The sequence below is a fragment of the Ictalurus punctatus genome, chromosome 19 (assembly GCF_001660625.3).
Source record: "Ictalurus punctatus breed USDA103 chromosome 19, Coco_2.0, whole genome shotgun sequence".
Lineage (NCBI taxonomy): Eukaryota > Metazoa > Chordata > Actinopteri > Siluriformes > Ictaluridae > Ictalurus > Ictalurus punctatus.
In genome coordinates this window covers 13099234-13343937 of record NC_030434.2, presented here as the reverse complement: position 1 = coordinate 13343937, position 244704 = coordinate 13099234, and the positions used below count along the sequence as shown (strand labels likewise).

At 40.5% G+C, this 244704-nt stretch overlaps 2 protein-coding genes and 2 long non-coding RNA genes across 10 annotated transcripts; 3 read left to right on the top strand and 1 right to left on the bottom strand.

Moving 5' to 3' along the window:
• Window positions 1-18743: 18743 nt before the first annotated feature.
• Window positions 18744-201789, bottom strand: tbc1d22a (TBC1 domain family, member 22a). 5 transcript variants are annotated; one of them, XM_017494425.3, is made up of 14 exons: window positions 201576-201789; window positions 196884-196940; window positions 190255-190667; window positions 187986-188165; window positions 166362-166432; window positions 155026-155154; window positions 150002-150064; window positions 148011-148076; window positions 139865-139979; window positions 110865-110971; window positions 92317-92392; window positions 61546-61673; window positions 36797-36892; window positions 18744-21432 (listed from the first exon to the last, which is right to left on the bottom strand). In XM_017494425.3, exons 1-14 carry the CDS (start codon window positions 201635-201637, stop codon window positions 21304-21306), a joined length of 1692 nt encoding a protein of 563 aa, XP_017349914.1. In that variant the 5' UTR covers window positions 201638-201789; the 3' UTR covers window positions 18744-21303. The 5 variants fall into 5 exon arrangements, with proteins under 5 accessions (XP_017349914.1, XP_017349916.1, XP_017349915.1 ...); XM_017494427.3 differs by lacking the exon at window positions 148011-148076; XM_017494426.3 differs by lacking the exon at window positions 150002-150064.
• LOC124629229 (uncharacterized) lies at window positions 154069-166413 on the top strand. Its single transcript, XR_006984161.2, has 3 exons — window positions 154069-154173; window positions 165060-165221; window positions 165565-166413. It is a non-coding gene; the product is annotated as an uncharacterized LOC124629229 (long non-coding RNA).
• Window positions 200298-205440, top strand: LOC108279865 (uncharacterized). Of its 2 annotated transcripts, none has more exons than XR_008398345.1 (3): window positions 200298-201122; window positions 202429-202619; window positions 203084-205440. It is a non-coding gene; the product is annotated as an uncharacterized LOC108279865 (long non-coding RNA). The 2 variants fall into 2 exon arrangements; XR_001815626.3 differs by lacking the exon at window positions 202429-202619 and adding an exon at window positions 201766-201879 and having other exon boundaries at window positions 200300-201122.
• Window positions 205441-205811: 371 nt separating this feature from the next.
• cerk (ceramide kinase) lies at window positions 205812-236173 on the top strand. Of its 2 annotated transcripts, none has more exons than XM_017494526.2 (13): window positions 205812-206178; window positions 215900-216031; window positions 216237-216359; window positions 217133-217258; window positions 218027-218093; window positions 219976-220121; window positions 222989-223063; window positions 224905-225057; window positions 225182-225287; window positions 225479-225549; window positions 228661-228866; window positions 231675-231898; window positions 234118-236173. In XM_017494526.2, the coding sequence occupies exons 1-13, from the start codon at window positions 206013-206015 to the stop codon at window positions 234203-234205; spliced, it is 1683 nt and encodes a 560-aa protein (XP_017350015.1). In that variant the 5' UTR covers window positions 205812-206012; the 3' UTR covers window positions 234206-236173. The 2 variants fall into 2 exon arrangements, with proteins under 2 accessions (XP_017350015.1, XP_017350014.1); XM_017494525.2 differs by having other exon boundaries at window positions 205813-206178; window positions 215897-216031.
• The last annotated feature ends 8531 nt before the right edge of the window (window positions 236174-244704 follow it).

Below are 244704 nucleotides of genomic sequence, written 5' to 3'. Positions count from 1 at the left end.
GTGATTCAGAAGGCAGATGAAGATGGAAATTTATCCATCCATCCATTTTCCATACTGCTTATCCTAAACAGGGTTACGGGGTTGCCTGGGACGTATCCTAGGGAACTCAGGGCCCAAGGCAGGGGACACCCTGGATGGAGTGCCAACGCATTGCACAGTCTCATCCCATTTGCACTGAGAGCAGGGTTCACTATCATCACAGCTTGGGTTTTAAATCCCAAGAGGTTTTTTTGCCACCAGGAGTCCTTTTGCAAATAATTTAAAAATGTTTTTTGAAAATGTTCTTTTTTTGTACCAACAAGCAGCAACAAATGTGCATGAATATAGCGTTTTGGTTTTCTCTGGAGTATGCGTGGACGTCATTGCTTGGTTGGAAGTAAGTTTATCATTTATGCTGCCAATATGTAAAGTGGTTAACTGCGTAATTACCATGGCAACAAGGCTTCCTGAGCATCTACAGTACTTTTTACTCTGATTGCCGGAGAAAGGGGTTTTCAAGAAGTCTAGTAAGAACAAACCTTCCATGTCATAAATATCCATTTGACACATTAAAAGCTTTGCAAGGGAAAAAAGAGAAATGGAGAAAATGTGTATGGGTCAGAGCATTGCTCTCTGTGTGAATATGGTTTAAAGCCTCATTTTCCTCTCAGAGGCAACTGAATGTAGCAAGCAGCAGGGCAGTGCACCACACAGGCCATGCGTCACCTCAAGCTCTTTAACTTCCCTTGAGCTACAAAAAAGTACAAATTGATTTTCTGCAATAAAAGGGGCCAAATGAGCCGTGGACCAAAAAAAAAAAAGCCATAATAATAAACAGGCAATGATGTTTATGTCCACACAGTGTGTTCAGACACAGAGAAGTGCCCTTCTATGTTAGTGAGAACACAGTGGAATAAAATACGACAGAATAGTTGCTTTGCTTCATTTAGCTAAATGAAGAGCTCTTTACATACCCATTACTTGATGTTCAGTTAAGCTCTTTCCAGAGGGACAAACAGTTTTGATTTGGTGTTTGAGAAGTACCCACAATGCCAGGCTGTTTCTCGTGGATACAGCAGAATCAACTAATCAATAGGTTACAGCTGAAAAGTACAGAATTTTCCCTGAAGTCTGAGTTAAAATGTGCAGCCATAGGTGGAAAACCAGTGGGAAATAATTCAATGCATTATGCAGACAATTCTCAGACAAATAGATCATTAACAATGATCAGCATTTCAATTTGATTTAATTACATTTTGCAGTGGTGCTTGACAGTTTGTGAACCCTTTATAATTTTCTACATAAATATAAATATAAATATAAATATTTCTATAAATATGACCTAAAAACCCTAACCCTAACCCTAACCCTGATCTTTGTTGGCCGAGTACTCCCGGGGGGGTTGGAGGGGGGGTGGTTGGCGGGAATGGCCAGATGTATTTGAGTTGACAGGAAGTTTATGGTAAATAAAATAGCCAATTGTTACTTGTATCTATGTGATTTCATTCACTGTATTGCTACGACATGATTGGCTGATTGGATAATTGCATGAATGAGCAGGTATTCTAAACAAAGTGATCGGTGAGTATAGATAGATAGATAGATAGATAGACACTTGTACACTTGCTTCATTCGTTTAATCAAACAATTTGTTTTCTATTAATAAACATGTCCATCCATCCATTTTCTGTACAGCTTATCCTACACAGGGCCATGCAGTGGGTCAACCCACTGCAGGGCACAATTGCACACACATTCACACACTACAGACCATTTTGAAATGCCAGTCACCTACGACGCATGTCTTCAGACTGAGGAAGGAAACCGGAGGACCCAGAGGAAACCCCTGTAGCATAGGGAGAACATGCAAACTCCATGCATGCTAGGCGGAGGTGGAAATCAAACTCCCAACCCTGGAGGTGTGAGGCAAACATGCTAACCACTAAGCTACCATGCCCCCTAAACATGTCCATTGTGGGTCAAATTTTTTGCAGACATATGGAACAAAATCAAAGGGCTGTTAGAATTATGCAGATATGTTCATAACATTTAGTATGAAAATAAATGGCCTTTACAGATAATCGATTAAGCTACACCAGAGTAATACAAATTGGTTTTAGACTTTGGGGCTCATTTATTGTAGAGGAATTACTTTAGCATTACAATGAGTAAGGAACTGTCATAAATAATAGTAAGAGGGTCCTACATTAACTATTAGACCCACTAACGCTTGATCAGTGTAACTCTTGCTCATTTTTGTCATAAGCATTGGTGAGTCACACAGATGATGTTGATTCTTCACTTTTCTCAAACTGCCAGGACAAATAAACATACCATCCAGCCCGCTCTGTTAGAATTCTCTACTCGTCAATGTGTTTAGATATCTTGATAGGTTCTTAATACCCCTTTAAAAGCCAGCTCTATCTGAAGCCCTTAAAATTCAACAAAGGCCTTAGGGGTCACATTAAATAAATTAGATTTCTGAATTCAGGTCATTGATATTCAGAAACTCTGGTGTCACTGTGTTCTCATTTGTCAAAATGATTATTGCACTGAATTAAGACAGAAATTTAAAAATTTAACAGAACCAATTTAAATCAAATGAGAAAAATAAGCCGCAAAAACGAAGCTCTCTTTATTAATAACTTTCAGGAAAATTAAACATTCATTTTTAAGCCTCTGAGCTAAAAAAAAAAAAAAAAAAAATGTGTAAGTGTGTGCGTGTGCCTGTACAGTTGCAATCAAAATGATTCAACCCCCACTGCAATAAACCGTATTGTCAAAATCTACAGACTTTCATCTGTTTGCAATGAACAAATCAAACAAAAGCAATTGAAATAGTTCAACACAATGTATGCTTCAAGTGGTTTCCCCAAATTCAACTGAAAATGCATCTCAGAATGATTTCTCCAGTTTCTAAATAAATTTTTCAAAATAAATGTTGAAACTGACAATAAACCTGATTTGGGTAAACACTTTACCCAGGGTCATTGGACATTTTCAATTTGGACTTTCAATTAGGGGTGTACTCACTTTTGTTGCCAGCGGTTTAGACATTAATGGCTGTGTGTTGAGTTATTTTGGGGGGACAGCAAATTTACACTGTTACACAAGCTGTACACTCACTACTTTACACTGTAGCAAAGTGTCATTTCTTCAGTGTTGTCCCATGAAAAGATAATAATCAAATATTTACAAAAATGTGAGGGGTGCACTCACTTTTGTGAGATACTGTATATATATATATATATATATATATATATATATATATATATATATATATAAAGTGAGACAGGAAGGACATCTGATCGTCCTTTCAGTGGAAAATTACAATCATGTGTCGTCGTCCCCAGACATGATCAGGAACTTGCAGATGTCTTGGTGGAAGAGTGGAGGAACATCTCACAGCAAGAACTGACAAATCTGGTGCAGTCCATGAGGATGAGATGTACTGTAGTACTTAAAGCAGCTGGAGGACACCACATACTGACTGTTACTTTTAATATTGAACACCCCCCCCCCCCCCCCCCCCCCCCCATTGTTCAGGCACTCATTATTCCATTTCTGTGACAGACATGTGCATATCACTATGCATCCTTAAGACAGAACTATAACTTGTGATTACATTAATTACTGCCAGACTTTACTGAGAGATCGTCTTCCACACAGACATTGACCCTTAAACAGTATTTCAGCTGCTTGCATGTTCTGGTTATTTGTTATGCCACTTATTATAACTTTCACCACTTAAAGTGCTCTCGTTATCCATCACCATTAACTCATCCATTCAGGTTTATTCCCCTCCCATGCTTTTTTCTTACACTGTATTGTGGACACTACATCAGGCATGGTTTAGAAGTGATGGGTCTTCTACCAGCATGCATACTTCAAGTTATTAGACAACTCTACATCCTTTCTCGCCTCACACAAAAGGTCTTTAACCTTTCAACTGTTTACATGAACTATATAATCATTTAATAATATATAATTACTTTTATTGTGTGACTATATGATTAGGGATCCAAGAACCGATTTCTGGAACGCTGTCATAATCCTTCTTCTTCTTCTTGTAGAGGGGAAAAAAAACTTTTTTTCTTCATCAACCTTGGCAGAGATGATGAAATAGATATTTGATATTCAGAAATGTTGCCCATAACATGGTTTCAAATTGGTCACAAAAATGCCAAACAGGAAGTTAGGCCATATCTCCATAGTGGTTCTGTTGATTGACACCAAATTTGAAACACATACATGGTAGAACACTTGGTAGAAGTCTGCCAAATATGTAGCTCAATACGGTTAGGGTTAATACCAAAGCATGTCAAATAACTCTTTCTCTGGAACCGATTGTCCAACTGTTTTATAAAAAAAAATAATAAAAACACCAATCTGCTAGTCTGTAATTAAATTGCCATGGTTGCCATCAGCCAGTGAAGCTTTCAGCAGGCAGTTGACAGGGTTAGAATTGAGTCATCATCATGAAACTTGAACTGTATGGTCCCTTTAGTGTTCTGTGTAACTTGTCAAGAACTGGCCACTGGCTACTGGCCACTTTCTTTTCTTTCTTTATAACATGTATTAGTCAGTTAATTATGGGATAATCATTAGTAGCCACTGACAGTTTGGCCTTTGGTCAGTGCAATCGGCATAAAGACCTTTCAAATACTTTTATGTGTGCAAGAAGAATCATTTTTGCAGCAGTACAACCGGCCAATAATACAGTTAGTATTTGTTCTCTGTTGTGCACTTAAGGCATGTGTCATTACAGCCAAGCATAAACCCTCTGCTATGTGAAACATTTAATCCTTGAACAGCCATATGGCACAAGCACTGACTTTTTAGAAGGTGTGTAATTGGAGAATCAAAATTTAGCATTAGTTGATGAATCAAACCCAATTTTTTTAACCTATTAATCTCCCAGGATCTATGATTATACCCTTATATAGGGGCTACAATCAATAGATATTAGTGAAGGCCTTCTTAAGAGTATAAACAAAGGGGAAAATATATTTGTAAATCAGATACAAATGCATGTGTAAGATGTTAAAACTGAACACAATATAAAGCCTTGTAACCACTGCAGCTACTGTTAACGGCTTATTACTCTATAAATAAGTCTGCGGCAATGGTTATGGGGAAGTGGGAGACTCAGATAATACCCACATGAAAATGGAATATATTGCAATATACTGTCTACATGCTCCAAAATAAAGAGAATGTGTTGTGATATATATTTTATATATTATATTTCTGTATCAGTACAGACACTGCATTAAAATTTCATGTACATACAGAGTCATGTGCACAGTCAACAGCACATTATTAAAAACAAGCCTAAAACAGTGTGAAACAACTGCAGCTGGAGCATGGACAGCTGTGGAGGGAGAGGGAGATAGGGAGGCTGTGCTGCTCCTGAAGGGCAGGTAATCAAGTCCAGAGTGGGTGGTAAATTAATAACACCTGCTGGATACTTGGACTTACAATTAAGGATAAAAAAACACAGACATGGATGTTGAATTCATCTGCTCATTTGCTCCGCTAGTGGAAATAGATAGCAAAAAAGCTACATTTACTTTATAGGACTTTGGCTAGCTAGCTCACATTGATTTGCGAATTCCCATTAAAGGTGCTTTTTTTTTTTCAAAATTGGTTGTCCTTCTTCCTTTTCAACTTCATCTGACGAACTTTCATAGTTTACGTCTCGGCATATTCCTGAAATGTGTCTTTTGCCATGTCCGCTGATGATGCAGCGAATGCTAATGTAGTACCTGATTAGAACTAGGAGGCAGAATTTTTTGTGGTGAACACAGACAAGCAGACAAACAGACAGTGAAACGTCCCAGGGTGGTTATAGTAAATATAAGTACTCTTAGAATGCTGCTCGGCCAATCAAATCAGTGGTCTGGGACTAACTGTTGTATAACCATTCATTTATCCATTCATCTCTTTATCCTGGTCAGGGACACAATGGCTACCTGGAAAACTGGGAGTGAGGCTGAAATACACCCACATAATCATTCACACCTTCAAACAATTTAGCAAAGACAATCCACATACTAGCATGTTTTAAGATGTTGGAGGAAACTGGAGAACCTTGAAGAAACCCATGCAGACACTGGAAGAACATGGAAAACTCTACACAGACAGTAACCTAAGCTCAGGATAGAACTGGAGACCCAGAAGCCTAATACCTGGTTGAATCCCATTCTCTAAAACAACATTTTACTTTACATTAATAATGCCAGAAGAATTTGAGATATTAATACCAGCACCTCTTGAACATTATTCAGACATTCTGGATCACAAATTTAAAAAAAACCTCACCCTTAAGTTGAGCTGTCAGTGTCCGACATGCTCCAGCAGCAGAGCTGTGACCTATTCCTCACCCTCACACCACTGTAGGCCTGTGAGGCACATGGTACTCACTGTTAACGTAGCAAAACTGTGACAGCGTGCTGATCCTGAAGGTTGCTCCCACAGGAAATCTTCCGAGTGCACAGACGAAGAGACGCCGTCTCGAAGCCGCTAAACGAATGTAAAAATCTATACTTACTGAACCACATTCTTGTCAATAGCATTTGACATATATTGCAGGCTATGACAACAGGAAAGCACCATGCTCATCCAAGAGTTTGTATTATTAGAGGCAGGAGGCTTTCTCTGCTAGTGATGACAGTAGAACTGTAACAGTAACAGGTGAGACTATGCTAAAAACAAACAGATTATAGAGAATCTGTCTGCTGACCCTCACTGCCTCCATCCAGGATCAATAAGATTATAGCAAATATGTAACAACACACATTAGCACATTTGTCTGGCCCAATCTTAACAGATTATTCATTTAATTCCTTCTAGCTTTGCCGTCACATACAGAATTTCTGGTTGGAGGTCATGTGCGTGTTTTCTCAGACCAAAGACCTCTCTATTATAGCATTACTTGTTGATATTTCCACTCTATCAACAACCAAATATCCAAAGCCATTATATTACTAACCATCTTCAAAAAATAACATATTCTTCAAACAAAAAAGGCAAACACGAATCTCCATTAAGCATTATCTTAACACATTTAACAGATATGTAAAGGTTTTAAACTTATTGCATAAATTGCATGCGTTTTCAAAATTTGCTTGTGGAAACACATACAGTTATTACACAAATGCATTAACAGATAAAGGGTCGTGGTAGATCCTGAGCTTATCATGGGAACACTGGTCACGAGGTGGGAATACATGGCAGTCTATTACAAGGAAAAATGGACACACTCATTCACACCTAGGCAATTTATCTTAGCCAATCCATCCTCTGTCATGTTTTTGGGAGGTGGGAGGAAACCCATGTAGACATGGGGAGAAAATGAGAACACCATGCAGACAGTAACCCAATACTCTGGTCCTCATATAACATGAATTTTTGTTACATTTAAAGTAACAATGTTTAAGAAACTAGTGCAATATGAATATCCATTCATCCATTTTCCATACCGCTTATCCTACACAGTGGGAGCCTGGAGCCTATCCCAGGGAGCTTGGGGCACAAGGCAGGCACGGAGCAGGGCACAATCACACACATTCACAAATATTCACACACCCAGTCAGCCTACAACGCATGTCTTTGGACTGGGGAGGAAACCAGAGGTGGGATTCAAACCCCTAACCCAACGTCCCAACCACAAAGCCACCATGCCCCCCTGCAAAAACCCTGCTCTGATGCAGATGTAGCATGCGTTCTCAGAATCATGCTTGAAGTAAATGCCTATGGTCAGTCATGTGACCAATTACACCACCCACATAAAAGGTCAGATGAAATCAAGACGACTCACAATTTGATTTATAACCGTGAACAAAACAGGCCCAACAGTTGGGTTTTATTTCATTTAGGTCATCGGATTAACTGGGTTAACCTCCTAACATGCATGTCCATGTACATACAATTGAATGACAATTTAAAGTTAAAAAAAAAAAAAATGTTTTAGTAAGATTGTTGGCCACCACAAACCACCAGAATAGCTTCACTGTGCCGTGTCATATATTCTACAAGTCTCTGAAACTGTAATATAGGGATGAACACTATTCTTACAAAATATATTCCCTCAATTAGTGATTTGATGGAAAAACGCTGTCTAACATCAACTCAAAATATTCCACAAGTGTTCAGTTAGGATGAGATCTAGTAACTGTGAAAGCCATAGCATGTGATTCACATCACTTTCATAGTCATTAAACCAATCCTGTGAACCATTCCAGTTAATCCTGAAGAGAACACTCATATCAGGATAAAGAACGATAAGAAGAACTTTATACTGATTTGCAATATTCCGTCTAATTGTACAACAGAACAGAACCACAGAACAGGGTTTTACACTAATATGTCACCAGTGTGTAATTCTGTCTTGGTAGTGGGTTTCCCTCCTCCTTTAATGATGATTAAATAACAAATATAAGTAATATAACATGATCACATACGCTAGGTGAAGTGTAGAACTAGGTGAAGACAAACTACATTTGTTTTTCGATAGTTTGTTGTTAAAGTGCTGATGCCTAAGAGTGATTCTCTTAACAAGTCTGTTTTACTTCTACTTACCACTGAGTTTGTTGGTTATCATTCCATCAGACATTCCCTTGTATCAATGAAATACATCCCGACTTCTGTATTAGACAGATTTCATATAGCTACAGGATTTCTTATTTTCCCTCTTTGTGCCAGTACGACACAATATCTTCCTGTATTTCATATCTGCATGTCCGTTGCGGATGATTTATTGCACATTAACTATACACGGTGTAATTAGGTACATGTATCAAGAACCTAATAAACTGGTGTATAAACTCAGAAACAAAACAAACCGCACACACCTAAACACATTACGAGGTACTACAGTACATAGGTGTACGCCTATAATGAGCTGGCAACTCAAAGAAAAGTAATGAAATCCCTACCAGACATGTGCTCAGTGCATTCCAATAATACACAACACTTTACAGGACATTGTGAATGCAAATCAAGCATTGTCCCTTAAGTGCCATGTCCTCATCCATACAAGCAGCCACTTATTCTGATCACTGCTTCTGATTAGTTGTGTTGGTGTGGTTATTAAAAAGTGGCCTCTATTCTCTAAAACAAACAAATTTAATTATCACTGGCCCTTAAGTCATGGGCTATGGCATTAGCCTTAGTTTCTTTTTGATTATTCACTAATATTACATCATTTATTCTAATCAAGGATTTTAAATTACCGCCTTCAATTTCCATTTATAATTTGCTATAATGTAATTTTAGAAACCCTCAGAGTCTCTGGTCGTGCATCTCAATGACTTTCCCCAACTTGCGGGCTGTGTCTCTCTAATCTTCGGCCCAGAGGAGAATTATGATGAGAGTAGGAGATGTATTTTTGGTCGCTGTCACTGCGCACTTAACAAGCATGAAGCTGTGATCCCACAACACCTGTCACAATCTGTCATTGCAGTTAACAGTTTGTCCCCATGTACGGAGTGTGCACGCATTCCTATTAGCAACCTTTTGTTAGGTTACCACGGGCTTTGTTTATTTCGAACACTCCATTACTTATTCATCAGCTTGCTAATTGTTTGGCGCTGCTGAAAACAGCTCACAGGAAGGGTTTTGTTGAGCATAAGTGATGCGTCCACTCATTCCTCATTCAAAGGCATGATTAAAGAGGAAAACCTTGCTGTTTTGGGTGGATACTCTTTAATCCTTGGCTTTCCTGTGAAACATATATACTCATAGCATATAGTCATGGAAGAGTGTAGTTTTTATTTTGTGCTGACATGGGTCACTGAATTTTTGATCAGACTTTATAGAAGGTAGCACAGTGTCGAGTATGATATATTCTATATTTTCCGAATCACTGGAGCTGTGCACTGTATCATCTCTGATGTGTATATCTGCTTCTTCCTGAAGATTGGTAAAAAAAACCATCCGAACTGAACACAGATACAACCATTAATGCAGAGTTCATCTACAAATATCATATCAGACATAGGTTTCTGAATTATAATTTCAGACAGATGTATGCAAACCGCACTTGGGGGACTTAGACGATCCAAAGGGACATACAGGAAGTCCAGAATGTCATTTTCTTACAGCATAGCCATAGTTTACATGGCATTCCAGATACACCAATGCACCAGTGACTGTTCCCCTTAATCTCACGCAAACACACACTGCCTCTCTCCCAAACAGAATGAATATTAATCATTTGTGCTAATGAGGCGGGCTGCATAATAAGAGCTGAGGGGGCTGTGCTTCACTTTGAGCCTTAATACAAGCTACAGTCAGCTTGGTTTGATAAGCAGCAGCGTGTGAGCTGGAGTCATAATGGTGATGCCACAGCGGATAGACCGGTGCACAGGGGGCAGATACAGAGTTCAGAGGGGGCAGGCAGCCAGCCGCACGGCCCAAGCGCTGATGCTAGAGTTTGGCTTCACACTCCATGTTGGCTTTGCTGTTGGATTCTGCGTCCAATAGACCTGCCAATTCGAGCACAGCACTCGGAAGATCTGCTGATATGTGAGGCTGATGGCTCCCGAATGGCATAACTGGCTAAGTGGGTTGTGTCCTAGAATGACTTAGTTCAGCTCTCCTAACAATTTCTAGTAGTGCTGATGAGTTGTAGACCTCTGCCAGCTCACACAGACGAGCAGACTCGAGCAAGCATTGATGTTCCCTCCAAGTGTGCTCAGCTCTTTGAAGTTCTGTGAGTAGCAGTTCAAACAGATGTAGTGACAAACTTCACGTGTTCTGGACGACGTAAGAGACTGGGCATCAGCCTTCCAGGTGAAGAGAAAAAATATGCCCTTTCTGTAAATGGTAAGATGTTCTGTTCCATAAGTATTGGTGTATGGGAAGATGAAAGAATAGGAACCGCGGAATAGCGTGACGTGTTTAGTCATTTATCCTGAATGTAGATAATCACCTGTATGATTTATGCCTGAAGATCTCTTGGAAGATCAGAAACTGTGAAGTGGACATTCTGGACCATTCTAAGAAGCATAAAAAGCTCGTAGACTATGATAAAACATGACGCATGGAGAAAAAACAACAATAACAACAACAATCCTAATGCAGTTATGCAAAATGAAAAAAAATATGTATATAACATAACAACATCTGAAACACAGGCCTGCTGAAGTGTATTTCAGAACCTGTTGCTATTTATTGCACAGCCTTCAAAAACAGGCCATTAGAGCAAATCTTAACGAGCATTGGCATTACAAGTAAGGAATAAAAAAAAGTGTGTGGTGATATTTATATGGAAACTGTTGGGTTTTTTTTTACATAGTTGGACAATATACTTTTATTTATTTATATATATATATATATATATATATATATATATATATATATATATATATATATATATATATATATATATATATATATATATATATATAAATTTATGTATATAAGTATATTGTCCATCTATGTGCATACACACACATACACACACTCACTGACTGAGCAGTGTTGTAGCATAACAATAAACTCCAAATAAATTCTTCAAATAAACTACTCTTGGTTATGCATTTATGTTAATTATTGTTTATTATATTTTTTGGAACACTAAGTCGTTTTTTAATCCTCATATATTAGTTTATGCCATGTTTACATGACTTGAAAAGAAAGAAATTTGTATTGTCAGTGTTAAAGTCAGTGCAGATTTGGAAATAATTAACCTTTCCACCTAGTGAATTTGAGCTTTCTTCTTCTTCTGTTTTCTATTACATGGTCACTGAAGGCAGGATACAATCTCCAGTGCCCTCCATGTCAGCACCTGTTCTCATAGCAACATGAAGTGTCTTTGCCTTTTCCCCCTCCCCGTCTTGTCGGTGTCACGCAGCCTCTGATGACTGTGGTGTTGGAGGCCATGAAGGCAGACAGAGAGCTCAAACCCATTCCCTCATGTGCCACTGAAGGTTGTTCCCTCAAGAATGACAAATGTTAACATTGCAGCTCCAAATCAATTTCACCATACTCCTTTTCCCCCTATCACTTCTGTCCCCACCTTTTTCTGTCCTTGGGCTCAACGTCCTCCATCAACACTGGGCCATATGTCAGCGGTTCAGCAGACTGCATCTGAGGTGGCGTCTCGTTTCCTCAGCACTCTGTGATTGAGACACCATGGGCTGTGGGAAGCACGCAAAATTGCCTTTTTGTATCTGTAAAGCACTGTAGCTGGAATAAACACATCAGGCCCTGCTGCTAAAGTCACAGATGATACGTTAGTTATGTTGCAGCAGACACAGAGATGTGCATGGCTGTTCACATGCTTCTTTAATAAGACAAGCTGCAATAGAGAAGCCCATGGTCTGAATGAAGCCATATAAGCATGGCCAAAGCTTTAACATTGTGGTCTAGTTTGGGTCCTTATGTTTTATGATCAAACATTTTACTTAAAAATAAAAGTAGACTGATTACTGTTTAGCTCAATACATATTCAATATGTAATATATCACATGGTTCCTTTTCTAGTATTTCCTATATTATAACAGTATTTAAACTTCATGTGGAGAATTATTCATTAATCCACTTATTCTGCTCACAGTGTGAGTGAGGTGAACATTCAGTTATTCATATCAAAAGATATTATTTCATAAGTACTATAATTTATTCATTAACTAAACTGAATTTACTTATTTATTTTAAATGTATGTTGTTGTACCAGTTAGATATCAGTGCTGGAATTTGAATGAATTAAGTATATACAAGTAAATGTAAAAAAAATTTGAATATCGTGGAGAAGTTCATTTTTTTCCGTAATTTAATTAAAAATGTGGAACTTTTATATATTCTAGATTCATTACACATAAAGCGAAATATTTCAAGCCTTTTTTTGTTGTTGTTGTTGTTTTAATCTTGATGATTACGGCGTTCAGCTCATGGAAATCAAACATCCAGCATCTCAAAAATATTAGAATAAAGAATTTATAATACAGAAATATTGATTTTCTGAAAAGAATGTTAATTTATGCACTCAATACTCACTTGGGGCTTTTGCATGAATTACTGCATGAATGCGGCATGGCACGGAGGTCAGGTTTTCATTTTATCCGTTGATATTTGATAGAGTCCATGATGCTGTGTATCAGAACAAAATGTCCAGGTCCTCTTGCAGAAAAACAGACCTGAAACATTAAAGAATCACCACCATATTTAACCGTGGGCATGAGGTACTTTTCCATATGGCTACCTCTCTGTGTGCTCCAAAACCACCTCTGTGTTTATTACCAAAAACTCTATTTTGGTTTCATCTGAACATAGAACCCGATCCCATTTGAAGTTCCTGTTGTGTCTGAAAAAGTGAAGACGCTTGAGTTTGGCTGAGAGTAGCTTCTGCAGTTCTCCAGCTGTGCTCCTTGGAGATTTTTTGGCCACTCGAACCGTCCTCTTCACAGTGCGAAGACAATATCGACACACATCCAATTCCAGCTTGATTCATAACATTTCCAGTTGACTGGAACTTCTTAATTATCGCCCTGAAGGTGGAAATGGGCATTTTCAATACTTGTGCTAGTTTCTTATAGCCACATCCCATTTTGTGAAGCTCAACAACCTTTTTCCGCACATCACAGCTACATTCATTGTTCTAACCCATTGTCATGAATGACTAAAGGAATTTGGCCTATGAGTTACCTCATATTTATACCCCTGTGAAACAGGAAATCATCCTTGAACAATTTCCTGTTCCTAGTCACCCAGGTGTACTAAATAAAATAAAATATCAATGGGAATATACTTCAAATAGATTTTTCCTCATATGAATTCATAGGGGTGCCAATAATTGTTGCACACCTATATTTAACAAAGATCATTTTTTTGATAAACCAGTGTTGTGTTTGCAATTGTATGATTTCCATGAGAGCAGAGTATTTTTGTGAATTATATATATAAATATATGCATACATACACACTTTATTAGGAACACCTACACATTCATGCAATTATTTAATCAGCCAATCATGTGTCAGCAGTGTAATGCATAAAGTCATGCAGATAGGCCAGCAGCTTCAGTAATGAGGGGAAATGTGATCTCGGTGATTTTGACCGTGCCATCATTGCTGTTGCCAGACTGGCTGGTGTGAGTATTTCTATAACTGATGATCTCCGGGGATTTTCCCACACAACAATCTCTAGAGTTTACTCAGAGCTTTGCAATAAAGAATAAACATCCAGTGAGCGACAGTTCTGCAGACAGAAACGCCTTGTTGATGAGAGTGGTCAGAGGAGAATGTCCAGACTGGTTCTAGCTGACAGAAAGGCTACAGTAACTCAAAAAACCATTCTGAACTCTGTATATTCTGTATTACTGATATTTCAAAGGTATTAACCAACTAAAAATGGTTCTTTCCAGATTTGAATATAAACTTGGCTTGGTGTATATGTAAATTATATTAAGCACAAACTGCTACTTAAATTTGTTCATGTTGAATTGATATCATGTGCCCCATCTGTCAACGCAAACCAGATTCGAATCAGTTGCACTACTAGACCTGCTGCTAGCTCTCCAGTGCTATTGGACTCGTCTAAATCCCTGGAAGTGAAAGTTTAGGTGTAGAACCCTGTTTGGTCTCCATTTCTGCAGCTGGATGATGACAGATTAGGAGCAGCATCATGTGTAACGAGTATTTACTTCCTGTTCATTCCGCTCATTGTTAATTAGCACCTACTCTGTCTCAGATGGTAATCGAATCTGTCATTGACAGCCTGTCTGTCTGCTTCCATCACTGTCTGGCTTAAACACATGACAGATGATGGATTCTCTTAACACGACCAATTCGTCAGGTTGCCCGATTTTTATTTCTAGATTTAGCAAAGCAGGACGGCTGGAAGATGATGTCATCGGGGTTTGAATATCTAAGCCACCAGCAGCACCTGGAAAAACAGGTGGTTATTGACTTCAAAGTAAAAGTTCATTTGAGTATTTTCCGTGTTTATACTATGCACAAAATGCTCATCTTCTTCACATCTGATTCGACTCAGTTTCCACGTACAGTATTAACTTCCTGACTGAAGTAATTCTCTGTTGCTTTTACCACTTTCGTGTACTTGAGAGATGTGTATTGTGTAATGTGTATAATGTGTATTGGAGTTAACAGCCCTATACACTCAGTGTTGTAGAGAGGAACTCACTCTATATAAGAAACACGTCATAAAACACAGAATTGTATACACGATGAATAAAAATAAATAAATCCCACAAGGCTGAGGGATAAAACACAAGCACTGTCATCTAGACTTATTACTAATACATTAAAAACAATCAGCCATTACATCACTGTGTACAAGGCATGGATATATTTAATGCATGCCTGTATTTAATGTTTCATAGGAGTAAAAGACATCCAAAGTCATTAAATGCTCGCCATCTGAAAACCTTACTTGTGTATTTTTACTGTAGCATACCGTCCAGAACTGATGGCTTTTTGCACATTTGCTGGATTCATGCTGACAATCCATTGCAGTTGATGGGAAATTACATCATAAAAATAACATCATTACAGTGTTCTGTTTACAAAAAGACAGAATTTGCAGCCCGTTGTTTGTTGGGTTTGTTTTTAAAGTAAGTATTTTAATACCAGTAATATCCTCCCGCCTGTATCAGAGTAAAAATGTCCTGCACCTGTGACTTTTTTATCGACTCCCATAGAATTAATTTCCGATGCACACCTGCCGTTTGATGCGTCCTGTATCGGGATTGTATTTTGATAAGATTTGAACCACACAGATTTACATTTGCAGTCTAATTGTGACTTTAGTATTAGAAGTTTCTACCGTCCATTCAGGGGGCACGGTGGCTTAGTGGTTAGCACTACTCAGCGTGGCTCAAGGTCCCGTTCCAGAAGCTTCACGCTAACTCCCAACCTCAATCCGGACCGCAGAATCGGTCACTATCTTCAAAAAACAGCTAAAGACCCACCTCTTCCGTGAACACATAACCAACCCAATAAATAAATAAATAAATAAATAAATAAATAAACACCTACTCTGGCTCTTACACCGCAACTCTGCACGCTTTGCTTTTCGAGAACTCAATTAAAAGATCTTGTACGGTAGCACTACTCGTATTGTTCTCCGCTTGATATATCACTTTGCTTGTATTTCCTCATTTGTAAGTCACTTTGGATAAAAGCGTCCGCTAAATGAATCAACGTAATGTAAATGTAGCATGTTTGCCTCGCACCTCCTGGGTTGGGGCTTCGAATCCCACCTCTGTCCTGTGTGCACGGAGATTTCCTTTCCCATCCATGCCTCGAGGGTTTCCTCTGGGTATTCCAGTTTTCTCCCCCAACCCAAAAAACATGCATTGCTGACTGGCATTTCCAAATTGTCTGTGTGTGTGAGTGTGTGTGTATGATTGTGGGTTGGCCGCCGTGTTCAGCAGGTCCCCCACCTCGTGCTCCGAGTTCCCCGGGATTGACTCCAGGCGACCTTGGGTAGAATAAGCGGTACAGAAAATGGATGGGTGGATCTCCCATTCAGTCTTAACCCAGATAGTGTATAAGACTAAAGATTACAGTATTGCACGTACAGTCATGCCAATCATGACACTTAACCACCAACTTCTGTTGTTTCTAGTGGTATGCAAAACAGTTGTCTTTTAGTTCATTTATAAACTCAGTGGAAGGAATAACTTGGGATGTTATACGACTTGGCAAAACAGATATTTAACCTTGTTTAAGATCTGACTAAAATACATCTCGCACCTGAAATGGTTTAGGCGAGTGGATTGTAATGTTTGAAATGCATCTTGAAATATATTCAAAGCTGTATTTTATGTCCCGGTCCAAATATAATCCTGATACTCATGAAATATAAAATGAAAGTACAAAACAGAGTAGATGATTGAAAGCCTTGACAGGCTCATTATATAAAATCTAACTAGTCTTCAGTGGTTTTTGTGCTTATGTCAGTTATACACACGTCATCTCTACAACACTGACAAGAAATAAAATAAACCAGGACAGCATTTTCTTTGGAAATACCCACACACAATGCTCCTTTTTTGAAACACGATGAGCTGCACTTTATTATCTTCTGCATATTAACGCACCTAATTCTTAGATTGTGCTGCCATGAATATCAGTCAGCCTAATGATGAGGACCACCACCAGTGTGCACATTAAAACGCTAATCATTGAACCAGCAGCCTACTGCAACAGGGAGCAGACAAGCATCTACCTTTATCTACCCAGACACTCCTGTACAAACACTGATGCTGATGTAACAGTGGTCGGGTGTAATGTATAAAACACACACTGGGCAGGGTTTAGATGGAAGGAGATCCAGTCATATTGACGTGTCATACCTTTATAGCTAAAATATGAGGCCAGTGAAGCCTTCTCAGTTTCCCCCTCATGGTGAATTCCCATTTTAAGGTCCATACCTAAACCTTAATATCTCAAGTGAAGTTAATTACACGTCTACGTAGATATCAGAGAGAGCGATCACACACGACACTGTTGCCAAACTTATTGTCTGCTTATCGTCAGACCAACTGAGAAGTGGATGTGGTGCTGGTGAATATAGCCCCCAATGTATGGAGCCTTTTGAGACACGCTGTAGACTTTCTTCCTATGCTAGAGATTGGGAGTTTGAATGCTGACAATGCCATAGACATCAGTAAACCAAGTCCGATGGACCTGCTGTCTGATAGGAAGGACAGTTTTCCTTTTTCGCATCAACCTGAGTGATGACAGCCAATCACAGGCATCGTGAATACATGGCACTATGGTAGGCAATGTCTGTTAATGCGTGTTCAGCTGCCCTGTGATGTTACACAAGCAGAATTTTGAAAAGATGCAGTATTTTTTAAACATGTTAAGCACGTTAGCCTTCATTCTACCAAATGCACTAGTCTTCATGTGTTAGGTGTGACTGACATCCAATTGAATGCAATTCGGCAATGAATAAATTGCAGGAAATCTGGGTACAAAAGAATAAACCATATAAAGCTGTTTCTATAAATAAATCAGCTATACACTGAGTTCCACACTTAGAGTAAGCCACAGAGAGTCTCAGGATGGAATATCAGGATTATCAGGGTGGGCCACTGAGAATCATAGGGCTGGCCTTCAAGAGTCTTAGGCTAGGCCATTGGGAGTTTCAGGGTTGGTCAACATAATTCTCAGGGTAGCCCACTGGGAGCCTTAGGGTTGGCGATTTGGAATCTCAGGATGGGCTATCAGCATTCTGAGGGTGGGCCATCAGCAGTCTCAGGATGGGCCATTCGGAGTTTCAGAACAGACTATTGGGAAATTCGAATGGGCTATCAGGATTCTTAGAGTCGGCCATCAGGAGTCTTGGTTCAGGAGTGTTGCTCAAGAAGCCTCAGTATTCTAGTTAACAATCCATACTGTATAATTTGTGCACATTTTAGTTAGCAAGACAATATGACTGTACACAGTCAAAAGGAACTGGACCATGGAAATCAATTAACATTATTGGGGCTTCCATACCAAACCTGCTCTTGTATGCACACGTGTGTAACTGATACACCATTGTGAAAGGAACAGGTGCATATCAATAATAACGACTGAATACGGAAACACCAACGCTAGTTTGCAGTTACATGCTATCAACTACTTATGAAGGCTTCTTTATTCCTACATGGACTGAATGAAATCGTTTTTTACTGCAGTTATTAGGCAGTAGGCAAGGTCAGAAATGATTGGTGTGTAATTAGAATGAGAAACTCTTTCTACTGCGATGAATTACTGGGATTAATACACTGTGGCACAGGAATGTTTGATCATATATAGCATTTATTTACACATTTCTCTCTATTTACAGACCTTGGAAAAGTCATTGTTCTGTACACAAATTTGAATTCAAGAACATTTCAGAAAATTGTCTGACACCCTTTTAAAATCTGTAGTTTCTAAAGGCTAAAGTCATGAAACTGTCTTTGTCTGATATCCGGGGCTTTTCACTGCTCACTGAGAGAAGAAAAAACACTGCAGGAAAAAGGAAGCAAATCTGAAGGGAAAAAAAGGTGGTAATAAGTGAGAGAAAGCTAGTATGTATCGTATGTTAGTCTAATGAGTGAGGTAACCAGACAGAGATGGTCACATAACAAGGTTGGCTTGTTCTCCATGCACAGAGCCCAGTGTAGCAGTAACACTCAGTCGGTATGTGCTGATAATCACTTATAAAGTATTGTGCAACACTTCAAAATACCTACTACTCCTGCATGCCCTTTGAGATGAGGCTCCCTCGGCAGGAAGCAATTCCACAGAGCGCTCGTACTCCTCAAATTAATTCTATCCAAGTCAATGGGTTTTTCAGTTTGGGCACCATTAACGCTTGGGAAACACGTCTGACCTTTCATGTGCAGTTAAAACGTTGCTCAGCAGGAAGCACTGTATGTATTCGTCATTTATTTTAAGACGCAACACTGTGATATGGTAAAATGCGATATCAGCACAAGCCTACTTAATGTTCACCGTTAAAGGGAAAATAAATAGCTGAGATGGTATACACTATTTCTGATGTTAGGCACCACTTAACAGGCTCATGTAAACAGTATAAAAAAATAACATATAAAGAAAAAAAAAAGAAGAAGCTGATTTAAACAATACATTATACAAAACTGAAGAAAATCGAGTGCATTTTCTTTCTCTTCACATGTATCATTATATTTAAGAACTGGCAGGGAAAATGAAAAGCCTGACAACATGATTGAACACAGCACAAACGTCTGAATACTGCCACTACTTACTTTGTGGAGAGCTTTTACGCCCTGAACGCGCTCACTAATGACAGCATCATGCAACAAGCATGGATCCGAACTCCAAACAGAGGTTGGAAATGACAGGCCATTAAGCATGTGAAAGACTAATTGATTAGAGCAGCTAGAATTCTATAAAGCTACTTGTGATGGCAAACGCCTGTTTCTAGCAGAATCAAAGTAGCCAAATTAAGGCAAATTGTATTTATTCTACTAAAAAAAAAAGGAATAAAGACGAGCGTTCAGGGAATGAACATCATGGCTATTGTTCTGACATGGAGGCAGATGAATGGCCTAGGTACTGCATTCCATCTGACTGCTGACCCACACAGACCGGCTCCTGAGGTAGACCTAGGTTTGAATAAAGTGTCCTTTCATTCTACTTCCAGGGTGCTTTCTTTTCTTTTTTTTTTTTTTTAAGCCAGTTCTCCGGTTGCATGGATAAGCGTCTCTATCCTGTCTTCCAGTCTGAGTGATGCGTCATTATTGCCTTTAATGCAGCACACTTCTGACCTGCAGCTGTACTGGAGATTCCTAATGGAGACTGCTCAGTGCAAAAGTGTACTTCCAGCTATTACTCTTGATGTAGCTGAGAAATTTTGTGCCAGACACTCTTCCTCTCAGTCACCCACACACCCTCTCACACGCTCAGCGTCAGTACTTCTATTCTAACCAGTCCAGAACACAGGGTTTTGTAATAAACTGGCAACATTTTATCAGCCTACACAAAACCTTTCCTGTGAAACCTTTTAGGTGTTGGAGGGCTAGAAATTTAAAAAGGACAGAAAAAAAATCGATCTGTTACTCATTTCAGAGAGAAGCGTCTTTTTCAAAGTCTTCTTTTTTTTTTTTTGTTGGCTTGATTAAATAGACAGGGGATAGTTGATGTCCAGAGTGTGTGGGTTAGTAAGAACAGAGCTGGAGGTGAAGGAACAAAAGGCTACAGTATTACACTGAGTCCCGTAAACACAGTCCACTTCCAACTGATGAACAGCCTGTTGGGAGTCTGAAGGTGGGCCATGGAGAGTCTCAAGGAGGGCCATTAGGTGTCTCAGGGTGGACAATCGGTAGCCTCAGGACGGGCCAACAGAAGTCTCAGGATGGGCCAACAGAAGTCTCAGGATGGGCCAACAGGAGTCTCAGGGTGGGCCACCGGGAGTCTCAGGGTGGGCCACCGGGAGTCTCAGGGTGGGCCATCAGAAATCTCAGGGCAGGCCATAGGTAGCCTCAGGGGGGCCATCAGGAGTCTTGGGGGGGGCCATCGGTAGCCTCAGGATGGGCCATTGGGAATCTTTGTATGGGCTATCAGGAATAATAGGGTGGTCCATTGTAGAGATTTTTTTTTTTTTTTATAATGGGCCATCAGGAGTCTCAAGGTGGACCATGAGAAGCCTCAGTGTGATCCATCGAGAGTCTCAGGGTGGGCCATCGGGAATCTTAATATGGGCTATCAGGAATAATAGGGTAAGCCATTGTAGAGTTTTTATAATGGGCCGTGAGGAGTCTCAGAGTGGAGCATGAGAAGGCTCAGGGTGGGCATCAAGAGTCTCGGTTCAGTAGTCACGTTGCTGGAAGCCTCATCTCTTGTAGTGATTTGGTGCGTCTGCGAAGGCAAACTTTAGCCTGTAGGCCTCAGCCAGGAGCACACTCACTTCCTCATTGCCCCAGTGCATGGTGGGTAAATTCTGCAGCAGGATCATCAGGCCCTGAAACACACCAAGAGGAGCCAGAGTTACACACATCTTTTCACTCAGGAAAAAGGGTTCGCCACGAGATGGTTACACACCTCTCCAACACAGACACACACTTTGCCAACATCACAGACATCAGAATGGGATTGCCAAGACTTGGTGACACACCACACCAACATAAACACATACCTAGCCAAAACCACACTGAGGAGGACAGGAAAGCCAGGAGCTGGTTACACACACACCAAAGCAGACATGTACGCCAACATTGCAGTGAGAAGGACCAGGTTGCCAAATATGCCTTACAAACACAGACGTAAACACAAACATATCGCACCAATACAAAAACCTCGCCAAAATCACACCAAGGAAGTCCAGTTGTCAGGAAGTGACACACACACACACACACACACACACAGCGCAGGTAGATATGGTTGACAGGAACTGGCTACACACATGAATGCATACCCATTTCACCATCAAGCAGACAGCAGGAACTGATTTCGAACATACACCACACCTCTACAACTTCACACTATGGAAGATGGTGCTTCCAGGAGCTAGTTATACACACACTTCCCTCACCAACATAGGCTTGCCAACATCACAACAAGGATCTGGTTAACCAAATGTGCACAAGCGCATGTGCACACACTACACCAAGTAAGACTGTGTTGCCAGGAGCAGAGGACACACGCATTGCCAACATTTCACTGAACAGGAAGCGTTGCCAGGGGCAACCTCATGCCTGCTGGGAGGGGGAAAGATGCCGTGCCTCACAGCTGTTTATTTTTATTCTGCAGGAGTCACACTGAGCATTATCATAGTGCATAGTGCACGCGGTAAATTATTTTAACTTGCAATCAGCACGTCTTTGCCTTCTCAATCTTGGCGTGTAAGGTGTAGGCTGTTTCAGAGTGTGTGTGTGTGTGTGTGTGCCTCTTTGGTAGCATGGTCAGGACCTGGAGCGCAACAGCCCATTTCTCTTAGCTACAGAAAGCTGAGCGTAATTCAGTGACAGTGCGCCAGGCCGGCTCCAGGCCCTGAAAGCCCACAGTCAATGAGTGCATTAGAGGAGCTTAGAGAGGAGGCACAGCCTCAATCTCCCAGCCTAATTCACCTAGCTGGCCTGCCATGATGGAAGGGAATGACTCTGCTTAACTGCTTACCGAGCGAGAGAGAGATGGGGGGGGGGGGGGGGGGGGGTGAAGAACAGAGAACTAGGTATAGTTTTATTCTTAGACATAGATTTGTAGAGCAGTACACGAAAAATAAAAATAAATAAAATAATCTGGATTAACATCATTTTTAAACAATATTTCGATGACATTATAGGTGTGAAACATGGTCTCTTTTTTTTTTTGCAGGCTCTCTCATGCTGTGAATATCTACACTCACCATCCACTTTATTAGGAACACCTGTACACCTACACATTCGTGCAGTTATCTAATCAGCCAATCGTGTGGCAGCAGCACAAAGCAAAAAATCATACAGATACAGGCCAAGAGCTTTGGGTAATATATTTTTTTTTCTGCACCATTCTGTATAAACTCTAGAGAGTGCTGTGTGTGAAAATCCCCGGAGATCAGCAGTTTCTGAAATACTCAAACCAGCCCATCTGGTACCAAACCATGCCACGGTTAAAGTCACAGAGATCACAAGTTTTCTTCATTCTGATGTTTGCTGTGAACATTAATTGAAGCTCTTGATCTGTATCTGCAAGATTTTATGCATTGTGCTGCTGCCATATGACTGAATGATTGGGAAAATGCATCAGTGAGCAGATGTACGGGTGTTCCTGTTAAAATGGACTATGAGTGTCTATCGCAAATCTGAAAAGTCTTCCTACTCACTATATATGCTCATTTGATAGGGTACAACCGTGTTCCATACAAAACAGAGTGACTCCCAGAATCTCTGTTGGATATCAGTAACTACTTACATGCAATTTCACTTGCCTAAAAAAAAATAAAAAAAAAACTATCACTGACTCAGGCGAGCTGTCCTGTCTCTCGGTTTTTTTATTGCAGGCAGGCGAGAACACAGCCATGTTCACAATTCACACCACACAGCTCTCATTTGTATTCAGGCAGGCAACTGAGCTCCATCATTTTGATCAGCATTCACACTCAAAAACATCAGGCTGCCTGGAGAAAACAATGAGACTCAAATCATAAAAAAAAAAGAAAGACAAAGTGAGAACATTATGAATGTTTGTTTAACAGCAGTGTTCATTAGAGTATCTCAGCAGCTTTCATTTCATTCAGAAACCTCTACTCAAATGCATGCGCCAACAGATATGTTAAAAAAAGAGAAAAAAATAAATAAACACAGGTTCACAATACTTCCTGTAACTCTCAACAATTCACCTGTGGTTTTAATTATCTGCTATATATACACACACACACACACACACATATATATATATATATATACACACACACACACAAACATACACACATTATTATACTATTACACTTTCATAACACTATTATAAATCTATATGAAAAAATTCCTTCTTATAATATAAATATTATAAATGTAATATAAAAAAAACTTCTTTACTTATTAATGCCGACTGACATATGTTTACAAACAACATGAGGTCCCTTCTGATAAATTTCATTTATGTAATTAACAGAAACGCTATAAAGATTGAATGTTTCAAGAAAGAGACGATATCTTTACACTGCAAATACTGATATCCTACCAAGTAAAAAAACTTGACCATGGGCAAATTTATCAAAGTTTTCTTATTATATAACTATAACACAAATATATGATTCTTCAGCCTGTTTTTAGCTACTTTTCCTCATTTCAAGCGCTACATGTTCTTATTATACTGGACAAGACTATTTAGAGCTTGAAATTAATACAAAGGGGGTCTAGAAACAATTTTAATAATTCAACATTTGGTTTATTTGAAATTTTATAATAGGAAATCCTAGATAAACTGGACTATATTAAAGAATTTTTCACTTGCCCAAGTCATTTTTTTGCAATGTAAAAAAAAAAAAAAGTTGAATTTAATGAGAGGGAACAGGCACAAACATAAAAAACTTCACGAATGTTCACAAATGTCTAATTGCAAAACTATTTAAATTCTCTACTCAAAAAACCCCCCCAAAAAAACAGAACTGCCAATTAGGAAACTAGAATACTGGGGGGAAAAAAATCCCTCAAACCTAATGGCTATGAGCAGAAATGTGCGCTAAATTAAAGGAAATATTCAGCACACACCACCAGGATTACTAAACCCAAGAACAGAAAAAAATGATTTCCCATGTGAAAGAAATACACAAAACTACTAATTACTGCTAAATTTATTATCACAAGCTGTCTAGTAAAGTACTGAACTCAGAAACAGGGAACAGATCCACTAAACAGGTGAAAGACATAAGCCATCCTTTCAGCTCTGAAATCTAGTCGCAGCCTGGAAACAAACGCTCTTCTGGTTGTAAGCAGAGAAGAGGAGCCTGCTGGAAATGTTAGGATTATTTAAAGTCTAATACATTCACAGCATTAGGTCTGCTGAGCTACTTATATCCTGTTCATTATGCACATGATTAGCAGCCTTATTTGGATTAAATTCAGTCAGTTTATCTGTGGGTCACCTGTGAGCATTAAAAACAGCTTATATTTCAGTTAACACTGAACTCTCACTGCCTTCCACTTTCTCTACATCATTTTCTATTAAACAAAAAGGTGAGCTCACAGTCCAAACGCATTTTTACACTAATTAGACAATTAAAGATTGCTTTTATCCATGTGTCGTCATGTACCACGGTTCACCAAGCTACAACGGCTACCGACCTTTGTTAATAAACTTCATTTACATAGCACCTTTCATACTTTTAATTAATAATGCAGCTTTTTTCCCCCTTCACAGCTTTACAGTGAAACACAGTAGACAACAATTAGTGAGAAAGTACAATAAGAAAATGATAATAATCAAAGAACATCAGTTACAAAAAGAAAATAATATAAAATATAATATACAATAGTAGAAAAGTAGTGTTTGTATGAAAATGCTTCACATTTTGAAGTATTAAAAAGAAAAGAAAGAAAATGTATATAAAAAAAAGTAAAATAGGCAAATAATAATAATAATAATGAAATATATAGCAGTGACACAAAGCAGAAAATAATATATATATATGAACATAAATCATAAAAAATGGTGATAAAAAAATAAAAATAAAATAATTCAAATATAAATATAAAAGTAATGTGATAGTAAAAGTAAGGCAAATAATCAAAGCTTGTTAAATGCTTAACTACATAAAAAAAAAAATAAATAATAATAATAAAAAACACAGTCAGGTCATTGTGTATTTGGACAGGGACAATTTTCATAATTTTGCCTCTGTACACCACCACAGGGGATCTGAAATGAAGCCATCTAAATGTGATTGAAGTTTAGACTTTCAGCTTTAATTCAAGGGTTTTAACAAAAAATACTGCATTAACCGTTTAGAAATTACAGCCTCCATTTACACAGGCTCAACACTAACTGACTGAGTAACTAACAATTCTAAATCTAAGGATCGTTTTTAATATTTGGATGCAAATCCTTTGCAGTCGACGACTGCCTTGAAATCTGGAACCCGTAGACGTCACCTAATGCTGAGTTTCCTCCCTTGAGATGTTTTGCCAAGCCTCCGCTGCAGTCGCCTTTAGTTGCTGGCTGTTTGTGGGTCTTCACATCGTGACCGCTTCATTACAAATCCATTGTGGTGGTGTACAGAGGCTGTATATGTTTTTAGCTGTTTGTTGTTTTTTAAAAACAGTGATTGTTGCAGATTTCTTTAGCATTATTGCTGCTTTTATTATATTACCTCCATGACCTTTGTATGTGTTGATGTATTAAATAGTTATAATTTGTTCATTTAAAAACACTAATGCAGGTTGGTATTAACTTGTTTCCCTAATGATGACACACTACGGATATTAAATGACAAACATCAACTATCCATATCCAGCTCTATCAACACTTTTAATTTCTCATTTTTCTTAGACATCCATAACATATCATTAGGCTTGTACGCTCATCAGCTACACACATAATGAGACCATCTACCTAATCAAAACGGTCATCATATCACAGTTTACATCTAATAAGAAGATTAAGATATTAATTACACGTGATGAACCAAGCCAAATGATTATATAAAAATGATTATGTAATCCAAAGATCTGCATAACTTCTGAGCATGACTAATAGATCAGGGACAGTTCATTTGACATGCACCTTAGGGACATGTCTGTAAAATTTAGACGAGTATTACGCCTAATGTACTAGAGTAACACAGTTAGCAAAGTTCATCATTAATATCCGGTGTCGCGTTAGCGACGCGCCTTGTCCCCCAGTTCAGCACTGAAACCTTCTCGACATGGTATATTTAGAAGAAGAGACAGCAGATGAGGGCATTCCCATGATATCTCTCACGCTGTTCCTGCATATGTCATGCACCAGTATGAATATGATAAGTTGGGACAGTACTTAATCAAGTCACGCTGTTAAATTGCACACTAATTACAATTACCACAAAGCATGCAAAGAAACAAAACCAGGGTGATGATCGGGACATGTGAACTGGGAATGATTTCCCGTGGTTTAAATTATTGCGCGGTTGTGCGATAAAACCGCGTAAAGATAACCACCACCACCACATGCTGACCGCAATGTGTTTTCTTTTATTGTTCTCTTCTGTTTATGACTTATCTTCGTACTTGATTTAATTCTGCTTTCCAGCTGATTGAAGAAGGCGACATAATTGGTCCAGAGCACAGTGGATTTTGAGCAGAACCGATAACGATGGGAGAGCCGCTCAATTATGGGCTTGTTCCATGCCGCTTTTGAACAACGTGACACTCTCGGACTGATAAACTGCCAGCCCAGATGACATCTCGCTAATGACTGTTCCTGGGAAGTTTTCACAAGCAGACTGCAGCTTGACCAAAGGGAGTGATTCACACAGCTTCTGAGCAGTGGAGCCACAATAATGGACGACTTCCGGCCTCTTCTCACTGGGCTCTTCTGAATTTGTAGGAATCGATGAGCGAACTCAGGACCAGCAGTGCGCTCACTCCATCAAATGCCGACGGCACAGCCCTACGGCTCCTCATGTTTTAAACATCCATGTGACTAACCAGCTGAGAAGGGTGATTGATCGCAGGCCACTTTATAAACAGCTTTGTTTAGAAGGGCTTTGATGAGCTGACGACTGCAAGGCTGCAGTCTAAGCTCGGGGGCACGTGGACATCACATAGGTTTGTAATTACTTCTGCATTTTGGTAAAAAGTCTTCCTTCCTTTCTTTTGCAACAAAGGCAACAATCCATCAACAAACTGTATTAAAGACCATTTAAAAGGGGAGGGATTGTGCTCACTCAGGAACAAGCAAAGCTAAAAGATAATCAATCATTAGGCGCACCTTAAACGAGGCTCCCCCTCACAAGCCCGGTTTGGACAAAATTGGTCCTTTCCTGATGAATGGGATGGGCTTCCTATTAATCTAGAGCGTTACAACTCATCCAATCTCTCAACTCCCCTAATAGAGTCAACACTATAACTCATTCCAGGGACGAAGAGAAATATGATCAGCATCGTGCTGTAAAGACTTTTTCAATGAGTATGGAACTAATTCTCTAATCCTTTTAGTAAATGCTCCCAGGTGTATTAAAATGAAACTTCAACCAGGGCTAAAATGTTCCACACTTGCTAGGATCTTTCTGAAGCGTAAACAACCCATAGCCGTGTACATCTTGTTCGGGGATGTTAAAAGGTCATCCAAGCAAGGAAACTGACAATTAGACTACCTACAGTGTTTTCCAGATATTTGATTAAAGCTGTGTTACTATGGAAACAGCCATAACGGTCATTACTTTTTCCTCTTTTGAAAGACCATTAAGACTTTGTTAGGGTTATTTAGATACTTCAGAAAGTACCATCGCATAATGAAGAAGAATACAGACTAATACAAATGGGAAAATAAACACCAAGAACTTAAAAAAGATGTTAAATATCTAATACACAACAAGGCAGGAATTTAATGTAAAAAATAAAATAAAATAAATAAATAAATAATAAAATACAAAAAAAAAGATTATTAAGGATATAATAATGGACAATAATGCATTTAATAATAATAATAATAATAATACGCTGTAGTTATATTAATAGTAATAACAATAACAATCTACATTACCATCAGAGTATGTTTTAATGAAAATGTCATTTGTCTGTCATCAAAAAGAAACATTGTCGTGCCTACTAGAAAGTTAACCCTATATTTGTATTATTTGATTATAAACATTTGTATCATACAAGAAAATAACACACTCAATTTAAAATGTGCTCTGAAAATGCTCATCTTTTACAAATATGTATATGTCAGTAAGATGGTACGAGCAGTTCGCAGCTTTAGGTAGAATCTGGCGCAATATCAGCGGAGTGATATTGCAGAGTGATTTTTTTCTAGTTAACTTTTTCAAATAAAGCTACTCCGTAAGCCATTGAGAGAACAACACGAATGCTGAGAGCCCTAAGCAGTAAGTCAATCAGGCAGTATGCTTGCACAATAAATTAAGAGCATGTGTGCTCCCAGTTATTCAGAATGACAGTGAATCCATTTAGTTTTGGCTCTTTGAACCACCTGAGGTGGAACAAGACAAAGCATTAAGAGCTAACAGTTGCTGGTTTTTAATTTAGCGGCATAATGAATGTAACAAATGTGAAGTGCTGTTTTTTTTTCACCCTTCTTCTGTTCCTTCCTTTTACTTGTGGTTTTATTTATTCATTCGCTCTTATGTAAGACATGAAAGCAGGAAATGAAATGCAACTTCTTTTTTTTCTTTTTTTTTCCTGCTGCTGCTGTGAGTAAGAGAGGTGCTATTCAGTAAAGGCAACTAGGCTGAAAAGAGATGGAGGCACCACGTCAAAATTTAGTAAACGGACCAAAGAAGTGAACACGTTAATGCAAGTAAATAAAGCCCATGCACGCGAATAGGGAGAAAGTCCAAGTGGTCTGTGACGCACGCTTGAATTTACCTTGAAGCGTCCTGAGAACCCTGAGAGAACTTAGACCTCAGATACATCCTCTGATTATTATCAGTACGGACTAGTAATGAAGCAGGGTGCAAGTATATTGCAGCAAGGCTTTAGTAGAATATATAGCTATCACAGTCTTGGTATCCATGTGGGTGATTTAATTAATATCTGCATTCATTTAACGCTAATTTCTTTGCCTCGAGGAGAATATGATAGAATTTATATAGCCTTAAACCAGAGTTTCAAAGGGTACTTGTGCAAGCAGAGCCCATCCATAGTTCATAAGACACACACATTAACGCTTGCCACAGGGCTCGACATGTTCCCTCGCTGCTCCAAACTCCATTTAAATCAACCAATTAAAACTGTGAAGTGGGATTGATTTCTCACCGTCTCTCTCTCACCTATCCATGCAAACATAACCACGTTATCCTCACCTCTCACTCGAGACATGGATCTGTCACTACGATGAAGCTCCAAAGTACAATGTTGATCCACATTCCTTAATGGGTGTGAGTGCACAATGCGGCTGATGAGGGTCATGACCTCCGAGTGCCACGGTAATTGATTGGGATGCAAGAGGGAGCTGTGGCCTCCCTGGCAAGTAGGTAAGTTAAGGGCAGGTGGCATATGGCATGTCTGGAGTGTGGAGAGACTCGGGCACTGAGAGGTGATGGCTAAAGTAAGTCTCACAATACTGCTAAGCCATATGCTCAGGACAGTCAATGTTATAAATCTCACAAAACTCCCAGCAGACAAGCTGTATCAGCTGAAATGTGCTGATCTGAAATTTGTTTAAAAAAAAAAAAAACAAACAGACAAAAAAGAAGAAAATTATTCAGTAAACTAAAACCAAAAAAGCAGAGGAAAAGGTTCTCGGTCCGTTTCATTAGCTCCTCCAAAGGCTACCTCGTTATGTGATAAACAAACCCCTAATGAGAGCTCATTTACTGCATATTGCCCTTGCTAAATGCCAGCAGGCTTTGGCATTTGGCTGTGCACATAGTGTGCAGTGGCACTCCGTGGTGGCGGGCACCAGGCGCCTCACAGATCAAATCTCACATCACAGCATCTCCATGCTTGCAGATTTACCTGCGCCAACAAACAATAATCAGGATGACTTTATTGGGCTATTCTCACTAAAGCAAGACATTAGCTCACTGAAACACATCGGCATTCCTGTGTGCTCTTGCCTTTTTTTTCTTGCTTTGCTCTCTTCCTCCTAAGACAAACAGAGAAATCAGAGCAGGAAGTATTGATCAGCAGAGGTGCTCTTTTAATTAGGCAGGAATGAGTGTGTGCGGCGGGCAGACGCTGACCCGCAGGGCAGGAGGGACAGTTTCAAATTCCCATAAAACTACAGTGCAGTGACCCAGAGTAACAGAAGTGGAGGGACAATGGTGCGGAAAAGGTCACCACACAGAGAATGACTGCTTCAGGCAGACTGAGCTACAACACAATGTCTCTGAATAGAAATACAGCAGGTGTGTGTCTGCTGCATGCGGAGAACACTGTGCTCTTTTCTTGTCTCTCTCCTGCCTCGCTGATGCTCTTTGTCTCGTACTACATATTCATTAATTAGGTCCGTTTTATCCTGACATGAATTAACTGCATAGGTCTGACTGTAGTAGTGCAGTGTTGTAGACAATGCAGTACCCAAGAAGAACATTTATTACAAAATGCCTTTGCTTGCACAAGAAACAAGACTATTCGAGCTTGGCATATGCAGACTGATTGGGGCCTATGGGGAATGCTGCATGTCAGAAACTGCAGGAAACTTGGAGGAGAAGTTGAGAGATTTCTGCAGTTTCGGATATAACAATTTACACGAGTATACACAATCTTACACGGCTACAATATCCAGTGATGCTTACACTGATTATATTGTTATGCTCGTATATATATATATATATATATATATATATATATATATATATATATATATATATATATATATATATATATATATATATATATATATACACACATACACACACCAGACCTACTAACATTTACCAGTTTTGTGCAGGAGCTCTGGAATTTATTATCAGAGTACTCTAATATTAGTTAGGCCTTAAAAGTATGGGAAAAAGGCTTTGGTTTTCTCCCCAGTAAAATGAGAGAGGAGCAACGTATTAATCTGAAATGATTTGCACAGGTGTTTTGAACTCGCCAGTATTAACCAACACTGCATGGAAGCTCCGCCCCTTTCCCCCCATCTTACAAGCTCTCAACTGAAGATCCCTCACTTTCTGTCACGGTAAATGGAGATCGTTTTGAGTTCTTTAACGTGAAATACAGTCTTATCAGTGTGTGTTTGACTTAGCTAACATTAGACAAGTATACAGTTAACATCAATATATTGTGGATGAGACTTTATGTCTGGCTAAACAGCGTGGACAGCTGACAGTTCCACATTATTCCCCAGTGTTGCCAGATTTGCAGTTTTCCTGTGGAAATGACTTTGCCATGCTGCAACCATGCGAGTATATTGCTGGTTATAGGTGAACAGGTAAACTGGATTGTTTCCCCCCCAGTGCATATAGTACGTGCATATTCCTTTTATTATAAATGCGGGCTTGTGGTTATGATTACAGTGTAGTGCACTGCCAGGTGCATCAGTGGAATTAACAGAAGTCAACAAATATAGTCAAATATACTGTGTGTGTTCAATGTAGCTAAAATTAGACAAGAATATAGTTAACATCAGTGTACTTTTTAGTGATGCACTAAAAATGGTCGAAAACCTTAAACAGGCGTATCAAATCTAGCACCACAATATGCAAAAATGTTAATGGTGATGATAATTAGAAAGTTATAAATGTGACTTGTATATCACTTTATACAAGACTTTAGACAACTAATTTGTAAAAGAATTAGCTGGAAAATGCACTGTTATTGTTAACTGACATTACTGCGTTAACATCTAAAAATCCAACACCCAGCAGAGTTTTGTGACTGCTGCTGCTGCTTCTGGTTTCGTGCCGAATTTCGACTTCCCAGGCAGAATCCGACTCCCCTTGGTGTGCACCTGCATTACAGAGTCGGCATCCCGATGCTGCATATTTACTTGAGATTTCTCTTTGTTAGGTGTGTTACTAGGACGTACGTTAAAGTCTTCGTGCTCGCCCTTGAACATGGTCTTTAACCTTTAACGGATCAGCTGGAGGCTTGGATCGTATTCTGTTTCACTTCGAATGGAAGTGTAATTATTATTACTACTATTCTTATTATTTGTCTATTCATAAAAGCATCATTCTTGGATATGACCAATCCTTATAACTAGCTGTGATTAAGTGATCGGTGGGCAGGAAACCATTCGTTGCAGTACTCCGCAAGACGATATTTCATTGCGACCTTTGTGATTCTTGCTCTCACAGCAAACACCTGGTTGTTAATGATCACACAGACGAGAACGAACAGGGTCACCCGTTAACTTACAGATAGGAAGAAGAGCTCTCATACAATCCGCTGGTAGCAGGAATACTGTCTCCACCGGCGAGCAGGCTGGTAATCAGATTTCTGGTATGCTGATCTAAAGGAGATGAATAACACTAGATCCAGTCTTCACTATCAGATGCGAGCCATATTCATTTCTCAACGCTGGTCTTTCAGTTATCGCGAAAGTAATTAACTTCATAGACATTCTCATGTACACTTTTGCATTAAGCTTCCTAGTCATTTCGCAAAGATTTATAGCTGTCCCTGAAAGAGTTTTCAAAGGGTACACTTTGAAAAACATCCCACTAACAATCCATTATGGCGGTCTGAGTCCACAAGGCCAGGGAGCGTGTGAGAATCTTGATTAGGGATGAAGCAGAATACCATACGGTTTATCATGTTTCAACCTACACACTATTACACCACCTTGTATATCACTGCCCACAGGGGCAAATGGCTTCCTAAATGGCCAACTTAGAAGAGTTATTAGAATACCACAGGAAATGAATATTAGTGAAAGATTATTAAGCAAGTGTAGTAGAGTGTGAGGCCATGAACTAAAAACGGCTACTACATTACCTATGGAAAACAAGTACACACTTTTTCTTGGTTGTTATTTAAAGAGCACATTGTTAAATCTTATTTAAATAAATAAATAAATAAATAAATAAATAAATAAATAAATAAATAAATAAATAAACGAATGAATAAATGTGCCAGCACTTTGTAACAGACAGAGGCTCCTTTAAGTTTTCATGCACAGGGCTTTACTTTGTTGTGTGTGTGTGCTTTCTCTAGAACATGACAAGCTGTAATTTTTCTTTTGTCGTTAATTTTAAGTCAGAGAAAACAGAAAGCCTGGAGGGGATGACTGTTTAGATTTGTTATAACGTAAGTGATAATGGGACCTTTCTTTGAGGACGCGCCAATTCATTAACTGCATCCATAAACAGATAAAAGTACTGTACAATGTGTCATTCTTTAATAAATAATAAAACTGTTAGCGTTGGCAAATTGCTGTTGTCAGGCTGCACCACACCAACGCACTGTTAATTTTCATCCGTCTTTTTTTTTTTCTTTTTTAAAATGTCCTGTTGTATTGTATTCCTTACATACATCCTGTCTGCACTCCACTTACTTTAATTGCTGCGCTGCTTGCGATTTATTTCAGGAAAAAGCTAGCATTCAACTCGTAACACACATCATTCACTACTATCTCTTAATAACTAATATATATATAAATAACTGACGTGTTCAGTAAGCGCCTTTATGAATGATCAGTTATTGTCCCTATAGCTCTTCAGATTTAAAAATATAAATTGTAAAAAAATAAAATGATACTGAGTATCGTTTCTCGGGCCAGAACTTACAGCAACATTTTCCTTTTTGTGTGCATTTTCCTTGTCAAGGAGGTAGTCCTGTCAATCAAATGCTGTGGATGAGACTTTAGAGAGACACTGTGTGCTTCAGACAAAGTGATGTCTGGCTAAACAGCGTGCACATCTGACAGTTCCACATTATTCCCCAGTGTTGCTAGATCTGCAGCGTTCCTGTGGAAATCACTTTGCCATGCTGCAACCATGCGAGTATATTGCTGCTTACAGGTAAACACCTAAGTTGGATTGTTGTCGTTGTTTTTTTTTCCAGCGCAAACAGTAAGTGCATATTCTTTTACGCATGCAGGGTGTGGTTAGGATTACAATGTAGTGCACTGCCAGGCGAAATGGTGCATCAGTGGAAATAACAGACATCTATAACTACAAGAGGAAATGTTTAAATTAAGACAGTCGATTCGTTTTACAGAACGAAGGGTTAGCTTACTGTCAGAGAAAAGGCAAAAGGAAACAGCATTGTGTATGTGCAAAATCCAGTGAAAAGATTGTTAACACTTTTTTTAACACGACACAATAGATATTAGCCTGACATGGGAGGTTGCATCAAATTGAATTCATTTTCGGATCTGATCCGCTAATGTGTTTTGTGTTATGCTTACGACGCTGACATGACATGCATCGTGTATGCAGGAACACAACTCGTACAAAACTGACAACCATAACATTGCTCATTGGTTTTATAAAATTAAGCAAAAGTCGCTTAGAGAAAGTCAGCTTGGCTGCTGTGAAGATGGCACTTTTGGATCAGTATCAAGTATCGGATGACACCCACAGCTCTGATATCAGTATAATAACAAGACTGGGCAACAGAAAAGACCTTGTCCTAATCGCTTGGAGTCGAAATCATGAATGGCACTTCCACAGCGATCCCTGGCCGGAGCTAAAGGAGCACAATTAGCCATGCTCTCTGGGTGGGTCGGATGGCATACTCTCGCTCTCCCTTTGTCAATCAAAGCAACACGTGGGAGTCTGCGAGCTCATCTATTGAGTAGGTTACATTGCCATGTGACGCAGCATGAGCAGCAATTCGAAAGGCGCAGTTGGAACGCTTCACATGTCTTGAAGGAAGCACGTGCTAGTCTACACCCTCCCTAGTTCATAGCTGTTGTATGATAGAAGACAGCTGGCTGGTGAGTGGGAATTGGCAAGTGACCAAATCCTTGTCACTGACCTTCCCTTACCTTACCTGTGCATCCTTACTTCAGGACCAGTTGGTAAGATCTGAACGTACACCTTTTGTTCATGCAAACACAAGGCAAAATACAGTTCTCATTAGTTTCACCGTTGTTACTGAAGAATATACGTTAAGATGAATAAGTAAATAATATGCCAGGACTTTCCGGTACACTCTGCAGCCTACACTAAGTGAATGAGAGGGTGGCTGAACAGAGACTAATGTGAAAGAGAGACTTTGTGTTGGTGTAGAAGACCCGAGGAGGGCAGAGACAGATGTGTGTGCCCCTTGCTTGTGGGTGGCTCTGTGAATGCCAAGTGGAGCCTGGCAGGCTGCTGCAGTGGTGCTGCAGAGGATCATACTGAATCAGTGGGCACCGTAAACACAATCAATCAACTGCCTGCCCTGCAACACACCACATACACCATGCACCCCTGACACACTGCATATTCAACACACCCACACACAACCATCTCATCAAATACATGCATACTCAGGCACGCACAATCTGAGGCTACAAAGACACCAGGAGAGAAAACAACAACAAAAAAAAAGAGAAACGCGGAGAGGAAGAAAGAGAGCATGAAGAACAAGAGACTAGTGAGGCAAAACGCTGCAAAAGGGAAGAAAGTAATGTATAAGTGTTTGACATGCAATGCTGGCAGGAGAGAAATGTGCTAATTGGTGTGTACTGAGTTGAAAAAAGAGCACTAATAAGATGTGGTACGGTTAGAGATCAACTTCAAGCAGCCTCCCCAACCTGTCCCCAGAGCTCTGCAAAAGCTCCATTATTCCTCCACCAGATCCCAGCACTGAACTGCTGGTTCAGGTGGAGTGGGAACTGGGGGATGCAATGCAGACCATCCGAGCGTCCCTGAAGACTGGCCTGGAAAACACTGACCTAGAGATAAAGTCATAGGCGGTAAGTGGGTTCTATGTGATGCTGCCTCAGGGCATAAGTAACCAAGAGGGACTTCAGAAACTCACAAATCTTCTTCACCTAAACTCTTAACTTAACATTTATGTTGGGGATGGAGAGAGAGAGAGAGAGAGAGAGAGAGAGAGAGAGAGAGTGAGGGGACAACCACCCAATGTCACCTTAAAGCAGCTGCCACAGTCATCACGTTAATGCACCTGCAATGACCCAGTGACCCCCAGAGTTAATGAGGATAGAGGGGCTTGAACGAGGACACTTACTGCAGCTCTGGGAGTTGAGAGAGGCATGGCAAAGACAACACACACACGGACACATACACACACGCACACAAACACACGCACACACACACACACAGGGCGATAGGAATTTTCCAAACTCACCTGGAAGTCCTTTTCCTCCAAAATCTCCTTCCTCCAGTGCACCAAGAAAGCAGCACACACGTACAGGTGGAAGTGGGAGAAGCCCTCGGGCTCAGCCTGACAGCAACATACAAAACAGAGCAGGACAATCATCAGAACATGAGCTCGGAACAAGAGTGGATTAATGAGCGATCCTCGAGCCCTCTGAGAAATAACTGGGCCAAGGTTAGATAAACTGCGAAGGCTTCCGGACGTCCCCCATTCACTCTAATAAAGCGAAACTATCTATTATATTCTTCTACAAGGTTCATTATCAATCACTGCTTTCAGACAATACTGAAATACACTGTACATACTAAAGAAAGTCATCGATATGTGGATTACCACGAGATTCATCAGGCTTTGAGATTATTCCCTAAAAAGTGTCTCTAGAACTGAATTGTGGGTAAATGCAGGTGCTCCAGGGATAGAGGAATGCTATGATTTGCTAAGGAAAGTTCTCTCTTATAGAGTATACAACAGGGCACCCGGGCATGCGGGGATGAAAGAGGAGTTTCAGAGAAGTGGTAACATCTAGGCTGTATGAACAAAGACTCAATAAAACCCATCTACTATTTTGTAGTTTGTGTCTGCATCGCTTTTCTGAAAAAAGATATAAAGGGGAGAAAAGAAATGGCTAAAGTACACACAGTGGTGATTGAAAGTTTGTGAACCCTTTAGAATTGTCTATATTTCTGCATAAATATGACCTAAAACATCCTAAAAGTAGACAAAACGAGACAAAAATATTATACATGATCATTTATTTATTGAGGACAATTACCCAATATTACATATCTGTGAGTGGCAAACGTTCGTGAACCTTTGCTTTAAGTATCTAGTGTGACGTCCTTGTGCAGCAATAACTGCAACTAAACGGGAAACTCTTTATGCAGAAATATCGAAAATTCTAAAGGGTTCACAAACTTTCAAGCACCACTGTAAATAAACTAAAACTGAATAAATCCATTATTTAAGGCTCTCAGAAAATGAAGCAGCTGATCCTAGTCAGGCGGAATGGTGATAACCCCACAGACAAAGATAACCTCCCTCATCTGCATATGTACATATTATCCCAGCATAAAGCTAGAGCCCAAACAGGACACATGACACACAAAGCAGGACAGGTGATAACCGGCGCTCGGAGAATACGAGCGCTCTGTAAGCAGTGCACGGCACAAAGTTGTTTTAGTTTGCAAATGCAAGCAAACATGAGTCAGCATGCGCAAACAGACAGACGAGAGGAGAGCAGTCATTGTTGTTCAAAGAGCATGGGTTCTACAAAGGGCGTGAGCAGCGTGGCTCCTACAGCCGGCTGTGAGAGAGCTTCACACAGCAGAGACCACAATCATCTTTTATGCCAGCCACAGACAGGACTTAATGAAAATCAATGGCTGGCCTGCTTTCTGCCAATAAACAAGCAAGATGGGTCTCCTCTTCAAGGGTAAATGAGAGCAATGGAAATATTCCTGACTACGGCCTTCAAAACCGCAGTAGCCTTTGGGGCCACGTCTCCTGTCTGGCGCAATTAGCCTGAAGTCATCTTCTGTCACTTCCTTGTCAAAGTGACCACACGAGCATGAAATCCGCTTAATTAGACACTCGACAGACAAGCTGAGGCTGCAAGAGTGCCTGCATAAGTCTAATCATGTGGAGAAAACGCAGCACGTTGCTGCACTGTGTTTACGTGGATCAACGTATCAAACAAGAGCCTATGGTCAAAGTCTTTCGCAAATTCCACACAGCAGATAGGAGCTAAAATTCCATTTCCCTAAACGACTACGCCTACGACCAGCAGCTACGAGCAGACTCTAAACATGCTGGGACTGGGCAGGATTCCCATTCGATGAAAGGCACGCGAGTGTTAAAAATCCATAAAGATAAAACAAGCGCTCTCCATGTTCACGTTCATGTTCAATACATTCCCATTACGACAGAAGTCCATTTCAAACACTTGTACCGTACTAGAAACATTACAATAACTGTAACTCGCTGATTTTACAATAAACGGAGAAGGAAAAAAGCAGGAATAAGTACATAAAAGAAAACCAACATGACAAAATGTCAAAAAAAAAATATGAAGGAGAAGAGGAAAACAACAACAGAAAAACACCCATCACAGTGGCTATGTTGAAAAGACACCTGTATTCTGGGGTAGTGGTAGTTTTTAGACTATGATGTGCAAGACCACTGAGAAAATCTGAACACGGTGCATATGCGCACTGTGTACGTACACTAGCATGTTTAGTAGCGGTAACGAAATGTATCCCCTAATGAACAACAGCGGACTGGCTTTTGGGTATGAATGACTAATCAGGGTCGTCACAAACGAGAGGCAGAAAAAGCACTCCATAACATTTTATTACAAACACACAGACATAACTGTGGAAATAAAAATTACCTGAGATGTGTTGTCTAGGCATTCAGGAAAATAAAATCATAAATATAGCAGCTATAAAATAAGACAATATTGCACCACTGTGAGCATGAATGAAGACCAGAATGAGAGAATGAGGGCTTCACTGGCTATCCTAATTGGTCAATTTAATTATTTTTTCTGTTTATCCCCTGGGGAGCAGTGCTGATTATGGAGGCTTAATTAATGGGGACAGTGGAGGATAGCCGCTGATACACTCAAGTAACCAGAAGAAAGGAAAAGCGTGCGCTACACACTCATACAGACACACACACAGACACACACACACACAGTCAGCCACATGCAACTGAGCCACACGCAGAGGTATTGACTTTTATTGTCATATCACACGCAGCACGAATACCTAATATAGAAAACAGCAAGAGAAAAATCCCTGTGTGATGACAAACTCGCACTGTTCACCTTGACGTATCTTTCCATTTATCACAGGCTCCTCGGTCCCTATTCTGCATATGAACAATCCTAGTTCCCAAAAATATAACTCTCAGACACAGGTCTACTTTCAGTGTGTATTTTTAGAAGACTTCATTAGAAGAACATCAGGAAACTAAGCACCATTACCAGCTACCCAGGTTTAACTTACACATGTGAGCCTATGCTCTGGTGCATCGAGTATCGATATCTGTTTTGGACAACTGTAAAAGGAAAGTGAATAAAACATTTAGAACTGTTCCCTATGTGATGCCATGCTCAGCTGAAAGAACTCTCACCAAGCAAGGCTGCCTCATGTCTCGAACACAATACAGAGACTGCATAACTAGGTTCAGCACCTGTATGACGGGGTAACTCTCCATACCACATGGTGGCAGTAATAATTATTAGTAATCACCAAAAAGATAACTGGTAGAGATTCAATACTGTAGGGGAAAAAAAGTATACAGCTGGGTCGCAGATGGTGAACTGTGTACTATATATACACTACACACTGCGTACTTGAATACCTATAGTGGCATCTTTTTTGACATAATTCAATAACATGAGGTTTGGGATGTAACCAAGTAAGTAACAAACTAGCTTGGCTGCCATGTTATTCCTCTCTGAATCGATAAAACGGTCTCATCTGAATCTGAGGATGCTTCACATACGCAGTGTTTAGAATGGTTGAATTGAACAAATTTCCCTTTTCCACTTTTAGGCAGCTGAGGACATAGCAATCATTAAAATAACTGGTCTGAAATTGTCTGAGCGAGGTGGCCTCGGTCTAGCTCCAAGCAAACATGGTTTGATTGCGATTCAAGCCTGAATCTACCCAACTGCAGGAAGTGAACCAAACATGTTGTTTGGGGCTGGATGTGATGCAGAAAAATGCTTTAAAACTAGTTATTCATATAATTATCCAATCATTTCTTTAGCGGCAGCTCCATGTTTTCCATGGCCGGGGGATTTTGTTTACCTACGTGTCCAAGATTTTTCTATTTTCTTTGGCTTTTTGGTTTATTTAATTACCTGGAGTGAACCAAACCAAACAAATAAACCAAAAGTAGTCTGTTCAGATTTTACAAAAGTCTCCATAGAAATTAAAGGTCTACTTGAGTGTCATAGCAAAACCTTACATTAAAAAAATGGAAAAGCTTAATTAATAAATAAATAAATAAATAAATAAATAAATAAATAAATAAATACGACGACTCTATGTATATGTCCACTTGACAAAAGCAATTTATTTGCTCACGTTCCCTTTCACTTTTCACAAGTCCTAATAGCCAATCAGGGGTTTCTTTTTCCCACTTCAATTACCCATCCTCAATTGGTGTTGAAGGGGTCTGACAACGGGCCGACTAGCACAAGTGGTTCAGGACACACCACAAATATTACAGGCAACATCGTCTTCCAAGCATCAGAACCTAAAGTGAAAAGAAGAGCCTACGTAAGCACCTATGTGGCACCGGACCCACTCTTGGTCATTTGGAGAGCCAAACTCTTCTCCTGTACTATACACCTTCTTCTAGTAATCGACATATCCATACCAGAAAAGAAACCGTACTAAAGAAAGCCGCGCCGGAAGCATGAGTCTCACCTACACATAGAGTTTTAAAAGCCTGAGGAGGCTGAAAGGACTTGAAAAGGAAAAAAAATAAATAAAACACCTCTCTACCTACCTGCCTACCTAGCTATCCATCAGTCCATGCTGTGAAAGACAGGCAACAAGACATGAAAGAAAGTGAGTCAGAGTGAGGAAAAGGGACAGAGACAGAGAGATAGTGAGTGAGGGCAGTTCTCTCTGAGTTATGTGCTGGGTGATGATTGCCTATTGGTGTAACCTCGCGGCCTTAATCAGAGCGGCTGAGAGGACGGCTGTCTGAGGGTATCAAACTGTGACACACACACACACACACACACACGGCTACAGTGCTTTATTACTTTATTAACTCCCTCTACCTAGGAGATATGAGACTCATGCTGTCACAGAAAAGTGTCTTTGCTCTTGGCTAGCACTTCCTGACTGCAGTGTGTGTGCACCAATCTTTATACTGGACATTTGTGTGCATGCTTGTAGCACTGATTAATAAGGATAATGCCAAGAGAGAGAAGTGATGCAGAGGGCCTCATTACTCCAACCAGTCCATCTCCGTCTGATCCCTTCACAGTACACTTACCTGAAGCAATCACATTTTGCACTACATTGTAGCATCGAGCTCTGAAGCTTTGGCATCGACTCGGTCCATATACGCTTCAAGGAACTTTGAGCCTTTTGACCATTTCTGATTTGCTTTTTGGCAAGAGGCACAGTAATCGAGACGGACAGATCTGTGGTTTGATGCAAACGACAGGAGCTGAGTCACGCGCTTACGTGCTTTTGACGCTGCCTGTTTGAAGTGTGCTGAAGTTCTTCGCTTTGTCTCCATGATCAAACTAAAACCTTTGAAGCTGAGATGGCTACACACTTCACTTCTACACAAGGGAAGGCTTTTCAGTCCTTTATAGGAGATATGGTACAGAGAGAGAGCAGCTAACACTGAACCTCTGCAGAAAAGCTTTTTCCCAGTGCTTGGCGCTGTAACAGATTGAAATAAAACATTTACAGGACAAATCCTACCAACAATCAAGGCAGGTATGACAAGCTTAAAACATTTCTAAAGCCATAACTACTACATTCATTCCTTCATCTTCAAAATTCCTGTGTCCTCCCACCTCAAAGCACATAAGGTAATGCAAGGTATGTTTGGTGAAGTGTGAAACCTGTGAAAAATCCAATCGCAGGTCCACTTGAAAACAGTGGCCTGGGGTTCGCTAAAACCAAATCATATTGTGGTCCGTATCAGGTGGGGAGGCTACCCGCACGCAGCACTGCATGCCGAGTTACAATTGTCATGCGACTCCCTGTTTCAAGTTTTGTGATGCCGGGGAAAAGGTTGTTATGGTCAGTGGTGGAGATGGAATACCTTACTGATATATGAAACCAAACTTTCATCAGACTGGAGCACTGTAATTAGCTCACATTTTTGGTGCAAATGCTTGCACTGAGAACATCAACGGCTAAAAAAAAAACCCCTTATACGCAAACAGCTCCTCGTTTGAAGGTTTTCCTGCATGACGACATGCTGTGCATCAAAACGGTGTTGGTACCAAAAGACGAAGCTCGTGCCTACCACTTTGCAAACCCGCATGCACAAAAGTCAAGTCTGGAATTGCGGATTATGATGCCCTTCCCCCAAACAAGCACAGAATAGGTCCTGGGTGTGGACTCAATTATGAGGTCCAAGAACGAAAAACATCAGACTAGACACTCAGGACAGTATATTGACTCCACAAGGCACAGTCAAGGGAACAAAGGCAATCTTGGTGATTTTATTTCAGTAATCCTGCAGCCTCCTACAGCATGAAGGAAACATGATAGGGAACACGGGGCTACTGTGATGAGTGCCTGAGGTTTTTACAGAGAAACAAGAGATGAACTATTGATGTTCCAAGTCCTGTGTCTCTGACCTGGGTCCTGGCCACTGGGTATTGACCTTTCTGTGTCAGAAAACAGAGGCCAGTCATTTGAAAGAGTTCAGCAGAACAGGATAAAGGGTTAAGGGTTACTGGTCCAAATTCCCAGTGGGGCATCTGTGCCTGACAATGAGATTTTCACTGTCGGGGGGGGGGGGGGGGGGGGGCGAAGACAACTCGCTTTACTCAGCAGCATACAAAGAATGCGTGTGTCTACCCCCATATATGCAAGGATGCATAAAGTACTGGAATTTGTCAAGGATCCATTCCATATCTGACTTCATTTGCATTCAAAGTGAAAGCCTACATGAACGTAATGCTGATGGAAAGGGCTGCCAGAGTAGGCTGAACCTGAAGTTGATCTCCTCAGCGAAGCATAGTGCAGACGAGCCTGTCATGCCCGTGTTCATCTTTAGGCTCATTACAGATCTACCGTACCTCCTTGAGCTAACTAAGCAGCTTAGAGCAGAACAGCAGGGAGTACATGGCCATATTGACGACAGCACGAGTGACTGTTCCTGCTGAAGCTGGTAATCTATGGCGTGGCTGTGCGCTTCTCCGACTGCTTCCATCTCTTTTCATTCCAATATACACCAGGCCTGGGGTTTAGCACTTTCACTACTCAATCGCCAGCCTGAAGAGCCAGGGACAGTGCACGTCCTAGCGCCGACGCTAAGCCGTTTTCACTTAACAGAGAATTCTAAATGCACAGCAAGTGATTTGGACAGCCTTCAGGCAGAAGAAGCTCAGGGAATATGCACACCAGAGTTTTGTGAGGAAAAAAAAGAGAATAAAACAGAACTCTCCCTCGAGGTTGGGAATATCAGACTATAAGGTAATTCTCACTTATTCTCTTCTCTCTGCAAGCTGTATAGCTTCAGCCAGTGCTCCTGTATACACATTGCTCAGACACGCATTGGAGTATGAAAGGCTATAGGGGGTTAAGGTGTCAGGAGAGGACCAGTATTTGAGTAAAGTGGTATTTTTTGAGAGCTGAAACTGCTTTGGGATTTTTAATGTGCATATGATATACACTACACACACACACACACACACACACACACACACACACACATACATGATAATGTGAAACCAAAACAACGTGAACACAGAAAGCTGCACACACACATACACATACATATATATACATATATATATATATATATATAAACATTGTGGTTAGCAAAGATGCTTTCTTTTAGTCAGAAGTAGAAATAAAATGTACAGTTGGAGCTACCTGCTATGCTGTGATTGGGTTAATACATTGGCTTTTCCTGATATGATTTAAAAAAAACAAAAAAAACAAACAACAACAACTAATTTTGCTCACAGCATGTATCACAATTCAAATTGTCATGTTTATTTACAATACCCACTATTTATTTTTTACAACTCCTAATTATCAATCCATTTTATTTGATCTGATTCTTTTTCTGCATATTCAACTAGAAACTGGATTTACAGTGCTTATATTAAAGTGAAAAGTTTTTGTAATTTGTTCTGTCAAAGGACCAACGAATTCCACAAACATCAGGTATATGGTAAATGGTCTGCACTTATATAGCGCTTTTTTTTTAACCTTAGCTTTACACTGGTTCTCATTCACCCATTCACACACACACACTCAAACACCAATGGTAGCAGAGCTGCCATGCAAGGCACTAACTTGCCATCGGGAGTGACTTGGGGTTCAGTGTCTTGCCCAAGGACACTTCGGCATGTGGAGTCATGTGGGTCGGGAATCGAACCGCCGACCCTACGATTAGTGGACGACCCGCTCTACCACCTGAACCACAGCCGCCCAAAGGTAATAAATAAGGTCTAGATACAAATAACAGTGAATGAAGGTTTTCTTCTGTCTAGTAAGTATGTTTCAAGTGTCTCATATAACAATATGAATAATCTTAAATCTACAAACATAAGTGACTATGAATTTCTCAGTGTTTCTTTAAAATACTCAGCAAGCTGTTATGAAGCAGTGAAGCTCTCTTTTAAACACACGAACATGTTTCTGTTTCAACTAACACTGCCTGTATATTATCCATGCCACAAACCTATTCATGTGTGCACAAAAATTCTGTGTGATAAAGCAGAATTTCACAAACTCTGCATTCCTGAAGACATGCACTTCAAAGTGATGTGAACACGCATGCTGTCGATATTGGAATCGAGACGAAGTGTTAAAGCTGCCAGCGAAGAGGCGGGTTAATGTAGTAAACATGTACAGCTGTACAAGCTTTTTACTGCAATAAAATATTTAGACCAAAGTGCAGCTTGGTACGCTGAATACTTGAATGTGATTGGACATAATGTATGCATTATTTCTGTATCACTACACGACTTGGAGAGTTCTTCTGGCTGTAACGTTAAAGATGGATTTATATTAATATGTTTGTTCTAATAACAGCTCGTACGCGTTTTTTTGTTAGGAGACACTTATTTAACGTTTATGGATGTGTCTCGAGTGTCAGCAGGCGTCTTTGTAACAGCCAAAGTACTGGAAACTCTTCAGGACAGAGGAGAGTAAGAGAGAGAGAGATGGGTGATGGAATGTTTATTGCTGCTATAACGTACATAATAATTGGAACAAACTTGCTTTGTAGATGTTCCACAAGGTTACCTATAAACTTGTGCGCCATGTCATTCATTAATAAATGAAACGTTTCAGTCGTTTGCGAACGGTATAAGCGGAACACCACACTCCAGACCATACGGTGATTAGAAAATTATCAAAATAATCACTTCAGGGTGGATCAGAAAGTAGAAGATTCATGTGTGATTATGTGGGAACACATTTACAGCAACCTGGCCTCAAGCTGGGGGAACGATGGCTTAGTGGTTAGCTCTTGGTTTCTCACCTCAGGGGTTAAGGGGTTCGAATCCTGCCTCTGAACTCTGTGCACAGAGTTTGCATCTTCCCCTTGTGCTTTGGGGGCTTCCTCATGCATAAAACATGCATATCTAATAATCTCTCCCTCTCCCTCACTCCTTCTGTCGAGTCACACGTGATTTTATGGAGATGCCAGTGATCCTGACCCTTTCTGCTCTCCGGACCTGCCTGATCCATCCTGATGCCCTACCTCTGGATGGAGCTCTCATCAACTGGAGGCTACAGCATGGAGATTGCTGAGGATCGTACAGCTTGGACTGCAATTACCACATGCAGTTTTGCACTCGGGTGTCTTTTGGTGAACAGTGGACTAGTTCAACAAACAGACTTCATGTAAAAACCATAATGAACTTTCCTTTACTCTCACACTATCTGTTGTTCCCTTCTGAGTCCGGTTCCTCTCAAGGTTTCTTCCTCATATCATCTTAGGGAGTTTTTCCTCGCCACCGGCTCGCTCAATAGGGATAAATCCACACGCTTAAAATCTGTATCCTGTGTTTAAATGTTTCTGTAAAGCTGCTTTGAGACAATGTCCATTGTTAAAAGCGCTATACAAATAAAATTGAAGTGAATTTCCAAATTGTCCATAGTGTGCGAGTGTGTGTGATTGTGCTCTGCAATGGTTTGGCCCCCTGTCCAAGGTGTGCCTCGAGTTCCCTGGGACAGGCTCCCCGCGACCCTGTGTAGGATAAGCTGTATAGAAAATGGATGGATGGCCTCAAGCTACCCTCAGCTTGCTATCATGATAAACATATTAGACAAACAGCTCAATCACAAACCCATAAACTAAGCTGTAATTTCCCACATACTGCAAACATGGACAACATTAGCTAAGTACCTAAGCACCGTATAAACTGTGAGTTCACACAGGCCAGTGATGTGTAGAGCTTCTGCATCATGATTTCCCATGCTCATTACAGAGTTGGGACAGAGGATGTGGATACTGTTACTGTGGGGTCCCTGAACACTGGTTTGGGAAACACTGTAGTACATCAACTGCCCAGAAAAAAACTCAAAGTGAAGAAAGAAAGTGTGTTCCAGTGGCTTATGGAACACGAACACACACACACACACACACACACACACACACACACACACACACACACACACACACACAGGTCTTTATTCCACAGACTCTTGCAAGTGATGCACTAACCTTGTTCACTGCACAGCAAGACACCGCTGCTCAATAATTGAAGGCCACACTATTGATGTGTGTGAAGGACAGTAAGATACTCGGACAAAAAAGAAATAAATAAATAAGTAAAAAAAAATAAATAAAAAAAAAAAATACACGCAATAAGCACACACAGAGTTACAAGACGTGCCATGATACCCTACCAATCTCCATACATTAACTCAACAAACACACTGAGGACATGAACTGACGCATGCTGGGACACACAGACAGACACAGCCCAGACACAAACACACAGACAGACAGAGACACAGACACAGTCCAGACACAAACACACAGAGACACATACACAGCCCAGACACAAACACACAGACAGACAGAGACACAGACACAGTCCAGACACAAACCCATAGACAGCGACACAGACACAGTCCAGACACAAACACACAGAGACACAGACACAGCCCAGACACAAACACACAGACAGAGACACAGACACAGTCCAGACACAAACCCATAGACAGCGACACAGACACAGTCCAGACACAAACACACAGAGACACAGACACAGCCCAGACACAAACACACAGACAGAGACACAGCCCAGACACAAACACATAGACACAGACAAACACACAGACAAACACACAAACAGGTACAAAGACACACAGACAGACAGAGACACAGACACAGCCCAGACACAAACCCATAGACAGCGACACAGACACAGTCCAGACACAAACCCATAGACAGCGACACAGACACAGTCCAGACACAAACCCATAGACAGCGACACAGACACAGCCCAGACACAAACACACAGAGACACATACACAGCCCAGACACAAACACACAGACAGACAGAGACACAGACACAGTCCAGACACAAACCCATAGACAGCGACACAGACACAGTCCAGACACAAACACACAGAGACACAGACACAGCCCAGACACAAACACACAGACAGAGACACAGCCCAGACACAAACACATAGACACAGACACAGACAAACACACAGACAAACACACAAACAGGTACAAAGACACACAGACAGACAGAGACACAGACACAGCCCAGACACAAACCCATAGACAGCGACACAGACACAGTCCAGACACAAACCCATAGACAGCGACACAGACACAGCCCAGACACAAACACACAGAGACAGAGACACAGCCCAGACACAAACACATAGACACAGACAAACACACAAACAGGTACAAAGACACACAGACACACACAGGGCAGAGACAGATATAGACACATTGTAGACACAGAGATAGACACACAAACACAAAGACACACTCTGACACACTCAAACAGAGAGAGAGAGAGTGAGAGAGAGTGAGAGACAGAAAGAGAAAGAGACAGAGAGAGAAAGAGCGAGAGAGAGAGAAAGTAAGAGACAGAAAGAGAGAGAGACAGAAAGAGAGAGAAAATAAGAGAGTGAGAAAGAGAGAGAGTGTAAGAGAGAGAGAGAAAGAGAGTGTAAGAGAGAGAGTATGTCCTCCTCCGCTGAGATAAAGATCAATACATAAGAAAGACTTTTGTGAACATAATCTCTCACAAAATAGTATATTTGTGTGAACTAACAGAAGATGAGAAACTCAGGAGAAGGACACTGCAGCCTTCGCTCTAACGCACGTGTCTGAATGTGACAGCCTGAGGAACACAGAGAGACACCGAGTGTCCTGCACACACCCCAAATAACCACTATATGTTCACATACTCACCTGTCCGTTTGGTTTTTTGTCCTGCTGTTAAGTGGTTTGCTTATGTTTTTTTGTTTGTTTGTTTGTTTGTTTATTATGTTTGTAAGGTTTAAATGCAGATATGAACATATTTTTATTTGTGTAACTTGTAATTTAATGTACCTGCAATATTTGCTGTGGCAACAATGTAATTTCTAACATTCTGTTCAACAAACTGAACCGAGTGAGAGAGAGAGAGAGAGAGAGAGAGAGAGAGAGAGAGAGAGAGAGAGAGAGAGAATGAACCCGAGAGAGAGAAGAAAGAGAGAGGGAGAAAGAAAGAGTGATAGAGAGAGAAAGAAAGAGAGAGAGACAGAGAGAGAGACACAGAAAGAGAGAGACAGAAAGAGAGACAGACACACACACAGAGAGAGAGAGAGAGACAGAAAGAGAGACAGACACAGAGAGAGAGAGAGAGAGACAGAAAGAGAGACAGACACAGAGAGAGACAGAGAGAGAGAGAGAGAGAGAGAGACAGACAGACACACACAGAGAGAGACAGAGAGACAGAAAGAGAGACATACACAGAGAGAGAGAGAGACAGAAAGAGAGACATACACACAGAGAGAGAGAGAGACAGAAAGAGAGACAGACACAGAGAGAGAGAGAGACAGAAAGAGAGACAGACACAGAGAGAGAGAGAGAGAGAGAGAGAGACAGACACACAGAGAGAGAGAGAGAGAGAGACAGAAAGAGAGACAGACACACAGAGAGAGAGAGAGAGAGAGAGACAGAAAGAGAGACAGACACACAGAGAGAGAGAGAGAGAGAGACAGAAAGAGAGACAGACACAGAGAGAGAGAGAGAGAGACAGAAAGAGAGACAGACACAGAGAGAGAGAGACAGAAAGAGAGACAGAGAGACAGAAAGAGAGAGAGACACACAGAAAGAGCGAGAGAGACACAGAAAGAGGGAGAGAGAGAAAGAGCGAGAGAGACACAGAGAGAGAGAGAGAGACAGAAAGAGAGACAGACACACAGAGAGAGAGAGAGACAGAAAGAGAGACAGACACAGAGAGAGAGAGACAGAAAGAGAGACAGACACAGAGAGAGAGAGACAGAGACAGAAAGAGAGACAGAGAGACAGAAAGAGAGAGAGACACACAGAAAGAGGGAGAGATAAAGACAGAGAGAGCGAGGGAGACCTAGTATTATGTGTTCAGTAAGAGGGATGGTACAGAGGATAAATCCTCACTCTGATTAGATGGTTGGCAAGACTGAGCCAAAAGCTCCCGATGAGTGAGAATTAATGTGGCACATCATTGTAATAGCGCACAGACACACACACACACACACACACACACACACACACACACACACACACACACACACACACACACACAAAGAATCGTGTCATTTGCAAAACACAATCTGTGGAAACAAGCAGGTACACACCCGAAGGCACATGGGCGTGTTTCGAGAGGGACGGAGGGAATTAATAAAGGATATGCACGTGGCAGGACAGACCTGCCTTTTATTAACCTCACACTCAGGTACACAGGATCATCACATTACCCTGTTACCTGACTGAACATAAACTCATACAGAGGAATACTACTGTGAATGGCACTGAGCATTATCAGGAGCGATGGTAGGGGTTAAGTCTAACCCTCCACACACACACACACACACACACACACACACACACACACAGAGAGAGAGAGAGAGAGAAGCACAAATAACAGTGCAAGCAGCAGATGGCTGTGCTGCTCAGACCCCTCATGACACTGGCACAGAGGGACTATTACTGTTCTCAGGTTAAGGTACACTAAGATATACTGCAGCTCTAATGAGGCATTAGTGAGGACATGTTAGCTGCAACACACTGCCATTGCTCCTCTGCCTTACAACCATGGAGCATAATGTACACAACCAAAGCTTATGACACTCATAGAGATATCTCTGTGTGCTCTTCCAATAGGACCTGGTCTAGGGCTATATATATAACTTGCTTAAAACTAGAGATGGCACATATCCACGTTTACTTGTTCCGAAACCAATACTGAAACCTTGAGTGTCAGCCGATAACGATACTCATTTTTACTCCATTTTTGCCTTTAAAAACTAAGCTTTAAATAAATAAATAAATACATAGCTAATGAATAAAACCTAAGGCTGCGTCTCAATCAGCTTCCTAGATTGTGAATCAGTATATCGTGTACACGAGTTCCTGCACTGGTTCGACCCTGGCTCACTACACATTGGGACACTCATGACCCAATTTCTGATGACGTGACTATGTACTCGCGTTATAAAACATCACCACTGGCATTCTTCAACAACAGACAGGACGGAAAGGTTTCAGACATTATATGTCATATAAATCTAGCTCAAATCATATACATGTTTCTGTTATGGTACTTGAAGCAGGATCGCAGGCAAGCTAGTGGATTGTTTTAAATATCATTGAACACTTAAAAGTCGTTAGGATTCAAACAAACCGTACATAGAATGTCAAAGGTAAGCGCTCATTTGACAGCTACAACGACGAGAACAAGCTACTAACGTTTGTAGACGAAGTTGGCTGAGAGTTCGTCCCCCATTTAGTTTTAGAGCTGAGAGGCTTCCGAAAATAGGACGTCATTTCCAGTAAGGCATCATAGTGAGCATCGATGCTCCCTGGTTTTTGCGGTGCATTGTGGGATTTTATTTTTACCTATCAGGGCACTGATCTGATCAGTGCCCTGACTACAGAACTAGGGCGCTGATTGAGAAGCACAATTAGTTTTGTTTTACTTCATCCCTTATACGGCAAATATAATAAAACATATTCAATTATAAAGTAAAAAGACAAATCATGTAAGCATTTCCAGCCGCACTATATCTATTTTCTCTATATGACGGTCTACAATAACGATTTATACTGTCACTTCCCGGTGTCCCCAATTCTCTTTGGAGTCTCGTTCTTCCTCATGTCGTCGCGGGGAGTTTTTCCCTGCCACTGCTACTTCTGGCTTGCTCTTTAAGGATCCAAGTGCTCAGCTGGAGTTCTGTAAAACTGCTTTGTAAGAGTGTCTATTATCTATAAGTTTGAATTAAGCTTAACTGATGGAGAATCGGTCATTGTTGACGGTTAATGATGTCCTTCTCACATCTCAATGCTGCTACAAAGCTGAATCCCAGAGCTGCATAATGGAGTACGAGAGTTAATAAGTGGCAATGCAAATGAGACTGGCGATTTCTTTAACAAGCAAATAATCTGATAGGTATGTTTCTGCTATTCTCCAGTCTAACCACTTCATTTCTAATCACTGAGGCTCATTGTGCAAAACACAAGAGACAGCCAGGAGCTGGCTAGTTTATTCATCCTCGCTGTGCTATAGTCTGTCAAATTCTGAAATAATCTGTCTTGACAAACCACAGAATGCCTCACTTACACTCACAATGTCAAAACAATGCCTGGGAGGAAGGTATGAATCTGTGGCCAGTACTGGGCGGGAGACCAGGAGCATCATTTTAATATCTGCAGGCTAAATAGCCTAGGAAAGTGTTTTAATTGGTTTCATTAAGTTGGTAATTAACAACTTTGATGAAGAAGGCTCGGGAGAAGTGTAACATAATGAGCATAATTGGGCAGTACTTCCATTTTGGACGTTGTTACATGCGTAATGTGGAGTAATTAGGTGGCCTTGACCAATCAGCAGTCAGGCACAATCACCATGATGTTCAGGAGCCCAAAGGGACTGCAACAACCTCCAAGGCAGATGGAGGGTTTAGGTGGAAAACACATATCACAATGGTTAATGGCATTCAAGCAATCAGAACCAAAATAGAACTGCTATTTCAACAACAATGAAGCTGTGATGGGAGAACGCCATAGACAGGAATCGTACAGGTGTCCACTGTAGTCCAAAATAATTCTCTGAGTAGGTGGCAGAAAGGTTCACAGTCAAAAAGGTGGCTGGAGTTTATTTTAGATCAGGCACATCCCAATGACTCCGACGCAAAGCGAGAACATGCTAGAAAGATTATATCGCACATGTGGATTAGGAAAGTCTGGGAATCCCCCAAGAGGACTTCATTTAACTGCATTCAATGATCATTAGTAGGTCACATGACTACAAAATATAAGTAGGCTATAAACTGTGTTACTCAATAACCTGTAGAACTCAGTAACTTACCCAAGTGTCACTTCTCTAACAAGGCCTTTTAAACACTGTCTATGTTTGACTGTTCTGGCATTTTAAATTCAGCCAATACGTGGTCTCGTTTTAGCTTCAGGAAGAGACGATAGGAAAACGTAAGCGCTTCCTGGATCTGGTCTGTATACTGAAGAAAAAGCGCACACGATCTTCTCCCACAAGATACAACAGAATTTTTACCAAAAGATATTTTTGGGAGAGACATTTCCATAAAATCTAGTATTAGTAATAGTATTTATCAGTCTGGAATATTCTAAGATACAATGCAGAAAGGATGTGAGGAAAGGTGGACCTCCAAGGGGGGAGTATTTTCATAGTATTTTGAAAGTCAACAGTAAAGTAACCATCCCATGACATCATAACAACCCTAGAATGAATGTAGTTGTATGTCCTTTGCAGATATAGATATGTGAAACTGTAACATGAGCTGACTTTTTTAAGCTACAATTATCATATTGAACATATTGCTATATTTATAAAGCCTTGGAATATTGCCAACACATCAAACAGTTGTATAAGAGCACGGATGGCTCTGAACGAGGTACGAGTGACTAAAAAAATCCTAGCTCACAAAGTCTACATCGAGTGGGTTTTGCGCGTATCTGGGAGCTTGGAAGCACCATTCCCTGTCACAACTTGGCAGAGTTACTGCATGGAGTTTTACTAATAGGGCCTTGGAGAGGAGAAAAACGGGCTACTGAGAAGAACACAGAGAATGTGAAGAAACACACAGTACAACAGCATGACATCAATAAGCAGCACAGATGTAGACACACAAAATGTACTCTGGCTGCCTGAAAAACAAACTCGTGTGCAGAGAGAGAGAGAGAGAGAGAGAGAGAGAGAGAGAGCGCGAGAGAGAGAGAGAGGGAGGGATACCGTCTGTGTTTTCAGAAGGACATGAAATATTTAGCATGGAAACTTTCCTAATTCACCCCCATCAAGATCTTTAAGCTGGGGGAGTATGACACAGATTGTCGAAGCCAGAGAAGGAGGGCGAGGCAAGGAGCAGTATTCTAACGCATATTTGGTTATGCATTAAATATGCATGGGCAAATTACATTCTATTCCTGGCCTCTGTTGAGGAATTCACAATGAGCTCTGAAAATCTAGAAGGCAATTCATTCTGCTTAGCAAAAAAGCAATGGGAAAGTGTCAGGATAAGCAGCTTTTTATTCTCCCTAAATACTGCGAGCCATCTCAAAATCCACTTTTATTAAAAAAAAAAGAAAAAAAAAAGAAGAAGAAATTTCAATTCAGAGCAAAAGGGAGAAACCTGCACAGTCACCTGCGGATTTTAGCTGCAGGCACAAACAAGTGGTTCGATAAAGAGGCATGCATTAACCAAAGACATAAATGTTTACTTTCAGTGCAGCTTTCAATCCGTATTCTCCAAATTAATTAAAGTGAGGCTTCATGAATATCAAGTATATTGACTGTTAGCTTCTACAGTGTTTGCCCCACTGGAAAGAAATTACAGAAATGGCCAAAGGTTAAATGTTCTTTGCCATGTAGTGGTCTGAAAAGGTAACTAAAGCAGTTTATTCAATAAGTTAACAGATTGGGGATAAATGGGGAAGGAGGAGGATCATTCACGTGCCAATGGGGGACCTGTGGATATAGCACTATGGTGGGATTAACAGTTGGCTGTAATTGGACATCTTGGGCGTGGGCTTCAGAAGAAAGGGCAAACAGCGCAAAACTTTCCGTGCCAGTGGTTTCCATTGGCCAGTTAGAAAAGCTGCTTTAAATACTGCACAATTATAATCACATGTACTGTGACATACTGAAGCAGCGAATGATCCCCTCCCTTCGGAGACTGGGCCGCAGGGCAGTCGATATGATACGACCCCAAACACACCTCCAAGATGATCATTGCCTTGCTAAAGAAGCTGAGGGTGAAGGTGATGGACTAAACCCTATTGAGCATCTGTGGGGCATCCTCAAACGGAAGGTGGAGGAGCACAAGGTCTCTAACATCCACCAGCTCCGTGATGTCGTCATGGAGGAGTGGAAGAGGACTCCAGTGGCAACCTGTGAAGCTCTGGCGAACTCCATGCCCAAGAGGGTTAAGGCAGTGCTGGAAAATAATGGTGGCCACACAAAATATTGACACTTTGGGCCCAATTTGGACATTTTCATTAGGGGTGTACTCACTTTTGTTGCCAGCGGTTTAGACATTAATGGCTGTGTGTTGAGTTATTTTGAGGGGACAGCAAATTTACACCGTTACACAAGCTGTACACTCACTACTTTACACTGTAGCAAAGTGTCATTTCTTCAGTGTTGTCACATGAAAAGATATAATCAAATAATTACAAAAATGTTAGGGGTTTACTCATTTTTGTGAGATTCTGTATTTCTGAAGAAACATGTGTGTTAGCCTTCACCCTCCCTGGTGCTTTTTATCACAATTTAGCAAGTATTTGTCAGAACCCATTTAGCTAGTAAAGTGCTGAGACACAATGGCCAGCATATCTAACCCTTTCATCTACCCTTCCAAACCCTCAGTATGTTCCTTCCTTGTCCTTTTGTATGCTCAGACCTTTCTCTCCGAATCGATATGAGAAACACAATTCAAGGAGCTCCGAATCGTACACAATTATATCCGGCTGTACAATCTAGACCTTGCATAATTCAAGTGAGTCATCTGAACAGAGAAGGCTTTGCATCTAAATCAGGTTTATGTGTATAATCCATCATTACTTTGTGCTTTCTTGCTTCTTTTCCCCTACTTGGGTAAATCAGGGAATCAATAACACGCATTAAGTAATATCCTTCCATTATTGACTTCTGCTTGGCCTAGCAAGGTTTTTGTAAGCCCATAGGTCTGGTGTGTAGGTGTGTGTGTGTGTAGGTGTCTGTGTGTGTGTGGTGTTTCTCTTCCCTTAGATGTAGTAATTCATAATATGCAAGTGGCATTTCTACTGTTAGCAGCCAAAGCTGTGTTAACACCTACACTGTAAGAAGCCTGGCCTGTTGGAGGGCTAGCTGTTGCTGAAATACAAGCAGACCCTCAAACCTTTTGGTGGCCTATATTTAGATTTGGCAAATGGTAGATGTGCAAGTAATAAAACACAACAGTTACAGGAAAATAATCCATGCTGGAGTGGTGATGTATGGTAAATGGTCTGCACTTATTTAGCACTTTTTTAACCTTAGCGGTTCCAAAGCTCTTTACACTGGTTCTTATTCACCCATTCACACACACCAATGGTAGCAGAGCTGCCATGCAAGGCGCTAACTTACCATCGGAAGCAACTTGGGGTTCAGTGTCTTGCCCAAGGACACTTCGGCATGTGGAGTCATGTGGGTCGGGAATCGAACCGCCAACCCTACGATTAGTGGACAACCCGCTCTACCACCTGAACCACAGCCGCCCAAAGGTAATAAATAAGGTCTAGATACAAATAACAGTGAATGAAGGTTTTCTTCTGTCTAGTAAGTATGTTTCAAGTGTCTCATATAACAATATGAATAACCTTAAATCTACAAACATAAGTGACTATGAATTTCTCAGTGTTTCTTTAAAATACTCAGCAAGCTGTTATGAAGCAGTGAAGCTCTCTTTTAAACACACGAGTCATGTGGGCCAGGAAATGTTCTGATAGCAAGCTGTGACACCTGAGACTCCTTCCATAAACGTTAAATAAGTGTCACCATACACAAAGCTTCATCTTATCAGCTATTATATGCTTTTGTTTTTTAACTAACAGCACTAAATTTCATCTGTTTATTATTACCCTTAGATTATGTAGCGCATCTGTCAAGTCCCTGTGAATGAGCTGTTGTCAAAGAAACAATGAGCTATTAAAATGAGCACATTAATATAAACCTGTGATTTGAATTAGAGCCAGAACTACTGTCAGACTCATACGGTTATAGAAAATTAATCCACACCTTCTGACCATGAATTGAGAATTCAACAGTGCTGTGGTATAAGTACCAATTAACGCACTGATGATGAATTAATGTGTATAATGGGGTAATTACATTCACCAAGGCATGTCTGCCTTACATTGCTGTGTGTCTTATTAGTGCCATCTGGGCTTACCAATGTGTAAGAGAGGTGTGCAACAGCATAACAGAGAATAGTAGATTTATTTCTGTGTGTTTGCTGTCAGTATTTTGTAACCCTTGCCTTTGACATGTATTTTTTTTTTTTGTTATTTTTTTCCATTGCCATCAATGAATAAATTAGTTTTCGATATTGTGGTACCAAGGAAACTTGTGAATGTATACAGTGCCAGCCATAGCACACATGGAGCTCTAGGCAACAAAATACCGGTAGTTTTTCTTTGCAGTTTTGATCAGGGTGTCTGCAGATATGATCAAGTTCAAGTGCCCGTGAAATCAACAGTGGTGAATTTGTACTTGTTCCTTAGTGTTATGGACATCAATCTCATAGTATATCTAGAAAAAAAATGGGTTTGTAGATATTCTTGTTATACTTATAGCTTGACACTTCTAATTGTATTATTTTTTATGACTCATCCTGTACTAGTCTCAATTTTGTCCAATTAAATTCCCTCTAGCGAGTATATGCTCTGCCCCTGGGGGCGGATCGTGCTCTATAGCAGAAGTTAATTAGCAGCAAACATGGTTTGTCAGTGCATTTTTGGCTGTGTAAGGCCATTTTCCAATGCCCCTTGGTTAAGATAAATGTAACATGATTCTGTCTTTATACACCATCAGGGTTTCTCCATCAGTAAGAGTAAATATCAAAATTATATGTACATGCATTACTGCATATATGAAATTCTACTATATATATATATATATATATATATATATATATATATATATATATATATATATATATATATATATATATATATATATATATATATCTTCTCCTGTGGAGAAGACTTTGTGATGCAATAGTACATTCCAGTACTTCCTGTTGGGATAGGGTGCCAAGCCTTTTTTTACACCAGCACTGCTGCACTATTACAGTTGCAATCAAAATTATTCAACCCCCATTGCAAATCAGGTTTATTGTCAAACTTTACAGACTTTCAGCAACTGAAATAGTTGAAAACGCAACAAATTCTTCACGTGGTTTCCCCAAATTCAGCTGAAAATGCAACTTATAATGACTTATCCAGTTTCAAAATTATTCAACCCCTTCATGGCAAGCATCTTTAGTACTTAGTAGAGCACCCTTTTGCTGTTATGACCTGCTGCAAACAAGCTGCATAGCCAGACACTAGCTTCTGGCAGCGTTCCTGAGGAATCTTAGCCCATTCCTCATGAGCAATGGCCTCCAGTTCAGTAATATTCTTGAAGCTTGAATCATACGTTGGGTTGAACTATTTCAACTGTTTTTGTTTGATTTGTTCATTGCAAACAGCTGAAAGTCTGTAGATTCTGACAATAAACCTGATTTGCAATGGGAGTTGAATAATTTTGACTGCAACTGTAATTACTGTGACCTATAACACCAGATGTGTGTGCCCAAGTGTGCTGTTTTCCTGGCTAGAAACACTATAAAATACAATATTTATGCTACATTATACAGCTTAGCCCCATAATCTCAGCAGTACATGGCTATATTTCAGCCTGTAGTCCTATTGCAGCAGTGTACGTCTGAACTTTATTAAATCATCGATAAATCCGCCTGTCGTTGTATATTTGGGCAGTAGTTTATTTGACAAAAGAAAAGCATGCTATCAAGCAGAGTGTGTGTGAGGAATGGGAAAACACATCAAAACTGGTGTCAGTGTTAACCAACCATACACTACAGATGTGGCATAGTTAGAGAGCAGATATGAAAAGGACAGCTGGATCATTAATTTGGGAATGTTTGCAATATAAAATGTAAACACATGCATATTTAAATACAATGCAATTTAATATTATACAAAAAAATGATGCTCGTAAATTTGAACATCATGTTTAATACATGATAACATCAGATATATCCAAATGGATTGGCTGGATGTTCCGCATGTTTTGGTAAAGACATACTAATACAAAATTTCAATACTTTATTATATAATAACCAATCTGTTGCTATTTACAGATGTGGTTGCATGGACAGAGTCTGTCATGACGAATGCTGTGGGGTTAACCTCAAACGTCCATAACTTGCAGACTTTCTGTCACTACCAGGCTCGAGTCTTCAGGTTGCAGATGGACCACACTAAAGGGCGACGGCAGTATTACATTACGGGCCCCTCAGACACCGGCTGCATGCTGAGTGCATCTGAAATAGCGCCCCAGGCATCTGCCTAACGGCTATGCTAAAGACTGGCCTTTAATTTAGGTGCTTTATATTAGGATTTATTTATATTAGGAGTGTATAAATCTGTATTTGTAAGAACACTGCTTCTTTACGGTCACTAATATGCGTACCTGCTTTATTTCCACGACAATAAACCTAACAGAAATGTACTCATCTGCAGCTTAGCTTGAAAACTCATAAAAGTTTCAAGTTCAAGGTAATCAGTAGAATGGCTTGTGGCATTGTTGAGAGGTCAGTGACTCAAAATACACACATTACATGAACTAAAAGCATAGATTAATCGAGCTGCTGTTCATACTGCATCCCGGGGTGGATTAATACACTCAGAGGAAAGTGCTATCCACACCCACCTGCATGCATGAGATCACAGACATCCACAATTGGCTAATGTCGCTGTGATTGACAGGAGAAAGAGTATATGGCATGGCCAATTTATCTCTCTTGGATTCAGGCTCACAATCTCTGAGCAACAGGGTGAATGCGTTTCTGTTGCGCCACTTGGAAAGCCCTATTATTAAAGGCGGTCTAATATACTCTGCATATTACAGTAATGGAAAGCAACAGGTATTCCAACTCTTAGTCTATTAAACCATTCTGACCTCAAGCTAGATCTTTAAAATAATTTATTCTGTACAATGATAAAAACACAAGAACCTTCTAATGCAGCCTTCAAATATTAAAATGTACCACACAGGCCAAATGGTAATTATTTCCCAGTATATCCGGCTACCTAACATCAGCCCCAAGGACAGTGATGCTACGAGCACCACATACAGCGACTGCAAGTACAACAAATGCCAAGGAGACTCAAGTGTGCACGGCTCGTCGGGAGGAATATAAAAAGCCTGTTGGAAGGGAAGATCTGTCATCACAGGTTCCCATGTAGAAGATGAACCTCCACATCTCCCCTAAACAGTTCGGTACATCTGCAATGTGTGATTTACATATTTCTAAAGTTTAAAAAAATCCACAATGAAATGTTTAACATCTCATACTGTACTTGTTTTTTTTCCTACTAATATAACTTTTCAGCCAAATGGATATTACAATTATATATATATATATATATATATATATATATATATATATATATATATATATATATATATATATATACACACACACACACACACACACATATTATATATATATATATATATATATATATATATATATATATATATATATATATATATATATATATATATATATATATATATATATTTTTTTTTTTTTTTTTTTTTTTTAAAGGAACAAACTGTGCATGCTAGAAAGTGAGTGTCATTTCACTGGTGTGGTCAGTAGATTTGGGAACAAAATTCTGCACCACATGAACATAACTAGAGGTGAAATTCCTCGTCTGACTTCGGAAGAGAATGAACAGTACTTCAAAATAAATTTTTTTTTCAAAAGCTGACGGACTTTGTCTTTATGCAGAGTCTCCTGAATGCACGTCATAAACTGGTATCGCATTATATTTACCTCATATACACAACCACTCACACTATTCTAGGGAAAGACTCATGGCATTTAAGAGCACAGAAGCACACTAGCTCAAATATCAGACATATGTGCAGCTAAAGCATAAACAAAGCACAGACACAATAACACTCATGCAGTCAGCCCACAAAATAGCAGAATGGAGACTAGAGTGCTGAATTTCTAACGCCACTCTATTGGGACTGTAGTGTAGTATATACCACTGCTGTTAATGCTGGAGTGCAGATATATAGTGAATTCGGAGCGATTTAGGATTTGGATCTGTAGCCGGGGGGAGGGGATTCAAAGTCTACCCAGCTTTAGTAATAAAAATGATGATACTGGCTTGTGATTTTCACCTTTCATGGTTTATGTGCTACGAATACTTTGCACTTAAATAACACCAGTTTCCTTTTTGTTTTCCACTTCACGTCCCATTTTAATGGTTTGAAAGCAGAGAGAGGGGAAAAAAAAAAAACCCCACCTCCAGATGACTCAATTGTCATCTATGATCCACGGCTTTTGTGTTCAAGTCGAGGACGAGTCGTGCCCTGACTGCACCACACATGTGAATGCAGGTCATGTGTTGTAATCCGGATTCACCTAAACCCTCAGTGACGCTCTACAAAACCAAACGCCCCCTGCCACTGCCACTATTTCCAACAGCCTAACAATTACATGCTCCATCAACCAATGGTAATGTGTTACCTGGTAGGTGTCCCACAGTCGGATGGTGCAGCGCAGGGGAAGCTCTCTCATCAGCAGGTTATTCATCCAGCGGAAGGCAAACTGTAAGTATTCCACTTCATAATGCTGCATGTGCCGGTGTACTGTCTCTAAACAGAACAAAACACACACATATGTTACTGTTAGTAGAGCAGTATCATAAGCGTGATGACGCCTCCTCACAAAGCATGCGAATGTTCATTTAAATGAGTGTAACTCTACAGTAACAGCGGAACACTTCAAAGACATAATGCATTATAGATAACCCGGGTTTTCCTTTATAACGACATTATCTATTCGATTTAGTTTAGATGATACATAGAACTGTTGTTTCTGATTGGTCAGAAGGTTTACATTAATGCGTTCTTTCTAATGTGCTACCGTTTCTATAGTAACAACAGATTTGTATGGTGGACACTCAAGAGCAACAGGTTAAGAAATGTGTAATCGCTGATATGGAGTTTTTTTGCGAGGAGAGGCTTTGCACTTTCCTGTTTTTCAGTCACATGACAAACTGCGGGTTTTTTTGTTTTGTTGATGTCTTATTAACTTTGAGAGAGAAAAAAGAGAGGCTGGTGAGGAATCGACTGCTTGTAGTGGAGGTCGACTGATTGATGGGTTGCTGGAACTATCGGTTATCGGCAAAAATCCACACCGATCGTTTTTCCCGGTTGCGTCTGTCGAAGAAACGGCAGAGGAGGGATCTCTGTCATTATACAGTAAGAAAGAGGCCTCTAGAGGCGAAATTTAAACCATCACTGACAAATTTTGTTGTGTTCTTTGAAGTGTTTTTTATTCATTTTGGATGTCTCTATTTTTATTTGTTATTTGTGTGACTTCTTGGTTCAGTTTGGATGCATTTCTTTTATTTACTTTAAATATGTATTAATAGTTAATATACATTAACATTTATATATTTATTTCATTTAAAAAAGTACAGTACATTTTCATGGTTCAGACTGTTTATTTGTGTAATAAAGTTTAACAATATTTTATTTTGAGTATTATGTTTTCATTCAGTATCAACTTTAAAAACTATCGGTTGATTAATCGGTTATCGGCAGGTAGGTACCGCCCCCACCCAAGTCAATCAGTAAAATATTAAAAAAAATATTTCAAAACATCGGTCGACCTCTAGTTTATAACTGTTATAATGTAAGTGATAACAGTAACTGACTTGTCTTGCGGACATTCCACAACATTAAACACTACTCTAAACGGCCATATGATGCGCCATTCTTTAATAAATAATACTTAAAAAAAAAAAAAAAAACGTTAGTGTAAATTTTTGCAGTACAAAAGGAGCGTGCTGTTAATGGAAATAATAAACAAATAACGCTAACAGTAAGTCCGCTTCACTTCAGGCCACATAACACCACTTTCCAATAAAAAGCCGCCCTGCCAGGTTTTATTCCCTACTTAATAAACCAAATAATGCTAACAAAGTAATGAACACACACAAAATTAATTCATTATTAAACAATGATTGTTCCTTACATAAGTAAAAACAAATCCACAGAGCATTAGTGCTCATTAAATTACAATACAGCTAAAATGTATGATTTAGTTGAAACCTACAATTCTACGAATAAATCACCAAAAGCATATTTATTTCATATCGATCACTGTGAATGAAGTTTGAATTACTTGAACATTTCTTGGTTTCTTATGGTGCACTAATGTCAAAGTATATTAATGTTTTGTTTTCAAACTCGACTATGAGTTATGGGAAGGGCAATATAAAATGTTACTGATATAGCATCATCATTTGCTGACATGCAGGATAGGGATAATCATGTGCATAGTGGTCAGAGTGTGGACTGTGTAAGAAATAAAAGGGGGGGGGAGTGTATTGTTCAGTCAGATTAAATAAAGTAAAATCTGAATAAAGAAAGAACGTGGTCTGAGCTAATCATAAGCGTGAGATCTACCAGTCACGGGGCTAAGACGCACATGCGCTCTCACACTCGCACACCTCTCGGTGACATGAAGAACAACGGCGTGTGATTTCACACTTGCTTTCACAGAGTCATTTACACGTTCAACCACTTCACATAAACAACTCATTCTCATTAGCACTGCATAGAGACTCACTAATAATCACAGATTAGAGAGCTAATGTGTATGCGCGCACACACACACACACACACCTGTCTGCTATTGCTGCTATATATAAGAGCTAGTGTTGATAAGCATAAATGCTGGCAATAACTCACCCTGTAAGACCCAAATATAGAAAAAGAAAATAATTTTTTTTCCACCTGTCAGATGTTGTTGTAGGAGGCACCTGATGCAGATAATAAAGGATTTTTAAAACTTTTATGTTTTAGTAAGTTTTTTAGGGAAACGTAATACTGCAAGATTGGGTCTAGCTTCAGCATTTGCACTCACTGTCAGAACAAGTATACAGAACTAAGGGTTTACTGGCAGTGAGGACTGCTTACACAGCACTATAACAGTAAATATCATGAATAATAATCACCCAAGTGTCATATTTTTATGAATCAGTGTTTTTTTTGCTGTTGTTGTTTTTAAAAAACTGGATAAAATATTTATATACAAAATTGAAGAAGCCTCTCGGATGAGAAGTGACACGTCTTCAAGAAACCTTAAACAGTCCAGTTGCGCTTGAGTTCGACGTCCTTGGATATATACAAAACAGTAGAACCAGTGTCCAGTGTTCACTAGCAATGGTTGTCCTTTCCTCTGAAAAGTAGAGACGGAGCTCTCACTTCCTGCAGAGCATATCAGAACATCCTTTTTTGCAGCGTCTGCAGCGTCGTCTCATCGTCTTCACCGGGAAATGTGCGATCACATCTCTGCGCACATCCGTTGGTGGTTCACATGACCTCCTGGATGGGACCCCATTTGGTGGACCCCATGACCTGAGCATGGTCTCTTCTGAGCAGTCACAGGTCTCTGAGGTGTCACTGTTATGGATGTCAAGTTCCTTGGTGTTTGTGTTTATAGTTGTTGCAGTCTTTTGAAAGCTGTACTGATTAGTGCTTTCTGTCAGAGCCTGAATCATGTCTTCTGACACAAACCTCTGGAAGTACTCCAGTGATGTGTGGAGGGAAACAGCACCACTGGTGACGTCCAGACCCAATAAATCACTATTAGGACCGATGAAATCCTTTTCCAGCCAGCGATACCGGTCCTGGAGCTGTTTAGTTGGTTGGCTCGAGGTTATTATCATCATCATCAGCAGCAGCTGGACAATCAGTGGGTGTCTGATTCTCTTTGTCCACTTCATTGACATTCTCAACCTCCTCATCACTTGAACCACTGGGGTCTGATTCCATCTCAACTTCACTCTCTCCATTTTAGCAAGCATCAATGACATCTCGCACACTGTAGCGTCTCGTTGCTGGTGCCGATCTGAAATGGAAATAATAGTTGGAAGAGTTAGAGATTGTTCAGGTATAAATCATTTCAATGCAAATGAATCCTGTTTATGTGATACATTCCACTGAAGTCACACAGTACTGTCTGGCTAGCCTAATGTGCTCTCTAATTAACATTTTAAAAGGAATAAACAAACCCCCAAACCCTTTATATGCCCCACATTTCAGAACATTTGCGCTTGTCCCTGAACAACTATCCCCCAAAGCATTCCACAAACAGTGTCAAAGCCTAGATATAAAAAAAAAAAAAAAAAAAAAAAAAAAAAAAAAAAAAAAAAAACTATATTTTATTGATGACCTACAGGAACATTTTCAAATACTGGTACTGAAAGAACTTAAAATACTGCAAACAGAAATCATTTGAATTATTCAAATCTAAACTAAGCCTGAACTGAAAATGATAACAAAATAACACATTTAGAAATGGTGAATCATCAAATACATTATATTTCTGTAAGTATTTATCCTATATGTGAAGATTTAGACGTGCAAGGTCTCCGTGTAACGTGCAAGGTGCCCATGCTATTTTAACTACTATTCTCACTCAACGTTGTAAAATCCCAGCGAAGACATAACAAGCTGTAAATCTAATTTGATGCAGGCATTTCACATTAACTTAATATTTACATGAACTAGACAATCACAATATATATTTTTTTTTACTCACTTCAATGTTGATGTGTCCAGTCCAATGTAACAAGGAGATGCACTTCCAGAAACGTTTGCAGGTCGTATGTGTTCATGGCTTTATGCCCAGTCCTATATACAAATTTACTAACCAATGGCATTGTGAGGATAAACGATAGGACCCAATGACAATGTAAATATGGTCTTTATAAAAAAATAAAAATCACTGCAGTTCACAAGAAAAAATAAATAAGCTGCTATCAGTTTCTTAACATATGATTAATACATGCACCATTAAAGCTGCTTTGCAACGCATCCAGAAACCACCAAAGAAAAATATTATGAGATAAAATTAAATTTTCATGCTGCGTTTAACCCAACACTGTTTATGGTTCCACATAGCGTGTACTGTACATGCACAGATACACACTACTGTGCAAAAGAAGGCACGCTATTTTTTTAGTACAAACTTTGTTACAGATTTTTTTATTTAATGACGTCTACATTATCGAGTCAGTACAAAAACATTTAGATTCTCAAACATTAGTTTTCTAGCACAAAATGAAATATCACAGTGAAATATTTGTATGTCAGTAAAGAAAGCAGTATATTAAGTGGTAAGAGACACTTTTCAGACAAAAAACACAATGAAGGCTGCTGGGTTTTGCTGCAAAAATAAGACGCGAGTGCGAAGGTAAAAGTCTCCAGAAGAACCGTGACTGGTTCTGCAAGATGCTCAATAAAACTTTTTTTATTGAGCTCATTTCCTTATAAAACTGCACTCATTCTACCTCAGACTACTATTTTTATTTATTTGTCCCACCAAATACTGACTTTGTTTCATTTACTACTGTTTACTGCTCTTCACTGTATTTCTTTTTAAATGTACAAACATTTCATTATTTTGAAGGCATCTTTGCTCTACAGCATTTCTTTGCATGTATCTAAATCTTTCGCACAGTACTGTATATACTCAGCATTTAAAAAAAATCCAAGAATCATAACCACAGTCCATTGCAAAGGTCAAAACACAGGCAGACAGGATTACATGAGAAAAATCCATACCCACAGAACAATAAACAAGAGCAGGGTCAAAAACAACGAGGCATGTGGAGCACTGAATATAGAACTGATGCAACAGTGCAACGAGACTTTGCAAAGAGACGTGGCAATGCAGAGAGTATACATGAAGGGGAAACAAGAAACAGGCGAACACACTCAGGGAAACCAAGCAACAGCAATACAAACTAAAACAAACGCACATGACTTCACAACCATCGCAACATACATATCTATCAAGTCGGGGGGGTTTTTTGCACACGTTTAGAAAAATAGAGAAACGAACGATAAGAGATTAATGGTATATATTAAGCATGTAACTCATTTATTGGTCTAAAACCTAAAAATCTTTATCAGACTTAAAATAAATTAAAAAATCCAATATCAGCTTTAAACCATTTTAAGTTACAGTTGAGGTCATACGTTTACATACGTCTTGATGAATCTGCAAAATGTATAAAAAAAAATAAAAAAAAACATTTCTTAAAAATTAAATAAGAGGGATCATTAAAATTGCATTTAGTTTTGTATTTAGTTCTGCCCTGAATTCCACATAACAGATGTTTATATACAGTCCACAAGACACAATAATAACTGAATTTACACAAATGAACCAGTTCAAAAGTTTACATACGCTTGATTCTTAATACTGTGTGTCGTTACCTGGATGATCAAGGACTGTTTTTATATTTTGTGATAGTTGTTCACGAGTGCCTTGTTTGTCCTGAGCAGTTAAACTGCCCGCTGTTCTTCAGAAAAATCCTCCAGGTCCTGCACATTCTTTACTTTGACCCCTTTCCAGCAGTGTCTATATGATGGTGAGATCCATCTTTTCACACTGAGGACGACTGAGGGACTCGTACACGACTATTACAAAACAACACACCGTTTTTGATGTAAAAACTGATAGAAATTTCCTGGTTACACTACTGCATTATTTGACCATGTAGCATTAGCACAATTACAGAAGGGAATTATTTATAATCGCACTATCCGGTGTTACCCAGATGAGGATGAGTTCACTTTTGAGTCTGGTTCCTCTTAGGGTTTCTTCCTCATAACGTCTCAGGGAGTTTTTCCTGGACATCATCTCCTCTGGCTTACTCGTTAGGGATGAATTCATACATTTAATTAAATCCTGAATTGATATATTTCTGTAAAGCTGCTTTGGGACAGTGTCCATTGTTAAAAGCGCTTTACAAATAAAACGGAATTGAATTTTATTTATAGATGAAGTTGGCCTCACCATCCTGACAAGTACATTTTGAGTTGGGGGGGGGGGGGGGGCGACCCTCTGCAATGTAGCACTGTAGTGTGGAAGTAGCATCCATCAGTTGTACACTGGATTTACGGTGCACTATGGGTAATAATATAGTCCACTATCCGGAGAAATTATGTGTTCACTGAGAATTCATCTAATGCTACAAAATGGCTGCACCCCAAATTGTCCACTATACGATTTCAGCCACGAAAAGTGTGTGCGCTAGTGCATCTTTATGTGTCCCCATCAACCAGGATAGTGCTGCCAAAAAACTCTGATCTAAAGGTTATATACACTGATTTGCATAAGTATTTACCCCCCCTTGAATTTTCCCACATTTTGCAGTGTTACAACCTTAACTGGGATTATATGTAAATGGTAAAATGATCTGAACTTATATAGCGCTTTTTTAACCTTAGCAGTTCTACAAAGTGCTTTACACTGGTTCTCATTCACCCATTCACACACACCAATGGTAGCAGAGCTGCCATTCAAGGCACTAGCCTGTCATCGGGAGCAACTTGGGGTTCAGTGTCTTGCCCAAGGACACTTCAGCAGTGTCATGAATCTACCCAAAATAGCCTATAATATTAAAGATTAATACATTTTAAAAAATCAATATTGTTTGCAAAAGTTTTTACAAATAAAAAAAAACTGCACACGCTGCGATTGCTTAAGTACTCACCACCCTATTGCTGTGGAACTTCTAAACTAGTCCCATCAGGACAGAAGTCACATAATTAGTTCACCTGTATGCAATTAAAGTGTCATTTGATCACAAGTGAAGTGCAGCTGTTCCTGAAAGTCAATACTGCGACAATAACAGCTTGCCTGAGTTACTTGAGCAGGATTCTTTGTAAGCTCCTCAAACATAGTTAGACCCGAATCCCAAACGTCTTTATATTCACTACACATGCAGTCTATGTAGGGAAGAATTTAGTGGTGTTCTATGACCAGCAAAATGCACTATATACACTTCAGAATGTTAATTGGGCTTCAGCGAGAAAAGAGACTGGTTCTAGCAAGAAGAACACTTCCTAGTGGGAAAAAAACACTTTTGCCTTCAAGAAGAAATCACAAGTGACTACTGAAGATGCATCAGGACATGAAATGGAAGAACAGCTATCCCTCTTGAAGACTACTTATGATCTGGTATAAGTAACCTGAAAGGCTGAACATGGTCTTAGTGTGTTTACTTAAAAAAAAAAAAAAAAAAAAGAGCAGGCACACAGCTGTAGGATATAATAAAAAGCAGAAAAAGGTAATTTACAGACTGCCGAAGATAGCCTAAGACCATAATGTCTGCAATATGGTTGCAAGCCCTTTCTGCCTCTCTCTTTCTCTCTCTCACACACACACACACACACACCATTCCGGTTGGTGGGCGGACACAGAGGTCAGAGATCACAGAAAGACAAGTGAGGTGCTCAGCATGTTTCTGCTGAGCAGTGGACTTCTATGTGACTTCTGCTCCCTGCCATCCATCCCATAATTACATCTGCACTAGCTTCCTGCTTCCAAGCCACTAGTATTCACAAATAAATTCACTGCACTGCACCCTGGCTCTCGCTCCATGGCCGCCCTTCATCCGGAGAACCTTCCAATGTAGAAACGTTGGAACACAGGAACACCACCTGCACAAGCTCTCGTGTCTATTATGTTCCCCCACATGCACTTCAATCCAAAGGTGCACGCTTTTCAGATAAATCTAGTGGCTTGCAGATCACAGCATTTGGACGCAAACACAATACCATAAGCTCAAGGCTGTGAACTAAAAACGGGTTTTTGAAAACGTTAGGATGGAATGGATAACATGACACACGCAGCATGAGGAACTGTGAGGGGTATTCACACAGGTAGAAAAGGATATAGTGCAGGGGTGACAAACTCATTTTCACCGAGGGCCACATCAGAATAACGGTTGCTCTCGATGGGCCACATGAACACTATGAATGTAACAAAATGCAATGTAATTTAAAATAAATTAAACTGCACCTTATTATACTGCTAAATAACTGTCACTGTATTTATGACGTATTCAACTTACAAATATTACATATGCATTTGCACAGATGTAAAAATAATCCTTCAGTTGGAAACCCACATTACTTGAATCAGTGTTCAATCTATTTAAGCAAATAAAGAAAAATATGATAAACAAGTTATGATATTAACCCTTAACTTCATGCAGAACTTTTTTCAACACACATCGCAGGCGCACCATCTGTAGTTAGTCCCATCAACTTTTCCCACGGCGATTTATTTTAACTCCACTGCATCGAAAATGTCCCGGGCCGTTGTGGTCCCATGCATGGCAGCTACATGCAAGAGCTCCTCAGTGACACAGAGCTCCGGCTTCACGCCTCTAATAAAACTGGATAGATGTGCTGTATCCATGTTGTCTTGTTTGATCCACAGCTAATAAAAAAGCTAGACAGCTGCGTGTCTCTTCGGCCAGCCGTGTTGCTAAATTTCCTGCTAATTCCTTAACTCGGTCCGTGATGGTGTTTCTGGACAAACTGACGTTTTGAAAAGTCTGTGTCTGGTCGGGACACACCTGCTCACACACCTTTAGCATGCACTGCTTCAAAAATGCACCCTCTGAAAAAGACTTTGAAACTCGGCCGAGTTCTTCAGCCACAATAAAACTTGCTTTCACTGCTGCATCATTTCTGGCTGTAGCTTTTGTTAGCACATTCTGCTGCGACTGCAGTTTGCCTTTTAATTCGGCTGCAATTCTTTATTTTTCTTGGAGGCTAAATTTACCATACTTAGCTCCGTGTTTGGTGTCAAAATGCCGACGTAGATTGTACTGTTTCACGACTGACACCGCCTCATAACACAAAAGACATACCGGTTTTTCACCTTGAACTACAAACATGTATTCGTTCTCCCATGGGTCGTGAAACTGCCGTCCTTGTGCATCGATTTTTCTCTTCTTGGACATGTTGAGGTTAATTTGTGGAGATTTCTCAATTCCAAATCGCCTTGACGGCACTTTGTGGCAGATGTAGTTTATGTGGCTCAGTATGATGTTTTTTCTCCTTCGATTCTGAGAAATTAAGTTTTATTCGTATGTTTTGGATAGCGGAAAGGCCTACATTACCCATAATCCTCGACCACCGAATGAGCTTCAATCTGATTGGAGAACCGAAGACCCTCTGCCAATCAGATTGATTTATTATTATTTATTGATTTGATTGAGTGAAGCTCACAGTGTCATGTATCGCCGTCATCGGGTTATTATTGGAGTGAATGGATGGCTGGAGCGTCTGCTCTGAGCGTCTCCTACCACCGGGGACGGGTTTACATTGGAGTCAATTGAGAATCCAGAGCGTTTCATACAGACGTGGAAGGGTCCCTTTTGCGTCAGTATCAGACGCCTAGGGGCATGACACATCGTCGGTATTTTACGAGTTGGGAATGAGAACAGCAAAAACGTACGTTAAGACAATCATGCACCTATCACGTTCTCGCGGGGCAGACAAAACGACGTGGCGGGCCACATTTGGCCCGCGGGCCTTGAGTTTGACACGTGATCTAGTGTAAAGAGTATTACATGGCTGCTTGGGGAAAATGTGTGTGTAAAACACTTCATACGGTGGTATTTTCTCCGGTAAAACTACACCGTTTCCTGAGCTACGTTTCTACCAAGTTCTACAGTTTCGTGACACCCAAAAGTAAAGCCAATAAAACTGCATTTAAAGATTACAACCTATCCATACCCTACAAGATGATTGCCAGACGCCTAGGCAAGATTTAAAAAATAAATAAATAAACTATTTCCAAGTTATGAAATAAACGTATGGTTTCTCAAAGTAGACGTGCCAAAACATGTCCAGCAGAAAAAACTAAGTTTGGTCAAAATCAGGTTTGTATTTTTTTTGGCTATTTTCCAGATTTCCAATGGGGTTTTTTTTTAGGCTGCTATACGAATATGAAAGTCAGCAAGTAGATACAACAACCGGGGGGGGGATGAAAAGTGGGGGTTAAAATGCAATTCGAGTAGTGAGAGGTTTTAATTGAATTGTACGATTTGTGGCTGATGATTAATGATCATTTGTGATGATGATGACAATGATGTGTGTCATTACTACACAAACGAGATTTCGTGCAGCTTTTTGTTTGGTAATTTTTGCATCTCTAATTATGTTCGCATAACGGCAATGCACTAATTCAGATACGGCTCTCTGAACACTGAACACTTACAGCAAATTAAAGTTCTGTTACTATATAACATGGAAAGCCCAAAGTGGTACTAACAACACCCAAATAACTAGAATATTCTAAAGGACTAAAATACATAAACAATCGGACGTTTTCATATTGTAGAGAGCAATAATTAATCCCCAGAACAAGAAACAATAACTGCATATTGAAAATATGATAAAAGGAAGACAATAATAAGGATGAGCACCAGGAGGGTTGAAGCCTAACAGGAAAGTAGAGAAGTTTAGCTCAAAGCTGTCAGTACACTTCAAGATGACAAACAGCTGGTGCGATGTTTCAGAACACTCTAGCGTGTCATTTGATTATAAGTTTTTATACGAATTACATGAAGAACTTTAAAAATAAAATAGACGATCACTCCGAGCGTGCATACGTGTACACTGTAGGAAAATATATGAGACGCATGTCGGTATGAATACATAAACGTAATAAATATGAATTAAATAAAATGTGGACAAAAATCAGAGAGTCCATGCAAGCATACGTTTTGGTTTTAAGCAAAATCAAATCAAATCAAGGACACAGAGCACTCAGAAACAGGAATGTGTAAGTGATTGGGGAAACTGGTCAGCTTTTGCTATATTATATTGTTCATTGCACAGTAATAGCAGTGTTATGGTTTGACATTTCCTCGATATGATAATCTAGTCTAAAACACACGCCAAGGTAAAAATGAAAAGGAATCTTTCACTTTTAATATAATTCACTGTACAGCTCGGCTCAAGCACACTAATGCCAACCAGGACAGCCAGGAACCTCGGGGTGACTTTTGATGACGGCTTGACCTTTACAGACCACATATCAACAACTGCACGGTCCTGTAGGTTCATTCTGTACAACATCAAGAAAACAAGGCCCTACCTCACTGAATAGGCTACACAGCTACTAGTCCAGGCTCTTGTCATAACAAAACTGGACTACTGCAACGCATTACTCTCGGGCCTCCCAGCCAGCTCCATCAAACCCCTTCAGATGATTCAGAATGCTGCAGCGCGCCTCGTCTTCAACCAGCCCAAGAGAACCCACGTCACCCCCCTCTTCATCTCCCTCCACTGGCTTCCTGTAACCGCCCGCATCAAATTCAAATTCAACGAGCCACTGTAAAAGGTTCCATATAAGATTTATAAACACCATGTGCCCAAAGTCTAAAAATCAGACAAAAGTTACAGATGTACATGTTCAACGTCAATTAAAGTGCTGCCTCTACGCCAGACTGCTGTTATAAACGTGCAAAGAAAAGACAATTCTATCATATATCAAGGCGTATTTCCACACCGGGGGGAAAAAATAAATACGTTTATTCAAAACGTGTACGTCGTTCGAATCGAGTTGCATGCGTTTTCGTACAGCCAACACGATCTGATCGTGTATTTTCTGGTATAAAACCGAACTCCGCGCAGGATCCTGGTGTCGCAAAGCTGTAACTTTACCCCCTGCACTCCTAGATTAATCGAGTTCATTTAAAAACTATAGTCATTTCTTCCTTCCGACACCCTCGAAAAATATCATAACATAGCTGTATCACACGAATACTACGAGAATTCATCACACTCATTCTGCATAATTCAAACCAGCAGATTCAGCACTGATTTCTTTTCAATTTAGCATATGCAATCAACTCATGTTTTATTAAGGTGTAATATTTTCTCTTAAATCTGACCATGCACATATTTCTTATTTCAGTGCATGAGAATTAATGATGATGAAAAAGATGATTACTTTCCATGGGTGGGTTTCTATCTGAAATGAGAATGTTGTGCTAACTTTATTGTGTGTGCTATTTCGGCTGGAATTCTGTGCTAAATATCTGGATGTAAGTACTGGCAGTGCATGTTTTTCCTTCAGGCTTGCAGAGATGACATTAGTCACAATGTCAGAAGGCTGCTGGTACGCCTGTCTGTTGTAATGCTCCACGTGGTTGTATGGTTTATTCTTTTCTGTATTTCTCTCTACTGCGGTACATCACCGGCTGCACAGGGAAGCCTTTTCTATACAAGACAAGGAGAAGCAGCACTTGGGAAAAGAGATCTGATCAGATCGAACCTGGCCTTGAGTCGACAGCTTTACACCGGTGAAGTACTAGATATTTTGTGTATTGGTTATTTTCTTTTCCTTTTTTGTGTACGTGATAATGTGTGTGGAAACGGTAGGGGATAAGCAGCATTTATGCTCAAAATAGCCAAGGCACAGCAGGCAAAAGTATTTTTGTCGGTTTTCATCTTAACCTATATCTGGCACTAGTCTGACCAGATCAAGCTCCTAAACTGACCTGCATGTGCAAAAGAACAATACGTCACATGATGCGTACAATCTCGTTGTAAAAAGAGCACGTCATTCTGCCACGCCCGCTTCTTTTTAAAATTCCGCTTTTAAACTTTGAACTTTTCTTTGGCACTGCAGACAGGTTCTACTACGGCCGCGTTCGGCCATCCCTTTTGCGATCTCTTCAAACATGGAGTGGTGCCTTTCAATTTTGCATCACACCAAGGATGCTGCTCAATACTCAAATTGATGCTTCCTCGCTCCTCCGTCCTCCAGCCCGTGACCCGGAAATCGATTGACATCAACCATCTTGAAGGACATATCAATTCTCTAATTGCACCGTGAGGAGTCGAGGAACGACGAGTGAGGAAGCTTCCAGAGGAGCGAGGATACACTGGTGTATCCTATGCAGAAGTGTTTTTGTCAAAAAACCTGACGCACATATAAATTCTCCTCCTCCTTTACATCGGCCACAATCTCAAACAAAAAGTCCTTTGATGGTGTGGTGTCATTTGGTGTGAAATATAATTAAATAATAATAATAGTGTTTGCAACTAACTGATCTCTGCATGTTTGGATATGCAAAGCTGCACAAAAGATGCAATAATTTATGTCCTGTCGATTAACCCAGTTGTTTCACATAATATCCGTGCATATAGCTTTATTAAGAATGTTGCTATTAACCGAGCTCCAACAACATAACGGCAAATCCCTGAAATGCAGTGACGTAATCCACCTGAGCACAGTCATCGTTAACTGACGTGGCTTTGAAGAGACGTTTGAGAGAGCGAGGAAATTCCGTTCGCCTTGCATGGATTCCTCTCTCCTTGCATCCTTAGGGGGTGGAGCTAAGATGCAAGGAAAGGAAGGAAAGAAAAGGAACCGAGGACGCACAAATAAGAAATGAGATGCACCTTGTTTGTTTATGAGGTTCGTTATCTCTCTCTCGTACGACTACACAGAGGAGCCTATCCCAGGGAACTCGGGTCACATGGCGGGGGACACCCGGAGCAGGGTGCCAACCCATCGCACACACACATTCACACACTATGGACAATTTGGAATTGCCAATCAGCCTGTGATGCATGTCTTTGGACCGGGGGAGGAAACTGGAGTACTCGGAGGAAAGCTCCAAAGCACGGGGAGAACGTGCAAACAAAGGGCGCACACAAAGGGTGCAGGTGGGAATTGAACCCCCAACCCCTGAGGTGTGAGGCACGTACTAACCACTAAGCCACCGTGCGCCCTACCTCACTGCCCCGCCACTGAAATCCTCCTTCGCTGTTATCCTCCACCGTTCCTTCCCAGGAGCATGAACTGTCTCACACTGTTGTGTACTGCACTTTATGTAGTCTTGCGTACTGTTCTGTCTGTTCGTTCCAATGTATACTAGCTACATAGAGGAGTGATCACAAAAAACCCATTCGACCTGACTCGACTGACGCATGAATTCCGAGGTCACGTCGCCGTGTATCGGATAAGTATCGGATTTCGGCACCGCGTATGAAAATGGCCCACACAGGAAGTGAAAATGTCAGATTCGACATGTTGGTTTTTTCTTTGCCGTTCACACAGCCATGCAAGTAAGATTGGATGAAAAAGATCAGATGTGGGCATCTTTTTCCTGCCGTGTGAACATAACATTACCATAACATAACCTTAGATTCCTCTTCTCCTGTTTCGGGGATAGAGAGGTCGAGTAGAATACTATATTTTCTGTTTCTTTTGTCAGTCGACCAAAACACAAGTAAGTATCCACTACGAGCAACTGACAGGCTATAGACAGATCATGACTATGGTATCTCGATGGTTTACATTTTTCCTCTTAGTATTTGAACAAAAGCATTCAATCAAGTTGAAGATACTGCTTGGAATCAATCTGCCAAAAGGTCTTCAAAACAAAACATAAAAAGGTTAAACCCACAAGCTTGATCCCTCGTCAACATGAACCCGGGCTATTAGCGTAGCACACCACTTATACGAGCATGCAGAATGGATCCAAATGAACGTACTCATGATAAAGTGTCGAGGCTGAGAGACTCTAGCTCTGTCCTCGTTGCAGAGATCCCACTTCATTTCTCACGATGCTTGAAATGTTAATGTGTGCTTCTAAGCAACATTAACAAACTCCAGCCTCCTATGAATAAAGCAAAACCATGCTGTGTGTTCATTTCCATAAATTTACCTTTAGCAATCTACATGCTGATGAACTCCAGCGTATTCATGCAAAACAGAGGAGATAAGGAAAAGAAAAAAAAAAAAAAAAAACAATGTGCAAATTTGGGGGAGTTTGCTCGTGGAAGCCGCGCGCAGTGCTTGTGGGCTCTCTTCAACCGCTTCTCATTATAACACACTCTTGATTATGTTAAAAGCATGCAACGTTTGATGAATATTTGGATTGCGGAGATGAGGAAGAAGGGTAACAGCTCGTGGAAGAGGCACTATGCAGTAGGCCAAATCTTTTCTACTTATTTACAGCTGCGGTACGCTTGCACCATGTCACTTCACTTTGTTTTGGCTTTGTTGTTTTTTAATTACACCATTATGTAGAGTCAGGTTACACACACACGCAGTACGCTATTATTAAGCGATATGGATTATAACACACCATTAATTATGCTAAAGTCTTACACTGTGAGCTGCGTGTTAAAAAAATAATGTCTGAAATAATGAATAAGAGCTTATAAAGCAACACCACCACCACTACTGTGAGAAGGAGAACTAAAATACGAACCGCCGATAGCATGAGAAATGTTAAACCTGAGGGAGGGAGGGAGGGAGGGAAGAACGAAGGAAGCATGGAAGGAAAGAAGGGTGGGAGTGAGAAGGAAAGAAAGAAAGAAAAAGGGACAAAGTAAAAAAGGAAGGAAGGGGCGAGAGAGAGAGAAAGAAAGAGAGAGAGAAAAAGAGAGAGCGAGAGAGAGAGAAAGAAAGAAAGAAAGAAAGAAAGAAAGAAAGAAAGAAAGAAAGAAAGAAAAAGGAACAAAGTAAAAAAGGAAGGAAGGGGTGAGAGAGAGAGAAAGAAAGAAAGAAAGAAAGAAGGATGGAAGGAAAAAAGGAAGGAAGGAAGGAGAGAAAGAGAGAGAGTGAGAGAGAAAGAAAGAAAGAAAGAAAGATGGAAGAAAAAAAGGAAGGAAGGAGAGAAAGAAAGAAAAAGAAAGATGGATGGAAGGAAAGGAGGAACGAGGGCGGGAGGGAGGGAGACAGAAAGAAAGAAAGAAGGAAGGAAAAAAGGAAGGAGAGAAGGAGGGAGGGAGACAGAAAGAAAGAAAGAAAAAGGGACAAAGTAAAAAAGGAAGGAAGGGGCGAGAGAGAGTGAAAGAAAGAGAGAGAGAAAAAGAGAGAGCAAGAGAGAGAGAGAGAAAGAAAGAAAGAAAGAAAGAAAGAAAGAAAGAAAAAGAAAGAAGGATGGAAGGAAAAAAGGAAGGAAGGAAGGAGAGAAAGAGAGAGAGAGAAAGAAAAAGAAAGATGGAAGAAAAAAAGGAAGGAAGGAGAGAAAGAAAGAAAGATGGATGGATGGAAGGAAGGAAAAAAAGGAAGGAAGGAAGAAGAGAAAGAGAGAAAGAAAGAAAGAAAGAAAGAAAGATGGATGGAAGGAAAGGAGGAACGAGGGTGGGAGGGAGGGAGAGAGAAAGAAAGAAAGAAGGAAGGAAGGAAAAAAGGAAGGAGAGAAGGATGGAGGGAGACAGAAAGAAAGAAAGAAAGAAAGAAAGAAGGAAGGAAAAAAGGAAGGAGAGAAGGAGGGAGGGAGAGAGAAAGAAAGAAAGAAAGAAGGAAGGAAGGAAGGAAGGAAGGAGAGAAGGAGGGAGGGAGGGAGGGAGAGAGAAAGAAAGAAGGAAGGAAGGAAGGAAGGAAGGAGAGAAGGATGGAGGGAGAGAGAGAGCGAAAGAAAGAAAGAAAGAAGGAAGGAAGGAAGGAAAAAAGGAAGGAGGGAGAGAGAGAGAAAGAAGAAGGAAGGAAAAGAAAGACATATTTACTCATCCCTGTTCAGTACGCGCTGTATCCGGGTCGGGGTCAGAGTGGAGGCGGAGTTTATCCTGCACCACGGACGGGCAGTAGAGTACAGTTCAGTAAATTCATACTCGTTCACACTGACGCACTTTACACCTGCTCCAAAACACAGCCGCCATTATTCTAGTGTCCTTCTGTTTATTTCCACTAAAAACGAAAGACTCTTCACATTTATCCACTGCTGTATCTCATGCGTACTAGTTCTCTATAGGACACACACACACACACACACACACACACTATTAACATCTGATCTGATATGCATGGTTTCAAAATAGTTTATTTGGATTTTGACTGGTAAGTCCCTGCTCATGTGTGAAGTCTCCGGCGATAAGCTCCACGGATGTAAGTGATGGTAACAGCGGATACAGATAGCCCTGAGTGTGCATTAATTGCTGAGCCATGGCGAGCGGCGGCGTTCAGTGGAGCAGTGTAATAAGTGACCAGCTTAATTTACACCTACACAAAATTCTGGCAAGGTAAGCACACTGCAGAGAACAATGTGGGAAAATCTTACAAACGTTTACTGCCTGCTGTCAGGAACATTTATGTCTCGCTGTGAGCACAAAGCTGAAGCATAAACGTGAGATGTCTGAATGATTCAGCAGATAATTGTGTTCAAAGAAGCCTGGCCTCACCGTTTATAAAAACCGAAATAAAAAAATTAAAAGTTCCCCAGAAGGAGAGAAGTGACTTTGTCGTCTGCTGTCCTCACCATGCTGAAGGTGACCGCCTTGTTTGATTCATCGTCCTTATTTATCCGGTGGTGTGCTATCCCCGATGTGTTGATTTTAATTGGAGCTACGTTTTCATTTCCACGCCCGCCCTACAGTTAAAGGTGCTGAAAGATGACAGGGGCTGCTGAAGAGCAATGAATCTGCAGCTTATCAGGAGCAGGGAGCGTGGACATTGATTGTGCTCTACTCGCCAGCTAGAGTGGGTCTGGCTGTGCTGTCAGAGATGGTGCCTGCTGGGAGGAGAGGCACAAGGCAGAGGCAAACTCACTTTAAAGGCAGAGAGGCAGAGGATGCTGGGTTAGGGCTGTGTGCCAGGAAGAGGAATGTAGAAGAGGAAGTTTAAGAGTGTGATTATGATGTTTAATGTGCTACCACTTAAACTACGCAAGCCAATCCATTCTACCCTTTAGTCAAGAATAAACAAGGATGAAGTGACGTGCCATTTAATGCAACATCATTGAACTCTCGCTCCCTACATCTTTTGTCTTAATAATCACGCTGCTGGTCCATGAAGGTCATATCCAGCTGAGCTCTCCAGCTCCCATTTGCTGCGTTCCAGAGACTTCACTCATAAGCGAGAGGCCAAACTTATAAACTGCTGCTTCACACAGTCACAGCAACCCACGCAGCTGAGAGTATCGGTAATCTGTCAGTAGGTTCAAGGCCTAAATATATTCATGCCAAAATCCTGAATATTCCTCCAGAGATCCTTCACATGATCACTGCGATGAAATTCTGGCCATCGAAAATAGTCAAAAGAAAAAAAGAAAGAAAGGAGAAAAAAAAAAAAGAGAAAAAAAGTTACTGATCACGCTCCATCTGAAAACATGAAATGCCAAACAAGAGGATTAATTACAAATAACTAATTAACAACAACAACAACAACAACAACAACAACAACGACAACAATACGCAGAATTTGATGCCAAAGTCTAGTTCTTGTTGCTGGTAATTTGTGTGCTTGAACTACTGTTGAAATACACTTCAATCAGGAAGGAAGCTATTGAAGATTCTGTTTGGATTCATTTAAAAATCTAATCAGTTTAAATAATAACTCTATATAAAACATTCAAACACACGTTCTTGAGATATTGTGCTAATGAGAATCTAAGAGGAACAGATATAATATAACAGCAACAGCGACCCAGTGCATGGTTTTCAGTCCAGATCTATACCTAAAAAAGGGGAAAACACTATAACTTTAATAAACATGTATAACTTAATTTATTCTTATTTCCTGTTCAGTTGTTTACAAAATAGTTCACTGAACAAGCATGGCATTTCTATATTCTGTGAAGAACTTTCATTTTCCTTTGTAATATATATATGCAGAGAGTACATTTACACGGACAACAATAATCCGATATTAACCCGATTAAGACGATACTCTGATTAAGAAACTAGCATGTAAACAGCGATTATTGATGACCTTAATCCGATTAAAGTCATACTCGAAGTAAACACAAATTGAATTAAGACGTGGAGTATTCCTGTTTTAGTCGCATTATGGAAGTATATTACAGACACGTACACACCTTAATCACACTATTAACATCGTGGGGGAATTTTCACGCGTTTTGCGACAGGACACGATCACACACGGCAGTGCTCAACCATTTGACGGCAAACAAGAGAGCACGGCTGCGTCCCAAACCGCGTACTTACCTACTGTATAGTAGGAGAAATACAAGCATCTCGGCTACTATATAGTAGGTAAGTACGTGGTTTGAGACGCAGCCCACGGCTTCAAGCCGTCGTCTATTTGCACGTACAGCATGACAAATAATTAACTGCACTCATTCGTAAAATTAAAAATAAAAACACCCAAAACTGTATACGGCACCATAAGGAAGACGAACTGAATGTCGATGCGTGAAATTCTGGAGGGAACGTCAGACGGCGTGGCGCGGGGATGTAATGACGTGTGCTGTTAATCGATCTATGTTCACACGTAAAAAATAAATAAATAAATAAATAAATAAATAAATAAATAAATAAAGGAATATTCTAAAAGCGACTCATATAAACACATTAATCACAATATTGTCTTATCCAGAATAAGGACAATAATTAGATTACTGCTGTCCATGTAAACGTAGTCAGTGTAAACTTCTTTGCTAGTTCATGTTGGTCTCTTTCATCATGCTCACCATGACATCTGAAGTGATTTATATTTCAAAGGAATAAACTGAAAATTTATAATAAACTGTAACAACCTTTGTCCATCTGATGTCGCATCCATAACACTGACAATCTGCTATGTGTATATAAAATGTCTATCTTAGTTATGGGCTCTGGGTTGCTTTCTAAAAGGACACAACCATTTTGAGTTTAAAAAATTCATATCCGTAACCCAGGAATGACATCCCAGAAATGTGCGAGTTATTCTTTTAAAAAACTGCAATCTCCGTGACTTTAACTGTGGCATGGTGGTTGGTGCCAGATGGGCTGGTTTGAGCATTTCAGAAGCTACTGATCTCCGGGGATTCACACACACACACACACACACACACACACACACACACACACACACACACACACACACACACACACGTCTCTAGTGTTTACACAGAATGGAGCGAAAAACAAAAAACAGAGTGAGTGACAGTTCTGTGGGTGGAAACGCCTTGTTGATAAGAGAGTGCAGAGGAAAATGGCCAGGTTGGTTTGAGCTGCCAGGAAGGATATAGTAACTCAAATAATCACTCTTTACGACCGTGGTGAGCAGAAGAATCCAAACTGGACAGTTGAAGTTCAGAAGAACAACAAAATCACCTGGTCTTATTTCCAGTCTTCAGCTGTCCAGTTTGTCAGCCTCAGATTCTTGTTCCCTACTGAGAGGAGTGGAACCAGATGTGGTCTCCTGTTGTAGCTCATCCACCTCAGGGTTCGATGTTTTGTGTGTTCCGAGATGCTTTTCTGCTCAACACGGTTATACAGAGTGATTATTTGAGTTATTACAGACTTCCTGTCAGCTCAGTCCAGTCTGGTCATTCTCCTATGATCTCTCTCATCAACAAGGTGTTTCAGACTGCAGACCCTGCGCACACAGGATGATTTTTTTTCCACACCATTCTGTATAAACTCTAGAGACTGTTGTGTGTGTGTGAGAGAGAATCCCAGGAGATCGGCAGTTTCTGAAATACTCAAACCAGCTCTTCTGGCACCAACAACCATGCTTCAGTTAAAGTCCCACTTCCCCCCAGTCTGATGTTTATGTGAATATTAACTGAACTTGACCTGTACCTGTAGGATTTTATGCATTGTGCTGCTGCCACCTGATTGTCTGATTGGATACCTGCATAAATGAGCAGGTGCACCAGTGTCCCTATTAAAGTGGATGGTGAGTGTATCTATACAGCTAAAGTAGCGACTATTTCAGTCTTTATGATTGCTAAGTTCAGGTTTAGTAGTCCATTTGAACCAATGTAGCAGCATTAGAATAATAAAAACGGCAACGTCGCATGTTAACAAAAAAGTCATGCATTCAGGGACTATTCTAGTCTGTTCCACTAGCAGAGATCTATATGTTAAGACAGTTCAAATTGGATCAGAGCTATGGCAGTCTGCAGAGGGGAACTCACACCTACATTTTATTAAAACGCAGGCGGCGAGGGAAGAAATGGAAACTTCACTTTTGATACAACAGCTAAAGTTTGAAAGGCTTATGAAAGAACTCCAGGCGCTTTTGAGGAGCAGGCAGTTCATTAAAACCTAAGATTGAGTCACCGGAAGGAAATTGGCAGTCGGATTAAAATGGCGCACTGGTGAGGAAAAATCAATACGGCAGTTTGAACGGGTGATCTGGTGCGATCTCACCATCAGCCTTTTCCAGCTTCACACGTGTGTGTGTGTGTGTGTGTGTGGGTGGGGGGGTGGGGGGGTCGTGATGAAGACAGGAGAGAAAATGTTTATCAGGAAACATCCCAGCGAGGGGTCATATATATTTACAACAGATTGACGCCGATCACTCACACGAGATGAGAGACTAAATCTGCACCAGATACATTTTTCACACAGTGCACGGAAGGCTCGTTCCAGCTCCACTGCCTTTTCTTGCAAAGTGCATCTATGGATATTTGCGTTTTATTGTCTTGATATAATGACGCCATGTAGCAGAAACCCCTGACAGATTCCACTGGCTCCTCGTTTTAAGCGATGATGTATAGAGTCTCAGAATGGTACTTGCAAAACGCACACTGTGCAAAACCTGATGAGTCTGCCTGTGGTGATGCACAATAGCGATAAGCTTAGTAGTACACAGTGAGCGCCCAGAAAGCCATCTGCCTTATGGTTCCCCTAAGAGACAGCCATCTATACTAAAATACAAGCAATCCATCAGCTAAGGAATAAAAAAATAAATAAAAAAATAAAGCAGCTCTTCCCTTTAAGTCTAAAAATACAGAACGTCCTCCAGTGCACACTGTACAGAATATGAAAATTTAGGGGACATTTATACGACAAATTTATAATAATATAATACATGGCAGAAGCCGCTGTTCACTTTTAGTTCAGTATTTTGACAAGTGCATGGTGTTATATAAGCAATAAAACACTTGAGGATGTTCTGGAATAGGAAAACGATCAATGACGGCTCGCTGATTCGCAGCCTGATATGAAGTACAGCAGGGGATTGTATTGTATTGCATTGTATATTTAACTGTTTACAGTTTCATTTTCCATGAAACAAGTTTCTGTTATCTCTTACATTACAGCAGCTACAAACCCTCATTCCCTCACGACCTCTTTTTTCCTTCGCTGACAATAATATGGGAAAAAAAATGCAGCTTGTCATGTGACCAAGAAACTGCAAAATGCAAAAATCCCCTGTTCCAAAAACTCACCCCTGGGTTTAAAACCTAAAGAACTGCATTACCTACCTCTGTGACAAAGTGACGCCACTAAAGACTCCTTCCATAAATGTTAAACTCCTTCAAGCTTCACCAAATTGTTGATTATATTTTTTTATTTGTTAAATAATGCATTTTTTTTTAATTATTAATCATAGTACTTGTGAATTATGGTACCGTATACAGTTTTGGGTGTTTCATTTTTGATTTTACGGACGCTTCAAATGCACTCGATTATTTGTTATGCTGTACGTGCAAATACACGACTGCTTAAAGCCGTGGGCTGCGTCCCAAACCGCGTACTTAGCGAAGTACATGTATTTCACCTACTATGTACATGTATTTCGCCTACTATACAGTAGGTAAGTACGCGGTTTGGGACGCAGGCGTGCTCTCCTGTTCGCCGTCAAATGCACTCGGACGCTTCAAATGCACTCGATTATTTGTTATGCTGTACGTGCAAATACACGACTGCTTAAAGCCGTGGGCTGCGTCCCAAACCGCGTACTTAGCGAAGTACATGTATTTCACCTACTATGTACATGTATTTCGCCTACTATACAGTAGGTAAGTACGCGGTTTGGGACGCAGGCGTGCTCTCCTGTTCGCCGTCAAATGGTTGAGCACTGCCGTGTGTGATTGTGTCCTGTCGCAAAACGCGTGAAAATTCTCACACGACGTTAATAGTGTGATTAAAGGTGTGTACATGTCTGTAATACACGTCGATAATGTGACTAAAACAGGAATACTCCACATCTTAATTCGATTTGTGTTTACTTCGAGTATGACTTTAGTCGGATTAAGGTCATCAGTAATCGCTGTTTACATGCTAGTTTCTTAATCAGAGTATCGTCTTAATATCAGCTTATTGTGGTCCATGTGTTATGAATCGAGACTCAATGCGGAAGCAATTGCAGATGAACGTCTTTATTTACAACCAGAACTAAACAAACAGGGATTGCGGTCTAAACTGGAAAAGCTATAATCGAGGTACTAAACTTGAGACTAGGTTCAAAGCATGGAACAAACACATGGCATGAGAACACGACCGCTTGCATCCAGGTAGCTCACATATACTTGGCGTCTATATATTTAATACTGTGTGAAGTGCGCAGCAACGCGATGGGCTTAAGTAACACACATAATCAAACCTGAACGTAAACAGCTGAAACAATTAATACACACCCTCGAAAACCAACCAGTGAATAAACAAGGAGGAAACGAACAGAAACCAAAACAACCGCACGTGTCCATTGTAAACAACGTTCCCATAGTTCCTACTTAATCCACGAGCATGTGCTCGCTCTGGTTCGTGCACGCGCACGCCCTCCGTCTCTCTGTGCACGTCGCGCGCCGCAGCACCATCTGCAGGGGAGATTGTGACACCATGTAAACATACTGACTACGTTCTTCTTTTGTCATTCTTAAAGGCTATCAGAAAATATATATATAATATAAACTAAGTATGAAACATTTTTTTTGAGAGACATTTTGCGAACAAGTGTCAATTTCCCCTATGTATGGAGACTTTCAGGGTGCCAAACACCTGAAAGGGAGGGATATAAATGTTGTACTCTAGTCTCAGGCAGACATTTAATCACCCTAAAATGCAGGCAAGCTCTGCTCTATGTATCTATTCTATAAATATACATATCCTTAACAGAGGGGGGGGAATCATACACGCACTTCAAAGTCTACCTTTCACACCACAAATGGCCTGCTCCTGCCAATCCTCTCTCAATGTATAATTCAGTGGGTGTTGGAAATCTGCACAATGCCTCCATTGTACACCAGGCGCTCTGTTAAAGCAATCTCAGCAGGGGAAAGAGCTACAGAAGAGCAGATGACCTCTCTGGAAACAGTGCTCTGAGCAAACAGACCCAACTGGTGGAGGGCACAGCGGAGTGAATCTTTAACCCCGGAGGGGTCGGAATTTCAAACACGGCCTCAAATTCCTTCCGAGCATGACTCGCAGAGGCCGTACCAACTCTGACAGGGACTACAGAAACAGACTTCTAATCAGCTGCTTTTGTGTGCATTACACTTGGCCTGCTATGCCCTCGGTCACAGTAGCTTCAATGCTAATCACAATAAAAAGAGAAATGTCAGAGGAGCAGTGAGATCTGAAAAGTGAATATTAAATGAACTGTGATGCTTTGCTGCACTTTTCAGGATTTTTCACTGTTTTTAGGCTTTTATTCTCTTCCTCGGGACATTTTCTAGCAGTGCAATGTTAACAGAAGGTCTTCCTGGAATGACTCATCTGTCAGTATCACTGGAACAATGTTAAAAGGCTTAGTCACTGGTAGAAGCAAGTCGAGCGGTTACATTTCCTGTGGTTTAAACCACAACCTGAGTTCGGACCAGGAAATGCACCAAATAACCTAACAGAAATTTATATATTTAAAAATAAATAAAAATAAATAAAATCAAGTAATCTCAGTGGTTTAGAAACCACTTATATTTCCAGAACATTTTCATATATTCCAAGTGTAGTCCATGACTGGAAAACAAGTCTATAAATTTCTCTTTTTCAGAATGCTTTTTTTTCTTTTTGTTGCTCTTGCTTGGAAAGTAAGCTCAGTTTTACCACAATCAAGGCAAAAGTCTGATAGCTGGAAAATGATTCATAAAAAAAAAAGCAGAAACTGCTCTCAAGATGTAGAAGTAGTGCGCAAATGGATGCAATTTACGTGCATAGTAATCACTGCCATTTTGTAATATAAATTCTGTTCAAGCACCTCTCAGACAAAACCTGCACGCAGTGTACACAAGAAATCGACTGTGCATAATTGCACAGCTTAAGTGTCCTGATATGCAGTTAGATATACCGTTAGAAAAGAGAACAATGTAATAATGCACCAATGATGACACCATAGCGATCTAGGTGGCGTAGGGAGGGGTTCATTTCCGAGCTACTTAGAGCAGAGGAGGAGGAAGATGAACAAGAATACTGATGACATGCTTATTTCAACATTTCCCAATGGCTTCAATTGACCTAACTTCTTCATCAGCATAAAGTTGGGAATTGGATGGTCCCAAATGTGGTGCAACAAGAGTCTGGGAAGTCGGTTAGGTTTTCATTTTACTGCACCAAAACACCTGACTGCATTTCCTTTCACTCAGAGGCAGGTGCAGGGCCATTAGAAAGTGTGGCGTCAGCATGTGAACCATGCATCTGTGGCTGAACAGCTGTGTGTGTTAGTGTTCAGTGAGAGAGGTGGAACATACTGAAGGAAAGAGTTGCAAGGCAGGAAAGGGGATATTATGGACCCTTGTGTTGACGTTTGTGACATCCCACAGGTTCCCATGGGCCATGGTTGCCATGTCGGGCTCGACCAACATGCTCCACCTTCACCTGACAGAACACAGGCATATGGTGATGGATGTGGATGTCTGAACCAAGTGTGCTTGCACATGAAGGGCTTCGAGCACTGACCGTAATCAGAGACTCAGGGCCTCAACGAGTTCAGAAAGCCTCAGGCTGTTAGCCCCTGCTTCATTAGAGCTGGTGGAACCAGTGCATCTACCCCCACTAGAGACCATCCCTTTGTGAAAAAGTTTGAAGTTGAGGGGGGAAAAAGGAAAAACATGACTGCTTGATTGATTTCCACCGAACTTTACGACAGCACAGAGTGAGATGTGAAGCCTGATTAAAGTGGCTGCCGTTACACAATGGAGCAATTTGGAAATAATGAGCGACTAATCCATCCACTGGGCTTATTAAAAGTCCAAAAGCCAAAAGAAGGATTCCGCTGAGAAACAGACACTCAGTCTCGACCTAGACAAAGTGTGCTTTGTGCTGCAGAGGCACCACACAAAGTGCAGGATAGTGCCTTGGGCGAGAATGGACGGATGTATGATGGGATGAAGGGAAGGAGAGCTGGAGGGAGACAGAGGAGCAAATGCTTACAGGCACAACTACAAGGATAAGTGCCTTTTGACCTCACTCCATTAACTTCTCTCTGAATGTCTACAGCTCTGCAGGAAAGCAGGAGCGACAAGGAAAGAATCTTACTCTGTGCAGGACAACACAAGCCAGACCTGCTGGAATTCTCTCTGGAGTGAGTGAACATAGTCGATATGTAAGGTACCACAGTTCTCCGACTCGCAGGACTGAATCAAGTGGAATGATTATCCGATGAGGACCAGAAATCCCCACCCAATTTGACTCAGTCAAATTAGATTTGATTAGAGGAGATCAAATAACGTGGCTAAAGGAAAAGATGAGGAAAATAAAGGGAGTGCTGACGAGTGAACTTCAACACTGCCCTCGAAGAAGCCTGGTGAGGAAATGACTGTTCAGAGCTCATATACAGCGATAACAGGGAGTCACTTATCGTGCGGACGTTCCATAACAATAAATGTAAGTATAAAACGAGTTTAAAAATATGATGCGTCGTTTAACAATAAATTATACATTTGAATAGCTGGAAATTGCTGTGGCTTAAGAGGAAGAAAACTTATAGTAAAATATATAATTACATGGATGATACCAGCAGCTCTGTTTCAGTCTGGCTGCTCACTCACACCGCTGGGTCTTCGATTATTTTCCTATAACAGCATGCAGCATTGTGTTTTACTTGACACGTTGTAACACATTATGTTTCACAAGACTGTCAGTAAGCTAGGACCAGACTGGGAAAGATTTACATGAAAAGTGACTCCTGTCCTGGATGAATGACCTCGCGCAGTCCAGCAGCTGGACATTTACAATGGCGTTTCATGGTTTAACACCAGCAATGCTGGCACATCACATAAAGCATCCAGTTTCAACAAACCATGTCCCCAGACTAAACCAAGCAAGTGTGGTAAACCTCTCATAAGCTGAATTACAACACAGCATGTAGAGAGGATCCCTTTGTTTTACGTGACTGTAAAACAAAGTAATGGCTGCGTCCAATATCCCTACTACCCTAGTAGTTTGTCCGAATTCTCAGTATTCATAAAACGGTATGAGAGAAATTCCTGGATGACCTATTGCTTCTGCCAAGATTCTGCAGCAAGGAAACAAATGGACACTAAACTATCCCATAATGCAACGGGACTGGCGTGGTAGAGCTGTTAGAATCAAAAATGGTGGAAGGCAGCGTGTCTTCTCTTTTTAAGTGTAAGTGCTATAGGTATTAAACATTGTTCCTAGTTTCTTGTCGGTTAAACCGTACTTGCTTAACAACACCTGAGTAAATTGTTAACTTGTTGAAGGTATAAAACAAGAGCTGTAGGTTTTTGCAGTTATTATGACATCATAGGTCACGTGAAAACGTCCGGATTGTATTCTTATTACACACATATACTGATCAGTACATACTGCATCAACGGCCGAGCAGTAGATTCTGAATTTAACGCAGTACCTACTGTCACAGTACGCGATTTTGGACACAGCTTATATCTGTTCGAGACTGAAACCAACAGCAACCATGGTATAATTACACAAGAGGTACACTAGCGACATTACACTACTATTCGAGCGTATAAATGAACAGCTGTTGATTTATACGTAACAGCTGTTAGGTTACATATGATGCCAGAATTAAGTTTCAAAACAATACGTGTTACTTTTTAAATGACTTATTGTTATTACTAATAATAATTCCCATTAATGCTATTGAAGAATTAGTGCTGTAACAATACAAGTCGTGTAGGAGCAACGTTCCAGTTATTGTGCATAGGCTGCGTAAAGATTATGTTTTATATTTCACTAAAAGAAAAGTTGCATGTATGTATTAAATTGAGGAACATACTTATGTGTAGCAGTTGATAAAGGCCTGTGTGCTCTAAGTAACACATCAGACTGGTGTAAGATGTACATGGCCTTAAACTAGCCTAATTATACAGTGCTATACAGGGCCTCTGAGTCGAGGCTGACAAGTCTGAATTGGCTCGGAAAAAAAAAGAAGAAAAAACTGAATAAAGGGTGAGAGCAAACAAGTATTTAACGTTGGAAGCAAAGTAAGAGCAGGTCAAAAACAAACAAACATGACCTTCACCCATTTTTAACCCCTTACGTCTGATTTTTCATCCTTGTTTCTTGTGAATGTGCTCAATAGTAATTTTAAGATAATTACTCATTGGAAAAAAAATAAATAAATAAAATGCTAACCATTCCCAAACCAAAGATCTGTTCAGCCGGTAACAGGGTTACTTCCTGCTCGAGAATCTTCTGCTTTTGCAGCCAAGCATTTCTGAACGCCAAAGAAATTCTCTCACTGATAAACAGGGTAATTTTGGAATGAATACAGCACACACAAACAGAACTTCTTTTCTGTGTTAAAAAAAAAGGCGCAGAAAGGAAATCACACCACTCCAAAAAAAAACTGAGGAAAATGCTCACTCTCTTATACGTACACATGCAAAGAGAAATAGCGCCAACAAAGCGAGAATGGGGGAAAGCATTCAAAACTGTTTTATTTTCTCCCAAAATGAAAAGCATCAGTGAACTCGATGCAGGCTGAGCAGACAGGCCCGGGTGCTGAAGCGCAGGAGCAGGGTCTGTCTCTGAGAAGTGGCCATTCAATTCTGATTATGGCCATCTAATAGAAAGTAATGAGCGGGGCTTATGCTCCAGTGACTTCGGCTTTTCCCCAGCGGGGCAGCGGTGCTCTCTGCAAAGGCCAAACCACTGCAGCACTGATTGAGTCTGACACTCAGGCTGAAGGAGCGAGGGCAAGTAATGTGGAGAGGAAAAGGGAAAAAAAAAAGAGACCTTAAACCTGAGAGTTAGGCTAGACAACTTATATGTAGTCAGCAGAATGACAGGAAGCACTGGGAAACGTAATGCGTCTTATTACTTTTTTAAAATAATTCTTTTTGGAGCTGCCAGTTTGTTGTGGACAGCACAGTATGACGCGACAATATATCTTTTTAAATGAAAAGCATTATCAGACTTCAAGAATTATTCAATGCATACACACTGTTAATCTGATATCTTCCCTATGCAACATAAGCAGATAGGGAAGTCCCGCCCTAGAGAAGTAAATACCACAGACTCCTGGGCAAAAAAAATAAAAATAAAATAAATGGGTGAAACCCAAAATGGCAGAATATTAAGCTTTTAATGATCTTAACAACAAATCACTGGTCAGAAAATTAACAAGAATTAAACAAATAAATAAAGAACTTAGCATGCCATAGCTTTTCCCTTTGATTTGTTTAAACGTTTGGTTTTCTTTAAATAAATGTTGTGGACAGCTTTTTATTTATTTCTTAATTTTTTTTTATTTAAGACTACATAAGTGAATTTCCCTGTTTCCATTAAAAGCTTCATATTTTTCCATTTTGGGCTTGCCCCATTTAAAAAAAAAAAAAAAAATATCCAGGAGTTTATTTAGAAAAATTAATGACAACAAGAGTTTTCCCCGTTTCCCATTCCTGTACTTAAGATTACTCAAATGCATAGGATGAATTACTGTCCAAGTCAGATTTATTTGTCAGTAAACATATACACATTGTGCCTTTCGGTCGTCGCTGCACTGCTTTATTCACTTGGGACTGTTGGTTGCTTGACTGCAAAGTATATTCTAGACAGCGCGTTCTGCACACAGCTTTAAGGGCTTTAGACACAGCAGGCATATCTCTCTCCGCTCTACCTGTCTCTCTCTCCCTCTCTGCTTCCCTTAAGAAAAGTCAGAATTTCTGCTCAGCACAGTTTTTCATACACCGTCTCGTGTGGTAACTATAGCGACAGCAAGCACAGTTAGCGCTTAGTCAACCAGGGCTGCGTTGTTATTTTATATCCACAGGCTATGTAACAAACGAAAATAAAAATAAAAATTCTGACCAGAAACCAAAGGCGTTTGATCGCCTGCTCGTGTACTTTTCCACAAAATATAAATATAGCTACGGAGACAGGAGGACGTGTGCTTGTTTTGGGCACGTACAGGATGCTTTCTTGGGGTTGAGAATGGTTGACGCTCTGCTCCTGTCGCTTTGCCGCCCACAGCATTTGTTTGAATGTTGCTGTGTTCCTGATAGTGTCGCACGACACCATTTCTTTGACCAAAGAAATGGGACACAGCTACTGTGCTTCTAGTTCTGGTTCTTCTTCTTCTTCTTCTTATTATTATTATTATTATTATTACTGTACATAAGCACGAAGCCCCTCCTTACCTAACAGTACTATCATTGCTGAGCAACTGAGCCTGTAATTGGACCATGGGTTATTTCACACTATTTTTTCTACCTGTAAAGTGACCTTGAGAATAAGGATGGTTTTGTTTTGCATAAACAACAATACATGGTTGATAAAGATGAGTAGAAGGTAGAGGACAACAGCAGACACAAAGACGCACAGAGAGACTCGCAGTACCTACCATCGATCCGGCTCACCAGTTCCTCCAGGGCCTTCACTTTCCTCTGGATCCCCGGCTGGGCAAAAGTGTAGTTGTCCTGAAGATGAAAAAGAGAGAAGAAAAAAAAAATACGTCTCAGGCACGGCTCTAACTAACAGATCATTATTCCATTGTTTTACATGTTTTGTTTGTTTTTCCATACTGAGGTATGAAGATGTCGTGATTGACATGTGCCTGTGGAGAGCTCGTTTACAATACATTTTATATCGCTGCAATTAAAAGTCATTGATCGCATAAAACAGAATCCATTAGTGATGCTTACATAATGTCTTTGCGCCTCGGGGATTTTTACAACATAATGACAACCGCGGGAAAACGACCATCAAGAACACAGTTAACATACTCTCACAGAGACACACCAACACAATGGCCTGTAGGTATAGTCAATTTCTGCATACCAAGCACATAACTGCCCATACCACACACACACACACACACACACACACACACACACACACACACACACACACACACACACACACACACACACACACACACACACACACACACAAAGCAGGACGGCCATAGTGAATGTAGCTGCGTGCTGGGAATAGTGAGCCCCATAATTAAGTGATAATATTCATCATGGTCCTGTGGCCCACAGTGCAGCATAATTACCACATTCATTTCGGCGTGTGCCGCCGGCCCTCATGACCAGACATCCACTTAGGAATCCTTCCCCACACCTCCATCTCCCCCCTTGCCAATTTCCATAACAGCTAGCTGTTGACCTAGCAGCATTTTACCGCTGCCTCCGAAAGTGACCGGCGGACAACCGCATGCAGAGGGTTAAGGAAGATGAATACTGTGCTCAAAGTGCTAGACGGGGATATTGATAAACAATAGCGGCTGAAGACCCATCATTCACAGCAATTACACGACTGCTGGAGAAGATTGGGTGCAAGAGTGAGGTGTGTGCATGTGGGCAGGTCTTGAGCGAAATGGTGAGAACTCGCTTATCCGCACACAAATAAGAAGTACTACTGAGCAAAGACGGCTTATATCTGGCCCGATATTCGGCCCAAATTTGCTGCTGCAGAAAAAAACCCAACTACCATCGTAATCAATCAAGGGGTGAGATCGGCAGTCTTGGAACACTTCATCTGCGCCACCGTGCTGCCCAAGGTAATCCAAGCATTGGTAATTTAATGACCTTAGTGTCGTTTTTTCCCCCCCAAGAAGATTAAATGTCAAGCAGTAACTGTTCGGGAAACTCCTTATATCTCTGCACAAATCTAACCCAGCAATTCCAACAGGTGTTCGCGGTCCGGCTTGACAAAGAAGCAGCCCTTGCTGCTCTGACTCACAAGGGCAGACAGATATTGAGTGTGTCTAAGTGTTAAGTGTGTGTGTGTCCATCTTTGATGAGGCTTCAGAGAGTGAGGAAGCTTTAATGTGGCCTGGGAGCAGCTAAGGCGGCAAACGTCCCACAAGGGGAGAGAAGTCATTAACCGATAAACAATTGCGGCTGTCCTTCAGGCTGTGCAGCCACTGCTCTCCAGACGTGCCTTGGATGAATACACAAGGAGCTGCATCCCAACACTTAAAGTGATTCCAGCTCTGATGGGTTTTTTTCCCCCCGTCTCTTCAACGCTCTTTTCCTATTCTCCGTGACCTCAAAAGAGGGCTGGCGGAGCAACCCTAAATACGGAAAAACAGATGGAACAGTTTGTGCCTGGCCTACTTTTGCAGGCCAGAACCTACTCTTCAGCTGGAGAGATGACCCTGGAGATCACTCGCGGCTCAGTGAACATTAACGCCCAAAGCCTGGATAATCTATCTCTGCAGGATCCTCTCTCTGTTAAAGTAGAGGGAGCATGCTGGTAGGATGAATGCGTTTGATGTTTTAAAATGCCGGTGAATTTTAATGGAGACGAACAGCCTGGTGCATTACAACATACAAGCGCAACATTAGGTGTGGCTCTTTAAAAAAAAACAACAACTGCACAATAGGCAGGCAGGGTAGTAATATTTTAATTTTGGTGGTAGCAGGTGGTTTTCTACTTATTTAGGGGTTGTGAATTCCAACCCTCTACCTGAACTGTCTATACTGTATGACAGATTTTAGCAAGGACGAACATGTGCTTCCTCAGAGACGTGTGTAACCCTGTGTCTTCCATAACTCCTGCACCTGAAGGCACTTCTGCTCTGCTCGGTATACATGAGCTAAAAGAGCCTGCATCACTGTGATCCTGGCCACAGCTGAATAAAGCCAGTCTTAGACTGTGTGGCCTTGTACTTGTCGCTAAAAGTGGTAGCTCAATGGTTAAGGTGTTGGTCAGAAGGTCGTGAGTTCAAACCCCAGCACCGCCAAAAAACTACCACAGTTGGGCCCTTGAGCGAGGCCCTTAACACTGAACTGCTCAGATGTTTAAATGAAATAAATGTAAGTCGCTTTGGATAAGTGTGTCTGCCAAATGGCATAAATGTAATGTAAATGTAAACTTATCACACTGTGCGACCTTTAGTGATCCCAATAAAACCCTGGCTGAATTCTAAACACTCAATATACAATGAAGGTCCTCTAACAATAAACCTCTGAGTAAAGAAAATTACTACATCATCAGTCGGCGTAATCCGAGCTCATGCAGAAAATGGTGTCACGGCATTCTTCATAGTAAGCTTGAGGTAATAAGGACATTTTTTTTTTTTTAGTCCATTAGCATGTTTCGTTTGTATTTCGCCACTGCCACTACCGTATTTGTAACTGTCTCATGCTAAGCAGTCCTTCTATTGGTGCACTTAACCCAAGTATTGTAGCAGCGCACAGTCACAGTCAGATTTTAATTAAAATTTTATGACACTGCCAGAACTTTGCAATGGCACTAAATTGGCAGCCAGGTAGCATGCAACATTAAGCCCACCAATCTCAACTCCCTACAGAGGAATTATTTTACGATGATTTATGCATGTGACAGCAAAATCAGGATGAACGTTTTATGCTGTACAGTTGGCTTAATACACAATTCAAAGTGACGATCTCCTGATCATAGGCTCAACACTTGGACATGATGATTTTGATGATTAGAGTATTAACAATAAAAGGACATGGTGGCTTAGTGGTTAGCATGTCTGCCTCACACCTCCAGGATTTGGGGTTTGATTCCCGCCTCCATCCTGTATGTGTGGAATTTCCATTTTCTCACTGTGCTTTGGGGGCTTCCTCGGAGTACTCTGGTTTCCTCTCATAGTCCAAAGACTTGAAGTTACATTTCCAAATCGCATGTGTGTGCGATTGTGCCCAGCGATGGGCTCTGCCTCATGCCCCGAGTTCCCTGGGATAGGCTATAGGCTCCTACGCGACCCTGTGTAGAATAAGTGGTATGGAAAATGGATGGATGGTGTATTAACAATAATAATTTAAAAAAACGTGTTGCCTAACAAATTTTGCAACAAACCGCACAGTTCCTTGTCCATTGAAGCAAAGATTTCATGTGAAATCTCAATTTAATCCTTGAAGTTATTACTGTTATAATGACTAGACAACCGACCATCCATTCTTCCCACTCCTTTCACATACCCAGAACAGATTTGTGCATCATGCTTGTTGCTCTGGGATCAGATCAAATTGTCATCAACAATCAAAACAGGAGTCTCACAAAGAGGTGCGTGGTGAGTATAGTCTACACAAGGCATACTGAAATCAATTCCAAACAGGCCTCAATGAGGCATACTGAAATTTAAATTTAAGATACAACGTTGTTAAATAGAGCCTTCTTTACTCCCCTGCTGTGTGCCATGTAGTAGCAGGTCATTTACCTGTTAAGCAGTGAGAAGGGAGGTTAGTCTTAAGTATGCATTAAGCCTGCCTAGAGGCTTTGGTAATTACATTTGCATTATTAAAGGCCCTCTGCAGTAATGAAGTACTTCAGCTGTAGCACATCTTAGCCAAAGAGCCATAAACAACTTGAGGTTTTCACAGCAACGGGACCATTTTCACCTGCGGTGCGGCTTCCACCGAATTCAGGCATATGGACCTTTGACCTAAGGGAGCAAGTAGACAAACAACCAAACTGGATATAATCCTCCAGTGTCCTTGAAGACGGACAATGCAGTGGTACAATAAGACAAGAGAAAATAACCATCTGCAGCTTACCAGCTAACAAAACTGTCAGATTCATTCACAAGAGACAAACTGTAAAGCTTGATAGCAGTAGATCAGAATGTCCTCTTAAGACCTCAGCATAGTTAATGCAGACACAACTTCCACAAGGGTTGCTCTAAGGACAAATCTACCTTCACGAGCTTACAAGCTCCTACACTTCTACACAGCTGTTACTAATTGGCTGACACATACAAGCGCTCCGGTTCCACAGGGGGTGTCATACTATCCATGAATACAGGAAGAAGACGCAGCTCCTCAAAGTCTACCATCTTGGAATGAATCAACTTTGGCATGCCTCATTTGCCAAGTCCAATAACCGGCTTGGTTGTGCAGTGTGTTTGACCAGGGAGTTCACGTAGCTGCCATGTGCACGACTTGGCAACTATTGCCTCCAAACGAGATCAGTTTTTCCATGGAATGACTTCATAATTTCCATGGAAGCCAGCCAAACGTCTTCACACATAGTATACTGAGGCCTTTAAGGTACTCCTTGATACATTTTGGTTGAATCAGGATATTGTTGATGGCATAACGCTGTATGTCAAGCAGGAAGTGACAGTCACCAATTTGGTGACTTACTCAGCGACATAAATGCTATTTTGATCATTGTATTCAGCCTGTTAGCTGCTTCTTCGTATTAGGGAGTCTTTCTAATGTCTGGCTCAGAACCAAGATTCACCTGCGCATCTTTGGTCCAGTCTAGCAACTAGAAGGCTAGAGCAAACTCCATTCTGTTGCTGTTACATCAGGCAAACGCTGCATCATTCACAGCTGCCGGTTCATATGTGCTCAGTGATTCCGCTTTGGCATTTTCTGCCAAAAGGCCAATTTCTCTCCAGAGTCTGAAGCTGACCAAGTACAAAAAACATGGCATGTGTAATCAATAGATGAGGCCTCTGACTTTTCCTGTGAATAAAATAGTACAATGACGGGATGAAAGCCCTATTCTGATAAGGGAAGGGAGGTGAGGGAGCGGTACCACACGAACATACAAAAAAAAAAAAAATAACAAGGACGCTGACAGGATTTGGAGCTGTGATGACAACCCTGATAAGCAGTGTGCACAAAGCGAACTGCTCTCAGTGTGACTCGGCTGGGAGAGCAGGCTTTTATACTCACACTCTAGCTATTGATAGCTTTCCATCAGTCCAGCCGTTCTTCTCTCCCTCCCTTCATCCATCTACTCCATTCTCACAGTCAAGCCTCTTATCAGAAAATAATCCAGCTATTCGCTGTGTGAACAAACAGGATCATGTGCTTATCTCTAGAACATCTCAAAGTCACCGTCCAACATGACGCCACTTCTCTCTCATATGCTTGTCTATCTTCTATTCATTATTAGGCTTAGTGATCAAGAAAGCTTTCAGATATCTTAATGGGCTTTGAGAGTCTAACACTCATGTTCATGTCTTTATTTGTGAAATAAAGCATTTGGCTGAGAGATGTTTGTGCGCAGCAGAAAAGCGGAGTTAATTCACAGGGCTTTATGTCGCTGGGGGAATATGGCTGACGAGAAACGGAGGAGCTCAGCGAGCTGAGACAGAGGTATACAGTTGTCAATAAAAGAGTGAGAGCAGAAAGCTGCAGCCAGGCTTATCCTGCTGTAGCCCCTGCTTTCTCAATAGTCAATGATTGAATATAATTGGCAAGAGGGCACTGGGGTGAGATAGCACCGCTGTTTCTACCAGAACACACACAAACACAGCAGAGTATCAGCTCGGAGTTGTATATTTTTCAAGGTGTGTGCAGCTGAAAGGCAGAGACAGGAGCAGCTCTTTGCTCCAACACACAGCCACATTAGGACTGGAGCAAATATATGTGCTTAGATAATTCTGGAAAAAGTAGAGAGAAAGCGAACGTGAAGCTAAAGGAAGGTCTGGTCTTGAGTTGGGTCCTGTGTGCCTTTCCAACTACAATGATGCAACAGAGTGCAGTGCCTCATCTGTATTCCCAAAGAGGACCCACAGGGCCGGTGCCAAAACATCACACGCCATCCACTTTGACGCTTCCTAACACTTTTCTTCGCTTGCCTGCTGTTTCTGTCCTCAAGGACAGTGCCCGAGTGTCAGGGACCAAATGCCAATCAATGCTAACTATGTAACAGATGGAAGAATAGACTGGCTGAGTGGGTGTCAATGTGTGCTTCAGTCCCAGACTCTGTCAATACACTGTTCCAACAGAGCAGAAGACCAATTGGCCAAATCAAATCGTTAGAGCCTGAGGCTCGGTTTAGGTCAATGTTTCCAATAAATGCGCAAATATTTAACGGATTATCAGAAGAATTACGAGCTCCGTCAGCGATTAATTTGTCTGGACCACTTAAAAAGCTTTCCAAAGGAGCCATGAAATTAGTGTAGGCACTAAATACTGAAAAAAGACAAAAAAAGATCAAGAACCATCAAACAGAGTTTCCCTACAGAATCACAGGGCCATGATATTGCACTAAATCCACATCATAGCCTGCTACATCTCTAGCCTTTATTCCCAACACACAGTCTGGAACAGTATGGGCTACTAATGGGAATGCAATAGAGAACAATATTTGCTTGGAGATGGCAATTTCACCGAATGAATGATATGCATGCTTTTTCCCTTTCATTTATGTTTATGCCACTTTTATAGGTTCCACTTCTGCCTTTGAAACAAACCCCCAAGCACCATGAGGTAAATGGTTTCATTTCTTTTCCCTCTTAGTTAGCATGCAGAGAATGAGAGGGAGGAAGGGAGGAGAGAAGAAGAGAGAGAAAGAGGGAAATAGGCTAAATAAGCAAGAGGCTCATTAATATCACTGAAGGTGCATTTCACAGACAAAGGGCCCCGAGAGGCACCTATTTATTTAGGAAATTAATAAAAGTGAGCGTTTGGCCCAGTGTAAATGCCATTTTCTGTCCACAGCAGCACTTCTGCACTACACGGGGAGAACGCACATCATAGCTGCTCTGACCTTGGCTCTAATTGCTCAGCGGACACTAGGGAGAGCCACGTTTCCCCCCTAATGGTTTATAAACAATTTTACAGGGGCTGGGCTGCTCCACGACCTTAATTAGTTTGTGATCCTCCGACTCCTGCCCCTAGACCCCAGTCTGATCCGGCGACTGATACAGGACATATTTGGGAGGGGGGTGTAGTGGAGGAGCACTAACCTTACAAACACAAACCAGGACAGTTTACAGACTGGAGCTAAGTCTACTTCTCACTAATAAAACATGCAGCACAAAACAGAACGGACCCATTGCACCCACCCCAAGCTGAGAGCCCTCTTTACCCGGCAGCCTACAGGCCAAATCCGTCCCATTTTCATATCTAAACAGCTTCCCTGAGGCTATCAGATAATTAGCACTATATCTTCCATACAAACAAATCAGCAAGTATAGTTCATATTCAATACTACTATGCTATCAGAGCTCGACCTGCTGCTGGCACTTTCCCACAGTATATGCCTTTTTAAATCACTGGACAGAGTAAGAGCATACATAATTATCCGTGTTTTTTTTTTTTCTCTCTCTGCTGAGCAGTACATGCTCTCCTGCTACCTGATGTGATGCCACTGCCGAATCTGGACACGCTTCTACTTCTGACGCTCTTCCTGCCCACTGGACCTGCCCGATTCTTCATGAGGCTCTACTTCTGCGTTAAGTTTTCTGCACCTTGTGACTGACTTTTAGCTATTGTGGATGGTCCCAAACGTGCACCCTAAACATCCGCACTTTCAAAAAAAATAAAAATAAATAAATAAATAATACTCAGCCTTGCTTCAGTGGATAATCTCACTTGGATTTAGAACATACGCAATGCATCGTGAGTGAAATTCTCAAACAGAATATGAACTGGCCCATGATGTCATGTCCCTAATATACATATCATTTATGTAATGCATGTGAAAGCGAGGTTATTATTAGAGCACTCTCGATTCGGGGGGGTGGGGGGGTTGGGGGGGAGCTCAAAGCAATAAACTTTAGCGATAAACGAATGGGTAAAAATTCCTGCAGATGGCTCGGTCATCTTTCTTCATTATTTCATTCATGTCAGTCAATTTCTTTATCTCCTATTGTCAAGGTGCACATGTTTATATAACAACGCAAGAGCAACAACTGGACGTCTTTGAGATAAAGAGAGGAAAGGAACAGTGTTTGCGCAGGGTGCAGGAGGGGAGAGCTAATGATGAAGCAAGAGGAAGCAATGAGTAAGAAGGAGAGGATTCTCAGAAGTGGAGGACACACTTCTCCATTATGGCATTATGGATTAGCTTTATATTCTTACTGAGCCACCAACCAACTGCACAAATCTCTATCTATTCATTTACCAATCCAACCAAGTGTACGGGTGTGCTCAGAAATTTACAAACCCCTTGTAGAATCTGCAAAATGCTAATAATTACAAAAACATATAATAAGAGGATCATTAAAATGGCATGTTTTTTATTCAGTACTGTCCTGAATAAGCTGTTTCACACAGCAGATGTTTACATATAGTCCACAAGACAAGATAATAACTGAATTTACACAAATGAACCAGTTCAAAAGTTTACATACCCTTGATCCTTAATACTGTGTCGTTACCTGGATGATCAATGACTGTTTTTATATTTTGTGATAGTTGTACATGAGTCCCTTGTTTCTCCTGAGCAGTATATCTGAATATCTATCTATTTACCCAAGTGCATATCCATCTCTTTACCCAAATGTATATCCATCCATCTACCCAAGTGTATATCCATCTATTTACCCAAATGTATATCTATACATCCACCCAAGTGTATATCCATCCATCCACCCAAGTGTATATCCATCCATCTACCCAAGTGCATATCCATCTATTTACCCAAATGTATATCTATACATCCACCCAAGTGTATATCCATCCATCTACCCAAGTGTATATCCATCCATCTACCCAAGTGTATATCTATACATCCACCCAAGTGTATATCCATCCATCTACTCAAGTGTATATCCATCCATCTACCCAAGTGTATATCCATCCATCTACCCAAGTGTATATCCATCCATCTACCCAAGTGTATATCCATCCATCTACCCAAGTGTATATCCATCCATCTACCCAAGTGTATATCTATACATCCACCCAAGTGTATATCTATACATCCACCCAAGTGTATATCTATACATCCACCCAAGTGTATATCTATACATCCACCCAAGTGTATATCTATATATCCACCCAAGTGTATATCTATATATCCACCCAAGTGTATATCTATCCAACCATCCAAGTGTATATCTATCCATCCACCCAAGTGTATATCTATATATCCACCCAAGTGTATATCTATCCATCCACCCAAGTGTATATCTATCCATCCACCCAAGTGTATATCCATCCATCTGTGTGAGTGAGCTAGAAAGTAGTGTGACATAAAAAGGTCTAGGTTTAGTTAACTCCTCATAGTGGACTGGAGATGACATGCTTCAACAACGTTACAGTTGCCTTAACAAAAGTATTACTGATTTTGAGCTTCAACAATGTCAATGCCTATTCCAGCTATGAATATCTGCAGGAATGCTGTACTCCATCTATAACTAGAAATGAGAAAAGCAGCTATGTGCAGCCGCGGCACAGTAATGAATGTCGGGTATATTTATGCAGCTCCAGAGAATAATAATAAAGAACTTGACATAAATGAGAACAGGGCAATTTGAAGTCAAAATAAGCACTACATTTTTTTTTTATTATTATTATTTTTTTTTTTTTACTTCCAGCCAAACAAATTGTAAGAAGCAACCATGCTATCAGTTTTGAAGTAGCAAATAATTTAATTCTTGGAAAATTGACAGTATATGATTTTGCCTTGCTCCCCCTGCTGAGCCTACTATTTCTCTGCGAGGCTGCTTAGAGCGACTGCTATAATCATTTGCTCTCAAACAGCTTATTTTTCTCATTTGCAGCTGCACGTATGTACAACTTAAGAAATCTCTTAAGTAGGAACAAATGAAATTGAATCTGTCCTCTTCTAGGAGATATCTAATAGTGTGATTAAAAGTTATTACAATTTACAGCTATTAACAGTAAAGACAAAATACCCAAAGTGTGCTAAAAGGATGTTAATTATTAGCATATTGTGAGTATGATCCAACTTTGGATATACAGTTGAGGCCACTGGTTTACATACAACAATGCTACAGATATTCAATCTCCATACCTTACCATACATTTCTTTTGGCAAGTCACTTGGGGTATTTACTTTGTTCACATCAAAGGCAATTTTAAAAAATCTGATTTTTTTATCTATCAGATCAGAATTCCAGTGGTCAAAGTTTACATACAAGCTGACTGTCTCTTTAAACAGTCTGAAAGATTCCAGAAATGAATGCAGTGATATTTACAAGCTTCTTGTTGGTCAAATGTCATAATTTAGAGTTAACTGGGAATGGGTCTGTGGTTGGAAAATGGCCTACCTTTGAAGTCAGTGCCTTTTTGCCCCTGATACCATGATCCAAGAAAATAGTGTGAACCTCCACAAGTCCAGTTCCTCATTAAAAGCAATTTCCAAACAAGAGAAGGTACCACATGCATCTGTATGAACAACTGCAAGCAAATATAAAAATCTTGAGAGAACATCAACAACGCATCTCTCAGGAAAGAAGCAAAATGATCTCCCAGGGATGAACGATCTATGGTTTCAACAGAACCCCAAGACAACAACAAAGATGGAACTGGAGAAGCAGCTGGAGGCATCAGGTACCAATGAATGTACATTCACTATCAATAGAGTCCTACATATCCATTCCCTGAAAGGCTGGGGTGCGAGGAAGAAGCCCCTATTTTAAGACTGGTATAAAAGACTGAAGTTTGCAGGAGATCAACAGCCTTTTGGAGGATGAAACAAAAAATGAACCTTTTGGCCACAGTAATCAGCATTATGTATGGAGGAAAAAAAGTGAGGCTTTTAATCCGAACACCACAATCACATCATGTTGCAAGGGTGTTTTGCTGGAAAAGGGACCGGTGCACTTCAAAAATATTCCCTGAACCTTTCTCAATCCACAGATGAAATGCTGTATGATTTGGATGGGTGGCATCAGGTGTTTTTCCTGCCGACACTGTGCCAGGATGCGCATCAGACGGTGACCTCCGAATCCACTCAGCTACTGCTCGTTTGGAGAAATGTGTTCGTTGTGTGTTTTGAATGGCGGTGAGAGTCTAAGAGTTAACCTGGAGCAGTGGCAGGCAGAAGGTTAAGCTGTTATAATTGCAAACGCTGTTCTCCCCTGAGCACGGCTAAGCTCCACCTGTCACACTGTGTTTAGCATCATTCAATATTAAACGGTGGAGGTGACAGCCCAACAACAAACAAAACTCCCTCTGTCTGACTGTCACACCCACACACTCCGCAGCACGCTACAGCGAGATCATAACCCACAGAACCAGAGAAGCAAAACTGCATCTAATTACCTGAACCTAAGAGAATTAATGACTAAAACGCATGTCAAATGCAACCAACGTGGTTTGTAGTGATTGCTTTAACTGTGTTGATAAATATACACTTTACGCTTCTTATCTCAGTACTCCATTCTGATTGGGCAGATGATTCTCTAAAACAGCATGGCTCTGACACTAGTGCCATCAGGTTTATATTGATGTATTCATTCGCACTCGTTATAGTTTCAATAGTAACAAATAATTCACTGGGACTAGGATGGTGACTGTATATAATCGAACCCTTTGTAACGGTCAGGGGTAAAGCTGTTTCTTTGCGTTTTCCACCACAGGAAAGTCTTCATGACGGAACAGTTTGTGCTTTGCAGTTTCTTAGTAACAGAACAAGCTACACTTGTCCAAAAGAAAGTGAAAGAATGACTATTTATAGCTGCTATAACGTAACATAATATATTTGACAGGAAGTAACTTGTAATTTATTTCCACAACATTAAATGTAACTATAAATGTATTTATTGGTGATAACAGTAACTCTATTCTGCTCCTCGCCACATCACACCACCCCATCGTTGATTATTTTCCTTAACTTACCTAGGCTCAACAAAGAAGTGGTATCAAATCAATCAATCAACATCCCACAGTGGCTCGGCCCTGCCTGAAGCTTTGGAGTGAAGGAGTGTCGACTGTTTCTCACTACTTCCTGCCTTAAAACCTCAGTCATAAAAGCGCTTATGTACGAATGTATGTAACAAGGACAGGAGGATTTATATTAGTAGGCAACAAGTCATAATGTCTTGGTTTCTCACTCTGGTGTGTTCTAATAAAAAATTATTATTTTTTTTTTAAATCAATGACTAATTGTATTTCAGGGTTACCTTCTATAAAAACATTTCACAAAGAGTTTTTAAAAAGTTCTAAGTTTCGCCTTTTTGCTAACATCTAAAGGTCTTTAATTGTACTGTGCAAGAAGAAAACATGCAATGAGACGTATAAAGACTACAGATTGAGAAACATAGCGTCTTAAGACTACATTACTTCAACAGCAGAGCATCCATGCTTTACCCAAAACACTTTCTGAATTTCCAGATTCCGTCACTTTTAGTGCTTTTGAGTTCCTTTCCTTCACAACTACACAAAACCCCTGTATATTCTGTTCCAATTAAGCTCAGTAGATTCCTTTCTAATGCTGTGCTTTATCTGTGCTGCAAACAGAGCCGAAACAATGTTTACTAATTATTACTCCTCCATTTCTCTGTAATAGAAGTGAGGTCTGTGGGGAAAGAAATAAAATGTATGTGGAAACTAACTGCAGAGAACTGAGAATCCGCAGACAGGTTTCGTCATATGATTGGTCTTAAAAAAAAAAAAAAAAAAATGGCAAGAGTCAATTATTTTCATGCAAATAAACAAAAACAAACATGGTTGGTTGTTTCGTTCCATGTCATCAGAATCACGGTTTTGAGTCATGCACTTGAACGTACCAGCATGTGCATGTCTCTTTGTGCACGTCTCCCCCAAAGGGGGATAGAGCTTTTTCAGTTGCTGCCCCTCGTCTATGGAATCAATTGCCACTGGACATCCGCCTTGCACCTTCTATTACCACTTTTAAAAAGAGGCTCCAATCATATCTCTTCTCCCAAGCGTTTTGATCTAATTTTTACTATTGTCTATTTTATTTGGTTTTATTCTGTTTTCTATTTTTACTTTCCTTACACTGTTCAGCACTTTGGTCAGCTTTGCTGTGTGAAACGTGCTAGATAAATAAAATTTACTTACTTACTTACTCTTTAAGCAGGTTAAAGCCGTGAAAGAAGAAAAGTCAACAAGGTAGAATCAGCTCAGTGGTCCATAGAGGAAATATAGGATTTGGAAGCGGTAGATTTTCAGTGTACAGTGAGGGAAAAAAGTATTTGATCCCCTGCTGATTTTGTACGTTTGCCCACTGACAAAGAAATGATCATTCTATCATTTTAATGGTAGATTTATTTGAACAGTGAGAGACAGAATAACAACAAGAAAATCCAGAAAAACGCATGTCAAAAATGTTATAAATTGATTTGCATTTTAATGAGGGAAATAAGTATTTGACCCCTCTGCAAAACATGACTTAGTACTTGGTGGCAAAACCCTCGTTGGTAATCACAGAGGTCAGACGTTTCTTGTAGTTGGCCACCAGGTTTGCACACATCTCAGGAGGGATTTTGTCCCACTCCTCTTTGCAGATCTTCTCCAAGTCATTAAGGTTTCGAGGCTGACGTTTGGCAACTCGAACCTTCAGCTCCCTCCACAGATTTTCTGTGGGATTAAGGTCTGGAGACTGGCTAGGCCACTCCCGGACCTTAATGTGCTTCTTCTTGAGCCACTCCTTTGTTGCCTTGGCCGTGTGTTTTGGGTCATTGTCATGCTGGAATACCCATCCACGACCCATTTTCAATGCCCTGGCTGAGGGAAGGAGGTTCTCACCCAAGATTTGACGGTACATGGCCCCGTCCATCGTCCCTTTGATGCGGTGAAGTTGTCCTGTCCCCTTAGCAGAGAAACACCCCCAAAGCATAATGTTTCCACCTCCATGTTTGACGGTGGGGATGGTGTTCCAGGGGTCATAGGCAGCATTCCTCCTCCTCCAAACACGGCGAGTTGAGTTGATGCCAAAGAGCTCCATTTTGGTCTCATCTGACCTCAACACTTTCACCCAGTTGTCCTCTGAATCATTCAGATGTTCATTGGCAAACTTCAGACGGGCATGTATATGTGCTTTCTTGAGCAGCGGACCTTGCGCGCGCTGCAGGATTTCAGTCCTTCACGGCGTAGTGTGTTACCAATTGTTTTCTTGATGACTATGGTCCCAGCTGCCTTGAGATCATTGACAATAACACTTTTGACATGCGTTTTTCTGGATTTTCTTGTTGTTATTCTGTCTCTCACTGTTCAAATAAATCTACCATTAAAATTATAGACTGATCATCTCTTTTTTTTTGTGAGAGTTGTATGTGTGTGTGAGTTGTATGTGTGAGAACTGTGTGTATGGGAGCTGTATGTGTGTGTGAGAGTTGTATGTGTGTGAGAACTGTGTGTATGGGAGCTGTAAGCACATTTCCCACTACAACTAATTATAACTAAAATTGTGTCTGCTACTCGTGTTTTATTTCAATTTCCCCTCTCTTCAGATAAGAGCTCCTTTCTATTTGTGTGATAGATGGAGTATGTGAAATGTGTTTAGCTGAGCAAAAGCTGCACAAAATGCCATACAGTCTGCCCCGATAGCACATGGAAAGCCTCCATTGACCAATCTGAGCACTTTTCTCTGGTTTGATCAGGAAATGCTGTCTGCTGCCTAAATATCAAAGCTCAAAGGAATATCCTCTTATTCCTTTGAGCTTTGATCTCGGGCAAGTAATGCTGGGGATCCTTTTGGAAGTGACGTGTTGCTTTAAGCTGATTTGACAGACGTCTCTCGCCACAAACTGTGATTGCAAGTGGTCAGTAAAGACGCATTCGAGACACATGAACAGGCCACGTGTGAATGCGTTTCAGCTGACCGCTCGAGACAGGAGTTAATACCAGGTGTAAACAGGGAACAAGAATTGAGAACACCTGTTCCTGTACAGATCAGCCCATTAATACCTGGCAAGTCCTATGAATAACAGAAACACTCACATACACCATCATACACGAAGATCAAGACCAAGATGCACATATAAACTGGGGCAAGAAAGGAGGACAAAGCTTTTCCCCCACATATAATATCTCAATTGCAATGTGAAAAGTCAAACAACAAAAATGAAGTGAAGTGAAAAGTAAAACATGGTGAATAATAATAATAATAATAATAATAATAATAATAATAATATTTAGTAAGGGTATAACAATATGGCATATTCTGTTGTATTGTTTGAAATAAAGCTCTTGAATCAATATGTCTGGGTCTCAAACAATTCATTCAGCAGACTGGTGTATGAAGAAGAAGCCTTTAGAAAGCTGGGGTCAGATCACATGATACAGCACCCCTGGAGCAGAGGGGGTTAAGGGCCTTGCTCAAGGGCCCAACACTGGCAGTGCTGGTGCTGGAACCCTCGATCTTCTGATCAGTAACCCAGAGCCTTAATCAGGGCTAGAACATTCCCACAAACGGGACTTTGGCTTCTCAGTAATGTTGATGCTGATGGCCAACAAGTGGTGGAAACATTACGACGTGCTGAAATGGCCACATGCGAACATCTTACTCCAGCGCAAACACCACAAAGACATGTGTGTGTTGGTGGGTGAAACTAGACGAAGACACAAAACAACACACCCAGCAAAGTGTCTCTGCCGATTCACAGGCTTTACCCGGCTTCTAAAGGAAGATGCTGGTTGTTTTTAAATGTAAATCTGTGTGCTGCTTTTGTTAAGCTGACATTACTTTGGAGGTTTCTTTCTCTTTCTCCATTCTAAAGGCCCTTTCACACTGAGCGCGACGTGATAAAGCGAAGCGAATCGCAGACCAACGGTGCTTTCACACCGAACACGAAACGATTGATCGCCTTCAGCTAATTCGCGCCTGCACGATAAGCGGCGCAACCCACTGTTCGGCTGATAGGCCTATCGTCTTTGACCACTGAGAAGAAGAACCGCTTAAATGTTGGCGCGTAGCACCGCGACACAAACCGTTAAGAAGCACAGAAACGAAGTTCTCTTATCTTATGTGTATTCTACCCAGAAAGCGAGGCAGAAAGTTTGCGGTGTGTTTTGAACAGCACCATCAAGCTGTTTTAGTATGAATTAAATAATGTGAAATATAACGCAGCAACACAGCAGTGGGACAAAACCCAAGTTTGATGCCCAAGACCAGCCCAGTTTTTTTTTCTCGTGGTGGAAGAACTTTGATAAATGAAGTGACGTTATATTTATTACGACGTGTTCCAACAAGAATATAAAGATAAATAACAAATGACATACTGAGTATTGTTTTCTGCTACAAAAGGTCCAACTGTAACATATGAAAAAAATATGTATTTGTTTGCATTCAAACAAATATGAAGTATTTCAGTAAGAAATATACTTTATACTACGGCATGTGTTGATGGCAATGTTTGTTTATATCTCCATGGTACACACACTTGTGCAAGCGTGAGTGGTAAAGAGAGAGAGAGAGAGAGCGCAAACAGCACTTTTTAATGCGTAAGTAACCGATGTGCACCATTTTATCGGCAAAAGAAGCACTTGGATGGAAACAGGCGGGAGACAGAAAATATCGCAAACTGTTTTTTATGCATTTTCACTTTGTTGATAACAGAAATGAGCAAAAAGTGGATGGAAACTTGGCAAATGATAAACAAGAACTCAATATCCATTCTCTCCTCTCTTCCGGAATACTCTTCTTCGGTGTTTACACTGGTTTTAAAAACAGCCTTCTGTGCTATAGCGCCACCTACCTCACCCTTCTGTGCAACAGCGGTGTCTCCAGGCACGTGACCTAAAGCTCAAATCTAATTGGACGGGCTGTTACGACAGGAAAAAAAAAAAAAAAGTGTCGCGCCACGAATGATGTGGACAGCTCCATAGGGATCCACTGTTTAATTCACGAGCGTACATACGCGTCACTTAATCGCGCTCGGCGTCAAAGGCACTCGATGCACAGCTTTTGTTTCGTTTCATGCTGCGAAGAGTCCGAACACATCGCGCAAAAACTAGACCGGCATCATTTTAAATCATGCATCGTGTTCAGATATCACTGAATCAAAATCACATTGTGTGCATCACAACACCTCTAGTATTTAGCTTCATTGAATATTTCAATGTTGTTTAATATTTGACGAGTAAATCGTTTTACAAGGACAGTCGGAATTGTTTCGCAATTCATACGAATGGATTCAAACCGACATGAACGCAGCGTAACTGCACCTCAGTGTCAAACAAAGAATCAAAAGATGACTGCTTATAATGAACATGTGGCTCTCCTGCTGAAACTATGAATTCACAGGAAAAACACTAGTGAGTGCAGGTGCAGAATCTCTCACACACACACACACACACACACACACACACACACACACACACACACACACACACACACAAGCAAACAGGGAACAGGCGACAGTAACAACTTGTGAGCAAATGCTGCATGCCATTAGCGGCGGTGCGTATGTGAAGGTGTGAGGAAAACAATGAGTGGAGGAAGTCATTAGTGCCTATGAGAATCCTCTTTGTATACACAAATTACCGCAGTAATTAGTGACAAAACAGCACAAAAGCTTCTGGGGCTCCAAATGCATTTTAATCTACTGCCAGCAAAGAGAGGTGATTCACCGAATATAAATGACCTCCGACTGTGGAGGGGACGATCATCAGCACCCTATGTGTGTGCATGTGTGCGAGTGTGTGAGCCAAAGCCGTGTGTTTGAGAGAAAGATTCCGTTTCTCTCTCCCACGCAGGCGTAATTACACAGTCTTTCATCAACGAGGAAAACAACCATATAAAAACACTCAAAGTGAACCGCATGGGGCATTCCCACTGATTTCTGGGTAACAGTGGAAGGGCCAACGTCTTGCCTGCAGCAACTAGCCACATACTGGAGTGTGCACAGGGCTTAACACGCTGCGTCATGACAACCTGAGCAACATTGATGTTTCCCAGCTTTAAATCAATTACATACACAGAGAAAACAAAGACAAAGCGGGGAAGGGCGGACCACGTTCCCATGGCGATTGGTGCACCGCCGGGCCTTTTGGGTAAGCAGGTTGCTTCTGCCCACGGTGCAGAGAGAGAATATTCATCATCAGTTTCATTCCTGGAGAGAGGCCCGAGAAGAAGGGAGAGAATGAGACTGAACACCGTCACGCCTGGGATTCGTGCAGCGCTGCTACTGTAAGCAGGTGAGACAGACACACACACACTCGCACACAAAACACACACGCTGTTTTCTCTCCCAGCAGTGCAACCCTCTGCCCGAGCGTTCACACACACACACACACACACTGTTGGTTTAAGCAAGCCTGGGATCCGGCGAACGGGGAATCAATTTACCTGAATACCATCCAGCAGCTTGCTCATGCACCAGAAGCTGTCAGCCTCGATGTTCCGCAGCACCTCTTCCTGCAAGCTGGAAACATCGAAATTTTCCACCTCTTCCTCTGCAGACAAGGAGAAAAAAAAAAGAAGGAGACGACGAGCAGAGACAAAGGAGGAAGTGAGACGAACGGAGAGACAGAGAGAGAGAGAAAGAATGAGGAAAAATGAGAAGGGCAACAAGAAACAAAAAGAGCAGATGAGATTAGAGCGTATAACGTAGCACGAGGTATCATTATACTTAACATCTACATAATACCATATAAGTCATCAAAGAAATGCACAGCTAATCATCATTTCATCATCGGGAGCGCCGTTTTATCGGCTTCGACGAAGGATGTAAATAAATGACGGACTATTCGGACCGTGTTAAACATCGCCTCCGTCATGACGGCTCCGTTCAGTAGTTTAAAACCTCACTTCCTGTCTATCCACCCATGTATTCATGCTCATACTCAGCTCTTAAAAGATTTCACGGTGAGTACAGAGCTGCAGTTACGGTTCTGAGGTTTCATACGAGCGGATGGAATACAGGCCGCTGATGTACGATTTGAAAGTGACGCGTGTTTCCTGTTGATTTAAATAAACATGGTTTGCCTCTAAACTGGATGAATTGTTACTGTGGGCCCAATATTGCGTCGAGTGTAGTCATTATCGCACAGCAGTCTCGTCAGGGTAAAATTAACACGTTTTTAATTGATCGTATTCCTAATTCAGGTGTTTGCTGCTCTAAAAGCTACAAGGCATACTTTAGTTCTCGGTGTAGCACTAACACCATGCTGACAACATGCTTTCTGTCATTTATATCATCTAATTTAACAGCCATAAGAAGAGTGCAATTCTCTTAGCTGTTTAGGACACTGCTGAAAATCCTCCTCGTCATATTTTGCTAATAAAGTGGCGGTAAAACAGATGAGCCATATTTGATAAACATATTTATATATGGTTTCAGTTAAACTTTTATCTAGCATCTATAACAAGAAATTATTTAAGAAGAAAAAACCAAAATCGATGTGAGGAACAACAGTACGGACACCGCATTGTTTCCCCACACGGACTGCAGATAATGCTCTAGTGGTATTAAATGGTATATTTCACCACATTTAATTTAAAAAATAAATAAATAAAAAATCATTCTTACAAATGAAAATAAAAAACAGCTCCCAGGAAACCAGGCACCTTTTCAGTCTAGGTAATATCTCTCATATACCGAGAGCGTTTATTCATCCTGATGCCCGAGTCCTGCTTGGAGTTCTCATCACTTGGAAATCACTCGCTGTTGATGAGGACGGCCCCACATGGACCGCCTAAAAATCAATGAGATTACCACTAACACCCCATGAAGATGGCTTTGGACTGCGATTGAAATGAACAGCTTCGCTATGACAGCTTTAGGACGGTTTTGTGTCTTCATGTGAAAACTGTAAGGAATTTCCTGGTTACACAGCTGCACTTTTTGTCCATGTAGTAAACAGTTATACAAGGGATTTACTTATTTATAATCGCCCAAGCCGGCGTCACCCAGATGAGGACGGGTTCCCTTTTGAGTCTAGTTCCTCTCGAGGTTTCTACCTCATATCGTCTCGGGGAGTTTTTCCCTCGGCACCGTCGCCTCTGGCTTACTCATGAGAGATAAATTCATACATTTAAAAATGAATATCCTGAATTCATATATTTCTGTAACACTACTTTGGGACAATGTCCACTGTTAAAAGCGCTATACAAATCAAATTGAATGGATTTTTTTTTTTTTACTAAGATCTAGTCTAGGATTGATAATCAGCACCCTGGGAAACTTTGATCTGGGAGTGAATGCACTAACAGAAATAAATCACACAGAAAGAGTCCACAAAATTGACATCCAAACATAACAATGGTGCAAAACCTCTGACAGGGTTATTAGCCCTGCTGTTCTATATAGGAGTGAGGTTGGGGGTCCACTCAATACTCAAGACTACACTAGACGGCATAAGCATTCAGAGAGCTTGCGTGCATTGTTCTGTAGGAATATGTGAAAACTACAAAGAAAATCGACAAGCATCGTATGCCAATTTCCATCATACTACTTCAAAAGACTAACCAGAATGGAACTGGGACGTCAAAACAGAGGCTTTCAAAGACCCAAAGCAGACACAGATCCTGAAGATCCAGTTCAATACAGGAGATACCAGCAGCCCACAGGACAACTCCATACTGTAAAAAAGCTGACAAACCGCTGCACTAGTGACCAGCTCATTTAAGTTGTGACAGACACGACCCTGACTCTATATCATGACAAATAATTAACCGCAGCTGAAGCGTTCGTAAAATGAAAACTGAAACACACAGAACTGTATACGGTACCATAACGAAGATGAACTGTATGTCGATACGTGAAATTCTGGAGGGAACGTCGGACGGCGTGGCGTGGGGACGTAATGACGTGTGACGTTAATCGATCTATGTTCACGCGCAACATGTAAAACAGGAACGTGAAAGGAGTATTATAAAAGCGACTCATATAAAAACAATCACAATATTGTCTTATTCAGAATAAGGTCAATAATTAGATTACTGCTGTCCGTGTAAACGTAGTCAGTGAGGGTTTTTCCATTATAATTCAGCTGATGCAGGAGCTGAGAGACAACGTATGACATTAAATAAAATATCCGTCATATCTCCTGGTCATACGCGTACATCATCTCCAAAAACTTGATTTTTATACCGATCTCACATTGATGTAATGACGCTATAGATAAGATGTACATGGAAAGCTTTTTAAACCTATAACGCTTCCCTCACTTGTCAGCATTAGCATTGTAGCTTTAATTTACGAAAATAAATAAATAAATAAATAAAGCGCTGTTTGTTTATTATATATATCGTGTGATTGGCGTGTTTCCCTACTGCGCCCAGGTGTTCTGTTTTTGTGAATATGGATTATAACCAGTTGAAGTCTGCCTGTGTTTTGACCCGTGCCGTAATTCGCGAATAAACCACATAAACCACATGCTGATTTCACGCACTTGATCCCTGCCTCTCCTCAGTGCAGGAGACACAAACTTAACACAGCAAACATATCTTAGCTCATTAATTACGTACGAGGTGACGGAAATACAGCGCACACATTTTATGCAGGATTCAAAGCTTTACTGGAATTGTGTTCATCCCAAGCCATGACCATAACAAAAAATTACAAATAGAAAGACACTGCAAATGATAATAAATACACAATAAAGACCGGTACTACTAAACTACAGTGTAAAATAAAGTGCAAAAGTACAACACAAACAGGACAGATATTGCACGTATTATTAAGTGATAACCTGCACATAAGATGGATCATTGCACACATTCCTGAGTTTTATTGCACATATGAATTAGCATGATGATGGTTGCCGGGCTGCGTCACGTACTTGAGTATTTTTGGCTGAGGGACGCCTTTAGGTACGCTGGGGTGCTTGTATTTGGTCAGAAAATAATTCGGCACGACTAATATCTACTGTGGGTTCACATTAGTCTCCAAAAACTGAACACAATGCTGGCATTGCTTTAGAGGCCTTTCACACATCAATACAACACAGCCTCAAGCACTAATGATTTCCTGACATGCTGCTTAATTGGGTTTAGCATAAAGCCAAATCATGCATGGGTCAGAAAGAGAACCCCACACACACACACACACCCAACCTTGGCTGTCGGAAGCATTAAGAACAGCAGAGGCCTATTTGCGCAATTAGCAGAGCTGTGGTGGTCCCCACTCACTTCCAATCTGCTGGAGACAACACAAAAGTGCAGGTCTGACAGATTACTCAGGTAAAGCAGAGGCACAGAGGAGGAGATCTAAGAACTTCCCTCACACTGAACGACACTCACACACACACACACACGGGCTGCCAGCCCAGCTCTGTCTCCTTGGCAACGGAGGCAGAACCTTGAGGCTCTGGCAGCGCTGGAAGGCTGGATGGAGCAGGAACATTTGTACCACTCACATTCCAAGCCCTGGAGTGGACAGAAAGCGGACAGAAAGCTATACTCGCAGCATTTCACACACACACACACACACACACACACACACACACACACACACACACACACACACACAGAAACACTGAATGATGCTCCTCATTGACTTCTATAATACTTCAGAGGATGACCTTTTCTCTGAGTAATGGAGGACTGCCAACCTCTACTATTGTTGTGTGGTCAAAGCTCCTCCATTCCTCAGAGAAAAGGTCATGCTCCAGGAGACGTTCAAAGCCTGCAAAGGACTTTAATATTACTCTTGGAGCTGGGCGCATGCTTACGGGTCAAGAATGCTTTTTTTTGACCCAATGCATTTGCAACCAGTTTTTACTCAATAATTAGTAAGGGTGGAAGCCAACATGAATTATATTAGACACTTACATCTTGACATCTTACAACTACTGCTGATGGATTCCAGGAACGGACTGCCACTGAGCCCTTGTAAACCTTTTTGTTTTTAAAAAAAAAAAAAAAAAAAAAAAAATTTCAACACTGAATCTAAGAAAACATGCATTTAACCACTGAAAAGTGCACTAACCTATTACACGTTTTTTTGGTCAATTATTTGAATTAATAATGTATTTTAAATCTATACTTTGGGTAACAAAGCTGTACTTTTAAAGTGACCTCGACAATATCACTGAAAATTAAGGGGGAAAATAGTGACAGAAAATACATATTTGTTTTTCCTTCCAATGATCTTCAAGAAATTCAGATGATGAAACATCTTGTGATATAAATATATTCCCAATATTTAATACGATTATAAAAAGAGTATATGAGTCAACCTGTACAAAAGATGACTCAAGCATGATGTTAAATAAATTCACAAATAAATCCAAGTTTATTTTGGAGTTTTGAAGTATTTTAAAGATTATATTTCAAAATAAAGTGTTCTAGCGGGCTGGGACAGGCAAAAACCCTGTGGGTAGGTCGTATTAATGTATAAAAGTATTTATCGGAAATATGCATTGTAAAAAACACTATCAACGTTTAAAAGGTCTGTTATATTACATTTAAATACATTTAGAAATGCATTACCAGGAGCACACAAATAGCAGCCCAATCGTGAAATAGCCCTGTTAATACAAAGTCAATAGGCAGTTGGACACAGCTGAGGAGAGCTTACTGCACTATTCTGTACACACAAGCTCAGCAATGTCTCGGATAGGGCAGACGGAAAAGCCATCCAGAGTCAGAGCCAATTATGGATTGTTGTGGTATCGTTGGGACTGGAACTCATAATCTCCTGACGACAAGCCATACCTTAGATAGTTGTACCACTTGGGAAATTAACACCTGCCAAATTAGTGTCAACTGTTGGCTGGGTGAAATTGTCAAGTTACATCAGGTATTTTTTTTTTTTAAAGATTATTTTAATATATATAATGTAACAAAAATGTTACCAATGCTATCAGTTTGGAAATAGCAAGCGCACCGCAGAAGTTAGTTGCATCTTGGGGTCAGAAAGTCTCCAAAACTACAATCCGAAGTCACCTACATCACCACAAGTTGTTAGGAAGGGTTTCAAGAAAAAAGCCTTTACTCTCATCTCCAAAAACAATCTCAAGTGTCTTCAGTTTGGGATCGGGTTCTATGTTCAGATGACACCAAAATAGAGCTTTTTGGTAATAAACACAGAGGTGGTTTTGGTGCACACAGAGAGGTAGCCATATGGTAAGTACCTCATGCCCACAGGTAGGTAAATATAGTGGTGGATATTTAATGTTTTGGGCCTGTTTTTCTGCCAGAGGACCTGGACATTTTGTTAGGATACATGGCATCATGGCCAGCAGGACAATGATCCAAAACATTCATCAAAATCAACACAAAAATGGTTTACTGACCACAAAATCAAGGTCCTACGATGGCCATCCCAGTCCCCTGACCTGAAACCCATAGAACACCTGTGGGGTGAACTGAAGAGGAGAGTCCACCAGCGTGGACCTCGAAATTTGAAGGATCTGGAGAGATTCTGTATGGAGGAACGGTCTCAGATCCCTTGCCATGTATTCTCCAACCTCATCAGGCATTATAGGAGAAGACTCAGAGCTGTTATCTTGGCAAAGGGTGACAATAATTGTTGCACACCTATATTTAACAAAGATTTTTTTTTTTGTATAAACCTGTGTTGTGTTTGCAATTGTTTGATATCCATGAGAGCAGAGTATTTTTGTGATTTTTTTTAAACAAAATATAAAAAAGTTTAAACAATAAAGACAATTTCTCACAGCCTTCGCTCCTCATATTTACCAAGGGTGCCAATATTAATGGAAGGCACTGTATGATTCCTTACTGTTTCTACACTAAACTCTGGGAAGCTACCAGGAGAAAATAAAGACAGCAGAAACATACTTTTTAATGCAAAACTGATACATCCAAAACCAGAAGTTTAACCATTCACCATTTCAAATGATATATTATGATTAAACGGATTTCAGAAGTGCCAGGTAAATCTTTCGCAGCCACAGTTGTGAGTGGAGAAAGTTCATTTCAGACCATAGTGCCAGGTTTGCAGGAATTTTTTGGTAAACCAATGCTTTAACAGTGCAGCTGTCCCTCATCAGCTTCCTTACTCATCACAAAACAAAGATGTGTTTAGAAGTCCCGAGCTGTTATATTCAACATGAATCCACAGCACCCCCTGTGGTAAGCAAGGGAAATGCAACACATGCAGGACAATAACATGCTCCTGCTGCTTCAGTAAGTAAACCTTATGGCCAATCGGCTCATGTGGAGCTTATATGCACATTACCATACTTATTACAGAGAAGTGACCGATGTGCTGTGAATGGACATGGCTAATCAGTCCTCAAATCAGAGTGCAGAACTCATCAGTAGCATGTAGCTCACATACCAGATGACAAAACAGACAGGTGGGAAGGAGAGCAGCAAGCACACACACACCCACGCTCTTTTGGTGTCTAATGTCCAGTCTCTGTGTGGTGACCACGATGCCATCTGGCCAATTGCGCTGTGACAGGAGCGGTCGTTTGCCCATGGAGACACACCAGCGGTATGGAGGCAAGGTGACACAGTCAGTGCATATAAAGAGCAGAAAGGGCAGCAACACAACAGAGAACAGAGTGACCTCTCTCACACTGGCACACCAAATCCAATTTAATGAGTTTAACTGAAGACAGACTCTCTAACCACACTCAAAATAAACTAACCTACCACCCAGATACACACACACGCACACACATCAGATCATCAGATCCACCTTCATCTGCGCTATACCCATTAGCCAATTTATCATGTTCTCCTACAAAACTTTCTAGATATATGATTACTGATTACAGCTACACACAGATATACACACCACTATATCAGTGTCACTGCTGTGCTGAGAATGGTTCACCAGCCAAATAACATCTGGCCACATCTGGTGGTCCTATAGTGGTCCCTTTCCAATGATGGATGGGTTGCAGATGGGCTACCGTCTGTAATCATATATACAGTAAGTGCATCTATATTGCATATGCCTGATGAAATGGCCGAGGTAGGCATACCTAATAAACTGAACACAGTGTATGGCTTTATACACACCAATCCTTTTATGTCCTTAAGACACTGTCTGAGCTTATAGTCACAAATCAACATGTAATATTCTCAACCTGCATGGATGAACGAACCACTTGATTCTCAACCTTTTGTAACTAAAGCTCCCCCAAGCCTCTCCTATCATGTAGGAGGTGAGAGTGCAGTGGGAAAACAAGACTTCACGCTTGCAGGACAGTACTGCCTGCATTTGGAACGTTGCTAAGGTTTGTCCAAAAAGTGACTAAATTTGTCACTAGGCGCTTTTTTTTGCAAAAAAAAAAAAAAAAAAAGTATCGCTAAAGGGGTCCGAAAAGTCGCTAAGTCGGCAACACGAGTCTGCACTGACCGCTAGATAAAAGACAGGCTAAGCCCCGCCTCTCTCCAGCAAAAAGAAAATACAGAGGGAGAGGGAACGTGGGGTTTTTCCCATTTATGCACATTCTATTTGAAAAGCAATAAAATACACCGTGTACCCAAATGATACCCTGTGTGTGTTTTTTTTTCTTGAAAACAGTTTGCGCCCCCCTTCAGATCTCTCCACGCCCCCCTGGTTGAGAACCACTGCGCTAGACTATGCAAATTTTCATTACTTAAAGAGACCCAATGGAGATCAAAGTGTTGGGGGGAAATCAGTCTTGTTACGGAGTGAATATCAGGAGATTGATCACATGTTGCACTATTAATAAAAATGACAGCTTGCCTATTTTTGGCTACATTCACGAGTACACGATACAACACTCCTACGTCAACTGTGGCTGCACACATTCAAGCCACACAGGCATCTCCCCTCCCCTTCTCATTGTTTTCTTCCTCCAAAGCTGCGACAAAAGCAAACAACGTCCTCGTCACAAGAGTTAAGCTGATCGTTGTTTAGTCTTTACCACGACTAATAATAACTCTAATACAGATATCGACCTAGTCTGGTTAGCTAGATAAAATAAACCAGGACTGGTAAGAGTGTTGTTATGGTCACAGTACACAAGTTGCATGAGCTGGTTTTTCATGAGTACGAAAAAGGGCTCCATCCTGCTGTTCTCTTCTGAAAATGAAATCTATGTATGTAATCTATACATGTATAAAAGATGTATAGGGCATATCTCTGCTCTCTGATACTACAAATGTAGCTACCTGCATCAGTGAATGGTACAGAAATTGCGACAGAACTCACAATGCTTAGTACTTTTCCGAGTCTTCGATAAATGGGTTCTCCCTGGAAGGCTTTCGGAAAAGGAAACCCTACAGTTAACACAGAATCTTCAGAAGTTCCCTGAAAGAAACAAATCCAAAAACTTTTGAAGGTCTCTCTGCATTTTATGGATGACATTTTACTATAAAAGTGGCAGATAATGCAGTTTATCCTTCGCACAAACTCTCGACCCCATCCCCTCCCCATCAGATGGCAGAAGGAACTGAATTATCCAGGCCGCCACTGCAAGACTCTGCAAGAGCTTCATCGCCCTGGCAGTCACACTCCTCATCATCCTGCTTCCCTTCAACAAGCACCGGAATTAAACTGAACTGAACATCCCAGGTTTAACACTAAATAATAACATAGTATTAAACGCCAAACTGTACTCCGCACTCTAGTTACTGCCGTACGTAGTGTTTTACATTCAGAGGCAGCCATATATTACAGTATAATAGATGATATAATTCTCACAGTTTGGCTCAGCGTTTGTACATTTCATCTTCGTAGCATGCACGATCTTTCAGTACTGCGTCACACTACTGTGTAATATTCTTACACCGTATGCATGTATGTATGTATTGATTCCTTGCACTGTGCTTCTATAGTGCATGACATACTGAACCATGGATATTAATGACACTAAGATCTAGAAAAGTCTGAGCATGGACTGGGTACAAGCCATGTGAGCCAAACGCCAAAATTAAACGCATGCTTTCATACCATTGCCCATGAGATCAGGACGATGGTGAGAAGCAGCGACCACAATGAATTGTGGCAGGAACTGTCAAAAATCTCACCAAGGGCCAGCTTTTCAAAACTCGCTGTAGTTCATGAATCAAGGTCTTTCACACAAGCTGTGGACTTAACTGACCCAAAATTCTAACTATTCATCAGCATATCTGCCCTTTTTTCAATGTCTTGTAGCAAAAAAGTGAAATTGTGTGACCTGAACTTGCTAGGACCACTTCAGATGAAAATTGCTCTCTTGGACTATCTTGGGTTACAATGGAAGAGTGTTCACGTCGACCCTTGCACACAGATGAGGAAAGGTGCCAGAACACAGAGAACAGAGCACGGCCATGAAAACTGGGAAGCAGTAATTGGAAGGTTGAATGTGCTGGTGGTTTGAGGACAGCTTGTTTGAGCCGGAGCTCCGCTGGGACACCTGGTCTAACCCGGGAGACACTCTGAGGTGTGCTTCATCTCTGCTGTGTGTTAATTAGCACATGCTGCTGGTGGCCTTCTTTTGAAGGGGTCTGCATACACAACTCTCATCAAATCCAAGTAACTACATACATACAGCATGCCTGATTCCCACCAAGCACAGAAATGTCACCTGGTACTCCAGACTCACCACACTACCTGACTAATTATACATTCCACAGGAGAGCCAAAAAAATATGGAGCTACAGGGGAAATAAAAAAAAAAAAGAGGATGTCCATACGGTGCAGAGTGCATCATTTGACAGTTTTGCACCAATCCTTCCATCTGGAGCCAAGGTTCCTCCTGTTAACGCTTCCTGTTGGCCTGTGGTCGCTTCCTGTGTGCAGGGGATAACAGACAAGCTTCCCCTGGCACGCTGCCGCTGCCAGCTGTGAGGACCTGGCACTAGTTCTGACGTGGCACACCACGCAGTCCTGCCAGGCCATATGCCCTCCGTTTGCCAGGCCACGGGGAGGAGAGGAGCTCAGACTCAGCATCACCACACACTCCAGAAGGGGCATTCATATTCGGTGTCATTCGAACCGTCCCACATCATACGACCAGCAGGGTTCGGTCATCAAGAAGCATGTTTGCCTGCACCCAGCGCCGGCTAATGAGTGGAACGCAGATTCCACAAAGGTGTAATTGAAAGCAGGGATAATTAATATAGGAGACGATTTGGCAAATCCGTCGCCCTAGCAGCAGAATAATGAGAGCTGGGACCATAATTACTATGTAAGCGTGGCATTGCGCGAAACGGAAGGTGCGGATCCATCTGTGATTTATGAGGATCGTCATCTGGAGGTAATGAATAAAAGGGCTGTAGCAAAGAAGAAACAGAGTGCTCACATTCTCCAAGAGTCAGGTGTTCCCACATTTCACCCAGAGCTGGGACATGAGCTGATGAAGAGAAAATACGTGCTTCCAGTGCGGTCTTTATCATCACTGGACAAAAGATTTCAACGTGTAAAAAAAAAACATGAGTGATGTAACTGAGGGTTGAGTATTAAAAAAAAAAAAAAAAAAAAAAGATGGAAAGATGGAAACAACACAAAGGTATAAAAAAGGAATAAAACACACTGCTGCAAATGAGTCGACTTCTACAAAAGATTTATTTACCAATCACTGTTTATCACTGCATAATATTCATTCATTGTCTTGGCTAGTGCGCTCGCCACCTGATATTAAGATCCTTTCACAGAATTACAGAGGATTTCATCGAATTCACACATAACAATATTTTCCTATAAAGGTTGTTATATGTGCTTGCCACATAGGTTTTCACACTCATGTAGGATCGACTGAGATGCACATTCTTTTTACGCCAGCCTGACTTTTACACCAGACCCTGGCAGAATACAGAGGAGATATTTAAAATTTGCACGTTATACGTATTAAATCAGTCTAAGAACGCAAACCCAAACTCTGATGTGCAACAACATTGGGCCGTTAAAATGGCCCTGCCTTAGCCATGCATTAGAAGCAGACCCTCTTATACACAGACGTGGATGTGTAACACATCTCGTGTAGTATAGGTATAAACGAGTCGATCAAAGCAATCTTTGTAGAAACTGTATCAGTTACTCAGATTCGTCACCTATATTTAAATGAAGAAGCATGAATTTAAGGTTGAGGTAGATTTCAAAAGCATGTGAAGTGCACACTTTTCCTATTCCTGGTTAACTGTTTTCATTAATATTCATTAAATGTTAATGAGGTCATGTTATACATGAAGCCACTTGCAAATACTTTTATACTTTTTATAGGAAAGCCTTCAATATGTCAAAACAACAACCAAACAAAACAGTGAAGTCATCACAGACAGTGGTGAACTCACTATGAGCGAGCTCTGCGCGGAGCAGAGAGCCGATTATTAGCTTGCTCTGAAACAGAAATCCTCGACAAAAAAGAAGAAGAATTTAGGAACCTGAGTGGAATACAAACCACAGTCACTTTTTTCTCCCTTGAACTTGTATTACCGATGCATTCTGTCATACTATGAATAATCTAATCCTGGTGCATTATGACCATCTTCTGCTGTTGAGTCATGTAAAACATCATAGGCATACGTGCATGTTTTAATATGATGTGTGCCTTGGGTTTATGTGCACGATGAGGTGCCGGTCATATCACCCACAGCAAGATCAAATAATGCATGAAAATACATCAGAGGATCAAATCAGAAAATGTCAGATCTGATCCTATACACATCTAGCAATTCAGGACAATATTGTTTGGAAACATACACTCAGTATTAGATGGAAGCGTCGTCATGCTGTAACACCTGTTACAACGGGGAGAAAAACATCCAACTTTCAGGACAGGAGAGGCTGATGGTTCTGCACAGGTAATGATTTTTATTTTATTTCTAAACGATTTTAAATACCTTTAAGCATAATTAGGGCCATAACAAACAGTTTCACATGTGTGATATAGTTGGGAATTTGTCAAGAATTGGACCTCACATATTATCCTTGTTTGGGTATCAGCTGGGTTTCGTTGTAATCAGGTACGTATGTGAAGATTGATTTCATACCAGGAGATTTCAACATAAAACCCTGCTGCCTCTACCAGGAGGTTCAGACATAGCCGTCGAGGTCTCCATAAGATGCTGAGATAAACACTCTCCCTAATTAGCAAAGAAACAAACAAACAAAAAAACGTTTTCTACGGACTCGGTTTAAATATCTGAACCCTACTGAAAATCCATGGTCTGAATTGAAGAGGGAAGTATAAAGCTTAAAAAAAATGTTCTGAGTGGAAGAGTGAACTACGATCCTTCTACAAGAGTTTCCAACCTAGTTACACGCGACAGGAACGGACTTAGTGCTGTTATTCCCTTCAGACCAGACGTCTCTAAATATCGAATATAATGTGCCAAAAATGTTCAAACCAGCATTACAAAATGCACTATACGACCAAAAGTTTGTGGACACCATTCCATCACACCCATATGTGGGCCTTCCCCAAACTATTGCCACAAATTTTGAAGCAAACAATTGCCTTTTTATGCCGCAGTGTTACAGTTTCCCTTCACAGGACCTAAGGGGTCCAAACCTGTTCCAGCACGACAATGCACCTGTGCACAAAGGGAGCGCCATGAAGACATGGCTTGCCAAGGTTGATGTGGAAGATCTCGAGAGGCCAGAGCGCTGACTTCAACCCCACTGAACGCCATGGGGATGAATTACAATGCCAACTATGCCCAGGGCTTCTCAGCTCCCAACCTCACTAATGCTCTTGGGGCTGAATGAGCACAAATCCCCACAGCCACATCTAGTGGAAAGCCTTCCCAGAAGAATGGAGGCTGTTGTAACATCATTTCTTAATGGGCTCAAACAGTTGTCCACATCCTTGTCACGAGAACAAGGGCCAAATTAAAAATGATTTTGACTTATGAAGGTCATCCACTACATAGTATTTTTAGTGGACTTCATTTAGTGAGAGATTAGTGATGCCTCAGTGTTCTACTGAGCGATTGAGCGATTGTTCTTTTATTCCTGCTGCAGTGAGGGTTTTTTAATGAAACTGTGTAATTATTGTATGGATTGATTGTGCTGTAATGTGTAATTGTTTGTGATGTGTAATGGTGGTAAATGAGTTTCCCCTCAAGGGCAGTAACAAAGATTTCTAACCTAACCATACTTTTGGTGATACAGTGTGTTTAAGGAAGGGGGTGGCAGCTTATTTTCGCACATTTTCATGAGGGTGCCAATAATTATGGAGGGCACTGTAAATGCTTCAGATGGAAAAAATGATCTGCCAATAAAACGACAGTCTCAACCTTAATGTCTTCATATAAGGGTGAGCCAAATGGAAACTTAATGTCTTTGTGCATTGTTTATTGCAAATGAGTTTCATTTGACTCACACTCACATTTTTATACGAATGAGAAATACTAGATGAATATGTCTATATTCAAGAGATGTTCACTTGATACCATTTTTTTTTTTTTGCAGTGGTCTATCATTTTGCAATTAAATGGGCTTTTATTTCATACTTGACACTGGCCTTCCACTTGCATTAAATCATTTACAACAGGAAATTAAACTGAATGGGGTGTGATTGTCATTGATGGTGCACTAACAGAACTGCCTCGAAATTAAGATTTCACTGTAGCACATTGTCAAAAGATACTTATTCATAAATCACAGATATTATAATAAGAATAAAGTTGGAAAGGTCTACACAGAGCAACAGCCCTCATAGTCAATTAAATAAAAATGCAGTAATCCTGCAGCCATGTCTGTACAACATTTGCAAGGACAAATCAAGCACTTAGACTTGTTCATCTCTTTTTTTTTTTTCTTTTTTTTTTTTTTAAATCACCAAGTCTCAGGTGTAAAAATAAAGCCTAACATTGCAGCATGCTATCCGCTCACAGGCCACTTTAATAGAAACGCCGGTACACCTACTCAATTAGCCAATCTGCCAATCATGTGGCAGCAGAACAGTGAATAAACTTATGCAGATACAGCTCAAGAGCCTTCATGTTCTAATCAAACATCAGAATGCGGGTAAAATTTAATCTTGGTGACTTTGACCACAGAATGGTTGTTGGTGGCAGATGGGCTGGTTTGTGCATTTCAGGGATCTCCTGGGATTTTCACATAGGCAACAGTCTTTAGAGTTTGCACAGAATGGTGCAAAAAACAAAAAAGATCCAGTGAGCCGGAGTTTTGTGGGCAGAAATACCTTCTTGATGAGAGAGGTCAGAGTAGAACGGGCAGAATGTTTCAAAGTGACAGTAAATAAAATAAACATTCCTTAAAACCGTGGTTTAAATAATTAAGAGCGCTGGATTTCTACTCTTGGTTTGAACCCTGGGTTTTGCCTGTGAAGACGGCAATTGTTGTTAAAAAGGATAAACTAACATGAAGACCAGAGAGCTGCCAATGGGAGAAAAGCAAGCCATTTTGAAGCTGAGAATTTTGCAGTCAACTTGAATGATTTGAACAATTTGGAATGTCCTGAAAAAAGAGAAAGAAATCAATCATTTGTGTACTAACAGCCAAACATCAAACAGGTCAGCCAAGGAGAAGAGCAGCAGCTGATGACAAACATTTTGAGAGCTGTGATGAAAACCCCCAAAACAACAGTCAGTGACATCACCAACAACCTTCACAGGACAGGGGTGAAGCTATCACAATCCACCATTCGAAGAAGAATTCTAGAGCAAATTGGAATTCACAAAGAAACAAAGAGATGAGCCACAAAACTTCTGGACCCAAGATCAACCTCTACCAAAATAACGGAAAGGCCAAAGTGTGGAGAAAGAAAGGATCTGGTCATGATCCAAAACATACAAGCTCATCGGTCAAGCATGGTGGAGGTAGTGTCATGGCTTGGGCTTGCATGGCTGCTTCTGGAAGAAGGTCACTAATCTTTATCGATGATGTAACTCATGCTGGTAGCAGCAGAATGAATTCAGAAGTCTACAGAAGATCTGTCTGCCAAATTACAGAGAAATCTAATCCTATCCTATCCAGTCTGATTAGGAAGAACTTCATCATGCAGCAAGGCAATGATCCAAAACACACTGACAACCCAACAAAGGACTTCATCAGGGTGGAAAGTGGAAGTTTTTAGACTGGCCAAGTCAATCACCAGACCTTAATCCAGCTGAGCAGCATTTCACCTCCTGAAGAGGAGACTGAAAGTCGAAACTCCCAAAACAAACAACTGAAAGAACTTGCAGTAAAAACCTGGAAAATCATCACAAAGGAAGAATGCAACAGTTTGGTGATGTCAGTGAGTCACAAGCTCGATGCAGTTATTACAAGCGAGGGACACGCAACAAAAAATATTAAAAGATAATTACTTTAATTTACTTTAAGATGATCTGTTTCAATACTTTTGCTCACCTAAATATCAGGTGGTCTTCCACCAAAGGCACCATGTTTCAAGTTGTTTAACACCTCTATATGCAAATACCAGGAAATTAAGCTAAAATTCGATCGTCTCATATTCACCTTGTAATCTCATACCCCAATGTCTTCAGTGTACTGTATAGCAAAAACAAAAGAACTGTCCGTTCTGTTCAGGTACTTTCGGGGGGACTGCAGAAACAAAAATAAAAAATAAAACTACGTGCCCAGCAATAAGATATTTCTATGGCAATAATATGGATTGGCACCCCGCCTTGTGCCCGATGCTCCCTGGGATAGGTTCCAGGTTCCCCGTGACCCTGAAAAGGAGTAAGCGGTAGAAGATGGATGGATGGATGGATAATATGTAAAGATCATAAGGGGTTTTGAAGATTTATCACTCTGTTCCTGTTTGTAGGAGAACGGATGCAGGTCATTTGTTCTCTCCAATTTTTGGTCAGTCGTCAAATTCAAACCAACACCAATGATAGTACGATAGCTATGTTAAAAAAAAAAATTAAAATAAATAAAATAAGGTTGCATGTTTTTGCCAAGTTTTGTGTAGCAGTGAGCTGGTAAGATTGACACTTAGGTAATTCCTCAGTCTAGAACAATGTTAAGCTAAGTTATACCTACCCTGTAGGTATTAACACGGGTGCAATTTTGAACCAAAGTGCTTTGGAAAAACCAGAGTTGCAAATGAATTTTGAACGGCACGTCTCCAACATGTCAGTGAATAAACGTTTATTTCTGACCATGAAAGGGGCTTTTGAGTGCAAACTGGAACTAACTGGCTGACACTCAAGCAAATCAGAAATACTCACGCCAGTGAATAATGTTTGAAAATAGAGCCCTAATACCCAAGGCTTCCACATTTGCATGGGACATGTTTCAAAAGTGATAGAAAAAAATAAAAATAAAAACTTGAAATTTGATCAAAAAGTTGATGAGTCGCGTGACAACCTCTCTGCTGGCTCGCCTCACTGAACTTCAGCTATGAGAGGACAGCGGCTCTAAGGGTGGCTGTGATAATGAGAGGAGACGACTAAGTTTCCCAGAGTATGAAATATGAGCTCAGATCAGTCCATTAGGGAATTAATTTGCAGTTCTCAGCGGTTTGAGGGAAATCATTAGACTTACAGTAATGGAAAGGTTATGAGACATTAAGGGAATGGTCAGACAGTTAAACCGCCCTTTCTGAGTCCTTGGGATTGATAAATCACTGCCAGAGTCTTTGGTACTGTAACAAATAACTACTTTACAGGACTCAAAATCTGGCAAACCAATAACACGAGTTGTACAGCAACATGACAACTTTGAATTGTAACAGAACTGTAGCAAACAGGGCTCAGACAAGGGTGACACATTTCACTAGTAGGAATAAAGAGTGATTGGTCACAGCAGGGATCTGAGCAGAAGTTCAATTTATAGCTTTTTATAGCTGAGTAATTAAACCGAATCCAAAAATATTCAATATTATCCAATTCCTCAAATAAAACGAATGACTTGGTGACAGGGCAATTTCTCTGAATTATTCTCTGCTCATGCTCAAAGCCAAAAAAACCGTAAATGTAATATCAGATGTATGATTTATCACAGATTATTATGAAGACTTTAAACTACACCACACATTTACCTTACCTGCTAATCAAGTCCAACAGGGATCTAATGCAATGCCACTACATCTGTATCTGATTAGTGCTAAAAAAAATCCAGATCTCAATCTGTACTCAGATTAAAACCATAGTGTGTGTGTAATATTATATGTACACACACACACACACATTTTATTTATATATATATATATATATATATATATATATATATATATATATATATATATACACACACACACACACACACACACACACACACACAGAGCCCTTCATTAATATCGTCACCCTTGGAAAATGTGAGCAAAGAAGGATACATGGCATCATGGATTCCAGCAAATATCAACAGATATTAAATGAAAACCCAACTGCCTCTGCCAGAAAGCTTCAAATGGGCCGTGGTTGGATCTTCCAGCAGGACAATGATCCAAATCATACATCAAAATCAACACAAAAATGGTTTACTGATCACAAAATCAAGGTCCTGCCATGACCATCCCAGTCCCCTGACCTGAAACCCATCGAAAACCTGTGGAGTGAACTGAAGAGGAGAGTCCACCAGCGTGAATCTTGAAATTTGAAGGATCTGGACAGATTCTCTATGGAGGAATGGTCTCAGATCCCTTGCCATGTATTCTCCAACCTCATCAGGCATTATAGGAGAAGACTCAGAGCTGTTATCTTGGCGAAGGGAGGTAGAACAGTGTATTGACTAAAATGGTGCCAATAATTGTTACACACCTATATTTAACAATTTTTTGTTGTTGTTGATAAACCTGTGTTGTGTTTGCAATTGTTTGATATCCATGAGAGCAGAGTATTTTTGTGATTTTTTCCTTTTAACAAAAGATCAAAAGGTTAAACAAAAGACAATTTTTCACAGCCTTCCTTGCTCATATTTACCAAGGGTGCCAATATATATATATATATATATATATATATATATATATATATATATATATATATATATATATATATATATATATATATATATATAGGGGGGGGAAAAACACAAAGGTAGAGCTCTGCGAGACTGTTACATTAATCTCACTTGTTATCTCACAGTTATTTTTGTCTGGATATGCCCAAGATATTTCCTAACGAATGTAGCTGCGTCTATTTCACGAAATATAAACAATCTAGTAGCCTAGTAACCCTGACCAGGCAGGTATGGATGCTGTAAATGCATCGTTCTTTGTCTACAAGCTTCATGAAAGTAAAAAGCTCCTACTCTTGTGATTATTTTGTTGTGTTACATGGGATCCCAGTCCTGATGCAACCTGATGCACACCTTTAGATTCAAGCAGATGCCCTGCAAACCTTTCTAGCAAACTTTCTTAAAAAAAAAAAAAACTAAACTTAAAAATAAATAAAATAAAATAGTGTGCCTACTATTTGTATTTGCATTCATTTGAACACAATATCTGTTCAATCCAAACAACGTATCTGTGTTCAGCTACATCACTGTCCATAAGTCGTAGATGCAAGCCAAGTCTGAAAAGAGGTAGGGGTGAGGTGCATTAATGTCTCAAAATAAGTCATTTATGTGACAGCTATAAAATAGCTGGTAAATTTTTGAAAACACCTCAGCAGCTCATAGCTGCTAATGAGCATTAGCCATGTGTATAAATAGTGTGAGCCTGTGCTAATCACGGCTTCAGTTCATAGTGCCTCTTGCTCCTGGGAAAGCAGAGTGGCTCGGTTCGATGAGGAACTCAAGCACAGAAGAGTGGAAAAATACCCGCCGCACAAAGTCCGAGGACCTGCCGGCCAATCACTTAACAACTCGTTAGAGCAAATCAGGCACGTTAATCAACGCCACATTAAAATCAGCACTTGGCTCACTTACCCAAAAGGAGGAATACGAACAAACCGATACTCATTAAAGACTTGCTGCTGCGTCTCACACACCACTGACCATTCATTTCTCCAGTGGAAACCTGGCATTCTTGGTCAATCTGAAAACTCTTACTGATGAAGCGAGGCAAGGCAGACCTGCTGGGTGAAGTATGGATTGACGCAATGTCTTTGCAGCAGGATATGGAAGCGCTGCCAGGAAATAAAGAAGCTCTTAGTGACTGTGACTGTGCAGGGGGGAGTTTAAGCTAGAAGAAAGACCAATATGTGCTAAACCGTTCCTCATGCCACCTGCTGACTGCCAGACTAGTACTGCTTCCAGCACATGAAAGATTAAGAATGCCGTATGTGGTGAAAAGCCTCACATGCGAGAGCGATTCCTCTAGATCTCAGCAGGACTCCCTTCATCTCCTTTCCTATTTGCACCACAGGCAACAGTTAAAGCCACATGTCTTACCCCACCTTTGTGATTCTGTGCGTTTCTACTCGCTAAATTATCTAGACGCGTTTACTTTAGGAAAAATTAAAGCATATCAGCTTTCAGTCTCAGGGTGTAATCCTTCTTTTCCTGATGCTGCTCAAAGACGTTCAGCACCGAGAACGTTTGACAGTCGTACTCTCGTTGTCAGTGATGTACGTAATTTGTGTTGACTTGCCATAGTGGAACATTCAGAACGAAAAAATTTGCTCGGGATCTTAAATCAAAGTGACAAATTTGGGACATGCCAGGCGTGTTTACAGATAATTTCTTCAAATTAACAAGTTTCAAAAGGAATTTACCTGCCGTTCACACTAGCAACTGACAGGTCACTTGTGGCTTGTTTCCTTGTGGGCGTGTATAACCATTACGATGGTCACTTTTTTAGTTCTGGTAAGAAACAGTAATAGCTAGATATAGTTACCACGGCTAACTAGATAAACGCAAATTACATAATCAGTATCATAATCTGTCGTTTGATTGTTGGCTTTGTACTAAGTTCACTGGCAGATTAGAAAAGCAAGCTACGTACTAGCTATGCACATTCATCAGAGACATCAACCATCTCTACTTCTTCCTTACAGGCTTGATTTTTGATTTATAATCCTTCTAGGGACATTTCATGAGAGATCGTATATGACAGGATAAGATGAAACCATGACTTTTGCGTATCACAGTAGTAATTGGAACAAACCTACAATTAGTTGTATAGAAGCTGTCACTGGGGAACGGAAGAAAGTCAGACTACACATGCAAAAAGATTGGTCTGAGGAATCATGCATGAAAGTCCCATACTTAATTCGCATAAAATTGAGAAAATGTCACTTACCACTTTCGCTGAAATCATGGCTTACTGTTATGAATGTACGTATAAAAATAAAAAGAATTATGGTTGTCTGCCACATTGCCATTGGCTAGTGTGAACGTAGGTAAGCCTGAGAAGTCATTTTCATTGGACAGTGGCATTACTGTGTTGATATTTCTGTAAAGCTGCTTTGAGACAATGTCTATTGTAAAAAGCGCTGTACAAATAAAATTGAATTGAAAAAAATTATTTAGCTCAAGCTACCGTATTTGGATGAAAAGTTTTTCAAAGCATGTTACCATTCGAACTTCTTCAGTTCACTCAGAAACAGGCAGGCAATACTGCAGGACTTCCTCCATGTAGGGAGTGATAAGGGCTATTAATTACATGAGAGCAGAGGGACAAGAGGGAGATGTGCATTCACCCAGCAGGTCCCGGAGTTGAGGTACCTCCCCACATCGCCATAACTCCTGGGCCTTGGTGATTACTAGAGCTTGATATGTATGCCTGGCAAAGCTGTTACACGTCACCTCAAAACTCCCCAACCCATGAAGCAGTCTTGCAGAAACAAAGGGTTCGGTTTGCTTGGAATATACTTCAGTAATAATGCACACAGTGAGTACAACGCTGCTTCTCAGAGAGGAACAGTTGCCACCGGTGATGTATCACAACACAGACAACAGACAGTTCAAAAGCTTGTATCTAACAAAAGAGAGCCAGGTCTTCTTCTGAGAAGGTACCAACTTTACTATAATACGTTAAACATACCTTTAGATGTCTATTTATATATATAATCAATTTGAAGACAAGACAAAGTCTAAGGGCCAAAATATATAGACTTTTAGTCTTGGGTGGGAAGTAAAAGGCATTGCCTTGCAGCTGGAGCCAAGATTGGATAATGAAGAGGAGAAATGGTGGCTGAGTTGACACTGTCACATGGTAACTGAGTACAACCGTGAGTAGAGACTACTGGCTACTCGATCCTGATAACTACAATCACAGGCAAAGCATTAGGACATGTATCTTTGTTGATCTGTCAGGAGAAGTATGAATTCATTCACCCAGCAATAGTGGCAGCTGTAACAGTGACAGAAACAGACCATTATTACCTTTATCTGTGGTGCTACTGATGAGCACCAGCGAAGCGTGTCTCCCTTTAGCCTGGGAGAATCCATACATCGGCATGAAGCAAATTACAATATAGATCTCCTCGTGTTCAATAGCGTGCCATACTAAAGAGTCCATACCACTCCATCAGGCTCATCCTCTTTAATTACAAAGCATTAATGTTGCCTAATAGGAAAATTGTTTTGGCCTAGAATGAAAATAGGTCTAGACTGAAAGGAGGCAAAATCACACGACTTATTACAAGCAAGAGCCTGGGTGCATCAGTGGCTTTTACGATATGCCACAACTCTGCAGATCAGGAATACTGATGGAACTGACAAACACACACAGAGTTCTTAAAACAAGGAATTCAGCTGGTGCCAAGAGATTAAACACGTCCTGAATTAGAGAAAATATGATACTGTCTGGTTCAAGCAAAAGTCAGAAGCAGTGCTATTGATAGTTCTTACATAACAGCAGTATCTGACACTGAAAATAAGAATCTGAGTTTCATACAACAAGCACTTTGGAAGCCTCTAGAACCCCCAGCCTGCAAACAGATACCAATTGTACAAAATGAACTTTATTTCACTGGAATTTATTACTTGTCATTTTATTACAGAGCCTCTGTCCTTTCCTTGTGAAAGAGTTCCATACATTTTAAAGTCCAACCCCCCCCCCCCCCCCCCCGACATTTTTCCCCTAGACCTTTTATGCTCTGAATTCTTTCTATTTTTATATTAACTTGAGCATGAAAAGAAAAGGAAATTAATTGGATTATACATTAGAGAAGCTGTCTTAGTGCAGAGAATAAAGGAATGTCTGAAGACAATGGGTTTAAAACCATAGTGTCTTATTACCTACAGTGCCCTCCACTAATATTGGCACCCTTGGTAAATATGAGCAAAGAAGGCTGAAACATTTTGATCTTTTGCTAAAATAAATTCACAAAAATACTCTGCTCTCATGGATATCAAACAATTGCAAACACAACACAGGTTTATACAAAAAAAACAACACATTTGTTAAATATAGGTGTGCAACAATTATTGGCACCCCAATGAATTCATATGAGGAAAATGTATCTGAAGTATATTCCCATTGAGATTTTACATGATTTTAGTACACATGGGTGACTAGGAACAGGAAGTTGTTCAACCATGACTTCCTGTTTCGAGGAGTATAAATATGAGGTGACTCATAGGCCAAATTATCTTAGTCATTCATAACAATGGGTAAGACCAAGGAATATAGCTGTGATGTGCGGAAAAAGGTTGTTGAGCTTCACAAAATGGGAAGTGGCTATAAGAAAATAGCACAAGCATTGAAAATGCCCATTTCCACCTTCAGGGCAATAATTAAGAAGCTCCAGTCAACTGGAAATGTTATGAATCAACCTGGAATTGGACGTGTGTCTGTATTGTCTCAACGCACTGTGAAGAGGACGGTTCGAGTGGCCAAAAAATCTCCAAGGAGCACAGCTGGAGAATTGCAGACAAGCCATACCTTAGATAGTTGTACCACTTGGGAAATTAACACCTGCCACCTGCCAAATTAGTGTCAACTGTTGGCTGGGTGAAATTGTCAAGTTACATCGGGTATTTTTTTATTTTTTTTGAATATTATTTTAATATATTATGTATTAATATATATTATGGAAATAGCAAGCACACCGCAGAAGTTAGATGTGTCTTGGGGTCAGAAAGTCTCCAAAACTACAATCCGAAGTCACCTACATCACCACAAGTTGTTTGGAAGGGTTTCAAGAAAAAAGCCTCTACACTAATCCCAAAACAATCTCAAATGTCTTCAGTTTTTCACATACTACAGGAACTTCAAATGGGATCGGGTTCTATTCTCAGATGAAACCAAAATAGAGCTTTTTGGTAATAAACACAGAGGTGGTTTTGGAGCACACAGAGAGGTAGCCATATGGAAAAGTACCTCATGCCCACGGTTAAATATGGTGGAGGCTCTTTAATGTTTCAGGTCTGTTTTTCTGCCAGAGGACCTGGACATTTTGTTAGGACACATGGCATCATGGACTCTCAAATATCAACACATATTAAATGAAAACCTGACTGACTGCCAGAAAGCTTCAAATGGACCGTGGTATATGTATGTGTGTATAATATTATATTATATTATATTATATTATATATATATATATATATATATATATATATATATATATATATATATATATATATATATATATATATATATACACACACACACACACACACACACACACACACACACACCTATATATAAATTACTATGTACTTAATGATATCATCTGTCATATCTGTTAAAGAAAAGGTGCCGTCATTAGCTTGATGTTTCAGCTGCTGCGCTATTCTCATCATAGAAGCTACAGATTCAATAAAGATTCAATAGATAATAGACTTAATAACAGGAGATGTGACATTTACTAAAACGCAAGTTTTAAAGTGATTTATGTTCATAAAGTGATTTATGTTCACCTTTAAATGTATTAAAATAAAAGAGAGAAATCTTTGCAGTAAGCATCTACAGTGAGCCGCCACTCTACCCCTTCACATATATCTTCGTAGATGTGCTAGGGGAAAAGTTATTCTTCAGTAATTCATTAGCCTAACAGCATCTTGCAAACAAGTGGCCTGCCTGCTTTCAAATTACACCCTGTCATCATGCATCTTTAAAAAAGCAGTGACGCTCTGAGCATCCGCACAATCAACACGAGAGAGGAACACACTCCCTGAACCACGTTTTCATTCTCCTCACTGACAACAAATGATGTGCATTCTTCTGAAAAGCTTTGTGTCACTTGCAACTGATGCAACAAAAAAAGAAAAAGAAAAGAAGCCAAACTTTTCACGGAAACAGATACACTTCAGAGTTCTTCAGGTCGGTGTTAGAGGTTGGTCAACTCTTAACAGGGGCAGTGGTGGCTTGGTGGTTAAGGCTCTGGGTTACTGATCGGAAGGTCGGGGGTTCAAGACCTAGCACTGCCAAACTGCCACTTTTGGGCCCTTGAGCAAGGCCCTTAACCCTCTCTGCTCCAGGGGCACTGTATCATGGCGAAGAAAATAATTTCACTGTAATGTATATGTGATCAATAAATATATTATCATTATTAACCTTTCGTGCTGTCTCTCTCTGTCCACCAATGATTGAGACTAGTGGACATTTTCACTTCACAGTAAAATAGTGCCTTCACGTCCTGGATGTGTTGACTGTAACGGTGCACCCAGCTGTCTGAAATCTCCTTCAAAGTTACACTCTGACAGAAGAACCCCAGTAGTCGACATCTGAGCCAGAATCAGTGGAACTCTGGGTAATAACCAGATGCAGTGTTACATCCACGTCATACTGTGTATTTACTAAATACTGTAGTGCAAGCTATAAGTGCTGTACTGTAACGGTGGCGGCTCCCAGGAAACAATTTTAATCAATAATTAAATTAACTGTATTAAATTAAATTATTCGGGCACCAGACAGGAGAAGGCATGTCAAAATTTATTTAAAAAAAAGAAAAGAAAAAGAAATAACACCAAACAATTTCAAGAGCAAAAATGAGTTTCACTCAGCTTTGAGTTATATTTGCATAAAAATCATGATCGATACATTCCACAATATTTTGCACAAAAATCATTAATTTATTACATTAAAAAAACGGTTCATACTTCTTCCCCCCACCTTTTTTAAAGTCTCAGTTTAACCACAGAAAAACAAGAATACCACCGGGAACAAAGAACAAACTCGGCAGATTTGCGAGAGTCCGTTTCTCATAAAAGAAAAAAACATATAATAAACCCCAAAACAAAAAAGTATATATATCGTCCTTGTCATGTTGCTTTGTAGCTATGGTAGCTAGCTCCATTAAGGGACAATTGGATGTTTATCTCAGCAGTGAGTTATTTCAATTGAACCCTCTCTACAATAACATTTTTTTTTCCTCCTGATGAAACACCCTGGGATCATTTACCCAACCAGGCGTGAAGCGATGGTATGCTTCGGCACTTTTAAAAGCTTTGAGACACGATCCATAATAGAGCGTAAGGCTGTATTTGAGATAAAAATATCATGAAAACACAAATCTGTACACAAATCCGTACACAAATCTGGTTTAAGTAGGTCAGCAGCTTGGGAGCAAAAGTACTTGAGGAGCACAGTCTATACAATCAACTTTTGTCGAAGTACCATTTATTCTCTTCTAAAGTAAAGTGAGTAATTTTAGTCATCTTTCACCTGACATTGTGCTGTGAAGCCAGAAACTCAGTTCTGAGGCAAAAAAAAAAAAAAGTTTGAAAATCTGAAAGATTCTAATCTGAAAGACGGTCTGCTTCCTCAGAGGCTTTCAGTGAGCGATGTTATGTTTATCTTCCATTTTCTCTAAATGATGTGCTTTCCATGTGCCAAGTCACTTTATTTAGCCTTCGAAGGAAGTCGAAAAAGATAGTTTTTGATGCGTTTTTCGCTTTATATCCAAAATGCGATGCAAAACCTAAGCATACAGTCAACATCGCTAACAACACAGCAGGCAGCGAGGGAGGGGAGGGGGATTCATTTTTACCACAAAAACGTTCACGTGTGTCAGTGGATGGAGTATGTGAAAAAAAAATCAAATATAAAACATGTATAGGTTAAAAAGATATTTATCTGCAAATTTGTCTGGAGGAATAAGCAACCATCTGAGTATATGGGCCATTCAACAGAATTGGTGCAAACAAACTGCTTTCTCACAACCAAAAAACAACAAGTATTTCAATATTCAAATCTTATATGTTTACTAAGATATGTACAGTTACATTTATTCAGCGCTCTTCTAGACACTCTAGAGTCTCAGAGAGTCTCACTCTCCTTCTATTATCTACTGAAACCCACAATATTTAAAATATCAGTAAGCTTAATATATATAAAATCATCATTATTGGGTACTGTCATTATTGGGAGGTGGCTGTCCCGAACCCGAACCCCTACATTTCAACTTGTGAAAATGATACTGAAATAATTTTTTGCATTTCATTCCCATTGTTGTTTTTGAAAAATATCTTCTCTATTTTTTTTTTTTTAAGTGAAGTTCAAAACAATTATTTATTTCATATTTTCTTTTTAAATCATGAAACTTTATGTAAACTTTTTTTTTTTTCCAAATAAAATGTCCCAAATTTTCATGTCACTAGTGAAACAGCGCATGTTTCAGTCCATTGGCTTTATGTGCATCTTTTGGTCCATTTAGTAAATGTGTTTTTTGGTTGTGGGACTGCGGTTTGCACCAATTCTGTAAAATGGCCTGATGGTAAAATGTCCCATATAAGCTTACTTTATACAACTGCTACAAAATGAACACAAGAGCATGTCCAGTGTGTAGTCTGATCTATATTAGGCTGCACATCGTAATAAATAACGCGTCAGGAAACTGTCAGGAAATGTTTACTGCTGACTTCATCAAACAATTCAAATCCCCTTTAATGTCTAGGCTCACCACTTTACCCGAGAAAGTAAAAAGGGTAGTTTTTAAGGTGTTGTCTGTTTCACTGTAGCAAACGATCGAAAAATGGTAAATGCTACAGCTAAACTGTGGATGGTGGCAACTCTGTAAGCACGTGACACACATGTGAATCTTGTATTTTAAATAAGACCATGAAAAAACAATATATTGTTAAGTGTAAGTCCAATAATTGGTGATTATCACAAATATGAAACAATAATAAATAAAAAACATCAGAACTACTTGACAAGTTTGCTGAAGCATCTGTTGTTGTTTTTTGTAATATGGAAATTAGGGTATATTTAATAATCAGTTGTGTCATTTACACATTTAATAATAATAATAATAATAATAATAATAATAATAATAATAATAATAATAATAAGTGAATTACTATTCAAGTAAAGAAAATGTAAATGCCATGTGGATATGGATTTTGGCATGCCTACAACAAAGCACAATAAACTATTAACGCTTGAAAGACTCATTGCAGACTTCTGCGCTATACTGCTAATCTATATCTACACTGCTAAAATATGGAATTCAATTTGGGCCAAAAGTAACTTTCCAAGAAATGAACAAAAATATACAATGAGAAAGAAGAAAAACACTCAGACTATTCGACATGGTCTTCAAATAAACAGCACTCTTTATTAACAGTTCTCTAAGCTTCCTTTTAACTAATCACGGTTTATGAATGCGCTGCCAGAGGTTTCATTTACACTTTCATAGTTTTCATTAACAGCGATTTATTCTCATTGGCTAGAGAGATTTGGATCGACAGCTCGAGTGCGTGCCGCTCCTCAGAGCTCATCTCGAAAACATACTCGTATGAGACTACCCAAACCTCAAATATGAATTACGAGCCAACATGCTGACTAAAGTAAGCAAGTAATTTCCACTACAAAGTACAAATGCTATAACTATAGAGAGATCCGCATCCAGAATGCTCTCCAAAATTCATACCACTGAAGTCTCTACTTCCTGGTCAGGGAGCTGTCAATCCTAATCCCACTAGGCAACGAGAGTCAATCTTTGGAAGCGTAAATGAAAACTCTGGCAGCGCATGCATAAACCAAGATGATCAAAAAGGAAGTGAGGAAAGCTTAACAAAGAACGCTGTTTATTTGAAGACCATGTTAAATTTTCACCACTGAGTTCAAAGTTTTCAGTTTCAAAGTGTTTTTCTTCTCTCAGTTGTATATTTTTATTCATATCTTGAAACGTTATGTTCAATACTTTTGCCACAAATTTAATTCCACACTAAAGCCAATACTGTAACATATCGCACTGTCTAACCTTCAGGTTTGAGGAATGCCTCCTTGATCTCTAACACTCAAACAAAGGAACATAGATTTTTTTTGGTTCGTTCTGAAGGGGCGGGTGTGAAGGTAGGGTAAATCATGTCAAACTACTCATGAATGCTGTCTGTGCAATGCTTTTGCCAGTGCTAGTCAGTTAGCGCTTACACAAGTCTCGTTTGCACCTGAAGGTACAGCAAAAACAAAAGCATGGCGATCCTTTGAGGATCCCTTCAAAGCATCAGAAGCATCTCACTCCCCACGAGTTTGGCCAAATCCGGCCGCCCACCACCCTCATACGTTCCTCATCAACCCAAAGGTCTGGAACGTCTCTCGCTCGTTAATAAATACAGAGCAGATGAAAGAGCCAGGCTGTGTTTGTCCACACATTCACTGACTATTACTGGCTAATGCATTCATTCCTTGGGCAGTCAACTTAGTCCAGCGTCTAAATCCGGCATTTCCATACTAACAAGATATGTATACACTTGCTACGGGCCTGCATCTACTCACCGATATACTCAAAGATGTAGACAACGAAGAAGGGCGTGACGAGATCGTTGATGCCCTGTACGTAACCGCTGGCGGGATGCCGGATGGCCCAGATGAAAAGAATCCGCTCAAAGATCTGAAGGAGAAAGGGAAATCAACAATATATATGAATAAAAACATGACCTACGGCTACAACTGCAGGATTCATGCACACCGTTTCAATTGAGAACCACAAAGAACAGACTCGTGCAAACATGCAAAGCTATGGGACTTTGCACAAGGTCACATCTGACTGCTATTAATTAGACACACAGACAGCATCTCCTCATTTAGCCAGCAATCAATTAAGAAAATCAATTAAGCTCTAGAATGTAATTAGCATCACAACATTCAATAGAGCAGACGGCGAGGGTGACAAAAAAACAAACAAAAAAAGTCTGGAAGCAGTGTGCACATGTTGCTGTGTGTTTACATGGAGGTTAGTACTGAAAGAGTGTATGGTTGAGGATTATAGGAAAGCTAGATGCCACCTTGAGATAGAACACGCATGCCAATGGTGCCGCCCTGTTAGCGGAGGCGACTTTGCGGTTTGTCCTCAATGAGCTGAACTAAATTAAAGATTTTTTTTTTTTTTTTTTTTAAAGGATATTGTGCAGCATTTGGATTTAAGAATTAGAGGAGAAACCTCACACCATATATTTAGATTTTAATGAGGAACTTTATGTGGGAGTTAGCAAGGTTATAGCAGCTAGAGAGGGAAGTTGAGAGTTTATTCCCGTTAGCCGTCTGTTTAACTCTGTCTCAGGCCCCTTCCACACGTACACGAATGATACCGAAAGTGTAGTTTTTAACCTGGCTGTTTGCAGCGATGTCAAAAATAAAGCTAATCTAAAGCAAAAAAAAAAAAAAAAAAAAAAGTCGAACGGTGACGCGCAGAAAACAATGGAATATGTGCTCGGTTAGATTTAAGGAAAAATATTAGGTATGGATTACATAAAAACAAAAATACCATGTGAGTTCGTTGCTTATGCTAAACCTAATGTAAACAACTTTCTAATGAATTCGATTGAATTATGTAAAGTGAGCACGATCGATTCACATAGTATTATCATAAACCAATTACATCATGAATTCTTGTGGGGATGTTGCCAGTGACAGGTACTATAATTAGAGTATTTAAATGAACATAATTAAAACGTGTTGGATTAGCGCAGTGGTAATGCGGCAGTTGCGGAATGCCGGCAACCTGGAGTCGATCCTCAGCTCAGGTGAGAGTGCCAAGTTCGATTTTATTCAGGCCAATGAAAACACATGATCAGATCATGTTGGATGTACAAAAGCAAATGATGTTAAGGTAATTCGGTTCAAATCACGTGGAACCGATGATCGCATTTAAATGAAGTAAATTCAACGAGTTTCTTTTTCCCCTCAGTGTGTCAAACGCCTCATGAATAACCTTAAGACCGTGCGTATTAAGTAGAGAAGGGAAAATGCAGAAAAACTCCAACATGGCCAGAAGTTTTAAAGCAAAACTGACCAAGACAAAAAAATTCAATACATGTAGACGGATAATGAGGAGGAACTACTGCTACACTCGAGTACAAAACGGTCACCTGAAATTTAAAACTAATGTAAAATAAAATCATGAGCATGTTATCAAATATGAAATAACAAGCTACAAACAGCAACCTGGTCTCCAGCCATGATTGACAAACTAACAGGAGTCGTAAGACGTTCGTAAAACACACAAAACTATATTTTCAATTTCAGGATACCAAAACCGAGTCTTTTAATCTTCCAACGTTCTCAACACTTACACTTGGTGCTTGTGAAGTTTGTTAACGTCCCTGTGAAGTGTCTTGAATACTAACGCACCGTGTTATTCAATTCCTTGACACAGGAAGTCAAGGCGGGACATACAGAGTGGTTCCTCCCCTTTTATTAAATAGCCAATCGCTCAAAAATGGCAACTTCAGCAAGGTGATTTTTATAATGTTGGGGGCGGGACACTTCTACAGATTCTAAAGAGCATTTGATTGGGCAGAAACTATGATGAGACGAAGAAATTTTCGTTGATCCGTATTGGTGGTAGAGAGAGACAGTCGATTTTGAATGCGTATATCTTCTAAACGTGAATTATCTTACTGTTTTGGAGCACGCTAGCTTATAGATAACCTTAAGGATAACATATTCATACTAAAAGCCACAAAACGTCGATTTTGATTTCAGTGGGACTTTAAGATTTGTGTTGCAACTGGATTGGTGATTGAGTACGTTTGTTTGGTATGTTTATCATGACGTTACCAAGCTAGCATCAGGGATCTGTCACATTAGCTGTAGCTAACAAAAGCAGTAAACCACTTACTCACAGCTGGAAGGTCTTATCTGTGTCTATGAGCATTTCGGCCCACCTTTATCCTAGTCTAATCTTTCCATTAGTCTTAGCAGAGTCGTACATCATCTGCAGCAGAGCAAATTATTTCTTACAATCAGTTGCAAATACAGTGAGCTACAGCTGATTTTATAAGAGTAGACCCACAGAGCTTTACACGTGAATTGGCTTACCAGCAAAAGTGCATCAAAGTAGTTAACAACAGTGGCTAAAGTGGCATCTAGGTTTCCTTTCCTATAAGTAAGAGAAAATCAGTCCGCCTAAATGTGGAAAAGTTATATGTCTCAGAGTTATATGCCTATCAATTTTTCCTTCTAACAACATAAACACTGAAGAGAGCTTTCTCTTCTGTACTCATTCCATCTTCATTTCTTAAGGCTATTCTTCTTGGTGCTGAGTTACTTTCCTTCCTTTCTCTTTTCTCACAATGCAAACACCTATCTTCATTAAAGTGTCTTTTCGTGATCCTTCACTTCACTGTCAGCTTGCTGGAATTAAAGGAATCTTGAAGAGGAAGAGAAAGAAGAAGAAAAAAAGAAGCAAAAAAGACAGACGCACTTTCTCTCTGGTGTCTGACGAGTCAAACTGACGTCTGGCTCATGCGGAGCGACTTTCAGGCCGCCACGGTCCTGTCAAGCCCTAAATAAACCCGTCGCTTTGGAACACCAAACACGATGCTCGAGTCTTCCGTACATGCCCCATGTGTGACTCACTCCCGGGTCTGTCCATCAAACTCACGAGGTATGTTCAACCTCCTCTGCTGGGTCCAGTGTTTAGATTTATCTCATCAAAATGGGTGTGGGGGAGGGAAGGGGGGGGGGATTAGAGATTAGGGATTACGTTGCATGTTCTCTTTCCTTTGAGACCCAGAATTCGCAGCTCACTCTAAATCTTCTGCAGACGCCCAACACAGGGTGGAAATCATACACTAAAAAAAAAAAAAAAAAAAAAATCTACGGCTGAAGCTGAAGTGTACTGACAAAGTGCGATTCAATACATTGGCTGCTCTTTAGCAGTCATCTTCATCTTACAAATAACATCTGGAAGGTTCGGAGAGGAGAGATGAAGGCTACTAGCTCAGAACAAAACTTAACACACTGAACAACCTTGGCTTGCAAAAAATAAATAAGTAAGTAAATAAATAAATAAAATAGCTCGGAGCGAAGAGCACAACCCCTGCTGGCTAAGGTCACATGGTGGAGGCTTAACGTGTAGCTTACGATGAATCTGTGCGTTGTTCGCTGAGCTTCCTGCTTGTGTAAGAGTTACACACCATGTAGAATGCTAAAGAGAAGCTGAGAGATCCTCACAGTTGGAGTGTTCACTAGAGAGGTAAAGAGGTGTTGTTGGCATGCAGGGCAAAGTGCAAGCGAGTAAGAAAAGGTGAAGCATTGTGATTCTCTGGAGACATTTAGAGAAAAGCTTTTGCATGTTGGTGGTCAAAAAAAAAAAAAAAAAAAAAAAAAAAAAGGTGGGAGGGCGCAGTCATGAGAATGAGAAGCAGAAGCTTTTTCCTCAACAGATGTTAGTGAGTAAACATTTAGAAATGCGAGTTTGTATTATTTACATGAAGCAGGGCAGTGTGGGAAGTTGGTGCTCAGACTAGGTATCGACACTTAAAGCAGTGTTTCACCCTATGACGTGATTCGACAGCTCCCAGATGTGCACATAATAACAACGTCTAATAACACAATCGAACAGTAACCAAATGAAGGTTTTATTCACACTGACTTTAGGGACTCGAGTAAAAGAAATCACCATCCTATACATACTCGTCATATACAGTGCCTTCAGAAAGTATTCACCCCCCTCCCCCACCCCGAAATGATTATTTCTCTTTTTGCTGCATTGCAACCTTAAATCTAAGCTCATCAGAATGACATTTTCTTTTGCTTTCTGCTCCGTTTAAAGAAGTGACTCTCTAGAGAAACAAAACTGAATAAAGTGATAAGATGTCCTCAGAATGATTTAAAAATAAAAGCCGCTTAATTGAAGAAAAATCTTAATTAAATCCCCTGAAATGTTGTAACAAGTATGCCCAATATATTATATATATCAATATATATCTATATATATCAATATATATATATATATATATATATATATATATATATATATATATATATATATATATATATATATATATATATATATATATATATATATATATATATACACACACACACATATACATACATATATATATACACACACACACACACACATACTCACATGCACACACACCCACAGCGCACACTGTAAAAGTATTGGATAATTTTTTTTTACATGTGGAAGTGAAGACATTTTGGAAAGAGCCATAAATGCCTCTTTCTCAAAAAATAAATAAATGCAAGAGCTGTTTATCATGTGACTCACAATTTTGTATGGAGCAAACAAAAAAAGATAAGATTTTGAAAGAAGGATTGGTTGGGGAGATGGGCCGAGAGCACGGATGGTGTGTTCTGCAGAGAGAACTGAAGCTATAGTAAAACCGGGGGGGTGGGGGGGTGGCTGCTTTTTATAGCTTTGCTGTTTGACATTTCTTTTTATTTTTGCAGTTCCTAATAACCATTTGGGTATGACACCAAATAATTTCCTATAGCTGCGATATTATTGCGCTTAAATTTTGCCCTCTCCCTCCCACACAAACAGATGGATGATAAACAGGATTCAGTTTCTCAGTGCTGTTCTAGTTGTACAGGGTTCACACTTTTTTTTCTTTTTTTTTTTTTTTTAACAGGCCTACTAACTCTGAAGGTCTGGACAAAAAAAAATGCATCAAATATGAAATTTATGTCTATAAGAAGAAGATACCAGACTTGGTACACTGTACTCATATTAACCAGACAGATTTGCTTGGCCACAGATACAACCCATGAAATATGCCTTGCTTCAAGTGGCATCAAATATTCTGACATAACTAAAACTGCTATGCACTTCATGCAGACTCAATTAGCGTACTCTTGTATGTTTTTGTGGCCAAATCCCTTGAGTATTAGGAACTGCAAACCAATTATGATGCCAGTCACTGGTCAACAAGAAGGCATCCCTTAGTGTGCTTCTTCCCATGACTTCAACCTGTATAATCCACTGCCTTGAACTGCGTCTACGGTGTCTCACCGGATCCGTCGATAACGTCAAAGCAACGAAAACGATCATCTTCTTCATGATTATCATAGAGAGCCAGATGTAGGTACGTCAAGCGGTAGATGTAGGTACACACACCGACGTGGACGCAAAGTAGGTGATCTCGCTGCGTGCCAGAAAAGAATGTGTGGAAATCAATCACTGCTGGTGAGGACGGCCCACATGGACAGCCTGAAGATGAACAGTTATGCTATGATGGCTTAGGACTAAAATTGCCACAAAGTTTTGCGCTCCATCAGTGAACAGTTGATAAGTTCAACAAAACAAATCGTATTTTTTGTCCATGTAGTACACAGTTATAGAAGAGATTTAATTCTTTATTTTCGCACAATCCGGCATCACCCAGATGAGGATGGGGTTCCCTTTTGAGTCTGGTTCCTCATATCGTCTCGGGGAGTTTTTCCTCGCCACCGACGCCTCTGGCTTACTCATGAGAGATAAATTCATACATTTAAAACGTATATCCTAAATGTATATATTTCAGTATATATATATATATATATATATACACACACGACAATTGTTAAAAGCACTGTACAAATAAAACCGAAACGAACGTTTAATTTAGTAAGCCTGTAACCCGTCGCGCAACCTGCACCTGGAGCCGCAAACTACATGATTCAATTCAATTCAATTCAATTCAATGTTATTTGTATAGCGCTTTTTACAATAGACATTGTCTCAAAGCAGCTTTACAGAAATATCAACACGGTATACAGATATTAAAGGTGCGAATTTATCCCAACTGAGCAAGCCACTGAGTGGCGACGGTGGCGAGGAAAAACTCCCTAAGATGTTTTAAGAGGAAGAACCTTGAGAGGAACCCGACTCAGAAGGGAACCCATCCTCATCTGGGTAACAACAGATAGTGTGAAAAAGTTCATTATGGATTTATATGAAGTCTGTATGGCCTTAGGAGCAGCCGTATTCCCAGCAGTCTGGAATTAGAGAAGATTTGAGCTCCATCCAGAGGCAGAAAGGATCTGGATCTCTAGTATCTCCATAAATTCGTGTGGGGCTCGGCGAAAGGAGAGAGGGAGAGAAAAGATTATTATGACTGCGAAGTAGTAGAACAGAATCTAGTCAGGGTAGGCTTGAGTAAACAAATACGTTTTAAACCTAGACTTAAACACTGAGACTGTGTCTGAGTCCCGAACACTAATAGGAAGACTGTTCTATAACTGTGGGGCTCTATAAGAGAAAGCTCTTCCCCCTGCTGTAGCCTTCACTATTCGAGGTACCGTCATGATCTCTGCATGAAGCACAGACTGTGGTTTAAAAGCCGAAAAGAGATGGTCAAAACCCTTGGTGCTAAAAAGCAAATGTAACCAAGATATTAAACTGATTAAGTAAAGACTTTGTGTCAGAGGAAGTAGCGTGGAGGTGGGCTGATACCGCTGTGCAGAGTAAGCTACAAACTGTGCAATGAAACTGTATTGAACGTTACTGGGGGTCAACCGTCGCATCAGCTAACATTTAAAAAATTGCCACTGATGTCAATGTCAGAAAAATATTGATGAGTTTAAGGTGATGAATTTCTTCTGTTGGAAGCCAGCGAAGTGATGAGACAAAAGCAGTTAAATTCACAAACGAGCGGTATTAAAATGCTTAACAGCGCTTTCACCATGGTCCTTAAAACGGCCTATAAAGCTCAGAACACACGAGGCGCCAATTTACACCTGGTTCGTGGGGGCAGACGTGTTCCTGAGCAAAACCGGCTGCCACTAATTGCTCAAGCCTTACTGCATCAAACAGAATGTGTGATCTGTCGCACTTTCAGTTCTCCCACCCTTTTCTGGTGCTGCCCTCCCACCTATTTTTTTTTTTTTTTTTTGAACATTTCTCCCTCAAATGCATATGTATGAGGAGGAGAAGCGCACACTGCGTGTCCCCGTGTGCACGCTGCTCGCTTAAACTTCGACTATACGCTGGTTTGGACTATTTACACTTAAAACAAGCGTGGACAGTTTAATATCAGCTGGCTCTTTAGTCAAAATAATACAAATCAGAGATCAGGAGCGTTGCTTGGCGGGGTGGGGGTGTTTTTGCATTCGATGTGCGAGAGAGTGTCCCTGACAGAAAAGAAGAACAAAGAGAGGAGAGAACAGCTGAAGATACGATATCAGAAAGATGGAGGGAGACGACTAAAAACGGACGAGCACAGAGCTTATCGCACCGTGTTTAAAACAGGAACGTGTTATTCGTTTCAAAGTCCAGGAGCGAGCCACGCAAGCGTACCGTAACCAGCTCATAACTGCAGGCTTTGTTACAAAGAGCAGATGTCCCTAGCTGAACCTAAGCAGGATGTGACAGGAGTGAAGTGTCTCTGCGACTCCTTTTTCAAATGCACACAAATTTCAGCAAGCTCCTTGGAAACACATCCCACGCAATACCACGAAATCCACAAAGCACATTCAGTGTGAACTAACCCGCTTTAATAATACACTGAAACAGAAGCCTGTGTGCATGTGAGTGTGTGTGTGTGTGTGTGTGTGTGTGTGTGTGTGTGTGTGTGCGCAAGAACGATCTATAGACGTGTATGTAGGATTTAGTTGGTATTATGTGTGGGTCAAGCGCACACAGGAAAGAGCATCAAGGTGAGTGGACTGAGTGGTGTGGACATCTCACCTCTTGCACAGAAGCTTGTTGAAAGAGAGGAATAAGAGGATTAGTTCTCGGTATGTCAATGTGAATCTGCAGGGAAGAGAACACACACACACACACACACACACACACACACACACACACACACACACAGAAAAAAAAAAAAAAGAGAGACACAGGAGCAGAAGCAGGTTAGCACGGATTCGGAACAGCCATTACAGAGAGACATGGAAAGGGAATCTGGTCGCGTATGCCTGGCTGAAAACTGAAGAACAGGAAACGTCTCGAGATTTCACTGCGCATGAATTCATCGTCAGTTGATTTAACCCTTCGAAGTCACGGTTACCCGATTCATCATGTTCGGCGGCGTGCTGTTATGGGGAAATACTCAATCTGGGGTGGCTCTTCCGCAAGACAAGTTCATTCTTGTTATTGCTTATGTTAACTTAACCCAGGCTCTCTTTTCACCCTCTCGAAGTTAATACAAACCAAAAAATACAACCCCAAAACAAACACGCACAGATTTCAGATCCCAGATCTGTCCTGGACTTTCCTGTGGAGATCTGAGCTCTTGAAGGACTAGGCCTTTTTTGGTGGTTCCTTATATACTATGATTAGACGATTGCCTCACCTGTTTCACATCACCTTCTCATTTCAACTTCTCACATAGCTATTAATCCTAAATTGCCCCTGTCCCAACTTTTTTGGAACATGTTGCATACATCAATTTCAAAATAAACGTTTATCTTCAAAAAAAAAAAAAAAAAAAAAAAAAAAAAAAAAAAACTACGCAGTTGACCAGGTAAAACATCAAATACCTTGTCTTTATACGTTGTTTGTTTAAATACAAGTCAAAGTACATTTACAAATCACTCCTCTTTGTTTTTATTAGCATTTCCCATACTGTCCCACCTTTTTCGGAACTGCGGTTGTAGTTAAATGAGTGGAGTTACTTCAAACGTGGCTAAAGTTTCAAACAATCCTACAGTTGAGTTTATACATTTTTTCTTTCTTTTTTTTTTTTTATATTGTTAAGATTGAACACCTCCATATGAACAGCCTTGTTTTGCTGAAAAGAAATAACTCCCTTTACATTTCTGCTGGGTTTGTTATTTTTTGACATTGAAACAAACAAAAGAACAACAACAAACAAACAAAAAAAAGTTCAAAGTGCTGACTCAAACACGTCAATACATCAGATCTGAAATTGCATTTAAGACTAAATACGGAGCAATAATCTTAGCAGGAGATAAGAAGAAGGAAAACATGTCATCAGCTCCAGGGATGCTTTTTATTTGAGAAAGACAAACAGCAAAAGAAGTGGAAGGAGCGTGACGGAAACTGTTTTATGGAAATGATTCTAATTTGAATGAAACTTTTGTGTGTGTTATTGTTGAAAGCCAAAAAGACTTTCAAACACAAGACAGCACCACAAAACAAAAATGAGAATAATTGGATCTCATTCATAACTGTTCGATTAACTTGGTTCTGTGGTTTTAAATATGCGTTGTGAGTAAACACGCGTCGAGCTCTGGATACGGTTTTGTGTTCTTACTGTTTTTACGGCTGCCTTGTAACTGACAAAATGATCAGTCGAATTTATGCGCACGTTTGTGGATAAACAAAAAGGAGGGGGGAGGGGGGGGGGGGTCTTCAACGTACAGCCAAAATCATGAGGAAAAAAAAAATCAACCTGAAATTCTTCAAAGGTTCTAAACTTCGAAGGGTTAAATACAAAAAATATATAAATATTCAAACCCTACATTGACTAGAAGTAGGGAATAAGTCTAGGACTAGGCAAACTGCCCGAACTGACCGATGTGTCTGAGTGAACAGTCGAGGTGCTGTGGTCCTGACCTTCAGTTCTAGCCAGCCATCAGACCAGATCAGACAGACAAGAGAGACAGACAGTCAGATAGACACATGGCATTGAGCAGACGATGCCCGAGTGACATGCCACTGGCAGGGGGCGGATTGTTTTCGCATCGGCGTCTCCACTCCATCCTGCCTCTTACCTCAATGAGTTTCGGCTGGAGCCTGAAAATCTCCAGAGTCATCCGGGGAATATCTATGCAAATCTGATGGTGCAGAGAGACACACACACAGACACTACATACATATACACAGAAATATGCATTCTACAAATGCTGTGTGAGAGGATGAGGTTCAAACACATGCACAGAGGTGAACACATACACAAACACACACGTTAATCGATCATAGGCAAGGAATAACGCATGGCCAACTAGGACGTTATTTTAAATAAATAAATAAATAAATACCCACGCTGGAGTGGTGTGATATGGTCTAATATGGAGTAGAGTTACTGTTAACACCTCAAAGTGGATTATTTTCCTGTAACAGCATGACCCACAGAGTTTATTCCTCTTACACCACAGCAGCCTTTTATTTATTAATGAACAATATGTCATGCTTTTAAACCATTTATAGTTCCATTTAACGATGCGCAACATCTGTGAAACAAATTAGTTCCTTTTACAGCTTACGTTATGGCAGCTATAAACTTTCCCTCCTTCACAGGTCTCTGTTTCTCTCTCTCTCTCTCGTGCTCTCTCTCTCTCTCTCTCAATCAATAAGACAAAAACAGAAATGCGTACAGATCCCAGACTGAGTAAAAGTCTTCTGTCCTATAGACTCTTCCATTCTGGAAAACTTAAAGTTCCAGCTTTACCTCAAACACTGGACACTCCTTCCATGAACAAACGTCTCCTAACCAAAACCTCACATTTTCAACAATTATACAGCCTATCTCTGTCAAATAACAGCACTTTTTTCTTTTTAATTAGACTTTAAGTAGTGTTTCCATACTACAAGTCCCTGTGAATGAGCTGTTGCTATACAGGTAGTAAAAGCGCATTAATACAAATCTGTCATTAATGTTGTAGCTGGCACTACTCTCAGAGCCGTACTGTCATAGACAATTAATCAACACCTTCCGATTTGAGAATTCATCTACACTGTGGTATAAACACACTCGATAAACGCTTGTGTCTTGTGGCCTTTTTGACCTTTCAGAAACCTAAAGCATGACGCAATAGCACATTTTCTTTTCACATTCACGACCGGAAAATAAAGAAATAAAAATCGGGGCGTATTTTATTTACGGAAATCGTGCCTGGGTTTATATTTCGTGTGCAACTGCAACTAAGCTCTCCTGTGTGGCCGTGTCATCGATAGAATTGTACCTCAGACAGCCGCACCAAGACCTGGTTTAAAGAGCGTAATCTTTTCTATGCTAAAAATAGGAGCTGCTTCACAATTCCATTCATGCTATGAGGAAAAGAGGACAAAAGGAAAGCAACAGGAGGCACCTACACGTTTACCCTCATCACGAAACTGAAGTGGAAACGACCCCTGATGCTACACAAAAGCCCCCCTCCTTCGCACTGCTAAACTAATAAAAACGTAACGATACATTCGCATATTACGACATGATAGGCTCGTCATTATGACACTTACTTGCTTAACTGGGAAACGACATGACGAACCATACCCACAAACCTCTACTTAGCTAAAATGATGAATGGAGTCAGCTAAATATGACATTGGTTGAATTCTGAAATCTGATCGGTCAGAAAGTGTTGATTAACGGCAAGACTTTGCCGGCACTTCTGTCTGCAAGGATTATATTAATGTGCGCGTTCTACTACGTGACTGTTTCTATAGTAACAGCTCGATCGCAGAGGACTGCAGGCCGGACGCTCCACGTGACGTATAACCAATGATAAATCAACACATCGAAAACGTGCCGTTGTTTCTTTAATAAGGAAAACGTGTACCCGCTGATATGGTACATCTTTCTGCAAGGCCATGTTTATTATTCATTTATAGAAGGAGCCTCTGGGTATGTGTTTCGCAGACGTTTATACAACTTTAAACGGGTAATTTTTTTAAAAAAAATCAATAAAAGAAATCACTGCCAAAATGCTGTGGTTTAAGAGGAATAAAACACCGCAGGAAGGCTGATCGAGGGAAAATGTGGTGAAAGTTTTCCCATAACATCACGTTTTATTGTATGTATACAGTAGACATCATAACACTGGCTTGGCTTGTTTGGGAAATGAACAGTCGTACCAGTAAAACCATGTTCAGCTACAATTATTGATGTCTGCTTATATATTACTCACCTAGCACTATATATTCGGCTGATATTCTCGGTTATTGGAATTTTTTTTTTTACCTCCTTGAAAGCATTTTTAATGGCCATCATTCTCTAGTTCGTGCTAGCATTATACATCCCATTAAATCCTGCGAACCCCATGCTGAGATACCGCGCACCATTTTTAAGCGTGGGCCAAAATGAAGAGTTACATGTGCATTTCTGGCTTTCTCTCTGCATTCAGTCTTGTAATAGGAAGACGTTCGGAAAACAGGGATAAAAGAGCGAGAGTTCCTGCTTTCACTCTTACTGAGTGAGTGAGTGTGAGTGATAATTGCCGTAATAACTGGCTTAACTCCCAGTGGTAGGCCTCACCCCTGCACCCAATAAACAGTAGGAACAGCCAGTCGGGGTCCACATTCTTGTGTGCATTTCTGTTCCAATGTCAGTAACAGTTGCTGCATGTACAGTTCACTACAAAACTACTTTTCCTTTTATTTCAGGAAAAGAGGGAAGGGCTTCATGCTGCTGCACTAACCCCCCTGCTGTTTCGGGTATTCTGTGATCCCACTACACTACGGCTGAGGGGCAAACTGCACTTATGTGCTGCATACTGAGTCCCTAATCACTCTAAAACAGCTCTTTTCCTTCGAACACTGGAAAAGGTTTATATGCATCCGAACCTGACTGTATCTATAGATTACTACTGTTTGTTTGGGGTTGGTTTCCAATCACATCAAGCTGATCTGAAATTAAAATGGCACTGCTATGTGCCACCCCCCCCAAGCCCCCATTTTTTGGCATGCACTCATGCACGAGTATGCCAAACTTTAGTAAAAATGCCAAAACTTTATTACATTATTTTAAAATAAAACCTCAAAAGCCCAAGGGGCGTTACATTAGAGCTGTATTACTGCAAGTCTGCTCTTTAGACCTTTGGTCTGCACTTATATAGCGCTTTTTTAACCTTTGTGGTTCTACAAAGCGCTTTACACTGGTTCCCATACACACACACTCACACACCGACGGTAGCAGAGCTGCCATGCAAGGCGCTAGCTTGCCATCGGGAGCAACTTGGGGTTCAGTGTCTTGCCCAAGGACACTTCGGCATGTGGAGTCACATGGGCCGGGAAATGAACCGCCAACCCTACGATGACTACGATGACAACCCGCTCTACCACCTGAGCCACAGCAACCCAAAGGTAATAATGTTTGTGTTATCTTTTCTCATGCACAAGGGGTGACAGGAAGTATTTCCTTTTTCTAGGAAATGTATTCTAATAATTGTCACTAATGAACTAGTTCCAACTAGTTGAAGTAAAGGCTTGGCCTTGAAACGGATTTGACGGGTGTCGTCACGATCTGGACTTCATCTTGACTCGGCCTCAATCTGCTCACGACTCGAATCTAGACTCAATCTCGGCTAGTCCAGGTATTGGACAATGGTGGTCTTGACGACGGCCCTATTGTCACCTGTTCTTTGCCTGGACCCAAATATTATGCATGGAGGGAACTAGGGAAAGTGTTCCTAGGAATAAGAAGCCATTTGAGATGGGAGCCTGAAGATGAAACTATGTTCATCATGGTGGAAGGAACAGTTGGATAAACAAACTTGTGCTGTTGCCTTGTCAATCTGCCAGAAAAAGGCATTTTCACAAAGGGTAAAGAAACGACACTAGTGAAGAGCCAGTAGAGAAGTGATTACAGCCAGAGACAAATCAGGACATCTGTAATATTTTTAGCTCCGTCCGCATGTCCTGGCTCACTCCCATGGTAAAGACGGGTAACCAATTTCAGCACGGCACACGTGGTGCTGCAACCAGCCAGATGAGGTTACCCTGGGTAATTCACCGAGCCGATGATTGTTATATTATCCGGAGGAAAAGTGCTGTACGAGTGTGGAACAGCAACACAGCAGCATGTGGAGGCATGTTTTTCCTCCTACGCTGAGAGAAATGTACTATCTCCCAGTGCTACTGAGAGAAGAGGAACAGAGGACTGAGGCTTCCCGCTGGGGCTGACAAACGGCTGTGGAACATCTACGCTGCCCTGCTGTCAGCTAAAAGGGTGAATTTTTTTCCCATTTATTTATTTATTTATTTATTTATTTATTTATTTATTTATTTTTATTTTAGTCGTGAAAGGCCATGATTTTCTGGGAAAGAAAATGGAGAACAGCTCAGACCTTCCTTGCCTTGTGTGTGCTTGTGTGTGTGTGTGTGTGTGTGTGTGAGAGAGAGAGAGAGAGAAAGTGTAACAGAACGTAACAACTGTCAAACTCTCAAGTCTGGGGGGAAATAAAAATCGGGATGAAATGGATGTAACAAAAATGGGACGGTGTAAACGGTGACTAAAACATTGTGGAATGATCTTGTATAATACCGATTTCACTCCAAAGTAAAGCTGTAACAAAAAAAAAAAGTTTAAAAAATTTGTACGTTCATATATTTATATACCGAAATAAATGTTTTTTAATCTGGTTGAAAAGCATTTATTTTTTTACCCAAAAATCCCTTGACGAAGACGAGAAAGCCGTTTACGGCATGCGTTCACATTATTCTAATTGTGTACAATTAACAAATTACGTGGCCTCAAAGTGATTACACCTAAGTGCTTAATTTAACAGGCACTTAACTTGTTCGTTTTCTTGGGCTAAATGTCACATTTTGATTTATTGGCCACAGAGTGCACTACTTGGTGCTGCAATATCGTTGCGTTAAACCCATTGTAGTGAGCAAATGCAGGAAGAGAGAGACAGTTCCACATTTGTGTACAGGCAGGATAAAGCCGGTGGATTTTCTATGGGAATCCGAGGTAAGGTGCAGCACTAGTTTGTCATGTTTAGGGAATCGATGTTCAAACACAAACGCTCGGTACTGAAAGATGGAAGAGAAGGTCAGAGTGCTGGCGCGTGGTTACCTGTCTGTAGGTGTCCTGGTGATGCTCGTCGTTGCGGGAGTCGTAGTACTGCTCGATGAAACCAAAGTATTCCTGCCTCTTTCTCTGCAGCGTGCTGGCTCTGCGCTCGGCATTGGCAGGCAGGTAACCCTAAGAACAGCAATTCGCACACACACGTACACACACACGCACACACACACACAAACAGCCCATTATGGAAGGGCAGTTGAAACGTCCTTTCTAATCAATCCACTATCAAACCACATTAGTCCCCTGAAATTTCTGCTGCCTGTGCACTGCACCCTTGTCCCAGCGAGGTCACCCTCTTTCACTCCACCGCTGCAATTTCCAACACACTCTGGTTTATTGGCGGTGCTGCTCAGAGACACCACCTTGGTGTTGGATTCAGATCCAGGTCAATTGAGCTTTTAAGGAGTCAGGTTAAAGCACCAGTAAGCTGTCAGCTGCACTGTTGATGTAGCAGACGTGAAAGAACTCTAGGCTGTGTATTTCACTTTCCAATACAACACAAGCTGCGTATGGACGTGTGATCACCGACGGGAACACTGGGAATGCGGCGGGGACGCACCCTGGATGGGATACAATGTGATTCTGTATTGTGCAATTTTGAATTTTTATCTAAAAAGTTTTAGCTTTAAAAAAAAAAAAAAAAAAAAAAAAAAAAAAGTGTCTGGCTTTTGTCTGGACTGACACGCACGGGCCTTCCCGCCTTCATTAGGACTGACAGGCACATTGGCTATGTCTTTACTGGGACAGGCACAACAGTCACTCCTCCTTTCCGAGAACTGACAGGCACACAGTCAAGGAGGCCGTACTGGAACTGGCCAACACAGAGGCCACTGGAACTGACTGGTTAGGTGTCTTTCACCTGAACTGACAGGTACAAAAGCCATGCCTCCTTTACTGAGACTTACAGGCACAGAGACCACAACTCATTTACTCAGACTTGACCAGCACAGAGGCAACAACTCCTTCCCTGGAACTAATAGGAACAGATTATAGTGCTCTTCTACTGGGACTGACAGGCACAGAGGCCACACCTCCTTCCCTGGAACTAATAGGAACAGATTATAGTGCTCTTCTACTGGGACTGACATCCACAGAGACCACACCTCCTTCCCTGGGACTGACAGGCACAGAGTACCATCCTATCTTACTCGGACTGACAGGAACAGAGACCACACCTCCTTTAATGGGAGTGACCAGCATAGAGGCCATACTTCATTTGCTGGAAATGACTGATACAGTGCCCACACCTCATTTACTGAGACTGACGGGCACAGAAGAGTATCTACTTTAACAGGACTTTTGGGCACAGAGGCCACACCTAATTTACTGGGACTGATAGGCACAGAATACATTCCTCTTTTACTGGGACTGGCCTCCACAAAGGCCCATCTCCTTTACTGGGACTGACCGGCACAGAAGCCACACCTCCTTCATTAGCTGACACAGAAGCATTCCTCATTAATGCTGACTGATAGGCACAACAAACATGAAAACAGAGAAACCCATTTACTCACATCTGTCTCCCAATTTGTGTCCGGTAAACACTGACCTGAGATATAGGAAATACTCTGGAAATACTGAGACCGCCAATTAGTCTTTGCACCAGCAAGAAAAATGCGGCCGTAGTGCAGTCATTTAGGTAAAGTAAGACATGAAAAATGAATTCTTAGTGTTCCTATGTTCAGTGCGCTGATTAGCCAGTCACTATCAGTCACCAGTAAAGAGGCAGAAATCGTTGCCTTTCTTATTCCACAGTGAGAGAGAGCACAGCAGATGTCTGTGCCCGAAAAAGAAAGTCTCTTGATAAAGTAATTGATTGCATGGAAATCTAGAGCCGTGGAAATCCATTCATCACAGGAGACACTATCCTATGCGGCCATTTTTTACCCCCCACCGCCCGGACAAGTTCTGCACCAAGATGTATGTGTGCCGGGCGACAATGTTCATGCCAGGGCTATGGGTCATTAGCATATGTACATGTAATTAAGCCTAATTGATAATGCATAATGTTGAGGATTCTGCGCTTTCAATGGGCTCACATAGTGAGGAAGAATGAGCTGCTGATCACCAGGAACATTAAAGGCTCCGAGACAGGAGGGAGAATTTTAAGGTGAACGCAGAGAATGGAGACGGATATTAATTGGCATGTCTCAAGGAGAACATGTACAGGGAGCTATAATAAGAACGAATACTGCCAATAAGGGTCAATCATCATGCAACCCTGATTGAGCACACCTCGCTCTTAAGTTTAAAGCATTCAGGGAACTGTTATTAGTGCTGAAAAGGTCTTTTATGTTCTGCCGTGTGCAGGCTCAATGTAATAATGGTATTTTGAAATCGATTCAATAAAAGTGGTGATAACAAGTAGAGTTTAGACAAAGCTCCACAAGGTACTACTGTATCTGCATGCATGTTTCATATACAGTTGTGCCCAAAAGTTTGCGTACCCCTGAACAGGCTGATCGGTGTAAATTGTTAGTGTTTTGTGTTCTGTGACACATGTAACCATCTTATTTAGCATCTGAAGGGCAGTACTAAATGAAAACAACATAAAACAAAATAATAACAATTTACACCGATCATCCTGTTCAAAAGTTTACACCCCCCTGGCTCTTAATGTATGGTGTTACCTTCTGGAGCATCAGTGAATGTTTGCACCGTATGTAATAGTCGTGTACGAGTCCCTCAGTCGTCCTCAGTGTGAAAAGATGGATCTCGGCATCATATAACCACTGTTGAAAGGGGACAAATATGCAGAAGATGCTGGAAAACCAAAGAATGTGCAGGACCTGGAGGATTTTTCTGAAGAACAGTGGGCAGTTTAACTGCTCAGGACAAACAAGGGACTCGTGAACAACTCTCACAAAACATAAACACAGTCGCTGATCATCCAGGTAACGACACACGGTATTAAGATTCAAGCGTATGTAAACTTTTGAACGGGGTAATTTTTATAAATTCAGTTAGTATTGTGTCTTGTGGACTATACGTAAACATCTATGTGAAATAGTTTATTCAGGGCAGGACTAAATAAAAACAACGATGTTTTTATGATCCTCTTATTTTGTTAACAGTATTAAGATTTAGCAGATTCTGCAAGGGGTATGCAAACTTTTGGGCACAACTGTACTTTTCATTTGTTTGCTATTTGGTTCCACATTACGTTCCTGGTTGAGGGCTGTGTAAGGCTGGAAACGCACGTTAATTTTTACTATTTCATTTCAGTAAAACTCTTTCATTTTTCAGGTCAGAAACATGGAACATAGAAATAGTTAAATAATTATTAAAAAATAAATAGTTTAATAGTTTTTTTTTTTTATATATTCAGAGTTTAAGTTCTCTTTTTGTTCGTCGTCCCAATTCACAAGGACATATTGCATTTTTTTACACTTCAGTCCTTTGGCTCACTTTGCAGCTTGCATCTACAAAAAAATTTAAATAATTAAAATGCTGCTGAAAATATATTCCCTGGACTAAAGTCCTAAGTGTCTTCTCTATAGCCACGTCTTTTCATGTGTCTGACTCTAATTATAAAGCATAGACTAAATGGTCTGCGCTTAAATAGCGCTTTTTAACTTTAGCAGTTCTACAAAGCCCTTTATACTGGTTCTCATTCACACACACACACACACACACCAACGGTAGCAGAGCTGCCATGCAAGGTGTTAACTCGCCATCGGGAGAAACTCGGGGTTCAGTGTCTTGCCCAAGGACACTTCGGCATGTGGAGTCACGTGGGCCGGTACTCACCAACTCTACGATTAGTGGACAACCCGCTCTACCACCTGAGCCACAGCCGCCCCAGCTGGGCTATAACCGGACATCTCGTGTGTGTTAATAGTGTTACTGTGAAGAAGACAGTGATGTTGAGCTCTCCTGTGTTTGAAGTGTACAATATCTGAATGATTCCGGTCAGTAAAAATAATAATAATAATAATAATAATAATAATTGAACTGAAGTAGAGCCACGCATTTGCGCTTCTTGATATCTGTGTCTTTGTGCTGAAGATCCTCTTGTGCATGTGCAAAATATATAATATGATCATAATTACTGCAACATTTCTGTTTGTGATAGAACCGTCACGGACCGCTGCAATCTGTACTGTACACTAAAACTGTTGTCATCTCCATGCGTTGCTGAGTGCTCGTGACCCCTGCGTTAGGGCTTTGAACATGAAGATTTTAACAGACAATTTTGCATTATTACGTAAATAATAGAGTGACTGCCTTAGCTGTGGATTATGAATAAGAATGTCTAGAACGTATCGTCTGACGTTTTGGATTTTTGGTTTTTGTTTTTGGTGTTTTTCAATCCCATAATGCAAAACTGTAAGGAACAACTGAACTTTTAACATCTTGTTACAAGTTTCACTTAAAATACAAATGAGAAATTTGTTCTGAACAAAAAAACAAACAACAACAACAACAACCACCGTACAACTGAAAACCGCATAAACACTACCTAGTCAAAATCACCCATCAGTCCTAAACGTATCCGGCCTCTTTATTTAAACTAAGAAATTGCTGCACAACATCGCAAAAAATTATAATAATAATGAAATAAAATAATACTTTTTTCTTTTTTAAAATCAGTATTTCGGTATTACTAGTTTCTCTTTTTCCCCACTGCCCTTTCATCGCCCTAATCACTGAAGGTTCTGTGTGTGATGTGTGATTTCCTTCGTGGTGTTGCAGGTGCAGATGGAAGAAAGACAGCGTGACGCGCTCTTGTGTTTTCGATCGGTCATGCTTTTAAGGGTTGCAAAATCACATTAAAGTTCACATGAACTCAGTGTGAAATGACATTAAACCTCTTTTTTTTTTTTTTTCTAAATTCAGTCTGACAGCAAGAAGCCTACAGTGTAAGTTGCAAGTGAAATCGATCGTTCCGTTTTCGTCTTCTTTAAGTCTGCCTTCACAACGGTGGGCCTGAGAACAGTTCTGTGCACTACACTGTATGGTGAAACAGGACGAGCGGTGCTGCTGCCTTCGGCTTCACTACTGCGTTACGTCTGATCCGGAAACGGATGCCTATGGGCATGCTTACATTATACACACATTTCTGGTGTTGGTTAAGAAAATGACGTGTCGAATATAACAATCCACGTCGATAATGATTTTTTTAAAAAAAAATTTATGTCGATTAATCGCTCCAGCCCTAACTGGAATGATTTTTAAAATGGATATTAAAAGTCTACACACCCCTGATAAAATGTATGTGTAAAATGTTTGTGTGATGTAAAAAAATCATGTCAGAACTTTCCCCCTTCCAATGTGAAATTACAACGTATAAAAATTAAAGTGAAAAACAATTTTTAAAAAAAATATTTTAAGGAAAAATAGGAAAACATTTTTAAAAAGTATTTATCATACAGCTGTCACCAGTGAAATTATTCTGATTAACCCCAAATAAAGACCAGTTGTTTCTGTAAGATTTTCTTCACATCTTGCTTTTATCTCACTGCTGAAGCCATGGTGCACAAAGAGCTTTCAAAGCATGTACAGTATTGCACTTGTTGAAAGGTATTGATCACGTGAGAGGTATAAAAGAATTTTCAAAACATTAGATGTACTATGGAACATTGTAAAGGCCATCATCACCAAATAGAGAAAATGGAGCACCACAGTGACATCAACAACAGGACATCTGTCCAAAATATACAAAAGGACAAGACAAAAAAACTTACCAGGGAGGCTGCCAAGAATCCTAGAGCAACATTAAAGGAGCTTCAGGAATATCTGACTAGTACTAGATTAATCTCTGTATGGGACAACAATCTCTCATATCCTTCACATCTCTGGGCTATGGGGTAGGGTAGCAAGGTGGAAGCACTTTCTCATGAGAAACATCCAAGCCCATCCAAATCACCCCAAACCATGTGGCAAATGGTCTGATGAGACCAATTCCAAAAGGTATAATAAATACATCATTCTAAAATAAAAAGATGTTTTTGGCACAAAACAAAGCACGTCACCTAAAGAACAATACTTCGCTATTGTATACTTTTGCAATGGAAAAAAGGTTCTGACGTTATTTATCTTAGTGTCTTTTTTTTTTTTTACATCACAAAAATCTGCCATTTTAAGAGGGGTGTTTATACTTTTTAAACCCACTGCACACTCACACTGTATGACCTTTGTTTCAATATACTGCAAGGCATATCGTTATTCCAACCTGTACCGATATAATGGCACGGTCATATTTTTGACCATATCATGTAGTCCAAGTGGACTGCGATTCCTAGATTTCTCCAATAAAAACCATTTCCCCAAAACAGCCTTATGTCCTTTTGGGCAAGAGCAAAATCGATACAATAATAACACCTTGCTAGCAGAAAGAAAAACACTCCCTCTCTCTCTCTCTCTCTCTCTCTCTCTCTCGCTCTCTCTTTGAAGTAAAGTAGGTGGAGAAGGAAAGCGAGCCAGCTTGCACTGCTCAGGCCAGGTGCAGAGGCACAGCAACAACAGGCAGGTAATAAATGCAGCATGTCAGTGCTGAGACAGGGAGAGGACACGCTACACGTTTCCCAGCATGCCCGGCGAGCGGCGGGAGGCCTTCATGTTCTAGTGTAATGCTCAGAGTCCCAGGCCAAGCTATGGCTCTGCATCAGGCTCCTCTCCCAGCTGCTCACCGAGCACGGGCCATTAGTCAGAGGTGTCCAGGCCACATTAGCGAAATGGAAAACACTATTTAATCACCCGCGCATGTTTGTCCCTTTATTTATTAAAGCACAGCATGCGAGCTGCTCCGGGTCTACAGTAAAAAGACTGTGGAACTTGTGTGTAATGTGTACCAAGTTCAAGATGGTGCTAAATCACAGATGATAGAATTACTGTGCATCTTAAACCATGCACATTTAAATGACTTCATAAAAAGATACAAAACTTTCACAAACTAAAGAGCACTCGTAAGTGACTGCACTTTATTAATAAGCAATATAAATTCACTACATCTTTGCTTCATGCTAATTCTGCAGCATAGGCATGAGCTGTGTATATACTGGCATCTGTTGTTTTAATGCTCATTTTAGGAGGGGGAAAAAAAGCTCTCTCAGTTCTCGCCAGTTTTTTGGGGTAAGTATCTGATGAGCCACGGGTTACCGCCCTCTTTCTTTAAAATTAGTGCTCCTCTGAACCTGGTAACATGCACATCGGATCGTCCCCCAACCCTTTTGCCGTTTAATCCATCTTCTTCGGTTTGTTTTAAAAAACTTTAAAGTGTAATCACTCAGTAGGACAGATCCTCCTGGCCTCGTTCACATCTCGCATCAATCTTCATCTCAGTTAGCATTTAGTAACTCAGTACATTTACTCCATCTACTAACATATACTTAAAGTGCACCTATGATGGTCCTACAAATATTACCTTTCATGTAGTGTGTTATAGAGCTGTTTGTGAATGTATAAAGTCTGCAAAGTCTCACAAATCAAAGCGCACGACAAACAGAGTTATCGACTCCTAAAAGAAGGACTCGATTCTGAACAGCTGAAGCGAGTCGTTAGTGATTCCAGACTTTACTTCCTGTACTAACCTACGTAAATCTGTAACAAAAAGCCCCGCCTCGGGTCTTCATCGGCTGCTCGCTGACAGACGGAGCTGAAACGCGTTATGGTAGTGGGCGTTTCCTTTTCGATACACGCTGACAGCGGTAGACCAATCACAACAGACTGGGACATCTGACCAATCAGAGCAGAGTATGCTCTCTGAAAGGAGGAGTTTAGAATGAATCCTTTAGAACGGATCATTTAACGAGTCGTTTGTGTAAGTGAGGGGGGGGAAATGCTGAGGTTTAAATTATGAGCACATTAAAGTGTTTTTGACCTCGGATGCATGTAAATCTATTGTATGAGGCCTTTAAAACAAAATTAGGCACGTTTCAAAGCCGTAATAGGTGCGCTTTAAGTAACATTTTCAACACAATGACATTACATGCCCAAACATATGTGGCCACCTGACCATCACACTCAAATGTGCTTTCCAGATTTATTCCCCTTTCCTCTTATAGTAAGCTCCACTCTTCTGGGAAGGCTTTTCCCTAGATTTTGGATATCAGGCTATCAGATATTTAATATCAGGCTCTAAAATTTCCTGATATTAAACTCAATGTAGTATGCATGTGTAAATAAGTCATCAGGTGAAAAGCTACTTTAAAATGAATTAAAAATTTATAACAACTTCTAGCTACATAGTTAACTATCTAGCAAAGATGCCCCTTAACAACTCTCCTGAGTGTTACCCATAGTCTTTAGTAATGCTTAGATACATTTATCACAGCAAACATTCACTACTAAACACCTTAAGTTTAACGCAGAGCTTTCATGCTGTAATTATAAAACAGGGAAAGATCCGGCTAGCGAGTCTAGTCTCACTCAGCTAATGGCTTGAACTGTGCATGTTTCCGAGGTTGTTGGATGCTGAGCGGCGAAATACTGATATTGCCAGGGGTTTTGGCTTGCATACTTTGCAGATCATTCCCACACTGCTTAGCACTTAAAACTGAAGATACCTGATCAATTGGGCCAGTGATGCTGATCTGCCTTCCCTGCCTCAGACACCGCCGCTGCTGCTGCTGACTAAACGCACACGCCAACCGAGGTGTAGACCTTTCGTTTGATTGGCTCTCAAAATCGGTATTATTTAAAATTCAAATTGGTCTTCCGGGTTTAAATGTGTTAATATTTTTGTAGTCTTTATTGGCGATCAAAAATAAATGCAGCAAATATTTTATAAATAAACAAACAAACAAAAAAACAAACTTAAGTAAAAGTACTATGATTTAATTACACTCCAAAAAAAGTATTCAAGCACTGTAACGAGAGGGCATGTAGTTCACTGCTTTCCGACTCTGGCTACGAGAGTACATCACCGAGGATATCTAGGACACTGAAAGGAGAAAAGAGAGTGAGGAAAGAATGACGTTTACGGTCTGTTCTGGCCACAGAGGTGCTTGCATAATGAAACAGAGAGATACTCTGAGCAGGCAAGGTTAATGGAATGTTTACGACAGGTCAACTAGGGTGAAAAATTCAACCGGGTTTATTAGGTTCCAACTGACTTTTACAGAACAGCCGAGGCAACAACTTTCAAAATAAAAATCATTGTGGGAACCCACAAAAAAAGGGGGGGGGGGGTGTATTTTGGGGGAGGGAGGAGGTGCAAAAACAAAATAACACCATGATCAAGTGCAGGCCCTTGGTGATAGGCTGCAGAAGCACTGGTGATTTCCCCTGCCATCTATATTCTCTCAGAGAAACTCTGGTCCTGCCAAGTGCTAAATGCTGATCTACAGTAAACAGCCAATTGTTTCTTTTTTTCCCCTCCCTCACTCTTTTTCTTGCCCTTCCTGAAAAAAAAAAAAAAAAAAAAAGGTTTAAGGAATCAATTTCGGGAGTAAATGAAATCTTTATTTTTCGAGCAAGGAACTGACAAAACAAAAATGATTTCTACTTAGGGGAGCACTTGTGCAGGTTCCTGTGGAAGACGGGCGACAGGGGATGGCGGGTGGGGGGCAGAGGGGGTAGCGGGGGAGGGGGTTGTGGTTTGTGTGCAGTCAGCAGGACAGGGAATCGATTGTACATTAAAGGAACCGTTGAAACGGTGACACCACCTTCTGCCGCCTTCACCGAGCCGCGATTGCAATATCTCCCCCGCCCCCGAGCCCTCGCCCCTTGACAAGCATCACTCTTGTTAAAGGATGATTTCCAACTGTTTAAGATCATTCCTGTCCTCAACACACCAACGCGAAGCTCAGACAGACACTCGGACAAATGAAGTCGCGTCTCAAACCACACTGGGTTCGATAGCACGGATCGATGGGATTTGATTGAGTGGGAGTGCAGCCTTGGTTTCTAGTCAAAATGACAGATGAGCTCGCCATAGGCAAATGAAGGTCAGACAGGTGAATTAGATGTTTGCGCATGAGTGTGTGTGTGTGTGTGTGTGTGTGTGTGTGTGTGTGTATATCCAGAGACCACACACTGACACAAGAGCTGGGCCAGAATATCAAATCTCTGCTTCATTATAGTTGCAGACTGGTAACACATCAATCAGTGTGCCACTGCAGGTACACGGCACAGCGTGGCCCGCCTGCCACGGGAGAAGCCTCCTGGCATGAGGTTGAATTGACACGCAGCCCTCATCATGCCAGCTCTACCCTGCGGGACTCTTTATACCCAGTACAGCACAGGTACTGTACACTAAACAGCTTTACCTTTGCTTTCACACATGCATCAAAGATTTGCAATCAAATATACATATATATATATATATATATATATATATATATATATATATATATATATATATATATATATATAGAGAGAGAGAGAGAGAGAGAGAGAGAGAGAGAGAGAGAGAGAGAGATTTTTACAACACTTGAGGCAAATAATAGCTTTTTTTTTTTTATTCCATTTCCTGGAAAGGCAATCGAATAAAAAAAAAAGACTACTTGATTCTCGACGTCTTCATAGAACACCGTGTTGCTTCACCTTGATCACACTCACACTGTACTTCTCTTTTTTCAATTCAAGCTCATGAGATGGCTCTGAATGAAACATCATCCTGAATACACCCAGAATTGAAAGAGAGAAAATGAACTGAGGCCAGCCTGAAGCTCCGAATGAGTGAGGTGGACAATCTGTTCCACGCGTCCACACTAGCGGTGACGAAGAACAACAAAGTGGCCCCGTGACGACAGCAGGGCGGGCGCTCCTTCCACTACCAGCACTTCGTGATGTTTAGAACTGGTCATCAACACTCAGGGAGTTTTTCCCTGCCACGGTCAGCTCTGACTTGCTTATTAGGAATACATTTAAAAATTTTATTTACATTTTATATCCGCAGGTTCTGCAAAGCTGCTTTGTGACAATGTCCATTGTTAAAAGCGCTAGAAAATTTGAAACGGAGTTGAAATCGATAGGTAAAGTATCCTATTCCTACGTATCCTTGCCTGCTCTCATTCTGCACAAATGACAGATCTGCATGGAACACCACTAGACCGATGTGCTCCTTTTTTGTAAGCACATCAAGCAAATTAATTGCAATCAAACAGCCTGAAACAACACATGAGGAAACATCAAATGCGGCTATTTAACTTCGTGTCTTGTACAGCTAAATACATGATTGAGCCAGTCGCACCTGAGCGACAACAAAGCATTTAACGCATTCAGAACAATTTCCAAGTGAGTGTGTGGAAAACAAAAACGAATGTCTAAGCTGAATCTGCTAAGCGTTCGAAGCTGGAGATGTGCATTAGTAAATTCTCAGTGTGGGTGAGGTAAAGCAGACAGGAGAGTTTCAGTTACAGTTCAGGAAGTGGTTTACTCACTGAGAGAAGCTTCCATGTGATGGGACGCACTTGCCGTGGAATTCCCGACCAGCTCAACTTCCGGAGCTCTTCTACAAGTGGAGGGGGGGAAAAAAAGAAGAAATAAATACGTGTTTCATATCGAATGTTAAGAATTTGTGCCACGCACCATAGCGCCTTTTCCGTTCTCAAGACCTGTATGTAAAAGTGAGGAATGCTTATGCAAAACATTTTACCTATTTTTTTTTTTTGACGTGTTAAATTTGCATTTCAGCTCCTCCAAAAGAATTTCTCTCTTATTTAAACAGTGGGCGGAAATAAGTAATGGAATACCTTTTTCTTGTATCATTCCACACATAACTTTATTTATGGACTTCAATGTTGTGAATTCTTTATATTTCCGGATTTCTTGAGTTAATACTGATGTCTTGTGAAAATTTCATGTGAATAGCCTCATAGGAAATATATTTACTGAAAAAAATGTTGATGCGTCCAGTACATATTTCCCCCACTGTAACTGTAAATTCTGTATTTGTCAAGTCTTTGGGTGCATGTGCAGAAGCACTCATACTTTACGTACACCTGGAAGATTAAAAGCCAAACCGCAGAACACCCCTGTCTGTCTTATTTCCAAGCCGAACTAGAAAACGTTTAGCGATCTCGTCCAAAGCGACGTTAAACACACAACCACAAGCTCTGTTTCTGCTGTCGTCGTGATTGCTGTCATGATCTGCGTCTCAAATCGAAAACTCAGACCTTCCACTCAATGGTATTTACCAACCTAGAAAATCCAGAAGACTGGCACTCAGAACAGGACTTCCAGCAGGTTTAAAGGCTACGTGACAGGATTTTAAAATTCAAAACCTAACCTTAATTCTGTCCCTCCGCGGTTTGGACGCAAGACCAAGCTTTCGAGAATTTTCCGCAGATCCAAGACACATCATGTGACGTAATCACGGCGCGCATTCGGTCGAAGCCCTCTTCGATTCGCGTGCGTTGAACATGAGTACGGCGAAAAGGTCTGGTTTACTAACGAACCTCACTGCCAAAGACCGTGCAAAACTATTGCGTGCAATCGCGATTTGGCCAAATCCAGTCGTTTTCCATCAAATAAAACTTTGTAAATTGCATCGGGAATTTTGAAGGGGAAAAAAAAGTAAGCACTTTGGCAGCAACAATCACCAAAAAAAATAAATAAATAAATAAAAAAAACACGTCATGAAATCCTGTACTGATACTTGAGAACAGTCTAGAATAGTACACTAGAATACCATTTGAGACACAACCTTAGTACATTTTGGAGATCGTGTGAAATGGTACTAGGTCACCCCTACTACTGACTTTTGTACTGAGCCACGCAGATGTTCATTTCTGAGGACGTATAATTGAGCCTTAATGCGTTGGGCTACTATGGAAGGTGAAGAGGTCATATCCCAGCACCACCAAGCCTCCAAAGTGGTGCCAACTGAGAACTTCTAACAGATTAAACACTTACTTTTTAAACCATCTAATAATCATCATTTACATGATGTACATGATGTACATGAATAACCACACGCCAGTGGTAACACGCTGGACGTTCCTCCCAGTGTCGTGATGCTGTAACTGCTACATGCTTTAAAAAGGTTTCTGGTTGATTAAAAGTTTTTAGATTTTTACAAGAACTTGTACTTGTACCATCACTTGCCTCAAACCTCAGTATCTCACACTCTTTCCATAAGAAAATAATCAAATCGATCACAACTCACTTCCTAACTGCTATTATGAACACAGGGTGTGCACAAAGACTTTTTTTTTTTTAACAGAGCGTCTGCTTTTCAGTCAACGAATCCCATTTGAAACACACTTTACGAACTTCTTAACGATCCGCCGAGAAACCGGATTAATCGGAAACTGAACGCGAAGACCTCGAAAGCTCGTTATAAACCGACGCTGGGCTTAAACGTGCTAAAAATCAAAACACAATTTTGCACTTAATCATCAATCAGCAAAGCTTTCGAACAAATTATTCACATAAATTAGCTAATCAACAAAACTTGCACACGTTCCGACTGCGAGTCACGCAACAGGAAGCCACACGCTACAACAGGAACTAGATAAGGCTAACGAGAGGATCGGTTTAAATATTCATTGTTTACGAGGGACGTGCACATGGCAGAGTTTTAAACCTGAAATGGATGTTGAAGTGGAGAGAATGTGAGAGTCGATCGCATTGATTCATTCTTTTCTCATTTCAATTTACATGGTGAGCCTGGCCAAGCTCCACGCTATTAACGGTCTGATCTGTCCGAGCATTACGCACAAACCGTAAACCTCGATCTCGCCACTCCTGTGTGTGTGTGCGTGCGTGTGTGTGTGTGTGCTGCACCGTCTCAGTCGTGCTCAAGAGCAGCAGAAGTCGTTTAAGCTTAAACGCCGAAGCGAGGAGAAACGTCTCTCCCTGTTTACACATTTACATGTCTGACTTTATTTTCACTGCAGTGAGTTGATGAGAAACGGTAGATAAATTCAGCTTCCTGATTAGCTACAGAATATACAATCTCATGGGACAGAAAGTTTCACTAACTCGGTGAATATCTATCTACAGAATATCCACAAATATCCAGACTTTTTTTTTTTTTTTTTCCTGAAGGCTAGCCACATATTGGATCATACCCATACACAGATCCATACAGAAATTTACGCTACAACACTGAAATGAACAGTTATACATCCCAGACACTCCTACTCAAAAGCTGACACGCTTCCTCATAGAAGGGGTTTCTTTAAATTTCCTATTATTCCAAGACTATGAAATAACCTGCATACGGAATTACGCAGGGACCAAGAGAAGTGCGAACTAAACTAAAATTCTTAACAGTATTCCTCGTGAGACTTTGCACACCCTTGCCCTTTTTTTTCAACTAGCTCCGTGAGGAAGATTCACCCGCTTCCCGAACAGAAAAAATTTTTAAAAAATAAATAAATAAACAATTACATGAAACTTTCATACTTTATTCATTTATAGTTATGGTTAATGTTGTGGAACATCCATGAAACAAGTCCGACCCTGTTTTTACTCGTATTATTATAACGGTTATAAACAGTCGTTCTCGCGCCTGCTTCTCTTTGCTCTCTCTCTCTCTCTCTCTCTCTCTCTCTCTCGAAGTGAACAAGACGAGAAACGCAGCTTACAAGACGGCTTCACCACTGACTGTTAGAAAGCGCGGACGCCGGAGACTCCATCCAAAACTGCTAAGTAAACATCAGTAATAACCATTAGCATCATATAATTACACACTTTATTAAATCTGTGGACCTTCCCTGGGTAAGTCAGTACTCTACAAACCATAATGTGATGATATACACATGTTAGTATATACTTTGAAGCTGCTCTTAGAGAAAATTATTCACCAACTTCTGACCAATCAGACTCGAGAATTTTAACAGTCCCATGGTATACGTAGTCAGTGGCGCTTCCAGAAAAGTAAATCTGACGCTTCATCTACGACCATAAGGGGTCAAAAACGCACCTGATGTAGTCTTGTCTGTATAACTGGAAAATTAAGCGACACATAATGAAACTTGTTTCTTTATAATTAAAAAACGAGCAGCCGTCCAAGTTAAGGCTACTGCATTTCCGAGACAACAAACACCGCGAGCTTGTTTTGCGTTTACTCATACTGAAACACGCTGATCCATGAATGGTGCTGTGTACCGATCCAAATTCTGTGAAGCGGTACACCTTTGCTTGAACGTGGAGAATGATGGTTCTGTCAAACGCACTGAGCGCATAATTCATTTTTGTCGTTACGAGCTAGTCAAGTGTCGCCGAGTTACGGGCCTAATCTCTTCACTCAACCTCTGCGCTCGCTCGCTCACTCGCTGTAAGGAAACTGAACTGCCTTTAAAAACAGCCGTTGTCTACGAATCGCCATTCTTCAGAAGCGGTGGTTTATTAAAATGGACCGTTTCTTTAAGCCTGCATGACAGGGTGGTTCACCAAGATGTGATGGAGAGCGTTTCAACGGCACATAAGAGGTTATTAACATCAGCCTGCCTTCACCGGGGGGGGGGGGGGGGGGGGGGGGGGGGGGGGGGGGGCAAAAGAAATACACTAGCCTGACTCAGAAGACATCACTCATTCTGAGCTCAGCAGACACAACACATTAACATTACTCTCAGATTAATTAATAAGTCATCATTAATTTGGTGCAAGTTCCAAATTCATCCACACGCATTATTTTTTTTTATTTATTTTTTTTTTATTTATTTATTTATAATAAGCATTGGCAAACTGCTGTTGTACGGGCTGTGCAGTTGCTGGAAAATGCACAACTTTTAGGTGAAGTTCATTATTTTCCCTATGATAGCGTTCCCTGTTGTGTTTTAGAACTGCCGATCGCTGGATGTTTTTTTGTTTTTTGCACCACTCTGTGTAAACCGGTGGTCATCAACCCTTATTTAGTTATTGATCTTTTAATGCCGTGTCAGGCTCAATGGCTATTTTCATGGCAAGATCAAGGTAGGTAAAAACAGGACATTCCACACATTCTTAATGTATTACAACGATAAAATCTTACGACGTTTCGGCAGGGTCGACGACGGCAGCTATACGAGGGCCTTCACTTTAATATTCAATAAGAATTCTAGAATTTTTCTGGGTGAGACAATTTGGAAGACTTCTAACTAGGTATTTTCAGAGTAAAAGCGCTGTCTAGTCTTGTTAAGAGCAGGTCCATTAATACATGTTTAACAGTAAATGGCGCTTTTATCCAAAGCGCTTTACACTGTGTCTCATTCACCCATGAACACACACTCGCACACCAACGGTAGCAGAACTGCCATGCAAGGTGTTCATTGCCATCGGGAGCAACTTGGGGTTCAGTGTCTTGCCCAAGGACACTTCGGCATGTGGAGTCACGTGGGCCGGGAATCGAACCGCCAACCCTACGATTAGTGGACGACCCGCTCTACCACCTGAACCACAGCCGCCCAGTTTAACAGTCATTCTTGTTTTACAGGAATCACATGTTTGAGGTTCTTATAGTCACCAACCCTGTTCCTGGAGAGCTACCTTCCTGAAGACTTTAGCTCCAACCATAATCCTGCCCACCTGACCATCTGATCATTGCCTTAAGAAGTTCTTGTTTGACTAAAACAGGTGTTAGATTTTGGTTGGAGATTAAACCTGCAGGAAGGCTTAACCTGCTCAAGGAAGAGGGATGAAGACCACTGCTGTAAACTCTAGAGGCTGTTGTGTGTGAAAATCCCAGGAGATCATCTCTTTCTGAAATACTCAAACCAGCCCATCTGGCACTACCAACCATGCCAAGTCACTAAGATTGCGTTTCCCCCCATTCTGCTATTTGACATGAATATTAACCAAAGCTCTGGACTGGCATCTACATGATTTAATGCACTGCGCTGTGGTGACATGATTTGCTGACTGGAAATTGCATAAATGAGTTCCTATTAAAGTGGCCAGTGCGAGTGTGTATTTATGAATGTGGTGATAAAGAAATATTTTGACAATGTTCCACTAACAAGAGTCTGGACAGTACCACATGGTGGTCTAGTCGAAGCTGAAGGAGCATGAGAACATCTGTGTGATTCCATCAGGCAGGTAAGCAGCGAGAAGACGAGCTGTGATGGCGGTAAGGAAGTGACATGGTGAAGGCTGCCTTTAATGAGTCGAAGAACTTTACAGGGAAAGCACTCAATTCATTAAACACAGAGCCACTCAAGGGTGCGTCTCCTCGCCTCACACCTTTGAGCCCTCATTGGCGCTGTCAGACACAGAAATTAGCCAATGAATCTTCTGCCCTGGCGCTTAATTAAACTATCTGTTATATTTCCTCTACGCGACATTAATCTCTCAGTGGGTGAGGGAGGGATGGGGTGGGGGATGTTTTGGACGCAAACTCGCACGTTCCGTCCCCTTCTTGCTGTGTCTGTGTCTCCCCCAGGAGACTGCGACCTCGAATGTGGCCTTGCCTGCCTGGCTGGGATGGACGCGACTGAAAAGCATCTGGGTCTGGAGCAAGCACATCTGTCTGGTAGCTACAAACACTTCACACTGCTGGGAAGCAGCAGCAGGACCAACCATGTGCCAGCTACGACGCTTCAACACGGCATGTGTTATTTCTCTCTCAACAGCAGTGCAACAGGTGCTTTTCCCCCGCCCCCTCCCTATAACCCCCCCCCACCCCTCACCAAGCAAGTATCCAAGTGCACAGTTGTGTCTGATGAACTCTGATGTACATATTATAATTATGTATACGGCAAATAACAGGCTCTGATTATGCACCGCATGATCCTGTTCAGTCTGATTTATGTTTCTCACAGCTTAAATTATCACAAAAGACTGCCATGAGGTTTTCCCTTAAAAATAGAGAACTTTATTATTATTATTAGAATTTAATACATTTTTTAATAATATACTTTAATAATATAAGCTAATAACTGCAGTACTGTTATTATTATGTATTAGAATTTAATAACTTTTTATAATAAAGTAATAATTTAATAATTGCATTATTATTATTATTATTATTATTATTATTATTATTATTATTGTTGTTGTTGTATTAGAATTGAATAACTTTTTATAATATACTGTAATAATATAATCTAATAACTGCATTACTATTATTATTAGAAGCAGTAGTAGTAGTTACTGTAATAGATAAAATAATAATAATAATAATAATAATAATAATAATAACAATAACAACAACAACAACAGCAGAATATTTCTTTTCCAAGCAAAGACAGTTAAAGTAACATCACAATTTCCTCATAAACCTTCATATTTCATCCATCCATCCTCTATAGCGCTTATCCTTTTCAGGGTCACGGGGGAACCTGGAGCCTATCCCAGGGAGCATCGGGCACAAGGCGGGGTACACCCTGGACAGGGTGCCAATCCATTGCATACACACTCACACACCCATTCATACACTACGGACACTTTAGACACGCCAATGTCTACCAATCCTACCATGCATGTCTTTGGACTGGGGGAGGAAACCGGAGCACCCGGAGGAAACCCCCGCAGCACGGGGAGAACATGCAAACTCCACACACACAGGACCACAGTGGGAATCAAACCCCCAACCCTGGAGGTGTGAGGCGAACGTGCTAAACACTAAGCCACCGTGCGCTCCCCTTCATATTTCAATTTAATTTATTTGCCCACATTAATGCTTTCCTGTCACTCATATTTAGCTCAAATTTACATTTCTTGCGCTATCTGGGATCGACTTAAAAATGCACAATTCTTCACCTTTAAGACTTCACGCTATGATTTCCTATATACTAATTTACTATATATGCTTACATACTTGCTTAATTACTTCTTCTCCTTTCCGGGTTCTGACTAAACCATATTTTTAAAAAAATTACAAGCATGACTTTAATAATGCCTTTTAATCAGCATGAAAGATCACACTCTTCTCGATTTCTTTATTATATTAGGGTTACGTGCACTAGACAAATAAAAACACAGTAGTAGTAGTAGTAGTCAAAAAAAAAAAAAAAATAGTATTTTCCAAACGCAAGACGCAGCATCTAGCCACAAAATCGCAGAGGACTGTAGAGCTGGTCAAAAAAAACCAGCATGTAATTTGCTCTATCATTTTCTTACGGAGGGCAGGAGAAAAACAGTGACAGCCAATCTGGGCAGAAATAAAATTACAGAGTACCCAGCATCTGGAAATCGCGGTATTATTCCAGGTTTCATCTAAACTGGGATAGAGTTTATATTATATATATATATATATATATATATATATATATATATATATATATATATATATATATATATATATATATATATATATATATATATATATATATATATATATATGTGTGTGTGTGTGTGGAACAAATATGTTACCAGTGACGAGTATTTTTTTTAAACCCTACGCTGACATTAACAACAAGGCTCATTTTGTCATAGAGTTCAGGAAATAATATAAATTACGGCTAATATCAATTTAACAAAAGATACGAGATATTTTGGTCTTTATAAATATTATACATTTGTTCCTAAATCCTAAAATGTGCACTGATCCATCACATTTAGAGCACTAATAATAAGAGAAATTCATTACACAATGCTACAGAAGCTGATTCGCTGATTCATTTCCATCAGTTAGGACAAACGTTCCGTGTCCCCACACGAGCTGTGCTATCTGGTGCGCTGTTTTACGTGATATTTCCGCTGTGCACAGACCCACAGCCCAGCGCTCAGGGCTTTACAAAGGCATTCTTCATAGAAGCCTGTAAGAAGAAAAAAAGCCTCCGCCTGATGAGACACATCAGCGTGATTGTAATTCGCCTCCGTGTTTCAGTGTTTCCATTATGTCCCTGCTGTAAAGTGGTCCTCAGTATTCAATGAACCTCTCTCCAGCGTGAAAGACTTACAACAGCTTATCTGAACCGAGATGCACAGAGCCAGCGCGAGACCGCCTGCAAAATCTTTCCAACTCTGCATGCCTACCGTGTCCAGGCCAAAAGTAATAATAATAATAATAATAGTAATAATAATAATAATAATAATGGACTGGATACATATTCAGGAGGAGAAATATTGTGTAAAGTCAGCACCAAGAGTCATGGGCAGAACCAGAAGGAGGAGTAAATGAAGAGGAGAAAGGAGTGAAAGACATACCTCATTTATCAGGAGGGCAGAGGGTTGTCACTCAAAGGCAGTGTGGTGCAGCAGCGGAAATAAAAGACCGCAGTGAAGTACAGTGCCGAGTCAAGAAGGAACTTATTCAGTCTACAAACAGGGGTACGCTGTTACGCATTTTGCATTAGCCTTCATTCAAGAATATATTAGTTAAAACAAAGGCACCGTATATAATAATAATAATAATAATAATAATAATAATAATAATAATAACAATAATAATTCTAATAATAAGTGATATACAGTATATAGTTTAAAGTCCTTTTCATCTTCGTCTACGTTTTTGTTTGAATTGTGTTTTAGACTTCCTGTTGGAGACGATAGGGAAGTGGTGGCTCAGCGGTTAAGACGTCGGCTCGGAAGGTTGTGAGTTCAAATCCCGGCACTGAAAGGCTGCCACTGTTGGGCCCTTGAGCAAGGCCCTTAACCCTCAACTGCTCAGTTGAGATAATTGAGAGAACTGCTAACTGAGATCATTGTAAGTCACTCTGGATAAGGGCGTCTGTCAAATGCTGTAATGTACTGTACTGTAATGACAGAAAAGAGCTTCTCCTGGAGCGTCTTCATACCGCAGGCGAAAAAAAGCACCATACTTCAGAAAAAGCGGTATATTTCCGAGAAAAGACACTTACATAAAATCTTACACTGTCAGTATTAATCACTTTGTCATTATAAGATGAAAGACAGACTAGCTGTGAGAAAAGACTGGACGCTGAGTCAAAAAAAAAAAAAAAAAAAAGAAATGAAGGATGCATTTAAAATGCATTTTAAGCAGCATTTTGAAAAAGTCTGTGGTAAAGTAACTGTCTGATCATACACTGTGACAATCCGTGACGAGAGTAACAACCCTACTGTACATCGTAGAAATGTCATCAAGTATCCATCCGTCCGTCCATTTTCTGTACCGCTTATACTACACAGGGTCATGAGGGAGCCTGGAGCCGGGGACACACCGAACCAGGGCCAAGCCATCAGAGGGCACCATCACATACACTACGGACAATCTGGAAATGCCAACCATTGCCAATCAAATGCCTAAATCACCGCCATCGAAGTACTGCTATTAAAGTGAACAACTTGTTTTGTTTAAGAATTATTTTAGGGTTAAGTAGTTTTTTTTTACTGCCTTTTGTGTGTGTGCTAATTTTCTTTTATGAATAGAGGCTTATTTCCTTATTGTTTCGCGTATTAATCCCACGTATGGGAACTTGTTATTTTGGTTATTTCGATTGTTATGAATGAAAAGGAGATCTGTATTTTCTTACATTTATTGCAGGAACTGGAAATAACAATCTTCCCTTTTGAGAAGCCTACTCTTTTGTTCCGCTGAGTGATGTCCAAATTATAAATTATAATTTGACGTTTATTTAGACTGTCAGGCGCCCAAACCCAATACGAAAGGTACCTCGCTACAAGCCTACAATGCATGTGTTTGGATTGGGGGAGGAAACTGGCGTACCCGGAGGAAACCCCTAAAGCACAGCGAGAGCATGTAAACTCCGCGCACACAGGGTGGAGGAAGGTGCGAGAGGTGGAGAGGGGTTTTTTTTTGATTGTCCAGTGGGTGGCCCTCACCAGTGGGGTTGGAGGGCGACATGCTGGCCACAGGCACGCTGATCTCGGACGTGAAGATGCGTCCGAGTGCTCAGCCCCGGCTGGGGTGCCATACTGTCCTGCCCTACCGTCCTACTCCGATTCCCTCCGAATGGTGGCCCGTCCCTGTATCTCCTCGGTATGCCACCTCCCTTTGTTATTTATTTGTTTATTTATTTTTTAGTTCCCCATATTTTATTATATTATATTATATATACACACACATCATTTTTTCTTTTTTCTCCCCTCTTTATTCTACAGCTTGCCTTACGTACGTATTTACATACATACTGAATAGAGATGTACACGCTCAACACATCCTCACACCTACACTTCACATAAATCACATGCAACGCCTGTTTTGTTTGTCCTGTTATGTTGTTGTACTCACATACTTTGTTCTAATAAAAAAAAAATTTTAACTCTGAAGGTGCGGGGTAAACATGCTAACCACTAAGCCACCATGCTCTGACATAATGCTGATGTAATCGCTGGCTATCGTGTAGCTGAACGATGGTGTCCCACAGATCTGCTTCTACCACCGCCCCAAAGGTGGTAATGAGTGTAAAATGACACTTGGTTCAATTTTAAAAAGGATGCCTTGTTGAGAAATGACTTCTTGTCAAGTTTGGAAAGTGTTCGAATCAAAATTTCAACTGCTTTTCAGCTTCTATGAAAAGGATTTCGGTTGTAAATTCAAGTAAACTTTTCAGAACCCTGCCCATGGTGATAGAGGAGATGAGCAGCTGCTGCTGCTAATAATTAATTGTCCGTGCGACAACGGCATGCTGTTAATTTCGAGTTTCGTGCGTCTGTCCGATGCAAGCGTGAAGGCAGTAAAAGTTTGCCTCTAAAGCCCTGTGAAACAGAAGTGCGGTTAAGTCAAATAAAGGACAAAGTGGCACACGGCACACTCGTAAACTAATAGGAGTCTTGTAAAAAGATACTTTGCTGTATTAGCCGATGCTGCTCAGGAGGATGAAATATAGTCCAGGTGGCTGGGGAGCGTACAGTAAGACCCTGTCACTTCCTCCACGCTCTCAGCCTAACTGCACTGCTGCCTTTAATTGATTGCATTATAAATTTGCCTACTTTTTCACACCGCTTGCGTCATTATCCAGGCACAACACTCGACGCCCAGTGACACCATTGTGTATAACGAAATAATTTTTTTATTAGGTTTTTTTTTTTTTTTTTTTTTTTTTTTTTAAACACCACCCTAACTCTGAGGAAAGTTTTTCGGCACTTCAGGCCCAGCGGGGAGTAGATGTCGAATAAAATCTGTGACCAATGCAGAATGAGAGCATTGTGATGAAATTCAAGCTGAGCTCCTGAGCTGCTTCATGAGAAGCTTATGCGCTTATGGGCTGTTAGTCCTAGGATATAAGGAACCAAATCTGTCTGGCATTAAACTAATCTCATACACTCATACGCCCACACTTTAAGACATTTAATAAGAAGTTTCTCATCTAGCGGCCCGTGATTACAGTTCATAATGAATATTTCACACACAGGAGATTGCCAAAGACATGAAGATTCATATTAAAGATGTGAGGGGAAGGATATCAGTGTTTAAACGGCATTATAGGATTGCAATCAATCAGCTGAAAATGATAAGATCGGTCTGTACCTTGGCTTTTTACAAAACTCTTAAAAGTACAACATTAAACAGCAGCCTGCAAAGCAATAAAAAAAAAAGCATTTGTGTATAAGTGTGTGTGTGTGTGTGTGTGGGTGTGTGAATATACAATGTTCAGCTCTTTACTATCCCTGTGTATAGGGATATCACTTTTAAATACATTATTTTATGTCTGCCTAAGTTTGAGAGGACAACCTGCAAAGTCTTCACAAGCATGAAGCATGGAAGAGGATTTGGCTCCGTCCGTCTCGCTCTCAACCCTGACTAGTTTCCCTGCTGATGAGCTGCATCCGCATATCGTGATGCTACCACCACCATGCTTCACTGAGAGGATGGTGCTCTCGGGCTGATTAACAGTGTTGCGTTTCCGCTAAATGAAACCCACTGTTACATTTAGGTCTCATCAGACCAGAGAATCTTTCCCCATGCTTGCTCAGTCTACAAACGTTGCCCCCACCACCATGTCCTTCTTCTGACTACTCTTCGATAAAGCCCAGATTTGTGAAGTGTCTGTCCTGTGAACGGCTTCTCCTATCTGACTTGTGGATCTCTCAATCTCCTTCAGAGTACGTCCATCCAAAACATTCACTTTTAGCAAGGATAAAAGTAAAAACGAGTGAAAACACAGTAGCTGACATTAAACTGAACGAGATTAAACTGAAGACTCGATAGGAACGCCCACTACACAGCAGCAATGAGCACTCTGAGGGATACATGGACGGTGAAAAATCCTTTCCTATGTGAAGGCAATGTTAGGATGAGTCAGAGACACTCTAAAAAGTGGCCATGACCTTATGTATGTTTTACATATTGATATAATGTCTATGTTGCTACAGTAAATTCAGTTAGTAAGCCATTATTTACCATTAGTAAGCCATTATTTACCTATTTACATGTTGGTGAACTTACATATTTTACTTAAGTACTTAATTCTGGCCCCAATTTAAAGTGATTACATTGATTGTTTACAATGTTTCTTTCCAAAGCTGTTCTGCCCCAATTTTTTTTTGTAATCCGTGTCGGTGACACAAGTTGAAAAGTTACATCAACTGTACTCTGCGCATATTCAGAGATGGGCTACACACATGCTTCTGGGCTCCTCATTCAGAGTCTATAAACTACCCGTGTGTAGTTCATGCCTCTGTAGTTGCCAGATTTTTCTTAAGTAGAAGAGTTTTTCATGAAAAACAGGTTGTTGTTTTTTTTTTTTTTACCCTTTAAACCCCCCCAAAAAAAACCTGGTATAGAAAATGCGAGCTGAAAAAACAAAATCTCTATTTCTTTCCCTTTGCTGTCAAATGTAATACAATATGCTTTTACTATTAATTAATTGCGTCATAGTTCATGAATGAAAATTTGAATGAAAGCAAAAACATGTTTCACATGAATGTTTATCGAGGCCCCGATAACTGCTCTTGGCCTTCCATATTTAGCGGGTTTTGAGTAATCCGGGTCGAAAGACACGCCGAGACTGTCGTCTGTAGTAATCACACATGCGCTACAGATGCAGTAGATACAGAAGACGTTGCAAAGCACTGCTGGATTCCTTCAAGCACACTAAACAAATGTGCAGTACTGATACCAAGATGTACTGATACTGGGGTCCTGATGCTGACTTTGGCATGTGCAACACACTACCTCACCATGTATATCCCCGGGTCTGCGGAGTTAATCCTTAAACTGGCATTCAGCACCAGCCAAACAGAGGGGGGCCGGCGAACACTGCTCTTCCCAAACAGTCCCATCAAGGTCATGGTGAATACAGCATGTTTTGGCTCACACACTCCCCTCCAGTCCATCTCCATGCCCTCCATCAGCTCGCTACACACACACACACTGTGTGCATACAGAGTAATCCACTGCACTAGAGCTCATACATATGCAATCCCATTAAGATCCAAAGTAGTAGAGTTCCAGTGACAAAAAGGCAGCAGCCTTATCGCAGCGTGCACTCGGGGCTCACGCGATGCTTTCTATACTATTTAGCAGCAGAGACAGTGCCGGTTTATTCCGCGGTAAACAATCATGTACTAAAAAGTCCTCATTCTGAGATAGAAAGAAACTACTACCAGGCATGGAAATACAGGACATGACAGAGTCACGGGTACGTCTATTTCTAAGGAAGCTCCGCTTACTCGATTATTCACAATAGAGCACACCGGTCTGCTCATTTAATTCCTTATAAAAACAACAACCTCCGCCTTACCAATCGCGCAAGTGCAGCATCAAATTGAATCATTTGTCATTCATGATGCTGTCTATTAAGAGTGAAATCGCAGGCATGTTAATCCTATAATACGATAAATTGCTGTGTAACAGGATTGCCAGCGGTACACAATGAACACCTGTGCGGGACTTCAGCGGAGCACAGACACACAACAGGAAGGTACGAGAGCGAGAAAATGACGGTCAGATGCAAAAAGACGAGAAGGGTTCAAAATCCTCCGAGGAGGACTGCGCATCGCTATGGCAACCACAGAAATGGTGGTGGCATAATTGCTTCATGTGATTCTATATCTTACTCCCTGAAAGTAAAAAAAAAAATAAAAAAGGCTGAAAGCTGACCTTCCGACGGCATCCGGCTTCAAAAAAAAAATAAAGTAATCCTGCTGCCACTGCACGACACAGTCATTAAACGAAGAACATAGGGAGAGCATAAAAAAAAAAAACAAGAGACCTGCCTGCTGCTAGAACAGGTCAAACTCATCAGAAATGCAAGCCTGTCCACAGAAAATAAGCATGGCCCCTGTGTATGACAAACAGCTTTCCTCCATGCTCGCTGGGGCTGGATCTGAAAGGGCAAACGGGACGAGGCTGACAAAATAAAAAATAATAAATAAATACAATTTTAGATATATATTTAAACAACTCAACCACACAAACCTGGGATGTCAGAACTTTCTAAATATCTAGATATTCGAAGGCAAAAATCTGCATAGGCATGAGAAAAATCAATCTTAAATGCATTACAGTTGTCTCAAGCTTACATGCTGTAGCTGTCAAATTCCAGCCTTAACTACAGGAAATGTTTAGTATTTAAGTGTGTTTGAATATTAATTAACTTTAGACTGCCAGACTGAAGGAACATCAGTGGTACAGGTTTGGATTGGTTTGGTTTTCTTAAGCAAAGGTGACTGGGATTAAATGGGGGAGAGTCACCCTTCAGTTATAAACGTGGAAAAAGGTTTCAGATTTAGATTTATATCTTTATGCTCAGACAAACGTTTTCTTATTGCTTCTGTGCAGCTCGATTTCTCAATTTCAAGCCCAAAATGGCAGAATATTAACCCTTTAATGATCTTAACAACAAATCATTGGTCAGAAAATCTGCAAGAATTAAACAAACAAATAAAGTAAGTTAGTATGGGATAGCGTTTCTCTTTGATTCCTTTAAACGTTTAACTTGCGGACAACTTTTTAACTTCGTTTCATTCATTTATTGTATTTTCATTTTGCACACGCAGACGTGTGTTAGTTTGAATTTTCCGTCAAACATGTGAATCGTTATCATGATTTGACCTTTGCATACAAGAAGACTCTGTAAGTGAGTCTCTCTGTTTCTAGCTTTTCCCCAAAAAAACATCACTGAGGCAAAAGTAAAAACAACAAAATGGTGGCACAAGAGCTCTCACGAGTGCGTTCTTGCTAATTTTCTGACCAATGTTTTGTTGTTACGACCATTAAAAGCTTCACATTTTGCCAGTTTGGGCTTGGCCCATTTCTTTTGCCCAGAAGTGTACATGTATTAGGTGACCTGGGATCAAAATCCTCCATATTTAACAGGAATATTGTAATCAGTGCCATCTTCAATACAATTAGGCTTCAATGTCACTATATACGCTGTATCCTCACTACATAGGGTATAGCATAAATGTTGTAGAACCTAATAGTGCACTACATGCTCTATAAAAATGACGAGATTCAGCCATGCAAAAGTTGCTCAAATGAAGAAAGTAATTAAAATGTAAGCATTATAGTATTTATGACCTTTGTTTATTCGCAAGCACCACACGTGACCACCCGGCCAGAAGGTGTAGGGAAAAATTCTCCTGTTAGACTTCTCTTACGCGACTAAAATCTGAACATTGCTTTTTAATGTTTGCTTTGCATTTAAATTGCAATTATGAAAGTACAATTACTAAATCATAGCGACTGATATTCCAATTAGTACTGAGATGAAGACACTGACATTATGAACCCTATTGTTTCTCACAACAATGGACGGGAATGTTTACAGTAATATTTATCGTTACAATAAAGTCTAATAAGGTGAAGCAGTGAAGAAGACAGCGCCGAAATAAATGCCATTATAACTGCTTTTCTGTCCCACGGCTCCACAGCAGAGGGCAATGTCTCCCCCTATTGATTGCCTGAGAAATAATGGCATGTTTGTGAGGGACAGAAGGGATGGTGTAGGAGGAAGAACGCGATCAGTGTGCTGCTCGCCTGCAGCCTCCGTGTCACTGACTGGAGACGAGGAAACTGACCTCCCTGAAAAGGACAAGCGGCTGATTTATCTCCGTCAGTGCTCTCCCACAACGCTCACACACTCTCGCGCACAGACACGCCTTGGCATAATTGTGTAAACTGGAATTAAGTTCATATTTCTTTCTGGCAACCCAACAAATTAAGACAGCATGGGGAGGGAACAAAAAAATAAGCGATAAGAGATAGCAGCTGCAGAATTGTGATCATGCCAATCGTGAAGAACCTGCCATCAGCTCTTAATGAAGGACTCCGTGAATATGACGGGACGTGAAAAGCGTACAGCGTCCTGCGGTGTCATAAAGGTGCTGCGTAAATTGAGGAAATGATCGCCAACCCGTCTCACTTATAATGACCTGTGGGCGCAGTGGCGATCGGGTCGGGAAAGCAAGCACACAAACAGCAGAAAGCACAGCATCCGACACTCGTTCACCCTCAAGCACAGAGAATAACTCGCAGAGCACTCAGTGAGTGAGAAAGGCTATCAGTTCAGCAGAGTTTATGCATGGCTTAGACCTAATCTTCCATTCATGGGCAATAGGGACTTCTTCCGCCTCTCTGATTACTGCTTCACGAGAGCTTCTGCTCGCCTATGGAGAGGAAGGGGGGGGCAAAAAAAACACCAAGGTACCCAAGAATAAACCTAAGACGCATACGTGTTTAAAACCAAACTGTCTTGAATACGCAAAATAATCCAAAAGAACGTTTCAGCGGACGAATAAACAGTAAAGAAACTCAGGAAAGGCCATGAGCTAGTTTTTCAGCCTCGCCTTTACACCCGAAACTGCGTTTATCATCAATCTGCCCATGAGATTTTATCCTCGCCAAACTGACAGCTACCACGAGACCAGACGAACAATGCTTGCGTCAGTGACGCTTTCATGAGGCGTCAATATTTTGCCAGTATAGGATGACCCTTACATAATTACACCCTGATCTATACAGAGCAATAGGCGCATATATATTTACAAGTTCTCTAAAGGTCCAGCCTTTTAGTCTGTGTTTAGGGACTGGGCACTGAGTGATGTTATGCACGTAGGGGTTTTTTTTTTCCAAGCACAGTATATTATTATGCATGTATGAGGAACACTCAGTACGTTTACATGGACAACAATAATCCGATATTAACACCATTAACACGGTACTCTGATTAAGAAACTAGCATGTAAACCGCGATTATTGATGACCTTAATCCGATTAGTCATACTCGAAGTAAACACAAATAAGATTGTAAGACGTGTGGAGTATTCCTGTTTTAATCGCATTATGGAAGTATATTACAGACATGTACACACTTTAATCACACTATTAACATTGTGTGAGAGTTTTCACCGCGTTTTGTAACGGGACACGTACACACATGGCAGCGCTCAACCATTTTACGGCAAACAAGAGAGCACGGCTGCGTCCCAAACCACATACTTACCTACTATATAGTAGGAGAAATACATGTATCTCGGTAAGTATGTGGTTTGGGACGCAGCCCACGGCTTCAAGCAGTCATCTATCTGCACGTACAGCATGACAAATAATTAACTGCACTTGAAGCTTTCATAAAATTAAAAATAAAAACACCCAAAACTGTATACGGTTCCATAACGAAGACGAACTGTATGTCGATACGTGAAATTCTGGAGGGACGTCGGACGGCGTGGCGTGGGGACGTAACGATGTGAGCTGTTAATCGATCTATGTTCTATAACATGTAAAACAGGAACATGAAAGGAATATTCTAAAAGTGACTCAGGTGAACACCTTAAACACAATATTGTCTTATTCTGAATAAGGTCAATAATTAGATTACTGCTGTCCGTGTAAACGTAGTCAGTGTTATGTTTAAAATGCATTGAGAAATAAGGTATAGTAACTATATTAAAGGCATCTGGAATAAAAACAGTGGACTACACTTACTCTACGAACGTACTGTCGGCCTGCTGCTATGATGTTACTTGGGTGTGTGTTATGATTTCCATTTCACATCGTCTATAATGCGAAGCAGTGCATGTGCCTCAAATCAACCCGTGTCTACTCTCACAAGCCAGACCTCGAGCTAGAGAATCTCATACGTTTCATCAGTAAATGTAGTCTGTTGCCAAACATGTAAGATTCTCTCATTTACTCACCGCTAATTACTTCAAACAAGATATGATTCCAGGAACATTTTTAAAATCCAGTGATTATACACTGACCATCCACTTTAATAGGATCACCTGTATAACCCAACTATCCAATCAGCCAATCAAGCGGCAGCAACACAATACAGGTCAAGAGCTTCAGTTACTGCTCACATCAAACAGCAGAATGGGGGGGAAAGTGTGATCTCTGGGACTTTAACCTTGGCATTTAGGTTTGGTACCAGATGGGCTGGCTTGAGCATTTCAGAAGCTGCTGATCTCCTGGGATTTTCCACACACAACAGTCTCTAGAGTTTATACAGAATGGGGCGAAAAACAAACAACACTGAGCGAGTGATAGTTCTGTGGGTGGAAACAACTTGCTGATAAGTGAGGTCAGAGGACAATGACCGGTCTCCTCTCTCCTCCGGAAAAAAAAAAAAATGCATGCCAGTAGGTGTATTGATGCGTCTAAATTGCCCCTAGGTCCAACCATCCATACATCTTCTATACCGCTTACCCTTTCTTCAGGGTCATGGGGAAACCTGGAGCCTATGACTGGATATGATTCAAGCCATATTTCCACCTCACATTAACATCTGGTCAGAATCTGGATCCTCAGTGATGAATGAATGAATCCAACACACAGAAGCACTTATACACAGAAGTGTAGCGAGCCAATCAGACTGCGACATGGATTCTGAAGGTTGTGGCCAGAAAAGCGTACACCACACTACTCTGTATCCAGTGGTCAAGGCATTCTGAGGCTGACACTAACTTGTGTACTAACACTAATACTAACGCTACAGTATCTGTTATTAAAACACAAATGATTCTACATGTATAAGATACAAGCAGGCTGATTGGTCTGATCTGTCGACACTTGCTTGGTTACTAAAGACACACGTCGCCCTCCACTAATATTGGCACCCTTGGTAAATATGACCAAGGAAGGCTGTGAAAAATCCTTATTGTTTAACCTTTTGATCTTTTGTTTAAAAGATTCGCAAAAACACTCTGCTCTCATGAATATCAAACAATCGCAGACACAACACAGGTTTATACAAAAAAAATTATTCGTTAAATATAGGTGTGCGACAATTATTGGCACCCTTTTAGTCAATACTTTGTGCTACCTCCCTTTGCCAAGATAACAGCCCTGAAACTTTTCCTACAATGCCTGATGAGAGAATACATGGCAAGGGATCTGTACGGGGCCCATAAAAAAATATATTTTTTTTTTTAAAGTTCACCACAGTGCTACATCCACTTCAGTTTTTACAGTGGAGCGAATCGTCAGCCTACAGCACCAGCTTCATAAGTGAAAAGCGTTTCATGAATTCATGCCCAAGTCTATTCACACTAATCCCACCTCATCAGCTCAGTGTGCTAGGTTATTTGATTTGTTACAATAAAAAAAAGACGTTTTATTTGAAATGTGCTCTGCAGCGCAGCGTGAAATGATGATTCGATTTTACTGGACCATATCACAAGCCCATGCCATTCCGCAGGAGTATGCTGAGAATATCTTAAGAGTGTATGGGTTACCGGGTCTCCAGAAATAAAAATAAATATGCAAATAAGCACAAACATTTGTGCTGTTAGAGGAGGTGCAAATTTTGACATGGCAGAAACAGATTTTTTTTTTTTAAATAAGTAATAGCGCAGTGTGTTCCAGCAGATCTCCAACGCTACATCCAAAATGACATATAACAGTAATAAATATGAAAAGTGTACATTTCCAGCAGTAATTCTTATTAACCTGTGGCAGCACGCTGTTTTGATGTACTATTTAGTCAGGTAGAGTGCAATTTTGGAAGCAGTCCATGAATATTCTGACAAGCGCTAGATATCCTGTTACACCATTTCTAGAACTGATGGAGAGAAAAAGATCTAAGGATGGGGAGAAAACTGATTTGTTTACAAATAGGGATTACAGGGCGATTATGTCACCACAATAATAAGAACTGAATCTGAAGGAAATAAGTAAATAAATAAACGAAACTAACTGATTCACGTAAGGATTTCCAACAGTAGGCAACCTGACTAACCCACAATGCTTCCTTCAAAACACTGACCTATCAGCAACAGCAGCTTATTTAGATAATGGGAACAAGATTCGACTGTTTTCAGCAAAACAAACATGCTTTAAAAACGGCAATAAAATGTTAAATCAGCAACCAATCGTTAGTGTACTCTCAAATCTGGAGTTTATTCCACCCGCTATAATTTACGGCCATGTTTAGAAATGTTCCTAAAATTTATTAAACATTTCAAAACGGATCTTCAAAGACACATCCCCATTCCACCAGGGCTGCAACTAATGATTATTTTCATAATCGATTAGCTGGCCAATTATTTTTTCGATTAATCGGATGGGCACGGATATATATATATACATATACACATACACACACACACACACACACATACATATATATTAGTGCTGCAACAACTAATCGATTATGTAAATCGTTGTCAACGAATCTCATTATCGATTAGTTGGTCTGCGCACGGCCCGGGGGAGATGTACTCATTGCATTAATTCTATTCCGACAACCACGCTTTGGAGAGTAAATAATAAAGTTGTGTCCCAAATGATGTACTGTACACTTACACTATGCACTCTGCACTACCATCTAGTGCAGGAATTTTAGAAAGGTAACATCTCAAATATTTCACTGGGGTTTTTTCTTACTAACTGGAAGTATAAGCCGCTTCCTAGTCAACGTCATACACACGTAATCCGACGCCGCTAGCTTTATCAGACACCGACAACGACTTTTTCTTCAGTTTACTATTTGTCACCATTACCTTTTATTCCTAACATGACCTCAGTCAGAGTCACTGAGGAAGAAAGTGTGCGACCTCCAAGTCCTCTAAAGCAGGGGAGCATTTTATATTAAACACCGTGGAGAAGATCTAACTTTATAAAGTGGAGATTGTGTAGCACGAGCATGACAGTGATGCTATAAATCGATCGACGATAGCCTCACTTGTCTGATTAAAAAGAGTTCACATTTTGACACAGCATACTCAAACATAGCCACACCTCAGCCAGTACACGATGGTCTAGGGCAGAGCATCAATATTTCCCAGTCAAAGAAAACATACAGGTGAAAATGTCAGCTGCTTACCGAGGTCTGTATTAGGTCCAGCCAGAAGCTGTCTGAACTTGTCTAGTCTGGAAGCCTCTCTCTCCGTCATGGCAGGAGTTCCTGAAGTGTTCTGATCAGCCATGCGGGCCACCAGGGGGATGACCGGCCTGTGAGGGAGCGACTGCTGTCTGTACAGTGCTGCCCGCTCGCCACTCATCTCTGTACCAAAGAACAAAACAAAAAGCACGTGTTAATAACCATGTAGGAAACGAGTCCACTTTCCTACCACTGTTCTAGCAAAAAGCACACTGATTATAGAGAGATCAGAAGCAGAACTGCACTATCACAAGCAGCATTGACAGAAGAAATATGGTATTATTATATCATTACAAAAAGATACAAAAAAAATACTACATTCCAAAAACTCTCAATAGGCATCAAGAGTACCTCTTAATCATTTTGTTGGATCTTTAATGAGAATATGAGCAGCATTAAAAACCTTTATATAGTCCTCAAGACCTTGGCTCTACACAGAGCAACATCAGGAGTTAATCAATGCCATGAATCTTGTAACTCATTCCTGTTATAAGCACTTAAACGTGATAAAAGGCAGAAATGAGCCGCTCAAGCGTCTTTCATTCATTCACTTTAGTTAGTTTAAAAGAAACTCCCATGTCATATATTTAGAGATCACCAAGAACCAAAAGTGCATGGGCAGCATACTGTAATTGTATCGTCTTTTTCTTCTTATTATTATTGGATCTCAGAACGCTTTGTATGCGTTTTGTGAAATTTGGCACAGTGGTAGAGTACAGTCTCGACTGCCTACACACCGATTTTGGTGTTCGCCCCACAAGCACATCTGGTCATACGCTTGCAATAATAACACGGCACTGCGACATCGTAGAAGCGTGATTCCGCTTTCCTCCTACAAATTTTTATCCGATCGTCATGAAATTTCGACCACAGCATCCTAATTCCAGCCCGAACAACTCGTTTCATGGAGTTTTGATAGTACATGAACAAATTTGATGGCAAAGTCACTAACCTACACGTGAGACCATATACACACACGATTCTCACTAGAACTGGCTCTAAATCAGATTAGTTTGCTCAGATTTTAAGATTCTGTGGATACACTTGGATCACAGTTACACTGTGATTGTAATAAACATAATTTAGAGAATTGTGACTATAGAATACAGATTAATTTTCAATGAATATATCCAAGAATCTTTTTTTTTTTTTTTTTTTAAAACAGGCAGCTCCACACATTCACCTAACAAATTCATATCAAAGTGTCATGTGGGAATGATACATCAGTAATTCTACAGCGCTCAGTGTGGCTTGAATGCCAAATCATTTTTACTTGAATGAGTACATGTGAAATGATATTTAGAGCAGAAGCTATTGTGCAGTTATAAGCCTCACACTTCTGCATTATCATTTAATCTGCATGAGGAAAACATATCGTGCATCACTGTTGACGTCGCATGACAACACTGTGACGCAATCCTAGTGAGGAAAGAACCGGCACAATGGAAGTCCATGATCGCAGTCAACCGATCCCAAACAAAGCTGCAGGTAGGCAGTAGAGGAGGGGCAGTCATTCTGTGCCAGAGAGAGATCACAGCGGGAGGAGACAGTATGCGCCCTCAGCTCCTCTGCCGTGTCTCTATCAACAGGCACACAACAGCAGGCGTCCGAGTGCATAACAGGCGTATAACAGACCTGTTGTTCTATCTGCCGTCTCACACATACACACACGTGATAGTTGATCAGAATGTGCAGAGATGTGGTCTGTCGTTTGACAGACCGCAGATGATACAGCTCAAGCACCGGAAAAATTCAACCATCAGCCACTGGTCCAGTACCAACCATTCCGACTTTTCCACTGGTCCAGTACCAACCATTCCGACTTTTCCACTGGTCCAGTACCAACCATTCCGACTTTTCCACTGGTCCAAGTACCAACCATTCCAACTGGTAAATTGGTCCAGTACCAACCATTCCGACTGGTCCATCGGTCCAGTACCAACCATTCCGACTGGTCCATTGGTCCAGTACCAATGCGGTCAGTGTTCCAGTTCATCTGAAGGGTGTTCAGTGGGGTTGGTAATAACAGTATAGGGTTGGTAATAACAGTAAATGAATTTTAATTTTAAAATCCCACAACATAATTTATTGGCAATGGAGCACAGACTTTTGGGCCTGACTGTAAATGCATGAATGTAGAAGTATATAAGAAAGTGAAGCTATGTAATAAATCTTGAGCTCTCAACAGAGAAGTAAGGTGAAATGTACAAACCCTTTGGTGATCCGATAGGTGCTTCACTGTGGGACTTCACCAGCCTGCTGTCACTGTGGTGGAGACGCTCCGAGCTAAAGGACAGCTCTGTGGTGGTCTCCTCCTCCTCCAGCCTCTCTTCTTCATCTTTGTCATGCCCCTCCTCTTTGTCTTTCTCCTCAGGTCCAGGAGGTTCATCGAGCTGCTGCTGTCGTCGCTCCTGCTGCTTGCTGTGGTTCTCGATCACCTTGTTGGCAGTCTCCATCACGACCTCGATGTTGAGGTTCTGGGCGGCCATGGCGAGGAGCTCATCGTCGTCGTCGCCCACGTCCCAGGCATCGCTCGTGATGCTCTCAAACTCCTGGAAAGTGGTGGCTTTCTTCGGCTTTCCAGGCGTGCTTGTCACAGGCGGTTTGTTTCCAGCTTTGATCAAACTGAGAGAGAGAGAGAGAGAGAGAGAGAGAGAGAGAGAGAGAGAGATAAAGAGCTTCACATGACTTGGCTTACAGCAAGAGAAACTTACTTTGTAGTGGCAAAGACGGACTCAAAACTGAGTTACCTCAAAGTGCAAGTCTAGATGTGAGCATCTGGTATTTCTAAAAACATTTCGACACTCATTGCATTTATCTTTACTCCAAATGTAGTTGAATTAGTTTAGTGCCTCACATTTGCTTCTGTAGTTTTGCACTGAAGCTGCGAGACTATTATCGTTAAAATAATGGATGTCTGTCTCGCCTTTCCATAAATACATCTACAGCAACAGATGGCATTGAGCTGTTTAATCTGTTTTGTAAAATAGCAGTGAAATTTCAAAGTTCAAGGTAGAATTACATCATCCATATTTAACTTCCAATCCTCAATAAGAAAATGAAACAATAAACAAAAGTGATGCCAGCTGTCCATTACAGTGTTACATTAGAGTTTTTTTTTTTTTTTACATTTTAATAAATTCAAGGGCTTCATGGGCTGGGAAATACGTTAGGAATGAAGCATAACTGGGTGTGCGGTTTCAAGGAAATAATCAATGACTGGGTGTGGTGATGCGTCCACTCTGAACTAAACACCCCGATATTGACTTTCTTCCAAGAACACCATGTCCCAAAGTCTTCTACTCCTCTTGTACCACAGCAATTTACAAAGAATTACATTTTTACTTACTAAAGAACCACCATTTTTAATCCATTCCTGTTATATCAGCTTTAACAGTCGTTCTCTCATAAGCCTAGATTTTTCTCCCACAAAGTTGATGAGAAAAAAAACCAGCTTGTAACACTACAGAGAAACTGAAAGCAAAGCCCTTCTGTCCTGAAGAATTTCCTGTGTCAGACAACGTAAACGAACGGCTTCACCTTTTGACTGTTCCGAAGCACTGACACTCGAGACTCCATCCAAAACTGCTAAACAAACATCTCCTCGCAGAAAATAGCACCATAGCAACAGTTACACATATTTTAATCTGTTTATTTGGAGCATCATCATACAAGTCCCTATGTAAGCTGGTACAATAGAAACAATAATGTAGCAGAACAAGCACATTAATTAGTTCATTCCAAAGCATATATACTGTTGATAATATGACTTGAAAGTACACTCTCAGTCGACTTTATTAGGAACACCTTATCAATTACACATTCACGCAGGTAGCAGCCAATCATGTGGCAGCAGTGCATAAAACCATGCATATATAAAACATCAGAATGAAGAAAAAAGTGTGATCACTGTGACTTTAACTGAGGCATGGTTGTTGGTACCAGATGAGCTGGTTTGAGTATTTCAGAAACTGCTGATCTCCTGGGATTCACACACACACACACACACACACACACACACACACACACACACACGGTGTGAAAAACAAAAAAAAAACCTTGTTGATGAGAGAGATAAGAGGAGAATGACCAGACAGGACTGAGCTGATACGAAGTCTATAGTAACTCAAATAATCCCTCTTTATAACCGTGTTGAGCAGAAAAGCATCTCGGGACACACAAAACATCGAACCTTGAGGAAGGTGGGTTACAACAGCTGAAGACCACGTCAGGTTCCACTCCTCTCAGCGAAGAACAGGAGACCGAGGAGACCATGTGACCAGACCAGACCAGGTGAATCAATATTTTCTGTCCAGTTTGGCTGAGTCTGTGTCCATTATAGTTATACTCAGATTCCTGCTTCTGGCTGATGTGGAACCTGATGTGGTCTTCTGCTGTTGTAACCCATCCACCTCAGGGTTCGTTGTTTTATGGATTCTCCTGCTTCTCTGTAAACAGTTAAAGACGTGCAGACTTGTTAGTTATATTAAGCCTCAAAGCTCCAATGTAAATGTAAAGAAGCCACGATCGGACACCAAACAAGTCTTGGCTAACCTATTTGGTTTGGGATTTTTATTCTGTTTTATTTCATTTTTAAATCCGATCTTTTTTTTCCCTGAACTGTTTCTTCAGGTTTCTAAAAGACAAAGCCGATAAAGCTCACTAGATGATGTTTAAAAAAATACCTTCAAGCCCATTTATCTTAATTTAGCCTTAAGCTACTACTACAAGATAACTCAAACGATCTGCTTGACTATAAAGAGCTACATAAGAATCGAAATTTTCAGAATGGAGTTATTCATCAACTTAAACATTTAAAGACACAGTGAACAGGACAAGAATTTCGAATACCATATACCAAAATTGAAAATACTCTATAGGAGAGCCTAAAACATAATGCATAAGCTATCGAGGCTTGATCTTCATTTTCAGTTGATCACTAACACCAGAGACAAACTCACTGCCAAGACGTGTTAACAGCTATTAGCTAGGCAGCTGTGCGGTTTAGCTAAACGAACACCTAACGACAGATAAATGAGAAATGAGAACCATGAACGTCATCAGTCATTTCATCCCTCAAAGCTACAGAACACCGTGGCGTAAGGCGATCAGACTCCATCTGTGTACCCAATGCACAAGACAGAAATCACTAATATCGCATTTAAAATCTCATTAGCACCTTGGAACCGTGTGCTCCCCAAGCAAGGGAACTGCTCTTCTTTTTCTTCATTTCAGAAGCCACATATGCATGACAAGAAGCAAATTGTGTTTCTTAACCTCTTCAAAGCCCTGCTTTCCAACCGGGAAGAAAACTGTAGCGAAACCAGCAAAAATGGAAACCTCAATGGACTGCAGTGTCTCGGCACTCTTCCTGCTGCGTTACACAAACTGTTCATTAAAGGGATGTTTTTGTATTTCTGGAGCGCATGTTGATTTGCACTCGCGTTGGCACCGGCTAACCTCTACAGCATCCTCAGAAATCGCAGTGCGTCTCATTTGATCAAAACCTGAAGCCTAGATCGAAAACGCTGGCTCGCTTCCACTGTAAACAAACCGCTCTACCCTACATTTACACATACGTGTACAAAATAAACTACTGAGCTGACTAATAAATGACAAGCTAACAAAACAAACTATAAAATGATGACTTTACAGGCTCCTGCTTGGTTGGAATGAAAACCCGCACCCACACCGGCCCTTTGCGGATAAGATTGGACACCCCTGCTCTAGACCATCAACTTCATCCTCATGTAGCTAACGCTGTCCAGCGTTACAGTTTGTGTAGGGTGTAAACTTTTGAACATTTTCAAAGCGTGCCATGACTGAAAAAACGTCTGGAAATGCTGCTATATGCAACATAATACAGTATTCGTATAAGAAACGACTACGCTCTACTGGCCTACAGAATCCAACAATCACGATAACAGCCAGCAGTCAGTCATCCACTGCAGTGAACTCCTTTTCAAAAACCGTGGCTACAGACGGCATCAGCGTGCTAGCACGGACGTCCCGTAACGCGTCTGTAGTTTTGCTTTTGTCTGCATATATAGCAGGATGCTGTGTGTTCGAGTGATGCGTCAAACCTGTAGTCCTTAGGTGCTGTAGCCTTCTTTATACTCGAACAGTTTATAAATCACTTGTAGAAACCGTGAAACTGCTCCGCACGGCTGATATTTTTCGCTGTCGATCTGCCGTTCCTGCTATCCAGGGATGGGCGATATGAACTTAAAACTAGATCAGGATATTTTCTGGTATTTATTGTGATAACGATATCAGTGACGATATAAATACTGCACCGTGCACCACTGTTTTTAGCTACAAGTGATATCTGTGATCTTGAGAGACTCAAACACAAACACTGATCTAAAAATAAAGCTGATTTTCTGTAACCAAACCAGTTCCAGATTGTAGAGATAGCTCCTCGTTTAGCGATAAACTCCTCGTCAGCTTCACGTCCGCCTTCCGGCGTACTCATCGCTCTGCACGTGAGCTGCGAACGGGTCGCACATCGCCGCACACAGAAATACATCATCAACTAGGCTTTATCGATATGATCACTGGAAGACTCATTCTTATTGTGGGGAGAATTTCTACCGGTATATCACAAACCATAAGATATCCCTAATGGAAGATGAGCAGCGTTTTGAATTATTTATCATTAATGTTAAAATTGGAAAGTGTTTGATTTGACACTCTGCCGTAGGCCTGTTTTTAGCAAAACATTTTTTCCTCTTCTGACTACTTTCTACAGCAGTGCATTCACAGAATTCGATCATAAACCGGTTTATTTCTTCCACAGCAGTGCTTTTCTTCTCTTCATGTTCGCACACATGCACAGGTGAAGGAAACCAGAAGCAAGCGCACATTGTGCTAATTAACCTAAAGTCTCTCGACCTCCGGTAACAGCTCTACTATCATCCTGGATCTCTACGTACCGGTCACATGAGTGCTGAAATCAGATGATAACTGGATTATTTACAAGCATGTGCATGAGCTCACTGACAACATCACTGAGCATGAAATGAGGACGCGAGCTGCGTCTCTGCAGGATGTAATTAAAAATAATTGCTCCCTAAACTTGCTTAACAACATCAATTCAACTGGTCAAGTCAGAACTGAAACAACCTGTTGGCTCAAAAACGCAAACCTCATTCTGGACCTGCCTAATGAAGGAATGAACGTTTGCGTGTGACTAACTGGAGAAATGAGAAGCTTAAGCCTTGGCATACTAAATGGAAATCGACCTAAATCTGTCAGCTCATGTGAGAAGCCCTCGGGGCCAGAGCCACCTCCAGTGTGGCACAATATGTTAAAAGAAAAGGTTGTGCATGAGTGCAAAAACAAACGAGGGACACAAATGACATCGTGAACAGGTGTTCGTTTCAAGTTTTTAGGAAATCATTGCTCTAATGCTCGGTCGTTATTGCTCCATGCTGCTTAACGTCGTACATGTCTGAGCAATTTCTCAGCAGTACCACAGCACCGATCATTCATCAGGACAATTACTCATTTTTTATTTCCTGTAACAATAGTTCTGACTATTATCCAAATCACAAGTTTATATTAATGCATTTGCTCTCATACAGAGGTTCTCAACCTTTAGTAACTAAAGCCCCCACAAGCCTGCCGTATCATGTGGTACCCCCCCCCCCGCCCCCTTTTGGAGGAGATTATCTATTATACATCAAATCTATCTACATATAACCTAATCTATAATCTGTTTTACATAGATAGATGGGGTTGTTGTTTTGTTTGTTTTTTTTGTTTTGTTTTTGTACTTTTTCAAAATTACTTTTAATAACTTTCTTGATTTTTCAATAACTTTTATAAAACTATAACAGACAGGTTTGGAACATGAATGATCAGACATGTTTCTCAACACTAGAACTACTTTGAGCAAGAGAACTAGGCTGTAATAACGTGGACTATTTTACATGTAAAACATGTTGCAATACATTCGTCTTGGGTTCTAAAAACATTCACATGATGATGTAAATTGGGACGGAGTTCGGTCTCCTTATCCATGACATTGTTAAATCTCCGGCTCTCAGACCCTCACTGAACAGAGCAGACGCAGAGAGAGGTGAGAGTGCGGCGGGAAGGCGAGACCTCGCGCTTGCAGGACAGTACTGCCTGCATTTGGAACGTTGCTAAGGTTTGTCCAAAAAGTCACTAGATTTGTCACCAGTGCCTATTAATAAAGTCGATATACTATCAAATGACACATAAAATTGACCTTTCGTAGTCATTTCCCCAATTTAAATTAACAATAAAAAAACAGATCAGTCGCATGGAAAAAGTAAGTATCTATTTAAAAGAAGTTATTTCTTACTAGCTTCCGAGTCCAAGGGTGTACTTACTTTTTCTACATAACAATACATCGCATCTATTGTTATTTCTGCTAAATAAGTGATTGGAAAAAGCTCATTTTCCTCAGGGTTTTTGTTCAAGTATATTAACTTTATTAATAGGCACGGTTTCAAAGAGCATCAAATGTTTGCTTGTCCAAATATAGCAAAAAAGCCAATAATTCCCATGGGGTGCACTTATTTTTTCACACGACTGGATGCATGTTACTGCCATAATAAAATGTTTAAAATGTTACAGTAGTCCTATGTTATAAATCTGGAATTCAAGGCTTGGTGCTGCAGATAGTTCAGAATGTGCATTTGGAGTCTTTTGCCAAAACACTTGGGGAGCCCCTGTGCTATAGTGAAGCGTTCTACAAGAGGAACATTTATGCATTGCTAATAGAATAAGAATAGGTTGGCACATCTCCCTCTGCACTCGTCTGGTCTGTAAAGCTTATAATAAAACAATATTAGAACATTAAGCACTTACTTAGCATGTAGGAGAGGATCAAAAGGAGGATGCTGGGCTCCATAAACGTGTTGTATACTGCAAACAGGAAAAGATCGATACAGCTTACGTTAGTGTACATCAACCTTCCTTTGTTCTCAACTTTTCTACACCCCCCACCCCCCCCACCCCCAGCCCATTTTCAAGGGCACAAAAATATCACAACAAAACCCAACCCTCCCTTAAATCCACCTTTATTTATTAAAAAAAAAAAAAAAAAAAAAAAAAAGTCTAATTACAGGCCTACTTCACATTCATTATAGTCAAATTACACGTAATCCACACATTAGGTCATTTTCTTGTTAAATAAATCAATTTAACTGCCACACAGGTCAATTATATATTGTACACCACATAAATACATGATAAACACGACATATTGTACACCACACACGTTGCCCTCCGCTAATATCGGCACCCTTGGTAAATATGAGGAGAGAAGGCTGTGAGAAATTGTCTTTAGTTTAAACTTTTGATCTTCTGTTTAAAAAAAAATATTCACAAAAATACTCTACACTCATGGATATCAAACAATTGCAAACAACACAGGTTTATAAAAATATATATTTGTTAAATATAGGTGTGCAACAATTATTGGCACCCTTTTAGTCAATACTTTGTGTGAACTTTGCCAAGATAAAAGATCTGAAACTTCTCCTATAATGCCTGATGAGGTTGGAGAATACATGGCAAGGGATCTGAGAGCGTTCCTCCATACAGAATCTGTCCAGATCCTTCACATTTCTAGGTCGATGCTGGTGGATTCTCCTCTTCAGTTCACTCCACAGGTTTTCGATGGGTTTCAGGTCAGGGGACTGGGATGGCCATGGCAGGACCTTGATTTTGTGGTCAATAAACAATTTTTGTGTTGATTTTGACGTATGATTTGGGCCATTGTCCAGCTGGAAGATCCACAGCCCATTTCAAGCTTAGAAGAGGAAGAGTAGAAGCTTTTTTCTTGAAACCCTTCGAAACAACTTGCGGTGGTGTAGGTGACTTCAGATTGTAGTTTTTGAGACTTTCTAACTTCTGCGATTCTCCAGCTGTGATCCTTGGAGATTTTTTGGCCACTCGAACCATCCTCTTCACAGTGCACTGAGACAATACAGACACACGTCCAATTCCAGGTTGATTCATAACATTTCCAGTTGACTGGAACTTCGTAATTATTGCCCTGAAGGTGGAAATGGGCATTTTCAATACTTGTGCTAGTTTCTTATAGCCACTTCCCATTTTGTGAAGCTCAACAACCTTTTTCCGCACACCACAGCTATATTACTCGGTCTTACCCATTGTTATGAATGACTAAGGGGATGTGGCCTATGAGTTACCTCATATTTATACCCCTGTGAAACAGGCAGTCATGGTTGAGCAATTTCCTGTTCCTAGTCACCCAGCTGTACTAAAAAAATTTGAAATATCAATGGGAATATACTCAAATGAATTCATAGGGGTGCCAATAATTGTTGCACACCTATATTTAACAAAGTTTTTTTTTTTATATATAAACCTGTGTTTTGTTTGCAATTGTTTGATACTGCACACCACATAATTACATGATAAACACATATACAAGCTCAGACAGCTGACAACCTGAACTGGATGGATTTATGATGGATGTTCTACAGCAGATAAATAACTAAAAACCATGATGCGTTGTTCAGCAATAAATTTGTAATAATTTAAATCATTGTGCTTTAAAAAGAATAAAACACTCCGAGCAATGCTGTTATTGGAAAATAATCAACTTTGGGAGGGCAACAGCATAATGCTTCTCATCAGGCCACATCACGCCATCCTGCCAGTCCTTATTATAACACCACACTCTCTCATGCTTTATTCCTTCCTTATTGGGTCAATCCCGTGTGAAATCACCACCGGCCCTGTTCACACCTGGAATTCATATGTGTCCTGGGTGATCGGATCACAAGTGGACAGCCGAGAAGCGTAAGCCCTTCACACCTGGTGTTATGACTGCGTCTTCAGTGAGAATTTGTGATTGGATTTCATACATCGTGTCTGTTAGAGAAAGGCTGGCATTCGTACATTTATTACATCAGGCTTCAGCACCATTTATTTTCAGGCAGAAACATCCTGCGAATCCTCCCTCATGTACCCGTACAAACTCTATCGAACATTGTAATTGTGTGGTCTGCTAATCAAACTTAGAAATGAAAGAGAGACGAGACGACAGACTGATTTTCCCATTAAGGCAATGACACTGTCCGGGACACACGTTATTTCACGCTACGCATGAGATGTGGTCATATGCATCCCACACCACCTCTAAATGTGGTGAGAGAGATCAGAGCGTCTTTCAGATGCACTGGACCCCACTCACACCTGTACTTAGCGCTGTGTAACACCCAGGACGCATGTTAATTCCAGGTGTGAACAGGTCCTTGGCCTGCTTTTATGAAACAGTAGCAGCTGCTGCCATCTGCCTTCATACAGAGCTGTCAAGTAAGGAAATACACTGCAGAGCTCTGCCGACTTCAGTCACTGTATCTGGCTGACAAGTAGAAGCACACAGCTATGTGATAGTAATTTAAAACTGAATTTATTGATTTTTTTGATGAATAGCCAAATATACAGTTGTGCCCAAAAGTTTGCATACCCCTTGCAGAATCTGCTAAATCTTAATACTGTTAACAAAATAAGAGGATCATAAAAACATCATGTTGTTTTTATTTAGTCCTGCCCTGAATAAACTATTTCACATAATAGATGTTTACATATAGTCCACGAGACGAGGTAATAGCTGAATTTATTTTTAAAAATTACACCGTTCAAAAGTTTACATACGCTTGATTCTTAATACCGTGTGTCGTTACCGTGTGATGGTTGTTCACGAGTCCCTTGTTTGTCCTGAGCAGTTAAACTGCCCACTGTTCTTCAGAAAAATCCTCCAGGTCCTGCACATTCTTTACTTTTCCAGCATCTTCTGCATATTTGACCGCTTACTAACAGTGACTATTTGTTGTTCAGATCCATCTTTTCACACTGAGGACAACTGAGGGACTCATACACGACTATTACATACGGTGCAAACATTCACTGATGCTCCAGAAGGCAACACCATACATTAAGAGCCAGGGGGATGTAAACTTTTGAACAGGATGATTGGTGTAAATTGTTAGCATTTTGTCTTCTGGGAGACGTGTAAGTATCTTATTTAGCTTCTGAAGGGTGGTACTAAATTTTAAAAAATATAAGCTCTTTAAACAAAATAATAACAATTTACATATACAGAGACGAGATTCAAACCCCCAACCCTGGAAGTGCGAGGCGAACATTCTAACTACTAAGCCACTCTGCCCCCTCACCTGGAAATCCCATATAAAATGGTAAATGGCACACTTATATAGCGCTTTTTTCCAAAGCTCTTTACACTGTGTCTCATTCACCCATGAACACACACTCACACACCAATAGTAGCAGAGCTGCCATGCAAGGCACTAACTTGCCATCGGGAGCAACTTGGGGTTCAGTGTCTTGCCCAAGGACACTTCGGCATGTGGAGTCATGTGGGCCGGGAATCGAACCGCCAACCCTACGATTAGTGGACGACCCGCTCTACCACCTGAACCACAGCCGCCCAAAATCTAGGTGCTTCATTTTGAAAACCTTATAAATCAGAAGGGTTGAATCCTTTCAGACATACCTATTCTTTCATATAACTGTGGACCTTATATTTAAACACTAAAGACATCTTATCCCAGACAGCAATCGCTGAAAACTTTGTGCATCTTGCATGAATAACTCCATAGTAACAACTTATGGAACATTATAACTTTTTTTCTGTAGCACAGAAGTTTTTACAATAAAATTAAGCTCGCGCCCACTTTTTCACGCCTCTGTACCTCAGAAACTAACGCAGATACAAGCCTGAAATCCTGCACACTATTTACTGCGAACAGCGAGATTATTTCCACACACAACGACAAAAAAAAATCTGAGACAGTCACTCAGGGAAATTTTCACTCTGACGTCTGGTGATTTGAGGTGGAATTCCACCATTTCCTCTTCTGATTAAACTCTACTAAGTCCAGAAAATGTTTCTGCTTCATGTAACATGCTTTGACTGGTCTGTGACGTCATCAGGCAACTTTTTAAGCAGCTAGTGTATTTTCCCCTGAAGAGCTAGCACTGTCGGTCTCCGTCTGAATCCTAAGCGAAGTGAAATGACAGAGGAACAGTTGAAGGAGTTGTCAAGTCAAAGTAAGTGCTAAACGTGTCAAAGTCCGTTACAGTCGGAGTTGTTAAATAAACCCTGCATACTTAGTGCAACTTTAGATGCTAACAGTGCTGCTGTACATCAACACATCCATGTCTTCCTGCTACATGCACAGCTGCCAGGTCAGACTGTTTAGCGTGTAGAACATGTGAAAACGTTGTTAGCAATAGGTGTTGCTGTGCTAAACCAGTGTAATTACAGGAAATGTGTCATTTCTGGGAAAGAAATCTTAGCTAGCCACAGGCTAATCAGCTAGGTTAGCTTCCCAGCTCATTCAAAATGTGTGTAAAAGTCCTAGGGGTTACAAGATGCAATCAAAACGACCAACGAGACAAAACATCACTCGCGCTTCCCGACATCTTTCATTTGAACCATAAAGTACATTTAAAGCCAAGATTAGCAGCTAACAGCATGCTAGCATGAACACGTCACTTTACCTGCCAGGAACCTTCGCTGTGTTCCTTTTCCAGAATTGTTTTTTACTTCCGTCACTCGACATTTTTTATTTCTCTCTGTACAACAGTTCATCAACACCTCGACCACTTCAGACGACTAATATACTCTCTAAATAATGTACAGTTGGGTTTATTTACACATTAGCTATTTTTTTCCTCTTCGTAAACTCAGAACGCCGCCATGTTGGTGCAGATCTACGGGGAGCAAGCAGCGACCTGATTGGTTAGACTGGAGAAAGTCCAAGCTGAGTTGACCAATCAGAGAGCACTCGCTGTCCAATCAGAAGTAAGAATTATATGTGAGTCAGCTGTCAGCAAAAACATCCAGTTGGTTATGAAGCCCTATGACTTGTACTTTCACTTTACATAAAAAATAATATGTTTATTATTTTCCTGTAAATATTATAATTTGTACGCGATTACTCATAGTGTATATGTGTGTATTATACACAAAATCAACACAAATCAAGGGCATCATTAGTTACACCAGGTGTGCTTGAGCTGGAACACATGAAATACCTGAACTGGCTAGGGGTAGAAAATTCATGAAATACCTGGACAGGGCAGAAAAAGGAAGCTATTAATGGTAGCAACCAGATTTCTGAGAAGACAGGTTGTGAAAAACCCTCAAGTGACTGCAAAAGACCTGGTGGCAACAGGTACTGAGGTTTCAGTGAGCACAGTAAAGGTGTGTACTAAATGCAGAAGATTTTCATGACAGAACTCCACTACTGATCCAAAAGCACAAGAAAAGTCACTCAAATCATATAAATAAGCCACAGAAAGTTTGGGATTCTGTTCTGTGGAGCTATTAAACAAAACTGGAACTTTTCAGAACGATGGATCAGCGGTACGTCTGAAGGAAGAAGAATGAAGAAAGAACACTCTGTCCACAGTCAAGCATAGTGGTGGCTCGGTGATGCTCTGGGGCTGCTTTGTATCCTCTGGCACTGGAAACCTGCAGCATGTGGAAGCCATTGCTCATGATGAATGGGCTATGGTGTCTGGCTATGCATCTCATTTGCAGTAGGTCATAAACACAAGAGGATGCTCTACTAAGTACTAAACATGCTTGCCATGAAGGGGTTGAATAATTTTGAAACTGGAGAAATCATATTAAGTTGCATTTTCAGTTGAATTTTGGGGAACGACTTGAAGCATTTGTTGTGTTAAACCATTTCAATTTCTTTTGTTTGATTTGTTCATTGCAAACAGCTGAAAGTCTGTACATTTTGACAGTAAACCTGATTTGCAATGAAGGCTGAATAATTTTGATTGCAACTGTAAATCTAAATCAACAGATAAATATTATACTCTGTGTGTACAGTTCCATATTCCACCATCATTAGATTACTAGATTGCTTTCAATGGCTTTAACATTCAAATGTTAAGTCATGAGCATATTCAGATGGAAGTCCAGTTGGAATTGTAAGCTTTTATTTAGCCTTTTCATTCATTTATACATTCATTAGTCTACAACTTTCTTCCAGGTCAGGGGTGTGGTGGATCCAGAGGTTATCCTGGCAACACTGGAGAAGTAGGGTGGGAATACACCCTGCCAGTTCTACCCGGGACACCATGCACACACATTCACACTTAGGGGAAATTTAGTGTAGTCAATCCAAATACTGGCATGGTTTGGGAGGCGGAAGGAAACCAGATAACCTGAAGGAATCCCACACAAACACGGAAAGAACATACAAAATTCCACACAGACACTAACCTGAGCTCAGGCTTGAACCCAAGACCCTGGAGGAGTCAGGAAGCAATGTTATACGCTGCAGCACATGCCACCCTCCTTTTATTTTCTTTTTTTTTGGGCAAAGTGTTAGAAATTTTTTTATTTTCTGTGTAGGTCAAACTTGTATCTAAAAATCACAAAATAATTAGATACAACAATTCCACGGTCTGTGTATATTGTTGAGTGTTATCCAGTCTGACTGACCTCAAATCTCTTATACTGTGGAATGTATCTTTGGTTTAATATTACCTTTGATCTATGCGGCATGTTATCACAAAATGCTGAAGTAAGCACTCACAACTCACATAAATTCCCACAGCACACTATAGCATGCTCTCAGTGAATATCCAGACAATCTACCATTTTAATCTTCACTGTTAATGTTTACGAGAAGAGCCGAAAGCCAAAATATGATCTTTGAATGACGTCTTATAGAGTTGAACTGAACAAAGGTTTACTTACAACTTTCATTATTTTTAATATCTATGAAAACGTTTATATTGTGGCATCGGTGAGAAAGAAGCTTGGCCAGGAAGCATTGTTATAACCTTTTATTGCCAACTCATGTTTACAGTACAAATACAAGCTCAGTGGTTAGCCACAGAACTGGTTCAAAACCCACAGGGCTTCATCATAACAGTGAACATAATCATAATCTGACACAAACATGGACAACATAAACAACGTGAACACATTTCTTCATTAACAGCAAAAACTTGAGCTACTAAAACATCACGTTAATGAGGCAGCCACAAGGGCTCATAGGTACACAAAGTAGTGCTTGTTGTAGCAAACCTGCAATATTGAATTAGACTGGTTAAGAGAACTAGAAAGCCAAATACTGATGTTTATCTGGACAAGAGCCTGTGCCAGAATACTATACCTTTGACTCATGACCTTATGTCAAAAAGCAGTACTGTACTCTGAGGACTGAAAATAAATTTTGTAATTGCTTAAAAAGTCATATTTATTTTAAAAACGCTTACAGTCAGGTTAAATAATTAGGAGACTACTATCAGTGGTTGCCAAGCCAGCATACAAGTAATGAATAGGAGTGCATTGATGCACCTATAGTAGTGGTTCTCAATGTAGGGAGCATGAAGCATAGCCAGACGGGTCTGTGATTTTAGTTACAGTAATTTATTTAGAGTTGTCTCTTCAATTCATTCATTCATTCAATCAGTCGATCATCTTCAGTAACTGCTTCATCCTGGTCAAAGTCACAGTGGATCCAGAACTTATCCTGGGAACACTGGGCAGAAGGTAGGAGAATCCACATCGGAGGGGACACCCATCCATCTCAGGGCACCCCGCACACACACATTCACATCTAAGGGCAATTTAGCATAGCCAGTTTGCCTACCAGCATATTTTTGGAGGTGGGAGGAAAGCTGTGAACCCAGAAGAAACCCACACTGAGATGTTCACAACATGAGACTCAGGAGGACTGAAGCAGCAACGCTACCCACTGTGGCACTGTGATGGTCGGTCCCTTGAATTAAATGGGTTTAATCCAAACCTCAAAAGTTCATAAAAAATTAATAGCCTATAAAAATGTTCATGAATAGAAATGTCTATGGCTGTAATGAACAGACAAAATATCATTGCACACATTTGAAAAATGTTCCTAAATTAAATGCTCTGAGGGGGTCTGTGGAATTTAGTTCATTTTATTTTACTGCCCCTAGCTCCACAAACAACAGATACCGCCCTCTATATCTACAAGGGTGCTGCATTAATTATTTCTCCCTTTGCTATTGTTTTTGTGTCAATTTTTAGCACTGACGTTTGATAGACCTGAAAATAGGACCGCCCACACTACGTAGCGTCACCCGCGCATGCGCGTTTCCACAAGCTCGTGTCTATTTTTGTAGTGATGGGAAGTTCGGATCATTTTACTGACTCGGATCTTTAAATCTCCTTCAGCAAAATTAACTTATCTTTTTCCGAGTCATTTCGTTCATTCCAGCAGAATATAATGAAAAATCTCTCTCTCTCTCTGGAAACGAATCACTCTCTGAGACAACTCGTTGTTCCCGAGTCATAGTAAAGATTCGTTCAAAATGAACGAATAATTCCTAAACGACACAACACTATATTATACAAGGTCACACAATAAAGTAAATACTTTCAATTTAAAACGCGTTTTCTTCCCACAGCGTGACTCGTTATGTGTATATATATATATATATATATATATATATATATATATATATATATATATATATATATATATATATGTGTGTGTGTGTGTGTGTGTGTGTGTGTGTGTGTGTGTGTATACATATATACATATATACATATATATATATATATATATATATATATATATATATATATATATATATATATATATATATATATATAACGATATATATATCCTCCACGTCTTTGTGAAGGTACCCTGCGCGGTGCGTGCGCGGTGCGTGCGCGAGCCTCGTCGCTGCTTACGTAAGCAGATTTGCGTGGTGACGTGGGAACGCTAGAGCTCTGGCTGTCTTTTTCCATTAGAGAAAGCCGAGACCGCTATGTGTGGACAGGGCGAAGGACAACGAGCGCCTTAACCGAGTCTGCGGGATTGAGTAGCTAGTTAAGTGTGTTTCGAAGATGAAATACAGATAACTACGGTTTAAACTGGGCCGTGGCTGCGGCTGGGAAGAGTTTCTACACGGAGAAAAATGGAAAAGCAGCCGAAGCCGCCGCCGCTGCTGCTGTTGTCCTCGCAGCTCAGCTTCCAAAACAGGGTCTGTGAGGTGACATTAAACAGCGCTTTCCTCTCCTGGAAAGAGGTGGAGACGAGACCAAAACGGACCTCGGGCAACATTTATGGTCCTCTGAAGGCTGGTAAGTTTCCAACTACTCGAATAAAGGAGGAATTATTTCTCAGAGCTGCTTCCACTGAACACTGTCTTTGTTTTGGTGACGCGCGTTAAAGTGTGCACGCGGTGTTTAGTTTATTACCCAGCATGCCGTTTTAAACCAAGCCAAACATCATCTTTTTCAGACAAGACTAATAAAGTGCTTCTGGAGCAGGACCTGTGTAAACACAAAGGCCTGTTGATTTGCCATAGAGAGGAGCAGATGCACGTGGCTGGCAATATTTAATCATTAATAAACAGGAGTAATAATAAAAGCTTTAAGAATGGCCTTCATGGTCTTATCTCTTGTCACAGTACATAAGTGCACTGCAGGGCTTTATTTCATGTGATGAGTCATTTATTATGCAGATCTGACCTGAATGGTGACTAAAGGGAAGGACAGGAGGACAGAGATGAATTACCTGTAAATAGTGTTCGCTGTCCTCAAGGGTATGCTGACCTAAGGAGTCATGTGTCCTCATGGTTCATTTACTAACCGTGCTATAAATAATGCTTGGAAAAGCTTAACAGATCTTTTACCTTTTTTTCCCTTCTCTTCAGAGTTTCCATAATTACCTACTGTCCTGTCCTGCACTGTTTTATTTATCTTCCCAGGAGGCCGGCCTGCATGCTCTTTACACTGACTACGTTTACATGGACAGCAGTAATCTAATTATTGACCTTATTCTGAATGACAATATTGTGATTTAAGGTGTTTATATGAGTTCCTTTTAGAATATTCCTTTCATGTTTGTGTTTTACGTGTTACGTGTGAACATAGATCGATTAATGTCACACGTCATTACGTCCCCACGCCACGCCTTCCGACGTTCCCTCCAGAATTTCACGTATCGACGTACAGTTCGTCTTCGTTATGGTAACGTATACAGTTCTGTGTGTTTCAGTTTTCATTTATGAACGTTTCAAGTGCGGTTAATTATTTGTCATGCTGTACGTGCAAATAGACGACGGCTTGAAGCCGTGGGCTGAGTCCCAAACCACGTACTTACCTACTTTATAGTAGCCGAGATGCTTGTATTTCTCCTACTATATAGTAGGTAAGTACGCAGTTTGGGACGCAGCCGTGCTCTCTTATTTGCCTTCAAATGGTTGAGCACTGCCGTGTGTGATTGTGTCCTGTCGCAAAACGTGTGAAAATTTCCCCCACGATGTTAATAGTGTGATTAAGGTGTGTACGTGTTTGTAATACACGTCCATCATGCGACTAAAGCAGGAATACTCCACGTCTTAATTCAATTTGTGTTTACTTCGAGTATGACTTTAATCGGATTAAGGTAATCAGTAATCGCTGTTTACATGCTAGTTTCTTAATGAGAGTATCGGGTTAATATCAGATCTATGTTCTCCATGTAAACGTACTGATTGTGAACATGTGACCCAGCATTTCCCTGTGTACCTTTTCACATGTGTTTAGATGTTGGCCACAGGGTGAATTTCAGGCCCTGTCTATCTGAGCAATACTTTGTCAGCCAGTGTTAAGGCCTTTGTCCAATTCCAGTCACAGAACTAGAATTTGGACCCTGCGCTGGCTGATTTCTCATCCGAGCTTGGGAAGAAATCACGCCGACACCATGGTTCAGTGAAAGCTTCTCAGTTTAATGATACAGAAAGCATAGTGTGTGTGTATATACACACACAGAAATATTGATAAAGAATGATAAATGTCAATTGGAACAGATCACAGATAAAATCAGAACATCTATTACGTATGTTCGAGTGACACAAGAACTACAAGACGTCTAGTCTACCTGATAATAAGAGTAGAAGAAGAACCAAGAGGGAGAGAGAGTGAGGACGAAAAAGCGGGGTGATCAGGAATGCGCAAAACATCATTCTGGTACATTGTGACACAAACTAGAGACCTTCAGAACTGAGACACAGAAATCTTGAATGAAAGTCATCAGCCATGTTCCACATGACACCATCATTATTATTATATAATCTATATCTATATCTATATATCTCTATCTATATATCTATATATCTATATATCTATATATATATATATATATATATATATATATATATTATAATGATAGTGTCATGTGGAACATATGTATTAGTGAAGGCATCAGCTGTTCTTCTTCAGGACACGAAACGTCCAGTCCCGGTCAGTTTAGGAATACGTCCCATAACACAAACGAGCATTGAGATATCTGGAATACAACCCGAGAGCCTGAGGTTCACTGTGACACTAACCGTGTTCATGGGAAACATTATACGTGTGTGTAGTGATAATAGGTTTTTACAGTGCCATAGAAAAGTCACAATGAACCCAGTGGCACTGAATACAAGAGTACACTGTACTACTTGGATTAGTTTTCCTCTCAAAGCCTACACGTATCTTTTCCCGGGGCTGTGCTTCTTCCTTCCTCGACTAGGTACTGTAGAGGCCCTGGCTTTTGTTAAATTACTTGGAAACTTGAACACTGAAAGGCTTTGACTATTAAGGCCCCATTCAGACTTGGTATTAAGAGGCATTTCAGTGGACAGCACTAAAGACAGGTCTGAACAGGGTCAAACGCGTCTTGATCTGTTCAGAGATGCGCCCTGTTACATCCCTATAGTATTTTTTAAAAAAAATTAAAAAAAAAGCCTAGTCAGGAGGGTTTAAATTAATGCTCTTGTTCTTACACATTATCCTTTCTTATACAGGGACTTGTTAACGATGTCTTATATACCAAGAATGACATGCAATCATGGATATGGTTAAACTTCCCGTTAGAATATGTTTACGTAACACACATAGAAGGAGTCTCGGATGTCAGTGTCTTTGTAACAGTCAGCAAGTTTCAGGACCGAGGACTTTACACTTTCCTGCTTCTCTGTAATGAGACATTGTTCTCAGTAACATATTGTTTGTCTCTCTTCAAAAAAGAGAAGAACTTCAGCGTCATAGGAGTGAAGAAAAGAGATTTGTGTTTATATAACACAAAGAACAGGAAGTAACTCGTCTTGTGATTTGTGATCTATGAATTATACAAGACAAACTGGCCGGTTTTAGAAAATGGCATATATATATATATATATATATATATATATATATATATATTTTTTTTTTTTTTTTTTTTTTTTTTTTTTTTTTTTAGTATTGCTTCATTACAAGTGAATGTATCACATTGTTCCTATACACTGAAAGACTTTTTGCTATGATGGACTTTCTGGTAGTGTATAGGGCTTGGAAGAGGCCGATTTTACAGTGTGTTGGTGTTATTAAAGAACACATGATATTATTGGACAGAATCGAGAGGTCAAAAGCCATTGAGTGCACAAACGGTCAGATATGTAATGTTGGATCATTTTCCCTTATAAGTAAATGGCCGAGTATAATATTTTTGTCTCATTGGTTTAATTGGTTTCTCTTGGTCTACTTTTAGGATGTGTGTGTGGAAATCCGTTGATGGTTAAAGTCGTATTTTTATATGGAAATGTGGACAATTCTAAAGGGTTCACAAACTTTCAAGCACCACTGCAAATCTCCACACACGTTCTAGAAGCGCAAACTATATACAGTATGTAAGCTCCAGTACAGGCGTAGTGTTTTTATATATTAGATATTTGACAGTATATGTTTGCAGGCTGTTCCTGTGTAGCAGCTCGCATTTTATTTAGGTTTTTTTTTTTTTTGCGTGTGACGCTTGAAATCAGATGAACCGTGATTTAGATGAGCAAATCCTTCACAAAATGCCCCACAGTGAGAGGAAAGTATGATTAAAGGTTTTATCAACTGAATTAAGAGCCTGACATTTTAATTAGTAAATGCCATCTGATTTCTTAGTTAGATTAGTTTTTCTTGTTTGGATTTGAAATTACTTTGAATTGCTTTTTTGGCATATTTGGCAACCCAGCTGCGGATGAAATTTGAGCATGTGGTCACTAAAGATGCAGTCGAGACACCTGGAAAACCCAGGTGTGAATGTCTATCCGTCTCAGCTGTCGGCGTGTGATCAGATCACCGAGGCGGATGATAATACAGAGGCTGAGCAGGGCCTGAGAGGAAGTATAGTGACTGTATTGGGATACAAGAGTGTTGCTCATAAACACAGTTATTTCATGTGTGTGATGATTTGGAAATGTAAGTAGAATAACGTGCATCAAGCGGTGACTTTTGTCTGAATGCACTTCAACCTCTTTACGCTCAAACCTCTTTACATTCACTTATACATAATGCTGGTAATGAAAAGAAATTGTTCTACCATATTTCAATAATGGGTCATCTTAAATAACGGTCCTGCCAGTCCTCAAGGGTCTTTTTAAGCTCGCATTGACCTCTGTAGTGCAAACTGTCATTTGACATGAAGCGCTACTGTGAAGGGCCCTCATTTTCCCAGAACACTCCAGCTCCTTATCTTTGCTTGATCATTTTCTCTAACCTACAATTTGATTAGCAAAATAGTCTGGCTTTTGAAGCTGATACGCTCTTCCTGAACCACAAGTTCATTAGTCAAATAATATTTTCCATCAATGTTAGTCATTGCCAGTATAATGGTGATGTCAGACATGTTGGTTATTCAGCTCGGTGTTTTCTGCCTTTCTAGTTCCTTTTATTTGGTCAGACAAACACGTCATTTGAACTTGTGTGGGGGAAGGAAAAAATCAGCTCCACCAAAACCCAAAAGCAGAAGAGGTCTCGGGATAGTACCGAACTTGAGTGCATTTCATTTCAAGTGAAATCCAACACAAATAAAACTGAGCACTATGGGGCTGTTTGTTGAAGTTGGGTAAGCTGGCACTCCCATGCTTAGCAGTGTGAGTCATGGGTTAACCTTGGACAGTGATCCAGGATTTAGATCATCTGCATGATCTTATTAGTTGCTACAACACTTACCGTCCGCTTGCAATAAATCCTTTCCTTGCTAAGAACCCAATGGAGTATGATAAATAAAAGTAAGAGGTGTAGTTGCTGATTCACTTTAAGATTTTTAAGAAAACCTTGGTCCTTTTACATTTGCTTGTGTCATTTTCATGCATACCATGATGACCGTGTCCAAGTAATTACTACTGCTAAGGGTCGATTGGACTAACTAACCCAACTAAGGTCTGGAAAAATAGATCCAGCTCGTCACAATGTCTGTTTAATGTAGCCGAACTCCCCATCTTGCACGTGAAGCTCCTTCCAGAATACGTCATGTAGAATAAAAGGGACCTTATTTGTGAAGGGGCGTTTCATGCTAACCCAATGTTTGGCCAGGGATAACACCGTGCATTGGACGAACGACATGTGCGGCTGCTCAAACAAGGCTCTCATGGAAGGGCAATGTGTTATGTAAGCTCCCGCGATGAGCTCACGTGCACTGTCTGCATCTGCCTGCCATTCACGTGACAAGCCTGCTCGAGCTTGCATCTCCCTGGTGATGCAGCCCGAGCCTGGTCTTATATTTCTTACAAAACCGCAGCCCTGTTTAATGCTGCCAACAACACCGACTTGTTTTCAAACCACCGCTGTAAACGAGGTTCTGCTGCCAGTAAATATTTTACATCCGTTTTTTTATTGTAGACCGTCAAATCCCTGGAGCTTCTTTAGAAAGATCGATAAATTGAGTGGATGTTTGCCCCCATGCGATGTGCATCCAAGGCAAAAATTTCCATGTAATTTGCTTTTTTTTTATGATGAAATCTGAGTTCTCAGAATCCCAACTTCTGTGCTGGAGTAATTAATGTGACCTTGAACATCGCTGGAAATGGAAACGGAGAGATGAGAAGCTGGTTGGTTTTAAGAACTTGCAGCGACTCCTGAATGTTACCCCTTATGTTTGAGATCTTTCAATCACTAAGCGCATGACTAATAATTAACATTCTTCTACATATCATTTATATGGCTGAATATTTTGTGCCTCTGCCACTCGGGTTGTCTGTCTGTCTGTCCGTCCGTTTGAGATTCTCGTTTGTATGATCTCTCCAGAAGTTAGGTTTTTGTTATTATTTAAAACCGGTTATTACTATATCTCCGGATTACATTTTGAAGTGGATCCGAACAGGGTGAAGGTCCGAGGCAGAGGTCGTCATTCTTATCCGCAAAGGGCCGTTGTGGCTGCAGGTCTTCATTCCAGCCAAGCCGAGCCATACCTGATTCCACTTGTGTAAATCAGTTCATCTGCCACACCAGTCACACCGGCCCTTCGTGGATAAGATTGAAGACCCCTGGTCAAAGATCTGTAATAAGTTTGCTTTAGTAGTTTTCTTCGTCATTGAAGTCCGGTGCCTCCAGGACGTATTCACCCTTTAGTGATGAGTTCTGTTTTTGCTGTGTTGTAGCATCACATTTAAATGTATTTTAGAATTTTTTTCTGCTCATTTTGAAGTCACTTTATAGTTAATAAATAAAAACAAATTTAGATGTCCTTTTAATTATTAAAAAAAAAAAAAAACTTAATTGATAAGTATTCCTTCACTCCTCAGAGTCAGTACTTCTGCGTCGTCCTTTTGCAGCAGTCACAGATTCGATCATTTTGTGCATTTTGATTTCGGCGTTTTCTCCTATTCCTCAATGCAATGAACATTGGGGTGCAGCAGTTTTCAGGTCATGCCACAGACTGGGTTGTTGTTTTTTCCAAGCCATAACTGAGTAGTTTTTGCACACTGTATATTTTAAGGGTATTTCAGGCATACAAATTAGTAACACGAAGGACCTGACTTGCTGGTAGTGGAGACGTCTCTGTCAGTGCTGTTGGCGTCAATTTCTACTTGTTCTTTTAATGATCTGTTCCTGCCATAGACACACACAGCAGCACATCAGGCCAGGAGTCCCAGTCCAAGTCTCACAAGAAGTGAGATGAACAAAGCACATCATTAAATCTGCATGCCTCTATGGGGGAACTTAAATGTGACTAGGAATAGTGCATTGTGAACTCAAGGTTGCTGACAGTAAACGCTAATGAGGCTTAGGTCCAATGTGCACAGGACAAATGGCATGAATACGCTTTATCTAGTTTATCAGGGCTGGACAAATTACAACTTTATCAGCTAGCACACTGGGCAAGTCAAAGCTCCCATGTAAATTCATTGTAACATCGAAATTTCATGACCGTCCTATAGCTGATAAGTGGAATATGATTGGTAATGAAAATCTCTTAATACATTCTTGTTTTAAAATGGTCTTTTCCATGCATTGTAAAGCAGCTGTTGTATACTTGCACAACCAGCATAACATTTCATTACAAAACAATTAACAAACAGGTTTCTCATGTTCATGTTGTTCCACACCTGAAGGTAAGAATGGAAGGGTATGTGTGTATGTATATATGTATGTGTGTGTGTATGTATGTGCACATACACATTTGTGATCTTCCTTCGATAACACGCAAGACATTAAAGGTAACCTGAGGTCAGGAATCTTTTTATGGATCATAACCTTCACTCTCTCTATTGATAACGTTTAGCTGGAGTAATAGTATAATACTGCCACATCATATAGATTCAGTATGTCCCATCAGTCAATTTTGAGTTTATTCAAAATGACTGAAGAGCACCCTAGAGGAAAAGCATTCGCTAGACTCCAGTGGAATGTCCAGCATTGTTATGTGGCATTTCCTTTCTTTCAGCATTGTTTACTGCCCTGATATGTCATGATTGCTGAAGCCAGGATGTCGTAACTGAGAAAAGAGAGACATTATATAAAGAACACTAGAATCAAAAAGACAATGTTTTATAAGGGCAGTTTGTGACGACGGTTAGACCATGCGAGTTGGATGTTAAAAGATATAAAAATTCTTCGAGGTGATATTTTTACCTTCCATGTTCAAGATGTTAGACTGTGAGAGACTCTTAATGTGCAGTCGGTGACCCTTTAAAGGAATAACTAGTGGCTCTGTTATGCTGTAGGATTAAACTGACATGCTTTGGGTCCACTTGTCCCATTAGAGTGAAGCTTCACTGCAAATCAGTACAAACTTCTTCTATCTTGTGATGAAACTTTTCTATCCTTTCTATTATTTATGTATGTATGTATTTGTCTTCACCAGAATGATTCTGTCCGATCCACAGGGCACATGGGCTCACTTAATGGTTTGATGAGTATGAAAATGATGTAAATCATATGCTATGAGCTTTATAGTCACGAGATCTGAACTTGATTGAACATGTGTGGGGCATTTTGTACGGACGTGCTAAAAACAAGCTTTCCACCGCCGTCATCATCAAACCTCCAGTTAAGAGAGGAAGGTTTGGAAGAACAGTGTTGATCGCTCCAGTACAGTTCCAGAGACTTGTAATATCTATGACAAGGCACATTTCAAGCTGTTCTGGTGACTCACGGTGGCTCAACACCTTACTAAGAAACCATATTTGTAGTTATTTCTTTAATAATAATAATGATGATGATGATAATAATGTTTCATTCATATAGCACCTTTCCAGAGCTCAAGGACACTTTACAATAGTGAAACAGTAGTACATAAACCCTGAACGAATAAACAGTAATGGACAGATATAAACAAAGAACAGTCATGGACAGACTCATGGTACAATCAGTGAAGACAATTACATGGCAGCGCATTAGGACAAATCTCACTGAGGAAGTTTAGATTTAAACTCTGAGATAGAAGTCATGCTGCGAAGAGTAAGAGGGAGTGAGTTCCAGATCTTGGGTGCTACTGTGCTGAATGACCTGCGTCCCACGGTACAGATGCGAGATCTGGGGCCAGAGAGTCCGGACCCGGACGACCTGAGCGGGTGAATCAGGTTGTAAGGGAGAAGCAGTTCACTGAGAGAGCGAGGTGCCAAACCGTGAAGAGATTTAAACGTAAGCAGGATCATTTAGTGTTTGATACGAAACGAAAGCAGTAAGCAGAGAAGTTCAGACAGGATAGCAGTGATGAGAGCTGAGCGCTTGGTATGTGTAAAAATTCTCACAGCGGAAGTTTGAATACATGGCAATAGAGTTAGCAGGTAAGTCAACGGAGAGAGCATTGCGATAGTCAAGACATGAGGATATAAATGCATGAATAAATGCATGAAATGCAGTGTTTTGTGGCTAATGAAGGGACGAAGACGAACAATGCAACAAAGGTGAAAGTAGGCAATTATAGAGGCAGAGTTAAGCTTTTGAGCTTCAGAAGTGATTATAAGTCATTTAAATTGCCAGCCTTCTGTTGGTCTTTGCTCTTCAAGAGCATATGAGTTTTTTGGGGGTCAGAAGCCATGATGTTAAAGATGGTGGATTGTGCAGTTTTTAGAGGAACGATTGTGATCACAAGCAGAATGCCCGAGCTCACAGTCGGTTTCAGTTTAGCATTACTTCACAGTACCGTGTTCAACACCATGCACCATCATGCCTTTACTGGTGTTATGACAAGGAGGGAATGTGAACAAGAGCTCTACTCTCTTTCAGAACTAGCCTGGCCTGTTTTACATTCTCAGTAAGAAGATTGATCTAAGATTTCATAATGCATATTTTAAATAATCAGATCCTCTCAAAGATATGTATGGGTTTTTTTTTTGTAACCGATGCGGAAACAAATCAGCAAGAGGTCTGTTTCAACAATCACCAGCTTGTCCTTTCACGGGGAGGGAACATCAGTGTTCCCGCTATGTTTTAGTTACTAAACAATCTGGATTGTGTTACTCAGTGATGATAAATCCCTTTTTGTCAGTCAAGTCCAAAGTTTGAGTTTGAAAATGTGTGTTGCATTTGTGATTTAAAAAAAAAAAAAGATTATAATGTTTTTACTTTTATTTTCTTTTAGCAGGCAGCCACTACGTGCCAGTGTGTGAGATCATATCCGTCCAGGAGACGGAGGAAGATTGCCCAAGCACAGACACAGGAAAGTGGCAGAAAGTTCCACAAAGTGTAGCTGAATCTAACCAGCACGCTTTCACAGGTATGCATGCTCCATGTTCTGTACTGAAGTGTTAAGATATGTATGCTTTCACTGGGTTTTCCTTTAACGGGATAAACCCCCTTTGTGGTAAGAGGAATGTGTGTTATCTATCCAGGAATACACAGATCAGCTGAAAGATTGCCATGTAATCGTGTGTTTATCGCACTGTACACATGTTTAAACGTTTCTGACCTTCTCTCTGTAGTGTCCTATGTGGAGAGGACTCAGAAACACCGCTGGCGGTGCAGTGAAGTCACCCTCCATTGCACTGATAGGACACTGTGTCTGCAATGGGTCCAAGCCATCAGGGAGCAGCTCTCACTATTGAGTACGTCCTTAACATTCTTTTGTGCAGCTGACCTAGAATAGTGATTATGTCGACTTTCTTAAAAGCGTGTGTAATTTCGTTTATTGGTTTCTGGAATTACTATATATACATATATCTCACACTGATGCAGGTTTAGAAGAGTTTAAGTTGCACCGCTTGGTCCATTTGAAATGGATTTACTGGAAAGCTATCCTGGTTCTAAGTTAGGACTTGTTTAAAGTTAACATTTAATGACGAGTGTCTAGAAATGACTTGCACCTGAGTCAACCATTTATAGTTTAGGTTTATAAACGGTGAAGTGTTCTGAGCCTAGAGAAGACGACAACCTGGTTTAAGAAGTCGGATGTTATAAGACGGACGTAGGACCAGTGCAGGGATAAATTATATTCTGAGTCACATGCTGTATCTGAAACATGTCTGTTTTGTATTTAAAGCTTTATTTCTCCGATATAATATGCATTTTTGCTATAAACACACGTATAAAAATAACAAATGTAAGAGTTGACCGATTATAATATTTATGCATATTATTAATGTTTTTGTAAAATAATTATGCTAGATTTAGACTACATAATTAAGTAGGGTTTAGGAAACTTGCAATCGTTAATCCAGAATTCAAAAATCATTTATTCAGGAACTTGGTCTCAGTTTGTCACAATTGATAAAGTTTGTTTGTTTGTTTAAAACAAAAAAAACAATGAAGTTTACTCTAGGCTACAGATTGTTGTGTAACAAATTAAGCCTGTTGTTTCTCCACGTCTCCTTATTTGCAGCTATCCGACCGAAGCACTTGCTGGTCTACATAAATCCCTATGGAGGGAAACACCACGGGAAAAGGATTTATGAGCAGAAAGTAGCCCCAATTTTTTCCCGTGCCTCTATTTCCACTGACGTGATTGGTGAGCCCATCAGCCGTCTGCATTAACATTTGAATAAAAAATGAGCGTTCACATTCTGCAGAAAGATATTTGTAGGCAAATAGCCGTAACTGCCAAGTGTTCCCAAGGATATGATTTTGTTTACAGGTTTATCCATCAGGCAGGATAATGATAATGGGAGCTCTGATAGTTGGTAAACATGAGCAGATTATTAATCAGGATGCTTTTTTTCCCCCCACATAGGCTGAGAAATGGTGAATGGAATACTAGCAGCACACAATCATGTGTGTGTGTGTGTATGTGTATATATATATATATATATATATATATATATATATATATATATATATATATATATATATATATATATATATATATATATATATATATATATATAAAACTGTATAAGGCTTATTAAAGAAGTTTTTTTTTTTTTTTTTTAAATCATGTTGGCATTTCACAAACAGCAGCAACAGAATGATTAGAGAAGCCAAGCTAGCTTTAATAAGCTCTCTAGTCACCTAGTCACCATCACCACAAGAGGCTTTCTGTGAGTCATCTGTTTTTAGGACACATGTATTTTACAATCTCCTGCCAGTCCTGACTAAGTCTTGTACTGAAGTGTAGTCGAGATTTGTTTGTTTGTTTGTTGCAGCAGCTTTGACTTATCACTTGATGTAGCTGGATTAATTGGTACCCATCAAAACCACTTGCAGATAAAGTCAGTATCATTGCTGCCATTGCTCCTCACTGCTCACAGTTACCATAACTTTGCATTTGTTTCCATAGTTACAGAGCGGGCGAATCATGCCAGGGACCACTTGAAAACGGAGGCTGATTTAAAGAAATACGACGGGTGAGTTGCAGTTAGCCGAGAGCGCTGTGGGTATGTGGCAGCTCTTAATTTGCCCAGTGAGGAATGTGCCCTTCCACAGTAAAGACTAGATTATCATTTCAGTGCACATCAGTCTGCTGGCACTGCAGCATGGTTTGGCACCAGTGAGAACCTGCTACGGAGTAAAACGAGCTTTGATGACCTCAATATGCAGCATTCATCAAAACGGGACCAGAAGCCAAGTGACTCTGAGTGGAATTGCTGTTTCTGGATCAGGAAATTATTTCAGCACTTCAGAAAATAGCACTCATTTAGCCTGGTCAAGGCTCGAAATTGCGACCGTTTTGGTCACATATGCTCCTGGAAGTTAATGTGTGTGACCTTAAAATATATTTGGGAGCGTTTGTGCGAATGCAAGTAATTGCTGTGGTGCGACGTGTTGTCATGTCTTTACAAAACGTTCGCTAATTATTACACAGTATATGCCTGCTGTGAGCTGATACAGTGACGGGTCCACCATCCGCTACAGTGGCTGGCAGCCAATCAGAACTTTGACTGGTAGTGTATATACTACAATTATATACACACACTACCGGTCAGAAGTTTGAAGACACTCGAATGAAATGTTTCTCACGATCTTAAAAATCTTTGGATCTGAGGGTGTATGATTAAATGTGTGAAATCGGTGTCGTAGACAAAAATATAATCGTGCCGACGTTCTTTCATTAGAAAACTAACATTTTATTCACAAAATTGAAATATTCCAAAAAGCAGCCAATAAGTGTCCAGCATCGGTGTGAACTCCTTTAATACTGCTTATAAAGCATCTCAGGGAAATTCCTTAAGAAATCGGTTGAGAAAAAGCCAAGAAGACATTTCTGGAAATTCTAGGCAAAAAGGGCGTCTACTTTGAAGATGCTAAAATATGGAATTATTTTAATTAGTTTTTGATTATTATTTTTTTATCACAACATAATTCCCATAGTTCCATTTGTGTTACTCCAGAGTTTTGATGACTTTATTATAAATATTATAAAATGTAGAAGAACAAAAAAATGTGTGTGTGTGTGTGTTTCGAGCCCTGCTGGTTCTACTTCCAAGAAATGTAACCTTTGTCCCTCATGTTGACGCTAGTAGAGGATGCCCATGTTATTGTACTCTACCATCATCACCTTTGACTCTTGAATTCTTAATTGTGTTTGCTCAGAAGGTGTTGATTTCTGTGGTAACATCTAACACGACTTGTATGGTGGACTCTCCAAATGTGTGTAAACACGGATATGATGAGGAGACCATGTTTATTTCACATGTATTCTCCAGTGTCATTGTTTTGTAACAGTCTCAGTTTTCCTAAATGAGAGAGTCTTGAGAGCAGAAACAGGAATTCAGTTTCTTTCTTTTTTTTATACTTTTTTTTGGTGGACATTTCCCAATTATAAACTATATAAATAGATAGAGTATGATGTGGCATTCTTTAATAAGTACATTGTTTGGGCATTGGTAAATCGCTGTGGTATATGAGTAGGAAATCACTTTGGGTCTGCATCATACTTCTATGTTGCTGATTAATTTCCTATAACAGTTGTTATAGGAACAGTTATGTCATATTTAATTCTTTGCTTAAGCATCAGCGAAATTTAAAAAATAAAACGTTGAAATGAGCTGCTGGCAAATTTCACTTTATGTGCTTATGGTCTCATAATCTCTTGAATAAACGAACATAAATATATCTACATAACAAATAACATCCAAGCAGTACATGAAACTAAGCCAGGAAACAAGAGTTTTCTCTCTGTAGCCAAGAAAAGTTAGACTGCTGTTTTATCCTGTGGGTGTAAGTTTTATTTTTGTTTTTTGGCCACATGTTCTGCATGTTAACTCATCAGTGTCGTTTAATCGGCAGGGTGGTTTGTGTTGGAGGAGACGGCATGTTCAGCGAAATCATACACGGCCTCATCTCCCGTACGCAGTGCGACTCCGGCGTGGACCAGGACTGTTCAGACGAGCCTCTGATTCCTTGCAGCCTTCGTATCGGCATCATTCCTGCAGGTGAGTGCTCCAAGAGCAAAGAAAGGTGTCTGGTGAAAAGGGCTTCTTTATTTTTCTTGTTTTTCCTGTTACCCCACTACATGGAGGCTTCTTTTAATAGCCTACCCTGGAGGCATGAAGTATGTATTTGACTTGGCTACGTTCTACATCATCATAAATTCCACAGCTGTGACGTGCATTACCTGGAGAACAGAAACAGATGATTATGGTATGCTGGTTTGCCAAAGAGCAGGCCTTTATCTAGCCACTACACACTAAGCCATATCTTAGTTCAAATGCAGGGGGATTCAATGCACTTCGTCTTGCTGTAGTGGAAAAAGACAGAGAGGTGCTTGTTTGTTTCCATTGTTGCTTTGCCATATTTTTGCTGAGGGCCCATTAGTGTTGATAACACTGTTTTAATGAGGATTAATGAAATGGCCTTGGAGCTGTGGAGTGCTGTTCTCCAGAGTGTGGAAATGTACACAGCTTCAAATCATATTTTAAGATAAAGTTAGCAGTAGTCTCGCTTTATCAGTGTGCATAGAAGAATCTGTCCTGCTACAATCTGTTCTTCAGGTGCAAGAGTTTAAATGAACTGTATGCATGTTCTGTACTAATGGAAGGGTGTTGGTGCTGCCTCACAACTCCGTGGTCCCGGGTTTGATCCTGAACTTAGGTTTCTGTCTGTGTGGCGTTTCACATGGGTTTGCTCTGTCCTACCCTCTTTCTTCTTTCCATAAAATGCGTCACTAGGTGTAGTGGTGTGGCTAAATTGCCCCTAGATGTGAATGAGTGTGTGAACACTCAAATTACGCCATCGTGGAGTGGCCGGTCCAGCGTGTTGAGTGCGCGAGGCTCATTCCGTTTGCACGCCATTTTTTTGTAACTTGCTGCGCGGCGCCAGATCCGGAAACGGGTGACTTCAAGGCGACTCTTGCCGAAGGGTCCGATTGTACAAGCATGTCTCATCCATCCATGTGGGAACATGGACATAGCCAGATGGCACAAAATTCATGGAAAGGGTTTTTAAAAAATAGTGATTTTGGTTTGCTTTGTACATAATGCTGACAGTATAAAGCCAAAGCTGAAAGTCTTTTCTTTTTTTTTTTTTTGGAGGTGCCCCATGTTTACATTCATCAGCATCTTCACAAATAAACACAGTCACTACACTACACCATCATACACAGTAATTACACCTCATTCTTTTGTCTTTATACATAGAGCCGTTTAGACTGCTGGGTGAACATAATCACCTGATTGTGTAAATGTGAGATGACATTTGCAGGAAGCTCCTAGTTTTTGCTTATGTCTACAGTAATTGCTAACATTTACAAAATGAGCCTACAATAAACAGTAAGTCTGTTTAATGAAAGCAGAGGTCTATGTTTAATAATCTCAATGAAATGAATTTTTAAAAAATCGCGGTTCGATTTAGTTTTACACATGTTCTCATATTTAGAGCTGTATTTTGTTGTAATGTGACAAGTGATGATCTCAAGGTTTACTGGGTTTTATTGGGTGTGGTTTTTAGTGAAGTGTACTGAAGACAAACATCGTCAACAACAAACACAACAATTCCTCCTCAGCATTCAGCAACTCTACGCTCGATGCCTTGTTTGTAAGCCTTTCTAAGGTTGTTTCGACATACTTCTCCTTCTCTCAGCTACTTCCTGTTGGTTTATAGGACGATTACTCCGAGTCGCCGCCTTTCGTTTGAAAGAATATTACAACGCCGAGCGCGTCAAGTATAAACGCCTCGTCCATTTGGGGAGGTGCACCCTCAGTCGATGGAGGCTCACAGTGCGGAGCCAGGCAGAAGTATAAACAAGGCTTACGCTGCAATTGACTGGAGTGACATCCTGTGTTTTTATTCCTGCCTCACACCCAGTGTTCCCACCTCAACCCTGGATGAAGCAGTTTCTGAAGATGAATGAATGAATGATTTAAACTGCTAATGGAAGAAAATAAATATAACGAGATGATTCTTCTTTCCTCACAGCTAGAGCTTGCTGTATTGATCGTTTTGGTTTGGTTCTGGCACACATGATGTCCCTACGCCAAAGAGTTTTCTTAAGCTCTTTCTTTCATTCATCTTTTTATTTTCCATGTACCTTTTGCTTCTTCACACATTTTTTATTTATTTTATTTTTTTCTTCGTTCATTCATCTTTAGCTCTGGCTTTATCAAGGTCAGAGTCACGGTGGATCCGGAACCTATCCGTGAAGCTGGAATACCCCCTGGATAGGATGCCAGTCTATCACAGCCCCTGCACACTTTCCTTCTTTCTTTTTTTTTTTTTCTCCCTTTTGCTCTCTTCATTCTTCTTACCTTTTTTCACTTCTCTTCTCGCCCTCGCTCTTTCTTTCTTGATTGTTGAAAGAACCAGCCCGGTTGTATTCCAGACGGAGCGAGCTCTGTGCTTACCGCTGCTCTCACTGGGTTTTATATTAGCAATTTGAGACAGAAGAATTTCATTTACTAAGCAGAGTGAGAGAAGAGGGATGAAGCCTGAAATCTCATCTCTGTAAAAAGCAGTGCCTCGCTGCTAATAGTATTCTCCGCCATGCCTCTGCGAGTCAGCTAAATTGTTCTCAGCACAAAGAAGAGACAAAGTTTAGTTTTGTGTTTTTTTTTTTTTTTTGTTTTGTTTTTTTGCTTACACAGAAGCGTGAACCGAAAAACCTCAGGCATATCTAATATTTGGCTAACATTTTTTTTCAGATTGCTAGGTTGATTGTCCCAGCGTCTAAATTGTGCAGGGAGAAGGTGTGAGAGGGACAGAGAAAGCGAGAGATTTGATTTTCATATTTTTACATTCAGGGAAATGGAGATTTAGATTTGTTTTGTGGCAAAGGCCTGACCTGTGAAATATGTTTGTGAAACAGGTTCGACTGACTGCATATGCTACGCGACGGTCGGCTCTAACGACCCCGTGACCTCGGCTCTGCACATCGTCGTGGGTGAGTGTGCACTTCTAAATAAACTGTCATACAACCGGTAATACAAGTGCATCGCTTACATTTTTCTTCTAAAGGATATTTCCTCCAAAAGTCTGTCATTGCTGAGGGAGGGTGAGACAGAGATGTAGCCTACTGAACTGGATTAAGCTACATACCATGCATGTATATCCGTACCTAATATAACTGCAGGGTGGAGTTGTTAGATGTTGTCATACATGCCAGCAGCAAATGCTTGAAGACAGCAGTGTTAAAATGGTTTTATGGTGCGTCATCGTAGTGCGAGTGCAGACAATCTTAGATCTGTACTAGAATTAACATAGTAAAATCTTCTAGAAACCTTTTATATTAACTGGTACCGGTGCAGACAAAAGGAAGTTACTATTCTTTCATTCTTGATGCCATAATTTGTGGAAATTATTTCCTTAAAAAAAGATTTCTTCTGTTTTTGTGTATATCGCATACTAAATTGTTTCAGAAATTAAAACAAAGACAACCTGAGTAAACACAAAGTACAGTTTTTAAATGAATGTTATTTACTGAAGCAAAAAAGTTACCCAATACCAACTGGGCCTCTGTGAAAATTTATTTGCCCCCAGGTAGTTACTAATTCCCCAAATCTATGAAACTGCATTGATAATGGGGTTCAGCTGGACTAGACACAAGCAGACCTGATTACTGCAAACCCTGTTCAATCACATCAACACTTAAATAGAACTTTTTCAACAGCATGAAGTTGGTTAAAAGGTCTTACGCAGTAACACACTATGCCAAAGTTGAAAGAAATTCCAGAAATGATGAGGAAGAAGGTGATTGAAATACGTCAGTCTGGGAAGGGTTACAAAGCTATTTCAAAGGCTCTGGGACTCCAAAGAACCACAGTGAGAGTCATTATCTCCAAATGGAAAACTCAACACAGTAGTGAACCTTCCCAGAAGTGGCTGACCTTCCAAAATTAATTCAAGAGCACATAAACTACTCATCCAGTAAGTCAGAACAGAGCCAAGGACACCCTCAAAGGACCTACAGTCCTCTCTTGCATCAATAAAGGTCACTGTTCATGACTCCACTATCAGAAAGACACGGGGCACAAATGGAATCCATGGAAAACCACTGCTAACCCAGAAGAACATTAAGACTCATCTGAATTTTGCCAAAACACAATTTGATGATCCTCAAACCTTTTGGGAGAATGTTCTCTGGACTGATGAGTTGAAAGTGGAACTGTTTTGAAGACAGGAGTCCCGTTACATCTGGCATAAACCAAACACGGAATTTTACAAAAAGAACATCATACCTACGGTCAAGCATGGTGGTGGAAGTGTGATGGTGTGGGGATGCTTTGCTGCTTCAGGGCCTGGGCGACTTGCAATAATTGAGGGAAACATGAATTCTGATCTCTATCAGAAAATCCTAAAGGAGAACGTCTGGTCTACAGTCTGTAAGTTGAAACTCAAGCGCAGCTGGATTATGCAGCAAGACAATGATCCAAACATAGGAGTAAATCCTAGTCCTAGAAGTAAATGAAAGACTGGTGTCCAGTTATTGAAAGCATTTGGTTGCTGTTATTGCTGCTAAAGGTGGCACAAAAACATTTTAAATTTAAGGGGGCAGTTAGTTTTTCACATTGGTGATAGGCGTTGGTGAATTAATTTTTTTTTTTGCTTCAATTAAAAAAAAAAACTGTTGTGTTTACTCAGATTGCCTTTGTTTTACGTTGTTTCGTATGAAGATCTGAAACTATTTATTATGGGATATACACAAAAACAGAAGAAGGCAGAATGGGGTAAATACTTTTTCACAGCACTGTTTGTCTTAAACCACTATACCCTTCCTATTTCCAGGAGATTCCCAGCCAATGGACGTCTGCTCCATCCACCATAACAAAACCTTTCTCCGCTACTCCGTCTCGCTGCTTGGTTACGGTTTCTATGGCGACGTACTGACCGACAGCGAGAGGAAGCGTTGGATGGGCCCGGCTCGCTACGACATCTCAGGTCAGCATGACCTCCATAATAACAGACTGAAAGAGAGTGTAGAAAAAAAGCGGAAGTTACTCTTATCGCCGTCATTCTTTCAATTGCTGTCATTTTCAATGGGAACCCTGTTGGTTTGTGGCAGGTGTTAAAACGTTTCTGTCACATCGCTACTATGAAGGGACGATCTCTTTCCTTCCTGCCGATGAGAATGTAGGAACTCCGCGTGACAAGCTGCAGTGCCGATCTGGGTGAGATTTGCCATGTTCCTCAGCTAATGCTTTTAATAATTGTCATTCTATCAAATTCCGATGAATTTGAACACACATCAAACACACATCTCTGTGTTTGCTTAACAGTAACAGATGCACTCAAATGATCTTGGTGTTGATTGCTGTGTCTGATACTAGGCTTAATGGGTCATGACTTGTTCTTTTGTTAGGTGTGATATCTGCAGGCTGCCTTCAGCAGACAAGCAGGTTTCCAAAGATGAGGAAAGTGTCTCGGATACCGGTGAGAATCCATGCCCTATAAATAGATTTTGATTGACACTTGATTACTGCTCGGACACTTCCAGCACATAAAAATACAAGCTGATGAGCATAAGGTTGCGATGTGACTAACATTTATGGTCTATCACTACGGCAGGTACGTGCTATTCAAGCAGACATTCTACAGCACTAGGCATAATTACAGGCTCGATGTAGTGTTCATCACTTTGGCTCAGGCACAAATAATATGAGTAAGACAGACGTAGTTGTGACTTAAGCATGATTCATAAGTATGTGGACACCTAGCCATCTCAGCCATATATGGTTGCAATCCGTTGCCACAAAGTTGGACGCGTGGATCTAGAATGCCTCTGTATGCTGTAGCATTAAGATTTCACTTCACTGGAACTAAGAGGCCCAAACCTGTTCCAGCATGACAACACCCCTGTGCAGAAAGTGAGCTCCATTTAAAATATGGTGTGCCAAGGTTTGTGTGGAAGAACTCTGGCCTTCACAGAGCCCTGACTTCAACCCCACTGAACGCATTTTGGGATGATTGTACCCAAGACCTTCTCACCCAGCATCAGTGCCTGACCTCACTAATGCTCTTGTGGCTGAATGAACACAAATCCTCACAGCCACGCTATCTACACTAAAATCTAGCGGAAAGCCTTCTCAGAAGAGTGGCGTGGAGTGGGGACTACATCTGGAATGGGTTGTTCAAAAAATCCATTGGTCAGATGTCCACATACTTTTGGCTATAACGTGCAGTTTTACCCTGCTCAAACCTGAAGAAAAAACTCGAACTGAGGGAAAAACTCAAAGGACAGCACCGGGCCTTGTTTATTAAGCCGAATAGAAAGTCATTTATTTTTGTTTTATATATATTTATTTTACTCCAGTTTGTTTTGGAATAATATCCATATCCTACCACAACTCCTGAGTTTGTGTCCGTTTATGTATAAGGAGCCTCACTAATGTGAACCGGCGGCTCAGTGGCTAGCACGTTTGCCTTGTACCTCTATGATTGTCGGTCCGAGTCCCGCCCCGTGCGTGCAGAGCTTGCATGTTCTCCCTGTGCTTTGGGGGTTTTCTCTGGGTACTCTGATTTCCTCCCCCAGTCCAAAGTCATGTATTGTAGGCTGATTGGCCACTTCTGGGAAGGTTCACTACTGTGCCAAGTTTTACCATTTAGGGATAATGGCTCTCACTGTGGTCCTTTTGGAGTCCCAGAGCCTTTGAAATAGCTTTGTAACCCTTCCCAGACTGATGTATTTCAATCACCTTCTTCCTCATCATTTCTGGAAATTCTTTCATCTTTGACATAGTGTGTTACTGGATAAGACCGTTTAACCAACTTTACAACTTCAGGTGTGATTGTACATCAACTTTATGGCTAATTGGCATTTATCAACATGCACACAAATATAAAGAAAATCAGCATTACTGATCGATAAATGAGGCCCAATGTTCTCTTACAGTCGATCACAAGTTCCATCTAGAAGTTAACATTAAGAGCCTAATAATGAAAAAAAAAAAAGCTGTGATTATTCCCACACATCCGCCTACAGTGGGTGAACAAATATATTCTCCACTCATGATATGCAGCCCTCCCATCTGTCCCTGCACTGATTATACACACACAGACTTCTCGTGGATTATTATCTGTCTTAGCTCTGAACAGCAGGCACCTTTATTACAGTGTGGTCCGTCTGTTGACCGTGACTCGCTGATAAGTGATGTTTACAGAGACATGTGCAGAGACCTCCAGGTCTGTAATTGCTATTTGGACATGGTTAGACTTGGTAGCGAAAGCAATTCAAAGGGAGAAGGGAGGCAGAGGCATGTGTGTAACGGAGTTAAGTGTACTTAATCAGTAATCTTGCATCACAGCCATACATGGCAAGTGCTTTCTGTTCTACTGTTTCCTTATGAGCTTCAGATAAACATGCCATTGAAAACTAGTAAATGAATATAAATATGCAAAAGGACAAAGGAGACCATTGGCTTAAGTGTCTAATCAGTAATTTTCTATTAAAAAGTTTAGCCTTTTCCCAGCTCTTCAGCCCTGCTAACACAGGAAGACCTCTTGTTTCTGTTCCTTTTAGGACTCTTAGACCAGATTATGTGATTTATGACTGCATATCACACAGCAGTGTCTGACATTTCCTGCATGGTCAGATACAGTAAACACAATTGACATTACGTGCTAGATTCATCTCAAAGGTGTTTGGGTCCATGACCCCAGATTTAAAGGGATACACCAGCATTTTTAAAGGTCCTTGACCGCCATAGCTATAAATGCCTTACCTTGGTTGACTGTTGAAAATGCCGATGACATTAGAACAAACCTAGACGCTGGTGAGACACAGTATTAGTATGCAAACTTTTTTTTTTTTAATGTGATTTATATAAATCTCAACTAGCTGTACACAGGTATTCGAGTACTGAAATCAGTATTCAGATATGCACTATGCCCAAGTCCAAGAGATGTTCATCAGGACTATAAATCTTCCAGGACAAATGAGAGATTATATATTTCTAATTATATCCAGTACATCTCCATTAAAAGACGTCAAGTCTTTCATATGTACAATTGACGTTAAGTACTAGATTAATCTCAGAGATGTTTGGGTCTATGACATCAGATTTAAAGGGCTAAAAAATTTTAACCTAACCTCAATCCACATGTATGTGTAAGTACCATTGACCTGGTTCCCTATACTGAGAAATGATGAAAATAACCTTGACTCATTTATAATGGAAGTCTAAGGGCAGTTGGTGAATTGCCTTGATGGATGTTTAAAGTACATGATATTGTAACATGAATTCAAAACTACAACCGTCACACTGAACAAAGGGCCTAATAAAATAAACAAGGGAAAACATCTTGCCAAAGCTTTTCTTGTGTAGTTTTATCCAGCATTCAAACATTGGCGCAATACTGTAAATGCAATTACGGTTATTTCCTCATCACTAAAGCTTTTGTGTTCTTCATGTGGAACAACACTTAAGTGTTGAGTACAGACTTCTTCCCACTGAAAAAGTACTCCCATCTCTCCATTATAATTGAGATTCAAATAACTATAAAGTGCAAAGTTGCATGACAATAGCTGTCTGTTTTACATTACAGAGACAAAAGGAGTGTGGAAGGTCATCAGGGGAAAGTTTTTGGCCATCAATGCTGCATGTATGAGCTGTGCTTGTCCTCGCAGCCCCAAAGGCCTGTCTCCCTCTGCACACCTGGCCGATGGCACAGCTGACCTCATCCTGGTGCGCAAGTGCTCACGATTTGACTTCCTGCGCCACCTGCTGCGACACACCAACAAAGACGACCAGGTACATGCTGTAACACACTGGCATTATGGCCATCGGGATGTTTTCTAGGAGAATAATAGTTGTGGAAACAGAAACCCTGCTTTACGTTTCGCCACCATCACACTACCCTGTCGCTGATTATTTTCCTATAACAGCATGCCTCGTTATGATTTATTTCTTACTTGGCTTTAGCTTGACTTTATCTAAGCTTGCTACTGTTACATTCAGCGGCGCCGAAAAATGATCACAATTAAAATACATTTCATTATCCTGCCCTATTATGGGACACTAGATTTAGGTTTTACTGTCCAAGCACTAATGCCAAATTCAGTGCTCCAAAAAACATCTGTTTTGCAGTTTCTATTGCTCTCACATTAAATCCAGAAATTGTGTATCTCGCTGCCAGGGAGCAGTTAAGGTTCAGAAAGCCTCTAATATGACTAGATGAATGCTCAGAGGTTTTTCATTAGATTTATGAGCCATAAAACCAACAAGGCAGAAAGATTAGATTTATCTCAAAGGTAATTGAGGGAAACTTTCCAGCCCCTGCCTTGTCTAGTTGCTCCTCCTGGTTCTTTTTTATTTATTTATTTTGCATGGCTGTGTCTTGAGAGTTGCTTCATGGGTGACTCACCCTACCTACAGCAAAATTTGGTTAGATGGACACAGCTGTTTGTTAGCGAGGGTTCACTTCAGTTCAGTCTGGTTATATTTTCCATGTTTCTCAGACGTCTCGGCCATATTTGTCAGAAGCCCACATGCTCATTAATAATGTTTCAATCAAGTCAACCAGTTCAGGTTCACAGCCCTGTGATTTGTTACACTCACTGAACCGTAGTTCTGGCACTTATAATAAAACACCTTTTTCTGTGAATAATTTATTACACATAGTGGGTTGATCATTATTACTGCGTCTTGGCTAAAAACTTGATTGAGCAGGAATCTGTGTCAGTGCCTTATTAGTTAAAAATCTGTTTTAGACTAGGTTTTCATATTATCTGCTTGGCAGAAAGACAAAAATATCCACAGATCCCATCTTCTACTTTTAGTTGCCTAATGTAAAACCTTTTTCTAAACATTTTGACCAAAAGACCAAAGCACTTGATGTGGGGGAAATGGCTTGAAACAAATGCATGTAAATTTTTATAACATATACAGTTATAATTATAAAAATTTACGTGCATTTGTTTCAAGCCATTTTCACCACATCAAGTATAAATATATATAAAATATGTATTTAATTTCATAGTCATTTATATTTATGTATGGTTTTTATTTATCTATGTATTTATTTATATATATATATATATATATATATATATATATATATGAGAGAGAGCACTATAACTATAAATACATATAATATATGTACTGTGTGTGTATATATAATGTGTATATATTATATATGTAATACATATATGTATTTATAGTTATAGCTCTCTCTATGTGTGTATATGTATTTATATTTTACAGTTATATGTATTATATTTAGTTATTTATATATGTAAAACTATAAAATATGTATTTATAGTGATATAAATACACTATATATTATGTATGTGTGTGTGTGTGTGTGTGTGTGTGTGTACCAGATTTCTAGTTTTAAAATTGTCTTAAGATTCATTTCCTGAAACAGATATGACGTGATTATTTTGACTGAATTTTGAATGATATTCTGTTTAGCGCACAGACACATTTATTGAAACTGTTTAGTACATTATGTTCCACTCTGTGTGGTGTTATTTCAGTATGAAGATGGGATTAAGATCACAGATTTGTGTGTTAATCCTTGGTTACTTGTGTAATGTAACATATAGCCTAATGTTAATAATAAGGAAACATTACTTTGGGTAGCAAAAAAATTTATAAAATATCATGTAAAACATTAAAGTGTAGCATAAATAATTTTCTTCTTCTGTGGCTATGAATGCATAATCCAGAGTTACCACTAGTGTTCTATTTGTAGCAGTAAAAATAAGGTTAATATTTTTTTTTTTAATGCAATTTCTAAAGGAACTTGACAGTAATGGCTATCAATGCTGTACTTTGGTTGATTGTTGAAAATGCTGATGACATGGGTCCAAACCAGACATTAGAACAAACCCAGACACTGGCAAGAAACAGTATTAGTATGTAAAGCTTTTTAAGTGATGATCTAAATATCAATTAGCTGTATACATGGTATTCGAGTATTGAAATCAGTATTCAGATATCCAGCATGGCCAAGTCCACATGAATTCAGTTAGAGAAAAGAAAAAGAGAAGCCATGATTGGTAACAGTCTGGTGTGGTGAAAAACAGTGTTTGTGAGTGAGACAAACAACAGGTGATAATTCTAATTACATCCAGTACAACTCCCATTAAAAATCCATGTACACAAATCAGGTAGTATTTTAAACCTGCTCACGTGGCAGATTTACGCTGGCTGCTGCTCTTGTGTTGAGGATTTATTTGTATTTCCATTCATTGGTTTAGTAAACTGTATACAAATATCTGTATTGACCTTCAGATAATTATAACAAAGAAATCCCTGACAGTTTTTCTGTTCAGTGCAGTGGAAAAATTATCCTTGTTTACACCACACTAATAGTGTTTTTTTGTTTGTTTGGTTTTTTTTTCTACACAAGGCAAAAAGGCACAACCATGATAATATTTTAAGATGCTACTAAATGTAGTTATTGTACAGTATTTCTTCCATAAATGTGAAGTTGGCAGGTTCTAATGGGACCAGAAAGGAAATAGTCACCCCACCCCCCTCTATAAAAGCTCTCAAATACATCAGAGCAGAGAGGATGGTTTGTAAATCAGCATCTGCTTGTGTGTGTTGTAGTTTGACCACCCGTTTGTGGAGGTGTACCGAGTGCGACAGTTCCGCTTCACGCCCAGGTACGAGGACACCGACTCTGAGCTGGACCTTAGGGAGACCGAGGGCTCTGGTCGTAAACGCTTCTTCAGCCAGATATGCAGAGAGCATCCGGCATGCAGCTGCAGCCTGGCGCACAGTAGCTGGAATTGTGACGGAGAAATCCTGCCTCATGCTGCCATTCAAGTCAGGTACATGAGTCTCAAGGCATTACGTTGAGTATTACAAGTTAGCGCTACTTATGTAAGCAGTGCAGCAGTGTACATATTCACCTTTTGAAGAACGTACATTCTGGGCCATAGGTTTATAGGTGTTATAAAATTATCGCCACTGTTTCAGCACATTTATATTTTGTCCCCGACATCAGCTAGGCTACAGTCAGTAATTGAATTCCTACAAAGTGTACCTATCTGTAGATGTGACTGATGATAAACGGGCAAATAAATGTAGGCACAAGGTAAGTGTACGTAATAAACTGCTACTTCAGTGTCAAATTTGACCAATTCAGAAAGGGGGCGTTTTCTCTGAGCGTTGAAATCCCAATTACCTCAGTGCATCGTTGTAGCTCTTGATAAGTAAATCACTTTGAGCCGAGACGAACCACTTCCACTGGAATATTACAAGCGCAATTCGTTTGAGAGATAAACTGCATGGTCGTTGCACTGTAAAATTTTTTTTTTTTTTTAAATCTATTTCTATAACAGAAAGCAAGTGGAACAGCACTCGATTATCACAGGAAAATCTTTATGTAGCATGATGGCTTTCCTGAATGCAACATTTATTTCACACTCCATTTGTCCCATCAGTGATGCATAGCTGTCTAATGTCCTGTAGTTTAATGGCCTTTCCACTGTTAAAAGCTTACTGCCTTTTAATTAAAATTTAGGCCCATTCATTTATTGACTTTTCCTCCTCACTAGTTGTTCTTCGAACGATTCAGCAAATGAACTGTAGAGATGAACAATGCGCTGTAAGACAGTGAGCAATAGCGAGGAGTAAGTAATTAAATAATTAGTCTGAATCTAAAATATATATGTTAGTTACATTTTAGTGTGCGGTACTGCATGCGTAAATAAAGTCAGGACCGAAACTGACAGCAATAATTCAGAAATCCCTAATACAAGAACAACTGTGTGTGGTTTAATAAATGAATATTTGGCATTACATTTTCATCTAATAAACATGCACAACATAAATGGGAAAATCTCTACCGGGAATTGATGTATACAGTATTTAAAAACTGTAGGTGGCAGGTTGGCAATAAAGCTTGCCTTAATAGCAATTGGGGAAGTGCAGAGCCAGTCCACTGCCCAGATTTATTGTTTAGCTGTTAATGAAATATTTAAACGAGCAATTCCGAAAAGTGAAGTAAAGCAAGGTAGGACAAATTATGCACCTTAAGAATACTAAAAGGTCATGTGCAGCATTGCAGGATGTTGGAGCATCAGTTAGCAAGTGCACAAGGACAGCTGCAGGTTAAACACTAATGAAGAATGAGTACAGGATGAGTAGGGTTTCATTCTAATGCAAGTGGGATATTATGTACTTTAATAATAATCATAAACAGAGGTGCTAACCTGTGCGGTTTTGTACGCAAATAAAATTCTCAGTATGGAAAAGCCAGTTCATTGAAATAGAAAACAACTGGGACTGTGGTCTCTCTTAGTTGGGAAAATATGGAGGTGCTGCTAATTGGCAGCCATAATGGACTTTTTTTCTTGCTATGTATGTATTTATTTATTTATTGTACTGTCGCTTGGTGCACATTGGGGAAAGGTCATCCCTTAAATAAAAAGACAGAAATCACACCCAGCAGAAACAACATCCTGTTAACCCATGTCATCTACGCTTCTACAGCTGCAGAGCAGACATGTTATTAAATTTGTAACAGTTATATAAAGTCAGCTAACAAACTCTGCAGATTTCAAGTAAATTACAGTTTAGCCAATACCTGTTTTATCACTCATGCTTTTAGCCTGGAATTGTCCTGTCCAATAGCATGCAGTACTGTTTTCTTTGTGTGAATCAAAGAGAACTACAAGCTTGAATGTGTTAGATCTGTGCAGTCTTAGAATTTATAAGATTACTATACAAATGTCTGATTTTGCACCGTCATGGTATTTGTGATTCTGAAATATAATAATAAATATTCCGTTTGAGTTCGTATTGTGGGAACTGTGACCATCTGCTGGTGACATAATGACTTGTAAACAGCAATGACCACATTGCAGGAGTTCAGGCACATCATGGTTATATTTGCCTCATTACATAAGTGAACTTTAAGACCTCAATCTTACCAGTGTTCACTCCCCCCTCATCCATTCATTCACTTTTGTCCATATGTTTAAATGCTCTCTTTATCCAAAGTGACGTTTGACAGATGTTTCTCTCTCCATCTCTGTCTTTCCAGAGTGCACTGCCAGTTGATCAAGCTGTTTGCAAGAGGAATTGAAGAGCAGTCCGTCTTTGAGGAACCGTATGCTTTCAGTGCAATATAGAGCTGCCTGTCACTGGAAAGGGAAAAAAATCGAACTTGCCGAACCATGAAGAATCCCAAACTTTTAGGTCACATTTGGGTTAACGAGATGCTGTTACAAGTTCCAGTGCATGTTAATTTATAGTGTTTGCAGGAAGTGACATCATTAGTTTGCTAGTGTGCACCACGGTTGAGTAGATAGCATCTAGCTGTCTATTTATAGATCACTGAAATTGCAACAGCAAAAGCTCAGATGGGTTAAACCTGCATCCCCACAGTATTGCTATGTTTTAACAGATTCCTTCTTTTAGAGTGACTATGTTGCTAATTATTTCTTTTACCCCACCCAACATGTTCTAAGGTTAACTGTTCAGCATGACTTCTGTCTTTCTTCCTCTATTGTCAAGCTGGTCTTGATGTTTTGGACAGCAGTATCCCCAAGTTTAAACCTAACGCTCAAGTATTTTCTTTAAAGGGAGTGAAGTACCCAACATTATCCTGCAGTAGTTTCTGTCATTAAATGTAATGTATTTAGTTACTTCAATTATTTCCCGGAAATTGTATTACAGCTATTGTTGTAATATTTAGCTGTTATGTCCAGCAGCTGAAATGTGTGTGTGTGTGTGTGTGTGTGTGTGTGTGTGTGTGTGTGTGTGTGTGTGTGTGTGTGTGTGTATGTGTATATACACATACATATGTGTATGTATGTATGTATGTATGTATGTATGTATAATGTGATATATTAAGTGTTTTGTAGCAGTCTAGCACTGAGTGTACCCCGTATCAGTCTGTAGCAATCAATCTGTTAGTGATATAATACTCTGGACATTATACTGAGGTAAATTTCTTCTTAGGAACTTAAATCCCACGCCAAAAACCAAGCATCACCTGAGATATTTAACCTCTTGTGTCATTAGTGTGTGGTCAGTTTTGTTTCTGGAGCCTCAGTTGAATGCATTGTGAGCTCTTGAGTAAATGTAGTTGATCACCTGCTCTAGCTTTGTCTGCAGCATAATTCTCCTGGGTGTCAACCCATTTAGGATCTCTACCCTTTATTGCTTATGTGCTTCTTTTGCTCAGATTTCTTATTTCTCTCTGTCTTGTTTCTGTAAAATAGCCATAGGGCATCATGTTCTGTGGCCTTCTGCTGAAGGTTTAACGTGCATACTCCAAGGTTTTGTTGTTATCAGGGACTTTGAGCAATCTGTGATTTAATGAAATTGCCTCTTCGCTGTAGTGCGTCTGTTGTTTGAATGTTTGAGAAGCTGAGGTGATGCTGTGCTTGAGTTCAGAGGAGGTGCTCCGTCAGCTTCCTAATGCTGAAGGAAGGTCCTGTAAATCATTCATCTCAACCCCACCCCTTGTGCAATTCAAGTAAAGAGGAGCTGCTGTAGTGTATGATAACACTAGCAGTCAGTGCCAGGCCATGAACTGTCCTCAGTGTGTGTACAAACAGCAGCCATCTGACAGCTGTTGTGTTTGGCAGCCCGGTTCATGGCCAATCAAACACATGCCCATATGCATCAACCGCTGTGTCAACAAACCTCCTATTCGAGCGCACGGACAGCCCTGAGATCAGACTTCATCTGCACAAAAATCATAATTCAAAATCCTCTTCAGCCCCCTCGTAAATCTCACTGCCATCTATGCTTGCTCTGGCTTTCATTACTGCGGCTGTCGCTAATTTATGGTCCAGGTCCAGTGCTGTCGGTTGTGACGAGCCTGTTTGCCATACATTACAGCATCATCAGCACCCATGACCCACACATGTATTGCCACTGCAACCTCAGTAGCGATCACTGTGAGCAAAGCATCCCTTCCCTTAGATATGCTGCCTAGATAATAAAGTCTCAGGTGTGACTGAAAAGAGGGATCTTCATCTCGCAGGCTTCGAGATGACACTTGGAATGATGTATGACCTGAAATGTACAAGTTGATGCGTGTTACCAGGGGGAAAAAAAAAAACAACTTAATAAAGTTCTTCAAAACATCTGTGGTATTGTGGTGAGTTAGATGCACAAGAGAAAAAACACAATTCAGTGTTTCTTCCATTTATCTGCTGAAAGCCTGTCAGTCTTGCTTAAAGTGCTGATGACCGCGGTCTCCTTGGGACTCGACAAAATTGATGGAATCAGAGATAGCAAGAGAAAAGTTACATTGAGTTGTACTGAGGTATAAGCTCTGGAGAATTTAAAAGAAATCCTGTTTCAAGGTTGACCAATGCAACTTCCTTTATAGCACTCACGCATCCAGGGTGATTTATCTCAGAGTAACAAGTAGTGGTTCAACCGTGGGTCAGCAGGGATGTTGGCGAGGAAGCCACAGGTTCGAACGTCCTTGTCATTTTCCCTTCTGAGCCGCTTCTGCGGTGACCTTCACCGAGGTGTTTTAACCTCAAGTAGCACTATCTCCATTACGGATAAGCCTTTTTAGAGGGATTGTTCAGGAAAAAAGTACAATAAATTATTTTATTTATTTATTTATTTAGTATTTTCAACCTTGGCTGTACATTCCTTCAAGAATAATTACTTGGTCTTAGGCCTTTTCTAATCATTCCCATCTGTCAAACTGTCATTTTATTTCTGGTGTCAGAAATGATTAAGAACTAAAAACAAGATAACAACTTGTATCCGTTGCTCTGTCTTCGTGATGTATTTATCTGGACCATCAGTTTTTAATCATTATAACACTGATTAGTAGATATAGCCCTAATGCGTCCTCATGCTTACTTGTTCAGTGTCATGTCTTGCTCCTTCATTTTGTGCACAAGTCATGGGGTAAGTCTCAGTTCTAGCCCATTTCACATCGAATGCTGTTATGAATGGGCAACTTGAAAGCAATCCATGTTTCCCTATTATCTTTAAGAGCCTTCAATAATGGTGAACGCTTGGCAAAGTCGGTTCTTCTGACAAATGTGATTTGCTGCAAAATGAACAAATGAAGCAACTCCAAACTTAATGGGTTTATTGCATAAAAATGTTGGTAGGGAACAAATATATTCTTCCCCTCACTCCCTTTCTACTCATGTGTTGCAATAAGGAAGATATTTTGCTCGGATTCTCTGCTTCGCTTACCATTTCTGTACAGCCCATACATTAGGCTTGCTATCTGGTCCCACATGGCAATTGAAGCCAGGTAATTTTCCCATCTGTCGTTGACCGAGTAAATTCCATCTCCTCCCTTCCCTGCTTGCGCATTGCCATGTCCTTATTGATTTATTCTGAGACCCGGGACTGTGGGTGGCATCCCGCCGAGGCCCACTTTCTCATTCTTGGACCCTTTTTCCAGAGATGTTATAGAGACAAAACCAACAAACAGCTGTCTGTGAGCACTCAAATAACTGGAGACGACTCATTGCAAGTGTGATTACAGTGGCGCCTTCGCTTCCACTTTTAAGTAGCTGTGCAGAAGCAGCTCGGCCGAGATTGAATGCTTTTGGCCTATCCTGGCCTCCAAAAGCCCACCTGAGCCTCGTCCAAGGCTTTTAACCCAGACATCACTCCAGCTGAGCTGCAGGAACAAGGTAGGCATTAAGAAAAGAGGAGTCCTCGTCTGTGCAGGTTTTAAACAGCATTATCTCTGCGGGTGGCTTTCACCTCTCAATTTCAGATTAAAATCGGTGAAAAGGGAACAATTTGTGAAAATTGTTCCATTATGGCTTGCACTTTGATTGGTGAGCTGACTGGTTTGAAATACAAGAGGTGATCTGGAAGTAAGGAGGTGTGGTGACTCACTGCAGACTCCATTATTGATTTAGTAAGTTTTCAAAGTTGTCATTAGAACAAGTTCACGCTGCACTGTCGCAACCAGGCTAGACTTTTACTGGTCTGGATACACAGGGGACTAACAAAAGTAACAGGAGAGAATAAAGATGCAGACCATAACTGTCAAGTGCTATTGATTGCAGTCAGCCTATTTTCTTCCCCTCTTGCCATACTTCTCTCTTCTGAACTTCTTCATGACTGTCCCAAAATCCTCCCAGTGAACAGTTTTAATCCTCCCAAAGTGACCATATCCATGCCCGCAATAACATTTTAGATATGAGGTGTAAAAGAATGTCACATCGTGTCAGGAAAGTCTTCAAGTAGACTGATGTTAATTTCCACACAGTCAGAATTTGTTTTACTCCACCCCGCCCCCACCCCTTCCTATGGGTATTCCGGTTTCTTCCCCCAGTAAAAAGACATGTTGTAGGCTGATTGGCATTTCCAAATTGTGTGTGTGTGTGAATGGGTGTGTGTGTGTGCGATTACCCTGCGATGGATTGCCCCCCTGTCTTGTGCCCTGAGATCCCTGGGGTAGGCTCCAGGCTCCCTGCGACCCTGTGTAGAATAAGCAGTGTGGGAAATAAATGGATGTATGGATTCCACCCTCACCCCTAATTTTCTTTCAATTTGGTCTCTTGCTAATTCTCACCTACTTACTATCTCCCCTGAGTGTAACATTTCACACAAATGTGAGGGGGAAGGCTGGAACGTCTTTCCTCCAAGACAAGTGAAGCCAACCACAAGACAATGTATTTCATGTTCATTTAGAAATGAACAATTAGCACTTTTTTTTGGTCTGTAAATGAGACAACCTGTTTACAAGGCCTTTAGTGTAACGGTGTACTTCCACGAGCAGTCTTACGATATGGGGTTCTAAAGGTTAGATGCTTTTTATATTTGTCATTATCCTAAACGTTTTTATACTGGGCACAATCAATCATCTCAGTCCATGCTTTATAGAAGTATATTACAAAGGACTATACGATCTGGAAAGGATCATTTGCATGCAGCCAAACAGAAGAAGATTCGCCTGAAATCATAGTACGTCTACCGCATCGATGGCAGTCGAACCTGAAAGATAACAGACTTCGATTTTATCCCAGCTTGCTTAATCTGAAACAGACAGAGATAAAAAGGACTATTACTTCTGCTGCTTCCAATTTGCATGGCGTGACAGAGCTGGACTTTGTTTCCCCCTCCAAGTTATTGCATCCCTAATGGTGCTTAAAGTAATTACACTTTGTAATGTTTCTCTTTCTCTCCCCTTTAGTAGGCCCTTCTGAGGCGCTCTTGCATCCAGTGCCCACGCTGCCGTTCTCTGCTAAATGATGCCATTAACCATATTGCATTTGCTAACACTCTGGCCACCCCAATGAGATTTGGTTCACAGCGAGTTTAATTGACTGAAAACAAGGTTGTGTTTAAAACGGTGTAGTTGGAATAAGTTTGCCAGCAGCACATGGTCTGTATGTTGCATGGGGTTTTTTCCCCCCGATGTTTTTATTCTAGATGGGAAGAGTCTGTCAGTTGAGAGAGACATTCACATTGGAAGTGCTTTTTTGTTTGGACGTTCATTCATCTTCAGTAACTGCTTTATTCTGACCAGGGTCAAGTGGACTTGGAGGTGGTAAAATACCATGGATGGGACACCAGTTACTCTCACGGTGTATACACGCACACTCACTCTCTCACACACTCATTCACACTTGGGGGCAATTAAGTGTGGCCATCCACCTACTGGCATGTTTTTGTGAGCGTGGAGAAACCCAGTATTAATGTGTGTCAGCTCATGCTCTCAGATTTGTGTCTGTGTTCCAGAACTTATTTTATGTGAATCGGGCACCTCTGCATCTTTTTAATAATAATAATTAAAATAAATAATTAAACAAATACAAATTAATTATTATTATTATTATTATTATTATTATTATTATTATTATTATTATCGTATTAATAAGAAACATTTAAATGAATGACCATACTTGATGCATCACCTCCCTTTCAAAAATTCAGGCTCATTTCCATCTTGACTAATTAGTAATCAGGGGGTACTCGCGTTATCAGTCATGCGCACTCATGGGAAAATTACTTAAAGGAGGAAGCAAAAGTACAGAAAGCCAGGGGGTATCAGTTCTGTTTCTGAAACCCTGTTCCATATGTGGGTTTTTTTGTTTTGTTTGTTTTGTTTTGTTTTGTTTTGTTTTTTAATTTATATTATTTCTAAAGGACACATAACTGTCACAGAAAAAAAAAAATAATAATAATATCATGACATTAAGAAAATGCAACTCGCATAACTTAGTTGTGGAATTATTTGGATAAGTATGCAAGCTATGAAAGGTGTTTGTTTTTTCCTCTTTTCCTTTTCCCATTAGTATCAGTACTTGTAAACGGCATAATCTACTTTTGTAAAACAGTGTTCTGAGTAAAATGTTGGTTGTGCAGTCCAGTGAATATTATGAAGCTGAAAACAGTAATTGTGCAGGTGACTCCTCCAGTCCTCCCCAGGCATCACTGAAATGTTGAGTTTGCAATCCTTCATCGTACTGTTTTTATCAAACCCATGCTTTTGGCCCTAGGTCTATGGTGGCATTCAGCACTACTGTATTATTTGAAGCACTGTTGTGTCTATATATTTCAGGACCTTTTTCTCCTTCCTGTTCACTTGCTGGATTGCTTCTACCTTGGAGTTCTGGTACCTCATGTTTTATAAATAAATCACTGGAGGATATCCTTGTGGAACTCGACACAGGCAGAAACCCCACACGTAGGACTGAACCAGGGATTCTGGAGCTGTGTGGCAGCACATACATACCTTATAAAGGACAATATGCAATAATAGGAAACCAACCGTTTCTACTACTAAAGGCTAATTAACATCTACAGGAATGGAAATGTCTGCACAAATGCCAAAGTATTTTACACCGAGTTACATCTAAGTGGGTACACATAACTTATACCTACACTCGTTGACCATGTCATTAGTATACATAGTAAGTGTACACTGCTTCTACAGCTGATACACTCACAGCAGAGCAACTAACTACCATGTTTCGAACATTTCGAAAGAAAATGGGCGGCTGTGGTTCAGGTGGTAGAGCGGGTCGTCCACTAATCGTAGGGTTGGCGGTTCGATTCCCGGCCCACGTGACTCCACATGCCGAAGTGTCCTTGGGCAAGACGCTGAACCCCAAGTTGCTCCCGATGGCAAGTTAGCGCCTTGCATGGCAGCTCTGCTACCATTGGTGTGTGAATGGGTGAATGAGAACCAGTGTAAAGAGCTTTGTAGAACTGCTAAAGTTAAAAAAGCGCTATATAAGTTCGGACCATTTACATGCGCTGAGAATGGTCCACCACCCAAATAATATCTGCTCAGTGGTGCTTCCTTTCATTTGAGCAACTCCTTTCGTTTGCTGACAAACTGCATCACAACAGACGGGCTACAGACAGAAATGTAAGATGTAAAAAGGTCAGTTATGTGTGGGTGTACCTGATAAAATTGCGAATGCGTCTACAAGCTGGCAGCTCTGTATTTCTATTAGTCGCAGTCAGTTGCATAACTGCATCTATTCCAATTACACCAAGAATTCGATGTATAAGCTGCTGACATCCTGCCATTTCTTTGACTTGGCTAATCTTTAACTTGGAGCTCTGCATTTTGTACTGTGAAGTTGCGATTACCCATCAGTCTCTTCTGCAGTGACACTCTTTTTCACACCTCTCTGCTCTGGCCGTCATCGTCGGGCGGTACAGGTCACTGCGCCAGAGAAAGAGCTCTGGGTAAACACGGCCCAACAAAGAGGAATGAATATTGTCCTTATCTGTTGGGGTTAAACCGACATGGCCCCGGGCAGACATCTTATCTCAGCAGCGAGACATGAAAAGAAAGGAGACACATTGCTGCAGGCCTCACACACAAAGCTGAGGCCCTGTCCCATTCCTCTTTACTGTGCAATGAACCAGCGCTGCCTGACTTTCCAAGAGATGGCATGGAGGAGAGAGGGGAAGGAGAAACCGGGGATGTGGGAGGGTGGCAGAAAACGAATGTGTCCCTGAATCTACCGTTCCGATCTGTTAAATCTGTCGGTGGTTAGGAGGGAGACTGTAAATTGGTCTTGCAGCTCCCCCACATGGTGTACTGCCTTTTCTTAACGCTCTGACCACTTTCTCTCGCTCGCTCTCGCTCTCCCTCGCTCTCGCTCTCCCTCTTCCTCCCCACCACTGTTATATATGCCTGGAGCCTTTCCATGCGCCAAATCCATTAAAACAAGCAAACAGTCATTCAAGTCTCCAAACACGACGCAGACCGAGGAGAGAGAATGTAACATTTGGTCTGACTGTCGGATGAAGCGTGAAGCCTTCATGCAGCCAGGATTCTGTTGCTTCTGTTCCTGTGGGGCGAGCGCTAATATTTTTACACATTTGCGTCAAGATGCAAAGCCTGCTGGCTACACACTCCCACTCCCACGTAAAATCTTCTCTGGAAAGGTTACCTCACTGTGAAATTGTCAGTTTATTTAATTTTTTTTTTTTTTTTCTTAAGGAGGAAATACAAACTTTCCAATGCCAAAATCCATTATCAGTTTAACAGATAGCGTTATCCAGTTATCGAACTTTTAATGTTATCCAGATCCACAGTGTCGCAGCCAGTAATAACCAAAGCCTGCTTATATATTTTCCATAGATTTACATTTATAACAGGAGCACGCTGGCTCCACTTTATAGTCCATTTCCCTCTAATTTATGCCGTGTGTCCGAGGTGGAGCGCTGGGCCAGTCAAGCCCAGGTGGAGCAGTAATGGCCACATTGATCATGGCAGTCCCTGATGGGATGGACCCACTTTAAGAGCGAATGAATGGACTCTATATGCTCCCTTACCCAATCAAAAATCCATCTCATCTGTCCCCTTTGCCCCCAACCAATCAAAAGTTCATCATCTTTGCTTCCTCATAGTAAGGACATACTGTCAAAAGAATATCTCCTCCATATCATTGATTTGCACTGCCTAATCTGTCCCATCACCTAGACCCAACCTCTGACAACGTTGCTTCCTCTAAAAGTTCCTCCAGTAGGCGAATGGAAGACTTGTTCCACTTTTGCACAACTATGCAAAAGTTATTGCCCCATCAGCCTCCGCACCAGAAATTACCCCATGCAGGAGAGAATCCTCAGTGCATAGTTCCATTAAAATCTCCTAAAATTTATGGAGCAAACAGCTGTGCCTTTCTCAATAAAAGCTCTGCAATAATTCACGACGTCGCTCGAGTGTTAAAAGCACAAACGTGTACGCGCGCACACCCGCGAACGCAAACACCTGACACATCTCGGAAGATCACAGCGGGGACATCTGATGATTTCCAGTTGCTGACAGCCGAATTCTCACATTTACTGGCTGTGAAGTCAAACACAGCCCAATGTCAGGATCCATCACTGGAAAGGTTGTGAGAGGTGTCAGGCAAACAAGACGAACACAATTTCCTGTTCTGTGTGTGCATGTGCGTTTGTGTGTATGTGTGAGAGTGGCTCAAACCACTAGGCAATCTGAGCTGCAGTGGACCCCAGAGAGGCCTGACAGCTGCCATTAACACAATCGTACATATGATTACAGGCTGCTGCAACCTACTCCGTCTCTTTTTTGGGGTTTTTTGTTGATTTTCAAACATACTTGTCACGTTGGGTATAGACGCCCAGCAAAACACAAGCTGTCTGCTCACCAGTGCCGCTCACAAGCTGGAACCAAGCAGATGATCTTCCACAAACAGATGCAAATCAAGAGTAAAGCAAATATTAGGAATGTGCCCACAGTATGTTTTCATACCACAATATCTTGGTTCCTGATAGTACCGCAAATGTTTTAACACATAACACGTTACTTCTTAAAGACATCCGTCTAATCTTTCCTTCCAGATGTGACAGAATTTATCACAGCTGCACAAAAATGCAGTCTAGCATGGCACTGATATTAAAATTTTATCTTTTTAATGTAGTGTTTAATTAAAAACAGCATCTGTTGTGCTGGTTATATATTCAAATTATTTGTAGCTTTTAATTGTAAAACTAAATCTTTTTAACCATTTTATATTTCATTTTATTCTACATTTGAGTGTATTTATGATACTTAACCATGTTGTTTATTTATATTTTCCATTTCAGCTACCATATGCATGAAAAGTGCTGCATTAATAATAGTAATAATAATAATATGATTCCATCCATCCATCCATCCATCCATCCTCTATAGCGCTTATCCTTTTCAGGGTCACGGGGAACCTGGAGCCTATCCCAGGGAGCACTGGGCACAAGGCGGGGTACACCCTGGACAGGGTGCCAATAAGAAGAAGATTACCCATTAATATTATGATTAATATGCTTAATCTAACACAGGGTTTCCCAACCTTGTTTTGTCAGCTGAACGCTTTAAACCTAAGTTGTTTGAGTCAAGTACCGCTAGAACTAAGCCTGCCGCTGAAGTTAAGCAGGCTAACATTAAAACATTTAAAAGCTGGCTTCATACTTTCATTAGAAAGCTGCTTCAAATATACTGTATCTCACACCTGGGAAAGTGTTTGGCCTTGTCACTCTCCATGCACATAAATCCACGTTGTAAACAGTTGCTGTACTTGCACAACTTTTAGCTAGCTAACACTATCATTTATCTTTGACTCTCACGTGCTAAGAACTGGTATATTGTGATCTGACCTGTGAGTAATCAACTTGCAGCACTTTTCATATGAGTTTACAATAAAATGCTGCA

Bases quoted from the DNA above. Each gene is read 5' to 3' on its own strand.
- cerk (XM_017494525.2), top strand. From the start codon at position 206,013: ATGGAAAAGCAGCCGAAGCCGCCGCCGCTGCTGCTGTTGTCCTCGCAG. The intron at 216,360-217,132 runs GTACGTCCTTAA...CCTTATTTGCAG, and splicing joins GGAGCAGCTCTCACTATTGA to CTATCCGACCGAAGCACTTG. The intron at 225,550-228,660 runs GTGAGAATCCAT...TTTACATTACAG, and splicing joins GGAAAGTGTCTCGGATACCG to AGACAAAAGGAGTGTGGAAG.
- tbc1d22a (XM_017494425.3), bottom strand. From the start codon at position 201,637: ATGTCGAGTGACGGAAGTAAAAAACAATTCTGGAAAAGGAACACAGCG. The intron at 92,393-110,864 runs GTAAATTGATTC...TTTCATCTTCAG, and splicing joins AGCTGCTGGATGGTATTCAG to GACAACTACACTTTTGCCCA. The intron at 36,893-61,545 runs GTAACACATTAC...TGTTGCTGTCAG, and splicing joins GACTGTGGGACACCTACCAG to GCTGAGCCCGAGGGCTTCTC.